The sequence below is a fragment of the Scyliorhinus canicula genome, chromosome 6, assembly GCF_902713615.1.
Source record: "Scyliorhinus canicula chromosome 6, sScyCan1.1, whole genome shotgun sequence".
Classification (NCBI taxonomy): Eukaryota; Metazoa; Chordata; class Chondrichthyes; order Carcharhiniformes; family Scyliorhinidae; genus Scyliorhinus; species Scyliorhinus canicula.
Genome location: NC_052151.1, coordinates 105,481,353 through 105,769,710, shown reverse-complemented (window position 1 = coordinate 105,769,710; position 288,358 = coordinate 105,481,353). Strand labels below are relative to the sequence as shown.

General features: G+C 46.1%; 1 protein-coding gene across 8 annotated transcripts; it reads right to left on the bottom strand.

Annotated features, from left to right (window-relative positions):
- Positions 1-98,911: 98,911 nt before the first annotated feature.
- l3mbtl3 (L3MBTL histone methyl-lysine binding protein 3) lies at positions 98,912-288,001 on the bottom strand. 8 transcript variants are annotated; one of them, XM_038799815.1, is made up of 24 exons: positions 287,865-288,001; positions 286,368-286,442; positions 256,626-256,645; positions 249,718-249,861; positions 249,287-249,398; positions 242,195-242,351; positions 235,661-235,808; positions 224,725-224,824; positions 223,786-223,880; positions 219,198-219,302; positions 214,215-214,350; positions 213,064-213,155; positions 205,786-205,937; positions 201,299-201,375; positions 199,783-199,868; positions 192,192-192,302; positions 188,744-188,858; positions 170,788-170,890; positions 158,237-158,404; positions 150,725-150,859; positions 140,774-140,856; positions 130,043-130,206; positions 115,018-115,080; positions 98,912-99,696 (listed from the first exon to the last, which is right to left on the bottom strand). In XM_038799815.1, the coding sequence occupies exons 4-24, from the start codon at positions 249,832-249,834 to the stop codon at positions 99,553-99,555; spliced, it is 2,463 nt and encodes an 820-aa protein (XP_038655743.1). In that variant the 5' UTR covers positions 249,835-249,861; positions 256,626-256,645; positions 286,368-286,442; positions 287,865-288,001; the 3' UTR covers positions 98,912-99,552. The 8 variants fall into 8 exon arrangements, with proteins under 8 accessions (XP_038655743.1, XP_038655744.1, XP_038655745.1 ...); XM_038799816.1 differs by lacking the exon at positions 287,865-288,001 and adding an exon at positions 286,840-287,054; XM_038799817.1 differs by lacking the exon at positions 287,865-288,001 and adding an exon at positions 286,765-286,998.
- Positions 288,002-288,358: the final 357 nt, after the last annotated feature.

The following is a 288,358-nucleotide window of genomic DNA, read 5'->3' as shown; positions in this document are numbered from 1 at the left end:
AGTTTCATGCAGGTGTCACAAAGGAAGCAGAAAGTCTGAAGGGCTGGAGGAATTCTAGTACATTAAAGGTGTTATATAAATACAAATTATCATTCCTGTCTCCAACCGAAGACTGCCAGCTACCAATTTGTGCAGAGGCTTTGGACAGATTGAATTTTTGCCAATCCTGACCATGAAACTCTAATGTCTGAGAGGGTGTGGCCAAGCACATCAAATTCCCATCCTGGTGGTTTCCTCAGTCCCATCCTCTCCATCACTCAGTGGTCTAGATGTCAGGAAGAGCCTGGAGTGCCGGGGGCTTCAGTAGTAAAGGTTGGGCCCACATAGAGCTGCTGCCTTGACCAACCCGATAAAATGAAAGCACGAGAAAGGGCCTGATGGGTCTGCAATTAAACATCTTGCAGAAGCTAGTCAAAGACCCCAATTCAATTTTGGGGGCAGGACATGTGTCATAACTGCTCCACTCAATAAAAGGCAGCAGTCTGTTGGTGATCTTGAATATTGATCGAGCCCACCATATTGACAGCGGGATTCACCGCCATCGCTGGGATGCCTGAGGTCCAGGGAGAGATTGACTGGACGCATGTCCCCCGACGAGCACCACCACATGAGGGGGAGAACACTTCACAAACAAGAAGGGATTCCAATCACTCAATGTGCATTTAATGCCCGACATCCAGGCAGTGCACAGTACACCTTCATCTTGGCGCACTCGATGATGCCCCACACCTTTGTGGCACTCCCTGGTGTGAGAGGCTGGCTCTTGGGCGACTGTCATGGCTGATGATGCCTATCCGGAGGCCTCAGACCAATGTGGAGAGCTGCTATAATGATGCCCATGCAGCGACCAGGCGCATCATAGAGCAGTCCATTGGTGCCCTGAAGATGTGGTTCAGGTGCCTGGAGCGGCCCTCCAGGTGCTAGGAGGGTCTCCCACATTGTGGTAGCCTGCTGCAAGCTTCACAACATCGCGCAGCAGAGGGGCGACATGCTGGAGGAGGAGAACGCACTCCAGACCTCCTCTGGACCTGAGCAGCCATAGGAGACTGAACAACATGTGCACCAGGACCGCCGTGCAAGGGGCAGTCTAATCACCTCCAGATTCACCAACCAGGTGGCCTGATCACTGGCAGCTCAACAGTTTTGTCCCACCCCCAAAACCTAATCCCCCAGCCTACACTCCCCCTCTCCCCACCCACCCCCCACTCACACCCCCGCACCTGCACCCTACTTTGTGCTACCCACCTTCACTACCGAGTGCTGTCCCTAGATTGGCATTGTCATTGGGTCGGCTATGGGATGGAGGTTGATGATCTATGATGAGCTCTGGTGCTCTGCATAGTTTAATGAAGTCTGACTCCTGCACCTGATAGCACATCCCACTGTCCACCCAAGAAATCCTGCTCATGCGAGCAGGCCATTCCATCTTATGGTCCCATTGAACCCTTTTGGTGGTGGGGTGGGATGGGTTCTGGGATGGAGGGTGGAACGTCAGGTTAGGTATCGGTGCATTATGTGGTGTGGGTCACTCACCAGGTAAGCCCTACCACATGGTACCCCCACATATCTGGCCTGTCCCCGCCATCTCTGAGCGCGACCCCGGGGTTACCACCGACAGGCCTGGGGCCCTGTCCTGTGTCCACCTCCAACACCTCCCACGTACCAGATGGGCTGACAATCCTCCGGGTGCCACATCTGGTGTGGCACCACCCTGTTCTACCTGCAACCCATTGGGTCAGGGACAAGTGGGGGAGATTCAGAGGGTTGTGATAGTGGGAGTCATCAGCACGGGCTCCATCACCTCCTCTCCACCCCCGCCCCCTCGGGGTGCCTGATGGCCGCCCGTCAATAATGTTCTTTGTTTGGGCTGATGTGAACAAAAAACATTAGACTTTGTTTTGTAAACAAAGCTGTTTATTACTAACACTACATTAACAAATAACTAAAATTCCTAAGGTGAATACAGTTGGGAATAAATGTCTATCACTAACTCACACTAAGATACAACAGAGCTACTTTAAACTGCTATCGACTCCTTACAAACACCTTCTGAAGCAACACGTGGTGCATCCCAGGTCCTGGGACTCTGTACTCACCCACTCCCCCTGCAGATTGGATGATAAAACTACAACAGTAAAACATGTAACTTATAATACACATGCAGATCATAGAATTTACAGTGATGATGAACTATTCATATTATATACAGATGATAGTTTACCTATCATCACATCCTCCTTCCTTTCGAAATGATTTTGAACCATAGGCATGTACATTCAAACTGTACACATATACATTGCTTTTGGTCATGTAAAACTGCATGTCTGAAAATGTGACTGTTCATCAGTTCAATCTATCAGGCTTCAGACTGATTCTGTTGCTGAACTGCCTTTGTTGCCTGAAGTGGTCTTTTCCTGTGCTTGTGTCATTGAAATATGTGTTGACTTCTTGTTTTCTTTTCTCTATTTGTGAAGAACCATTGGCTTCTGCTTATTGAAAGATCTGTTGCTGAAGCATGAAGAACACTTGCATGTTGGAACTCTTGGATGCTGCCTGGTATGGAGGGCATTAGCTATGAGGAGCTGTTGAATAAACTTGGTTTGTTCTCACTGGAACGACGGAGGTTGAGGGGCGACCTGATAGAGGTCTACAAAATTATAAGGGGCATAGATAAAGTGGATAGTCAGAGGCTTTTCCCCAGGGTAGAGGGGTCAATTACTAGGGGGCATAGGTTTAAGGTGTGAGGGGCAATGTTTAGAGGAGATGTACCAGGCAAGTTTTCTGCACAGAGGATAGTGGGTGCCTGGAACTCGCTGCCGGAGGAGATGGTGGAAGCAGGGACGATAGTGACATTTAAGGGGCATCTTGACAAATACATGAATAGGATGGGAATAGAGGGATACGGACCCAGGAAGTGTAGAAGATTTTAGTTCAGACAGGCAGTATGGTCGGCACAGTCTTGGAGGGCCAAAGGGCCTGTTCCTGTACTTTTCTTTGTTCTTTGTTCTTGTTCCTTCTCTTTTCAAGACTGGCTTGGTATCTATACGCACCTTGATCTTTATTTTACTTGAGCGTGAACTGGTTCAGTTGTGAGGCATGACTTGATGAGGTTTCACGGAGTTTGGGTAGGTTTGCCTGAGACCTCTGTACATCCTGACTAATTGTATTATCTCACAGTCTTTTGCTGCCAGTTCAACTTCCTGACTTGATCGTGTTAACATTTCAATAGCTTGTTCCCCACCAGGAGCTTTTTGGATCTGGATGGCCAGCTGCAGGGATTTGTGAGCTGAGAAAAGTTGCTCACGTAAAGTCTCTGTCTCTCTTTGAACCGCCTCTGCCCTCTGATTGTCTCTTTCCGGATCTGTCTTGACAACTTCAACTTCATTCACTTTGCATCATATTTTGCTTTTACATTCTGCATATACTTTGCTTTTGAATCACATGGCTCAGTCTGAGTTGATTCCAGGGCTGTCTGTGATAATTGGATCTTGTGATCAGCCTCCTCAAATTTGGAGGCCAAAGATGATTGAGTCTTCTGCAACTTCCTGTCCTTTTTCAAGAAGTAATTCCATAATGTCTGCTCTTTCCCAAGAGCAAGGCTTTCTGCTCAGCTGCTCAAAGTCTGTACATACTCGTTGATTGTTTCATTAAGTCCTTTTATTGTTGCTTCCTGATTCTTGACTTTTGCAAACTCTTCGTTGTATTCCTCAAGTGTGTCCCACAGTTTCTGATTCTCAGTTTCTATATCAGCCCCAACACATACATATCATGGAATTTACAGCGATGATAAACTATTCATATTATATACAGATGATCGTCTACCTCTCGTCCTACGGGCCTATCCTTGGGATGGGGGTGCAGCCGGTGTGAGCTCCGGGGGCATGCCCGCCACACAGCGCTGTCAGCCCTAGAGGCCCACTTGCATCTCGACCAGTGTCTCAATGCTCGCGGTCATTGAGCACTGTGTCATATCACTCAAGGACTGGCACAGGCCTGCCAGCACCAGGCCAATGCCCTTGAGTCCTCAGCCATGACCCATTGTGACTGGGCCAAGCTCTAGATTGCTGCTGCAATGTCCATGTGGCCCTGGTCCATAGTTGCCTGTGACATGGCCGCCCTGTTCTATGCATTGACCACCAACCGCAGAGAGTGCCCAGGCCTTGAACAACTTGACCCATGGCCATTATATTCGCACCCAAGGCCTGCACCATGGAACGCATTGTCGGCACCAGCTGCTGCAGGCGGTTGGACTCCTCCAATTGGACCTGCAGGCGCTGGATGGTTGCTGACACCTCCTCTAGATGCTCTGTGTCTGCATCTCCAACATTGATGGGACCACCCTGTTCAGAAGCCCAAGATTGGTCTGGACAGTAACTAGTGCCTCGGTTGAGCTGCCTCCAGCCATCTGCCCACTTGGAGGTACATGCTTCTTGCATATGTGTGGTGTGCACCAGCTTCTGTGTCAGGAGCCACTTCAGTACAATCCTGGGGCAGCACGGTGGCACAGTGGATAGCACTGCGGCCTCAGAGCGTCAGGGTCCCGTGTTCAATTCCAGCCTTTGGCGACTATCTGTGTGGAGTTTGCACATTCTCCACATGTCTGCGTGGGTTTCCTCCTGGTGATCCAATTTCCTCCCACAGTCCAAAAATGTGCTGGTTCAGTGGATTGGCTATGCTAAATTGTGCCTTTGTTTCCAAAAGCCGGGTGGGATTTCGTGGATGGGGTGGGAAGTGGGCCTGGGTCGAGTGCTCTTTTGGAAGTTCACTGCAGAACCAATGGGCTGAATGGCCTCCTTCTGCACTTTAGGGATTCTATGATTCTATGAAAATGTCGAGCCAAGGTGTGTGGCTCTGGGATGGTGGAGGGTGCCAATGAGAAGAAGTTGGCATATGCTCCAGGGTGTTGCGGAGTTGTGACTGGGGGCGTGGGTCACCAGCTGGTCCCATCTCGTCACCAGGAGAGTTGTGGGATTGCGGCTGGGGTTGAGGCAGCCTGGACCTACCTCATCGTTGGGTGATCCTGCAAGACGAAAGTCAGGACACATGGCGAGATCGCAGGTAGGCTTGTGTAGGGGAAGGGGTGACTCACGTGCCTTAAGGACATTGCAATTCATTGGGGGCTCACTTGGATCTACGATGCCAACCTCCGTCTTTGCAACTACCTGCTCTGCCACCTCACTGGTCAAGTCCTTCGCCCTCTGCTCTGCGAAGGTGAGGGTCTGCAAGTCCGGCAGACCTCCTCTGGTCTTCTCCCGCTCTCTGCGGTGGTGGGATTCCTTCTTCTGAGGGGGGCAGATAATGCATAGTATGAGACACTCTGACACGGGCAGCACAAGGGGTGCGTGGCAGATGGGCATTGTGTGCAGGACACCCGCCCATGTGGTGTGAGAGGCCTGCCGGGTGAGCGGGGGGGGGCTATGTGTGTGTGGGAAAGGGGTTGGTGCCAGGGGCACAGTAGTGGTGCTGACTCCACCTAGCTGGCCTACTTCACCCGGCACTGCCTAATTTCCAACCTGATGGGGACCACAGGAGGGGAGGCTGAAAGTGGGATGGGGGGGTGAGGGTAATGGGTGTGGGGAGTGTTGGATGGGGGTGGTGCCAGGGGCACAGAGCTGGTGACTCACCTTGGCCATCCTCAGGAGGACGTGCAGCTTTTTCCTGCACTGCTGCTTGGTCCTGGCGGTGGGACCCAAGCTGTTCATGGCCCCTTCCACCTGTGCCCAGGCTGATTAACTTTGGTGGGTGGCAGTCACCTTCCCACCGCGGGGAACAGGATGTCCACCTCTCATCTGCGCCATCCAGCAGTGCCTCCAGGTCTGCATCGGTGAACCATGATGGCGCTCTACAGGGTGGCATCTTTGTGGCTGGATTGAGAGTGTATGGGGACTGGAGTGTTTCGATGCACCTGCAGCTTCTCAAGTTCAGTTTCTAGAGTGCCAATCCCAACCTCGGCGAATCACACGCTGGCATGCATTGGAATCGCACTAGTTCCATGTGATGCCGGTGATGCCCAAACATCCTGAATGGCTCCGGGACTAGCGCGTTAATCGGGACTGCAGAACAGCTGAGATTCAGTCCTACCATCAGCACTTAGTCTCTGAAATGGAGAATTTGAACCAAAGTCACTGATAGGGGTGGATTTAATACCAATTAAATGAAGTTCGAAGATGATGGGCTTTAGACTCAAAAACATTGTTTTATCTCAGCACGAAGTAACAAAATAAATTTGAATGAGAGGGATGGTCCCACAATAATTGACACCTAAGCAGGCCAGTCAAAGGATTATGGGATCCCTGAGTTTATTTGATTTAGTTTACATGGTTTTGCAAAAAATAGGGTGCTATGGGAAATGAAACCAGCAGGTGACCATCACCCTCGGGAAACCAATTAGACCAATCCCAGATTGATCAAGCACCTCTTGGCAGTACGGTAGCACAGTGGTTAGCACAATGGCTTCACAGTGCCAGGGTCCCAGGTTCGATTCCCGGCTGGGTTGCTGTCCGTGTGGAATCTGCGCGTTCTCCCTGTGTCTGCGTGGGTTTCCTCCGGGTGCTCCGGTTTCCTCCCACAAGTCCCACAAGGTGCAAAATTAAAGCGCATGGTGTTGGGCGAAGTGTATTGAGATGGATAGAAAACTGGTTGGCAGAGAGGAAACAAAGAGTATGGATTAATGGGTCCATTTCAAATTGGCAGGCTGTAACTAATGGGACTGTAACTCCACAGGGATTGGTGCTGGGACACCAGCTATTCACAATATATTGTTGCTCTGTTTACTTGCTATAAATATGACGGTTAATAAGGTCATCTTTCTTAATCCTAATTATGAATATACTTTCAGAGTCGCCAGGTATCTCTCGATACCGCCACAAGGTTCAACCCGAATACCGATCAAAGAGCCAATACACCAGTTAGTTAGTTTAAAGTCAATACTACTTTATTTACACATAGTATGATTTACTCATGCACAATAACACTACAGGCTAAACTATCTCTATCACTAACACCTATACTTAACTTCGGGTGCCCACTTAGGTCAGAGGAACAATGGCCGTTGTTCGGATCTGAGGCTGTTGGGTTCAAAGAGGTAACAGGAGTACAGCTAAGGTCGTCCATCTGGTAGCGAGCGTTGAACTTGAACTTACTTGCTTCTGGTGGTGCTGGTGGAAGGGTCACCCGCTTGAGAGCCGAATCCAAGAGGCTGAATCTTTGGCGGGGGTTCCTTCTTATATTTGATGGGGCTTTGCGCGCTTTTAGGCGGGCCTTAAACTTGGTCCCAATTAATTGGGCAGCTTCTTGATCATTGTCATCGATCTAAACAAATAAAGGGGCTGGTGCCTTGATGTGTCCTAGGTGACCGTTGGCCTTGCTTTGTTTGTGTCTTCTGGTTGGGGTAGTGGTGCCGGGATGTCTGAGACAGTATCGGCTACCTGAGTGTTAGTCCTTTGTTCCTCGGAAATGGGCCACCAATATGTAAATCGACCCAGAGTTTCAATTCCGTCTGGAAACTACCTTCCAAACATACATTCAGGCTCTGTGCCTTCCAAATACCATTTGTTGTTTCGTATTGTCCATATTTCCCTATAGGCTCTGCAAGTGTCCATTTTGTATACTGAAAGTGGCCATCCCAGATGACTATACTCCCTCCTTGAGATCCTCAATGTGAAGCGTGAAGGATCATATCACTGAATCTTCTTTGTTCTCTGCCTAAGTCGAGTACCCGCAATCAAGGACAGGTTCTACTCTACTCTGTCCTATGGATTGGAACTTTTACATAACTTGCTTTATATACATCACATTATTATAAAATTCTAAGGGGCGCAATGACATTCAGGCATGCATGACAATTAAAACACGGGAACCTCTAACTATTCTTCTCTAAACTATCCTTAGTCAATTAAAAGAATTTACAACAGTATAAACTATACAATAGCAGCATTACATGTCTCTGTACCTTGGCGGTCAAGCACAGAATTTCACATCTTTATTACACACTTCATTTACTTAGAGAGAGTGGGGGGGTTTGCTGCAGTCCGAAAATAGGGGTCTGAGGGTATACACCGGAGTGCGGGAGGCTTTCCTTCACCATTTCCGAAGTCTCAGTGTCTGGATGACATTGCTGTGACTAGGACTGCTTCCATGATGTATGACAGGGAATACCATTTGATAAACTTGTCAACAGTGGCTGTTTCTGGGTGTTGTGTATGGCAGGGATGGGAAACATTCATGGCCTGTGGGGTAGGGGTCAGGGGGGGTCACATCTGTGCGCAACTGGAGCGATCCCATGAAGATCCAAATGTAGATCATGATGACTGTCTTCATGTTCTCTTTTTCCTCCCTTCTGTTGTTCTGGAATTTCCTGTGGACACAAGCATAATATTTGTTATTACCTTGTTTAAGATCTCATATGTCTGTCTGTCCTTTTATTATCAATTGCCCATTAGAATTGTCACCATATGTGACTCCCTCATTTTTTTAAAAAACCAGATATCTTGGGGACAAGACATGCAAAAAGAAAATACTGTCACAGCGCGAGCAGTCTCGCAGCCTGTGTGATCGATGCGGTGAGTAGGCGGGCAATCTCTCCGTCCAGCAGTGAAGTGTTCCATCCAAGTGTTTAAGGATGTAAGTAGCATATAGGAGAGCAACCTAAGGGTTGCCGGAAAACAAAGAAAACTTGTAGCAAAGAACATTCTTTAAACCACAGACTAAAAGAACAGTAAAAGAGTTTTGAACCAAAAGTTCCGAATGGGGTGCGTATGGGCCGCGGCTGGGCAAGAATGGGTGGAGTCCCCGGGTAAGATGGTGACCAGCGCCTTAAGTGCACTACCCGAGTTTAGCTGACCAGATGGGGGTCATCAGGCAGGGCGGGGATCAGTGCCGTTACTCCACTGCCTGAGTGACTGGACAAGAATGGAAAGAATTTGTGTTCATCTTGGATACTGCCTCTTACGATTACCTTTGAATCAGAAGAGTAGCTATGAATGGGTGTCTGCCAACAAACTAGTTCCTTTATCTGCCAGTGGGCATTAAAAGAGTGGTTATGACCATTTCAAAAGGTGGCGTGGGGCCATGAATAAACTTTAAGTGCACAAACAAACATTAAACATTTAAAAGGAATGAATTAAAATAACACAATCGCGCAGGCTCCATCAGAAGGACACCGTAAATCTCCATCGGTTCCTTTTTACCATCATCTGGACACCTCATTGCTCTATAGCGAACAGAGTCTCAAAGGGGCTCGTCTGGTGGGAGTCAGACTCTGAGTCATCATCTTCTCCCGGTTGCCACACTCGTGACTGGAGTAGCTGTACCAAAGCTGCCTGGGGCGATGTGGGGGTCCATCTCATCGTTGCGGATGAGTCTGTAAGGATTGTCGCGGTGCCAATGTTTCGTGTCGAGGTTGGAGGTGGTGGGGGGGGCAATCCATAGTCGTCGGGCGGTGGGTCCGGATCAGCGGCTTTTATATACGTGGTCTCAAAGGGGTCGAACAAATCTTGTTTGGAGTCGCTGGGAGTGGGGCCTGGTGCAGAAATGAAAGTGTGTTGCGGTTCCATGGGGTCGAGTGTATCATTGATATCACTGTCGCTGTTGCTGCTGGTTGAATGAAGGGAGAGGCGGAGTCGTGCCTCTGGGGATGGAGTCACAGTAGTGTCTGAGGATGGGCTGGACTGGTTGGGGGAGGAGGAATAGGTCGTCCGTGGGTGGGGCGTGTTCGTCTGCTGCTGCAAGTGAGATGTGGTGTCAGTGGTTGTTCTGTGTGCCATAAGCCTTGAGCTGGTTTATGTGAAACCATCCTGATTTGTCATTGGGATAAGTGATCTTATAAACGGAGGGGCTGACTTTATCTGAAATGGAGTAGGGTCCTGCGAATTTGGGGGAAAGAAATGAACTGGGGTTGTATAGGGACAGCATAACCTGCTGCCCCAATGAAAATTCTGTGGGGTGTGCCGTTTTGTCAAAACAAACTTTACTTTGCTTCTTTCGTGTCCCAAGCCTAACAGCTGCGGCGAGCTGGGCTGCTTTTACACTATCGATAATCTGCTGTACTGCTTTCTCATGGGTGAGGGCGGTGACTGCAGGGCTGGCCAAATCAAGCCCTAACAAGTATCCTGTCCCCTTCGTGGGTAGTCCGGTCATGAGGGTGTGGGGGGTGGATCCAGTCGAGGTGGATGCCGTGTTCCTTATGAACATTAGTGCAAAGAGGAGAACTGTGTCCCGTGTGGTATTGTGCTGTTGCACCATTTTCCTGAGGGCTGCCTTGAGGGTTCTATTCATTCTCTCTACGATTCCGCTTGATTGGGGGTTTTAGGCAATGTGAAATTTTTGTCGGATGCTGAAAATTGTGAGGACATTTTTCATGATGCGTCCTGTGAAATGTGAGCCTTGGTCTGACTCTATACTACGGGGAAGTCCCCATCTTGTGAAGATGTGCTGCATTAGGATCTTGGCTGTTGTTTTTGCCGGATTAGTTCTAGATGGAAAAGCTTCCACCCATTTCATGAAGGTGTCGATGAGCACCAACACATACTTAAAAACATTCCTGCAGGGGGGTAGGGGTCCTTTGTAATCAATCTGTAAATTCGTCCAGGGGCCATTAACAGGGCGGGTGTGACTGAGCTGACCTTTCCTTGCATATCTGTCCGGATTGTTCTGGGCGCAAATTAAACGTTTTGCAATGTAGTGCGTTACATTGGGTTTCAAATCGGGCCACCAACAGAGAGGTCTGAGGTGGGCAAGGGTTGCTTCTATCCCTTGATGTCCATGGTTGTCATGGAATTGGCAGATAATTTGGTTTCTGTCCTGGGTGGGGACCACATAAATACTGTCCTTTAAAATTATGCCGTCATGTGTCGTCAAAGTGTTTCTATTTATCGGTTGGAGCTGGGAAGTTACCTTTTAAAACTTCCCTGAGTTTTTCATCTTCCTTTTGGCCTTGAGCTAAATCTTGAATATTAGTCTGAGAGACTTGGACTGCGTGTTCTGGGGCACTCGCGGGGGGATTCCAAAAGTGACCGTGTCTGGAACCTGCGTTTGCTAGGGCGTCTGCCTTAACGTTACCGGTGGGGGGGGGGGGGGGGGGGGGGCTGAAGAACGATGGTGGCTACGAACTTTAGTGATACTGTATTTACGGTCTTTAGCTATCCTGAGAATATGCTGGAGTAATGGGGCTGAGGGTAGGGGTTTTCCATCCGCAGAATCAAAACCTCTAGATTCCCACAGGGGTAGGAATTCCGTTAAACTATTGCTGACACATAGGCTGTCGGAGTATATGTCGGCTGAGGTCGGGAACGAGTCAGGGTGCTCTACAATATATGCTATGGCTGCTAATTCTGCTGCCTGTGAATCTAGATGTTCAGGCAATTTCAATGATATCTCCTCTAACGCGCTTCCCTGCGCGTCCTCTACATAAATGCCACAACCAGTGATTCGTTTACAATTCAAAACTGTGGAGGAGCCATCCACATAAATCTTTAGGGATGCGTCCGTGTCTGTGGGCTGTGGTCTCTGGGGTGTAGTGCCTGGCTTCGGGGGAGCTGACTTGGGTACAAAGGGTCCTGTATTGTGCCTGGTGGTGATGATTTCACACTCATATGGGGTGCCTGTGTTTTTGTCCTTTTTACTGTAATGTCCCGTCCTTGTAAGAAAAGGGTCCAGCGTGCGGCACAAATTTGGCTGGCTGTGCCATCCTTTAGTCTACCATCCAGTAGAAGTTGGGTTGGGTTGTGCTCTGTTAAAATGTTGACGGGGTTGAGTCCTGTTATGTAGGCGAAGTATTGAACAGCCCAAAAAACTGCGAGCAGGTGCCTTTCGCAGGCAGAAAATCCTTGCTCAACTAGGTCGCGAGCACATGAGGCATATGCTATGGGGCCTAAACAATCGTGTCTTTCTTAGGGGAGCACGGCCGAAAGGGTTCAGTCGGTGGTTGCAACCTCAATTGTGTATGGGGAGAGGGGATCTGGGACCTGCAATGCTGGAGCTATGCTGAGGGCTCATTTTAATGCATCCACGGCGTCCATGTGCTGTAGAAGCCATTCCCATGGGGCTTGCTTTTTTAGGAGTTTGGAGAGAGGGGCTGCCTTTGTGGCAAAACCGTCTATATGATTCCTGCAATAGCCAGGCTGTGACATTATGGGGCAAGGGTAACTTGACAATGGAGTCGATGCATTTCTGCTCGATCTTGCGTTTGCCATGGGTGATTGCTGTGCCTAAATAAAGTACTTTTTCTTGGAGAATCTGGGCCTTTTTGGGGTTCACTTTACATCCAGTTTCATGAAGGAGTCCTAATAATTTGTTGAGATGCGAAATATGTTCGCCCTTAGTGTCCGTAGAAGCAAGTCGTCTACATACTGGACAAGGCAATTGGGTCAGGAAAATTTGGCTAATCCATTCACCAGCTGTCAGTGGAAAATGGAGGGGGAGTTGTGGAAGCCTTGTGGTATTCCACAAGTCCACGTGTATTGCTGTCCCTGGAACGTGATAGCAAATTTATATTGACGCACTTTATCAAATGGAATGGACCAAAAGCCGTTGCTGATGTCCAAAACTGAAAACAATTTTGACTGGAGTTCCTGTTTTAGCATTGTCTCAGGACTCGAGGCTACGGTGGAGGCTGTTACTGGGGTTACTTTGTTTATTTCACTATAATCGATGGTCAGTCGCCATGAGCCATCGGGTTTCCTGACGGGCCAAATTGGGGCATTGTTTGTTGAGGCTACTGAACGGAGAATGCCTTGGTCAAGCAAACTCTGGATAACCTTTGCGATTTCTCCCTCTGCTTGTTGGGGAAAACTACTGTTTTTGGGGTTGGGTCCTGTAATGTTGTCTGAACCTGCTATCTTGCTGCAGTCGTGCTTGTGCTGGGCAAAAGAAGCTTTGTGTCACTGCAAAACGTCTCTAACGTCTTTGTCCTGACTAATGGCTCGAGGATCGAACCAGAAGTCTCCTACTGCACTAATCCTGTGTGCGTAGTCTCCAACTGTGAGCGTGGCAGGGGCTCGTGCTGCCTTTGCCATTTATCACACATATTTGTTTACGGGGTTGAATGATAGACTGTGGGAGCTCATAAAGTCTATCCACAAAATGTGTTCGGCTGTCTGGGGTAGATCTACGAGTACAACGGGGTGTTTGGTTTTAATGTTTCCTATCTGAATCGCTACAGGGACTATGATGCATCCATGCTGCAAGTGTCCTGTGAAACCACTGAGGGTAATGGTATCTGTGGTGGGCCATGTGTCTCGTTGAAACATTGGGGAGGAATTGAGCATGGTACAGGACCCTCCTGTGTCCCAGAGAAATTCTACGGGATGTCCCCGGACTGTGCCTGCTACTACCGGTCTTCCGGACCTGCCCCAAAGGGTTTCGCAGTCCCAAGCTGGGGAGTCCGAATACCATCAATCGGTGCCATTCGTGTCTGCGTTCTCGGAACGGGCACTAACACTATGAATTGGCTTGGCCCTATTCTTATTCAGGGTATTTGCCTGCTGGTTTTGCTGCTGTTTCTAGGGGGGCATTGCACTCTCATGCGTAATGTCCTAATTGTCCGCAGTTGTAACACTCGTGGGATTCCGGCTGCTGTGGGCTATTTCTTCCCTCGTTTACCCATGTGGGGTTCTGATGTGTCCTAACTGGATGCATGTTAGCATCTGCCTACCCTTCCTCTGCTTGACCGTAATCTGATTTTCCCTGAATGGACTGTTCCCAAGCTCGGGATAATCTCTTCAGTACCCATTTCTCATTGTGGGTCTCGTCTGAGAGGTCATAATTGGCGCAAGCTCACTGTCCTGCCTCAATCGTGTGAGAGACTAGGATTCGGGTCCATTTGGCCATATTCTCTGGTGTCAAATGGCCGCTGGCTAACTCTCTGAATACTGCTGTGAAATGAATCCAAAGGCGTCCAGCAAACGCTGTTGGGTGCTCGGTCTTTTTCTGCCTACATTTATTGAGGCCTTCTACGGGGTCTCCCTTATTGTAGCCGATCGCATCTAGGATCACTGCATGCATTTCTTGGAGGGTGCCTCCTCCTATATTTTGTGGGTCGGGAAGAGCTGTCACGACTGAGGTGTCGAGGTCAAAACTTTGAGTATAACTTGTTCTCTTTCATCCAGGCCATACGTGGTCGCCTGTTGTTTAACCTTTGCAAAATAATGGTATGGGTCCGATGTGGGTAGGAACGGTGTTATTTTATCACACGCACCCCTTAATTGAGTGACGGTTAATGGGGTGGTGTACAGAAAATCTGGGTCTCTGTCTGTTGTGGCCCTGCGCTGTGTGGTGACAGGGTTCATAGGGTTGTGCTCTGCCTGTGCGGTCGGGGGTCGGGGTGCTTTTCTTTTCTGAGGTTTGTCCTGCATACATGTGCCATTTACATATCGATGGGCAGTCTCATTTAACTCCTGCCAATTGGGGCCATTTTCCTGATCTGACTGGGGTCCAACTGGAAACCATTTTGTACAGAAAGCAGGGATTGCAGGTCTGCAATTTGCTTTCGGCATTTGATGTGGTCTACCGAGCTCTGCCTTTGTTCCATCGTGGAACTGTGGAGTGCTCGTGGGGCTGCTTTTAAAGCGTTACATTGTTTCTTTAATTGCTCGACTTGGTGTTCTGTCTCTTCTCGTACCAACACTGCGTGTTGCGTATCTTGGTAGGCCTTATCGTATTGTGACTTAACGTTGCTTAGGTGAGCAAGACAAGATTGGTGTGCCCGTTTGACATCAACCATCTCCTTGTCCTTCGCCGCGAACGGCTCTCTAAGTTGCCTGTGAACTTCTTCGTACTCGGTAACGTCTCCCTCACTATTCCTATCTCTCTCTTCAATCTCTCTGCAGAGCATCCTCACGACCTCCTCTGTGCCTCACAATTGTGCCAAGCAGGACATGATTGCCATCGGCTTACGAGCTTTTCCTAAGCTTTTCTTACGAATCTCGGTCAGGTTCGCCCACCAAGTATGCCCTACACTTCCGTGTACAAAATTCATTTGCACAAAATTCGCTCCAAAGGGGCCATCCTTTCACTTTGAGATATTTTCAAATTTCCTCTTCCCATATGGGACACTGCCCTGCTCTACTGGTCGTTGCGACCTTGAATTCCTGGAGGTTCCTAAGGCGTTCCATTGCCTTCATTGCCATCTCGACTGTTATCTATGGGTTTCTACCGAATCTGGAACAGGGGGGAATAAAGTGGTGATGTAAACACGTGTACGGCTCATGCTATTTTCCAGTCTACAAAACTTCCAACAGTTTTACGCAACAAAATCTATCGAGGTTACCTTATATCCCTTGTTAGTACGTATGCAAATAACACACTTGGTGGTTTGATTGATATTGGTCTTACGCTTGAGGTTTTTCTTTTTCCAATTGGGTTTCTAATTCAAATTTGAGTTCTCTCAGAGTGACAAAGCCACTTCTAGGTCGGGTCCCGTCAGATGTTGCTCTGTTTACTTCCTATAAATATGGTGGTTAATAAGGTCACCTTTCTGAATCCTAATTATGAGTATACTTTCAGAGTCGCCAGGTATCTCTCGATACCGCCACAAGGTTGTCCGTCAGGTAGCGAGTGTTGAACTTGAACTTACTTGCTTCTGGTGATGCTGGTGGAAGGGTCTCTCTGCTTGAGAGCCGAATCCAAGAGGCTGAATCTTTGGCAGGGGTTCCTTCTTATACTTGGAGGGGCTTCACGTGCTTTTAGGTGGGCCTTAAACTTGGTCCTGTTGCTCGTTATGCTCTCCTTAAATTGCTCTGTTTTAATTATGTTAGCTCAAGAGTCGCCAGGTATCCTTTCGATACCGCCACAAAGTTCAAAACCGAATACTAAGTTTGAAATCAATGCACATTTATTTACATGCACAGTCAATTATACTCATGCACAAACTCTACTCACTAAACTATCACGACAGTAGTCCCCCGTTATACCGCGCTCCGATATACGGCGGGGGGGCTTATGGACCCCAACTTACTCGAAACAGCCGGGTGCTGTCAGCTTCCCTCTCCGGATCAAAGTGAGCCGGCCGCTGAAGTTCGCCACCTCTGCCGGAACAATTCACCAGCTTGACCCGGGACGGGCGGTGGGGCAGTGCAGGGGAGGAGGAGGGAATGGGAAACGCAGCCCCTGGATTGTCCCGCACATGGATCGTCCCGCACAGCGATCTAGCTCCTCAAGACCAGAATCCTTAGCACCGTCAGCAACGCAGAGGAATAGGCTGCCGATATGTGTGGATGTAGCCTGGGGTGGGAGGGTGGTGTAACGGAGCCAAGGTGGAGCCCTTGCACCCCGGGAGCGTGGGCGTGAAGCCCAAGTTGCCTTGGCCAAACAGGCGCGAGCACTCTTGCTGTCTGTATTGTACAACATTCAGCCGAGTCCCCAGTCCTCTGCCCTCAGATGAAAACGAAGCCAAGGACGATCCTCTTCGAAGAGAAGGGGGGCCAGAACGTGACGCCAGGTCGTGTGAGAAGAGGCTAGACGGCTGTGGACCCCTGCGGACTGTTGGACATTTCACATCGTGGATATCCGCAGCTCGGATGTAACGCGGGTGGCTGTCTTGGACCCCAACACCCGCGTTATAACGGGGAACTACTGTATTAATGAGGATGCAGGGATCCAACAGCAAGATCTGGACAGGTTGGACGAGTGGGCAAATCAATGGCAGATGCAGTGTAATTTGGATAAGTGTGAGGTTATTCACTTTGGAAGCAAAAACAGGAAGGCAGATTCCTACCTGAATGGTTGTAAATTGGGAGAGGAGAGTGTGCAGCGGGTGGTAAAGAAGGCTAATGGTATGTTAGCCTTCATTGCAAGAGGTTTCAAGTAGAGAAGCAGGGATGTGTTGCTGCAATTTTACAGGGCCTTTGTGAGGCCACACCTAGAATATTGTGTGCAGTTTTGGTCTCCTTCTGTGAGAAAGGATATTCTTGCTCTTGTGGGAGTGCAGCGAAGGTTTACCAAACTGATTCCAGGGATGGTGGGACTGTCATATGAGGAGAGATTGACTAGATTAGGATTGTTCTCGCTGGAGTTCAGAAGAATGAGGGGGGATCTCATAGAGACTTATAAAATTCTAACAGGACTAGACAGGGTAGATGCAGGGAAGATGTTCCCAATGGTGGGTGTGTCCAGAACCAGGGGTCACAGTCTGAGGATTCAGGGTAAACCATTTCGGACAGAGATAAGGAGACATTTCTTCACCCAAAGAGTGGTGAGCCTGTGGAATTGATTACCACAGGAAGTATTCAATAGGTGGCTAGATATGGCATTTGGGGAGAATGGGATCAAAGGGTGGGATTCTCCCAGCCCTGGGCTGGGCCGGAGAATCCCCGCGACCGGGCCATGCTGCCCTAATGCCGGCACGCGATTCTCCAGAGTGCCATTGGCGCCGGAGTGGTTGGTGCGGCGCTGGTCGCGGGCCACTCTACGCGGCTGGCCTGCCGACTTTCAGGCCGGGATGGGCCGAAAATTGGAAACGCTGAGTCCCGCCGGTGCCATCCACACCTGCTCTCAGCTGGCAGGAACTCAGCGTGGAAGGGTTGGGTGGCGGCCTGTGGGACGGGAGGGGGGCTCCGACCCGTGAGGGGCCTCCAATGTGACCTGGATCACGATCGGGGCCCACCGATCTGTGTGCCGGCCTCTCTGGCTGTGGGCCTCCTTTCCTACGCGCCGACCCCTGTAGCCCTGCGACATGTTGCGTCAGGGCCGGCGCGTTGAAGGAAGCCAATGCGCATTGGTGCTGGCTCCATTGCGCATGCGCGGATCCTGCGGCGCCCCCTCACAGACCAAGGCAGGCCAGCAGCGCGAGTTCATTTCCCGTACCGGCCTCCCTGAACAGGCGCCGGAATGTGGCGACTAGGGGCTTTTCACAGTAACTTCATTGAAGCCTACTTGTGACAATAAGCAATTTTCATTTCATTCATTTCACATTCAAAGTCATCAGATTCCTGAACTTCTTTGCTTCAGGCTTATTTCAAGCTACTTTAGGAAGCACAAAGACATCGAGCTAATGTGCATTGCTGAGATGCATCAACAAGTTCTGGGAAGTTTTGTTTGTTAGGGCAATCACTTTTACCTCTTTAGCCATTGCAAACCTATGAGAGCACAAGATGTAATTACATTATTTCCCTAAAGTCCATTATTGATGTCATCAGGACAATCTATTTTAATGTTATGTTCTTCATTAACTGCAAGTTGTTCCATTGCATTGCACAGATGGTCAGTGATCAGTGACACAGTATGATGCCGATGAATACAGCCATGATTCATTTTGAAGCCAATCTACTGTAATATTATAGGAGACTGGAAAGTTGGCTCCTGGGAAATAAATGTTGCCCTCTTTAATCTGTCAAATTATGCCACTGCAATGGCCAAGCACACCATTTTAGCAAAAGTCCAAAAAAGCCACTGGAATCATTATTGATCATATTGCAGGTATCTTAAAGCAGTGTTTTATGTGTCTGAACAGAAAGTGAGAATATTAGATTTCTCCAAGGCCTCTAGGATTATTGACGTCCACTGTGTTTACTATCTAGAGAGGCCAGGATTGTGAGCAGAGCACAGAGGAAAAGGTGGTCCACCAAGAGCAAAAGGCAGAGCAAGTATCCTTGCTGAAAATGTTTCTCAGCCAGGAATAGTCAGTGTGGTGGTATGATTTGCATAGCTGTCTGCCATTGGTGCAGAACACCGGCTTACCATTGGCCCTGGTCGGTCATGTGCCTCTCGACCAATTGGTTAAGGCCAGTCATGTGACGGCTCTCCGATTGGTCGAGAGGCTGAGTTAACCACGCCTCCAGAGCGAGGTATAAATAACCAGAACGCCCGGCGGTCGTCCATTTACTGTAGTCGACCGCAGGGCTAACTTCTAGCTTATTAAAGCCTAACTTTTGTACAGCAACTCATCTCGCGTTCGATTGATGGTTCATCAATTTAATAAACTAGAATTTTGAAGATGGAGCTCCGGATCAAACCCGAATGCCTCCGCATCAGCCCGCAAACTCAGAACGCTTCAGAAATCTTTCAACATTGGCTGGCATGTATCGAAGGATACCTGGTGTCTGCAAACAGCCCCCCCACCATGGCACAGAAGCTTCACATCCTCCATTCCAGCGTGGGTATCGCAGTCTACGCGATGATCAGGGAACAAAAAGATTACGATGCGGCCATGCTTAAGCTGAATGGACAGTTTCTTAAACCAGTCAGCAGAGTATTCGCCCAACATCTGCTGGCCACCAGACAGCAGCTCCCCGGTGAGTCATTAGACCAATTTTACCAGGCCCTCGCTGTCCTGGGGAGGAATTGCTCCTGCCTCCAAGTTTCAGCCACGGAGCACATGGAACTTCTGATCAGAGATGCTTACGTGGCTGGGATGCAGTCTGCCGCTATCCGCCAGTGGATGCTGGAGAAAGACGACCTCAGCTTAACTGAGGCACGGACTCTCTCCACCTCCCTGGAGGTCGCCGATTTAAACGCCCACGCCTATGTCCCCAGCCGCGCTGCACCACCCTGGGCAACCTGGCATGCTTCCCCACCGGCATCCGCCGCTCCCGACCTCCCTCAGGCCTGCGCACCTCTCTGCCCCCACTCTCAGCCGCTCCGGTCGGCCCACTGGCACCGCTAACTCCGCCCCCCTCAACCACGAGGGCCCCACGGGCGCCGCCATCCTGGGGCGCCGATTCCACGTGCGGGTCCTGGGCGCCGCCATCTTGGGGCGGCGACTCCACGTGCGGGTCCTGGGTGCCGCCATCTTGGGGCCCCGACTCCACGTGCGGATCCTGGGCACCACCTTCCTGGACTGGCACGCAAGGTTCTGCCAGCTACAACTCGGGCGACGACGACTGCGATGATGGTTCTTCTCCACAGCTCACGGCCATCCAACTCGACCAGTCACGACCACGCACGCTCGCCAAAACAACAACGCTGATCCACCTCAACGGCCACGAGACGGGCTGCCTGCTGGACTCCGGGAGCACGGAAAGCTTTGTTCACCCTGCCACGGTAAGATGCTGCGCGCTCGCTGTCCATCCTGTAAAATACAAAATCGGGTTAGCCTCAGGTTCGCACTCCGTCCGCATCACCGGCTGCTGCATCGCGGACCTCACGGTCCAAGGGAAGGTTTTTAAAAATTACAAACTCCTTGTCCTCCCTGATCTTTGCGCACCGGCACTCCTAGGACTGGACTTCCAGTGTAACCTGCAGAGCTTGACCTTCCAATTCGGCGGCCCTATACCCCCCCTCACTGTCTGCAGCCTTGCGTCCCTCAAAGTGGACCCCCCCTCCTTGTTTGCTAATCTCACCCCCGATTGCAAACCCGTCGCGACACGGAGCAGACGGTACAGCGCCCAGGACCGGACTTTCATCAGGTCCGAGGTCCAGGGGTTGCTGAAGGAAGGGGTCATCGAGGGCAGCAACAGTCCCTGCCGAGCTCAAGTGCTGGTGGTCCGGACTGGGGAGAAAAACCGGATGGTCATCGACTACAGCCAGACCATCAACCGGTTTACGCAACTGGATACGTATCCTCTCCCCTGTATTTCCGCCATGGTAAACGATATCGCGAAATACAAAGTCTTCTCCTCTGTGGACCTTAAGTCCGCCTATCACCAGCTCCCCCTCCGCGCGAGTGACCGCAAGTACACCGCGTTTGAGGCAGATGGGCGCCTCTACCACTTCCTTAGGGTTCCATTTGGTGTCACAAATGGGGTCTCGGTCTTCCAACGGGAGATGGACCGAATGGTCGACAAGTACGGATTACGGGCTAACTTCCCGTATTTCGATAATGTCACCATCTGCGGCCACGACCAGCAGGACCATGACATCAACCTTCAAAAATTCCTCCGAACCGCAAAACTCCTTAACCTCACATACAATAAGGATAAGTGCGTGTTTAGCACCGACCGTCTAGCCATCCTCGGCTACGTAGTGCGTAACGGAGTGATAGGCCCCGACCCTGAACGCATGCGCCCCCTGATGGAACTCCCTCTCCCCAATACCCTCAAATCCCTCAAACGCTGCCTGGGTTTCTTCACTTACTACGCCCAATGGGTTCCCAATTACGCTGACAAACCACTACCTTCCCGCCGTCGACAGAGGCCTGCCAGGCCTTTAGCCGCATCAAAGCGGACATCGCAAAGGCCACGATGCGGGCCATCGACGAGTCCCTCCCCTTCCAGGTCGAGAGCGACGCATCAGAAGTAGCTCTGGCGGCCACCCTGAACCAAGCGGGCAGACCCGTGGCCTTCTTCTCCAGAACCCTCCAGCCTTCCGAACTCCGCCACCCCTCTGTGGAAAAGGAAGCCCAGGCCATAGTCGAAGCCGTGCGACATTGGAGGCACTATTTGGCCGGCAGGAGGTTTACCCTCCTCACAGACCAACGGTCAGTAGCCTTCATGTTTGATAATGCACAAAGGGGCAAGATTAAGAATGACAGGATCTTACGGTGGTGGATCGAGTTGTCCACGTACAACTATGAGATCTTGTATCGTCCTGGGAAGCTCAATGAGCCTCCTGATGCCCTGTCCCGCGGTACCTGTGCCAGCGCGCAGATAGACCGCCTTCGCTCCCTCCACGCGGACCTCTGCCATCCAGGGGTAGCCCGTTTCTACCATTTCATTAAGGCCCGCAACCAGCCTTTCTCCATCGCGGAAGTCAGGACAGTAACCCATGACTGCCACATCTGCGCAGAGTGCAAGCCGCACCTCTACCGCCCCGAGCGCGCACATCTGATCAAAGCATCCCGCCCCTTCGAACATCTCAGCATTGACTTCAAGGGGCCCCTTCCCTCTCACAACCGCAACATTTACTTCCTGGTGGTAATTGACGAATACTCCCGCTTCCCCTTCGCCATTCCCTGCCCCGACATGACCACATCAACCGTCATTAAGGCCCTACCCTCCATCTTCTCCCTGTTCGGCTACCCCGCGTACATACATAGCGATCGGGGGTCCTCATTTATGAGCGACGAGCTGCGTCAATTCCTGCCCAACAGGGGCATTGCCTCTAGCAGGACGACCAGCTATAACCCTCGGGGTAACGGACAGGTCGAGCGGGAGAATGGTACCTTCTGGAAGACCATACTACTGGCCCTCCGGTCCAGAGATCTCCCTATTTCCCAATGGCAAGAGGTGATCCCCGATGCCATACATTCTATCCGCTCACTCCTCTGTGCCGCAACAAATCAGACACCTCATCAACGTCTTCTTGTTTTCCCCAGGAAGTCGTCCTCCGGATCCCCTCTCCCGACGTGGCTGGCTGCCCCCGGACCCATCTTGCTCCGGAAGCATGTGCGGGTGCACAAGACCGACCCGTTGGTGGAACAAGTCCAGTTACTCCACGCTAACCCGCAGTACCCCGACGGTCGGCAGGACACGGTCTCCCTCCGGGACCTGGCACCCGCCGGCGTGCGGCCTTCCCCACCTTCACCGCAGACCCCCCCTGTTTTTTTTCCCCCAGTGCCCCACCCTGGCCACCCCTTCTCCATCCATAGTGTCTCCACCGCCAGCTCGGGTGACGGAGACTGTTCAAGGACCATCGCTCCCGGACTCCAGGACGTCAGCGGAACCACCACCATCGGCTGAACCGACGTCACCTACTCCACTGCGGCGGTCTGCCAGAACGTCACGGGCCACGAAAAGACTGATCGAGTCGATTTAATTTACAACAACTCCATGGACCTTGTTGGGACATTTTGTACTATTGTTAATTGTCTGGGCCAGTGGGAAGCCAAAAAAAAATGTTTTCTCCCTTCTCTGGCTGCTACTCATACCACCAGTTCCCTCCCCCCCCCCCCCCCCCCCACTGACCCCCGGCTCTCGTTGATACCCCCCCGGCTTCTTTCTCCGCAAGGGGTGAATGTGGTGGTATGATTTGCATAGCTGTCTGCCATTGGTGCAGAACACTGGCTTTCCATTGGCCCTGGTCGGTCATGTGCCTCTCGACCGATTGGTTGAGGCCAGTCATGTGACGGCTCTCCGATTGGTCGAGAGGCTGAGTTAACCACGCCTCCAGAGCGAGGTATAAATAACCAGAACGCCAGGCGGTCGTCCATTTACTGTAGTCGACCGCAGGGCTAACTTCTAGCTTAATAAAGCCTAACTTTTGTACAGCAACTCGTCTCGCGTTCGATTGATGGTTCATCAGTCAGGCAGCAGATCTTCATTTATAATATGATCACGGAAGTGCTTGAGCCACACAATGGCCCTGCCCACAATGTAGTGACTCAAATAACGTCAGCAACGTGGCCTTCCCCTTTAAAACAATTGCCATGACAACACAGTGGCGGGGAGGAGAGGGCGAGTGTTGGGGAGGGGGCATGCCGGGGAGGGTAGGGGGTTTGGGGAGCGTGTGCCGGGGAGGAGAGGGCGAGTGCTGGGGGGGATGCGAGTGCTGGGGAGGGGAGGGGGTTTGGGGAGCGTGTGCCGGGGAGGAGAGGGCGAGTGCTGGGGGGGATGCGAGTGCTGGGGAGAGGAGGGGATTTGGGGAGGGTGTCCGCCTGGCCTGGTGCCAGCATCCAACAGTCGCGACCATGCAGCCCATGGCACCTGGCTGCGGGGGTGGGGGGTGGGGGGGGGGGCATGGGCAATGATGACATGTCGTCTATCCCCCACCCCCACCCCCCACCTCCTGCAGGTTGTTATGTTTGGTCATCACCCAGCGATGTTGGCCGCCATGGCTAGAGCCACACTTCTACATGTTGCACTGGGGGAGCTGGAGCAGGGGCGTGCCAGGGTGGCGGCAGAAGCTGCCGCAGAGGAGCGTGGTGCAGGGAGGCAGGTGGCAGGCACCCAGGCTGGAGGGCCGCCCGTCCGACAGGAAGAGGAGGAGGAGGAGGAAGTGGTGCTGCCACAGCGACAGAGACGCCCGATGAGGCCCCGTGTGTACCGGCCCCTCATGTCGTAACAGGACCTCATGGATCGGGCATACAGGAGGAGACTCCAGACGATCCAGGAAACCGTCGCCCATATCTGCCACCTGATGGCACACCTGGCACCGCGTGGCACTGGGGGAGGACACCCTCTCCCAGTGGCTGTCAAAGTTACGGTGGCCCTGAACTTTTATGCCACGGGGTCATTCCAGGCACTGAATGGGGACCTGTCCAGCATCTCGCAGGCATCGGTGCATCCGTGCAGTGACAGATGCCCTATATGCCATTGCGGACCGCTACATCCTTTCCCTGTGGAGCGGGCCAGCCAGGATGCCCGGGCAGCGGATAACATGGCCGCGTTCACAAATCGGAAGGGGACCTATTCCATGCAGCACGGTAGCATTGTGGATAGCACAAATGCTTCACAGCGCCAGGGTCCCAGGTTCGATTCCCCGCTGGGTCACTGTCTGTGTGGAGTCTGCACGTTCTCCCCGTGTGTGCGTGGGTTTCCTCCGGGTGCTCCGGTTTCCTCCCACAGTCCAAAGATGTGCACGTTAGGTGGATTGGCCATGATAAATTGCCCTCAGTGTCCAAATTGCCCCTTAGTGTTAGGTGGGGTTTCTGGGTTATGGGGATAGGGTGGAGGTAGAGGCTCGGGTAGGGTGCTCTTTCCAAGAGCCAGTGAAGACTCAATGGGCCGAATGGCCTCCTTCTGCACTGTAAGTTCTATGAAATTCTATGAAATGAACATTCAGGTGGTCTGTGGCCACCGCATGATGATCCTGCACGTCTGCGCCCGGTACCCGGGCAGTGTACATGACTCATTTCTATTTGCGCAATCTTTCATCCCCACCATGTTCGAAGGACGCCCCCACCCCGGCTGAGGGGCTGGATGCTGGGCGACAGGGGTTACCCGTTGCGGTCGTTGCTGATGGCGCCTATACGGAGGCCACAGACTGACGTGGAGATCCGCTACAACGATGCCCGTGCAGCGACCAGGGTGTGATAGAGAGGTGCTTTGGGCTGCTGAAGATGCATTTCTGGTGCCTGGACCACTCTGGAGGGGGCCCTCCAGTACCCGCCAGATAGGGTCGGCCGCATCGTTGTGGTCTGCTGCGTCCTGCACGACATAGCCCAGCAGAGGGGCGATGTGCCGCAGGCAGAGGAGGGGGGAGGGGAGGAGCAGCAGGACGAGGCGCAGACGTCCCCAGATGAGGGAGATGGAGGCAATGGTCAGGATAGACGGGCTGGACATGGACGGAAGGCTGCCCACCGTTACCGGCTGGGCCAGCGGGCACGGGACAGGCTGACAGCCGCCCGGTTCACTGACTAGGGGGGCGTGGGAATCGCCGAGTATGGGCACAGACCGCACACCACGGCACCAGCTGACCACCCTCACCCCCCTCACCCACCCACTACAAACACCCTCATCCCCCCCACAAACCCACCACCAACACCCTCACCCCCCCCACCCACCCACCCAACACAGACACCCTCACCCCCCCCACCCACCCACCACCAACCACCCCCCACCAGCAACCACCCTCACCCCACCCGCATGCACACCACCCCTCCATTGCACATCCACCTGTGGCCGGGCTCACACGTTGCCGGTGGAAGCGTGTCTATTGCAGGCCATAGAGGATGATGATGACCCGCTCTGCTATGAGCTCTGGACTCTACATCGTTGGACAATGTCTGACCCATGGCCACGGTACCACCCTCCACCCGGACCATCCCTGCATGCGGCCGTGACACTGCAGCGCACGGTCCCGTCCTCTGCCCGGGGGGGATGGCGAGGGCGACCCGGGGGGAGGGAGGGGCCCACTCCCCTGAGGCCGACGTTCTATCACCCCCTCACACACACACACACTGGCGCTCACCTCACACCACACCCCAGACACATCGGACAGAGCACAAAGGCAGCTTCTGTAAGTGTGAAAGTGATTTAATAACAAACAGTTCATACGTGTGCCCTAGCCCCCAAAACTAATCTGTGCCCTCCACCCATGCCAACTTACTCAGTGTCTAATCTTTTGGCCCTACGGGCCCTTTGACTACGCCTAGGTGGTTCCCCAGACGGTACAGCAGAACTGGAGGTGGACTCCTGTGATTCCTGCCCTGTGACTAGGGACCCTTTTGGCGGCCGTTTCCTGGGGCGGCCCGACCTAGATGGGCCAGGCTGCGGCTCGGGCGTCTGGGATGGCGAGCTGCCAGTCTGTCCTGCCCGCTGCCCACCAGATGCACCTGGGACGGAAGGGGGTGGGGGAGTCTGAGGTGTTGCAGTGTTTCGTCGCCTCCCCTGCAGGGGGACCCGGGACGGGCCCCAGCACCTCCTCCTCCTCCTTCGCGGTGTCCGATGGTCCCTGGGCCTCTACATGGGTGTCGTGTGCGTCAGTGTCCTGGGCGCCAGTGTCCTGTGTGTCAGTGTCCTGGCTATGTGTGTCCTGGGTAGGGGTGTCCTGGGTATATGTGTCCGGGGTAGGTGTGTCCTGGGTCTGTTCCTGTGGCTGCCCCCCTCGTCACTGGGTCTGGCCCGCAGGCGTCGTCGCAGTCGCACTCAATATGGGCGTCGTCTCCCTGGTGCTCTGGGTTTGTCCCTGGCTCGTGTCCGTCCTGGGGGCGATCGCCATCCACGGGGATGGGTGGGTCGACGTTTGGTCCTGCAATACACAATACAGCATGCGTGGTTAGACACGCAGATGGGGATAGGGGGCAGGGGTGATATGGAGGAAGGGGTAATATGGGGGAAGAGGGATATCGGGGATAAGGGAGATATGGAGCAGGGGGTTATGGGGGAAGGGGGATATGAGGGAAGGGGGATATGAGGGAAGGGGGATATGGGGGAAGGGGGATATGAGGGAAGGGGGATATGAGGGAAGGGGGATATGAGGGAAGGGGGATATGGGGGAAGAGGGATATGGGGGAAGGGGGATATGAGAGAAGGGGGATATGGGGGATATGGGGCAGGGGGTTATGGGGAAAGGGGGATAAGGGGGATATGGGGGCAGGCAGTGGGGGGGTCTCACTTGGTGCGCCCCTGACCTCTGCATCCGCATCCGCAACTGCAACCTCCCGGTCCTCGGGTCCGCCTGCAAGTTCCAGGCCCTCTCCTCATGGATGGTGAGTGGTCGCAGTTCGGGTGGACCCCCTCCGGTCCTCTCACGCTGCCGGTTGTTGTGAGCGCGCTTCTCCTGTGGGGGGCGAGTTGGTGGCAGGGATAAAGGGCAACAGTGTTAGGCAGACATATATGCATGCGGACCAGCGGTTGTGTGTATGTTGGCAGAGGTTCACAACCCATCCTGCCACTGCAGGCTGCATGGGTGGGTGCAGCCATGTCGGTTGCACCTAGGGCTGTGCTGCACATCGGAGGTGAGGGGGTACTCACCCTGGCTGCCCTGACTACGTCATTGATCATCTTGTGACACTGGACGCCTATCCTGGCTGTCACGGCCTCAGCACTGATGGCCTCTGCCACCTCCCTCCACAGGCGCAGGCTGAGGTGTGGTGCGACCCTGCGGCCGTGTCCAGGGTACAGGGCCTCCCTCCTCTGGTCCACTGTGTCCAGGAGCGCCTCGATGTCCTGCTCCTGGCGCTGCGCGGCGGGCAGCCATTTTGACGGGTCTCCAGCGAGACCGGGGGGGGGGTCGTCTTTTGTCCGGCGAAAAAAGCAGCAGTTCAAGAAGACACGGTTATAAAGAAAGCATATGGAATGCTCTCCTTCATTGGCAGAGGTATAGAATATAAAAGTAAGGATATAGGCCGGGATCCTCCCTTCTGGGGACAATGTCCCCAAGCAGCGGGAAAACCGGTGCCAACTACTCCGGCATCAACACCCCCCCCCCCGCCAAGGTGAGGAATTTTCACCTATCTAGGGGGCTAGGTTTACGCCGGAGGAGTTGGCGCCGCTCCAGCCGCCGGCAAAGGGATGGTGCGAGTTCGCGCATGCGCAGAATGGCCAGCGTGATTCCTTGTCTGCACGGACCGGCCGGCATATTCTCGCCTTAACCTTATCTTCTTGAACTGCTGCCTTTAGGGACCTATACTTGTACGCCAAGATCTATCGCTTCATCTACCGCTCTTAGTATATTCCCATTTATTGCGTACTCTCTATAACTGTTTAACCTTCCTAATGTTCCTAACCCGCCCATAATGTTGGAATTGTATAAAGCACTGGCGAAGCTACAACTAGAATATTGTGTGCAATTCTGGTCACCACGTTACAGAAAGGACGTAATTGCTCTGGAGAGAGTGCAGAGGAAGTTTACAAGAATGTTGTCAGGGCTAAAAAAGTGTAACTAAGTGGAAAGATTGGATAGGCTGGTATTATTTTGCTTGGAATATATAAGGGTGACTTAATTGAGGTGTACAAAATTATGAGTGGAAGAGATAGAATGGACAGGATAAAATTATTTCCCTTGTTGGAAATTCTAGAACCAGGGGACTTAGATTCAAGGTAAGCGGCAGAAGGTGTAGAAGGGGGATGAGGAAGAATTATTTTACGCAGTGGGTAGTGGGAGTCTAGAATTTGCTGCCTGTTGGTGGGTGGAGACAGAGACCCTTAAATCCTTTTATAAAGCACCTGGATCGGCACCTTACATGCTGTAAACTACACGGCCAAGTACCGGGTGCAGGAAGGTGTGATTAGAAAGGGCACCTCAGTGTCTTCGCAAATTTAGTTTGGATTGTATTTCGGAAAGCAGAAACTTCGCAGGAAAGTAAATCAAATAATTTACTACCCGAAACAATTCTCTTGTTGGAGTAACAAGTGAACATTTCTAAAATGCAAGATATTACAGTAATGTTGCATTGTGACAAATCAGAAAAAAGAACATCTAGCTCAAAAAGGGATATATGTAATATATATATGGGTCAATTTTACAAATTCCTATTTCTGACTAACCTCATGCCCGTTGCGGGCAAACATCAGGAATCAAAATGGATGGTAAATCATGGAGAGCCAGCAAGGGACCTGAGAGCGGGACTGGTCAAATCAGCGCTTAATATTACAGGCATGATCATTCTTCAAATCTAAAATGAAATGCAGTAATCCTTTGACCGCTGAAGAAATTGTCTCATAACTAACCGATTTGTCTCTGATTGTGTTTTTGCTGTTGTTCTGGTGGATTTATGATAAAAATAGATTTCTGTGGTAACATGCTGCAATCCCCACAACAATTTGTTCTACCAAATTACAAATGATGGTCAGCTACAGAAAATGCTTTCAGCAAGTAACTATTTACTTATTTCAAAATTTTAACACGTGAAAATAAGATTAAATGACAGAAACTGTTCTGAAATTAAACCTGTGCTCATCATATTTAAATTGAGCTGCTCAACATTTATATGTATTTGGAAACCATAATTAGCATCTGTGGTGATCAGAAAAACACTGGATTGCAACTATTGACAAAAGTGTTCCTTAAAAAAATGGGAACATTTTCCTGCTGTTTGTTGTGTATTAATTTAAATTTAAATTTAAACTGTATTGAACTTAAATCTGTCCTTTTTTAAAGGAAGGGAGATATTAAATGAGCAGCCATGGGGACTCGATCTTGGACATTGTCTTTGTTCAGCATTTACTTGCTGTCCAATTATCTTGTTCTCCACACATCCCCACTGTGTTTTTCTCTTCTGTCCAGATTTAATGAGGCTAACTGTAGAAATCAAAGTGTACCCAACATCATATCCAATTCAGATTTTAAAAAAATGATGTATGAATACACAGCCCCCCCAACCCACCATTTTCAAAGCTTTCTATTACTCCATTCCTCAGATCTCACTCTGTAATGAGACAGTTACGTCCTGCCACTTGTGGGTGAGCAGTAACCCTGCACTGAGGTTGCTGCTGATGCTGCTGTGAGTCTGTTGCTAGGAGATGAGTGAGACGATTGGGGGTTGGCTTTCTCTTCCTCTCAGGATTATCTCAGCGCCTTTCCTGAAGAACTCAGCAGAGCTTGGAATCCCTCTGTACTGTAACAGTCAATTACAGGAATTACAGGGATAAATGTATTTATGTGCATCAATTTGGTGCACTCATGTACTGTGTCATGAGAGGTACTCTTTCATAACACCATCACACAATCTGTCCTTTAAAATCAACACTGGGAGCTGAGATCCCATTTATTAAAAGCATTCTCAGGTATAAAACTGTTTTCATTCAATGTAATGTAAATATCAAACGAAGCTCATTTAAACCTCCAAGTTTCTTCTCGCACATGGGGGGATGACCTATCCCTGACAATCTTCTGCACAAACCTTCTAGCATTAGCAACAGGAAGCCTGGATGATTTTCCCTTTGAGTCTAAAAACCTTGGAGAAAATTGTAACAGCTTCATCAGCCACCTGAGGAGACGACAGTTTTGACAACAGAATTTCCTCAATCCAACACTTTGATTTATGAGCAGTTATTCACTTATGATTTGCGTATCCATAGGAACTAGGGGGCTGGATTTACCGATTCTGCGGCCTTGTCTGCAGGATCTGTCTGGTCTTACATGCAAACAGTCGGCACCACCCCCGCACCGATCCTCCGCCCGGTGGGGGGCTAGCAGCCACGCCGTGTAAAACCCCGGCTTTACCTGTGGATACGGCGACAGAATGGCCAGGTCCGTGGTCACGCATGTGCACGGCGGTCTACAGCAGCCGCACCATACAACATGGCGCCGGCCTCGTGCGGGCTATGCCATGCAAAAACTGCCCCCCTGTAACTCCCCTCACCACCCCCGGACCACTCCCCACCTGTCCCCCCAGCCCCCACCGAAGACCTCCCTACCAGCGGAACGGCTCTCCCCGTCCAACTATGGACACAGTCCCCCACCGCCATGAGAGGTCCCCGAAAGTTCTGAGGACACGTGTTCCGCGCCGCTGGGGCTCGGCCCATCGGGGGCGGAGTATCGCGGGAGGGCCTCAGGTGACGTCAGGGATATACGCCACACCTCAGGTGGTGTGGCGTACTCCTTGATTTCGGAGTCGCCGATCGAAGAATCCAGCCCCTTAAGTCAGTTAGATCATCACCGATCTCCTACCTCAACACCATTTTCTTGCACTATCCCCATATCCCATGATGTCTTTGCCATCTAGAAATCTATTAATCGTGGTCTTGAAATGACTGAGCCTCCATAACTCTCTGAAGTTGAGAATTAAAAAGATTTACCAACCTCTTACTGAATAAATTCCCCCAAATCTCAGTCCAAAATTACCTCCCACTTATTCAGAGACAGTATTCTTTGATTCTAGACCCCCAAACCATAGTAACTTGATGACAACCAACGAGCCAGAGCCGCAGAATGGTCACAGTACCTGGTCCTTCTTAAAAGCCACCGTAGTCAGTACGTGCAAGGAGACTCTCGGGCTTTCGACCAGGAAACACCAAAACTGGTTTAACGACAACAATCAGGAGATCCAGAATCTGCTTGACCTCAGATGTAAGGTGTTTCTGAACTGGCAGCTCCACCAAAACAGGCAACTGAAGGCCGAGGTACAACTAAGAACCTAAAGAACAGGTGGTGGGCGAAAAGAGCGCAGGAGACTCAGCAACTCACCGACAACCACAATGTGTGCAATTTCTTCAGTGCAATAAAACCATCTGTGGTGACTTCTGGTGGCGGCCATGGAATAGTTGCACAAGGGCAGCACTGGCCCGAAGGTGTTGGTTTTGGCACTTTTCATCTGTGTGTTGGGTAGTTTTGTGAGGTCCACTAAGAATCTGGCACGAGTTTGTAGAACAGAAAGAAAACTTTATTTCCAGTATACACAACAGCAGCAGTAACTCCCTTGCTGCTCACTCCTCTCTAGCTGGTTCCACACTGGCCAGCATTATTTATGCAGGCACCTGCTAATGATTTCTCTGCCCCCCTTATTGGGGAAGCTCATAATCCCTAAGGATTGTGGGATTGTCATTAGTCCCCAGCCAGTGGTAAGCAGGCAGGTTATAACATCCCTCCACACCAAAGTCCAAGGAATCCACCAAAGACGCTGGCGAAGGAGAGCATCGGACTCGTTTTGCCACAGGCCAGATGCCATTTGCACGAGGCGCTGGATCGGGTGGCATGTTGAGGCACTCTCAATTACGACACGAAAGTTAGGTCAGTAATCAAAGGCTTTAATAAGCAGTGAACAATGGCAGCCTCCATGAGAAGTGTGCTCGCAAAATGGAGTCTCATCTTAAGTACTGTTTCCCAGGGGGCGTAGCCAGAGGCGGAGTCCCCCAGGGTTCCAAGCCTCTTAAAGGGGCAATGTATTCCAATCATCACAAGCCTCTTAAAGGGGCAAGGTATTCTGATCATCACATTCACCCCCTGTTTAAAAAAAACACAGTCCGTCGGGGATGAAGTGTTTTTAAATTATAAGTTCAGTCTTTGTGGTGGTCTGATAGTCCGTGCTGACTTTCGCCGCTCCGGTGGTGGCGCCGTGGATGCGGTCGGTTCCGATGGTGGTCTATCCGGGAGCACGGTTGACTGAAGCTTTGTCCGCCTTGGAGAGGGGGGGGTATCAGGAGTGATTAGGGTGGTCGGTGTCGGCTGGGGTAAGGGGGCGCTATGGAGGGGGCGCTGTCGAACTCGGCGTTCGGTGTAGGGCCGGGAGCGTCGGTAGAAGTGGGGGGGGGGGGGTCGGTGGGAGGATCGGTGGAGTCGGTGGGAGAGCCAGCGGGTGCCAGGTCTCGCAGGGATACAGTATCCTGCCTGCCTTCGGGGTGCTCGACGTAGGCATATTGAGGGTTTGCGTGCAGCAGGTGGACCCTCTCGACTATGGGATCCGTTTTATGGCTCCTCACATGCCTCCGGAGTAGGACTGGACCCGGAGTCGTCAGCCAGGGTGGAAGCGAGACTCCAGAGGTGGACTTCCTGGGGAAGACAAACAAACGATTGTGAGGGGTCTCGTTCGTGGCCGTACAGAGGAGCGACCTAATGGAGTGCAGGGCATTGGGTAGGACCTCCAGCCAGCGGGCGATAGGGAGACTCCTTGACCATAGGGCTAGAAGGACAGCCTTCCAAACTGTCGCGTTCTCCCTCTCCACTTGCCCGTTTCCCCGCGGGTTATAGCTCGTCGTCCTGCTCGAGGCGATGCCCTTGCTGAGCAGGTACCGACGCAGCTCATTGCTCATGAACGATGTACCCCGGTCGCTGTGGATATAAGCGGGGAAACCAAACAGAGCGAAGATACTGCGCAGTGCCTTGATCACGGAGGCCGAGGTAGTATCGGGGCAGGGGACAGCAAAAGGGAAGCGGGAGAATTCATCAATGACGGTGAGGAAATAGATGTTGCAGTTGTTGGACGGGAGAGGCCCTTTGAAGTCCACGCTTAGTCGCTCAAAGGGCCCAGAGGCTTTTATCAGGCGGGCCTTGTCTGGTCGATAGAACTGCGGTTTGCATTCTGCACAGATCTGGCATGCCTTAGTCATGGTCTTGACCTCCCCTGTGGAGTAGCACAGGTTGCGGGACTTGATGAAGTGGGCAAGCCGGGTGACCCCCGGGTGGCAGAGGTCATCGTGGATGGCTCTCAGGCGGTCCAATTGCGCGTTGGCGCACGTGCCGCGAGACAGGGCATCTGGGGACTCGTTGAGCTTCCCCGGGCGATATTTAATATCGTACGTATAGGTGGAGAGCTCTATTCTCCACCTCAGAATCTTGTCGTTCTTTATTTTGCCCCGTTGTGCGTTATCGAACATAAAGGCGACCGACCGTTGGTCGGTGATGAGGGTGAACCTCCTACCGGCTAGGTAGTGCCTCCAGTGTCGCACGGCCTCTACTATGGCTTGTGCCTCCTTCTCGACTGCAGAGTGCCATATTTCCGAGGCGTTGAGGGTTCGGGAGAAGAACGCTACTGGTCTGCCCGCTTGGTTGAGGGTAGCAGCCAGGGCGACGTCTGATGCATCGCTTTCTATTTGAAAGGGGATGGCTTCGTCCACCGCGTGCATGGCGGCCTTGATGATGCCGGCCTTGATACGGTTGAAAGCCGACTGGGCCTCATCCGTCAGAGGAAAAACCGTGGTCTTAATGAGTGGCCGGGCTTTGTCCGCATATCTGGGGACCCACTGGGCGTAATAGGAGAAAAGTCCCAAGCACCGTTTGAGTGCCTTGAGGCTACGGGGGAGGGGGAGTTCCTTAAGGGGACGCATGCGGTTGGGGTCCGGGCCTAGGACCCCGTTCTCCACGACGTAGCCGAGGATGGCGAGCCGGGTTGTGTGGAACACGCATTTCTCTTTGTTGTAGGTGAGGTTGAGGGCCCGGGCTGTCTGGAGGAACTTCCTCAGGTTTGCGTCGTGGTCCTGCTGGTCATGGCCGCAGATGGTGACGTTGTCCAAGTACGGGAAGGTCGCCCGTAAGCCGTACTGGTCCACCATTTGATCCATCGCCCTCTGGAAAACGGAGACTCCGTTTGTAACACCAAAGGGTACCCTGAGGAAGTGAAACAGCCGACCGGCTGCTTCAAAAGCCGTGTAGGGGCGGTCCTCTGAGCGAATAGGGAGTTGGTGGTAGGCCGATTTGAGGTCAACCGTGGAGAATACCCAATACTGGGCAATTTGGGTCACCATTTCAGCTATTCGGGGAAGTGGGTACGCATCGAGTTGTGTGAAGCGGTTTATTGTCTGGCTATAATCCACAACCATGCGTTGCTTTTCCCCGGAGCGGACTACTAATACCTGGGCCCTCCAAGGGCTGTTGCTGGCCTCTATGACCCCCTCTTTTAGTAGCCGCTGAACCTCCGACTTGATGAAAGTCAAGTCTTGGGTACTGTACCGGGGACTCTTGGTGACGATGGGCTTACAGTCGGGAGTGAGGTTCGCGAAGAGGCGGGGTGGCGCAACTTTGAGTGTCGCCAGGCTGCATACTGTGAGTGGGGGCAGGGGTCCGCCGAACTGCAGTGTCAGGCTCCGGTGGCTGCACTGAAAGTCGAGGCCGAGCAGCAGGGGGGCGCAGAGTTGAGGAAAAATGTACAGTTTAAAACGGGAGTATTTCGCGCCTTGAATTGTGAGGTCAGCGACACAATACCCCGTGATTTGAACCAAATGGGACCCTGAGGCGAGGGCGATAGTTTGGGAGGCGGGATGGGTGCGCAGGGAGCAGCGCCTTACCGTGTCTGGGTGGATAAAGCTCTCCGTGCTCCCGGAGTCGAACAGGCAGGGAGTGTCGTGGCCGTTGATTCGCACCCGCATCATCGAGTTTCGCAGGTGTTTCGGCCGTGATTGATCAAGCGTGATCGCTCCTAGGTGCGGGCCGTCAGAGTCGGACTCACAAAATGGCCGCCCGGAGTCACAAGATGGCCGCCGCCGCCGGTCGCACGTGTCGGGTTTCGAAGATGGCCGCCGCCAAGATGGCCGCTCACATGACTCGCACGAGGTGGATGACGCGTCAGAAGTGGGCGTGTCTGGCCGCAGTGCAGCCGCGTTGCGGGGTCTGTGAGGCCGGGAGCTTGATTTCTGGGCCCGGTGAGACTTTTGTTTGTGGCCTTTGGGCCCAGCCAGGCAGACTTTCGCAAAGTGCCCTTTCTTCCCGCAGTCGTTGCAGGTCGCGGATCGGGCCGGACAACGCTGACGTGGGTGCTGGCCTTGCCCACAGAAATAGCATGGGGAGCCCCCGGAGTGAGTGGATCGACGCGTGGCACAGGCCTGTAGTGTGGCCGAGTCTGGAGGGGATCGAGAGGGATTCGTAAGGCCCGCGGAGTACGTACGGAGGTTACGGTGGGCCGTTTCGAGAGAAAAGCCGAGCGTTACCGTGCCTTGGAGATCCTTCGCCCCGTCTTCTAGGAGCCACTGCCGGATGTACGATGACCTGATGCCAGACACAAGGGCATCGCGAATGTGTAAGTCCCTGTGTTCTTCAGCCGTCACTGCTTTGCGGTCACAGTTCCTCGCGAGCGCGGTGAGTCTTTCCACGAACTCGTCCAGCATTTCCCCGGAGCACTGGCTGCAGGTCGAGAGCAACTGCCTGGCATGTACCTCATTGGTAGTCTTTATGAAGCGTTTCTTCAATATTTCGATCGCCGCCTCATAGGTCGTAGCAGTTTCAATCATGGCGGAGATTCGGTGGCTCACCTGGCCATGTAAGAAGCGCAGCTTGCGAGCGCTGTCGACATCAGACGGTGAGGAGTCCAGATAATCCTCAAAACACCGGAGCCAATGTTTAAAGATTTCCGAGGCTTCAGCGTCCTGCCATCCAGGTTGAGTTTCTCTGGTTTCAGACCGCTGCCCATCTTGATGTGCAATGCTTATTAAATTGAGGCACTCTCAATTACGACACGAAAGTTAGGTCAGTAATCAAAGGCTTTAATAAGCAGTGAACAATGGCAGCCTCCATGAGAAGTGTGCTCGCAAAATGGAGTCTCATCTTAAGTACTGTTTCCCAGGGGGCGTAGCCAGAGGCGGAGTCCCCCAGGGTTCCAAGCCTCTTAAAGGGGCAATGTATTCCGATCATCACAAGCTTCTTAAAGGGGTAAGGTATTCCGATCATCACACATGTTTAACGAGACGGAGAATGGTGCTTCCGTGATGATCTACGTAATGGTTGTTCATCCACGGCCCGTGGGAAGGAGGTCTCCCCTTCTGAGGCGTCTTGTGTCTCCATCTTGGAGTCGAAGTCTACTGCCTCTGTCATCTCGGCATCCCTATCTCCACGTGGTTCTGCAACAACCTATGAAGGCTTTGAATGCGCCTCCAGAGGAAGATCGTGAGGAACACCCTCCACTGTGTCTGGTCTCTGTGGCTGTAGAAGTGAACTCCAGGGGCAGGGAATCTTTGGAAGCGACGGCTTTCTGGACCGAACGTGGGCTACATGCTTGGGCTGGAGACGGCCCTGGGCTTGCACCCGGTAAGAGATTGGGCCCGTTCGTCGAAAGATAATGCCAGGGACCCACTGGGCACCACCAGCAAAATTTCGAATGAACATCAGGTCACGAGGCGCTAACTGCCGAATCGGCCGATGCCGAGAAAAACTATGTCCCTGCCGTTCTTGACTGCGCCGTACTTTTGTGCCAATATCTGGGAAGACTATGCTGAGGCGAGTGCAAAGTCTCCGGCCCATTAGGAGTTCCGTGGTTGCTACCCCAGTCACCGCATGTGGAGTGGTCCTGTATGAAAACAAAAACCAAGCCAGTCTCGTGTCCATCGACCCGGAAGACGGCTTCTTTAGGCCCCGTTTGAATGCCTGCATTGTGAGCTCCGCCAACCCATTAGAAGCCGGGTGGTATGAAGTGGTGCGGATATGGCATATGCCGTTCATCTTCATGAACCTCGCAAACTCCTCACTTGTGAAAGGAATGCCGTTGTCCCTGACAAGCACCTCGGGGAGGCCATGCGTACTGAAAGGCAAACGCATCTTCTCAATCGTTGCGCAGGATGTTGTGCCTCCTATCTTATGCACCTCGAGCCATTTAGACTGAGCATCGCTTAATAGAAGGAACATGGACCCTTGAAACGGGCCGGCAAAATCCACATGCAAGTGCGCCCAAGGCCACCTTGGCCATTCCCAGTGATGTAGGGCCTGGCCGGCGGAAGCTTCTGATGCTCCTGGCAAATGGAGCAGTTTTGGGCCACCTTCTCAATGTCAGTGTTGAGGCCTGGCCACCAAACATAACTCTGGGCCAACATTTTCATTTTGGTCACATCCGGATGCCCATTGTCCTGTAGTATCAGGTCCTGTCCTTTTTCTGGGACAATCACACACATCCCCCACAAGAGGATGCTGTCTTCCATGCTAAATTCTGACAGCTTGGAGGAAAATGCCCGCAACTCACCTGGGAGCTGTCTATGTTGCCCACCATACAGGACTATGTGCCGAACCTTTTTACAGGACTGGCTCCGTTTTGGTCCATTCACGAATCTGTGATGCCGTGACAGGCAAGGTGTCCATAAAATTTAGAGATGCAACCACCTCACCTGTCGTGGGGGTCGACATGGGGCCAGTCGACAAAGGCAATTGGCTCAGTGCGTCGGCATTCCCTATATGGGTCCCTGGTTTGTGCTCCAGAGAATACTCTTAGGCAGCGAGCAACAAAGCCCAGCGCTGGATCCGTGCGGAAGCAGTGGGCGGTATTGGCTTATCCTCTCAGAAAAGTCCCAGCAGAGGCTTATGATCAGTCACAATAGTGAAGTGGCGGCCATACACATACTGGTGGAAACGTTTCACCACAAAGAACACCGCCATGCCCTCCTTCTCGATCAGCGTGTACTTCTTTTCCGCTGCAATCAATGTGTGGGAGGCAAAAGCTATCGGCCGCTCAGCCCCGTTCTCCATCTTGTGGGACAGGAAAACCCCAATACCATACGGGGATGCATCACACGTGATGAGCAAAGGCTTTCCAGGGTCGTAGTGGGTTAGTAACCCCGACGACAACAATTGTTGTTTTACCCGCCGGAAAGCGGTTTCTTGTGGCTGACCCCAAACCCAGGTGTGATTCTTCTTTAGCAGAAGGGGCAACGGGGCCAGCGTAGGAGGCTGGTGAATCTCGCGCAGGCAGGTTGTAAGTAGGTTTTGCTTTTTACTTCCGCGAGCGTCATAGGGTCACGGCCATTTGGGGCGGGGTTTCGACTCCGACATCTTGCGGGACTTCGGAGAATCTCGTGAGGCACGGAGGCTGTCAGGAGACTCGCTGGAGTCCTTTCCCGGCATTTCCAGTCGTGTTGCGCTCAAGTGAGAGCACAACGTGGCCAGAGTTTCGTGCCTTAGAATTTTGGGGCGTTGTTTTTGTGTGCACTTCTCCCCCAAAATTTCGAAATGAATTTGTGGTGGGTTTTTCAGTGAGTTTCCCACCGGCTCTGCAGGCGAGTTCCCCACCGCTAGAGCGGGATTCTCCGCCGGCGGGATAATCCGTTTTGCCAGCAGCCCGGGGCTTTCCTGACGGCATGGGGCAGCCCCACAATGGGAAACCCCATTGACCGGCCGGCGTCACAGAGCATCCCACCGGTGGGGTGAGGCAGAAATGTGGCGCGCTGGGACGGAACATCCCATCCTTAGTCACTTTTTTGAGCCTTGAGGAGTTTCTCACCAGTTTAGTCCACACTTAGAGGACAGGATTTTCCGTAGCCCGATGAAGAAATCTGGGACGGCGATTGGGCGGAGAATGGCTCCCGATGCCGGAATAGGGGCAGGTGGCAGTTTGACGCCGGGTCATGATGCTTTGTCCCCTCGAAATCAACATCATTGAGACCCGTTTTCCGTGCATTCCAACCATTTTCCATTCATTCTGCAGATGTTTCATGCGGCACCGGTGCTAGCCCCTCACCGGTAGCGGATTTGGCAAGGGTTTCGGGCTGATTTTCCCGTTGTGAAACAACTCTGTTGGCGTCGGCACTCAGCCTCAGGAACGGAGAATCCAGCCCAGAATATTTTTAGCACTGGGCAGCTGAACTCAGAAATCAGGCTGCCATTTTGAAAGGGTGAACCTATCTCTAAGTGAGCTTGTGGGTCCCCCCCCACCCATGGGTATTGTCACCCCCCACGCACATGGCCCCCCCCCCACACAAATGGGCACTAACCCCAACCCCCAAGTGAGGACACCCCGTTATGGGGTCCCTGGGTGTCCCCCCTATTCAGGCCTCCTCAAGCCTACTTACAGCACCCCTCCCTTATACGACCCCCATGCATCACCCACCCAAGCTCCCAGAGGTACCTACTTACCTTCCCTGCACCCTGCCATCCTTCAAACCCCACCTCCACTTCATTTCATGGGCATGGCCCCCCCCTCAGTCCCTGGCCTTTGGTAGGCCACCCTGGCACTCGGGCACTGCTACCCTAGCACCCAGGAGGTGCTCCTGCTGGCTTGGCAGCACGAAGGTGCCAGTTGGGCAATGCCAAAGTGCCCACATTTCAGGGGGAGGGACAGGGGACCACCCTGCACTTACTCTGACCACTCTGTAACCTCCTGTGACCCAGTAGACCCACGCGGGTGCTGTTTCACCTGGTCCACGTTTGTGTGGACCAGCACTGATAGGCGCCCGGCTGCTGCCTCCCTGGGGAGGCGGAAGAATTGAGGGAGGTTGGTGGATCCCGCGCAGGTAGATCGTAAGTAGGTATACGACCTACTTCCGTGTGCATCGTTAGGTCCCGCCCATTTGGGTGGGGTTCCAACACCGACATCTCGCGGGACTTGGATCCCGGGAGGCGCAGAGCCTGTGGGGAGGCTCACTGCAAGCTTCTGTTGGCATTCTCCAGCCATGTTGCACTCAAACGCGAGTGGGAGTATCACTCCCTTTGTGTTTTATTGGTGATTTTTTGTGATTGGATTTGTTTATTATCACATGTACAGAGATACAGTGAAAAGTATTTTTCTGCGAGCAGCTCAAACAGATCATTTAGTACATGAAAATAAAATAAAATGAAAAGAAAATACGTAATAGAGCAACACAGGTGCACAATGTAAATACATAAACAGCGGCATCAGGTGAAGCATACAGGAGTAGTGTTAATCAGGTCAGTCCATAAGAGGGTGGTTTAGTAGTCTGGCGACAGTGGGGAAGAAGCTGTTTTTGACTCTGTTTGTGCGTGTTCTCAGACTTCTGTATCTCCTGCCTGATGGAAGAAGTTGGCAGAGTGAGTAAGCCGGGTGGGAGGGGTCCTTGATTATGCTGCCCGCTTTCCCAGAAAGCGGGAGGTGGACATGGAGTCAATGGACGGGAGGCAGGTTCATGTGATGGACTGGGCTGTGTTCACGACTCTCTGAAGTTTCTTGCGGTCTTGGGCCGAGCAGTTGCCATACCAGGCTGTGATGCAGCCAGATAGGATGCTTTCTATGGTGCATCTGTAAAAATTGGTAAGAGTCAGTGTGGACATGCCAAATTTCCTTAGTTTCCTGGGGAAATATAGACGCTGTTGTGCTTTCTTGGTGATAGCGTCGACGTGGGTGGACCAGGATAGAATTTTGATGATGTGCACCCCTAAGAATTTGAAGATGTTAACTATCTCCACCTCGGCCCCCTTGATGCTGACAGGGGTGTGTACAGTACTTTGCTTCCTGAGGTCAATTACCAGCTCTTTAGTTTTGCTGGCATTGAGGGATAGATTGTTGTCGTTGCACCACTCGACTAGGTTCTCTACCTCCCTCCTGTATTCTAACCCGTCGTTATTCTAGATCCGACCCGCAATGGTCATGTTGTCAGCAGACTTGGAGATGGAGTTGGAACCAAATTTTGCCACGCAGTCGTGTGTGTGCAGGGAGTAGAGTAGGGGCTAAAAAAAAAGTTAAAAAAAGTAAGGTTAGGGGGGGGGGGGGGGGGTTGTTGGGTTACGGGTGTAGGGTGGATACGTGGGTTTGAGTAGGGTGATCATTGCTCGGCACAACATCGAGGGCCGAAGGGCCTGTTCTGTGCTGTACTGTTCTATGTTCTATGTTCTAAGTACGCAGCCTTGCGGGGCCCCCGTATTGAGGACTATTGTGGAGCAGGTGTTATTTGGATGTATTCTATGAGCTCTTTAGGTTGTGTTGACGGTTTTGAGGCTTTGTAGGGTGTTGCACATGCCAAGGTGGGGTTTGCAGGGGGAGAGGTGGGGAGTGTGTAAGAGGGCCTTCGGACAGAAGTCGCCACACTAGGAGGCAATGGTATTGACCGGGAATGTGGTCGGGGAGATGGCCGTGGTGGTTGGCCAGTTTGGGGGAGAGGCGGCGTAGAGGGGTGATGTCGGACGAGAGAGAGGTTTGGAGGCGTAAGCCTCCGGTACGAATTGTGACATGGAATGTCCGCAGGTTAAATGGAATGGTCAAGAAGTTCCGAGTTTTAGCACACCTGAAGAGTTTGAGAGCGGAGGTGATTTTCTTGCAGGAGATAGATCTCCGGGTAATGGATCAGATTAGGCTGAGAAAGGGATGGGTGGGACAAGTATTTCACTCGGGGTTTGACTCAAAGTCAAGGTGGTGGCCATTTTGTTGGGCAAGAAACCGGGGTTTGTGGGGGCCCAGGGATGTGCGAGATCCCTCGGGACATCGTTAGGGTTAGTCAATGTATATGCGTCTAATTGGGACGAAGCGGTGTTTGTAAAGAGGTTACCGAGAACGATTCTGTACTTACATTTTGACCAGCTGATTATGGGAGAGGATTTTAATTGCGTTATGGAGCCCAGGTTAGACTCGTCGAGCCCCAAGTTTATGGGAAGGTCAAGAATGGCTAAAGAGCTGGGAGGATTTATGGAAAGGATGGGAATGGTGGATCCAAGGATGTTCAGGAACCCAGGAGGAAGGGAGCATCCCTTCTTTTTGCATGTGTATGGGCCTACTCTAGGATTTATTTTTTTCGTGGTAAGTCAGGCGGTGCTGATGGGGATAGTAGCGGTGGAGTATGTGGGAATTGTGATGTAGGATCATGTGCTGCACTGGATGGATATGATGCTTAGTTCGGCACAGCTGCACAGGCCGGGGTAAGAGGTTGGATTCGGGACTTCTGGCAGACAAAGTGTTTTGTGAGAATATGCGAGTGGCGATTAAGAACTTACGTGGAGCTGAATCAGAATGATGAAGTGTCTGCGGCCACGTTTTGGGAAGCTTTGAAGGCGGTGGTCCGAGATGAGATTATTTTGGTTGAGGCTCATAGGGATAGGAGCAGGATGGATGAGCACCAATGGCTATTAGACGAGATAGTTGAGCTAGATAGAAGATACTTGGCGGCCCCATGAAGGGGTTGTTAGTGGAAAGGAAGAAGTTGCAGCGTGTGTTTGATCGGTTGACGATGGGCACAAGATGGTGGGGCAGCTGTGGATGGCAAGAGGGGTGCAATAGAAGTATGAAGAGAAGGTGAGTCGTATGCTGGCCCACCTATACGGCGTCAGGCAGCATCGAGGAATATTTTGCAGGTAAGGGTGGAGAAGGAGGAGCTGATGTCGGAGCCGTAAAATATGAATGAGGTGTTCAAAGCATTCTCCGAGAAGTTGTTTAAGGCTGAGCTGGTTGGAGAGGCGGGAGACATGGGGCAGTTCCTGGACGGGTTGGAGTTCCCAGAGCTGGAAGAGGGGAAGAGGCTGGCACTGGAGGAGCCGTTAGGGTTAAAGGAAGTGATGGATTGTATCAATAGGATGCAGTTGGGGAAGGCTCCGAGGCCAGATAGCTTTCCGGCGGAGTTTAATCAGGAATTTGCGACAGAGTTGGCCCCCCACTTCTTAGGGATGTTCAGTGAGGCGGTACAGGAGGGCGAGTTGCTAGCAATGTTGTCACAAACATTGATCTCACAATGTATTTACCCAATCCCAAATGAGTGATTGGTACCTTTATATCGTTATAAAAGTATGACAGTCCCTAGTTATACAGACCAGAACATTGGTCCCAGCATGGTCTAGGTGGTAAACTACAGACACCAGGTTTGTAACTTGAAACCCATGTAACCTTTTATTATGTACAGGATTATAATAAAATGGACAGAAAATGTAACGATCTACTACCCCTTCCCCACTCTCTTTCTACACACACACACACACACACACACACATATATACACACAAACAGACAGACTACAGAGGCAAAAGGGTGGTGGAAAGGGAAAGAAAATATAAATGAAAAGAAAAAGATAAGGATCCTTGATGCACTGGGATGACTTTCAGTCAATGTCTTTCTGAAGTTCAGGCTTTCATTTTGATACTTCTTCCTTCTAGGCTTGAATTGGTTTTCTCTGGCAAGGTTGTCTACTTTCTCTGCAGACGCAGCATCATTTCAGGTTTACAGCAAAGGATGTGCCAGGCATTTACTGCTTTCAGAACAATAAATAATTTCTTACATTTCAGCAGGGGAGAGAGAGAGAGAACGAAAGAGAGCGAGAACGAGAACGAGAGAGAGCATGTTCCTTCACTTCCGCTCAGTGTTGTCACAAAGCATCACGCAGGGACCAATTGCTGACCATTGGTAGGGTGAACACTGTCCCTGGCCAACCCACGGGTTACTAGTTAACCAATCGAACCAAAGCTGGTTCCTAAGATCCACTTGGTGTCGAAGAATCTGGCTTCTTCTTTCCAAAATACAAAACCTGGGAACACATTGTCCTGGCAAACAGGTTTTTTTCAACAGTCTTCTGCTTAGAGGAGCATCCCGATTATGGGTCCACGGACCTAAAATAGAAAAAAGAAAAGTAATGGGAGCAAAGGAAATAAATAGGAAGGACTGTTACACAACAAGGGCTGATGCTCCTCTAGGTATAGTGACTCCTTCTGACTTTCCATACCTGCCACACTCGCTGTAACATCCTCCTGTCCCTGACCACTGACCAAATCAGAAGGCCCCAACATAAGGGGTGTCACTGCCTCCTGGAATAAAGTGGTAACTTCCCCTCTCCCTGATGCATCACAGTGTCTGCAACTTGGCCTTCAGCTCAATGACTCTGAGCCGAAATTCCTTAAGCCACAGACATTTACTGTGAATGCACCGTGCCCTGGATCACACTGGCCTCCAAGAGATCCCATGTTCTGCAGTCGCTGCACATCACTTGCCTTACCACATTGAATTTGTGTTAATTAACTTATTATTATATTCTTAATTACTTTATAATTAACATGTCCTACTACTCCCAATATGCTTTGCTACAGCTGGACCTTACTAACTCTGTTAAACTCTTCCAGTTATTAACAAATGTATTTTTGAAAGAAAAACTGCAAAATACTCACCAACCAACCTAATTGGCCCTGACACATCACACTTTACCGGGACTGGGGCAGTGCCCAGGCACTGACTGCCCAACCGCCCCGACCCCTGATTCTACACACTGGCACCGGCCGTATGGGTGCGCCGACCCCCGCACCCCACCCGCCGCCACAGTGCCTCGCCCCCGCCACTCAACTGGCAGCCACCCACCGGGGGACCACCCAAGGCCAGACCTAAGGCAGCCCCACTGAGGGCAGTGCCAGCCAACAGTACACCTGGCAGCAGGGAGGGTGCCAGGACCATGGGCACTGACACGGCAGGATACTGACGTGGGGTATGGGGGGAACATACTTGGGCAAAGTCCGCAGTGTCAACCGGGGCCACCGTGTAGCCCATGGAACCTGGCAAGGGAGTCTGCGCCATGCTAGTATGTTGGCCTTCCACACCCTGCAGACAATGACATTCGGACACCAACCCGCGATGCTGGCCGCTGTGGTGATGGCCGCAGCCCTGCGAGATACCCTGCGGCTGCTTGAGCAGGGGCTGCTCACAGAGAAGGGGGAAGCTGCAGCAGAGGAACAGGCTTCAAAGGAACGGGCTGCAGAGGACCGGGGGCAGAGGGGCAGATGGCAGCGGCACAGGCTGGAGGGCCGGCCACCCAACAGGCCAAGGAGGCGCCGTATGAGGCTGCGCGTGTACCGGTGCCACATGTCATTCGAGGACCTGCCAGACAGGGCATGCAGACGGAGACTGCAGATGAGGAGAGAGACAGTGCGACACATATGCCAGATGATGGCACACCTGGCACCACAGGGGTATGGGGGAGGGTACCCGTTCCCGGTGACCGTCAAGCTGATGGTCGCCCTGAACGTTTACATAATGGGATCCTTCCAGTCGGCTAGTGGGGACCTGTCCGGGATCTCACAGACCGCAGTGCACAGGTGCATCCGCGCCATCACGGATGCCCTATATGCCCAGTACATTCAGTGCTATGTGGACCGAGCCCACCAGGATGCCCGGGCAGCGGGGTTCGCTGCGATCGCCGGGATGCCCCGGGTCCAGGGGCCAATAGACGGGATACAAGTCGCCCTTCGTGCACCGGCGGATAACAGGCCAGGGGTAAGGGGGCAAGGGTGAGGGGGAGGTGAGGGGGAGGTGAGGGGTGTGGGCATCCAAAATGGCTGCCCGCACAGATCGATGGGAAATTGGTCAACACAGAGACGCAGACAGTCTGCAGCTTGCAAATATACAAGGGCAGCAACCCAGACCTTGCACAGACTGACACAGGGAAAAGACCGTTGAAAGGCCATCCCGGGACAATGGACTCCAGGTAGAAAGTCACAATATGTGGTAGACTTGGTGGCGTCGGTCTCATAGAAACTATGTTTGCTCCCCAGGATGCCCAGAGACAGCAAACCCGTGTCACCCGACAGATGCAGAACGCAAGGCTAGAACTTGCTGGGATGATTCCTGAGATTGGGGTTCTAACTTTCAGGGCCACCCCATTGTTCGGCTCCTCTCCCACCTGGCTGTCAGGCTGATCCTGTTTACCTTGATCTACCTCATTAACCTCACAGTCTAATTCCGTCGGTGGACAGCAGAGATCACAAAGCACCATCACATGGGACTCATGTTTACTGCACGGGCTCCTTTAATTCAGCCAAACTAAAGATCCCCGGGGACTCATACTTGTTTTGCACTGAGTATCCAGGTTGGCTTGTACATGACCTTGGTAGAACTGTACATTCTTAAGGCCAGCCTCTTTACATTGATCTCCACTACCGTCGATATTTTCTGCACTTTGTACCAGAAAGTATTTCTCCACTTTTGTATTAGGTTTATGATATTTTCCCACCTTTACAATAGACTACCAATTGTATCTTACAGTACGGACACTTCCATATTTGTAACCGTATTAGGTCAATTATGTAATGTATATTTGTCTTTGTTATTCATGTATTATGTATTAGGGATTTGTGCATGTAGAGTTAGGGTCTTACCTGACGGACAGGTGACTGGGGATGCAGGGCAGGTATTGGTTCAAGTGTGTGAGCCACCGCCTTAAGGATCAAGAGGAGGAGTATGTTGCCTTCTGAAATGGCCGCCCTCAAAGATCGATGAGACATTGGGCACCACATGGACACAGACAGGCTGCAGCTTGCAAATATACAAAGGCTGCAGCCCAGAAGGTGCATTAGGACATAGCAAATACATGCACGAGGAGGCCATTCGGCCCTTCGAGTCTGCTCCGCCATTCGCTCTCTTGATCACCGACGGCAACAGCAGTAATACCTTCACCAGTCAAGGAGAGGAACATCTACGCTATCCACAGAGGGACCAGAGACGGGGACACAGACGGCCAGCAACAGACATCCAGCACTGCCAGACAACATGTTCCAGATAAGGCCATGTCTGCTCTGTGCCCTGGACATGACACAAGGGTCTAAACACAAATAACGACACTGTTAGACAGTCCGGCTCATACAGTCCAGGGGTTGGGTAGATGATGGCATTAGTGGCCAGGGCATCTGGCCATCATGGCTGGCATGGGTGCTGGCTTGTGGGGCGGAGTAGGGGTTCAGCTGTCCCCTGGGGGGGAGGGACCAGGTTGCAGGTGTGTGTGTGTGTGAGGGGGGGGGGGGGGGGGGGGAGCGGGGTTAGTGCCAGGGACACAGCACTGCCTATTCACCCTGGCTGCCCTGGAGGTCGTGCAGTTTCCTCCGGCACTGCATGCCAGTCCGAACGGTCTTGTCCACGGCGTCCCCGAATGGTGGCGCCTGGTGGCCTGCCTCCTCCACGCCACCCAGGAGGGTGTCCAGCTCAGCCTCCCTGAACTGTGGCGCTGCTCTCTTTCCAGCCATCTTGTTTGCTGGGACGGTGTGTGTGGGGGGATGATTTAAGCGCGGCTGCGGCGTGTGAGCTTCATGTGTGCCAATCACAGACCAGGCGAATCCGGCACCGTTTTTCATGGAACCGGTTGTGTTCCACGTGGCGATGGTGCTGGCCCATTTAGGGTTGCTGAATTGGTGCAGCAATTGCGCCATTTTTCCTGTCGTAAAACACCACTGATCCCATGCCGGCGACAGCACTTAGTCTCAAAATCGGAGAATCCAGCCCTTAAATTCTAGAATATTTCTGATATTTCATTTTAATTTATGTCACAAGCAAGGTGCACAGATGATTTTTTTTTTTTGATCGGTTGCTTCTCTGTCAGGACTACTTTCCTACCACCCACGCATACTTGTCTAAAATTGACACAAGCACTCATTGCATACGAACCATATTTGAATCTCACTTTGAATTGATATAGGTTAATATTGCGTACTGCAATGTCAGAATAAAATATCCTCTCAAAATAAAACGGTTAGCAACATGGATTAGGACCAGATTGTGCCCTTGATTTTACAGGAGTCATGGTTACTGCCAACCTACAAACCCCTCCTCCCCCACCATCCCACTTCCACCCCTGTAGCCTGCCCCAGAACGTTCTCACACCTTCTTCCGGGACTTATGTGATGGTCATTAACATTGAACCTGTCACTCAGGAGAGTTGACTGTGCAGTTAGGACCATCACCAACAGGATGTGCTGAGCATGCTGATGAGGCCGAGGGACCAATTTCCATCAATGCTCGGGCACCTTGCTTCAGGAGTATTCTTGCTCAAGAACAGGCTCAGATCCAAATCTACCCCTCTACTCCAAAAAAAACATTGTAAGGTTGTGATCATTTTTAGTGACTGTTGGTCTGATGTAACATTTATAGATTTTATTTTATTTATTTTTCAAATTTAGAGTACCCAATTAATATTTTCCAAATAAGGGGCAATTTAGCGTGGCCAACCCACCTATCCTGCACATCTCTGGGTTGTGGGGCCGAAACCCACGCAAACATGGGGAGAATGTGCAAACTCCACACGGACAGTGACCCAGAGCCGAGATTCGAACCTGGGACCTCAGTGCCGTGAGAACAGTGCTAACCACTGCACCAGAGTGCTGCCCTTTCTGGATTTTATTTGAACCACTTTTTATATAGTCCAGTCTGAATTTCTGGCAGTGAGACAATGGGCAGTCAAGGCAATTGGGGAATGGGAAGGCAGTTACTTGTGAGAACTACTAAATTGAATTAAGGGTCTTTTTTTTAAAAATCAGCTTTTGAGTAAATGGCTGAAAGATAGCTTACGTTGGAAGACACTATTTCTGAACAACACCCATGCATTAATTTTATTATAAACCATATGTGTAGGGCAGAACACTTGCGTCAATGGGAAACTTCTCTTTCCTTTTTGACATTAGGCTAGGAAGGGTTACTAACATTTGTTATTAATGGCTTTAGTATCTGTGGTACTTGGGTTAAAATATCCTGAAGGGGACGTGGCATTATTTGTAACTGCTCTGTATCTAAGAAAATGCATAATTTGTTCACAATGGAATGGGCATGCTCTCATATCGCTACAAAATTCTGCTAAAGCCGAATGCCATCCCAGTGATCCATGCACCACGCCGGGTGCCAGCTCCTCTCAAGGATCGCCTAAAAAAGCAGCTGCTAGACCTCCAAGACCAGGGCATCATCTCAAAGGTCACGGAACCAACAGACTGGGTCAGCTCCATGGTATGCGTCAAAAAAACCCTCTGGTGAACTCCGCATTTGCATTGATCCCAAAGACCTGAACCGCAACATCATGCGAGAGCACTACCTGATTCCAAAGCGTGAAGAGTTGACCAGTGAGATCGCTCATGCCAGATTCTTCACCAAGCTGGACGCCTCCCGGGGTTTCTGGCAAATACAGCTGGACGCGTCCAGTCGGAAGCTGTGCATGTTTAACACTCCGTTCGGCCGCTATTGCTACAACTGCATGCCCTTCGGTATCATATCAGCTTCCGACGTATTTCATCGCATCATGGAACAAATGATGGAGGGCATCGAGGGGGTGTGAGTCTATGTGGACGACGTGATCGTCTAGTCCACAACGCCCGAGAATCACATTGCCTGCCTGCCTCAGACAGGTCTTCCAGCGGATTCATGAAAATGGCCTCCAGCTCAACAAAGCCAAATGCTCGTTTGGTCAATCCGCTATCAAGTTCCTGGGTGACCACATTTCACAACATGGGATGCAACCTGACGCCGACAAGATGCTGGTGATCAACGCCATGAAGACCCCAGGGGACAAGAAAGCAGTCCTCCGCTTCCTCGGGATGGTACATTTTCTCGGGAAATTCATTGCCAATTTGGCATCTCGTAAAGAAGTCAACAGTGTTCTAGTGGCTGCTGGAACATGAAAAGGAGTGGTTCGAGCTAAAGACGAAGCTCACCACAGCCCCAGTACTGCCGTTCTTTGACCCAACCAAGTACACCAAGATATCTACTGACGCTAGCCAGGACGGCATTGGGGCGGTGCTCCTCCAGCGAGACGACTCCTCGTCCTGGGCTCCAGTGGCATATGCCTCCAGGGTCATGATGCCGACCGAGCAACGGTATGCCCAGATCGAAAAGGAGTGGTTTGGTCTCCTGACAGGAATAGTCAAGTTTCATGACTATGTATATGGTCTGCCGAAGTTCACGGTGGAAACAGACCATTGGCCTTTAGTCCACATAATCCAGAAGGATCTAAATGACATGACGCCTCGGCTACAGAGCATTCTTCTTCGTCTCCGCCGATATGACTTCAAACTTGCCTACACACCGGGTAAGGAGCTGATCGTCGCGGATGCCCTATCCCTATCCGTCACCACGCTGTGTCAACAGGGTGACTTCATCTGCCACAGAGAGGCACAGGTGCAGTTATGTGCCAGCAACCTACCAGCCACTGATGAACGTGTGGTCCAAATACATGAAGAAACTGTCAAGAATCCTCTACTGCGGCGTGTGATGCAACACCTCATTCATGGCTGGCAAAAGGAGCAGTGTCCCCAGTTCTTTAACGTTAAGGATGAGTTAACGGTCATTGAGGGAATCCTTCTTAAACTGGACAGGATTGTCATTCCTCAAAGCATGCGAGCTATGGTGCTCAGGCAGATCCATGAGGGTCACCTTGGGGTCGAAAAATGTTGACGCAGAGCTCGGGAGGCGGTTTATTGGCCGGGTATCAACCAGGACATTGCTGACACGGTCCTCAACTGCCCGACCTGCCAGAAGTTTCAACCGGCTCAGTCTAGAGAAACACTGCAACAGCACGAGCTTGTGACCTCTCCGTGGACTAAAGTGGGGGTAGACCTCTTTCACGCCAATGGGCGTGATTATGTGCTCCTGGTCGACTACTTCTCCAGCTACCCGGAGGTGGTGAAATTGTCGGGCCTCACGTCTAGGTCCGTTATCAAAGCCTGCAAAGAGACATTTGCCAGGCACGGGATACCGGTCACAGTAATGAGTGACAAAGGTCCGTGTTTTTACAGCCAGGAGTGGTCTGATTTTGCACAATCCTACAACTTCAGACACATCACTTCCAGTCCCCATTAACCGCCATCAAACGGGAAGGCTGAGAAAGGGGTCCATATCGTTGATCGATTGTTGTGCAAGGCTGCAGACTCAGCATCTGATTTCAGCTTGGCGCTGCTAGCCTACAGGGCGGCCCCTCTGTCGACTGGTTTGATCCGGCGCAGATGCTCATGAACCGCAACTTGGGGACGACTGTTCCAGCCATTCCCATTCCAGACCTTGACCACCTCACGGTGCCAGGGACCAGCAGAAGATTGCGTATGATGCTCATGCCACGGATCTTTGAACGGAGAGTTCCCCGCCTAACCGCATTGCTCCGCCGGCTATCATGCCTCCTCCGGACGTTTCCTGCCACGAGGACACTGCAATGCCAGCAATCCCGCCTGTCCAAGTGCCGGCATCTCCTGCTCCATCTCGGCGGCGGCCGACCAGAATTTGTCGCCCGCCTCAAAGACTGAATCTATGGACATTACTTTTGTAAATTTTGTTCAGTTTGCTCTGTATCTGCACGATAGACAACTTACCATGTACATATGTTCGTTAACTCACCACTTGTACATAGTCAGGCATTATATACCTTCACGTTCCATAACTTATTTTTTTAAAAAAGGGGAGAGATGTCATAATATCCACTCATCTATATAATGAGATGCAGACAGGCAGTGATTGACACATAGGATGACCAATGAACACACAACACAGAACAACCAATCACCAGACAAGACACCACCACTATAAAGCTCACAGGGCATTAAGACTCCCGCTCTTTTCGGGACCCAGACACTGAGACAGTCAGAGTGCACCAGTCAGTGGACATTATTGCCATGTGGTAGCTAGTAGGTCTGGTCGAGCCATTAAGAGGTCGTCAGCAGGATTAGTAGAGTGTCAACCCACAGCTGAACATGTACAGCAGTTCATAGTTAAATAAAACCGTGTTGGATCATCTCCGGTGTTAGATGTTTGTTTCTAGATTCCCTGCATCCAGTTGCAGTCAACGTCAAACCAACCTGCCTAACACATCAACATCAACATGTTAATAATTGGATCTGTCACATGAGAAGTCCAGAACTTGAAAGTTTGATGAAGCAAAGAAAACAACCAGTCCAAGTTTAAGAATAGTACATTGGAAAATGGATCAAATTTTAAGAAGCACTATGAGAAGAATTAATTTCAAGAAAAGAACATAAAAATACAAAAATAGAAATCATTGTTCTTACAAAATGACATTGATATAAAACGAAAATATATTTTTTAAACCCTCAAGGATCAACAGTCAATCTATCTTAGCGTTATTCTACTCAGAGAACTCAAACCAGTGTGTCACAATATGTATAAACATGAAAAAATATGAAGAGTGAACAATATTTTGGCTCAACAATACAATTTATTGGGCTGGATTCTCTGCCACCGGCTGCCTGTAACAAAGTTCCTGATGCGACAGAGAATCCAGTGCTGATCAGAAATCTGGATCAATGGTTGTCATAGAATTTACAGTGCATAGCACTCCACCCTACACAACGTCTCCACCCCATCCTTGTAATCCAGAAACCTCATCCAACCTTTTGGACACTAAGAGGAAATTTAGCATGGTCAATCCACATCTTTGGACTGTGGGAGAAAACTGGAGCACCCGGAGGAAACCCACGCAGCCACAGAAAGTGCAAACTTTCAGTCCCTTTGGTGACACAGTGGTTCGCACTGCTGTCTCACAGCTCCAGGGATTGAACCCGGGTTCAATTCCGGCCTTGGGTGACTCTCTGTGTGGAGTTTGTACATTGTCTGCATAGGTTTCCTCCGGGTGCTCCGGTTTCCTCCCACAGTCCAAAGATGTGCAGATTAGGTGGATTGGCCATGCTTAATTGCCCCTTAATATCCAAAAGGCCAGTTGGGATTGCTGGGTTGCGGGGATGGGGTGGAGACGTAGGCTTAGACTCTTTCCAAGGGCTGGTGCGGACTCGATGGGCCAAATGGCCTCCTTCTGCACTGTAAATTCAATGATTCTTTGAACTGAGCTCAAATGCTTTTAATATTCAAAAGTCTTTAAATTAAAGAGTCATTTGGGCAGAAGATTAGCACTATGTAATGTGACTCATTGGTTTCCACCACTATTTAGGTTTAATGCTCAGAATTTGAAGCCATCACTATTTCTTATAATGTGGCGTGTATTCTTTCTAACAACATGAGTAAGTGAACCGGGGTATCAGAATACTTTCCATTGTAAGTGGAGTTTCACTATATCCAAGGTCCAATACAAGACATTCTACTGGCATGAAGTTTCTTTTGGCTTTCAATTTGCTTTCATAAGCAGATTATTTATAACTCTACAGTGTCTATCAACAAATTATTTTAAATACCTGTAAAAAATCATTTTAGCCGCTGCAGTTTTTTTGAAATGCTGGTGCATTTCAGAGAAACCTTTAAAAGTGTCAATCCAGAATTTGCCACATGTCTAAAGCCACCCTCCAAGTCACTCACCACCCTGACTTGGAAATATATCACCGTTCCTTCACTGTCGCTGGGGAAGCATCGTGGAACTCTATCCCTAACAGCACAGTGGGTGTACCTACACCTCAAGGACGGCAGCGGTTCAAGAAGGCAACTCACCATCACCTTCTGAAGGGCAACTATTGACCGAACCAGCGATGCCCACATCCTGTAAATTAATTTTTTAAAACACAAGACACAAATAATAAAATTAGAGAAATGATTTAATATTGTGCAGCATTGCAACTGATAAAACAATATATAAAATTACTCATGAGTGACTGACAGAAAGAAGGCTTAATGCATTGTGATTACAAGCAATGACAGTAATTGACAGCTCTTCCTGTTCTCCAGAGAAACTCTTATGCCAGGACAATCTTGAAGATGCAGATTGACACATTGCAAGCAAGCTTTAATCTAGACTAATTCAATAAAAAGTGGATCTTTGAATGCATGTCTATTTCACATCTAACCGAATTTCATGTTGAAACTTGCATAGAAATCCAATATAAACCACTGTTCACATAACACTCTTGAATAAACATCAATTGAAAAAAACTTGGTTCAGTATAGACTCCAATCCAGCAATATTAATAATCTTTATTGTTGTCACAAGTAGGCATTAACACTGCAATGAAGTTACTGTGAAAAGCCCCTAGTTGCCACACTCCACGCCTGTTTGGGTACGGCGCCTGTTCGAGTACACAGAGGGAGAATTCAGAATGTCCAAATCACTTAACAGCACGCCTTTCGGGACTTGTGGGAGGAACCAGAGCACCCTGAGGAAACCCACGCAGACACGGGGAGAATGTGCAGATTCCGCATAGACAGTGTTCCAAGCGGGAATCGAACCTGGCACCATGGCTCTGAAGCAAGAGTGCTAACCACTGTGCTACCGGCAGCCCAATACGTCCTATATACTCTTGATCATAATTGGAGTAAAGTTTAAGTGGACTCTGAAAATACACAGACACGGTTGCCAAGCAAAAAATAAGTGTTTCACTATTATGTTGTCCGAGCCCAAATGTGTGTGAAGATAGGCCAACTGCTGCATCCAAACCACTAAAATGAATCTGAATTCAGTAAGCAGAGAGCATAATGGCTGACATAGATTGCGATTTTATTTTTAAAAATAAATTTAGAGGGCTGGATTCTCCGATTTGGAGACTATGTCACCATACCATAGTGCCAAGGTGCTGCGAATATGGGCACCTTGGCCCTGCTGCCCTGGCATTGCCAATGTGCCCAGATGTGCCCAGAAGGGCCTCACGGTAGCATGGTGGTTAGCATCAATGCTTCACAGCTCCAGGGTCCCAGGTTCGATTCCCGGCTGGGTCACTGTCTGTGTGGAGTCTGCACGTCCTCCCCGTGTGTGCGTGGGTTTCCTCCGGGTGCTCCGGTTTCCTTCCACAGTCCAAAGATGTGCGGGTTAGGTGGATTGGCCATGCTAAAGTGCCCGTAGTGTAAGGTTAATGGGGGGATTGTTGGGTTACGGGTATACGGGTTACGTGGGTTTAAGTAGGGTAATCATTGCTCGGCACAACATCGAGGGCCGAAGGGCCTGTTCTGTGCTGTACTGTTCTATGTTCTATGTCACTGCAAAGCTGGCGAGAGAACTGATGCCCGGGTAGCACTGCCAAGGGTTAAGGCCTGAGAGGGGCCATGCCCATAAAATGACGGTGGAGAGGGGTACAAAAGCTGGAGGGGTTCAGGGCAGCTATGAAGGGACCTCCGGAAGGCATGGGGGATGAAGGGTGGGTATTCCTAGAAGGGGGGCCTACCGCAGCCCCATATTGGGGTGACAAAACTTGGGAAGGAGGGGGGGAATAATGCCCACGTGTGTCAGGGGTGACATTGCCCATGGGTGCGGGGGACCCACAAGCCCACATAAAGATCAGGGCAGTCTTTCAAAATGTTGTCTCGATCTCTGAGGAGCTGGTCTGGCCAGTGGGTTGAGCTCCCCAGTGATGACAATATTCTAAGTGTGGGCTTGACTGGGGAGAACTCCCCTGGGCCCAAAAATGTGACTAAAAGTGTGGGTAGATAGGGTGGGGAATTTGCGACAGAGCTGAGGAGAAACTCCTAGCCAAAACCTTTCCTTTAGATTGCGCCCAATGTTTCTGATTGGATAATTCTTGATGACACCCATCAAATCTATATTTTAATTGCTACAAACTGCAACATTTTGAAATACGTCTTGTGCACTTAAAATCGCAATCTTGCGTCAGGGCACTGAGGACCTGTGTTCGATCCCGGCCCCTGGTCACTGGCCATGTGGAGTTTGCACATTCTCCCGGTATCTGCGTGGGTTTCACCCCCCCACAACCCACAGATGTGCAGGGTAGCCGAGTTGCCCACGCTAAATTTCCCCTTCATGGGGCAAAGTTTAGAGATGTGCGGGGATTTTACACAGAGGATGGCGAGTGCCTGGAACGTGCTGCCAGGGGAGGTTGTGGAAGCAGAAGCATCTCGATAAATATATGGATAGGATGGGTATAGAGGGATATGGCACTAGGAAGTGCTAAGGGCCTTGGCCAAGGAGTGGTATCATGAACAGTAGTCTTGGAGGGCCGAAGGGCTTGTTCCTGTGCTGTATTGCTCTTTATTCTTTGTCCTCTTAAAGTCTATCACAACCCCCTCACAATTCACAATGCTTCTACATTTAACGTCATCTGTAGATACTGATTTAGTGCCCTGTGTAGTCAAGTCTAAGTCATTAATATATTTGAATAAAAACAGTGGTCTTTATGTCAACCTCTGGATAATCCCATTTTATTGAATCCAGCCCATGGTGTACCAACGCAGGGAAAATACGATGCAACTATAAAACACTGGTTCAACCTCACCTGGAGAATTGTTACCAATTCTGGACACTGCACGTCAAAAGGGCATAAAAGGTTTGGAGAGAGTGCTGAAAAGATTTACAAGAATGTTTCCAGGGATGAGGGACTTAAGTTATGTGGATACATTGGAGGAGCTAAAGCAGTTCTTCTTGGAGAATAGAGAGTGCAGAGGACACTTGATAGTGTTGTTCAAAATCATGATGGGTCTAGACAGAGTAGAGAGAGAGAAACTGTTCTGAATGGCAGAAGGGTCAAACACCAGAGGATACAGATTGAAGTTGATTGGCAAATTAATCAAAAGCAACACGAGTAAAACCTTTTCCACACAGCAAGAGTGCTTCACCACCATTCCCCTCTTCCTGTTACTCAGCCAACTTTGTACTCACGTTGCCTCTGAACCATTTATTTCATGGGCTTCAACTATGCTGCCAAATCTATTATGGGACACTTTATCAGAAACCTTTTGCAAGTCAAGATACACCACGTTCATCACATTACCCTCATTATGCTCATTAACCCTCTCTGTTATCTCATGAAAAAAAACAATCAAGTTCGTTAGACATAATTTTTATTTAACAAATCTTTTGGCTTTCTTTAATGAACTTAAACTTGCACACAAGTTGCTTTTAACTTAGTTCCAAATTATTATTTTGAAAAGCTTCATGATCAACAAGATTAAACTGACTTGTGGGATAAATCTTACAGCATTTTTTGAACAAAGGTATAATATTTGCAGTACTCTAGTACTTTCCCTTTTATATTAGTTGTCAGTCTCTTCTCATACTCCCCTCTTTTCCCCTCATATCCATTCTCACTTCTCTTCTGAACATTCTATGTTTAGCCTAGTTCTCACATATATTATCAATCTGATGTCGGTCAAATCCATTTTTCAGCTTCATCTTATTCTCTTGCTCTAGAACATAGAACATAGAACGATACAGCGCAGTACAGGCCCTTCGGCCCTCGATGTTGCACCGACATGGAAAAAATCTAAAGGCCATCTAACCTACACTATGCCCTTATCATCCATATGCTTATCCAATAAATTTTTAAATGCCCTCAATGTTGGCATGTTCACTACTGTTGCAGGTAGGGCATTCCACGGCCTCACCACTCTTTGCGTAAAAAACCCACCTCTGACCTCTGTCCTATATCTATTACCCCTCAATTTAAGGCTATGTCCCCTCGTGCTAGCCACCTCCATCCGCGGGAGAAGGCTCACGCTGTCCACCCTATCTAACCCTCTGTCTTTGGTTGGCCTGCCTTTCCCTCCCTCAACTGTCAAAACCATCTCCTTTTTAAAGGCAGCCTATTGTTCCAATAGAGTTTTGTTTCCCAATCTTTGATTTCAATTCATCTGGGTCAGAGCCATTCTCAACAGCAATTGGCTGTCTTCCAATTAAGTATTTTTAACTCTGCATTACATACAAACATACGAAATTGGAACAGAAGTAGGCCATTTGTTCCCTTGTGCCTGCTTCGCCATTCAATAAGATCAATGTTGATCTATTTATGTTTTGAGTTCCACATTCCCATCTACTCCTGATAACCTTTCATTCACTTGACTAACAAGAATCTATCTACGTCTGCCTTAAAAACATCTGGGACAGCACGGTAGCACAATGGTTAGCACAGTTGCCTCACAGCTCCAGGGTCCCAGGTTAGATTCCCGGCTTGGGTCACTGTCTTTGCTGAGTCTGCATGTCCTCCCTATGTCTGCGTGTGTTTCCTCCGGGTGCTCCGGTTTCCTCCCACAGTCCAAAGACGTACAGGTTAGGCGGATTGGACATGCTAAGTTGCCTTTATTGTCCAAAAAAGGTGGTGTGGGTTACTGGGCTACGGGGATAGGGTGGAGGTGTTGGCCTGGGTAGGGTGCTCTTTCCAGGTGCCGGTGCAGACTCGATGGGCCGAGTGGCCTCCTTCTGCACTGTTAATTATATGATATGATAATCTGTCCTACAAGGGTGGGCCTTAATTTTTAAACAGTGACCCCTAATTCTGAACTCACCCACAAGAGAAAATATCCTTTCCATGTCCACCTTGTCAAGACCATTCAGGATCTTGTATACTATAATCAAGTCACCCCTTCTAAACCCCAATGGAAACAAGCCCAGCCTGTCCAATTTATACTCAAAAGTTAATCCATTAATTTCAGGTATCAATCTAGTAAACCTCCCCTTAACCACCTCCAATACATTTACATCCTTCCTTAAATAAGGAGACTAAAACAGTATTTGAGATGAGGTCTTGTCAATGAAATGAAATTAAATGAAAATCGCTTATTGTCACGAGTAGGCTTCAATGAAGTTACTGTGAAAAGCCCCTAGTTGCCACATTCCGGCGCCTGTCCGGGGAGGCTGGAACGGGAATCGAACCACGCTGCTGGCCTGCTTGTTCTGCTTTCGAAGCCAACAATTTAGCTTAGTGAGCTAAACCAACCCCAATGCCCTATATAACTGAAGCACAACATTCTTACTTTTATGTTTGATTCCTTTCTAAATAAAGGCTAGCATTCTATTACCCTCTTGATCACATGCTGTACCTGCATGTTAACTTTTTGTGACTCATGCACAAGAACACCTAGATCCCGCGATCGTGGAATTCTGCAGTCATTATCCATTTAAGTAATTCCCTGCTTTTTTATTCTTCCTGCCGAAGTGAACAACTCCATAGTTTCCCACATTATACGGTCAGATTTTTGCTCATTCACTCACCATATCTATATCCATCTGCAAACTCCTTATGTCTTCTTCACAACATACTTTCCAACTATCTTTGTATCATCTGAACATTTAGCTGCCATGCCTTTGCTCCCCTAAGCCATTGGTGTAAATGGTGAAAAGTTGAGGTCCCAACACAGACCATTGTGGGACTCCACTTGTCACATCCTGCCAATCCAAAGAAGTCCCATTTAGGCATACTCTCTGTTTCCACCAGCCACTCAATCTAACCCCATACATTATGAGATTCTCAGCAAGGCAGGCCACACTGCCATCCCCGGGCTTTATTTATAGATATTCCTCACCTTCCGACTGTCACCAAAAGCTTTGCTCTAACTTCTAGCAATGCAGATTGTCCTTGTCCTTTTCCATGGCTTATCTAAACTTTATTATACCATGATTAATGTTCCCTAAAGGTTCCCCGACTGACCCTTAATCCAGATCTTCCCAGGTCTAGTAATGATTCTTTTCCTTTTGGGCTATGTTAGGGGAAAGAGGTAGATTTAGTAAAACCTGACTTTGAGTAAAACCACATACTAATCAAATGCTTGTACCTCATTAATGAACTTACACACCCACAAGGACTTGAGGTCAGCAAGAACCCTCCAGCATGGTTGTGTTGTTAGAAGGGCAGGAATTGAGTCAGAGCAGATTAGGTCTCTATCTTGGAGGAGAAAACAGCTTTGCTCTGGGTGCAAGGTTTAATAATAAAACCGATATGTTATCAAGATTGGAAATCAAACAATGTTCTGTGTATGTGATTAATGGTTAGAAATATTGTAGAAATTTGTGACTTGGTGTAGGAAGCAAAAGTAGATTAAGGGAATTAGATTTGTATTTGAAAACATTAAAAATAAAGTATAGTTTTAAGTAGATTTGATTTAACGTTACTGTGTTGGAAGGGTAAAATGTATAGTTAGATTCATGTTGGGCAAAAGTATTTTTATGTGAGAGGGTTGCTTAAATTCAAACTGTATTTTTATTGTGCTTAGAGGGGGCTACAGTGTGAAGAATAAACAAACCTGCAGTGGTTGTTTAGCAACTGGGGCTTTGTAAGGCAGAGAGATTTTTTAAGGTAGTGAGAGAGAAGAAAGATCTCACAGCTTTGCTAGAAGCAGTTGGTTTTAGAAGGCTAAAGAGGAAACATCGCTCTCTGCTTTGCTAGAAGAAAAGCCATACTGTAGTGTAATGGTTAAGAAAACAGATACCAGAAATCTAAAGTCAAGCTGGGTAAGGAAACAAAAGAAATTAAGAGAAGTGTCCAAGAAGTCTGTTGGTAAATGAACAGAGACCAAAATATAATTCAGAAGCATTCTAGACATTGTAAACAATTTGTTCTAAAAGAGACAATTGCAGTAACCAGATTTAAAGTGGGACAGCAGCTTTCAAAGGTAAATCAACTGTCTGATGCCATTTTAATATAGTCTGGGTATTAAAAGATAAAGCAATTGTGATCATCCTGGACTAGATTCACTGTTAAAAGTGGAGTGTTTAAAAGCGTTATTTGGAAAACTTGCTCTTGGCTTTAGAATGCAAACTGCTAAGGAAAAACTTAATTATGAGAAAAGGTTTTAAAGCGTGTTTTTGGGAGTGGAGTTCAGAAACTCTCTTGTGACAGTCATCACGAGGATTCTGAGGAGGCATCGGCAAACCTTCATTTGGTGTTCAGAGGAGAGTGTGTACTTTCCACAGTCACCTTCAGTGCTTAAAAGGGACTGTGTGTTTGGCAGCACGGTGGCGCAGTGGTTAGCACTGCTGCATCACGACGCCGAGGTCCCAGGTTCAATCCTGGCTCTGGGTCACTGTCCGTGTGGAGTTTGCACATTCTCCCCGTGTTTGTACAGGCTTCGCCCCCACAACCCAAATGATGTGCAGGATATTGCCCCTTAATTGGAAAAATTAATTGGGTACTCTAAATTTGTAAAAAAAAAAGGGGGCTTTGTGTTAATGGGACCATTGTCAATTGTGTGTGGCGGGGATGGATGGGACGACAAAGTCATATTGTATCATTATCCTGTTTCTTTGTGTTAAATAAATGTTTTCTCTTATTGTTAAAACTAATTAGCGGTTCTATGACTCTGTTCCTCCAACTTTAATTTTTAAAAAGTCACGGTCTTTTGACCCAGTGTTCCATTCTGAGATGTTCTCGTCCAGTTACAATAGCAACTGGGATTTTAACACTTAGTGAGAGTGCTGTATTAGAGAGTGCTGCATTAGAGGATGAGTGCTTTATTAGGGGTCTCAAAGGCCATGCTCTCAATGCTTGAAGTTTGAATAAATGATCACAACCTGTATCTGAGTCTCCTGTGGTTTGTTCGTAGAATTTCACCACAACAATGTGGCTTAGTCAGCAGTATATGCATCAGAATGGCTCTGCAAATAGGGTGATTATATTGTATTTACCACTACTAGTTAATGCATTGAGACTGCCCAAGGATGGTTTGGTTGAGTATCAAATTAATCTGAACAGTGAACTCAGGACAGGAGGTGCAGGGTAGCAGGTAGAACTGCGCTGGTGGGATAGCAGTGCCAAAACTGTGCAGGTAGGCCAGACTTCTTCCATGCAAAGTTGAGGAGGCAGAGCCTCGCTGGCGAGCTATGTCTAGTTGAAGTTGTGCAGGTAGACTAGACCCTAAGTGATAAGCAGAGGAGGCAGCATTGTGCTGGCAGTCTAGAATAGTTAAAGCTGCATTGGCAGGCTGTGTCAAGTTGAAGCCAAGTAGGTAGGTCAGATCTCTAAATAGATACTGCATCTAAACCAGTTGATAGGAGCGGCACGGGTTCAAGAAAAAAATCACGCAGAGATGGGCAGAAATAAAATGTTTTCAGGAAAAGAGCAAGAGAGTGTCATGATATTCACTCATGCACATAATAAAATACAGACAGGCAGTTACAGATACCCAGTACAGACAATCAACACACAGGGCAGAACACAACCAATCACTAGGCAGAACACTAAAGGGTGGTCTCCCACTATAAAACACATAAGGCATCAACACTCTGCCTCTTTCCACTGGTGACAACTGTAGTGACAGTCAGGTTATATATATCAGTTAGCACCTTCTACACGTGGCTCAGAGCTAGTCTGGTCTAGTTAGTTATAGTAAGCACACTTAGGTTAGTAGAGTGTCAAACCCACAGCGAACTGTGTGCACTGCTTAACAAGTTCAATCAAGCGTATTGAACTAACATCAAAGTTTGGAGTCTACTTTCAAGTACAACTGCATCCAGTTGCAGTCCGTGTTACCCCAGGGTGAATAACACAACATCGTACCAGTAGTCTACTTTCTCTAAGTGGTTTACCTCGAGTGATTCCATGACGACCAGCAAGTGCCTTCCAGCGGCATGGAGAAGATCCAGGCCCCTCCACAGCTACGGATCGCCGGCAATCTCGGTGCCAACTGACAGGTCTTCGAGCAAAGATTTGTTCTCTACATTGAGTCCTCAGGCCTTGAGGATGCATCCAAAGCCAGAAAAATTGCGCTGCTCCTATCAACTGCGGGGGACCAAGCCATCCAGATTTTCAACACGTTTAATTTTACCGATGGCCAGGACAAGGCCAAATTCAAGACCGTTTTGGAGAAGTTCGACAGCCACGGTGAAGTCGAAACAAACGAGAGCTTTGAGCGCTATATCTTCCAGCAACACCTTCAGGGTAAGGATGAACCTTTCCAATCCTTTCTAACTCATCTCCGTATATTAGCGCAGTCCTGCAATTATGGTGCAACCGCTGATTCCATTATCAGGGATCAGATCGTGTTTGGGGAGCACTCCAATTCCTTGTGGGAGCAACTCCTCAAAATTAAGCACATGACCCTACCAGTTGCAATTGAGACGTGTATAATGCATGAGTATGTGAGAAATCGGTACGCCCATTTCAAATCGGCAGAATACAAAAACGTGCCTCCCACGAGGCAGAGAGTGTAAAGGCCATCGCCCGGATGCAGTGCCTCAGTATCGATGAAAGCAGCCATTTCGCGCACTTTTCCCGGGGCGCCACGCATGCGCAACACGAACGGGAGAACGAAGTGGCCGAAAACCAAACTGCGCAGGTGCGAACATCAGCTGACCGCACTGCGCATGTACGACGATGCACAGAGCGTAACGATGTCAACGTCATGATGTGCCCGAACTGCGGCACCGCCCACTTAAAGCGGCAATGCCCTGCAAAAGGCAGGCGATGTTTAAATTGCGGGAAGCCTGGACATTATGCAGCCTTGTGTAGGTCTGTACCACCAGCGATCCCAATTCCAACGCAAGCGCGTTCGATGTGTACAGCAAGGTTTACTGGATTCTGATCCTGGTAGCGCTACAGATCCAGAGGAAGGCTGCCTGGATTCCCCCTATCGTGTGGGCATCATCACTACATGTGAGTATGCCTCCTCAAATTCAGCAAGGCGACTGTCTATCCTCAATGTGGATTCCGCAGACGAATGTCGTGCTGTCATACAAGTAAATCAATGCAGCATCCAGTTCAAGCCGGACACTGGTGCTTCTCCCAATCTCATCTCTCAAGCTGATTTTGACCGCATTAACAAGCAACCCAAAATTCTTCCGCCAGCCTGCCAGCTGCTCGATTATAATGGCAATGCCATAACTTCACTAGGATCTTGTCATCTATTTGTTTCCAACAAGACCATCAATGTCACACTGCGATTCGAAATCATCAAGCCTGATAAGGCATCCCTGCTTGGTGCCCATGCATGCAAGCTACTCAACCTTGTACAGCGAGTCCATGCCATGTCTTCTTCCAATGTGAATCTTCAGGCTGACATTGATGACATCCTTGCCCAATATCCAGATGTGTTTGATGGAATGGGCACTCTGCCATACTGCTACAGGATCCTACTCGGGCTTGATGCCACGCCTGTATTCCATGCACCACGACGGTGCCGGCTCCTCTAAAGTAACATTAAAGGCTCAGCTACAGGAGCTCCAAGACCAGGGCATCATCTCCAAAATGATGGAACCAACTGACTGGGTCAGCTCGATGTGTGTGAAGAAGCCCTCAGGCGAGTTGCGGATTTGCATAGATCCCAAAGATCTTAACCAGAACATAATGTGGGAACACTACCAGATCCCGAAGCGGGAGGATCTGACCAGTGAGATGGCACATGGCAAATTCTTCACGAAGCTAGATGCATCGCGTGGTTTCTGGCAGATACAACTGGATGAGTCCAGCAGGAAGCTCTGCACGTTCAACACACCATTTGGCAGGTACTGTAATAACCGTATGCCATTCGGCATTGTCTCAGCCTCTGAAATCTTCCACAGGATCATGGAGCAGATGATGGAGGGCATTGAGGGTGTGCGTGTCTACGTAGATGATGCAATCATATGGTCCACGACCCCCGAGGAACACATATCTCATCTCAAACAAGTCTTTCGACATGTCCATGCAAACGGTCTCAAGCTGAACAAGGCCAAGTGCTCCTTTGGCATGTCAATCATCAAGTTCTTGGGCGACCAGATATCCCAGCAGGGTGTGCGACCAGATTCGGATAAGGTCAAGGCCATTAACACCATGAAGACCCTGGAAAACAAAAACGTGGTACCAAGCTTCCTCGGAATGGTGAACTTCTTGGGAAAATCCATTCCCAACATGGCCTCACACACCACGGCTCTCAGACATCTGGTGAAGAAGTCCACTGCATTCCAGTGGCTACCCACACATCAAGCAGAGTGGCTCAAGCTCAAAGCAAAGCTCACCACTGCTCCGGTACTAGCGGTTTTTGACCCGGACAGGGAAACAAAAATCTCCACGGACACAAGCCAGGATGGCATTGGTGCGGTGCTCCTCCAGAGGGATGACTCCTCGTCCTGGGCTCATTGCTTATGCGACATGGGCCATGACTCCTACTGAACAGAGGTACGCCCAAATAGAAAAAGTGTGCCTGGGCCTCCTAACCAGCATTGTAAAGTTCCATAACTACGTCTACAGTCTACCAACATACAGTGGAGACTGACCACAGACCCTTGGTCCATATCATTCATAACGACTTGAATGACATGACGCCCAGGCTTCAGCACATTCTACTTTGACTCCGAAGGTACGATTTTGAGTTAGTATACACACCAGGGAAGGAGCTGATAATTGCGGATGCCCTGTCCCATTCCATCACCTGTCCCTGTGAACAGGTTGACTTCATCCGGCAGATTGATGCACAGGTGCAGCTGTGTGCCAGCAACCTCCCAGCCTCAGATGAAAGAATGATCAGCATTCGTGAATTGACGGCCAATGACCCTCTTCTGCAGCGTGTAATGCACCACCTTACAAATGGCTGGCAAAAAGAGCACTGCCTTAAGTTCTTTAATGTGAAGGACCACCTGACAGTCATCAAGGGGATCCTCCTCAAGCTAGATCATATCATTATTCCTCACAGTCTGCAGAGCTTAGTGCTCAAACAAATCCACGAGGGACACTAGGTGTCGAAAAGTGTAGGCGCAGGGCCCAGCAGGCTGTCTATTGGCTTGGGATCAACCAGGACATATCCGATATGGTCCTCAATTGTGCGACCTGCCAGCGTTTCCAGCCTGCTCAAACAAAAGAAACACTCCAGCAACACGAGATTGTGACCTCCCGTGGACCAAGGTGGGAATCGACCTTTTTCATGCCAGTGGGCGTGACTATGTGCTCATCATAGATTACTTCTCAAATTACCCGGAAGTTGTGAAGCTGTCAGACTTCACATCAAGGACAGTCATCAAGGCCTGCAAGAGACATGGTATTCCACTCACTGTCATGAGTGACAATGGCCCCTGCTTCCACAGCCAACAGTGGTCCAATTTCGCCAAGTCGTATCAATTCAACTACATTACCTCAAGCCCACACTACCTGCAGTGCAACAGGAAGATTGAGAAAGGGTCCATATAGTGAAGCAACTGCTCTGCAAGGCTGCGGATTCTGCTTCTGACTTCAACCTTGTGCTGTTGGCGTACAGGGCAACCCCTCTGTCCACCGGTATGTCTTCGGCTCAACTCCTCATGAATAGAGACCTGCAAATGACTGTTCCAGCCATACACTGACCAGACCTGGATCACCTCCCAGTGCTGCAAAAGATGCAGCAAGTCAGGAACCGGCAAAAGCTGACGTACGATGCTCATGCTACCTGTGCTATCTCCGGAAGGTGCTATCTCCGGAAGGTGCTGTTCGGATCAAGCTACCTGATGGAGGCTGGTCAGCTCCAGCTGTTGTTGTTCGACAGGCTGCTCCCAGATTGTTTGTAGTTCGTATGACTGATGACTCCATTGTCAGGCGCAACAGAAGGGCACTGCGCCTGCCCACCACCAGATTCTACTTTTCCATATGTTGTTATGCATCCTTCGGACACCTTGAACCGTGAGGCCACCAATCTGACAGCAATCCCGCCTGTCACAACGCCGTCGTCCCCACCTCACCTCTCAGGCGGTCGACAAGGATTGGACAAGCCCCAAAGATTGGAGACACCTCTTATATATATATTCATCCACTTGCCATTTAATCTAAATAGTTCCACATGTAAATACAGTCGCATATGCTGCAAGCAACCAACATTTCTTTTTTAAAAGGGAAGATGTCATGATATGTACTCATGCAAATAATGAGATACAGACAGGCAGTGATGGACACCCAGTACAGCCAATCAACACACAGGACAGAGCATAACCAATCACCAGGCAGAACACTAGAATGTGGTCTCCCACTATAAAACACATGAGGCATCAACACTCTGCCTCTTTCTACTGGGGCAGCATGGTAGCATTGTGGATAGCACAATCGCTTCACAGCTCCAGGGTCCCAGGTTCGATTCCGGCTTGGGTCACTGTCTGTGCGGAGTCTACACATCCTCCCCGTGTGTGCGTTGGTTTCCTCTGGGTGCTCCGGTTTCCTCCCACAGTCCAAAGATTTGCAGGTTAGGTGGATTGGCCATGATAAATTGCCCTTAGTGTCCAAAATTGCCTTTAGTGTTGGGTGGGGTTACTGGGTTATGGGGATAGGGTGGAGTTGTTGACCTTGGGTAGGGTGCTCTTTCCAAGACCGGTGCAGACTCGATGGGCTGAATGGCCTCCTTCTGCACTGTAAATTCTATGATTCTATACTGGTGATAACTGTAGTGACAGTCAGGGTGTATATATCAGTTAGCACCTTCTGTACGTGGCTCAGAGCTAGGTTGGTCTAGTTAGTTATAGTAAGCACGCTGGAGTCTACTTTCAAGTACAACTGCATCCAGTTGCAGTCCGTGTTACCCCATGGTGATTAACCCACAACAGAGAGTACAATGAACCTCAATTGGGGGGAAAAAAGGGCATCATCACGAGGTTTATAGCATAAACAGCCCCAGATTGTGGTTAAACATTTAGAGTAGTAGAAGCAAGGAGTCACAATAGCTTTGGCATATGCTAGAATGCAACAGATAGACAGTTTGACAGAGGTGACAGGAGCATTAGGAGCGAACAATCTCCTGGGAGCTGTAGAGGAAAGTTGCAGAGATCACGAATGTATCCTTGAGAGGCTTTCTAAAGCGCTTCAGAAAGGTAACAGTGAGTTGGAGAAAGTCCAGAATAAATTGGCCTGTAGTGCACACTTGTGTCTCTTACATCCGAGTAAAAAGTGCAAGAAGTTAAGGCACTGCTGGATAAGTTGCAAAAGGGAATTGTTTGCTGTCAGGAGAGCACGTCTGTCTTGAACAATCAGTTATGTTGGCAATAGGAGGCACACGATTGGGTGCATTGTGCAAAGAACAAAACTGCTGTTAGACCGAAGACGGGAACAAAATTATTGATTTACAGTCAGAAAATACCAGACCAAATGAGGAGTTAGATGGTGCAGTGGGGGAGTTTGAGGAAGTTATTTCAGCCACAGAGTGTCACCTCCCCTGAAGCAGAACACTCCTCGTGCTTGGCTAAAATCAAACAGCTCCAGGCACAGATCAGTCAACACTGAACAGTTTTAGTTGCTTTCTCCAAAACCAAGGCAGTTGAAACAGTTGAAAACACTTCCCTCTCTCTTCTGCCCCTCCTATGCGATAAGGAATGCCAGTGGGTGAGGTTACCCATGACTCCTGCACTGTCATTATCCATGATCCTTACCCAAAGTACTTTTGCCCAGTTGAGAGAATACCACACATTTGAGTCAAATCATGGTTGAAGCAGGGCGTTGTTCACAGACATCAGAGAGTCAAAGAATAAGTTTTGAAAGGAATCTAAACATTTTAATTTGAACTGCTGTGTATTTGTGTTTTTTCAATAATTAAAGCATTGAGTAGGCTGTACAAGTATAGAGTTGTAAAGGTCAGGTTGTTCCCAAAATATAAAGATAAGACTGGAGATTGGCAGCAATCCAATTTTCACAAAATAGAACAAAATAATTTAATTGAACAAGTTTAAAATTTAGTTCATTGTTTTGTGCTTGGGGAAGTTTTTTTTGAATTGGTGACAAAGTTGAATGCCAGGTTTCCGCTGTCCACCCTTGTGGTGAATGTAATTCACACTATTGTATTGTATGGTATTGTGTCCTTGTGGGCTCTGTCTGTGAGCCGTTGTGCGGCTCTACCCATAGGGGGAGATGAGGAGCTTGTACAGGGCTCCACCCTCGGCTCCACCCATGGACCCTCCCACTACCGGAAGTATAAAGTGCTGCAGCCGTGTGAGCCTGCCCTCAGTTCTTCTAGTCGCAGGCAGGCTCAGTTGTAAGACTATTAAAACCACAGTTTACTTGCAATTGTGTTCCGAGTGACTTGATGGTCACATGAATTTAATAGTCTTAGAAAACTTGAAGAAAACCACTATGGAATCAGCCCTCAAACCTGATCGACTAGAACTCGACCCGGATGCTGAGGCAAAGGAAATCTTCCTACACTGGCTTCGGTGTTTCAAGGCCTACCTTCAGCGTGTCTGCCGACTCCGCCTCCGCCCGACACGTGCGACTCATCTTGACAATCCTCCCCCACGCGGCTGGGCATGTGAGGATCATGGGGGCCGCCAATCTTGGATGCCATCTTCCTCGCCGCCCACCACGTGCAGTCAACGGGGGCCGCCATCTTGGCCATCACCCGATGTTCACCTCGACGACTACGACCTCCGCGGACAGTCATCACGGGGCCACTCCAGCACTGCTGATCAAGCCGCCGACTACCCGCAACTCAACGCAGTCACGTTGGACCAGTCGCGTCCGAAGCACCTCCAGATGTCCGTTCAAATCAACGGATACAAGACCCATGCCTCTTCGACTCCGAAAGCACCGAGAGCTTCGTACACCCTGACCTGTTCGCTCCCTATCTTCCCTGCACGGCAAACTATCTCCCTCGCCTCGGGCTAACACTCGGTCCAAATACAAGGGCGCACCGTCGCGACCCTAACGATTCAGGGCGCTAATTTCCATTCTAATTTCCAGCTGTACGTACTCCCCGACCTCTGCGCCCCCCTCCTAGTCGGGCTCGATTTCCAATGCAAACTCATGAGCCTCACACTCGGCTTCGGCAGACCCCTACCTCCTCTCACTATATGCAGCTTAGCGACTCTAAAAATTAACCCCCCTCCACTCTTCGCTAACCTAACGGCTAACTGTAAACCAGTAGCCACTCGCAGCAGGCGGTACAGCCTGCAGGATAGAGTATTCATCAGAGCCGAAGTCCAGCGACTCCTACGTGAGGGAGTCATAGAGGCCAGTAACAGCCCCTGGAGAGCTCAGGTGGTGGTCGTCAAGACCGGGGAAAAGTTCCGGATGGTGGTTGATTACAGCCAAACCATTAACCAGTTCACGCACCTCGATGCGTACCCCCTCCCCAGAATTGCAGATATGGTCAATCAGATCGCCCAGTACCGCATATTCTCCACGGTGGATCTGAAGTCTGCATACCACCAGCTCCCAATCCGCCTGGGGGACCACCACTACACGGCATTCGAGGCCGATGGCCACCTCTTCCATTTCCTCCGGGTCCCCTTTGGCATCACGAATGGGGTCTCGGTGTTCCAACGAGCAATGTACCGAATGGTGGACCAGTACGGGCTGTGTGCCACGTTTCCGTACTTGGGCAATGTCACCATCTGCGGCCATGACCAGCAGGACCATGACGCCAACCTCCACCGAGTTCTCCAAACCGCCCAGAAACTCAACCTCACCTACAATACGGAGAAATGCGTTTTCCGCACTACCAGACTAGCCATCCTTGGCTATGTCGTGGAAAATGGAGTCCTGGGCCCCGACCCGGACCGTATGTGCCCCCTCTTACAACTCCCTCTCCCTCATTGTCCCAGGGCCCTCAAGGGGTGCCTGGGATTTTTCTCTTATTATGCCCAGTGGGTCCCTCAGTATGCGGACAAAGCCCGCCCACTATTTAAGACCACATTCTTCCCACTGTCAGCAGAGGCCCGCCAGGCCTTCAACTGCATCAAGGAGGACATCGCCAAAGCCGCCATGCGGGCGGTGGATGAATCCGCCCCCTTTCAGGTGGAGAGCGACGCCTCAGAGGTCGCTCTCGCCGCCACTCTGAACCAGGCAGGGAGACCAGTAGCTTTCTTATCCCGGACCCTCTCCGCTTCAGAACTTCGACACTCCTCAGTCGAAAAGGAAGCTCAAGCCATTGTGGAAGCCGTACGGCACTGGAGGCACTACCTCGCAGGTAGGAGGTTTACCCTTATCACCGGCCAAAGATCGGTTGCCTTCATGTTCGACAACTCGCAAAGGGGCAAAATAAAAAATTATAAAATCTTGCGGTGGAGGATCGAATTCTCCACCTATAATTATGACATCATATATCGACCGGGGAAGCTCAACGAGCCCCCAGATGCCCTATCCCGCGGCACATGCGCCAGTGCACAGGACGACCGCCTGAAGGCTATCCACAAAGACCTCTGCCACCGGGGAGTCACCCAGCTCGTCCACTACGTCAAAGCCCGAAATCTGCCTTTCTCCACCGAGGAGGTTAAAGCCGTCACCAGGGATTGCCCGATCTGCGCAGAGTGCAAACCGCACTTCTATAGACCAGACAAGGCCCACCCGGTAAAGGCATCCTGGCCCTTTGAACGCCTGAGCATTGATTTCAAAGGGCCACTCCCCTCGACCAATCGAAATGTGTACTTCCTCAACGTCATAGACAAATTCTCCAGCTTCCCCTTTGCCATCCCGTGCCCCGATATGACCTCCCACACAGTCATCAGAGCCCTGCACAGTGTCTTCACCCTGTTCGGTTTCCCCAGTTACGTACACAGCGACAGGGGTTCATCCTTCATGAGCGACGAGCTGCGTCAGTACCTGCTCGACAAGGGCATCGCCTCGAGCAGGACTACCATCTACAACCCCTGGGGGAACGGGCAGGTGGAGAGGGAGAACGCGACGGTCTGGAAGACCGTCCTACTGACCCTCCGGTCCAGGAATCTCCCGACCTCCCACTGGCAGGAGGTCCTCCCCGACGTGCTCATGCAATTAGGTCCCCCCTGTGCACCGCCACCAACCAGACCCCTCACGAATGATTATTTGTTTTCCCTAGGGGCACTACCACGGGGGCTTCGCTCCCATCTTGGTTGAGGACACCGGGCCCGGTTCTCCTCTGGAAGCACGTCCGGACACACAAAACGGACCCACTAGTAGAGAGGGTACTACTGCTACATTCGAACCCCCACTAAGCCTTTATTGAATACCCCGACGGCCGTCAGGACACCGTTTCCCTCCGGGACCTGGCGCCTGCAGGATCCACCACAACACCACGCCGCCGAGGTACCCCTCACACTACACCCCACCCAACCCCCACGCCCTGCGCCCCCGTGCCTATAGGTTTCCTGCCCACAGCCTGCGCCCCCGCGCCTATAGGTTTCCTGCGCCCACCTTCGCCCTTCTCACCGGTCAGGAACGGAGCTCGGACTGAAACACCCCCGGAGTCCACCCCCATACCCACACCGACCGTCACCACGCAGCCACTCAAAGAGGCTGCAACCCCATTGCTCCGCCGATCAGAAAGGAAGACTCGGCCACCGGACCGGCTCAACCTGTAGACCTGTCACCCCCGCCGGACTTGATTTTTTTTTACAGGGGGTGAATGTGGTGAATGTAATTCACACTGTATTGTATTGTATGGTATTGTGTCCTTGTGGGCTCTGTCTGTGAGCCATTGCACGGCTCTGCCCATAGGGGGAGATGAGGAGCTTGTACAGGGCTCCACCTTCAGCTCCCGCCCACTACCGGAAGTATAAAGTGCTGCAGCCGTGTGAGCCTGCCCTCAGTTCCTCTGGTCACAGGCAGGCTCAGTTGTAAGACCCTTGCCCCAACTAAACAAGCAGCAGAGGTAACTGTTTGTGCTGACAGCATTTAAAAATTTTTTTCGGATTAACAATGTAACATGAACATTATTGGTTATGAAGTTTCCAAATTTACAAAGATAATTGGACATATTAGCCCACTGGACTCTGGGCCAGAACTAGAATGGATTGTTTGTATAATGTTTTAAACAGGTGATGATGGTTTCCCGCTCTGAATGAAGCCAGCGATTTTGAGAATTAAAGCACAGAATAAAACACTTTTGGCGGGATTCTCCATTCCTTGTTGATGCCTGGGTATGATTTGTGGACTTCCATAACAGCAAAACTGGCGCCGCACCTGGACCGATTCAGCGACTGTTAAGGGACTAACACCAGCGTCATGTGAAACACAATCGATTTCAATGAGAAACGGTGCCAGATTCACTGGATTGACACTCAGGAGGCTGACAAGCTGCAGCCGCAAATACACACTTCACTCCCCACACACAGCACCCCAGCCAACAAGATGGAACTGGTTCCGCTTGAGTGCACCCATCCCACTGATGGGTCGGTTGGGGCCAGAGGGCACCTACAGTAGTAGCCGGAGGGGACACCTATATGGCCGTGGGCCGAAGTTCACAATGGGCAGTACGCGGGATGCGCAACTGAATGGCAGCCTTGCAGGTTGTGATAATGATGTTCCGTGTCCGTGCACCCTGACCCTGCAGCCCACCTGCTGGCCACTCCTCACTATACCCCCCCCCCCACGGCCCAGGCAGAAGCCCCCAAGCCAGCAGCAGGATTGTCAGCAAATTATGGCGATGTTGGACACTTTCCGTACCCCCTCTTTCTCCCTCAGCAGCCATGGCGCTTGTTTCACGGTTTTTAAAAGCCGAAGTGAACGTCGCCATCAGGAATTGGCCCCAGTGGAGGCATGAATCGCAGAGGCCCCAGAGAATACTGGGTCAGGTCCACTAATGATAGCCCAAGGGTGTTTACTGTATGTGCGGAGTGGAACGCATTGACATCACTGTCGAGGCACCGGAGAATTACGATTGGATGCGAGATTGGTATCCACCATGATTTGGCGTCAAAACCAATTCTCCCCCCAATCGCGTTTCCCTATTCTGCCGCCAGCATCGGAGAATCCCGCCCTTTAACTTTCAGACACTGGATTTCACTTCTAGACTTGCAAATGCTTTTGCCTCTAAAGCAAAACCACTAAGCTTGCTTTTGAAATTGGAACCGCGAAATATCTGGACATGAATTGCTAATTCAAGCATTTAAAATGGAGATTTACCCAATATTTAAGGGAAAGAACAACAAGCAAATGTTGTTCATGTCTGGAATCAAACAGAAATGTTTGATTTGTTTGAAAGATTATATGGAAATTTTTCATTCGACCGTAAAGATGTCCCAGGACTCCTGAAAGTGATACAATAACTCACCTTGGGTGTAGTTCAATGGAATCTATAAATTTAGTTATTGATAAACATTTTACTGAAAGTATAGATGAGATGAATGTGGTAACAGCTGTCTCTTGGGAGATATTGTTGTTGCTGTCTATGAACTTTTAAAGAGAAATTAGGACTGCACAGTGGCACAATGATTAGCACTGTTGCCTCACAGCACCAGGGACCCGGGCTCAATTCTGGCCTTGGGTGACTGTGTGGAATTTGTACGTTCCCCCCTGCCTGCGTGGGTTTCCTGGAGGAAATATGCAAAGATCATGAGATGGAAACGCCCTCTTTGATTTTGCTGAGAAAATTCCAGAAGAGTTATTGAATGGTATACCCTTTTTGAAAAACATGGAATCCAGGATGGTGAAACTGATTGGTAAAATACACAGCACAATCCCCTAGACATGATGCAAAGAAAGGATTTGTGAGAAGAGAGAGCAGAGAACTGCCACCAAGCATGACAAAAGAACACTGCCTGAATATAACTACACCCAACAGATAGAAAAAGGTGTGAAGGTAATTTACAAATGTGAGATTCCAACAGAGGATTAAAGAAGGAATTGGAATACAGGAATGAGATTGCAGAAGTGGCTTGTAACTTGTGAACTGACATACAAGAGCACATGGTAGAGCTACACCGCAGAGTGGGACATACTCAGCTACTTGACAAACAGTGTGACATGAAATGGTTAAGGTGGCCTGAAGAGTAAAAAAACATTTGACACATACTCCATAGAGAAACTGACTTTAAGACAATTTTACTGTCTCTGACCATTACCATCTGAGAGTCACTTTAAAGTTAAAGTAACTTTTGACTGGGACAAATGAAGGCTAGGGAAAAGTAATATTTAATAAGAATTAACTACAAGATGGATACAGGTGAAGGGAATGCTGCAGAATCTGTTAAATCCATGTATAATCAATATGCTTCTTTACACAATTATACTTACATTTAGAGTTAGGCGCTAAGTTACTACAACAGCACAGGACATCCAATTTGCATGCAGGAGTTCACAGAAAATAACAATGATGTGGAGATACCAGCATTGGACTGGGGTGAGCACAGTAAGAAGTTTTACAACACCAGGTTAAAGTCCAACAGGTTTGTTTCAAACACGAGCTTTCGGAGAAATGTTCCTTCTTCAGATGGATGAAGAGGTAGGTTCCAGAAACATATATATGTAGACAAAAGTCAAAAATGCAAGACGGTACTTTGGATGCGTGCATTTGCAGGTAATTCAGTCTTTACAGATCCAGGGAGAGGGGTAATCCCAGGTTAAAGAGGTTTGAATTATTTCAAGGCAGAACAGTTGGTAGGATTTTGCAAGCCCAGGCCAGATGGTGGGGGTTGAATGTAATGCAACATGAATCCAAGGCCCCGGTTGAGGCCGTACTCATGTGTGCGGAACTTGGCTACAAGTTTCTGCTCGGCGATTCTGCGTTGTCGAGCGTCCTGAAGGCCGCCTTGGAGAACGCTTACCCGGAGATCAGAGGGTGAATGCCCTTGACTGCTGAAGTGTTCCCCGACTCGAAGGGAGCATTCCTGCCTGGCGATTGCCCCGCGATGTCCGTTCATCCGTTGTCACAGCGTCTGTGTGGTCTCGCCAATCACCACGCTTCGGGACATCCTTTCCTGCAGCGTGTGAGGTAGACAACATTGGCCGAGTCGCACAAGTATGTACCACAAGATCGGATCAACACTCCAATGATTCGGAGAACATTATCAGCAAATTCAGAGGTTTTGGCGCACTACTTTCACCAACAAGGTACAACTCAAAGAGAATGCAAAACCTGTGAGTGTTGGAAATCACAGGGCTAAACGCCCTTCTCGGTCACTTTGTTCCCTTTTGGGAATATTACGCCCTAAGTGTTGGCTAAACTGGTGAGAAACTCTTCAGTGTCCAAAAACGTAACTAAGTGTCACTGCATAACGCTGGCAGGAAAACCCGCCACAAACTAACTTAGAAAGTTTTTTGGAGAATGACTGCCTAAGTGCCATTTTGGGCGAGTTTTGCGAGGTGATGCACACTGGGTGTTTGGGTGCGATCCATATTGGTACTCACGTAAAGTAATTTTTTTGGACATTGGGGAGTTTCTCACTGGTCAATCCCCCACTTAGTTCCCCACCGCTGAAATAAATACTTAAGTCGCTGGCAAAACGGGCTCCTCAGAGATCCGGGTACAATTTTTATAAGTTGCCCAGATCACAGAGGTTAAAGGTCCTCCACACCCCTATCCCACAGACATCATGACCTCCGCAGACAGACCCCCACACCTCAGTTCCGGAGGGATAATCGTCCCCCACCATACTAAAATTTTGTGGAGACCAGTATAAATCTTGTCAGTGCGGCCATTAATGATCGGAAGCCAAAAGAATGCAGCCTCAAATGGGCTGTGCATGTTTAAATAAGCCTATTGGATCATTTAAATATTATCTGTATCACGCCCAGCGATCTAGATCGCACCGGGCACAGCAGGTTGGGGGCATCGTGCTTGGTATGGCACCCGGCGTGAAATCAGTTTTGGGCCTCCCCGCCATGCCCCGGTGCAACGGGATTGATGCCAACAGTGTAGAGTGGCTTAATAACATACGGTGTAACCAAGCGAGTAATATCCAATATAAATTTAGCATTCCAAAAGATTATGTCAATCTACATCTGAGATATCAGATTAACCTGTGCTTTATGCTGAATGTCACCTGACACATCCCATCACTGTAAAGCAGAATGTAGCTACCTTAAATCAATCATACTAGCAGCACTGTGTAAACAGGAATCCAATCCTAATATACAGATACTAGGATTCATCTCATGTAGTGCCAGTAACAGGTTTATTTTGAGGTGGGGACTAATTTTTTCAAGGAACAAAATATAGATTTAAATAATTTTACTATCTAAATGTTAGGGTTGGGGGTGGTTGGAAGGTAGGGCTGAATGCTCACAAGTGCAAAGAGAGTATTGATCAAAAGTAGAGTGAACAAAGTGTAGAAAAAGTATGTAAAAATGCAGTGCTTATTTTAAAAAGAAGTGATTTGATCGAGCAAGTTGTATCCAGTGGGAAAACTGAACCCATCTTTATTCATATCCTGCTAAACTCTGATCCGTCTTCCTTATTCTATCTTCACCTCTAGTTTTTCACTCAGGCTGAACAAGAAAGTACACAAAGATAAAAGCAAATTACTGTGGATGCTGCAATCTGAAAGAAAAACAGAAAGTGCTGAATGTCTCAGCAGGTCTGACAGCATCTGTGCAGCGAGAACAGAGCTAATGCTTCCAGATTGGATGACTCTTCAGAAGAGCACAATATGCATTCTTGATGTCTTGTTCAACATATGCTGACCTCCAAACCCTACATCTGCTCTATAGTGAAGACAATATGCCATATTGGGCAGAATGTAACCCCCTGGAACAGGTCCTAATAGTTGACCAGGAAGCAGGTAGTACTTCTGGGGTTAGCCAATAAATGTGGTGGAGACATGAAACTCAGTCAATTATATGATGGGTGTGGGAAGGAAGTAAATGAAATCTGCCGTCAGCTGTTGGGTTAATTTTAAGTGGAAACCCAAACTTGTTTTGGTGTTGCAGAGCCCGATAGGAATCCAATTTCTGACCAAACCTCCAGATTCAGCGTCCGTCTCTGCCACTGAATCTCAAGATCATCACCCAGACCTTCAGACTCAGTCTTGATGATCAGCCTTCAGAAAAGGGCACCATCTGGCACATGACTCAGATCAAAGGATGGCTCCATGGTGCAGCAATGCCTCTCTCGGGTTCTCCACCAGGAGGTCTGGAGAAGTTGGGAGGAGCTTTCCTCCACTGATTGTATCAATGTAGAAAGAGAGTCAATGACTTCCTCTGCATTACTAAGCTGAGTATGATGCTGTCGCTGGAACAATTGGGCTCTCATAGGGCAACAAATAATGTGCCTCAGTGAGAGGAGAGTGAGGGAAGATGAGTGAAAGAAGTTTAAAACACAGCAGCAGATGCATCGTGAAGCGTGGATGAATGTGAATGATGAATGAAAGAGGCAGCTGGGAGCCTCCATCCAGCGGAGGAATGCATGTTGATAATGGGGTTAGTTGCTCAAACAACCGGGATTCTCTCTTTTTCTATCTTCAGGAGATGACACATAACGTCAGAGCATGGGCAATAATGCCTGAAGGAATGAGGAACATTAGCATGCTGGCTGTTATAGAGGAGAGGCTGGCAGAACTAGCTGAAGTGTAGGGTGGCCAGGCAATCACAGGTGGTGATGAAGGAATGCAGTGAGAAGAGTGAAGAGGCCTCAACCTGGCTTCAACCACTGAGCAGAAAGGAAATGGGAGAGGGGATTGGGATTAACATAAATGTAACTTTTTGTCTTCTGCTCTGCAGGTCCTTGCATTCCGAAGGGACACCCTGCTTCATCATTCATGATCCTACAAATTGACCTCTGAGGAGGAAAGTGTCAAAGCCTCAGAGGGTGCATCTCTTCCCCCCCCCCCCCCACCCACCCTACGTCCCCAACCCTGCACCCTCCACCAGCACACATGCAGTCACCTTGGTGGGAATGCAATCATCGTTAGAAACATAAGAAGTCATGGTGGCACAGTAGTTAGCACTGTTGCCTCACTGGTCAGGGACCCAGGTTCAATTCGGCAAACATCCGTGTGGAGTTTGTATGTTCTCTAGTGTCTGGGTGGGTTACCTCCGGGTGGTCTGGTTTCCTCCCACAGTCTAAAGATGTGTAGGTTAAGAGGATTGGCCATACTAAATTGTCCCGGAGTGACAAGGTGGAGTTACAGGGGATAGGGTGGGGGAGTGGGCCTAAGTAGGCTTCTCTTTCAAAGGCAGACTCAATAGGTTGAATGGCCTCCTTCTCTAGGGATTTGTAAGACTGTCACAATGACATTAGAGCTGCTGATGGAGGCTATGAGAGACGAAGACCCTGACAATCAGTACATCATAGCCAGACCTATGATGAGCTTCAAGCTAATGACAGGCCTCTGGTCACACAAAACCTTCTGGAGTGCAGAAACAGACAGGGGAACATATGACAGAGCTACCATTGCACAGTCATGCACGGACCCAGATTTATGGCGTAGCACACCGTCGGGATTCTCCGTTTCACTGGCTGGTCAATGGGGTTTTCCCATTGTGGGGTAGCCCCACGCCGTCGGGAAACCCCCAGGATTCCGGCAAAATGGAGAATCCCGACGCGGAGAATTCAGCCCACAGTATTTTGTTAACCTTCGTAAAGTCGCCATGAATTGTAAGATGCTTCACCTTCTTCCTGACAACAGCGGTGGAACTGAACCCTCCTCTAATTAAAAGCAGTCGTGGTGAGAAATTACTTTCTAAATCTTCATGAATTCATTAGAAGTCTCACCTCCTGGCTTTGCTGCATGAACTAAGTTTTGGAGTAGCATAAATGTTTTACACCCTACCAAACGTAGAAATTTTGCAAGCTTTATGTCCTCCAGCATTTGATTCACTATGATGTCGAGTTAAAATCTCTCTACATAATTAGTCTTCATTGAATGCATCTACGGAGTGTTTTTCCCAGCATTTTGGATACCAGCTTGCAGGACTATACTAAAACCAACCTTCCTCCCATATCTTTATGTATGGAACAAGAGGTCTCCTGATCCACAATACAAAATAAAACATTTATTTTGCCTGAATGGTGGTTTAACTTGTGTGGTAACTGCTACAAAATCAGAAGACTTCTGTATCCCTGTTCCTGCAGCCCGTTTCACTTTGCCAAGTCCATGGTCCCTGCACCTTAGGGACCTTCAACGTAATCAAGTTTTCAAAGCCGTTGTTATGCTTTTCCACGGTTGTGCTCCTTTTTTTTAAAAAACCTTCTGCATCCACGGTTTTTCCTTTGATCAATATGCAAATCTGGTCCCGAGAATCCTCTCCTCACCATCTCCAATCTCCTCACCGATGAGTTTGTGCTTCAGCAATTTTTTTCTTGCCTCGATGCTCGTCGGCAGTTTTCTCTTTTGTTATATTCTCTGGGTGCCACAGAGGAAAGGTATGGAGGTGCCACACACCTAGAGTTCCTATAAACGTGATGTGAGGTTTCTTAGGAGATGTTGCTCATGCGATCCAAGATGGAGAACTGAAAGCCCGTGGACATACTCTGCTGATGTCACTACAGAAGTTCCACCAGCAAGAATGTACTCTTTAATATATAACAGCATTTCCAAAAGTACTGCACATGACTAGCAAGAGATCGGGAGAATCAATCTCTCGCCCGAGTGCCTTGATGTCTCAGGCACTTGTGCTGATCGCTACATTCCAGAAAGGTGTTGGCGCCTGCATAGGGCATCAGATGCAGCAGGCAGTCAAGTGCATGTTGGCCCTCACCAATGGCCTACACACTCAAGCCTGTCCCTTTAAACAGGATTGGGGAAAGCCTTGCCGTGGCCGTTCAGCAATTCACTTACTTGCAGCAAATGTTCTCTAGCTCTTGGCTAGAATAGAAGAGCAGGTGGAAAATGCGAGGTAAGACGGTGTAAGGACATGTTGAAAATGGGGACTCTACTCAAAGTACTTCTACTCCTGCACACTTGTACCCCCCTCCACCCTCACCCATTCATATCTCCACCTGCTCATTGCTGTCCCAATGGTTGAAACTGCACATGTGCCAGGTGGAACACTCTCCAAAACCCAGAAGACATTGACCAAAGGTGTCTGAGCAGTCAGAGCAGAGGTACGAGCAGCCTGCCTTGAGCTCTGCTAGAAGCATTGAGGTTGTACTGTGTGGGAATAATAGGAAAGGGAAGATAAATAATTTGTGGTTCTACAACTGTAAAAACTCAGATGTGTAACTTTGTGTTCAACCATCTTGTCCAATGTTTATGAATAATTATTTCCAAGCTCATTGCCCCGCCATTCCCATCTGCCATATCTTTCTTAATGTGGTGTTGCCGGCGTTGGACTGGGGTGAGCACAGTAAGAAGTCTCACAACACCAGGTTCAAGTCCAACAGGTATTTTGCTAATCACTAGCTTTCGGAGGGCAGCTCCTTCCTCAGGTGAATCACCTGTGATTCAAAACAAACCTGTTGGACTGTAACCTGGTGTTGTAACGCTTCTTACTATATCTTTCGTAAGGTGTGGTGACCAATATTGTACACAGTACCCAAAGAGAAAATGCTGGAAAATCTCACCCGGTCTGGCAGCATCGAAGGGCGAGAAAGAGCTAACATTTCGAGTCCAGATGACCCTTTGTCAAACCTAAACTACATAGAAAGTGGGAGATATTTATACTATGGAGCGAGAGAATGAATGATGAGTCATAGCCACAGAAACTAAGGGAACTGGCAGCTAATCGCCATGGAAACCAAGAGAAAGAGTGCTAATGGCAGTCCCCAGAGAGAACTAAAGGTGTGAAAGGCCAAACAGCAGAGAAACGAACATCAGAGGTTAAACTGTGACAGATGTAGATGTTGGGGGGGGGGGGGGGGGGGGGGGGGGAGAAAGGGGAAGCAAAGGGGAGAAAAGGTGAGGAAAGGGGGATAAAATAGGGGGATAAATATATACAAATAAAGACAAGAACAAAATAAATGGTAAAAGACAGTTAAAATGAAATGGGATGAAAACAAATGGGTCGCGGTGGGGTAGAGCTAATCATCTGAAGTTGTTGAATTCGACGTTGAGACCAGAAAACTGTAGCGTGCTGAACCAGAAGGGGAAAAGTTGTTCCTCCAGTTTGCTTTGAGCTTCATTGGAACATTGCAGCAGTCCAAGAACAGACATGTGGGCATGGGAGTAGGATCTGGTGTTAAAATGGCAAGCAACAGGAAGGTCAGGGTCCTGAATATGCACAGACCGAAGGTGCTCAGCAAAGCGATCTCCCAGTCGGCGTTTGGTCTCTCTGATATAGAGGAGACCACATTGGGATGTTAAGCATGGGAGAGGTAAAGGGGCAGGTGTTACACCTTCTGCGATTGCATGGGAAGGTGATGGGAGAGGTGTTGGGTAAGGTGGAGGAGTGGACTAGATTATCTCAGAGGGTACACAGTACCCCAGATGAAGCTAGCACCAGGGGTTTCTATAGAATCAGCTTACAATTTGATATGCATTACCTGTTATGGGCCAGGGTTTAGAGAAAGTGTATCATGGAATTCACCTGACCCACGACTTTGACTAGATTGTGGTATGGGGAGCACACGGGCCACTCTACATGTGTGGTGCTGCAGATATCTAAAACTAATTTTTAAAACAAAATAATGTTTATTCTATGAACTCAAGTTAACCTTTTCAAAACAGTGAACATCCTCGCAACCATCAATTCAAATACAACCCCCAAAGAATACAACACTAAGTAATCCTTAAACTTTTCTTTTAACATCCATTAAAAAAAAACTTTTAACAGAAGCACATCAGGTTTAAATTCACTACTGAGAACAGTTATCGCTCTGAATTCACCAAATGATCAAGAGATAGTCTTTACATGGCAGAGAGAACAACATTACACCTTCTTTGGCTGGCTGCAGCTCCAACACTAAAACAAAACCAAAAAACAGACACACCCAAGCTTTTCTCAAAGTGAAACTAAAAAACAGAGCCAGATCTCAGCTCCACCCACAGTCTGATATCACTGCAGTAACTTGAGCAGACAAAGATTTCTTGTGACATACCTCATTTTGATAATGCAGTCCATTGTATTAACACAAGAATTGCATAAATCCCTGTTTTGAATATTGCTTCTCTTTTCCATTCAATATATTCATTTTATTTCGGGTCTGTGACACCACCCCAACAGCACCACCACCTCTCCTCAACTGCACCCTACCTCCAAATTTTTATATATTATTTTGACTGACATCTCAACTAAATATTTTGCAGGCCATTTAACACACCAAGTTGTTTCTGTACTAGATGCACCTGTTGGCCCTCTTCCAATCTGCATTTTTCTATATTTTTCATCAATTTTTACTAAAATGCTTGGTTAAATCTTGGTTTTCAATCCGATGAAAGACACATGCTGAAAACATAATCTGTCTTTTCTCTCTGTAGCTTCTGACTGTACACCTGCATTTTCTATTTTATTTTACAATTAAAACATTTTCCATGCTCTCTTTATTTTTCCACTGACTACGTTGATTTTTCTATCCATTGATCAAATTTCTGAAACAATTTCAAAATGATTGAGTGATTCATTATTGTTTCACCTTATCCAATTTAGTATCATTAAACTTGAAGATAAAATTTCTTCAACTTCTCTTTGCTACAAACAGCTGAACTCCCAAATCAGATCTCTAATTGCCCTAGTTATAATTCCTTTCCAGCTAACAACCATTTTCTTATGATTCACCACCCTGTTTTGTATCCTACTCTAATCACCATTTCATGATCATTTATTTTACGTATCAATGTTTTATCTAAAACATTGTCTAAAACAGGGGCTGTTTAGCACAGGGCTAAATCACTGGCTTTGAAAGCAGTCCAAGGCAGGCCAGCAGCATGGTTCGATTCCCGTATCAGCCTCCCTGAACAGGCGCTTGAATGTGGCGACTAGGGTCTTTTCACAGTAACTTCATTTAAAGCCAACTTGTGACAATAAGCGATTTTCATTTCATTTTTCATTAAATGCCCTTTGAACATCAAGGTATAGAGCATTCGTTGTACTTATCCAGACCACTCTCTGTAGTCATGCCCTGAAACCTCGTTTTCCCTTCTTCCCCATTTATCGTGTCAGATGTTGAGAAACCCCTCTCTCTCATGCGTGTGTGCTTGTGTAAAAATAAACCAACCCCTTAATTTCATCTTACCTCGTGTTTGCTGTGCAAGTTATTCTTAGAGTATTGAAACACTCTAAATTTAAGGATCGAGGAAAATAGGCTACCATTTCTAAAAGGAGAAATCAAAATCAGAAAACTTCTCATTACAAACGTGGAGTGAGCAATCAAGTTAGTTAAATTAACCCCCTCCTGTCTGTAATACTCTCCACATTCATTCTTTTAAGAGTCCATAATTCACTTTTGAATGCTTCATTTGAACCTGCCTCCATCACTCTCAGGCAGCGTATTCCAGACCATAACCATTCGCTGCATGAAAAAGCTTTTCTTCATCTCACTTTTGCTTCTTTTGCCAATTTTTAAAAAGTCTGTGTCCTTTCATTTTTAATCCTTTCACGAGTGGAAACAGTTTCTCCTCATCTACTCTGTCCAGATTCCTCACGATTTTTTGAATACCTCTATCAAATCTCCTCTTGAGCCTTCTTTTCTCCAAGGAAAACAGCCCCAACTCCTCCAATTGACTTTAATAATTTAAGTTTCTCATCCTTGGAACCATTCTCATGAATCTTTTCTGCATTCACTCCAATGCTTTCACATCCTTCCTAAAGTGTAGTGTGCATAACTGGACGCAATACTCTGGTTGAGGTTGAACTAATGTCTTGGCTGTTTAGCACAGGGCTAAATCGCTGACTTTGAAAGCAGACCAAGGCAGGCCAGCAGCACGGTTCAATTACCGTACCAGCCTCCCCGAACAGGCGCCGGAATGTGACGACTAGGGGCTTTTCACAGTAACTTCATTTGAAGCCTACTCGTGACAATAAGTGATTTTCATTTCATTTCATTACACAAGTTCAACATAACATCCTTGCTCTTGTTACTCTTTGTCTCTACTCACAAAGCCTCGGACACTGTATGATTTATTAATCTGCTCTGTAATCTCCAATGATTTATTCACATATACACCAAGGTGTCTCTGCTCCTGCACCCCATTTACAATAGTACTCTATAGTTTATATTGTCGCTCCATGTTCATCAAAATCAATCACTTTGCATTTCTCCATACTGAACTTCATCTGCCACTTGTCCATCCATTCCACTGATTTGTCTATGTTCTTTTGAAGTTCTACACTTAATCTCCTCAGACCTTCCAAGTTTCGTTATCATCTACAAACTTTGAAATTGTGCCCTGTAGACCAAAGTCTAGGTCATTAATATAGAGTCAGGATAAACATGGGTCCCAACACTGACCCTTGGGGAACTCCACACAAACCTTCATACAGCCTGAAAATCATCCACTAACCACGATTCTCTTCTTCCCATCACTCAACCAAATTTGTATCCATTTTGCTCCTGTCTCTTTTATTCCATGACCTGTAACGTTGCTCAGGTATTTTGCGCCGCACTGTATCAAATACCCTTTGAAAGCCCCTGTAATTATATCAACAGCATTGTCCTCTTCAAAAAATACTCCAGCAAGTTAATTAAAGATGATTTACCTTTAAAAGTTCTTGCTGGCTTTGCTAACCAACAATTGACCAATAATTGACAGATTATCACCTCTGGAAGTTTCCCCACCATTGAATTTAAACTGACTAGCCTGTAGGTGCTGGGCTTATCTTTACACAAGGATGTAACGTTTGCAATCCTCCAATTGTTTGGCACCACCACAGAGTCTAAGGAAGACTGGAAAATTATAACCAGTGGCTCTGTAATTTCCACTCTAAGTTCTCTCAGTATCCTTGGATGCATCTTTTTTTTTAAATTTAGAGTACCCAATTACCCAATTATTTTTTCCCCCAATTAAGGGCCAATTTAGCATGGCCAATTCACCTAGCCTCACATCTTTGGGTTGTAGGCGTGAGACCCAGGCAGACAGGGGGAGAATGAGCAAACTCCACACAGACAGTGACCCAGGGCTGGGATTGAACCTGTGTCCTCAGTGCCGTGAGGCAGCAATACTAACCACCGCGTCACCGTGCTGCCCCCATCCTTGGATGCATCTAATCGGGTTTTAATGCCTTATCAAGTTTAATTCAGGCAATAAAAGATGTGCCTAGAGCAGATGTGCATCCATCTGAAAGTAAGAATAAGAGGAAAACCCAAAACATGCAAAGAAAAGGAAACAAAAGGGGGCATAAAAGTGTTGAATTCAATGTTGAGTCCGGAAGGTTGTAGAGTCCTAATCAGGATTAGTTGCTGTTCCTCAAACTTCTGTTGAGCTTCACTGGAATAGTGCGGCACGCCAAGTCAGAGATGTCTGCTATTACAGATATGTTAGTGTGGTGGTATGGATATGAACACTGCCATTGTGCAGAGCACTGGCTTCCCATTGGCTCTGGCTGGTCATGTGCCTCTCGTCCGATTGGTTGGGACTAGTCATGTGACTGCTCTCCAATTGGTCGAGAGGCAAGTATGCCCCGCCTCCGAGGCAGGGTATAAGTACCCAGAGCTCTCGGCGGTCGGCCATTCTCTGTAGTCGACCACCGGGCTAACAACTAGCTGATTAAAGCCACATTTCGGATCCTAATTGTGTCTTGAGTCGAATTGATGGTACATCAATTTAATCAGCTAGAATTTTGGAATGGAGCTCCGCATCAAGCCTGACTGCCTCCGCACCAGCCCGCATGCCTCAAATGCGTCTGCAATCTTTAAACACTGGCAGGCGTGTTTTAACAGTTACCTGACAACTGCAGCCGGCAAGCCCACCAAGGAGCAGAAACTCCACATCCTCCACTCATGCGTGGGCACATCGGTCTCCGCAATGATCGAGGACGAAGGCGACTTTAATGCGGCCATGGAGATTCTTATAGGACACTTTCTCCGGCCGGTCAATGAAGTATACGCACGGCATCTCCTGACGACCAGACAACAGTTCCCTGGTGAGTCCCTCGACGAGTTTTACCAGGCCCTCGCAGCTCTAGGGAGAACGTGCGCATGTCTCCAAGTTTCGGCGACTGAGCACATGGAACTTTTAATCAGAGACGCTTACGTTGCTGGCATGCAATCTCCTTCTATCTGCCAACGATTGCTGGAGAAGAACACCCTCAGCCTAGCTGAGGCACGGACCTTTGAAGGCTCCCTGGAGGTTGCTGATCTGAACGCCCGCGCATACCCCCCCGGCCGCGCAGCAACCCCCTGGACTTTATGGCACGCGCCACCTCCGTCCTCCGTGGATCCCGACCCCCCCTCCAAGCCTGCGCTGCGGGTCGCTCCGACAAACTAGCGGGGCCCCGTTGCTATTACTGTGGCCTCTCAAAGCACCCCCGCCCGCGCTGCCCGGCCCGCTCCGCTCTGTGTAAGAGCTTCAGGAAGAAGGGCCACTGCCCGGTGGTCTGCCAGACCAAGTCGGTCGCTGCTGTTCCGCGCAGCGACCGTGGATCGCCCCCCCGGGCCCCGCGCCACGCACCGACCTCTCTGGCCCGCCTCCCAGCCCCCGCAACGGCCCCACGGTCCTCCCGACCCTCACTCCATACCGGCCTGCAGACACTGCTGACACTGCCCCCAGCCGCCACGAGGCTCCCACGGGCGCCGCCATCTTGGGTCCCGGACACCATGTGCAGGCCATGGACGCCGCCATTTTGGGACCCCGGCTCCACGTGCGGGACCTGGGCGCCGCAATCTTGTGACCCCGACTCCACGTGCGGGGTCCTGGGCGCCGCCATCTTAGGCCAACACGGAAGACCCTGCAAGCGATTACTCTGCCAATGAGGATGATCTGGAACTCGCATCACGACTGGCTTCCATCAAACTCAACCAGTCGCGACAACGCACGCTCGCCAAGACTACGACAACGGTTCAGCTCAACGGACACAAAACGAGGTGCCTGCTAGACTCCGGGAGCACGGAAAGTTTTGTCCACCCCGACACGATAAGATGCTGCGTGCTCCCCATCCATCCAGTTAAACATAAAATTGAATTGGCCTCAGGTTCGCACTCCGTCCAAATCACCGGGTGCTGCATAGCGGACCTCACAGTCCAGGGGAGGGTTTCCAAAAACTTCAAACTCCTCATTCTCCCCCGTCTATGCGCTCCGGCACTCTTGGGCCTGGATTTCCAGTGCAACCTGCAGAGCTTGACCTTTCAATTCGACGGCCCTATTCCTCCTCTTACTGTTTGCAGCCTCGCGTCCCTCAAAGTGGACCCCCCTTCCTTGTTTGCTAATCTCACCCCAGATTGTAAACTTGTCTCCACTCGGAGCAGACGATACAGTTCCCAGGACCGGACCTTCATCGGGTCCGAAGTCCAGAGGCTCCTTAAGGAAGGAGTTATCGAGGCCAGCAACAGTCCCTGGCGAGCCCAAGTGCTGGTGGTTCGGGCTGGGGAGAAAAACCGGATGGTCATCGATTACAGTCAGACCATCAACAGGTTTACGCAGCTGGACGCGTATCCTCTTCCCCGTATTTCCGACCTGGTTAACAGGATTGCGAAGTACAAAGTCTTCTCCACGGTGGACCTTAGGTCCGCCTACCACCAGCACCCCATCCGTGCGAGTGACCGAAAGTACACCGCGTTTGAGGCAAATGAGCGCCTCTACCACTTCCTCAGGGTTCCATTCGGTGTCACAAATGGAGTCTCGGTCTTCCAACGGGAGATGGACCGAATGGTCGACAAACACGGTTTACGGGCCACCTTCCCGTATCTCGATAACGTCACCATCTGCGGCCACGACCAGCAGGACCATGACATCAACCTTCAAAAATTCCTCCGAACCGCGAAACTCCTTACTTTAACACACAATAAGGATAAGTGCGTGTTTAGCACCGACCGTCTAGCCATCCTTGGCTACATAGTGCGTAACGGAGTGATAGGCCCCCGATCACGAATGCATGCGCCCCCTGATGGAACTCCCTCTCCCCAACTCCCTCAAACGCTGCCTGGGCTTCTTCTCATACTACGCCCAGTGGGTCCCCAACTATGCAGACAAAGCCCGCCCCCTCATCCAGTCCACCTCCTTTCCCCTGTCGATGGAGGCCCGCCAGGCCTTTAGCCGCATCAAAGCGGATATCGCAAAGGCCACGATGCGTGCTATTGACGAGTCCCTCCCATTCCAGGTCAAGAGCGACGCGTCCGATGTAGCTCTGGTGGCCACCCTGAACCAAGCGGGCAGACCCGTGGCCTTCTTTTCACGAACTCTCCACGCTTCCGAAATCCTTCATTCCTCGGTGGAAAAGGAGGCACAGGCCATAGTTGAAGCTGTGCGATACTGGAGGCACTATCTGGCCGGCAGGAGGTTTACCCTCCTTACAGACCAACGGTCAGTAGCTTTCATCTTCGATAATGCACAGGAGGGGCAAGATCAAGAACGACAAGATCTTGCGGTGGCGGATCGAGTTGTCCACATACAACTACGATATCTTGCATCGTCCTCTCAAGCTCAACGAGCCTTCCGATGCCCTATCCCGCGGTACCTGCGCCAGCACGCAGATTGACCGCCTCCGCTCCCTCCACATGGACCTCTGCCATCCAGGGGTCCCCCATTTTTACCATTTTATTAAGACCCGCTGTAGCCACCTGGGGTGGCCACTGCCCAACACAAAATGGAAGATTACAAAGAATGCAGGGAAAATGGATATGTTGCGAAAGCAAGCAGCTTGCAAAAGTGCTTGTGTATTCTGACTGCTGCAGAAACCAGACAGCACTGTGAAAAAAACAAGTTAGCATACTAATGAGGCGATACCCGGTGATTGGAAACAAGTTAACTCAAATCGCTACATTGAATAGAAGGCCAGACTTCTCGGCGCCAAGAGAAGTCCAAAACAATAAGCCCCAAGAACCGCCCAGTGATTGAGAGACTGCCCCATTATTGGGGAAATTCAAATCAATCGATTGGGAAGAGATCCAATCGATTGCGAGTGTATAGAGGATCCGCTTAGGTGGGCGCGAGACCCTGGGAGAGGTATAAGACAGAGACCCCGTCCCCAGCTCGCTCTCTTGACCAGCTCTCTTAGCCAGCCTCTCCTTGACCAGCCAGCCCTCCCAGCAGAACACCGTTGCAGCAGAAGACCTGGAGAAGGAAAGGCCTGGTCAGCAGCCGCCATCAAGTAAGTATCATACAACGCACGCCACGAGAGTAGACACTCCTGACCCCTTTAGTCCACACTGACTAGAAGCCTGCAGATCCAGGACAAAGCAAGAGGCTGTTGTTCCCTGATCTGGCAGTTCCTTTATTCCAGATAAGTATTGGCCTGTTAGTGGTAGGATTAGCCTAGTCTTGTAGTTTTATATGCATAATTAGTAGATAACTGTATTATAATAAATGTGTCTTGTTTGAACTTATTAACTGGTGTATGGAGTTATTGGTCTGAACTTGAAACTTGTGGCGGTATCTTAACGATACCTGGCAACTCTAGAGCTAAGGAACAAAACAGGGCCAAATTGAGTGTAAAGCACACTCGCCCAGAACGAGCAACACCGCATCCTGCCCTACTCCATTGAGGAAGTCAGGACCGTCACCAGGGACTGCCACATCTGCGCCGAGTGCAAACCGCACTTCTACCGCCCCGAACGAGCGCATCTGATCAAGGCATACCGCCCCTTTGAACGTCTCAGTATAGACTTCAAGGGCCCCCTCCCCGCCACCAACCGTAACACTTATTTCTTGAGTGTTATCGACGAATACTCCCGCTTCCCTTTTGCCATTCCCTGTCCCATCATGACCACGACAACCGTCATAAAGGCCCTCCTATCCATCTTCTCCCTGTTCTGTTACCCCGCGTACATCCACAGCGACAGGGGGTCCTCCTTTATGAGCGACGAACTGCATCAATTCCTGCTCAGCAGGGGCACAGCCTCTAGCAGGACGACCAGTTATAACCCCCGGGGTAACGGTTAGGTCGAGCGGGAGAATGGCACCATTTGGAAGACCATCCTGCTGGCCCTACGGTCCAGAGATCTCCCTGTTCCCCGTTGGCAAGAGGTCATCCCTGACGCCCTGCATTCAATCCGGTCTCTCCTCTGCACTACCACCAATCAAACACCCCATGAACGTCTTCTTGTTTTGTTGCTCGTTCTGGGTGGCTCTGTTTCGTTCGTTAGCTTTGGAGTCGCCAGGTATCGTTAAGATACCGCCACAAGTTTCAAGGTCAAGTTCAAAGCAATAAAACCATACACCAATTAGTAAGTTCAAACAAATGAGTTTATTATAATACAATTATAATCTACTCATGCACACGCTAAGATGACTAAACTATTCCTACCACTAAATAAACCAATACTTATCTTAAAGGGAACTGCCGGATCAGGGGACAAGGCCTCTTGCTCTGCACTGGTCCGCAGACTTCAGGTTGGTACAGGTTAAAAAGGGGTCAGGAGTGTCTATCTCTGGTAGCGATCGTTGTGAGACACTAACTTGCTGGCGGCTGCTGTCCAAAACCTCTCCTCTCTCTTGGTCAAGGTCTTCTTCGGTAAAGGCTGGTCGAGAGGGCTGGTCAAGAGAGGAGGGCTGGTCAAGAAGAACAAACTAAGTTTAGGACCTGTCTTTTATAGGTCCTAGGGCTTCGCGCCCTTTTGGGCGGACCCTCTATCTGCTGGGGATCGATTGGGTCTCTTCCCAATCGATTTGTTTGAATCCCCCCAATACTGAGGCTGTCCCTCGGCTACTGGGCGGGCATTCAGGTGCTTTGTCTTCGAACCCCGCTGGTGCCGGGGTGTCTGGTATCCTATACAACGTTGCAATCACTTCCCTATTTGTGTCCATTGTCCCTGGGATCGTTCCATTACCATGTTAACTGTCCCGGAGATTGCCTCATTAGTATGCGAAATGTTCATTTCGGTGCTGTCTGCACTCTTAGCAGACAGAATACACATTGGCTTGGTGCAGCCTGCTTGTGCTGCAAACTTTGTCCATTTTAACCTGCAAGCTTTGCGTTCCTCCATTTTGTATTGAGGGAATGGCCAACTTCGGTGGCTACACTTTTCCCCAGGAAGTCGTCCTCAGGATCCCCTCTCCCGACCTGGCTTGCCACCCCCGGCCCATCTTGCTCCGGAAGCATGTGCGGGTGCACAAGTCCGACCCGTTGGTTGAGCGAGTCCAGTTACTCCACGGCAACCCGCAGTATGCATACGTGGAGTATCCCGACGGTTGGCAGGATACGGTCTCGCTTCGGGACCTGGCACCCGCCGGTGTGCGGCCTTCTCCCCCAACACCAACACCTCCCCCCCCAACCCCAATTCCCTCCGCGCCCCCACGACCCAGCGCACATCCCCCCTCTTCCCCAATTACAGCGTCTCCACCACCGGCCCGGGGTATGGAGACACATCTACGACCGACGCTCCCGGAGGCAAGGACGACCATCAGCCCAACGTCACCGGCTCCACTGCGACGGTCCTCCAGAACACCACGGGCACCCGACAGGCTGATCGTGTCCATCTGATGCAGCCATGGGACCTTTTTTGGACATTTTGTGTTGCTCTGTTGTTAGTAGTAGTAGTATTGTTTTGCCACGAGCAGGTGGGCAGCCCATCTTTATCAATTTTCGCTGCTCATACCACCAGTCCTCGGACCCCCCCCTCTCTCTCTCCCACTTGCACCCACCCCCCTTTCTCCACAAGGGGTAAATGTAGTGGTATGGATATGAGCACTGCCATTGGTGCAGAGCACTGGCTTCCCATTGGCTCTGGCTGGTCATGTGCCTCTCGTCCGATTGGTTGGGGCTAGTCATGTGACTGCTCTCCAATTGGTTGAGAGCCAAGTAGGCCCCGCCTCCGAGGCTCACCCTTGACATTTTCCTTTACTGTGTCTTCACTGTGCCTTCTCCCTGCTTTTGCCACCTCCGTGGACACTGGGACCGGGCTTAAAGCCCCGAAAATGCCGTTTCCGAACGGCCCTCCATTGCGCGGCTGCCTCCCACCCACCGTCACTGCCATGCAAACATACTTGTACTGTTTTACTCAGTGACATCATAGCGAAGCTACAGTGAACTTAATTGCACTTATCAATATAGCTACATAACATTTTCATTAGAAATACATTGGTAAAATTTGTTTAGAAGATAATTTGAATCATCATTTTGTTACAGTACCAGACCAGACTGCAATTTGTATTAGGAAACCGGATGAGAAAACCAAACAATGTTTCAATTTGTAAAACTGTAAAGGGATACTTCGCACCAGGAATGATTCACTGACAAATAGGGATCTTCGACATTAAAACAAACTTTATTATTAACACAGGATTAAACACATTAATATCACAGAAAATAGCTTTACAATTAATAGCTGAACAAGTCTTAACATGAAAGGAAACACTTTAACTACTAAATTATACCTTCTCCATCTCCAATTATGCAAAGTCATTACAGGTCGAATGCCACACATAAATAAAATTAGCAGAACAGGTATAGTTGCACGTAGAGATACCTGTTCAGAAAAGGAGACTGACCCTTTCAAGCACAAATTAGAAAACCTGCTGTCTTTGTCAGACAAAGAATTCTACAGCCAGTACTGCTTGCTATAGACCTGGCTCTTACCACTATTTTCATAATCTCTATCCTACTCAAGTCCCACAATTTGCTTACCTAAGTCTAAACACAATATCTCAAATGATTGCACCCTCCCCACCCACCTTCCCAAGGAACCATCCAAAGTACACAATATTCCACTGTCCCATATAGGTAAACAAGTATGTGGTTTGAATGATTGATCGATTTCACTCTTACAACATTTTAATTGCATCCTTAGCAGACACACAGACCGGCTACCTTAGTCTAGGTTCTTTAACAATATTACTGCAAGACCGTGTGGAGTTTGCACATTCTCCCCAAGTGTGCTTGGGTCTCACTCCCACAACCCAAAAAGATGTGCAGGGTAGGCATATTGGCCATGTTAAATTGCCACTTAATTGGAAACGAATTGAGTATTCTAAATTTAAAAAAAATGTCACAGCAAAAGAGATATATACATACATGCAAATATACACACCTTAACCCATGCTTTTAATAATGTTACTGCAACAGAAATCTATATTTAAATTTCATACATTCATCACATATCCCTGGGACACTTGAATTAAAATGACTTAATATTTTTGATTTTGTTTTGATTGAATTTGTTTAGCTGATCTCTGCAAAAAACATAACAAAATGCACTTGGGTGATTTTCTCATTCGGATATCATAGCCTGACTTCAGTTCAGTACCTTGAGGAAAAGATGAACCCCGGACCTACTTCTTCTCCATATCAAAATTTTAATGATGAATCTTATACAGCAAAAAAGAAAGGTTTTTATTCAGGACCACAGGAAGAATCAGCTCTGCAATTAAAGGTCCTGATCAGTGATTAAATGAATCAAAGCCATACATTGGGGTGCAGTGTCGTTGGTTTTCAGCACGGACCCAGTGTGCATGGGTGGACGTTTATCGGCGGCAGGAGATATTACATATTTTATCTGACCCCACCATCTAATTTAATTAATTGGTTCTGGCTCTGACAAGACACAAACCAAGGTTGAAGCAAAACTCTGGATAGTAAATTTTAAAAGCAGTTTACTTTTAAACGGAAAATGGTATATTTATCAACAATCAAAACTGACTTCCACAACTAGGTAGAAGGGTGAACCTTCCTCAGGTTTCTGAACAGCGAATTCCCAAAATCTTGCTGCAGCAAGCACTTAGTACCTTCACAACTGTTGTTGAACTTTCAAGCATAATATGGTTTTCAAAACTCAGTTTTAACTCTTCCCATGTCATTTTGAATCGGACCTACTGTAATTAGCCAATTGGTCATTTGTTGTTACTTGGTTAATTTTATTGGCATTAGCTCCAAGGTATGAAACAATTCACCAATTTTCTCGGATCTGAATTTGTACAAGTCTTCATTCTTTCTCCGAATACCTACAACAGGCATCCAAGAACAAAAAAAAATGATTTCTGGCTGCTCCTTTTTTTACATCACAACATTAATATATTATCCAGCCTTAATAACTACTTGATTAATTACTTATTCTTCAATTAGACATAGACGCTCTCTACTTGTTTAATGATCTGTTTCTGGCTGGTTGTTAATTGTTCAGTAATTCTTGATGAACAGGTGAGTGATTATAACGTACAGAATACAAAATGGCTTCTTTAGCCCAGTGTTCGCACAAAAAGGCATCTTGATCTGGTTAGCTGATGAGAGTGAAAATGTTAAAACTCCCTCAAGGTAGTCGTTAATTAAGCTAAAATCTACTGCCCAGGCCTACTTAAGTAGTATGAGAGGGGAGATGGTGACAGTGGTACTGTCACTGGACTAGTAATCCAGAGACCCAGATTAATGCTCTGGGGATCCAGGTTCAAATCCCGCCACTGCAGATGGTGAAATTTGAATTCAATAAAAATCTGGAATTATAAGTCTAATAATGACCATGAAACCATTGTCTATTGTCATAAAAACCCATCTGGTTCACTAATGTCCTTTAGGGAAGGAAATCTTTTGTCCTTACTTGGTCTGGCCTATATGTTACTCCAGACCCACAGCAATGTGGTTGACTCTTAACTTGCCCCCTCAAGAGCAATTAGGGATGAGCAGTAAATTCTGGCACATCCTACGACGACCACGTTCCAAGAACAATAAAAAAAATGAGAGCAAGGGGGGGATTTAAAATGACTGAGTGTTTTTAGCATGTTATGTTGTTAATTTCAGATTTCCAGCATTTATAGTCTTCTGCTTTTCAATTAATGTCTCATCATTACCTTCCTGCTCTATGATTCATCTAGAGATATGTCTAAAGAGGGTGCTTGTCCTGAGTGGAAGTACCTAATTGGGACTTGAATCAGTAAGATAGCATCATTTAGAGTGAATCAGGTAAAAAAGAGCTGTTTTAGAGATACCAGGTTGCTCACCCAATGCTATTTTCTTTAAGCTTTCAGCATCTGTTTGGGACATAAAAGGATGTTAATTTTAAGAAGGTGCTCACGTGTGTACCAGAAAACGTGACTGAACAATTGGCGAAGGCTTTTCAAGTCATCTGAATACCAAATGACAACAATAGCTCACAGTTCAAGTAGGCAGCTCACCAACAGCTTTTGAAAGGCAACTAGGGATGGGCAATAAATGCTGGCCTCGCCAACGGCACCCACATCTAAAACAAAAGTTCTGTTACCAACCTGTATGTGAGAGAATTCATCAAAATTCTTCAAGAGGCTGTCCCATTTGTCCAATAGTTGAGTTTCCTCCTCACCTTCGTCTTTTCCACATTGCAATGGGGAGGAATTAGACAAATAAACTTATAGACAAATTCACAGTGTCATTTAGTTGAGATATGGTTAAACATGCTCATGTATGTACCATCAGTTTCTGGAAATGCAATAACATCTTCACTTCTCACTCAAACATTGTAGGACACATTAGCCCGAATCTTCAAACATCCAAAGCAGTGAATTTAAATCTGTATTGTGAACCAGGACCTTGCAGATGTCCTTGCCCATGTTAGGAGCTTGAAATATACAATGGGCTGATTTGTGCCCCTTGGACACTACGCAAATGTCTCCAAGCCTGAACTGAGAGCAAGATACACAGGACTTACGTGGATGCTTACCCCAGAAGTGTTATACATTTAACCTGTGGTGCAAGTCAGAGATTGGCTAGCATAACTGAACTGAGGACCACGGCCAATGGCCACAATCACCTCGTCGAACCACCCTCACCCGACCAGAATATACCCCCATCTGACCCACTACCCTATGTCAGCTACCCACTCACACATCCACCCTCTCACTCCACTCATTGTAAGCCTTCAAACCCTGAACAAAACACCTGAATATGGCAGCTGCTGTCGTAAAAGCATCTTCTACGCACATCATACATGACTTGGGCAGTCTGCACTGGCCCCTTTCTGTTGTAGCCGGGATCAGAATTCCCCGACTGAAAATGTGCAAAGTGGAGGCGCACAGAACGTCTCGGCCAGCGACTGACTGGATGATCTGATGATGTGGGATAGTGGAATAACAGGAGAGATATATGTAGGTGAATGGAAAGGAGGGAACTCTTTCAACATGATCATCAATGCAGCACCTGAGAATCTTGATGCCTCATCGTTGCAACACTGCTCTTTTTGCCGTTTTTGCAATATTCAGCCATAATTCCAGCTTTCTTTCTTTCCCTCCTGCTTTTCAATCACCTGCTGTGATTCTGTTCATTTCAGCTGAAGCAGCCTTTTATTTGCTGCAACCAGCCCCGGGTTTTCCCCGGGAGCCCAAGTCAGGTGCGTGATTCTCATTAAACCTCCATGAGCACCTATCAGGAAAATATGGAGAGGTTCCAACAGATTCATGAGAAATGGCAGAAGACAGGAATAAACTGTTCCGACTCATAAAAGAATCAAGAATGCGAGGGGATAGATTTAAAATGATTTGGGAAAGAAGTAAATGTGGAGAGGAAAAAAAAAACTTTTTACACAGCGAGTGGTTTGCACCTGGAATGCTCTGCCTGGAAGTGTAGTGGAGGTAGGCTCAAAATGCCTATTCAAGAAGACATTAGATGATTTTTTTTTTTTTTAAATAGAAACAATGCGCAGGGAAAAGGCAGGAGAATGCCACTAAGTTATGAGGCTTGTTTGGAGAGCCATACAGAAGCGATGGGCCAAATGGCATCCTTCTGCACCGTAATGATTTTGTGATTCTGCTGTGTCATTCTGCCAATCTCAGGATAATCTAGACCATTTAAAACAGTTCAATTAGTACGAAATTATTTATATTTCATCTAAAAATTTAAATCAAAACTAAACTGTTTAAAAGTAAGCAAGTCCAGTAAAAATGTTTGCAAAAGGGTTGAGGATATGGAATATCTGGTGGCCCCAGATATAAAATAAACTGTACTGTTTAGAAATCAGAGGAACTAATTTGGGAGGTAAGGGTATGAAGGGTTGTGGAAAGGTAACAAGAGATTGGAATGGAATAGACAATACTGTAGCAACAAGATCACAGAATAGCCTTAATGGGTACAATGGACTAGCTTTGTTGTTATGTGAACACGTTGGGCCAGAGAATCAAGTGTGGAGGTCATCATACCCTATTTTCAGTTCTATCGTTCCAGCCATTGAAATGAATAAGGAAAATTGTTGGCATGGTAATTTGGGCACACTGATAAGATCATCCAATTCTCCAATACCTGCTCCCAGTAAGTGACATTGTGTGCAAAGGAACAAAGGGAAGAATGTTCATGGGGCCTAAGTGGCAGGTTGTTAATCGTAGAGGCGGGGTGTGGGGCTGGGTGGTTAGAAGGGGGCTGATAAAATAATGGGTAGCCATGTCGAATAGGCTCACTAATGTACTCCTGCCACCTGGTAATTTCGCAGCAGTGGGCAGGGAGAGAATCAGTTGCCCATTGAATGGTGACACACAGCCAATTTGCATGATGAAACGCCCAGGCTGGGATTCTCTGAGCCTGCGCCGGGCGGAGAATCGCCGGTGACGCTGGAAATTCCCGCCACGCCGACGGCGGGACATGATTCTCCGGCGACTGGAGAATCGGCAGCAGTCGCGCGCGCGGTCAGGGGCCATTTTCCGCGGTCGACCAGCTGAGTTCCTATCTAGTTCTGCCGGCGTGGTTCCAACCTGGTACCACCTGGCAGGAGCTCGGACCCTCAGCCGCGGTGGCTGTCCTGGTGGGGGGGGGATCATCAGACTCCGGCGGGGGGGTCTGCATGACGGCCAGGCCCTCAATCAGGAGCCAGCGATCGGCGGGTGCGCGAGAACTGGAGGGGGCCTGTCTCCTTCCGTGCGGGCCCGCTGTGCCACTACGCCATGTTGTGTGGCACTGGTGCGGAATTGCCCACCATTTGCATGCGCCGGCGTGGAAACAGCCACCACGCGCATGCGCGGACCCATGCCGGCAGTGCAGGGTCGTGTATCGGCGCTGAAGCAGCGCGTAGAACTCCGGCACCATGTAGGTCCCCTGTGGCTGGGCCAAGAGGCCCGTTGACGCTGGCGTGAAACACTCTGGTGTGAAACACTCTGGGTGTTTATGCTGGTGTCAACACTTGTCAGGGATTTTGGAGAATCCCGACCCTAATTTTGGTATATTACCAGCTTTCTGGCAGTGGAGTGACCCCTTATCTGCATGGTGACCATCAGCTTTATGGAGGCCTTGCCCTTGTGACAGGCAGGTGGGGTACTGGGCCAACTGAGCCAGAGGTTTTATGCCCTGAAAAGGGGCCGGTGGGGAGGAGACATCTCTCTCCAATGCAAAGAGTCAAGCCAGATGAGTTGCTCCTCCAAAATGCGGGGACCTGTTTGGCCCCTCTGAAAACTTGGAACCTGTTTGGCCCCTCTGAAAACTTATTTTAAAGTTATCCCATGTTGAGGCTTCCTTTTGATACCTGATCTGCTTCAGACCCATCGCACTCGCAGGGTGGCTTCCGAGACTCCAGCGCTGTGAATACTTCAAATTTGGCTTTCAGCAAACAGCTGGCCCACCATCTTTAATCAGGCAGGAACTCATTGACGACGAATCCAAGAAAAAAAGCACGCCATATCCTATTGCCAGCAAGTGCGGGTTCGGTTTGGACTCCATTTGGTCCTGACTGCGGGAAAATCCTACCCAAAGCCTTACAGAATGTACTGTGTGTTTGTCAGAAGAAGGTTAGACTGTACCCGCAGTTCATCCATCCTTTAATTTTGGCAAACCCATTCAGCAAATAATCACTGTATCAAGCAATAACACAATATTTGATAAACCAGAGAACATTTTAATTAAAGCTGAGAATGGGCAATCATGTTGGTCCTAATTAACTATTTAAGATCTGCCTGAATCGCTTGGATATTAAATTTCTAGATGAAAACAAACTAACAGTTAAATTAATTCCAGCAATGCTAACTTCTGAAAATATATATCTTCATGTACATTTCATTATTTGTGAAAAATGAACTGTTACATTACCAGATATTGTAATCTGTTACACAATTCTAAACACAAACAACATCACTGCAAACAAAAGGAGGAATAAAACAACAAACACAATCAATCCATTTTAGTGTCTGTTAGATTAAGTGTCGAGTCTTGGACGAAACCCTTCAGCCATATTTAAATATACAATTCAAGGGTCAATCACAGAATCCATACCAGCGATCACTGGGCGGATATTTGCATAATTAGGTCCTGAGGAAATGTTTGAGGAATGAGCTCATATGTTAGTACTCCACTGCTGAAAGTGAATGCACTCAAAGCAAGTCTGCCAAGTGAACAGTAAACATTCCAGTAGTATTCTTTTAGAATTCCAGATTTAGTATAGAGTTCTTGTGCTTTGAATTACAGATGAGTTTGAATCGAGAAACAGGCCATAGCTGTAATGTTTCATTTTCAGTATTTTCAAAGCTCATTCTGTCCATTTTCCTCCGCCGTTTTAAACATGAGGATGGAATTGTAGATTTTCAGTGCTGGTCCTAGTTTAATGTTCATTATTTTCACAATATCTGTCTGTGTCAGTAGTAGAAATGCTTCTCCGTCAATTTGCTAAAGGAAAATAAAATTTGTAAGAAGAATTAATCTAAAACCTCCTTACTATGTAGCATTGGCAGTGGTTATTCAGGCGTTGACCTATTATCCTTCAAAGTGATAAATCTCTGAACATTTGGACATCAAAGAATCATAAATTTAATGTACCATTGTATAATGTAACTTCTTCATTCTACGGAGTCAATTTGCTTAAAAAAAAAATTATAGCCTGCAGTCTGCACACGCACAAATGGAGAACCTGCAAATTATATCATTGTAATTTTGCTCCTACCATGTCAGGCGTACACTTTAAACTGTGTTGCCTGACACTACATTATCATGCCTATTTATTAGATTCCAGCTCGTGCATAAAGTTTACTTAGCAGGATAGAAAGCTAATCATTCTTTACAAAATGGAGAAGAACAAAGAAAATTATTGTATTTTAATATGTATCCCTTGTGTTTTTATATATTTTTCCTTCTCTCCTTGGATCCCTTGCACCATGCACGTTACACCCTGCTTGTCGATTTCCCTATGCTGCCAAAGCACAGCTACAGCTGTGAAAATAAAAGCATTCTCTAGCTTTTCCTCCCTCCCTTTGAGAACCACCAAGCCTCCACTTTGTACTTCTCCCCAGCGGTGCATCTGAGAATAGAAACGCAGCGCTTCAAAATAAAATGCTGCCACAGATCCATAATCTGTTACACTGTAGCCACTCAGACCTCCAGCCTGAAATATTGGATGTCCCAGCTGAACCTCAACTCACTCAGGCCTTTACAGTCCTTTATAACTGAAGGTAAAATATATATCTCAACATGTTGCATTTTGGAAACAAATTAACAATTTATCTTGTAAACCTCAGCCAATATAGGAACTTGATGGCACCCAGGTGCCAACTCAACTGAACTAATGTGATTATTCTAAGGTTCCATGTGACAATTAAAATTCCCACAGCATTTTGTTAGTAAAGTAGTTAAGGAAATGTATTGCTTTAAGTCGAGTAAACGATTCCTTACTTGTGGCTACATAGAACCATCAATGAAATTTATGTTCATATAAATATTTATGTTTGGTTCTATTAAAAATCCTCCAGAAGACAACATGTAGGTAATGAAAATCAGGGGATAGTGAATTGGCAGTCCATCTTGCATCGAAGGATGAAAAATGACGTGATATTATTCATCTTACATTACCGTACAAAATCAAAATCCTCCCTGCAGTCTATAAAGACCACTGGGTTACATATTTACAACCCTTTAATTTTCTTTTACTTTTAGAATTCAATTCCATTTCAATTTGTCTGTACGGAAATTCAATTAAGGTACTTTGCTCGTTCACTTAATGACAATTACATGCAGAAGTACAATAATAAATGAAGAAAATTACCCCATCACAAAAACTAACTTTGATTAAATATATGTTAAGACCTATTCCAGTACATTAAAAGTCAATGAGTCCCATCAAGAGTGCATATCCTCTTCCATCCATTAAACTCCTGTTAAACGTTCTTATGGAGAAGGGCACAAACAACTTCAAGGAACGATCTGTCCAGGATCTAAGGACTGCAGCCTTTTCCTTGAATGCATCCAACAGTAATACTGAGATGAGCGGTGATTCTCACTATTCATAACACACTACTTTATCAAGAAAGATCTGTTCATCAAATACCCTTCCTGCCTAGTTCCAATGATTTCTGGTACCCTTAGACAGTCTACTTTCTTAAGACAACAGTAGCAAGAGACAGAAAGGATAGCAATCTCAACCACAGCCGCATAGAAGAGTTTCATGATTGTGGGAATTACTCAAAAGGATTTTAACTTTGAGGTAGTATAATCTTGTATGTCCTTTGGCAACCACAGCACAGCACACCACACTCTGAAGACCCTAAATATTCTTATTCTGTGTTTCAATAAAAGCTAAAGCCCTGTGAAGTCATCCTGCTGATGAGTGGACAACATTGGTTAGATTTTTTAAAGGTTAATTGTTTGTGTTCCATAGTGTTATTTCAGGGAGTTTTGCCTTTACTTTGGGTAGACATTTTGCCCTTTATTTTTACATCTCCAAACTGTTTTTGAGTGTCTCCCTCAAGACTGCTCTTTGTTTTGGGAATTTCCCTCAAAGAAATTAGAACTCATAGAACTCCTAGAATAATAGAACTCCTACAGTGCAGAAGGAGGCCAATTGGCTCATCGGTTTTGTACCCACCCTATCCCCGTAACCCCACCTAGTATTTTTGAACACTAAGGCACAATTTAGCTGGCCAATCCACCTAATCCGCACGTCTTTGGACTGTGGGAGGAAACCGGAGCAGCCGGAGGAAACCTACGCAGACACAGGGAGAAAGTGCAAACTCCACACAGACAGTCATCCGAGGCTGGAAGTGAACCCGAGTCCCTTGCGCTATGAGGAACAGTGCTAACCACTGTGCCACCCACCCAAAGTTGCAGTATAGATTTCCCAGCATGGGTTCCCCTATTTATGATATTTATGGTGGAAGAGGAGGAAAAGACACAACAATTTGGAAAACCAGGCTCACATGGCAGCACCACAAATCATACAGAGCCTCCTGCAGATACAGCAGCACGTACAGACCAAGTCTTTTTTTTTTCAAATATTAAGATTTAAGGATTTGAAGCCTATGGTTTAACCCCAAAGTGCCTGAAGAATTTTATTCCATACTTTAGGGAGAACTGAAAAGTTGAAGATCTAAGACAGTGCTTAATATGGCTTTGAAAGTTAATATTGTGCTTGGTTATCTGGTCTGCGAGCAACAGGTCTAATAGTGGCTTACAGAGGCCAGCGTGGAGGGAAAGAGTGCCCATGGCGGGGGGTCGGAGAATTCCAGCCCTGTTGTGCGAGCGAGAAATGAATGCACGGGCAATTAAGTTTTAATCAGCTCACGAGTGGCTTCAAGCAATAGATTATGCTCATGTGGTTTTACACATCCCAGTCAACACATACCACTAAGTCAACCAAAAATGATTTCACTCCTTTCATGTCCAATTAGTGGGGAAATATAAACTTAGATTTCTGCACATTATTGCCCAATATGTAGGGAACTGCCACAATTTATTCACCTTTCAATAGTCAGTGATCCTACAGCTTTTTAGAATTCAGGGCAAGGAACTGTAGTGTCTCAGAAACAAAGAAACTTTAATATTACTACGTTTGGTATTTGAGAAAGACTTTTCAGTAAAGTGGATGATTGCTACAGGAAAATATGCATTCACCCTCAAATTCAAATTGGACAACCATTGCAATGTAGAAGGATTAATTTCCAAAGATTCCCCCTTATGCATATTCATATTATTGTTTCGGAAGTTGTGGTTGCACACTGTGATTCCACAATCCAGCAGATGACAATATGACCATGCACCTCTTGCTTTCCATCTAACTCCCCTCCCCTCAGTCCAAAACCCAGTCAAGCAGCCATCTCCTTCAGGACATTGCCAGCTTGATCTGTAGTGATGCTACCGAGCCAGTCTTGGTGGTGCACATTGAAGTACATTCCGGACATTATCTTTTATTACCTTTACAGCCAAGACATTCTGCCCAATGTGAACTTAGGACCATGGGTCATATAGGTGTACCCCGAGGCCACCCCCCAGGTGCCCTCTGGCCCCAGCCGACCCATGAGCTGTATGGGCACGCTCTAGCACACCCAGTGCCATCCTGTTGGCTGGGATGACTGTGTGTGGGGATTGTATATGCAGTTGCAGCTTGTCAGCCTCCCGAGTGTCAATCACGGGCCTGGCGAACCCTGCACAGTTTTTCATCAGAAAACTATTTACTGAAAATCTTTTTCTTCATATTGTAGCACCTAAAATCCAAACAGCTGACAGTTAAATTAAGAAACTAAACCTCAGTTTTCTGTTGACATTCATTAATCACTTGAACCTTGCACTTATGATTTATAATCTAATATAATCACCACCTCTAAACCTCTGCCTTGAATTTCAGAATCAAATTTATTAGCATCCGACTTGTTACATTCAGCACTTCATTACTTTTGCACAAAACTGATATATCTGGGCATGCAGTGGTTAAGGATGATGGACTGGTAAATTTGTGCAATTAGCAAACAGTAACCATTCCCCAGTGAGATAGACTATGCATACTGTAAAATGAAACTAATTACATAGATGAGAAGTTCACTGTCAAAATATTTGACAAGACAATAGCACATATTATCTGGAATCCATCACTTAGAACAGACAAGGGCAATGTTAATTATTAACTACCTCATCTTCTTGTTGATAATTACGATATTTATATGCAAATTACACACCAAGATCATTTGCACTTTAAATTTTTATCTTTAATTATCTTCCATGTCATAGTTCACAGGTAGACTAGGACATAATTTGTGGTATTTACAATAGCTATTATAGCCTACATAAGTCAGTGATTTGCCACCACTGCAACAAATTAAAATATCACAGAACTTTCACATGGTTAAAATAGTTAATGTTGTTGAAAATGCAAGACATGGACCTCACAAATATAGTATTTATTTGTCACTTTGCAAAATACAAGCAAATTGCTTACCCACCATGAAATGCCTGATTCTTATTTGCATTATAAATTTTTGTGCCTTCACGACCTCTCTCCAGCCCTCCAATAACTATCAGTTGTCTGGTTGTGTCCTGGTTGAGCAGAAACTTTCTCCAACTAATTACTGGGTAGACCAAAGTCTTCAGTCATCACCACAAACCCTGCTTCCTCGTCACTACCTCCACCCCTTGTTTTAGCAACTGCCTGCCTGAATCAGAAATGAGCTTCCAACCATGTAGCTACTCCAATGCTAAGAGCCTGGGTATGAATCTCTGTTGGCTGACGGCATAATCGTGAAATGCGATTGGGCAGAGAATAGGTTCCGATGCTAAAATCGCAGCGGGCACCGATCGGACGTCAAATCGCTATTCTTCGTCACCTCAACAGCGGCGTCAATGCAATCGGAATGGGTTCCCAACGGAGCGGTACATGTGTGCTTTGCGAAATTAGCGTGGTGTCTGCTGAGGGAGAGAGAGGGGGTACGGAAAATGACCAACCTCACCATAGATTGCTGACAATTGTGATGTTGGCAGGAGGCTGCTGCCAGGGCCGCTGGGAGTAGCAGGGGGTGGCCAGGAGATGGGGCTCTGGGGTTGGGGGTGGATGGACATGGATCACTATTGCCGCAGCAGGAAAGGCAGTCATGCAGCTCCGCACACCGCTGACTGCCCAATGTGAACTTAGGACCATGGGTCATATAGGTGTACCCCTAGGCCACCCCCCAGGTGCCCTCTGGCCCCAGCCGACCCATGAGCTGTATGGGCACGCTCTAGCACACCCAGTGCCATCTTGTTGGCTGGGATGACTGTGTGTGGGGATTGTATATGCAGCTGCAGCTTGTCAGCCTCCCGAGTGTCAATCACGGACCTGGCGAACCCCGCACAGTTTTTCATTGGAATCAACTGTGTTCCACATGGCGCTGGCCCCTCACAGTTGCTGAACTCGATCTAGACTCAGTGCCAGTTTTGCTGTTGTGAAGGTCCATGAATTCTGCATCAGCGTCAACACTTAAGATCTCAGAAATGGGAAAATCCCACCTCGCATGTTTCTACCTCCATAATTTGACACACCTTGCCTCAGTTCAACTGCTGCCAAATTCCTCACCTATTCCAGTAATAACATTCCAAGCATTACAAAGTGCTTTGGGATGTGTTGAAGGCATGAAAGGTGCTATGGAAGTCTTTCTTCTTCTTCTGTTTCTAACAGTGGGTTTTCATTCTTGTTTAAATACAGGTCCTGAAAAGGTCAAATTGCTAGTGTTTTCGGATCACCTCGTATCGTGCAAGAGGTATGGAATCACAACTCCAAGACAGTGGCGCTGGCTCCACCGATGAAAAACTTGCTGCTCTTTTTCAGAGTAGCATAGCTGTTCCCTTGTCACACACATTCGGTCAGTGCCACACAGCCAGCTGGATCATACTGTCCACACCAAGACACCTCTCAAAGATACCCATCATGGCCACCAAAAATGCACTCATTGCAAGGCCAGCAGCCTTCCACCTTCCAAAGCATAGCCACTGAGGAAATATCCTCAGGACACTGAGGTAGGTCAAGGAACACAACAATCAAAGCTGGTTTTGTTGTTCTTCCTCCATTATTTTTTTCTACACAGGTGTTGCTAACAGCCAGTCCCTCTGGACACAAGACTATGTAGCACATAATCAATTTGGAGACATTGTCAAGGTTGTACAGCAGAATTCATCCAGTGTGGTCCAGGCTGGGGAATTGCCATTTGAGCACACACATGGTTGGCTCATCAGGTTTCTGCCTTTAATTGTGGGTCAGCCTTTTCTCTCTGCCCAGTTTAATATCTGGAGGGGCTATCACTTATTAACAAGTAGCTAGCCTGTGACTTGACAGTCTGATTGGCATAGGGGTAAGTCAAAGAACTGAAGCAGGATGAATGAATCATGACTGCTGCCAGGAAACCAGAATCAGACTCTATGAAGCACTGCCTGAGTTTGCAAATGAGCTGCCTGTTTGGGGAGTTGTATTTCTTTTTGCTCAGGAAGATGCCAGTCTGATGATGGAATACGTGAATGTCATGTATGATGAAGATGTGGATATTCCTCCTGAATATAGCAGATTATAGCGTGATGATATGTGTAGATTTTCCTATACTGGGTTGATATATGTGTGCTGTGTAGGCAAGGGGAAAGCTGTGTCTGTGTTTGTCCTACGTTAATCAAAGAATAGGATGTTGGAGTCAGATGGCCTGTGGAATCTAAGTGATTAAAGGTGTTATTTTCTTGCATTTGGTAATGAGGCCTTGTGGTTCTTAACTTGCAAGTAAACAGAGTCAATCTGAAATTTATTGGGGACAAGTGCTGAAATTCTCCTGGCCCAAAACCGGAGTGGCTTTTCTTCCATTAAAAGACTTTCACAGCTTTTCAGTTCACTCCAAAATACAGGAATTGACTTTAAGTAGGATATCCCCTCACGGCAACTAACTTACAGGACATTGGCCCTGAGAAACATCTCATTAATTAGTTCTGGGAAGCTGCAGTTATATGTCTGTTTAAAGTGAAAATATTTCCTGGATTTTATGGTTAAGAATCCATAAGGGCTTTTGCCCTGAAAATAGTCTTGTGCATCTCTGATAAAGCATTTTGGGGTAATTTTGCAAGTTTTTTTCTAACTAGTATCTTTTATCTTGTGTATTTAAAGTTTAAAAAATTTTTTTAATAAACATTTCAATTCCTTGAATTTTAAAAAGTTATCACTAGAGTTCTATGCATTTGTTCAGTAGTTTTCCCTCCTCGTTCTACAATACAAAAAAAAGATTAGACTACGATTAGACAGGACAGATTTCAATCTGTGATGTGGTTTGTTCAGCATTAATATCAGCTGCCATAATTGCTGATGTCACCTGCTGCACCATGAATCATTGTTGTAGCATAAAGGTTAAGGGTCAGATTACCTTTACAGCTGACAAAGGAGCGGGAAAATGAGGCAGAAGCATTGTAAACATTCAAATTATTCCACCTATTTGCAAGCACTGGCATTTCATATTACCTCTCAGATGGACAACTAAAAATGTTAGGTGTATAAAGGGGTGTAAATTCTACGGTCTATGGTGTATGGCCCAGAAACATGCATCTCATTTTTTCTGCATTTTACACAGAAATAAGCATTCTGCAATTTCATTCTATTACTTGTGCCTGCTATCCTTCGTTTCTTTGTCATATTCAAGTATTAGCACAGCCTTCTGAATGGGCAAATTATAGGCTGCCATGCTTAGGCGGGGGACGGGGGATTGTGGTGAATGTACATCATGTAATTCACACTGTATAGTATTGCGTTCATACTGTATAGCATTGTCCCCTTGTGGGCTCTGTCTGTGAGCCGTTGCGCGGTTCTGCCTACAGGGGGAGAAGAGGAGCTTGTACAGGGCTCCGCCCATGGCCCCTCCCACTACCGGAGGTATAAAGTGCTGCAGCCTTGTGAGTCTGCCCTCTGTTCTTCTGGTCGCAGGCAGGCTCAGTTGTAAGTCTATTAAAGCCTCAGTTTACTTCCTATCGTGTCTCGAGTGAATTGATGGTCACATCAATTTAATAGACTTAAGAAAACTACTATGGAATCAGCCCTAGAACCTGATCGACTAGAACTCGACCCACAGGCTGCAGAGGTGAAATAAATCTTTCTACACTGGCTTCGGTGTTTCAAGGCCTACCTGGCTGCGTCGACTACCTCCGCTACTACAAATGAGCAGAAACTGAGCCTACTGCACGCACGGGTGAGCCATCGCATCTCTACACAGCTCAATAGTACCGACCCGTACACCGAGGCCCTCGCTATGCTCGACCGATTATACATTCGGCCTGTAAACGAGGTCAACGCGCGGCATATTTTCGCTACCCGCCGCCAGCGCCCCGTAGAGTCGCTAGAGGACTACCTGCGCGATTTAAAAGCCCTTGTACGGGAATGTAACTTTCAGGCTGTAACTGCCTCCCAGCATATGGAACTCTCTGTCCGTGATGTGTACGTTGCAGGGGTCCGGTCTAATTAAGTGCGCCAGCGACTCCTCGAAAAAGGGGCCCAGAACTTGGAGGACACGGTAGCGCTAGCAACCTCAATGGAAGTCACGTTTCAAAATCTCAACTCATTCCCCGCAGACCACACGACCCCATCGAGGACCCCCGACCAGCGACTGCCCCAGGCCTGCGCCACTCGCCTACCCACCCATGGAGTGCCAGCGTGCCATTTATGTGGTCAGCCCCAACACCCATGGCAGCACTGCCCGGCCCGCAACGCGATCTGCGGTCGAAAAGGACATTATGCTAAGGTATGCCTGTCGTAATCGAAACCCTCTAACTCCCCCACCGTCCAGAGCAATTGCTCCCCCAACTCGCAGGCCCGCAGACCCCGTAATGTTGCAGCATGTCTGCCGACTCCGCCCGACATGTGCGACTCATGGGGGCCGCCATCTTGGCAATCCTCCCCCACGCGGCCGGCCATGTGCGAGTCATGGGGGCCTCCATTTTGGGCGCCATCTTCCTCGCCGCCCGCCACGTGCGATCCACGGGGGCGGCCATCTTCGCCATCACCCGAAGTTCACCTCGACGACTACGACCTCCGCGGACAGTCATCACGGGGCTACTCCAGCACTGCTGATCGAGCCACCGACTACCCGCAACTCAACGCAGTCACTTTGGACCAGTTCCGTCCGAAGCACCTCAGGAGCTCGATGATGTCCGTTCAAGCCAACGGATACAAGACACCGTGCCTCTTCGACTCCGGGAGCACCGAGAGCTTTGTACATTCTGACCTGGTAAGACGCTGTTCACTCCCTATCTTCCCTGCACGGGAAACTATCTCCCTCACCTCGGGTTCGCACTCGGTCCAAATTCAAGGGCGCACCGTTGCGACCCTAACGATTCAGGGCACCAGCTACTCTAATTTCCAGCTGTACGTACTCCCCGACCTCTGTGCCCCACTCTTACTCGGGCTCAACTTGCAGTGTAATCTCAGGAGCCTCACACTCAGCTTCGGCGGACCCCTACCTCCACTCACTATATGCAGCTTAGCGACTCTAAAAATCGACCCCCCTCCACTCTTCGCTAACCTAACGGCTAACTGGAAACCCGTAGCCACTCGCAGCAGGCGGTACAGCCTGCAGGACAGAGCATTCATTAGAGCCAAAGTCCAGCGGCTCCTACGTGAGGGAGTCATAGAGGCCAGTAACAGCCCCTGGAGAGCTCAGGTGGTGGTCGTCAAGACCGGGGGAAAGTTCCAGATGGTGGTTGATTACAGCCAAACCATTAACCAGTTCACGCACCTCGATGCATGCCCCCTCCCCAGGATTGCATACATGGTCAATCAGATCGCCCAGTACCGCATATTCTCCACGGTGGGTCTGAAGTCTGCATACCACCAGCTCCCAATCCGCCCAGAGGACCGCCACTACACGACTTTCTAGGCAGATGGCCGCCTCTGCCATTTCCTCCTAACCCTTTGGCGTCACGAATGGCCGAGGAGGTAAAAGCCATCATCAGGGATTGCCCAGTGTTCCAACGAGCGATGGACCAAATGGTGGACCAGTACGGGCTGCGGGCCACGTTTCCGTACCTGGATAACATCACCATCTGCGCCCCCTCTTACAACTCCCTACCCTCATTTCCCCAGGGCCCTCAAGAGGTGCCTAGGATTCGTCTCCTATTGCGCCCAGTGGGTCTCCCAGTATGCGGACAAAGCCCGCCCACTACTTAAGACCACACTCTTCCCACTGTCAGCAGAGGCCCACCAGGCAGCACGTGGGCAGCACGGTAGTTAGCATCAATGCTTCACAGCTCCAGGGTCCCAGGTTCGATTCCCGGCTGGGTCTCTGTCTGTGCGGAGTCTGCACGTCCTCCCCGTGTGTGCGTGGGTTTCCTCCGGGTGCTCCGGTTTCCTCCCACAGTCCAAAGATGTGTGGGTTAGGTGGATTGGCCAGGCTAAATTGCCCTTAATGTCCTAAAAAATAAGGTTAATGGGGGTTGTTGGGTTACTGGTATAGGGTGGATACGTGGGCTTGAGTAGGGTGATCATTGCTCGGCACAACATCGAGGGCCGAAGGGCCTGTTCTGTGCTGTACTGTTCTAAAAAAAAACTGCATCAAGGAGGACATTGCCAAAGCCGCCATGTGGGCGGTGGATGAATCCGTCCCCTTTCAGGTGGAGAACGACGCCTCAGAGGTCGCTCCCGCCGCCACTCTGAATCAGGCAGGGAGACCAGTAGCTTTCTTCTCCCGAACCCTCTCCGCTTCGGAACTTCGACACTCCTCAGTCGAAAAAGAAGCTCAAGCCATTGTGGAAGCCGTACGGCACTGGACGCACTACCTCGCAGGTAGGTGGTTCACCCTAATCACCGACCAGAGATCGGTTGCCTTCATGTTCGACAACTTGCAAAGGGGCAAAATAAAAAGCGATAAAATCTTGAGGTGGAGGATCGAACTCTCCACCTATGATTATGACATCATATATCAGCCAGGGAAGCTCAACGAGCCCCCAGAAGCCCTGTCCCGCGGCACATGCGCCAGCACGCAAGACGACCGATTAAAGGCTATCCACAACGACCTCTGCCATCCGGGGGTCACCCGGCTCGCCCACTACATCAAAGCCCGAAATCTGCCTTTCTCCACCGAGGAGGTAAAAGCCATCACCAGGGACTGCCCGATCGGCGCGGAGTGCAAACCGCACTTCTATAGACCAGACAAGGCCCACCTGGTAAACGCTTCCCAGCCCTTTGAACGCCTGAGCATCGATTTCTAAGGGCCATTCACCTCGACCAATCGAAATGTGTACTTCCTCAACGTCATAGACGAATTCTCCCACTTCCCCTTTGCTATCCCATGCCCCGATATGACCTCCCACACAGTCATCAGAGCCCTGCACAGTGTCTTCACCCTGTTCGGCTTCCCCAGCTTCGTACACAGTGACAGGGGTTCGTCCTTCATGAGCGACGAGCTGCGTCAGTACCTGCTCGACAAGGGCATCGCCTCGAGCAGGACTACCAGCTATAACCTCAGGGGGAACGGGCAGGTGGAGAGGGAGAACGCGATGGTCTGGAAGACCGTCCTACTGACCCTATGATCCAGGAATCCCCCGACCTCCCACTGGCAGGAAGTCCTCCCCGACGCGCTCTATGCAATTAAGTCCCTCCTGTGCACTGCCCACTAACCAGACCCCTCATGAGCGACAATTTGTTTTCCCTAGGGTCACTACCACGAGGGCTTCGTTCCAATCCTGGTTGAGGACACCGGCCTCTGGAAGCACATCCGGACACATAAAACGGACCCACAGGGGGAGATGAGGAGCTTGTACAGGGCTCCACCCTCGGCTCTGCCCGTGGCCCCTCCCGCAATCAGAAATATAAAGTGCAGCCTTGTGAGTCTGCCTCAGTTCTTCTGGTCGCAGGCAGGCTCAGTTGTAAGTCTATTAAAGCCTCAGTTTACTTCCTATCGTGTCTCGAGTGAATTGATGGTCACATCAGGGATGTTTCCATCTGAACACATGGATCTTGAAATTTATAGGGAAGAGGGGAAGGAGGCCATAGAAGCCAGGAAATTCGGAACTCTGGGATCCCAGAGGCCCCAACAAATTTAATGGCAGACCCTCATATGAGTTTTTTTCTCCACTTCCTGCTGCCTGTCAGATGGAAAGGTTGGTCAGCTGTTGGGTTGGAGGTTCTGCACTGAATGGCTGCAACCATGGAGCAAAGAGGAAAGGAATGAGACACACGTCAGTGGATGGAAGTTAGGAGAGGGGGATTTAAGAAGTTGTAGGTTAGATCTGAAGGTGTGGGGAGAGGGGGGAGGCAGTGGAGAGTTAAAGAGATTATAGGTCCGACGAGAAGATCGTAGGAGGGGTGGGTGACTTTGGATTGGGGGTGGGAGGTTGCTCAATAGCCTCACTAGTGTACCTAAATAACTGACTCACTTCTGGAGGCCAGGTTATTTATCCACCCCTAACCTAACACCAATAAAAAAGGAGATTGGTGCATTCAAGGCAGGTTGGGATTTAGATTCAGAGTTTTGAAATTTTAATCTCCTCCCTCATGATGTTTCATTTCATATTTTTGTGAAACATTGAACAGGAGGAAACTTGCTTTGCTGTATTGTGATATTTACAGAATTGTTTTTAAAACAATCTCTAAAGAGATCTAGGAATACAGGTTCATAGCTCCTTGAAGGTGGGGTCACAGGTGGACAGGGTGGTGAAGAAGGCATTCAGCATGCTCTGTTTAATAAAAAAAAAAAAAAAAGGGGCCTCATGGTAGCATGGTGGTTAGCATCAATGCTTCACAGCTCCAGGGTCCCAGGTTCGATTCCCGGCTGGGTCACTGTCTGTGTGGAGTCTGCACGTCCTCCCCGTGTGTGCGTGGGTTTCCTCCGGGTGCTCCGGTTTCCTCCCACAGTCCAAAGATGTGCGGGTTAGGTGGATTGGCCAGGCTAAATTGCCCGTAGTGTAAGGTTAATGGGGGGATTGTTGGGATACGGGTTACGAGGGTTTAAGTAGGGTGATCATTTGCTCGGCACAACATCGAGGGCCGAAGGGCCTGTTCTGTGCTGTACTGTTCTATGTTCTATGTTCTCTATGTTCTAACTGTTGTATAATATATAGCTGAAAAAAAGTGATCCAACATTGCCGCAAATTAGTGGCAATGTCCTCCGTCATTTTGATCAGTTACAATATATGTGTTTCCTCTGACTGACTGTAAACAATATTTTTAGAGTTGTACTGGAAAACATGTTACTTTTTATTCAAATTTTCAACATTTTAACAACAATCTACAACCCTCCCGTCCCCTCCCCCAAATTACACCTGGATACCGACCAGGTCCCCAAAATGTAAACAAACAAACGCCATCTCTGGTGGGACCCCACATTCGCCCCTCTTGGTGCAAAGTTCACCTTCTCCTAACACAGGAACTCCATTCGATTCCCGAGCCACGCCGAGGAACAGGGGGAGAAGCTGACTTCCACTCCCAACAGAATGCACCTGCGGGCAAACAATGAGGCGAAGGCCATAATGCCTGTCCCCACTCCCGTCTACAAGTTTAGCAGGTCTGACACCCCGAATGTGGCCTCCAGAGGACTCGGTTTCAAGTCCGTATGCAGAACATCAGTCACGGTGCTGAAAAATGAGCCCCAAAATTTCGCCAACTTCGGGCAGGACCAGAACAACACAGGCATGATTGGCAGTGCCGCTCCCAGACCATTCGCAACTATCCTTCACCCCCTTAAACTTCCGAGTCATCCTTGCCTTTGTTAAGTGCATCCGATGTACTATTTTTAACTGAATCAACCCCAGCCTCGCACAAGAGTTGAGGCATTGATCCTTTGCAGCGCTTTGCACCATAATCTTTCTTCCAGCGACTTCTCCAATTCTTCCTCCCACTTGGCCTTAAACCCTTCCATGGACTCCTTGTCCTCAACCATGATCCTACTGTAGATCTCTAAAACGACCCCACTCTCCAGCCCCCTGACCAACAGCACCTCCTCCAACAATGAGGAGGATGGCGCCACAGAAAGTTTGGGAAGACCTTTCTTGCCAAATTCCACACCTGCATATACCTGAAGCCCTCCTCACACTGTAGCCCATACTTCACCCCCAACTCCTCCAAACTTGTGAACCGCCTTTCCAGAAACAGATCCTTCATCTCTTTTATCTTTTCTCCTCCCATCCCCGGAACCTTGCATCCATCCTCCCTGGCTCGAAACAATGATTCCCTCTTATCGGCATCACCCTCGAGCCTGCCCTCCACTTGAAGTGCTGCTGGAATTGCCTCAAAATCTTCAGTGTGGCTACAACTACAGGATTACCGGAATATTTCCTCGGGGTGAATGGCAGCGGCGCCGTTGCCATAAATCTGTTTATACTCATCATTTTTAAGCCACGGGGAACTACCACGAGCAGAAAGGAATACCTACTAGAAGTACACATCAAATGCAAGACTTGATGAATTACTAGGAAATTCTAGAAGACTCAGAAGCATCCCAGAAATTGAGTCTGTAACAATCCTATTGACCTTTGATGAAAGGCAGAAGTATTATTTCAGCATTCTCAAACTTATTTGCTTTCATATTGGAAAATTAGGGAAACCACATGAGATGCATCCTAATTTGATCAGCAACACCACTTTCCCATTCTTTTTCATCAAAACTGACACACTTCAAAAGAACTCATGCAAACTGCTGGCAAAAAAGAAATGGGTATTTATTATTATTCAATAATTAAGTGTGAAAATTTTTTATGGAAATATCGAAAAAGGACATACTAAGTAATTCATTTTTGCTTTGTTTCACAAAACATGTCTTTTGTGGCCAAACCGATATCATCTTTAAAATAAACTAGATTAAGCTGATCTATGCTTCTATTTCAAATAGAACAGTATAAATCCAGAAGTTTTGATTTACACATTTTTGATGAACATTGCCACAAAATGCAATAATTAAGAATAACCTTATGTTTCCCATTAATTAAAAAAAGTTCCTGAAGAAATGCACAAAATGCTTAATTCTACAATGAATTACTTTGATGTGCAGTCACTGCTATTAGGCTACCCTCACGATACATGACAATAGAAAGTAGTGGCTTTGAATATTTTTTTCTATTCATCACACAAATTGAATGGGTTTTGAGTGAGTTAAGTCCTCACTGTTTGGAAAATAAATGTCACCTAATCAATTGGATGATTATTTTGGAATGTTTATCCTTCTGTTTGAAGAGACTAGATGACATTCCTTTTCCTCGTATATCTTTTTACATAAAATATTTAAGCAATATTTAAACTTTCAAACTTACTTCATGCCTAAATGCTTTGGCTTGTTCTTCGCAACCTGGCAAACTCAGTATAAATTCAGATACCTACGGATAATACCAGAGACACATAAATTTCACAATAAAAAGCAATCAGATATTACTGAAATTTAACAATAAAGGCACAAACATTCAAATACCTACTCAAGGGTATTTAATATTTAGCATTCCGACTATTATTAGCTACACATCTCTATTGAGGAAAGGGGTATGCAGCTTCATAACTGTAGGGTTTTGCCAGAAAACCATGAACAAAGAGCTTTAACAAAGAGTCTTCCAGACTCAAAATGTTAGCTCCCTTCTCTCTCCACAGATGCTGGCAGACCTACTGAGGTTGTCCAGTATTTTCTGTTTTTGTTTGTGAACAGAGAAGTAAATTTTGGTACTGATTGGAGGTACACACTAAATGCAAGAGATTAGAGGAAGAAATGTCAGAAAAGTCCAATAAATTGAGTTTGTGACAAACCTGCTGAACTCTGGGAAAGCATCCATATTCAAAATTAATGAGCACTGAGGGCAAATGTATTCCAGGTGTTAGCAGCTAATTCTAACTCATGGCTAGAGTTAGGTACCTCGTAACTTAAAAGAATGAAGGGAGGTTCATGTTAAGAAACCCCTAGTGTAGACCCGAGGATAAAGAAAAGTAATTATTTAAATAATACCAAAATACATACGACAAAAGTCAAAACATTAATGCACTTTTCATGACTGGATCTGAGTGACCTAATCTTTATCTTGCAATAATGTTTTAAAGCTTTGCACAATAAAAAGGAATGTAATCGGGATATCCAGTTTTTCCCAAATTATTTAAAAATTATACCGGCTTGACATGTCCTCTCAGGGCGAATTTAACCTTCTCAAGCTTAATAAAGCCCGCCATGTCATTGATCCAGGTCTCCACGCTTGGGGGCCTCGCGTCCTTCCACTGTAGCAAAATCCTTCGCCGGGCTACTCGGGACGCAAAGGCCAGCACACCGGCCTCTTTCGCCTCCTGCACTCCCGGCTCTACCCCAACCCCAAAGATCGCGAGTCCCCATCCTGGCTTGACCCTGGATCCCACCACCCTTGACACCGTCCTCGCCACCCCCTTCCAGAACTCCTCCAATGCCGGGCATGCCCAGAACATATGGGCATGGTTCGCTGGACTCCCCGAGCACCTGGCACACCTATCTTCACCCCCAAAGAACCTATTCATCCTCGTCCCAGTCATGTGGGCCCTATGCAGCACCTTGAATTGGATGAGGCTAAGCCGCGCACACGAGGAGGAAGAATTTACCCTCTCCAGGGCATCAGCCCATGTCCCGTCTTCGATCTGTTCCCCCAGTTCCCCCTCCCACTTCGTTTTCAGCTCCTCTACTGACGCCTCTTCCTTCTCCTGCATAAGCTTGTAGATATCGGATATCTTCCCCTCCCCGACCCAGACCCCCGAGAGCACCCTGTCACTCACCCCCTTCGCGGGGAGCGCAGGGAATCCCTCCACCTGCCGTCTAGCAAATGCCTTTACCTGCAGATATCTAAACATGTTTCCCGGCGGGAGCCCAAATTTCTCTTCCAACTCCCCCAGGCTCGCAAACCTTCCGTCGATAAACAGGTCCTTCAGCTGTCTAATGCCCGCTCTATACCATCCCCGAAATCCCCCATCCATGTTCCCCGGGACGAACCTATGGTTCCCCCTTAACGGAGCCTCCATCGAGCCCCCCACTTCTCCCCTATGTCGCCTCCACTGCCCCCAAATCTTGAGGGTAGCCGCCACCACCGGACTCGTGGTATACCTCGTGGGAGGGAGCGGCCACGGCGCCGTTACCAGGGCCCCCAGGCTTGTATCCCCACAGGACGCTCTCTCCATCCGTTTCCATGCTGCCCCCTCCCCCTCCATCACCCACTTACGCACCATCGACACGTTGGCCGCCCAGTAATACCCCGAGAGGTTGGGCAACGCCAGCCCCCCCCCATCCCTACTCCGCTCCAAGAAGACCCTCTTCACCCTTGGGGTGCCATGCGCCCAAACAAATCCCATGATGCTGCTGGTCACTCTTTTAAAAAAGGCCCTAGGGATAAAGATGGGCAAGCACTGGAAGAGGAACAAGAACCTCGGGAGAACCGTCATTTTGACGGATTGCACTCTGCCCGCCAGCGATAGCGGCACCATGTCCCACCTTTTAAATTCCTCCTCCATCTGTTCCACTAGTCTGGTGAAGTTAAGCTTATGAAGAGCCCCCCAACTCCTGGCCACCTGCACCCCCAGGTACCTGAAACTCTTCACTGCCCTCCTGAAGGGGAGCCTCCCAATTCCCTCCTCCTGATCTCCCGGGTGCACTACAAATACCTCGCTCTTTCCTAAGTTCAGCTTATAGCCCGAGAAGCCCCCAAATTCCGCTAACAGTTCCATCACCCCCGGCATTCCCCCCTCTGGGTCCGCCACATATAACAGCAGGTCGTCTGCATACAGCGATACCCGGTGCTCCTCCCCCCCCCGCACCAGACCCCTCCACTTCCCTGACTCCCTCAACGCCATGGCCAGCGGTTCAATCGCCAGTGCAAAGAGCAGGGGGGACAGGGGACACCCCTGCCTGGTCCCACGATAAAGCCTAAAATACTCCGATCTCCTTCCATTTGTGACTACACTCGCCATCGGCGCCGCGTAAAGCAGCCTCACCCATTTGATGAATCCCTCCCCAAATCCAAACCTCTCCAGCACCTCCCATAGGTACCCCCATTCAACTCTATCAAACGCCTTCTCTGCATCCAGCGCCACCACTATCTCCGCCTCCCCCTCCACTGCCGGCATCATGATAACATTGAGCAGTCTCCGCACATTCGTGTTGAGCTGCCGCCCCTTGACAAACCCTGTCTGATCTTCATGAATTACCTCTGGCACACAATCCTCTATCCTGGTAGCCAGGATCTTCGCCAGCAACTTAGCGTCTACGTTAAGGAGTGAAATAGGCCTATATGATCCGCACTGCAAGGGGTCCTTATCCCGTTTTAGGATCAAAGAGATCAGTGCCCGCGACATCGTCGGGGGCAAAGCCCCCCCCTCCCACGCCTCATTGAAAGTTCGCACCAGCAGGGGACCCACCAGGTCCGCATATTTTTTGTAAAATTCTGCCGGGAACCCGTCCGGCCCCGGGGCCTTACCTGACTGCATTTGCCCGATCCCCCTGACTAGCTCCTCCAACTCTATCGGCGCCCCCAGCCCCTCAACCAGCCTCTCTTGAACCCTTGGGAAACATAGCCTGTTCATGAAGCTCTCCATCCCCTCTCTCCCCCTCGGAGGTTCCGACCGGTACAATCCCTCGTAAAAGTCCCTAAAGACCCCGTTTACTTCTGTCCCCTTCTGCACTACATTTCCACCCCCATCCTTCACTCCCCCAATTTCCCTAGCCGCATCTCGCCTACGGAGCTGATGCGCCAACATCCTGCTCGCCTTCTCTCCATACTCATATACCGCACCCTGCGCCCTCCTCCACTGTGTCTCCGCCTTTCTGGTGGTCAGCAAGTCAAAATTGGCCTGCAACCTGCGCCGTTCTCCCAGCAACCCTTCCTCCGGTGCCTCCGCATATCTCCTGTCCACCTCCAGAAGCTCTCCCACCAGTCTCTCCCTCTCCTTCCTCTCCTTCCTTTCCCTGTGGGCCCGGATGGAGATCAGCTCCCCCCGGATCACTGCTTTCAGAGCCTCCCAGACCATCCCCACCTGGACCTCCCCCGTATCATTGGTAACCAGATACCCCTCAATGCTTCTCCGAACCCTCTTACACACCTCCTCCTCCGCCAGCATCCCCACATCCAGGCGCCAGAGCGGGCGCTGGTCCCGCGCCTCCCCCATCTCCAGATCAATCCAGTGCGGGGCATGGTCCGAAATCGCTATGGCCGAATACTCGGCATCCTGCACCCTCGGGATCAACCCCCTGCTCAGGACAAAAAAGTCTATCCGGGAATAAACCCTATGGACGTGAGAGAAAAAGGAATACTCCCGCGCTCTCGGTCTCCCAAACCTCCAGGGATCCACCCCTCCCATCTGGTCCATGTATCCCCTCAGCACTTTGGCCGCCGCCAGTCTCCTACCCGTCCTTGAACTGGACCGGTCCAGTGTGGGATCCAGCACTGTGTTAAAATCTCCCCCCATGATCAGGCCCCCTGCCTCCAGGTCCGGGACGTGGCCCAACAAGCGCCTCATGAAGCCAGCATCATCCCAATTCGGGGCATATACGTTCACCAGCACCACCTTCTCTCCCTGCAGCCTACCCCTCACCATGATATATCTGCCCTCCTTGTCCGACACCACCTCAGCCGCCTCAAACGCCACCCTCTTCCCCACTAGAATCGCCACCCCCCGGTTCTTTGCGTCCAATCCTGAATGATAAACCTGCCCCACCCACCCCTTCCTCAGACGGACCTGGTCCGCCACCTTCAGGTGGGTCTCCTGGAGCATAGCCACGTCCGCCTTCAACCCCCTTAGATGGGAGACCACCCTGGTTCTCTTAACCGGCCCGTTCAGCCCCCTCACGTTCCAGGTAATCAGCCGGATCAGAGGGCAACCCGCCCCCCTCCCCTGCCGACTAGCCATAGCTTGGCAGATGTTCGCCCCAGGCCAGCATACCCCGCTCGACCCGTTCCCCATGGCGATAGCGCCTCTCCTCTTCCCCCCCGGCCCTCATCGGCTCCTTCCTAGTCGTTCCAGCAGCAACCCGGTATCCCCCCCCACCCCCCTCCCCCCCCCCAGGCTAGGACCCCTCCTAGCCGCGACGCACCCTCCATGGTACTTCCGTGAGTCAGCTGACTTCTGCTGACCCCGGCAGCTCCCGCCAAAACCTATCCCCTCCCGGCTTGGGGTCATCCCCCTCTTGCCACACCTCCTTGGCATTATTGCAGCGCGGGAAAAAAGACCCGTAGAGGCCCTTCCCCCATCGCAAGCTCCACCCCCCTGCCCCGCAGCGCGGGAAACCAGAGGAAAGCCCGCGCTTTCACAATGCCACACCCCATCCTTCTGACGCAGTTCCCCAAAATCCAGTTTCCCCTCAATCCCCAGCCCCGTACAGAAGAGAACATATAGAACACAAACCCCCAACACTCCCCACCTACCCCACAACCATACCCAACAGACAAACCCACCCGTAAACAGAGCAAAAAGAAAACCAGCATACATAACACACATTTCGAAGTTGAAAAAGTTGAAACAGTTGGAACAAAACAGCCACAGCGGAAACAACGCCGGCCAAAGTATGTTCCCAGGCCCTAGTTCAAGTCCAGCTTCTCCGCCTGTACAAAGGCCCACGCCTCCTCCGGGAACTCGAAGTAATGGTGCCGGTCCTTGTATGTCACCCACAGGCGCGCAGGCTGCAGCATTCCAAACCTGACCTGCTTAGCATGAAGCACCGCCTTCGTCCGGTTGAACCTGGCCCGCCGCTTAGCCACTTCCGCACTCCAGTCCTGGTAGATCCTCACTACCGAATTCTCCCATTTACTGCTCCTCTCTTTCTTGGCCCAGCGCAGCACACACTCCCGGTCACTGAATCGGTGGAACCGCACCAGCACCGCCCTCGGGGGCTCACCTGCCTTGGGCCTCCTGGCCATCACTCTGTGCGCTCCCTCGAGCTCCAGGGGCAAATGGAAGGACCCTGCTCCCATCAACGAGCTCAACAACGTGGTCACATACGCCGGGAGATCCGACCCCTCCAGCCCCTCCGCCAGGCCCAGGATCCTCAGATTCTTTCGCCTCGTGCGAACGTCCAGCTCCTCCAAGCGGTCCTGCCACTTTTTATGAAGTGCCTCGTGCAACTCCACTTTCCCAACGAGGACCACGGCCTCCTCCTCTCTTTCAACGGCCTGCCGCTGCAACTCCCGAATAGACTCCTCCTGTGCCGCCTGGGTCCCAAGCAGCTTGGTCGCAGTTGCATTCATGGAGTCCAGCAGCTCAGCCTTCAGCTCAGCAAAACAACGTAGGAGCGAGGCCTGTTGCTCCTGCGCCCACTTCCACCAGTCCTCGGGTGTTGCGCCGGCCGCCATTTTGTTTTTCTTCCCGCGTTTTTTTTGGGGCGTTTCTGCAGCCTTTTTCACCATATAGTGTGGGGCAAGTTCTTCCAGGCACCTTCCCCCACCGGGATATGTAGCAACAGCACTGTTTGGGGCCCTCAAAACGGCCCAAAAGCCCTTAAATAGCGGGAGCGCCGGCCGCCATTTTGTTTTTTTTCACCCGTTTTTTGGGGGGCGTTACTGCAGCCTTTTTCACCAGATAATGTGGGGCAAGTTCTTCCAGGCACCTTCCCCCACTAGGATGTGTAGAAACAGCGCCGTTTGGGGCCCTCAAAACGGCCCAAAAGTCCCTAAATAGCAGGAGTGCCGGCCGCCATTTTGTTTTTCTTCCCCCGTTTTTTTGGGGGAGTTACTGCAGCCTTTTTCTTCTTCCCACTCCAGGTGAGCACCATATAGTGTGGGGCAAGTTCTTCCAGGCACCTTCCCCCACCGGGATGCGTAGAAACAGCTCCGTTTGGGGCCCTCGAAACGGCCCAAAAGTCCCTAAATAGCAGGAGCTGCCGAATGTGTGGCTTAGCTCCGCATAGCCGCAACTGGAAGTCAGTACTCTCTAATAAGAATGCAGCAAGAGCATCTGGACATCTGGGACCTGAGTGAATGGGAGAAACAACTGTGTATCTACTTAACTGATCACATTGAAGGATTGTGTAATGATCTGTAAAGACCAAAAGGTTAGTGTGGGTGAATTCAATATCAAATCAGGTGCAGAGAAATCAATACGGAGAAGGAAAGACAGATTGGATTAACAGAGAGAAAAGGAAGGACAGGAAGGAAAATTTAAAGCAAAATGGCTGGGATTTTCCAGCCCCACCCCCACTAACATTGTCTGGTCCGTTGACTTTTGGTTGCGCTCAGAATTTTCCATTCTTGCACAGGATGAGTCCCGCTCAAAAATCCAAAGTGAGAAACTACATTACAAAAATCTTCCACTGTAATCAAAAGTTATGAGAATGCCTCGAGGTGAATGATACGGGGGAGGTTCAGGTGGGGGTGGTCTGGGAAGCCCTGAAGGCAGTGATTCGTGGGGAGCTGATATCCATCGGGGCACACAGGGAGAGGAGCAAGAGGAGTGAGAGGGATAGACTGGTGGGAAAGATGCTGGAGGTAGACAGGAGGTACGCAGAGGCACCAGAGGAGGGACTGTTGGGGGAGAGGCGCAGCCTGCAGGCTAAATTTGATTTGCTGACCACTAGAAAGGCAGAGGCACAGTGGAGGAAGGCACAAGGGGCAGTGTACGAACATGGTGAAAAGGCGAGTAGGATGCTGGCTCATCAGCTCCGCAAGCGGGATGCGGCTAAGGAAATTGCTGGAGTGAGAGACAAGAGTGGGAAAGTGGTGCGGAAAGGGGTAGAGGTGAATGAGGTCTTCAAGGACTTTTACGGGGAACTGTACCGGTCGGAGCCAATGGGGGAGAGGAGGGGAATGGAGAGGTTCCTCGATGGGCTTTCTTTCCCGAAGGTGCAGGAGGAGCAGGTGGATGGATTGGGTGCGCCGATTGAGCTGGAGGAGCTGGTTAAGGGGATCGGGCAGATGCAGTCAGGGAAGGCACCGGGGCCGGATGGGTTCCCGGTGGAATTTTATAAAAAATTTGTGGACCTAGGTGGTGGCGGCGACCCTAAGAATCTGGGGACAGTGGAGACTGCATAGGGGGGGGGGGGGGGGGGGGGGAAACAGGGGGCTCGATGGAGGCTCCATTGGGTGGCAATCATCGGATCATCCCGGGGAACAAGGATGGGGGATTTAGGGGGTGACAAAGGGTGGGCATCAGTAACTTGAGGGACCTGTTTATTGGTGGGAGGTTTGCGGACCTGGGGGAACTGGAAGATAAATTTGGGCTTCCCCAAGGGAACATGTTCAGATACTTGCAGGTAAAGGCGTTTGCTAGGCGACAGGTAAAGGGATTCCCTTTGCTGCCCTCGCGGGGGACGATGGGCAGAGTGCTTTCGGGTGTATGGGTCGGAGAGGGGAAGGTGTCTGACATCTATAAGGTAATGCAGGAGGTGGAGGAGTCATCAGTGGAGGAGCTGAAGGCTAAATGGGAGGGGGAACGTGGGGAGCAGATAGAGGACGGGACTTGGGCGGATGCCTTGGAGAGAGTCAACTCTTCCTCCTCTTGTGCGAGGCTTAGTCTCATCCAATTTAAGGTGCTGCACCGGGCCCACATGTCCGGGACTAGGATGAGTAGGTTCTTTGAGGGTGAGGACATGTGCACCAGATGTTCGGGGAGTCCAGTGAATCATGCCCATATGTTCTGGGCATGCCCAGCACTGGAAGAATTCTGGAAGGGGGTGGCGGGGACGGTGTCGAGGGCGGTTGGATTCAGGGTCAAACCAGGGTGGGGACTCGCGATTTTCGGAGTTGCGGTGGAGCCGGGAGTGCAGGAGGCGAAGAGGCCGGTGTCCTGGCCTTTGCGTCCCTAGTAGTCCGGCGGAGGATCTTGCTGCAGTGGAAGGATGCGAGGCCCCCAAGTGTGGAGACCTGGGTCAATGACATGGCGGGATTTATAAAGTTGGAAAGAGTCAAATTTGCCCTGAGAGGATCAGCACAAGGGTTCAGCAAGGATCAGCACAACGGTGGCAGCTTTTTCTGGACTTCCTGGCTCAAAGATAGGTATCTTGGTCAATAGCAAGGGGGGGGGGGGGTGTTCCTTATTATAGTTTCTATTTTTTTTCGCTACGGTTATGTAACTTAACATTGTGTTAATTTAAGATGTTGTTAATATGAAAATGAAATGAAAATCGTTTATTGTCACGAGTAGGCTTCAATGAAGTTACTGTGAAAAGCCCCTAGTCGCCACATTCCGGCGCCTGTCCGGGGAGGCTGGTACGGGAATCGAACCGTGCTGCTGGCCTGCTTGGTCTGCTTTAAAAGCCAGCGATTTAGCTGAGTGAGTTGTTCATTGAGGAGGGGCGAAGGTTCATGATTGTTGTCATTATTGTTATTGTTGGTATTTTAGTATGGTTTGATGTTGTTGTATAAATTCAAAATGTTTCAATAAAAATTATTTAAAAAAAAAAAGTTATTAGAATGAATGAGACTTGACAGGTCTCAGGCCATCAAGGCAAATGGGGAAAGGGCAGGAAAGCAGAGTATCAGACATGATTGTGTTAAGTGGGGGAGCAGGCTTAAGGGGACATATGCCCGACTCCTATTACTTGTTCTCGAGTACATTTGTGCAACAGTTTATTTTCAACGTCAGAGAAGTTGATTAGCAGTAATGAAACCATTATATCATTAAAAAAGTCCTCGACTTGAAATGACGACTTAAATTTCTATGGTGGATTTTTTCGATGTGAATATCTTGAGTACACTTATGATACAATTAACATAATTTTTAACTAGAAGTGTAGAGAAAGAAATGTTAGTTATGATTAATTTCATGATTTGACTTACTCCTTGATAATTTGGCAAGAAAAGTTTAACTCATTCATTTACTAGCTTATATTGTTTCATATAAAAAGTTGATAATTTTATTATCATTTTGACTAGATGATGCAAGCAAGTCAAATTCTGATACCAAGCCTCGATTTTAATGTGTTGGGTGTGTGGATGCAGAAATTGGTGGAAATCTGTCCACCCTGCCTCTCCCCACTCTGATCTTAACTCATGTTAATGTGCCCCCACTCCTGCCTAAAGACATCAGGGATGACAAGAGTTGATGGTGAGGAATGGGATATTGTAAGGCTGCAGGTCACAACTAGGCACCTAAAGAAATGTCCCTGGAAAGTTGAGAGACAGATAATCTAGAATGACCACGGAGGTGAGTCGGGAAGACACAAAGTCTAATGTGGTCCAGTTAGGTGCACTCCTGCTCTTCTTGGTCCACAATAAACTTTAAAAAGATTGATTCTTACTTTGTTTTTTTCCTGGCCAAGATCCTTCCTGCCAACATCTTTTACAGAGAAGGCTGTGAGATGATTCAGACATGTGATTTTACCACAATGACATCAGACTGGCTTTGCCTCAAATTAGGCCCCCTGCTTCTCTCAGCTGTGTAGCTGTCCCAAATCCAGAAAATTGTCATATAAAACACAAGTGTCATGAGTGGCTCAAGCATTTCCCAAACCCAACTTTAATATCCCACCAGGTAGTCTGGGGGGTACTTGGGGCTCGAGTATGTTCCTAAATATTTTGCAATATTTGAGCAGTATTTATTCTTACGTTGGTACAATGGAAGAAGGTAACTGGTCAGTAACTAGAAGGTCATTCTCTTCTCCTTATGACAAAATATACAGTTTGCAAAGTTAAGGGCTGGGATTCTCCGAGCCCGCGCTGGGTCGGAGAATCAGTGACGCCGGAAATTCCTGCCAAACCTCCGGGCACGATTCATTGGCCACCAGAGAATCGGCGGCAGTCGTGTGCGCGCGTGGTCGACACGGCGGCGTTCGGCACCGCGGCGATTCTCTGCGGTTGACCGGCCAAGCGCCCGCGATTTCCGCCAGCGTGAAACCTGGTACCACCCAGCGGGAGCTCGGACCCGCGGCCGAGGTGGCCGTCCTCGTGGGAGCAGGGGGATCAGACTCCAGGGTTAGCCCAGGCCCGCGATCGGGGGCTAACGATCAGCGGGCGCACGCACGCAATCTTGAGGGGGCCTACCTCCTTCCGCGCAGGCCCGCTATGTCGCTACGCCATGTTGCACGGAGCCGGCACAGAAACGGCCACCACACGCATGCACTGGCGCGGAAACGGCCACCACATGCATTCACGGACCCACACCGGCGTTGCAGGGCCGCGTATAAGTGCCGGAGCAGCACAACAGCGCCGTGCTGGCCCCCTGTGGCCCACTGGAGGGCTGGGCCAAGAGGCCGTTGATGCCGGCGTGAAACACTCCGGTGTTTATGCCGGCATCAACACTTGGCCGGGATTTTGGAGAATCCCGACCAAGGTTTGGCAGGCAGCTTAGATGAGTGAAATGTGCTTCCTGTGATATGTGGGAAATCATGGATACACCAGGTGTCCTAGACAAACACAACTGCACTCTAAATCTCACTCTGGAGATGTTAGTCCTGGTCCTGCAAAAGTTTGAGCTTTTGAGTGGGAAATCATGGATGCACCATGTGTCCCAGATAAACACATATGCAGTCTCAAATCTCCCTCTGGGGATGTTAGTTCTGGCCCTGCTAAGGTGCAACCCGTCCCATCTTGTACAGGCCCGACCTGCCACAGAACCAGTCCTTATGCCTGAAAAATCGGATGCCCTCCCTCCTATGTCATTTTTCTAGCCATATATATATTTTTTAATTTAGAGTGCCCAATTCATTTTTTCCAATTAAGGGGCAATTTAGCATGGCCAATCCACCTAGCCTGTACATCTTTGGGTTGTGGGAGCGAAACCCATGCAAACACGGGGAGAATGTGCAACCTCCACACAGACAGTGACCCAGAACCGGGATCGAACCTGGGACCTCAGCGCCGTGAGGCAACAGGGCTAACCCACTGCGCTGCCCTATTTTTCTAGCCGTACGTTCAATTATTCAAAGCTCCTATTCCTCACACACACACGTGGCACTGGGACTAATCCTGAGATTACAGCATTTGAGGTCCTGCTTTTTCCATTTCTTTCCTAACTCCCTAAAATCAGCTTTCAAGACTTTGTCCCTCTTTCTGCCTATGCCATTGGTACAAATATGGAACATAACCTCTGGCTGTTAACCCTGCCCCCAGAAGAATGTCCCACATCCGCTCTGTAACAACATTGACCATGGCACCAGAGAGGCAACACACCATCCTGGAGTCAAGTCTGCAGTCGCAGAAATGCTCGTCTGTTCCCCGAACTAATGAATCCACTAACAATATTGGCTTTCCGCTCTTTATTCTCCCCTCCTGTGCCCTTGACTCACCCATGGTGCCATGGATTTGGCTCTTGCTACAATCCTCTGAGGAACCATCATCCTCACTTGTATCCAAAGTGGGAAAATGGTGGCAAACTGGTTAGCAATCAAAATCGACTTGGGAATCCTGCATGGTGGCCACCCGTTCCCTCTCTGTCTGCATGCACCTACTCTGCAGTTTGTCAACCTATCTAACAATGGTGCCTACATAGATCTGTGCCTCACAAAGGCACCACAGTGACTCCAGCCACCACCGAGTTCTGAAACCTGGAGCTCAAGCTTTTTCAGCCTGTTTTGAGGGTTTAAAACTAAGTTGGCAGAGGGGTGGGAACCTGAGAAATAGCTCAAAGTGGAGGGAAGCAAAACTTGCAACATGAAGTAGAAAAGTAGCAATGCAGATGAAGCAAAAGCAAGTATCAAATACGATCAGGTGACAAAGTTTAAGGGCATTCTATCTGAATGCACACAACATTCGCAATAATGTAGATGATTTGAAGGCACAAATAGAAGTTAATAGGTAAGCTTTAATTGCCATTCCACAACTGTGCTTACAGTGTAACCAGACTGGGATCTGAATATTCAGAGATATTCATCATTTGGGAAGGATAGGCTGAGGGGATATAGTTCATTCTGAAGCTGGGTCCTAAATCTGGACAAATTTGAAGGTGCAAGTTGGTGATGGTGGTTCGGAAAATACATTAACAGATTTGACGGTAGACAGGCAATGGCTAATATATGAATATATACAATATATGATGAATTATTGTATGGTCAACAACAAATATATATTCCTCTAAGACACAAAAACCCAACAGAGGATAAGAAACGATTAAAGATGGTATTAAATCAAAGGAAGTGGCTTATAAGGTTGCGGGGAAAATTGGTAAGCTTGAGAATTGGGAGCAATTCAGAATCCAGCAAAGGATGACCAAGAAACTGATAAATAAAGGGAACAAAGAATGTGAATGCAAGATGACAAGTAACATGAAAGCAGACTATAACATTTCTTCAGTTATGTGAAAAGGAAAAAATTAGCAAGGAAAAATGCAGGTCCATTGCAGAGGGAGACAGGAGAATTTATAAAGAAGAATATGGCAATGCTGGAGAAACTAAACAATCACGTTGTGTCTGTTTTCACGGAGGTACATACAGAAATATGAGGGAACTAAGAGAAATTGAGGAATTAAAAGAAGTTAGTATTAAAGAGGTATTACTCAAACAAATTATTGATAAATCCCCTGGACCAGATGAGCTGTACTCTAGGTTGCTAGAAAGATAGTGGGTGCATTGGTGGATATCTTTTCAAATTCTAGATTCTGGAAAAGTTCCTTCAGACTGAAAAGTAGCAAATGTAATCCTACTATTTAAGAAGGGAGAGAGAAAGGAAAAGGAGAACTTCATTATGACCTGTTATAAAGAATGTGATCAGTGGCCATTTTGAAAATAATGATATGATTGGGCAGAGTCAACATAGTTTTAGTAAAGGGAACTCATGCTTCACAAACGTGTTGGGAGTTTTTGGAGGATGTTACTTGTAGCATTGATAAAGGAGAACCTTTGGTATATTTGGATTTTCAAAAAGGCCCGTAAGGATGTTAGTAAACAGCATTAGAGCACATGGGATTGGGGTAATTATCTGCTATGGATTGAGAATTGGCTAACAGACATGTGGGGCTAAACATAGCATTTCCAAATTGGTGAGAAGGATGTAAAGAACTTCAAAGGGATTTGGACAGGCTAAGTGAAGGGGCAAGAACATAGCATGTGGAATCTAATGTGAATAAGCATGAAGTTATCCACTTTGATTAAAAAAATAAAGAAATGCAGATTGTTTATTAAATGATGAGAGTTTGGGAAGTGCAGGAGTCTGATGGGACCTGGGTGTTTTTGTTCATTAATCACAAAACGCTAATATGCAGCTACAGAAAGTAATTACAATAATAATCTTTTACTATTGTTACAAGTAGACTTACATTAACACTGCAATGAAGTAACTATGAAAAGCCCCTAGTCGCCACACTACGGCACCTGTTCGGGTACACCGAGGGAGAATTCAGACTGTCCAAATTACCTAATGGCACATATTCTGGGACTTGTGGGAGGAAACCGGAGCATCCAGAGGAAACCCACGCAGACACGGGGAGAATGTGCAGACTCCGCATAGACCCAAGCCAGGAATCGAACCAGGAACCCTGGCGCTGTGAAGCAACAGTTCTAACCACTGTGCTACCGTGCTGCCCTTGGCAAGCAGCATGTTAGCCTTCATCGTAAGGGGATCTGAGTACAGGAGTAAAAATGCCTTGCTGCAATTGTATAGAGCCTTGATGAGACCGCACCTGGAGCATTGTGGACAGATTTGGTATCCTTATCTGAGGAAGGATATATTTGCTACTGAAGGAGTGCGACGGAGGTTCACCTGACTAATCCCTGGAATGCCAGGATGTTTTTAGGAGAGACTGTGGATACTGGGGCTGTATTTTCTGGAGTTTAGTAGAATAAGTAATCTCATTGAAACCCACTAATTCCTTGCAGGGTGTGACAGGGTAGAGTCTAGAGCTAGGTAATACAGTCTCAGAACAAGAACTGAGCTATTTAAGATTGAAATGAGGTGGAATTTCTTCACTCAGAAGGTGGTAAATCTTTGGAATTGTCTACCCCAGAGGGTAGATACTGAAGCTACTGAGCTATCGAGTATGTTCAATACAGAAAATCAATAAGATTTCTGGACACTAATGACATCAAAGGATATGGGGACAGTAGGAAAAATGACGTGAGTAGATGATCAGCCATGATCTGAAAGAATGGCAGAGTAGTCTCGCCGAGTCGAATGACCTATGACTACTCCCTACGTGCAATATTTTCCAGGTGACACTTTGATAAGGAGGGAATAAGGACTCATCTGATGCTCAATTATTATTTCTTACTAAGTATATCAATGTTCCTATCCCAATGCCCTTACAAAAGATATCCGTGATGTTGTTTAAGGAAGACTAACAATTAAATCACAATGGGGTATTATCAATAAACTGTGATGGGAAAAGTGCTGTTTAATTAAGTGTAACATTCACACAAAGTGCACACTGCATGTAAGATTTTAGACAGGTGTGGAATTTTGTTGAAAAAAGATTGATTGCTTTCTTCCATACCTCTTCAATCGTCCATTTTGCTACTTTTCTGGCAGTGATTCCAGCCACCCCAGGCAATAGCTTGCTGTGTTGTTCCCAGCAGAGAGGCAAACTGGGCACTGTTGATGCTGAAGACATAAACACAGACTGATGCAATGCTTGCTGCAGATTGAAATCATCATTTTCTGCAGAGAGAGTAAATAGATTCATATTAAAAATAGTTAAAACATTGGGATGTATGCACATCTCCTCAAATTCTGGTTTTATAAAAGAGATAAGCAATCTTTCATCTCAAAAATCTGATTTGGGTATTATTAAATAAATTTACAATTAGAGACCATTAGTGGTTTTGCTTGTAATTCTATTTTTAAATTTCATTGTCTGTCCAAATTATTCCCCATCACTCTTTAGGGTGCTGGTTTACGTGAGGGCATAGTTCCTTTGATGCCACCTACCTTTGATTTATTGCTCAGTCAGTCCATTCTTCAGGTTTGAGTGTCATTAAGCTATTTAGCTGTGGAAGACATCACAACCTGTCTTGCTTCCATTTAATATACATGCAGGCCACGTCTGACAAACTACTTTTTAAAGAGGTGTTTAAAGAAGTGAACAAGATAATTCTATCTGGACTACCAGAAGGCAATTAACTGTTACTTTCTTGTGAGTGATTTTGTTAGTTTAGGTGAAGCTCATGGAAATAAAGACAAATTATTGATGTGTTTAGGAGATTGGCTGAAAGGCAGGAAACATATGGTCATGTACTCAAATTGGCAGGATAGGAGGATAGTGATGTCCCACAGGGATCTATGTTGAGGCCTCAACTACTCACTGTATTGAAATGAAAATGGAATGAAAATCACTTATTGTCACGAGTAGGCTTCAATGAAGTTACTGTGAAAAGCCCCTAGTCGCCACATTCCGGCGCCTGTCCGGGGAGGCAGGTACGGGAATTGAACCGTGCTGCTGGCCTGCTTGGTGTGCTTTAAAAGCCAGCGATTTAGCCAAGTGAGCTAAACCAGCCCGTGAGCTAAACCAGCCCCATGTGAGCTAAACCAGCCCCTGGTTTAATAGCTCCTGGATAAATAGAATATTTAAACAGTTTACTGTTTAAACAGCCCCTGGATAAATAGAATATTTATCAATGACTTTAATTTGTGGCTCTTTCCCAAAATCACAATTTACCGATGATACAAAGGTAGGTGGCATAGTCAGCAGTGTAGATGGAAGCATACAATTGTAGAGATATTAATAAATGAAGTGAATGGGCAAAAACAATTCCGTATAGTCAAGTGTGAGGTTATCAATTTTGCACCTAAAAATGATAGATCATTGTGCTGTCTAAAATGGTAAAAAGCTAGAAACAGTGAAGTCTAAAGACAGATGGGATCTCTGCATATAGATGAGATCATGTGTAGGTTGTGATGAAGTAAGAAATCGGCATATTTTATATTTTTTGCAGTATTGTTATTGAAATCCGTCTTTTTTCTTCTTTTTAAAATTTAGAGTACCCAAATAATTTTTTCCAATTAAGTGGCAATTTAGCGTGGCCAATCCACCTAACCCTGCACATCCTTTTAACCACTGCGCCACTGTGCTGCCCTTGAAACCTGGGCTAAGATGCATACAGACAGTATAACTGCTAGAGCGGAGGTTAAGATAATACTAATCACTTATTGTCACATGTAGGCTTCAATGAAGTAACTGTGAAAAGCCTCTAGTCGCCACATTCCGGCGCCTGTTCAGGGAGGCCGGTATGGGAATTGAACCCGCGCTGCTGGCATTGTTCTGCATTACACGCCAGCTGTTTAACCCACTGTGTAAGATGGCCCAAAAGTTAGGTAATCATTGATTTGCAGGCCAAGTGTGCTTTTAATAGATCTTTAGAACCATTTACCTGTTTACAGATATCTAGCTAATGGAATATTGCCTAGGTTTGAAGGACCGCTGGGGTGTAGATAATTTATACATAGAAAACCTGCTCCATCATTCATTATGGCTAACCCTGCCTTCCCTCCAGGATGTTGCGACATATAGGAAAAACTAGAACCAGAGGACACCGTGGGCGAAATTCTCCGCAACGGCCGACGCTGGAGTGAAACCCGGAGTGTTTCACTCCGGCGTCGGAGGCCGCTCCTCGCCCCCTATTCCCCCCCACCCCCTGGGGGGGGCTAGGAGCGGCGTTGCGGGAAACTCGACCGCCGGGCCTTGACGCTCGCGTCAAAGCGGCGTGCCGAGAATGTCGCGGCCAGCGGCGCCTAAGTGACGTCAGCCGCGCATGCACAGGTTGGCCGGCTCTAACCTGCGCACGCGCGGTTGCCATCTTCCCCTCCGCTGCCCCGCAAGACGTGCCGGCTTGATCTTGCGGGGCGGCAGAGGGGAAAGAGAGTGCGTCGTTTACAGACACCGGCCCAACGATCGGTGGGCACCGATCGCGGGCCAGTCACCTCCCGAGCACGCCCGTGGTGCTCGATCCCCTCTCCTCCACCCACAGGCCCCACACTTACCTGTCGCACGCTGTTCACGCCAGCAGCGACCAGGTGTGGTTGCCGCCGGTGTGAACCCGTCGTGGTCGTCAGGCCGCTCGGTCCATCCGGGCTGGAGAATCGCCGGTCGCCGGGGAAAACAGCGAGCGCCGATTCTCCGAGCGGCGTGTCGCAAAACACGACACGCCATTTTTTTGGGGGGGGGGGGGGGGGGGTGGGAGAATCATGGGAAGTGCCAGAACGGCCCTCCCGCGATTCTCCCACCCGGCGTGGGGAGTGGAGAATCGCACCCCGTGTCAGACTAAAGGGATAATCCTTTAAAACAGAGATAACGAGGAATTTCTTCAGCCAGAGGGTGGTGAATCTGTGGAACTCTTTGCCGCAGAAGGCTGTGGAGGCCAAATCACCGAGTGTTATTAAGACAGAGATGGATAGGTTTTTGATTAATAAGGGGATCAGGGGTTATGGGGAGAAGCCAGGAGAATGGGAATGAGAAAATATCAGCCATGATTGAATTGCAGAGCAAACTCGATGGGCCGAGTGGCCTAATTCTGCTCTTATGTCTTATGGTCTTATATCCCTGGATGCCTTTAGCTGTAAGAGCTGTATTGAATTCCTTCTTGAAATTAGACAACCTTTTGGCCTCAACTACTTCTTGTGATAGTGAATGCCACAGATTCACCACTCTCTAGGTAAAGAAATTTCTCCTCACCTAAGTCACAAAAGGTTTAACCCTTATCCACAAACCATGACCCATTGCTCCGCGCAACATCAGGAACATTCTTTTTGAATCTACTCTGTCAAATCCTGTTAGAATTTTGTAAGTTTCCATGAGATCCCCTCTCACTCTTCTAAATTCCAATGAATATTATCCTAACCAACTTAGTCTCTCCTCATATGACAGTCCCGCCATCTCAGGAATCAGCCGAGTAAACCTTCGCTGCACTCCCTCCATAACAAGAACAAGCTTCCTCAGATAAGGACACCAAAACTGCACACAATACCCCAGGTGTAGCCTCATCAGTGCCCTATACAATTGCAGTGAAACATCTCTATTCCTATACTTAAATCCTGTCACTATGAAGGCCAACACATAATTTGCCTTCTTTACTGCCTGCAGTACCTTCGTGCTTACTTTCAACGACTGATGCACGAGGACATCAGTGACTCGGTGAGTATCCATCTCTCTCCATTTACACCTCGTTCAAATAATAGTCTGTCTTCCTATTTTTGCTACTGAAACATTAGCAAAAATATCCCCATAATACTGCATATGCTCATTCACTCAGCGTGTCCAAATCCTACTGAAACATCTTAGCATCCCCCTCACAGCTCATTCTCCCACCCAACTTTGTATCATCTGCAAATTTGTAGATGAATCATATAATTCCCTCGTCCAAATCATTAATATATAATGTGAACAGTTGGGGTCCTAGCACAGATCCCTGTGGTATCCCACTAGTCACTGTCTGCCAATCAGTAAAAGACCCATTTATTTCACCTTTTGCTAACCAGCTTTCCATCTCTCTCACGACACTACCCGTTATCCCATACCTTTTAACTTTACATAGTAATCGAGGGCAGCACATGGCACAATGGTTAGCACTGCAGCTTAAGGCACTGAGGACCAGGGTTCGAATCCCGGCCCCTGGGTCATTTTATGTGGAGTTTGCACATTCTCCCAGTGTCTGCGTGATTTCATCCCCACAACCCAAAGATGTGTAGATTAGGTGGATTGGCCACACTAAATTGCCCCTTAACTGGAAAAATAATAATTAGGTACTCTAAATTTTTTTTTTTTTTAAAATGTTTACATAGTAATCTGCCTTCTGAAGATCTAAATAAACCACATCCACCGTTTCTCTCTCGTCACTTTCAGTAGTCACATCTTCAAAGAATTCTAGTATATTTGGCAAGCATGATTTTCCTTTCATAAATCCATGCAGACTTTGTCTGGTTATACCACTGCTTACCAAATGCTGTGCTATGAAATGTTTGATAACGGGCTCCAGCAACTTCACTATTGACATTAGGTTCACTGGTCTACAGTTCCCCGTTTCCCCTCTACCTCCCTTTTTGAATAGGGTTATATTAATAATAATAATAATCTTTATTATTGTTAGCTACCCTCCAATCTGTCGAAACCATTCCAGAGTCCAAATAATTTGGGAAAATGACCACCAATGGATTCACTATTTATAGGGCCACTTCCTTAAGTAGTCCGGGATAAAGATCATCAGGCCTTGGAGATTTGTCTGCCTTCAATCCCATTAATTCCCCCAAATAATTTATTTACTAATACTAATTTCCTTCCACTCCTCACTAAAACATGTGTTTCTCAGAATGTCCAGTACATTATTCAGGTCTTCCTTTGTGAAAAGAGAAGCAAAGTACAAATTTAGTTCCTCAGTCATTTCTTTGTTCCCTATTATGAATCCTCCTATTTTTGACTCTTTACATACCTATAGGAACTTTTCCAGTCAGTTTTTATGTTTCCCACTAGCTTACTTTCAAATTGTATTTTCCCCTTCTTAATCAATCCCTTGGTCTGCCTTTGCTGAATTTTAAATTGTTCCCAATCTTGACGTCTATTGTTTTTTTCTTGCTAATTTGCATGCGTCTTTTTTGAATCTAATAATATCTCTAATTTCCCTTGCGTCAAATAGGAATAAACAACTCCTGGAGATCACCTATTCGTTCCTGGAATGCCTGCCTCAAATGCTTGGCTCTCTACTCTGCAACTGGATCCTCGATTTTCTGACCAGCAGACCACAGTCAGTAAGAATGAACACCAACACCTCCTCCACAACAGTCCTCAATACCGGTGCCCCGCAAGGCTGCATACTTAGCCCCCTACTCTACTCCCTGTACACACACGACTGCTTGGCAAAACTTGGTTCCAACTCCATCTACAAGTTTTCTGACAATACGACCATAGTGGGCCGGATCTCGAATAACGAGGAGTCAGAATACAGGAGGGAGATAGAGAACCTGGTGGAGTGGTGTAACAACAACAATCTCTCCCTCAATGCCAGCAAAACTAAAGACCTGGTCATTGACTTCAGGAAGCAAAGTACTGTGCACACCCCTGTCAGCATCAGCGAGGCCGAGGTGGAGATGGTTAGCAGTTTCAAATTCCTAGGGGCGCACATCACCAAAAATCTGTCCTGGTCCACTCACGTCGACGCTATCACCAAGAAAGCACAACAGCGCCTATACTTCCTCAGGAAGCTAAGGAAATTCGGCATGTCCACATTAACCCGTACCAACTTTTACAGATGCACCATAGAAAGCATCCTATCGGTCTGCATCACAGTCTGGTATGGCAACTGCTCGGCCCAGGACCGCAAGGAACTTCAGAGAGTCGTGAATACCACCCAGTCCATCACACGAACCTGCCTCCCATCCATGGACTCCATCTACACCTCCTGCTGCCTGGGGAAAGCGGGCAGCATAATCAAGGATCCCTCCCACCCGGCTTACTCACTTTTCCAACTTCTTCCATCGGGCAGGAGATACAGAAGTCTGAGAACACACACGAACAGACTCAAAAACAGCTTCTTCCCCACTGTCATCAGACTCCTAAATGACCCTCTTATTGACTGAGCTCATTAACACTACACCCTGTACACTTCATCCAATGCCAATGTTTATGTATGATGTGGAGATGCCGGCGTTGGACTGGGGTGAGCACAGTAAGGAGCCTTACAACACCAGATTAAAGTCCAACAGGTTTGTTTCAAACACAAGCTTTCGGAGCGCAGCTCCCTCACCTGAGGAAGGAGCTGCGCTCCGAAAGCTCGTGTTTGAAACAAACCTGTTGGACTTTAACCTGGTGTTGTAAGACTTCTTACAATGTTTATGTAGTTACATTGTACATATTGTGTTGCCCTATTATGTATTTTCTTGAATTTTGTTTAATTCCCTTTTCTTCCCATGTACTGAATGATCTGTTGAGCTGCTTGCAGAAAAATACTTTTCACTGTACCTCGGTACACGTGACAATAAACAAATCCAATCCAATCCATTGCCTGTCCACGGTCTTTCCTTTCAGTAATGTTTCCTAGTTCGTTATAGCCAGCTCATGCCTCATACCAACATAATTACCTTTATTAAGGTTCAGGACTGTGGTCTGAGAATCAACTACCTCATTTCCAGCTTGATAAAGAATTCTATCATGGTCACTCATCCTCAAGGGTTCTCTCCACGAGACTGCCAACCAAGCCTTTCTCATTATGAGGCGTAATTTATGGCCCTGGCTAAAGTCAAGGGATATTTTGTAAGTAGAGACAAAATAATGTCTTATGCTTTGGGAGCAGGTGATAATAGTTAATGAGAGGAACCAGGTCTGTCTGAAGAGTCAGCGGGTCCTAGAACTCTCATCTAAATAGAGGTGTTCCAGTTGGGTCCTGAAAGGTTCTCTCTCCAAAGAATTTGCACAGAGAAAAGCAAGTAAAGCCCTAGTTGTTCACTTTATTTACGAGTATTATTTAATACATATGTATTGGTTTGCTTAATTGGAATATTGCGGCAGGTTTAGGAAGTAAGTTAAGATTTATTCTTCTACTTAAGAACGTTGTAACTGTTAACTGGAAAGCTATTTATTAGTTGCTAACGTGGTTCATTCTGTGATTAAAGTTTGTTTTTAACATAAAGGATACCTATTGGTCAGTGTTATCACTCCTCTGATGCAGTAACATTTTCTCCCAGTTTTACAAATTGAAAATAGTCGGGTTCGCGTTCAGGATCCAAACAAGGTATAGAAAAAAAAACACATCAAAATAACTCACAGAAGCTGGCTTTTACATCTAGAGGACTAGGCCTTACAAAGCCATACTGAAACCTAATTTGACCTGGAGAATTGAGGGAAGTGTTGGGCACCACACCCTAGTAATTATATATTAGGGTTGGAGGGAGTGCTGACCTACCAGAAGGATAACTTAACTCCACGGATTAAATTACAAGGAGGGGGATAACACAAACTCTCCTTCCATTCCCCGGAATTTAAAAGATGAAGGGATGATTTTATCAAAGTTTTCAAGATATTAAGGAAAGCTCATAGGGCAGATAGGGAAACTATTTCTACTGATACAGGACTGGAGGATGAGGGGACAGAGCCTAAAAGTTATGTTTCTTAAGTCTAAAGTTAAGAAATACTTCCACACATAAAGGGTATGAGAAATTTGGAATCCTTTTCTGCAATTTGGGTTGTTGCTGCATCTCTTGTTAATTTTAAATCTGAGATTGAGAGGTTTTCATTAACCAAGGTCATTCAGGGATATGCAGCAAAGGAGGAAATATGAAGTTAGGTCACAGATCAGCCATGACCTCATTGAAGAATGGAACAGGCTCGAGGGACTAAATGTCCTACTTCTGTTCTGACAGATAGGCATGTTCAGGCACCTAAGGAGCAAACATATAATGAGATGCCCAGGTGGAGAACGGTGCGCTCTTGCTGTAAAAGGCTTTCACAATGGAGTCAGTCGTTATACAGGCAGGCATAAATCTGTTCACCGAATAGCCACCCATTCATTTATTCCTATCCTTTAAATTAGAAAGGCACAATATTGGTCTGGTATTGACATAATTTAGTGGTTATTTTACCGGACCAGTAATCCAGAAGTTTGAAGTAATAATCTAGTAATGAAGCTCTTTCCCAGCCTAGTCCATATTACTCTAGTACGGTTGATTTTTTTTTGTGAGAACGAAGAACAATACGGCACAGGAACAGGGCCACAAAGTATCCAGCACGAGTTTGTAGAGTCAAACCAAGTAACTTCATTTACAACACTATGTACACAGCAGCAGTAGTTCACCACTGCTTCCTTCTCTAGCTGGTATCACACTGGCCAGCTCTATATGTACAGCTGCAACTACTGGTGACAGCCCTGCCCCCTTCATTAGGGGAGCTCATACTCCCCAAAATACATCATGGGATAACCAATTGTCTCCAGCCAATAGGATTCAGACAGGTTATAATAATTTTAAAATGTCCTCTGCTGTGATAAATTTTAGTGGCTTGTTAGGTCAACGTTCTAGAAAGAATACAGTCTACAGTGGTTCTAGAAGGCCCACCCCCACCATACCACCATCTCAGGGCAGCAAGGGATGAACAATAAATGTTAACTTTGTCAGTGATGTCCAAAACCTGGAAATGATTAGAAAATGTATGCAGAAAGAATACTTGACAGGTAGTAATTTTATTTCTGTAGTCATTTAATACTGAAGTATCAACTTAGTGAAAACCCTTCCTGCACACAACAGCCATGGGCTTGACACAAGGAATTATATTAAGGATAGTATGTAATAGGATAACTATACAGAAGTTAGTATCAATATCATATTATAAGAATGTATTCTGCGTGCTAACACACAATTTGGATTAGATCATTTAGATTTTTCAGGAGATCCCAGGTTAGTGTAATTTAAAAGTGTTCAGGTAAGATTTATACCTAGTTTGGAGCTGACATGTCTATTTCAGCTGGTTTCATTCTATTAATATTTGAATTTTATAACCATTCAAAATTCTCTTATTTTCTGAATAATTGATAAGACATCACAGTTACATGGACAGAATGAAAGTTGTCCTCCTTAGAGAAGATGATTAGATAGATGGGCCTCAGATACTGTTGCAAGCATAAGGACAACATTCTTCATTAGTGAGATTCAGCGAGAGGCTTCTATTGAACTAATCTTCAGATGTCATCCTCCAAAAGCAGATTCTCACGGCATGGTCACATGGCGGTGGCAAGTTCGTCAGGCAGCACAAGATTGCATTTCCAAAACACAAACATCCACTTTATCGTGTGGGAAAAAAAAGATACGGACATCCCCTTTTTCCCCAGTGGACAAAAGACACTTTTGTATGTATGATGTTGTGTGACTGTGGGTTGCCCATATTATCCACTATATATCCACTTTTCTCACACAATGACAATAGTTTGTTCCACTAATCAATCTCTGTACGCACATTGCACACATAGCCTTTAAATTTCACACTTCTCTTAAGGGAATGTATGCTCGTTGCCTGTTCTTCCGGGTGAATTTTTTGGTCTGACAGAGTGTTGTTCCTGTGGCCCTTGTTGCCTTGATGACTGTTGTTGTTCCATTATAAATGTTGGGGACTTTTGGACCTGTGGGATTGATGGTAGTTCTGTACTCAGTACAGCTGCTGAAGCCCCTTCACCCCCACTGCAAGTCTGCCGTGAAGGAGCAGCTTCACTAGTCGAGCATAGATGCTTGCGGTTGCGCCTATATATCGGGGGAGATTTTTTAACTCCTGCTTTGAGTTGGCAACTGTGGAATTGTAGGTCCTGATATCTTTGTGTTGTCCCTGAAATTTGTTTGGTCAGCTATTGTACAGCGTGGTTTACTGAGGACTTTAGTTTATCATGCTTTTTCGTTGATATATACCCAGCTGGCCCTTCAAATTTTCCAGTTCAGCTCTGATATGAACATTTTCCTGTGGAACATTACCGTTGACTCATTTGCTTTATTGCACTGACGTGGTCAGCAACCATCTTGTGGTTTACTTGAATATTGTCTCGCTCTCTCTGGGGCCTCCTGTCTTCCTCTCTCTGGTGTCTTTTGTTTCCCTTTCTCTGGAGTCATTTTTGTCCCCTCCCTTAGCACATTCAGGGTTACCAGCTCAAGCTGTAGACTTGCTCCAATTGGGATGGATGACTGTTGCATCCCATCTATGATCTCAAACTCAAGATCTCCCTGCTTGTCGTTGCATTCGGCTATCAGACTAATTGATCCTCTCAGTATAAGTCTTATGCCATCACATAGCCTCAATCTTATTTTTGCTGGCTTCAATTTTGGATCATCATGTTCACACAGATCAGTGAAGGTCATTATGCTGCATGACGCATCGGTGTTTATATGACACTTCTGGTTTGCTCGATACTTTCCCTCTGCAGTCCTCATGGTAACAGTCAAAAATCATTTGTCACCTTTGGAATTGACTGAACCAACCTGCGGCATCATGTATAGTTCTCTTCAGACTCGTCTGCTGAATCTTTCTAATGACTATTGGTATAGGCTTGTTTTTTTTTCAGGCTAAGCACTTCTGTGCAAAATGGTTCTGCTTCTTGCAGTTTTAAACACTTATTTCCTCATGCTGTGTAATTCTTATTTTCCTGTGTGCTGTCATTCGCAGTATTTGCATCCTGCCCTTTGCTGCACACTGAGAAGTGTTAATACAAGCATCCCAACTCTACAAATTGATTATGATTTGTTCAGTATCATGCTCCATGATCTCCCTTACCTTTGTTTTCATTTTGCCAGTTAACCTTATTTGTAACAACTGCTTCCTGCTTTATCCTTGGATGCTTAATTGGCCTTCCAGCTCTAGAAGAGAGGAGACAAAGTTAACATTGTATCATATCAATCTGATCAAAATATGTATAACCATGTAATTGAGAAACTAAATTAAAAGCAAAGTCTGTCCATCATGCCACAATAGTAAATGCAGAATAAATAAAATATTTATTTAGTCATGAGAGCTGGGTTCACCAAATTTTAAGTTACTATTCTGGTCACTGTCCCTAGCAAAATCATGAACCTGACTTTTGGAATTAATTTACATATTTGCTTGAAATAATAAATACAGAAAATCTCCCAACTTTTACAGGATGAATATCACTGACAAGCACACACTCCCTTTAAGCTTCATTCCTGCGCTTTAACCTGAAAATCCCGACACAAGCCATGCAGATTGGCCCCTTTAAGGTGCAAAGTGCAAAGTCGTTCAAAACACTTAAACAAATCGTCCACATACTCCAAAAAAGAAATTTAGAGGGTATGTGGCTGACAGTATTCATTGCACAGCCCTGATTACCCTCGGGAAGGTGGCGCTGGAATGGGTAGCCCCAAAGTCCTGTTTGGGAAAAAGTTTCAGTATTTGACCCAGCAACAATGAAGAAATAGCGATATATTTCCAAGTCAGGGTGATTTGTGACTTGGAGACAAATTGTACGGTGTTGGTGCTCCCATTACCCTGCTGGACTTGTACTTCTTTATGAGTACATGGAGAAGGAGCCGGAGTAGGTCATTTGGCCCCTCGAGCCTGCTCCACCATTCAATAATATCATGGCTGATTTGACAACAATCTCAAATCTGCACTCTGTCTACTCCTGATAACCTATCACCTCATTGCTTACCTATCACCCCATCGCTTACCAAGATTCTATTCACCTCTGCCTTAAAAATATTCAAAACCTTTTCAGGAAGAGAGTTCCAAAGTTTCACGACCTTCAAGTGAAAAGATTGTGCCGCACTCAGTTTTAAAAGAGTGACCCCTTATTTTTAAGCAGTGACTCCTAATTCCAGATTCTCCCACATCCTTTCCACATCAACCAGTCAAGATTCCTCAGGATCTTGCATGTTTCAATCAGGTCACCTCTTATTCTTCTAAACTTCAGAGGATACAAACCTAGCTTGCCTAACCTTTCCTCATAATGTGGAGATGCCGGCGTTGGACTGGGGTGAGCACAGTAAGATGTCTTACAACACCAGGTTAAAGTCCAACAGGTTTGTTTCAAATCACTAGCTTCCTTCACCCGAGGAAGGAGCAGTGCTCTGAAAGCTAATGATTTGAAACAAACCTGTTGGACTTTAACCTGGTGTTGTAAGACTTCTTACTTTCCTCATGAGACAACCCATTCATTCCAGGTATTGGTCTGGTAAACCTTCTCTGAACTCCACGCAATGCATTTACATCTTTCCTTAAATAAGGTGAGCAATTCTGTACCAGTATTCCAAATGTGGTCTCACTAGTGCTCGTATAACTGAAGCATAACCTCCCAACTCTTGTACTCGGTTCCCCTCACAATAAATCATAACATTCTATTAGCTTTCCTAATTACTTGCTGTATCTGCAAATTAGCCTTTTGTGATTCATGCTCTTGGACACCCAGATCCCTCTGAATCTCAGAGCTGTACAATCTCTCACCATTTAGATAATATGTTTTTTTTTTAATTCTTCCTGCCAAAATGGAAAATTTCCACATTTTCCCACATTATTCTCCAATTGCCAAATCTTTGACCACTGAACCTATCTATATCTTTCTGTAGCCTCTTCACAACTACTTTCCTACATATCTTTGTGTCATCAGCAAATTTAGCAACCACCCCTTCAATTCCTTCAACCAAGTTATTTATATAAATTGTAAATAGTTGAGGTCCCAGCACTGACCCCTGTGGCACAGTTTGTTATATCTTGCCAAACTGAAAAAGACAAATTTATGTCTACTCTCCACTTCCTGTTGGCCAGCCAATCTTCTATCCAGAGCAATATATTACCCCCTATAACATGAGCATTTATTTATAGCCTTTGTCAAATGCCTTCTGGAAATCGAAGAACAGTAACTCTACTGGTTCTCCTTTATCCACAGCTTCCTCAAAAGAACTCCAATAAGCTGGTTAAACATGATTTCCGTTTCGCAAAACCATGTGAGCTTATCCAAAGACCAGCTGTAACTTCTTTAATAGCTTCTAACATTTTCTCTATGACAGATGTTAGGCTAACTAGACTGTAGTTTCCCCACTTTGTTTCCCTCCTTTTTTGAATAATTAAGTTATATTTGCTACTATCCAATCTAATGGGATCGTTCCAGAATCAAGGGGGTTACGGAAAAATAAAATCAGCGCATCATCTATCTCATTAGACACTTCTAGGATGAAGCCCATCAAAGACCTGGGCTCTTCTCAGCCCGCAACTCCAACAGTTTACTCAGTATCACTTCTCTAGTGACTGCAATTTTCTTGTGTTCCTCCTTCCATTCCTTGGTTTATAACTGCTTCTGGGAAGTTACTAAGTCTTTTATAGTAAAGACCGATGGGCAGCATGGTAGCACAATGGCTAGCACTGTTGCTTCAAAGCGCCAGAGAACTGGGTTCGATTTCCGGCTTGGGTCACCATCTGCGCAGAATCTGTACATTCTCCCCGTGCCTGCATGGGTTTCCTCCGGGTGCTCCCGTTTTCTTCCACAGGTCCCGAAAGATGTGCTTGTTAGGTGAATTAAACATCCCGAGTTCTCCGTGTGTATCCGAACAGGCGCCAGAGTGTATTGACTAGGGGATTTTCACAGTAACTTCATTGCCCAGTGTTAATGTAAGCCTATTTGTGACACTAATAAAGGTTATTATTACAAATATCTGATCAATTCACCTGCCATCTCCTTGTTTGTCATTATCAATTCTCCAGACTCACTTCCTATAGGACCAATGCTCACTTTGTTAGCTTTTAACAATACTTATGAAAACTCTTACTTTCTTTTTTGTATTTCTTTTTTGTATTTCTGGCTAGCTTTCATTCATGCTCTAATATTTCCCTCCTTATTAATCTTTTCGTCATCCGTTGCCATTCCTTAAATTCAGAGCAATCTTCTAACTGGTCACTGGTCTTTATGCTTTAAGTTTGATACTATCTTTAACCTTTCTAGTTAACCATGAATGGTGGGCCTGTCCCTTGGACAGTTCCTTACTCGTTGGAATGCATCTATTCTCTGCATTCTGAAATATCCCCTTAAATGTTTGTCACAGCATCTCTATTGACCTATCCCGTAATATCTAATTTGCCAATTCACTTTAACCAGCTCAGCTTTCATACCTTCATAATTGCCCTTATTTAAGTTTAAGTTTAAAAACATAAGACGTGATTTAACCGCCACGTTGTGCCCGGCGTGCATCTGGGCGAACCGGTTAAATAGATGGAAAAGCCAAAATCGAGATACACGCCCGGCGTGAATCATCTTGCTATCTAACTGGCCTGCTCACATTTATTGCCCATCCCTAATTTGCCTTGAACATAGGGCATGCCAGGCCATTTCAGAGGGCATTCAAGAGTCTACCACATTGCTGTGGGTCTGGAGTCACGTGTAGGCCAGTCTGGGTAAGGATGGCAGATTTCATTAAGGACATTAGTGAACCAGCTGGGATTTTACAACAATCAACAATGGTCATCATTAGACTTTTCTATGCACTCGCTGGAATGTCGCTGACATTCTCTCTTGAATCTCACGACTGTGCCCTCGCATCTACATCAGCTCGGGATAACCTTGTGCAGAGGCTCAGTATCTGACTGGGACACAGCAGAGTTATGGGATCCAGCAGACCTCTGACTGTTGGCTCACTTGGATGTTCTTGCCTCCACCTGATGTGCATCAGCAATTGGGGCACCAGTTTGTGCCCCAGAGGCCTGACCACTAATGTTGCCTACCAAGGTGTGTGTCTCTGCGCTGGTGGTAAGTGGGAATAATAGCTGTGCACCTCGATGGTGGTCTCCTCTGAGGTGGTCACTTGGATGGCTGTGGGGGGAGTGGGAGGCAGCTCCAGATGGTTGGCTCCCATCAGATTGAGATTCTGCGAGACAATGAACATGTGGTCAGTGAGAGGGAAGCATTATTTTGTCTGACATGAACTGACTTGAGACAGATCATCTGGCTGAAGAGGCAGTGGATCCTCACCTCTGTGGGGCAGGCCAACTTCGCTGTCGGCGACTGCGCTTTCCTTGGACAACCCCAACATTTCCAAGGCCCATTTCTCACATGGGGCGAGGACTCCAATCTCTAGTACTCTGCCTGCATCCCTCCCGTTGCCTTGGCCCTTTCCCACTTATTATGGGTACCTTCTCCTGCGTGGACAAAGAGACGGCATTGTGAGATGCATGCTGATGGGTCAGGGGTGGGTGTATAGCAAATAGCATTGCAGGCACCGCACCTGGACATGAACGGGTTGTGCTGGTGTGTGCCAGTGGGTTCTGTGGAGCAAGCACGAAGACGGATGTGGGGAGGGTGAGATGTGTCAGCCAATTATTTATGGGGGGTGGTATTTGAGGGGTGGCAGGCAGACATGTTGCCAGGACAGAAGTAGTACCTTACCCTTGCAGTTCGGTGGAGGTCGTTGGTCTTCTTCTGACATTGCACATTGGTTCTCCTTGTCATGCTGCCGCACTGACAGCCACTGCCTGGCGGTGACGCTGTTGTTGGCCCTCCGACCCCCTCGGGTGAACAGGTGACCCATCTCTCATTGACAGCGTCGATAAATCTGGCCAGGTTGGCATCCCCAAAGAGGGAACATTTAAAAGCAGCTCCCCTTTGTTAGCGACGAGACGCTGAGGCACGTGTCTGGTGAATCATACGGCGAGACAGCCAGCAATGGCGAGAAGCACGTGGGGGCCCATTTTTGGCACTAAGTGCCATTAACTACATGCCACGATCTCACCAATACAACTGTTGAGAAAATCCCCGCCAATCGCGTCCAAAATGACACTTAGAAATGTTTCTGTTAAATCGCGCCTATAGTCTCAGACCCACTCCTCTCCCCCTCAAACTGAATGTAAAATTCAACCATATTATGGTCGCTGCTACCTAGAGGTACCTTTACTGCAAGATCCTTAATTATTCTCATCTTGTTGCACAATACCAGATCTAGTATAGCCTGCTCTATAGTTGGCTTCAGAATATGCTGTTCTAAGAAACTAACCTGAAAGCATTTAATGAACTCCTCATCTAGTCTACCTTTGCCCATCTGACTATTCCAGCCTATACGTAAATTAAAATCACCCATGATTATCACCATACCTTTCTGACATGCTGCAATTGTACTCCATCCTATCATCTGGTTACTATTAAGGGGCCTGTACAGGACTCCTACAAGTGGCTCCTTGCCGTTACCATTTCCCATCAAACCGTTTCCACATGCTAGATGACTGAACTTGGCCCTCCCTCTGTACTATGTTAATAAAATGATTAACTAACAGAGCCACCCCTCCACCTTTTCCTTGCTTCCTCTCCTTCCTAAATACGCTATATCTTTTAATATTCAGGTCCCAATCCATGTCCTCCTGCAGCCATGTTTCCGTAATGGCTACTAAATTGTACTTATTTACTTCTATATGCCACTCTCCATTATCTGTTCTGTTTCGAATGCTACATGCATTTTAGTTTTATGCTTTAATTCTTGTTAGAACCTCTAGTCTCGCCCAATGTTTATGGTTAGATTTGTACTCTCTATTCCTTCCTGTCACAAACTGTTTTTCATTTCTTGTAATAATACCTTTATTTTTTGCCTGGTCTCTGCTCTTTGATTTACACATCTTCCCAAATGTGATCCCTTGCCCCCATTATTTAGTTTTAAACGATCTCTACTTCCCTGGTTACACAGCTCGCAAGAACACCAGTTCTGGCATGGTTTGGGTGTATACCACCCCAAAGATACAAATCCCATTTTCCCAGAACTGGTACCTGTGCCCCTTGAACCAAAGCCCATTTCCCTCATACTAGTCTTTGAGGCACACATTCATCTCTCTAATCTGGTTTGCCCGATGTTAATTTGTTTTGTGCCAATTTTCACATGGCTCTGTTAATAATCCAGAGATTATGACCATTGAGGTTCTGATTCTCAATTTGCTGTCTAGGTCCTCATATTGACTATGCCGAACCTCCTTCTTTGTATTGTCTTTGTCGTTGGTAGTTACATAATAATAATCGCTTATTGTCACAAGTAGGTTTAATGAAGTTACTGTGAAAAGTCCCTAGTCGCCACATTCCGGCACCTGTTCGGAATAATAAGGTAATAATAATCGTTTATTGTCACAAGTAGGTTTAATGAAGTTACTGTGAAAAGCCCCTAGTCGCCACATTCCGCGCCTGTTTGGAATAATAATCGCTTATTGTCACAAGTAGGTTTAATGAAGTTACTGTGAAAAGCCCCTAGTCGCCACATCCCGGCCCCTGTTCGGGGAGGCCGGTACAGGAATTGAACCTGCGCTGCCGGCCTTGTTCTGCATTACAAGTCAGCTGTTTAACCCACTGTGCTAAATCAGCGCCTTGGACCACGGACCATGACAACTGGGTCCTCCTCCCTCCCACTGAAAGTTTCTCTCCACCTGAGTAGATGTTGGAACCCTGGTAAAATTAGTGTTATTTTTCCTAAGTAGAAGATGTTGTGCATGTCTGCGAGAGCACAAACGAGAAGAAAAAGCAAGCGTATAGATTGCATACTTCCTGTAGTTCTGTCACCACGTGCCACAATGTCTCTGGCCTTGATGTGGATGTCTACCTGCAGGGAAAGATTGGCTAGCTTCATGGAGTATCAAATGCAGCAGGCATCAGTGTGTATACCAATGACCTGCACACTTAGTCTACCAGTTTAACTAGTGTGGAGAAATCATTTGTCTGAGCCATGGAACGTCACTTAAGTGTAGCAAAGTATGCTCCAATCCCTAACAGGCAACTGTGGGTTGACCCTGAGATAGAAGATGGATAAAGGGGCATGAAAGTGGTCAATGCTCAAAGAATTCTCATTCCCTACCCTCTTGCTTCCTGGTTCTCTCATTCCGACCTTCAAGTCAGTGCTTTCTTCTATCACATGCTTTCTTCTATCTGGATGGCCAAATCTGCTCTGAACTAATGCACGAGTAGTTGTTTTTAGCGGGGTCCTCAAGGATTCAAAAACCCAGAGGATGTCAGCCAGGAACATCTGGACAGTCAAAGCAGGGAAAGAGCAGTTCAAGGGTTGCACCAAGCAGGTGGAAGAGGGAGCCTTTATAACTTCACAAGGAAAGTATTGATATTTAAAACTTTGTGAAATTGCTACTTTTACTATTAATATTTATCAAACACAAACTTTGTTTGAAGCTCTATTGCTCAGTCACCTCCATTGACGCTTTTCACATGCTATGTGACTTTCAGCTCGGAGGATGAAAGGGATGGAATATTGACCGTGGGATTGGGCAGCGAGTTCAGCACTGCTTTTGATTAGCTGAAGAATGCATTAATGAGTGCATCCTGGACATCCCTAGCAACAAAGCATGCTACTGCTGAGTTCGTAGCACCTTGGCCACCTGCTGCTCTTCAGATGAAGTGCCGTTCCTCTCCCTGCAAGTCCTCTCTGCTACAAATCACTGTAATTTCAGATACTTTTGCTGGTGCGTACTGAAAGTTGTCCCCAGCTCTGTCCAGGCACCTTAAATCACTTATTAAGCATCCAGGTTGCTTGTTCAATGAGCTCTCTTTTGTTTATGTGGTTTCCACTGTAACTTCCCTGGGTAACTTCCGTGGGCAGCAGGGTAGCATGGTGGTTAGCATAAATGCTTCACAGCTCCAGGGTCCCAGGTTCGATTCCCGGCTGGGTCACTGTCTGTGTGGTTTGAGTAGGGTGATCATTGCTCGGGACAACATCGAGGGCCGAAGGACCTGTTCTGTGCTGTACTGTTCTATAAAGCTCCTGAACAGTGCCATTAGCCTTATTCTTACACAGTAGATTTTATCTTCAAGGAGCCAGCTGCTGACTTTGTTTGGATTTGCGAAAACCTGTGGAAGATGTGACTGGCGCAGGTTGAAGTCATCACGGTAGTTCCGGGCTATCTTGTGCAAACTTGTACAATAATCTTTTAGTGCTTACATACCAGTTGAACATTAATGGAGTTCAATTTCTTCAATTTGATTAATTGATCTGAGGGTGATCTGCTGATTGATCTGAGGGTGTTTTGATTTGCAACCTGTGGCTCCTGCACATGTAGGAACCCAACCAGTGCTGCAACTCCCACGGCCCTCAGACTTGCCTTAATCAGAAGCAATATAGCCATAAGTGGTGAACCTGACAAAGATGCCATCAGTAACCTGGGAGGTGTGCTTGTGCGCAGCAGGTTGTGAAATGCCACCAGAAACTCCCTGGTATGAGCCAGAGGAAAAGAAATTCAGGACTGCAGTGACCTTGGACTGCCAATGACAATCTGTGCCCAAATGATTCACTTGACACAAGGTCTTGTCCCAGGAATCTGCAAAAGTCATTGACAACACTCTAAGAAGGTCAGAGTCATCAGAAGCACTATAGGCCAGTCATGCCAAGAAAACCTATCCTCTGCTTGTACATTGTGTTGGGGCTATCGCCTCATGCGAGTTAGAGTTCTGTGTTCAGCCCCTTTGTGGAGTGGCAGGTGACTGTGGAGAAGACTGCTGTTCTTACTGCTGCTATTCCTCTTGCTTTGCACCAGATGTCCAAGATGCAGCTACGGAAGTGGCTCTTATACGGATCTGAAGATTGATATCTGTAAAGTGGAGATCAATGGCAAGAAGTCCGAAGTAGCATAAATGACCGCCAAAGTCTTAGAAACCTAATTCATTAGTAGACAGCGTTAAATATTAAAGACGTTTAAAGTATCTATAAAAGTAAGGGCAGTACGGTGGCGCAGTGGTTTGCACTGCTGCCTCTTAGCACTGAGGACCCGGGTTCGATCCCGCCCTGAGTCAGTGTGTGTGGAGTTTGCACATTCTCCCCGTGTCTGCCCCACAGGTGTGTAGGGTAGGTGATTTGGCCACGCTAAATTGCCCCTTAATTGGAAAATAAAAATTGGGTCTAAATTTATTTAAAAAATAAAATAAAATAAAATAAAATATTTCCAGAAGTGACAAGTCGAATCAGGACAAATGTGAATTATTTTGTTAACTAAATCAGCGCAACATTGAACATCTTAAAAGTACTACATTCCTCGGTGAAAGGTGAGGATAGGGGATTGAAGGTGCATTTAGTTATCTGTACACATAGTCCTAGCATATTATTACATCAGTTCATATACTGAAATGCCAATTTTGCCTCTTTTCAATAGCCTATGTTTAAAATTAGTTTATGCCATACAGGTACAGTTCACAGTTTTTAAATGGAATACCGCCCCAACCCACCTCCAGGAATAAGTGCAACCTCTTAATTTCAAATACGTTTCAGTTGCTGGCTCTCTGGTACATAGTATTGCAGCACAGTGATGATATGCTTTACTTGGAATATGAAATTGCCACAGATGTTTACTAAATTACAATCAAATCAAAAACTGGAAATAGATGTGCATTATTCCATTTACTCGTTATGATTTTGTTCACAAAGCACAATTCGTGAACATCCATTGAACTCCAAAATCTATCAAAGTCAGCAAAATTCACACCAGATGCTGCTATGTGCTTCAGGCATGTGTGCGTTGGAGTTTATTTTAAATGAAAGATAAAAGATAATTCTACATTAAATTAAGTAACATTGAGTAAGTACATATAAGAATGTAATGATTACACTGACGTGTTCCCTGGCAAGACTGAGATTTTCAAAGATTACACCAATTCTTCCAGTCAGTAATAACACTGCAATTAACAAGTAAAACAATATTTTGTTATGCACTTTATATCCAATACTCATATCACAGAAACTATTTGCACAGGACACTGACCTGCTGTATTTTCTTCCTTTGTTGGTACACACATGAGATTTTTTGCACGGTGGCTCTTCATCAGAGATAGAGTCCTCAGCATTCCACTCTCCTTGCACAGCTGCTACTGAGAGCCAATGGTTTTTTGCGAATTTCCTTAAAATTGAACAATGTATAATTAAATTTGAATCAATAAACTTTTTGCTCATAAAATTGAAGCGTACAGCGTTGGATGATGAAATAATTTCTACTGCAGCAATCCAGCATGTCAGATAAGAAGCCTCAATGCAGTTAACAAATTGGGTGTCCTGTAGAATAAAGGTACCATATTAGCTATCCTCCAGTCTGACATTTCACCGGTGGCCAGCAATGATTTAAATATCTCCGTCAGGGCCCCAGCATCTCCTTCCTAGCCTCCCATAGCAACCTGGGATACATCTCATCAGGCCCTGGTGATTTATGCACCTTTATGCTCCCTAAAACATTGAATACCTCATCCTTATTAACCTTAATGTAATCTTTATATTCTTGCATGTTCTTACTCAATGGTGCTTACTTGTTACTTAATTTAATGTAGAATTATCTAGAACTTCACCAAACCAACTGAAATACCCAGCTGCCATGTCTTTCTCCTTCATGAATACTTATGAAAAAAATATTAATTTAGGACCACATCCTCTGACTCCACGCAAAGATTGCACCTTTGATCCCTGATGGGCCTCATTCTTTCCCTGGTCATCCTCTTAATAGACTTAAACATCTTTATAAACTCAAGAAATAAGTAAATCTGACTTCAGAAACAGATGTAATAATTCTCAAAATGCATATTATTTCTTTTATAACTGAAAATGCTGCTATATAAAGGATGCGTTCCTGCTTCTCACCAAGCCTCTCCCTCAAAAGTACCATTCAAACCCACGGCTTCCACCATCTAGAAGGATAAAGGAGGTAGACATAGAAACACCACAACCTGCAAGTTTCCCTCTAAGCCAAACACCATTGGAATTTGTAAATATATCACTCCTTCACAATCGTTAGGTCAGGATCCTGTAACTCCTTAACAGCACTGAGTGTATCTGCAACACATGGACTGCAGCGGTTCAAGAAATAGCTCATTCCCAGTGGTAATGAAAGATGGGCAACAAATGGCAGCCTTGCTAGCAATGCTCACATCTCACAAATGAATTTTTAAAATTGTCTTGGATTTATGGTACAGGATCCATGCCTAGCACCTCATGCGGTCCGCCAACAGCAAATATTTACCAAACTTCAACCAGGGGTTTCATGCAAATCATTTGCGAAAGTACAGACTTTTATTACAATATGACCTTCAAGCATGATCAGAATCTGCCTTGTGCCTGTACTGTTCTTTACTGTATTTGCTCATTCTGGTTCTAGTTTTGCAAGGTGTTGTAGTTTTTAGTAAGCTTTTAATGAGACTTTGTTAACACAGGCTCTGAATCGGGTTAGTTCTGGCGGAGCAAGATTTTGATTCCCGATATTCTTAGTCTTGAAAATCTAAAAAGGGACTTCAGCCACCGAGACAGGTAGGGATTGACAAATAGTGATTGGAAAATCTGACTCCATATTTTATAAAGCAGCAGACGATAGCTTCATGAACCATGTTCCTTTGGGCATGAGATCTAAGTATCCATCCATTTTTTCCTTGATTGAGGTCTAGGGTCCAGTCACATTTATTTTACCTTCCAATCCATGTCAGCCATGATCACTACTATGATTCCACTGCAGTTCACATAGATGCCTATCTAGACATCCACCCATTTTAAACTACAGGCATCATTATCTTAAACTACAAAAAATCTTTATCCGATATGATTAACTAAATCTGCATATCCATCCATCCAATGGTGTGCACTATCAAATGATTTTTTTCAAAAGGAGAAAAAGATGCTTATCCTCTAAACCACCTAGTTGAGCTTTGTGTCCCACTAATTGAAAGCAGAACCCCCCCCCAGGAACAGGGAACAGAAGAGAGTTACAAAGAATTGGTTAAAATAAAAGTTGCGTGGTTGGATTTTCCTCTGAACTACCACCTAGTTGAAGGCACAGCACAGTATAAAATAGCTTCTTAGAGGCTACTACCACCATTGAGGACGACATTTTACTCTCCATCTAACTCCGTGCTGTATCCATCCCGGCAATGTTTGATGGGGACAGTGAGAGGGAGCTTTACAAGAGCCAATCAAAAAAAAAAAATCAGCAGGCATTAAACCTGATGCATTACATGCAGAGACAATTGACAGGACATCTGACATATTTCTTTCCACGTTACAAGTGGTGGCAGGTGCCACAGAAAACAGTCTCTGCACATTGAAACCATTTCATTCGCAGTTACTGAAGTTTGGCTTTATCTTGCCTATTCTATTTGATCTGCCTAGTTAATAAGTTTACTAATAATTTTAATCCATTCAACTGAAATTACTGTTTTGCACAGGAGCATGGATCGTCCAATGGGAACATTTCTATGAAGAGAACAAGGACATGGAAGAATTTTGATTGGAGGTTCTTGGAGTGAGGTATTATAGATGAATATGTATGAACTTATGATCCAGCAGAGGGCAGCAGAGCAGAGCTACTGATCAGCTGTTCTGGGGAAATTTGCATACGTGCAGTGCGGTCAGCCTAAGTTGAAGGTGAATCTGCGAAGGGGACCCGAGGAGTTTGAGTGAAGGCAATCATCCAGCAGAGGGCAGCAGAGCAGAGCTACTGATCAGCTGTTCTGGGGAAATTTGCATACGTGCAGTGCGGTCAGCCTAAGTTGAAGGTGGTTTGTGGAGAGGCTGTTGGCAAGTGACAGTTAAACCCGAAACACTTCGTGAGTGTTTCCCACCCTACCTCCTCCTCTAACCAACCCCCCCACCCCACGGTGGTTGGGAAGCGGGAGCAGGGACCTGTCGTGAAGGTGAGTGAGTGCCTTTAAATTTGCTTACCTTTGAGCGGGAGCAGGGTTTGAGGTAATATCAGGTAAGCTCTTCCTTTCTTTTTCTTTTTCTTGTTATTTTTTAAATCTAGAGGTGATGTCAGGGAAGGCAGTACAATGCTCCTCCTGCAGAATGTTTGAGGTGAGGGACGCCGTCAGTGTCCCTGCTGATTTCATCTGTGGGAAGTGCACCCAACTCCAGCTCCTCAAAAACCGTGTTAGGGACCTGGAGCTTGAGCTGGATGAACTTCGGATCATTCGGGAGGCAGAGGGGGTCATAGATTGGAGCTTCAGGGAAATAGTTACACCAGAGACTGGAGATAGATGGGTAACTGTAAGAGGGACTGGGAAGAAGCAGTCAGTGCAGGGACCCCCTGCGGTCGTTCCCCTGAGTAACAAGTATACCGTTTTGGATACTTGTGGGGGGGACGACTTACCAGGGGTAAGCCATGGGGTACGGGCCTCTGGCACGGAGTCTGTCCCTGTTGCTCAGAAGGGAAGGGGGGAAAGGAGTAGAACATTAGTAATTGGGGACTCAATAGTCAGGGGCACAGATAGGAGATTTTGTGGGAGCGACAGAGACTCACGTTTGGTATGTTGCCTCCCAGGTGCAAGGGTACGTGATGTCTCGGATCGTGTTTTCCGGGTCCTTAAGGGGGAGGGGGAGCAGCCCCAAGTCGTAGTCCACATTGGCACTAACGACATAGGTAGGAAAGGGGACAAGGATGTCAGGCAGGCCTTTAGGGAGCTAGGATGGAAGCTCAGAGCGAGAACAAACAGAGTTGTTATCTCTGGATTGTTGCCCGTGCCACGTGATAGTGAGATGAGGAATAGGGAGAGAGAGCAATTAAACACGTGGCTACAGGGATGGTGCAGGCGGGAGGGATTCAGATTTCTGGATAACTGGGGCTCTTTCTGGGGAAGGTGGGACCTCTATAGACAGGATGGTCTACATCTGAACCTGAGGGGCACCAATATCCTGGGGGGGAGATTTGTTAGTGCTCTTTGGGGGGGTTTAAACTAATTCAGCAGGGGCATGGGAACCTGGATTGTAGTTTTAGGGTACGGGAGATTGAGAGTATAGAGGTCAGGAGCACAGATTTGACTTCGCAGGAGGTTGCCAGTGTTCAGGTAGGTGGTTTGAAGTGTGTCTACTTCAATGCCAGGAGTATACGAAATAAGGTAGGGGAACTGGCAGCATGGGTTGGTACCTGGGACTTCGATGTTGTGGCCATTTCAGAGACATGGATAGAGCAGGGACAGGAATGGTTGTTGCAGGTTCCGGGGTTTAGGTGTTTTAGTAAGTTCAGAGAAGGGGGCAAAAGAGGGGGAGGTGTGGCGCTGCTAGTCAAGGACAGTATTACGGTGGCGGAAAGGATGCTAGATGGGGACTCTTCTTCTGAGGTAGTATGGGCTGAGGTTAGAAACAGGAAAGGAGAGGTCACCCTGTTGGGAGTTTTCTATAGGCCACCTAATAGTTCTAGGGATGTAGAGGAAAGGATGGCGAAGATGATTCTGGAAAAGAGCGAAAGTAACAGGGTAGTTGTTATGGGAGACTTTAACTTTCCAAATATTGACTGGAAAAGATATAGTTCGAGTACATTAGATGGGTCATTCTTTGTACAATGTGTGCAGGAGGGTTTCCTGACACAATATGTTGACAGGCCAACAAGAGGCGAGGCCACATTGGATTTGGTTTTGGGTAATGAACCAGGCCAGGTGTTAGATCTGGAGGTAGGTGAGCACTTTGGAAACAGTGACCACAATTCGGTGACCTTTACGTTAGTGATGGAAAGGGATAAGTATACCCCGCAGGGCAAGAGTTATAGCTGGGGGAAGGGCAATTATGATGCCATTAGACATGACTTAGGATGTGTTGGTTGGAGAAGTAGGCTGCAAGGGTTGGGCACACTGGATATGTGGAGTTTGTTCAAGGAACAGCTATTGCATGTTCTTGATAAGTACGTACCAGTCAGGCAGGGAGGAAGGGGTCGAGCGAGGGAACCGTGGTTTACCAAAGAAGTGGAATCTCTTGTTAAGAGGAAGAAGGAGGCCTATGTAAAGATGAGGCGTGAAGTTTCAGTTGGGGCGCTTGATATTTACAAGGAAGCGAGGAAGGATCTAAAGAGAGAGCTGAGACGAGCAAGGAGGGGACATGAGAAGTCTTTGGCAGGTAGGATCAAGGAAAACCCAAAAGCTTTCTATAGGTATGTCAGGAATAAAAGAATGACTAGGGTAAGAGTAGGGCCAGTCAAGGACAGTGGTGGGAAGTTGTGTGTGGAGGCTGAGGAGATAAGCGAGATACTAAATGAATACTTTTCGTCAGTATTCACTCAAGAAAAAGATAATATTGTGGAGGAGAATGCTGAGACCCAGGCTATTAGAATAGATGGCATTGAGGTGCGTAGGGAAGAAGTGTTGGCAATTCTGGACAAGGTGAAAATAGATAAGTCCCCGGGGCCGGATGGGATTTATCCTAGGATTCTCTGGGAAGCCAGGGAAGAGATTGCTGGGCCTTTGGCTTTGATTTTTAGGTCATCATTGGCTACAGGAATAGTGCCAGAGGACTGGAGGATAGCAAATGTGGTCCCTTTGTTCAAGAAGGGGAGTAGAGATAACCCCGGTAACTATAGGCCGGTGAGCCTAACGTCTGTGGTGGGTAAAGTCTTGGAGAGGATTATAAAAGATACGATTTATAATCATCTAGATAGGAATAATATGATTAGGGACAGTCAGCATGGTTTTGTGAAGGGTAGGTCATGCCTCACAAACCTTATCGAGTTCTTTGAGAAGGTGACTGAACAGGTAGACGAGGGTAGAGCAGTTGATGTGGTGTATATGGATTTCAGTAAAGCGTTTGATAAGGTTCCCCACGGTCGTCTATTGCAGAAAATACGGAGGCTGGGGATTGAGGGTGATTTAGAGATGTGGATCAGAAATTGGCTAGTTGAAAGAAGACAGAGAGTGGTAGTTGATGGGAAATGTTCAGAATGGAGTTCAGTTACGAGTGGCGTACCACAAGGATCTGTTCTGGGGCCGTTGCTGTTTGTCATTTTTATAAATGACCTAGAGGAGGGCGCAGAAGGATGGGTGAGTAAATTTGCAGACGACACTAAAGTCGGTGGAGTTGTAGACAGTGCGGAAGGATGTTGCAGGTTACAGAGGGACATAGATAGGCTGCAGAGCTGGGCTGAGAGGTGGCAAATGGAGTTTAATGTGGAGAAGTGTGAGGTGATTCACTTTGGAAAGAATAACAGGAATGCGGAATATTTGGCTAATGGTAAAATTCTTGGTAGTGTGGATGAGCAGAGGGATCTCGGTGTCCAGGTACATAGATCCCTGAAAGTTGCCACCCAGGTTGATAGGGTTGTGAAGAAGGCCTATGGTGTGTTGGCCTTTATTGGTAGAGGGATTGAGTTCCGGAGCCATGAGGTCATGTTGCAGTTGTACAAAACTCTAGTACGGCCGCATTTGGAGTATTGCGTACAGTTCTGGTCGCCTCATTATAGGAAGGACGTGGAAGCTTTGGAACGGGTGCAGAGGAGATTTACCAGGATGTTGCCTGGTATGGAGGGAAAATCTTATGAGGAAAGGCTGATGGACTTGAGGTTGTTTTCGTTAGAGAGAAGAAGGTTAAGAGGTGACTTAATAGAGGCATACAAAATGATCAGAGGGTTAGATAGGGTGGACAGCGAGAGCCTTCTCCCGCGGATGGAGGTGGCTAGCACGAGGGGACATAGCTTTAAATTGAGGGGTAATAGATATAGGACAGAGGTCAGAGGTGGGTTTTTTACGCAAAGAGTGGTGAGGCCGTGGAATGCCCTACCTGCAACAGTAGTGAACATGCCAACATTGAGGGCATTTAAAAATTTATTGGATAAGCATATGGATGATAAGGGCATAGTGTAGGTTAGATGGCCTTTAGATTTTTTCCATGTCGGTGCAACATCGAGGGCCGAAGGGCCTGTACTGCGCTGTATCGTTCTATGTTCTATGTTCTATAAGCAGGTGAAAATGATGTGCCGGAAAAGCCTGCCCCACCCTCCAAGATACCAAGAATATCATGGCTCTACCCTTCCAACCAACCCTCTCTTCCCTTGTGGCCATGTACTCTGGGAGGCAAAAACTAGAAAACTTCCAGGGTTAAGGGAAAGAAAAACTCTTAAGGCAATATTTGTAGAATGTTTACATTTTTGTAAAAATAATCATACTATTTAAGGTGATTAATGGCGAAATAGAAGAGTTGCAACAATTTTACCAAAAAGAAAAGAAAAACTAATGAATGAAAGCAGTTAGAAAATGGGAAACAAAAATAAAGAAAAGCTGGAAGAAGAAGAAAACAGTAGAATCAAGGATAATTGCACATAAATCGACAGGACATGAAAAGTACAAAACAGGTAAGAACTGTCTGAAGGCAAAATGTTATCGATTATCAAGATGTGTTATCCTTACGGTAATATTGTATGTGTCAAAGCTTCAAACACCAGCTTATTCAGTATTCATCCGAGAAACAGAATTCAATCAAGATAATAATAAAGAGAAATGAAATGTCACATTCAACTGCAAAACAACATCAAAGTAAAATATCAGACCCATGAGAAGTGATGTTCGACAAACTGGGGGTTGTTTCTACTCCATCTATCTCCACTCTCTTGCTCTTCAGTACACCCGGAGTAGAGACTGGAACCTCTGCACTCACACGATCCTGCAGCACATTTTCTCTGTTCAGGTTGATTTGAGAGTATGGACAACCTAACGCGCTGCAGAAGAAAGAACATTTCTTACAGCTGGATGAACGAATAGCAAATTCCATTTCTCGGTTAACAGAGTCCCTTTTGTAAAAATCTTAAAATTATATTCTGCATGGAACATAAATCTCCACGAGGATCCATTTCAATGGAATCATTGGCACAGTGAGTCAGAACACTGTTTTTCACCTTTGTAGCTTAATTTCAAATCATTGTGACTTGATTTCAAATCAAGTCTAAGCTGACAGGACAAACGAGTGTACCCGACCTGGAAACAGGCGGAATCACAAGAAAAGATGTCTGACAAACGTTCCGGCATTATTGCACATTTGCACAATATTTTGGTCAGCGGGTGTGCGCAAGTCAAAATCTTGCCTCCTGCCAGTTAGACAATTTAACACATTAAGGGGCCAACTAGCATGATTCGACCAGGCCCTTCTGCTTTTACAGTTGGCATGTAGGTCAATTGGCCAGGTGGCCTTTATGTTTTAGCTGCAATCTCAGTTCAGCACAGGATGATGTGTCGGCTGAAGTAAAATGAAATTAGGTGTCTGGGGACTGAGTTTTGTCTTTGAATGTGCTGTCTAGTCACACTTTGCATTGTTTATCCATCACAATTTATTTTACTCAGGTTTGCAGCTCCTCAAGACAGCTCTGCAACTGCTATCCCCCGGGCGAGCACATTAGAAGCGCCAGCCCGCACCGTCCCTTTTATCAGAACCCGCCCTCTACCCACCCTCACCGGCAGCCTCAGAATCTTTCCAAGTACGCGTTTCATGCTGGGTGGTCCTTTCATTGATCAGGCTGCACAAAATTACGTTCGGTGGCCGAATGGGGCCAGAAGCGAATTTTGTACCCACTTCCTGGCCCTCCGATGGCGAGCACCCAAAAAATTCAACTCCTGATTTTAATGGGCAACAGGCAATATCAGCACAAAAATGCTTATCTTGGCTGAATTTTCTATGTATTTCTATAATTGGTTTAGCACAGTGGGCTACACAGATGGCTTGTAATGCAGAACAATGCCAGCAGCGGGTGTTCAATTCCCATACCGGCCACCCCGAACAGGCGCCGGAATATGGCAACTAGGGACTTTTCACAGTAACTTCATTGAAGCCTACTTGTGACAATAAGTGATTATTATTAGTAATTACCATTTTTTCTTTAAAAAAAGCATTTGCTTTAGGTTTTAATATTTTTGCAAGGAATGTCTCATTGAGTTCTCAACAAGAAATATTCTGAATATTACACCAAAACATGTTGCCAACGTTGCAGCTTTGATAAGACTGCTGATTGAACCTTTCATAATATCGCTGATCTCTTTTGAAACCTAGTTTTGGTTCCCTTGAAAGTTCAAACTCAAATTAACCCTGCAGCAGTCCAAGAAGGCAGCTCATTACAATCTTTGCAAAAGAAACAATAAATAATAAATACTGGCCCTGCTGGCATCATCAATATCCCAAATATAAACATAAGATCAAAAGCATGCAACCAGGGATCCAAATAGACAAGCTAGGTTACACAACTGCTTAAACTTTATAGTTCAACACAATTTCTTATGCTTTTCCAGGCATTGCCTGCTGCATTGAGAGAAATGACTAAGCATTTGGGAGCAGGACAGAAAGTAGAAAAACAGCTGGGTTAAGGAATCAATTCCAAAATTATTTTAAATTATTTTGCAAAATACAAATATACAAATACTGTCCTCAGGAATGGGCAAATTAGCTCCAGATTTTAAACATATAATGTTCTTGGAATTTACTGCTCTCAAAATTACAACTAGATGAGTTATGCCGAGTCTAATGTTATAGCTGACTAACTGGAGAGATCATTTAATTGCCTGGAACACTTCTGGAACTCCCCAGAGTCAATATAATCAGGAGGATGTAATTTAGATATTAACCTTTCAAAGTTCATTTTTAATCAAAGCCTCTCACCCAGCAGAATCACAGGATCTAAAGTGCCAGCTGTTTTCTTTCTGTATCACAGATTTTTAAAACTAACTTTTCAAAATATTTAAGTTCAGTTTCTGTGAACCAGTGGCAAATCTGCAACCACCAGTTTTTTGCTCCCATCCAGAGTCCCTCCAACTGGAAACTGTACTCTTAAATTTCACTCATTTAAAGAGGATGGCATGTGCATAGTCTTTTCAAACTCCACTGTAGCAGACATCAAAGAACACAGAACAATACAGCACAGGAACAGGCTCTTTGGCCCTCCAAGCCTGTATCGGTCATGATACTGCCCTTGGCCAAACCCTCAGCACTTCCTAGTGCTGTATCCCTCTATACCCATCCTTTTCATGTATTTGTTGAGATGCCTTTTGAATCCTGTTAATGTATCTGCTTCCACAACCTACCCTGGCAGCGCATCAGGCACTCGCCACCTTCCGCGTAAAAATCCTGCCTCGCACATCTCCTCTAAACTTTGCTCCATTGACCTTAAACCTATGCCCGCTGGTGACTGACCCCTCCACCCTGGGAAAGAGTGCCTGTCCGTTCACTCTATCCATACCACTCAATCTTGTAGACCTCTATCAGGTCACCCTTCAACCTCCGTCGTTTTAATGAAAACAGTCCAAGTCTATTCAGCCTCTCCACATAGCCAACACCCTCCAGACCAGGCAACATCCTGGTAAACCTCTTCTGCACCCTCTCCAAAGCCTCCACATCCTTCTGGTAGTGTGAGTTGTGCGCAACATTCCAAGGTTGTGCGCCTTACCAAGGTTCTATACAACTGTAGCATGACTTGCCAGTTTTTATACTCGATGCCCCGTCCAATAATGGCATACATTCCATGTGCTTTCTTGACTACCCTGTCCACTTGTGTTGCTACCTTCAAAGATCTGTGGACCTGCACGCCCAGATCTCTCTGACTTTCTACATTCCTAAGAGTTTTGACATTTACGGTATATTTCCCCTCTATGTTAGACCCATCACCCATATGTCAACATATACTGCTAATAATTTCCAGCTGTCTGAATGACTGGAAAGGAAACTAGTCAGTGACAGCTAAATATATCTTTTCTTCGATTAATTAAATTTCAGTGTTCAAAACATGGCCTTTTGTTACTGTGTAACCCAAGGGTTATTTTGCACATACATAATTAGCACAGCAACTGTAGGTGAAGTCTGAATGCTAGGCATTCATTTAATTGGGCAAGTGATTATTTTTTTGAATCTCATTGTTATTTTACTCTCTTACGGTTTCCTCCGGATGCTCCGGTTTCCTCTCAGTCCAAAGATGTGCAGATTAGGTGGATTCGCCATGCTAAATTGCCCTCATGTCCAAAAGGTTTAGGTGGGGTTACTGGGATAGGTTGGAAGTGTGGACTTAAATGGGGTGCTTTTTCCAAGGGCCGGTGCAGACTACATGGGCTGAATGCCTCCTTCTGCACTGTAAATTCTATAATCTATGACAACTGCTCTTAACTGCAGATCTTCAGCAATATGTTCCACTGTTCGGTGGTTTGCACATGCGCTGAGAATCATGCAACTTCCTTTCCTATTTCTTATGCTGATGTATATATTCTGTCTTAATGTAATCATCTAGTTCATCCTTACCAGCATTGTGATAGAATTCTTCACCAACAATCCAATCCTACCCCACTTTTTTTTCTTCCAAACTCCCTAAATTGCCTGATCATCCATCGCTTTGCTATTTGTGGAGTTTTCCTTAGCATTTAATATTTTGTCATACTGTAAATTCACTTTTCAATTTTCTTTTATCGAATATATCTGTTCATTCCTAGCATTTTTTGTTTAGTTTCATTGTGCTAGTTTTTTTAAATATATGTAAGTATCTGATAAATTAAGGAGACCAGGAGGATTGAGGAGGTATCCAATCACAGGGGATATGTGAAGCAGCTATATTAAAATCCAGAAGGTATGCGGAAAGGTACTTAACCCCGGGATCCAACAGTCCTCACTTTACTTTAGCTGACGGGCTTTCCTCAGGCCTGGAATACTCAGCTTTCCAGGGCTAAATTGAAAATGGTCGTTAAATATGAGGCGCTTAGCCTCATTATAATATTTAAATTGCCTACCCAGGCTGATTGCCTGTTTGCTGTACCAACTATGTTAAAATAAAAGAATTGGGCAGCTTGAGGTTGGGATTCAGATCATCATTTTAACATTCCACTTGCCAAAACTCATCAGTTTTTAAAGAGGTAAATGCTTCTCGCTTAATTCCAAGCATGCACAGACAGGAGAGAAATAGTAATATGCATTTACTCTTCTCCTCATAACCACCAATTTGTCATTAGTTTTCTGGCAAGAAGGGGCTGGCAGGCATTCTTAATCATGCCCTAGGCTTCGACCGGTAAAACTCAAGACTTCTCTGACCCCATGATCATTGACACAGATGCGGTGGGCCCATTATATTATTCGTAATGAGTTGGGAACTAATAGTTATGAGAATATTTACCTTAGGATGCCACATACCCTGCTCCACTTGGGTAGATAGGGTCCTGTGTAGGGTAACAACGTATCAGTCCGTCAGCCCACCAACCGTACGGAGAGCTGAACAAAATAGCCTGCAATTCGAGCATTTGAGTTGCAAATTTGATTATTTCAAAATCTGGGAATCAGAAGACATAACAGGGGTGCAAATGGGTGCCTTCTGGCTGTTTCTATGAGGTGGTGAAAATCCAGATGGGCACATCCTGATAATTGCATGAAAAGCACTCCAACAACCTCCCTCTTCTTTCCTCCCACCCCACCCCTTCAGACATTATTCCCCCAATTTATTAACTACAAAACAAGTGAGGAAATGCTGATTACTGGACAAACAATACTGAAAGTTCAGTCCTCCAAAAACATTTTTTTATGGAAACAGAATTCTTGCAAGATCAAATCTGTCCACCAGTCAGAATTTAAACATAGAACAAGACAACACTTCAAAAGTCATACACAAAGCAATATACAGGATCTATTTTTAAACTTACATTTAGGATAGAACTCAAAAGAACTTAGTGCAGAAGGAGGCCATTCGGCTCATCAGGTCTGACCCTTGGAAAGAGCACCCTACCCAAGCCCACACCTCCACCCTATCCCCGTAACCCCACCCAACGTTTTTGGACACGAAGGGCAATTTAGCATGGTCAATTCACCTAACCTACACATCTTCGGACTGTGGGAGGAAACCGGAGCACCCGGAGGAAACCCAGGGAGACACTGGGAGAACGTGCAGACTCCGCCCAAGCCAGGAATCAAACCCGGGTCGCTGGCACGTTAATCAACAGTTAACCTCGGCGGCTCGTTCCCCTGGGGTTTCCTCATATGTGCTCGATCCACTTCCAGAGGTCGTGTGAATGCTCCCTCTCCCAGCAGTTTCTCCACCATCCCCCATCTCCATGTGTATCGCAGACACCACATCAATGCTTGCAGTCTGATCCCCTCTTTTGCGACCACTTCTGGCCCTCAGCTCCATACACCAGCGGGTCAATCTCTTCTACTCGCACAACTCCATGTTTTTGTCTCCTCACATCCAACCGTTAACTGGGGAAAAGGTCTGGATAAAACCGCCAGGAACAGGAGCCGCCAAATGTGCGACCACTCACACCATGGCCGCCACCGGAAGTCTCCTCTACTTAGTTTGTTGTCAATTACTACTTTAAATAGCAGAATCTGACTAAGTAATTGCTACTTACTTTTATTTTTACAGCGAAGCTAAAAAGCCATGTCTACTTGGTTTTTTTTCTGCAAAAATTCATTCCCTAGGTTCTTTCATGTTGCTACAATGGTTTCAGGAACAAGCACAGGCTTGTACAAATAAGCAAACTATGTACCCTGGTAAGCATAGGCAATTTCAATTCATTAAACAATATTCAGTGCCTGGTTTCATTAATTTAATCAAGTATTTCCAAAGTGCATAGAGATCCAAAATGTTCATTTAAATTTTCTTTTTAAGCAGATTTGCCACTTGAAGATGTACAAGGTTAACAAATCAGGCATTCTAATTGACAGTATATGTTTCTTTTCAATCACTAAGAATATATTTGCTGAATATTAATAGCAGTTTTTCAATACTTCAGAGACTACTAGAACTAAATCCAATCTTCTTTGCCCCTATGGGCAAACCCTGAAGCACATGTAACATCACTGAGTAAGATATGTACTTTTCAAATAAAAGCTGCTGGATTCCATTTAGGAAGACAATTATTGCCAATATCCATGAATGGAATAAAAAAAATAAAGAATATTACCAGAGTTTTAAACATTAATGAACATCAGAAACACGGACATTTATTGAGCAAGCACCATGTTAACACACTGACAAGGAATGAGAGATTGCAGCAGGGGAAGACAGAGATCACAACTGGGGATCTCAAAAGCAAGACAGATAAACACATTGGGAGCAATTTCTCTTGAGCACAAGCAAAAAGCTGATGGATGTCGATTAGATTTCTCAATTTAACCTGGCAAAATCAGCACCAACAGGCTAATAATAGATTCAAAATTGGGTCAGTAAACCTTTCATCCCATCAAGGTTGTCACCATTTGTTATAAGTGTTACCATAGACGTGGGCAGGATTTACTGACCAACCCGCCGTTGTTAAGATTTCACAGTGACTGCACCCCTAGTCACCAGGAAACCCACACGCTGGCATGGGACGGGAATATCCTGCCGGTGTGAACAGTCGGTAGATCACGCCCAAGAAGTAGGCCATTCCGCCCATAGGTCTGCTCTGTCATTCAATTAGGTCATGACTGATCTAATAATCCTTAACTCCACTTTCCCACCTCATCGCCATAACCCTTGATTGCCTTACTGATTAAAACCCATCTTGGGTGTTTGCATCATCTGTCTTGTTACTCTGCAAATTTGAATTCTATTATGTCATTATGTCATGTGAAGAGATTCGCCCAGACGCCATCCCATCAAGTGGTCTAACCAGTGGTATCTAATGAGGTACTGCTATGTATTGCAAAAATTGAAACAGAAGAGTTTCTGGGTTACTGGTAGCTTTTTGTGGAGCCAGGATGAATGCATAAATACAATGGGCATCTGCCAGCGCAGGATTGCCCCTCTTGATTTTTGCTTCCTTTTCATTGGATTGACCTGCAGGCCACCATGGCCTCCGAGTTGCCCAGTATGTTGCGAGCCCAAAGCTGGTTTAGCTGCAAAAGGGTACATTTAAGGGCATGCAGTACACTGATATTACGGAAGCGAGAGCTGTGCCTCAAAATGCCTCGGTCCTCTTGTCTCTAGGAGCAAGTTGGGGGCTCCGCCTATCAGACACTTGCAAGTTCAAATCCACCCCATTTGTCTTTTTGTTCTGGGGAGGATTTTGATCTGGGGAAGAGTGTGATTTAGTTTTGATTTATGATAAATGTAAAATAAATATAGAGCAATGTGCACTTGGAATTCAGCCTATCTTCTGCAGTTTAAAAAAAAAATAAAACACCAACACCCCAGCTAGGGGCTTTCCACAATAACTTAATGTAAGCCTACTTGTGACAATAAAGATTATTATTATTATTCAGCAACTGAATTTCTAAAAATCAACATTAGCTGTAACAAAGGAAATGATAGTGCTATAAAAGATATAAAAAGGTATTCATACTATTTTTATAAACCATCACAATGCACCTTTGTGGTTTAATACGTGACAGGAAAGTAAAACTGACACAACCTGGCCAGGCAGGGATTTTGGTTAAATCCAGCACATTGAGGTCATGTATTTATATAAAAACAACCAGAGTTTTTCATGTGACGATATCCTATCGGCTCATGCTCAAAGGTTAGTTTTTTTCACTCTCTGTCAAATGCAGTTTTCGGAATAATAGTAATAACATACTCGGCTTTTAACCCATCACACCAGTTAGGGCTATCTATCATTCACTCGAGTAATTGAGGTGTTTAATGCACCTACTCAGTTGCAATTGAGAGAGATTTTTCTTACTGGGAAAGGGAATCACTGTACTAATGACAGCAGGTACGAATACCATGGCTGCCATGACTACCTGATTATTATGAGCACTGATCATACCCTTTATTCTAGATCTTTTGAAGTACAGATGGAACTAATGAAAAGAATAGAAAAGCATTCATTGCAGGTTTCCCTCCCCCCACCCCCAATTAACTATCAAATTATCTAAAGGCATGGCTCAGGAACACACAATAAGAGTTATGAATTCTTCTCAGATATGAACAGGCTGACAATCTATCCCTTCGTGAAGGTCATGGTCCTGCTTTAAAATGCAACAATGGCATGGAATTTTCCAATTAGCCACACTTTGTGCTTTAAGGCCAATTACTTTGTGACGTGTAGCCACTGGTGTCATGTAGGAAATGCAGCAGTCAGTTTATATACAGCAAGCTCCCACAAAGAGCAATATGATCATGACCAAATAATTTGTTTAGTTGTCGTTGTTTAAGGGATAAATGTTGACTAGGACACCTAGATATCTCGTCTGCTATTCTTTGAGCTATGATAATGTTCATCCACTAATTTTTATGATTTGATATTTTCACATTTTATTTCTGCTTTTCCCTTGATTTTAAAGCCTACAGTGAATATTTGAAGTTATCTTGTATCAAATCATACATACACAGAACATACAGTGCAGAAGGAGGCCATTAGGCCCATCGAGTCTGCACCCACCCACTTAAGCCCTCACTTCCACGCTATCTCCATAACCCAATAAACTCTCCTCACCTTTTTGGACACTAAGGGCAATTTAGCATGGCCAATCCACCTAACCTGCACATCTTTGAACTGTGGGAGGAAACTGTAGCACGTGGAGGAAACCCACGCAGACATGGGGAGAACGTGCCGACTCCGCACAGTGACCCAGTGGGGAATCGAACCTGGGACCCTAGTGCTGTGAAGCCACAGTGCTAGCCACATGTGCAAATCATATTTGGTAGACATTGATCTTAACTCATCTATGATTGATCTTAATCCAGCTATGATTGTACTTTGATTAATTAATCAATAATAATTAGTAGTGACATTTTTTCTCTCACCTTTTTTTTATACTGTCCATGCCTAGATGTATTTAAACTACATCTTTCTTTTCCATTTCCCAAGGTAAAATACGCAAATAAATTGTCCTCTATTTATCAGAAGTGCCTTTTCTTTATTGTATTCAGTGACCTTTGGAGGACAAGCCAGGACTATGATTAACCCTACATGGGGTGGTCACCTGAAGCATTGGAAGATGAGGTTTCATTGATGGACATAACACCTGATTGATGGCAGATGACAAGGCACCATCAAGAGCTGGGTAAACAACTTGGATATTACTGATGAACACTGAGATTTGTTTTGAGAACCAACTATAAAAGACCTCAATAACTTGGAATGGAGCCAGGAATTTGGCTTAAAAGGGACATTGCTTCAAGAATGGGCTACTGAAGCCATAGTAGAATAGTCCTCACTGAAGATAGGAGGAAGGGCCAGGAACAGAGTGACTGCCCATAGTGCCCCACCTGCCATAAGGCTACTCAAGAACATGGTAATGTATGAACCAAGAGGATGGTAATGTACCAGTGGGCGGCACGGTAGCACAGTGTTTAGCACTGTTGCTTCACAGCTCCATAGTCCAAGTTTGATTCCCGGCTGGGGTCACTGCATGTGCGGAGTCTGCACGTTCTCCCTGTGTCTGCGTGTGTTTCCTCTGGTTTCCTTCCACAAGTCCTGAAAGACGTGCGGTTAGATGAATCGGACATTCTGAATTCTCCCTCAGTGTACCTGACCAGGCGCCAAAATGTGGCGACCAAGGACTTTTTACAGTAACTTCATTGCAATGTTAATAATGTAAGCCTACTTGTGACAATAAAGATTATTATTATATGTATGCACACATTTTGGTGAACTGTCATGGAACAGACCAAATTGGGATTATTGTTTGTGAGTGCAGAAAAATTTGTCTTTCTTAATTGCATCATATTTTATATAAATATTCCTTTCCATAAAGTTATCTTTCTTGCATTTTTGATATGGTAAATTATAATTCTAGTATCATTACTTTAATTGTAATTTTTAAAAAATGGTTGTTTTATCACTCATTTCAGTTAAGTCCAGACAGAATGCAGCTCCGAACCCAAGTAAGACTCCGAAAGGGACACTTACACACCCAAGAGGCAGACACAGCCTTAGTTTAGTGTCTCATCTGAAAGATGGTAACTTGACTGTAATAATGTTCCCTCAGTGCTGCACTGGAATGTTAACGTAGATGGTCCCCCTTGGGATTTAAGGATCTGGGTGCTTCAATTACCCCTTCCTTCAGGCAGTTATTTGGGCCAATTACCCTTGGTTGATTGTATCAATTAGGTGGGATTTGCCTCGGTCTCAGCCCTGCCGGTTTCTTGGCTGGGAAGGTTCGGCCCGCTAAAAATAAATGTGTTGTCCAGATTGTTTTATCCCGTGCAGATGCAGCCTATCCTACAGTCGGCAAGAGTTCTGAAGGAAATCAACGGAAAGATTAATTCATTTATGTGGAACAAGAAGCCTCGCCTTAAGTTTGTTAAGGTCCAGCTCCCGTGGGCTAAGGGACATTTGAGTGTCCAGAATATTAGACTATATCAGATGGCCTCTCATTTAAGGATAACAAGGGATTGAGTTAGAAAAGACCCTGCTCATTTATTTGGCTTGTTATTGACGCAGACCAGTCGGTTTACCCTCTACAGGCTTTGTTATTCCATGGTGACTTTAAGGCAGCTTCTGCCAAGAGTGACAATGCCATTGTTATAAATACTCAGAGTGGAAATTAGTCCATAGTCCGCAGATTAGGAGGTAGATCCAAACTGACTTCCAGTCCCTCTCCTATCTAGGGTGGCCTAGACTTTCCACACAGTATAATTGACCATGGATTTGACACTTTGAGAGACAGAGGCATTTGAAGATTCGGAGACTTGTTCAGAGATGCTGCCTTGTCATCCTTTGAGCAGCTATACCAGCAATTTGACATCCTGAGACACTCCCTTTTAAAAAAAAATATTTATGATTTAGAGACTTTATTCTTAATGAGATAACTTTGCGTCTTGACTCCTTAATTGCACCGGTGGAAAAAATCCTGAATTCTGTGGAGCCTGAACAATTAATTAGTAAGTTTTATGATATTTTAATTTCTAGATCTTGCATTAGCACAATTTGCAGTCTTGGGAAAAGGATTTGACAATCAATATTGATGAGGAGACATGGGGGTAATATATGGGACTATGGGGGTAAAATTTTGATTTGCAATACAATGGAGACACAGTTCAAGATACTACACAGTTTACACATACCGTCCATCTTAGACATAGGTTTGATCGTGTCAAATTTCTGATTTGCCTAAAGTGCCTGGTAGTCAAGGATGACCATATAATTTACCTATGGACCTGTGTTAAGAACCTGGAAAGGGCGACACGTGACACAGTGGTTAGCACTGGTACTGTGGCGCTGAGCACCCGGGTTCCTGTCTGGAGTTTGCACATTCTCCCCCAGTCTGCGTGGGTTTCACCCCCACAACCCAAAGATGTGCAGGTAAGGTGGATTGGCCACTCTAAATTGCCCCTTAATTGGAAAAAATATATAATTGAATAATTGAGTACGCTAATTTTTTTTATTTTTTTTTTTTTAAAGATTCTTGTGTAGTCAGGGGGATGGAGACGATTTTTGATAGAGTCTTAAGAGTCTAACACTGTCATAATTCTGGGTCTTCCAGATGAGAAAATTATTGATTCAAACAAAAAGAGGCTGTACAATATCCTGACCTTTGAAGCGTGTAAGAATATCCTATGCTCCTGTATTAGTGACAAATATCCCTCAATTCAAAACTTGACATGGGCTAATTGTGGGATAGGCATCCCTATGGAATTCCTGACCTCTTGAGATCCGTTCTAAGTCTGATGCATTCCCTGCAAAGTATGGGACCTCTATCTTACATTCATAGGTGCCACCTTGCTGGCTTACTCCTGTTGGGATTTCCATGAGTTAATTCATTTCATTTTGTTAGTCTTGATACCGCCACGCACAAAGGAATGCACCCTGAACTGAACTGTTCTTCCTTTTCTTCGGCTCAATTTCATAATCTGATGTTGAATTAATCCATTATATAATAATAAGAAATAATCTTTATTGTCAAAGTAGGCATAGATTAAAACTGGAATGAAGTTACTGTGAAAAGCCCCCAGTTGCCACATTCCGGTGCCTGCTCGGGTGCACTGAGGGAGAATTCAGAATCTCCAAATTACCTATTGTATAAACTAGAGGCGCCAATTTATTAAGCATATTGTCCTGAGGTTATTCGGTCCTTCTTGTTCTTGTGTTCGCTATAACTCTTGCTCTGTTCTGTACCAGTTTTTGCACTGATAGTTGTTGTTATTTTTCACAATAAATGCAACAAAGTATGAAAAAAACAAATAAAAATTATGTATTAAAATAAAGTACTTTGGTCTTTTACCTATGATGACCCGAATGCTTCACTCCTTTTATGTGCCCAATCCCTTTACATCCTGGAGTGGGACATCCGCCTTGTTCAGAAGCTTCCACCAGGTCGAGTGGACCTATTTGCATCAAAAAATCCAACAGTTACATCTGCAATGCGTCATTCAACATTTTTAATAGTGCAGTACAAGTAGCTATTGCAAGTTTAGACTCTGACTTGTTAGGATAACGAATGAAACCCCAACATTTGTTAGGATACTGGACGTGAACTCCAACCAATCTTTTTTAATTTGTGAAACTGAGAGGAAAGGATACTTCACCCCACGAGTGATGACTCTGACCAAAAGGCATCTTTTATGTTACAACCAACTTTAATTTAAACAGAATTATCAAATAAATAGCTTTACAATTAGCAGTAAAACAGAACTTACTATCTGTTACGACCTCTAAGGGGACAGAACTTGTACTGCATCCAAACCCCCTCCTACACCTCAGAGCATGAGCTACTCAGGTGACTAAGGGGCGGAGCATCCTCCTAAATAGAGGGACTCCCCACAGGATAGAAACTCCCCTGCGAGGAGTGGAGAGGAGTGATTGTTGTATTTAGTGTGAGAATAAAGAGAGTTGTATCCTGTCAGCCTGGCCTCTTGTGGAGTCCTTGCCTCCATCTACAACACCATCTACACCTGCCACTAATCCCAATTAAGCAATCTAATACAGTTCAAATGTCAGTTAACAGAACAGGTTACATATTTAGCTGTGTAGAGACTTTTGGAGATAAATCCTTTCAAGAGAAGATCTACTACACTTCTGTCTTGTCAGATCCTATAGTAAACTGCTGTTCAATTTAAAATCTACAGATAGATCTGGCTACTCCCATTAGTTACATCATCTGGAAGGTGTTTGGGGCCATCCATGACTTGGACCACCCACAAACTGATAGTGGGGGGGGGGGGGGTACTGGAATTTGGTGCAGGAGCCAAGATTGGACAGGTCACGGCCGCACTCGCTGGTGCAGTCAGGAGAGGGCGAAGGCGCTGGCTGGGTCAATGGTGGAAATGGGAGGGGCCTTGGAGGTTTCTGCACCCAAGGGAGCAGGAGTACTCGTTTTTCTCAGCGGTCCACAAGGTGTACTCGCGGATTGACTTTTTCATGGTGGGGAAGGCGCTGCTGGCTGGGGTTAAAGTGTCAGAGTACTTGGCAATTGCAATATCAGATGATGCTCCGCATTGGGTGGATATGGTAGAGACCAGGATGGAAGTTAGATGTGGGACTGATTGGGGACCGAGGGTTCTTTGACAAAATTGAAAAAGTAATCGAGAAATATGTAGGTTTTAACTGCACGGGTGAGGTGTCCAAGGCGGTTGCCTGGGAGGCTTTAAAGGTGGTGGTGAGGGGTGAGGTGATCTCGTTCAGGCTTGGCTAGACAAAGAGGAAAGGTTGGAATAGATGAGATGCCGGAGGTAGACAAGAGATATGCAGAAGATAGGGACCCAGCGCAGTTGGAAAAGAGGAAGGAACTCCAGGCGAGCTTTGACCAACTATCTACCAGGAAGGCGGTAAGCCAATTGAGGTGAGCAAGGGGGGGCAGTTTACGTGCATGAAGAGAAGAATGTTGGCGTGTCAGCTCCGTGGGGAGGCTGCGGCAAGGGAAATTGTCCAGGTGCGGGACAGAGCAGGGAAGTTGGTGGTAGCTCCAGATCAGATTAACAAGGTCTTTAAGGAATTCTATGAGAGGTTGTACAGGTCAGAGCCACATGGGGGAGGCCGGGAGATGCAGGAATTTCTAGATGGGCTGGAGTACCCAGGGTTAGGGGAGGGTGACAGGGCTACATTAGAGGGGGCGATAGTGGAGCAGGAGATAAAAGATGCGATTGGGAGGATGCAGTCGGGGAAGGTGGCAGGGCCGGATGGAGTTTTCGTGGAATATTCTAAAAAATTCAAAGATAAGCTGGTGCCACTGATGGTGGGGATGTTTGAGGAGGCGGTAGGGAAGGCAGTGTTACCACAAACTTTGGGGCAGGCATCGATTTCCCTGTTACTTAAGAAAGATAGGGATCTGACAGAGTGTGGGTTGTATAGGGCCATATCACTTTTAAATGTGGACGCAAAGATATTGCCAAAGATACTGGCAGGTAGGCTAGAGGAGTGCCTCACGAAGGCGATAGTGGAAGATCAGACGGGGTTGTGAGAGGAAGGCAGCTCTTTTCGAACACTAGGAGGGTATTGAATGTGGTTATGGTATCGACGGAGGGGAAGGCAATAGAGGTGGTTGCAGCATTGGAGAAGGCGTTTGACTGGGTAGAATGGGGTACTTGATGGCAGTTCTAGAGCGGTTTGGAATTGGTCCAAGATTTGTGGACTGGGTAAAGCTACTATATAAAGAGCCGAGGGCCAGTGCCCACACAAATAACATCAGCTCAGAATACTTTCCTCTCCACCGTTGGACTGGGCAGGGATGTCCTATGTCCCCCCCTGCTGTTTGGACTTGCAAATGAGCCATTGACCATCGCATTAAGGAGTTCGGGGTTGTGGAAAGGGATAGTGCGGGGGGGGATAGAACATAGGGTGTCCTTATATGCCGATGACTTGTTATTATACATGTCAGAACCAAGTTTGTCAATAGGGGGAATACTGGAGCTGCTTCAGGAGTTTGAGTCTTTCTCGGGGTACAAATTAAATCTAGATAAGAGTGAATATTTTGTGGTGTCTCAGCCAGGGGTGGGGGCTTAAATTCAGTAGGAAGGGGACTTACTTCAGAAATCTGGGGGTGCAGGTTGCTCGGGATTTGCGGGGGGGGGGGGGGGGGGGGGGGGGGGCTCTCCGTAGATACAACATTTCTAGTTTGGTGGGGAGAGTGAAAGCTGATCTGGTAAGGTGGGATGGTCTCGCTCTGCCACTGGCAGGTCAGATACAGGTGGTTAAAATGAATGTGCTGCCGTGATTCCTGTTTATTTTACAATGCCTGCCGATTTTCCTGCCAAAGGCATTTTTTTTTTTAAAGAGAGATTGAAGGGATGATTACCACGTTCATATTGGGAGGGAAGGTTGCCAGAATTAGAAAGGTGCTACTACAGAGAGGAAGGCAGGCAGGGGGTTTGGGTTTCTGAACCTGATGTATTATTACGAGGCAGCGAATGTGGAGAAGGTACGGAGCTGGGTGAGAGGGGTTGACTCCCAATGGGTCAGAATGGAGGAGAGTTTAGGTAGGGGGTCGGGATTGAAGGCGCTAGCGACAGCGCCGGCTCCCAATGGCCCCGGGGAAATACTCAGGGAGTCTGGTCGTATTAGCTTCGTTGAGAATTTGGAGGCAGTTTCGCCAGCACTTCGGGGTGGGGGCAGGGTCAAGGGAAATGCTGATTCGGGGGAACCATAGACTTGAGTCAGGGCCGTGGGATGGAAGTTTTCGGAGACGGGAGAAGAAAGGAATTAGGACACTAAAATATTTGTTTCTTGGCCGGGGGGGGATTCATCACAAACTAAATTAGTAATGAGAAGTATATTAGCTATACCTTTTCTCCATCTTTGAATGCAAACTCGACATGGCAAGGAAAATCAAGAACCAAAAATCAGTACAAACTGTATAGTTGTGTGTTGGGAGTATGCTGCCCGGGCTGCTTATGTTTTGTAACCATTTGTATAAGTTTGGAATAAAATACATTTTATAAAAATAAGGAAAATCAAGAACCACTCTACTGAGAAAGCTGGTTATTCTAAGTGTTTGTTTCCTCCAGTGCTGCACACATATATCCAATGCAGATTAAATCAAATCAGTAACTCTAGCTGATCTTCCCATCTGTAAATCAAAGGCATTGGCCTCTTATCGCTCATCAAGGTCGGGAATTAGACCAGATACCGTCTCAGTGCTCCAGTTTGGGAAATTGGACGGTAGTATGTTCAAGATCTTGATATTGTCCTTTTAAGAATCTGCCACCATATTTTGATACACAGTTTTTCATCCAACCCCATTGTGCACTTTTCAGATTTTGGAAGTATTTCTTTAGAAAGGTGGCAGCAAGAGAAGGACTGATTTGTTATGGTTTGATGCAGAAGAAATGTTGTACCATGTATATGAGTCACGTAAAGTAGAGGGTCAAGGGACAGAAAGAACAAAACGTTGTCCACACTCCAAGGAATCATCCAAAATATAAACAATGTTCCATTTGACCTTTACCTCTAACCAAGTAAGTGGTTGGAATGATTTTCCTTGCCATGTAGAGCTTGCATTCAAAGAAAGAGAAAAGGTTTAACTTCTTTTAAGAAAGATCTAATGTTCTGTCTTATTTTTGATTTTGAATTTCCATTGTCAAGTGTACATACAAACATCTGAATAAGGAGCAAGAGTAGGCCATTCTGCCTTTTGTGCCAAATCTGTCATTTAATAAGATTGTGGCAGATCGGATTGTGGACTCCACTTTTCCTCATGTCCCCTATAGTCTTTGACTTCCTTGTCAATCAAGAATCTATATATAACTCAGCCTTAAAAATATCCAACGTCCCTGCGTTCACTGCTCTCTGAGGAAGAATGTTCAAAATACTCAGTCCTCGAGAGAGAAAAAATATCTACTCATCTCAGTCTTAAATGGGAGGCCCTTTATTTTTAAAACCATATCCAATAGTTCTAGTCTTCCCCATAAGGGAAATTATCCCCTCAACATCCACCCTATCAAGTCCCCTCAGGATCTTCTAGGTTTCAATAAGATCGCCTCTCATTCTTCTAAACTCCAATGGCCAACCATTCCCCATAGAATCCCTACAGTGCAGAAGGAGACCATTCATCCCATTAAGCCTGCACCGACCTTCGAAAGACTTCTATACTTAGACCCAATCCACCACATTATTCTTGACCCCACCCTAAGGGCCAATTATTAGCATGGCCAATCCACCTAAGCTGTACATCTTTGGATTGTGGGAGGAAACTGGAGCACCCAGAGGAAACCCATGCAGTCATGAAGAGAATGTACAAACTCCACAGACAGTCATCGATGCCGGAATTGAACCCGGGTGCTGTGTTGCAGCAGTTATTATACACCACTGTGCCACCATGCCCATCATCCTAGGAATCTGTGAGTGAGCATTCTCTGAGCTCCTCCTAATACAGTTATGTCCTTTCAAAACTGTACACAGTACTCTAGGTGTAGTCTCAGCAATTGCCTATCCAACTGCAGCCAAACATCCCACATTAAGATTGCGTAGCCTTTGTACTAAATTATTACATTCCATGTGCCTTCCTAATCACTTGCTGTATCTGTACAGTATTTCTTGGAGAATCATGTATCAAGACTTTCAGATGCCTCTGCACCGCAGAATTCTGCCATCTCTCTCTATTTAAATAATATTCTGCTCTTTTATTCTTTTTGTCAAAATGGATGCGTTCACATCTTCCAACATTAAACACCCATCTGCCAAATATTTACCCACTGACTTAATATATCATTTTGCAAGCATTTTGTAGGCGGCACGGTAGCACAGTGGTTAGCACTGTTGCTTCACAATTCCAGGGACCCAGGTTCGAGCTGCCGCTGTCGAGCTGGTGCACAATACCCCACCAGTTATTCTATTTCATATTTTATTGTATTTTATGTTGGGGTGTGCCCTTCTCTTCTAAATAAGTGTATATATTTATATATATATATATAGTTCTTATTCTGTGTACATAACGGTAATTATACCTTGTTCAAAAACCCAATAAATACATTTATTTTTTAAAAAGGCAGATTGGCCATGCCAAATTAGCCAAAGATTTTTCCCCAGGGCGGAAATGGCTGTCATGATGGTATATAATTTTAAGGTGCTTGGAGGAAGGTATAGGGGTCAGAGGTAGGTTCTTTACACAGAGTGGTGGGTGCATAGAATGCACTGCCAGTGGAAGTGATGAAGTCAGAGTCATTAGGGGCATTTAAGCGACTCTTGGACAGGCACATGGACAGCATGAAATTGAAGGGGTGTAAGTTAGGTTGATCTTAGATTAGAATAATTAGTCGGCACAACATTGTGTGTCGAAGGGCCTGTACTGTGCTGTTCTATGTTGTATTAAATTGCCCTTATTGTCCAAAAAAGTTAGGTGGTGTTGCTCGGTTACGGGAATAGGGTGGAGGTGTGGGCTTGAGAAGGGCTGATGCAGTCTCGATGGGCCGAATAGCCTTGGGACTCCAAGGGCCGATGCAGACTCGATGGGCCGAATAGCCTTCTTCTGCACTGTAAATTCTATGAAGCACCTTATGTCCTTTTCACAACTTACTTTCCTACTTATCTTTGGGTCAGTAAATTTAACAGTCAGTCATTCGGCCGTATCATCAAAGTCACTCATGTAGATTGTAAATAGTTGAGGCCCCAACACTGATCCCTGTGGTACTCCACTTGTTACATCTCGACAACCTAGGCAGCACGGTAGCATTGTGGATAGCACAATTGCTTCACAGCTCCAGGGTCCCAGGTTCGATTCCAGCTTGGGTTACTGTCTGTGCGGAGTTTGCACATCCTCCCCATGTGTGCGTGGGTTTCCTCCGGGTGCTCCGGTTTCTTCCCACAGTCCAAAGGTGTGCAGGTTAGGTGGATTGGCCATGATAAATTGCCGTTAGTGTCCAAAATTGCCCTTAGTGTTCGGTGGGGTTACTGGGTTATGGGGATAGAGTGGAGGTGTTGACCTTGGGTAGGGTGCTCTTTCCAAGAGCCAGTGCAGACTCGATGGGCCGAATGGCCTCCTTCTGCACTGTAAATTCTATGATATGTAAATTTTATGATCTATGACCCATTTATATCCCCTACATCATGAGCTCCTTTTTTAATGAAGTAATCTTTGATGCGGCACCTTCTCAAATACCTTCAGAAAATCCAAGTACACCACATTCACAGGTTTCCCTTTATTTACATTATTTGTTATTTCCTCAAAAGAACTCTAATAAATTAGTCAAACACAATTTCCCTTTCAGAAAAACATGTCGACTCTGCCTGATTACACAGATTTTCTAAGGGCCCCGATAGCCTCCTTAATAGTGAATTCCAGCATTTTGCCTTTGACTGATGTTAAGCTACCTGATCTATAGGTTCCTGCATTCTGTCTTCCTCCTATCTTTAAGAGGAGTTAAATTTGCTATTTTCCAATGTTATGGGACTCCGAGGTGCTTCTTAGGAGGACTTATGAGGAAAGACTGTGATTCCGTGTGTTTTTCCTCCAAGATTCAATGTTATCGTAGAGCAACAATTGATTGCAAAGATGCTCTGGTTATCTTCTTCCCACAAAGGACAATTGTTACTTCAGTAAGGGTCTGGGGCGCAATTCTCCCCCACGCCGAGTGGGAGAATCACTGGGGCACCGGGTAAGTCCCGCCACTCCGCCCCGGCACCCGCACGCGATTCTCTCACCCCCCCAAACCGGCGCGGTGAGATTTACGGCTGGCCGCTTGGAGAATCGCCGCTCGCCCAATGGGCCGAGCGGCCTGCCCAATACGACGTGTTCCCGCCGGCGCCGTCCACACCTGGTCGCTGCCGTCGGGAACAGCGCGGGAACGCTGGGGGGGCGGCCTGTGGGGGGACGGGGAAGGGGGGATCCAGCACCGGGTGGGGGAGGGTGGGGGGGCCACCGATCAGCGGGCCAGCCTCTCTGAAGGAGGACCTCCTTTCCTCCGCCGCCTCCCCAAGATCACTCCGACATTTGTTGCGGCGCGCCCGTGAGGAGGACTGCAACTGCACATGCGCGGGTTGGCGCCGGCCAACCTGCGTATGTACGGGTGATGTCATTTACATGGCGCCGGCCACGTAATTTACGCAGCGCCGCTTTTATGCGGCGCCAAGGCCCGTTGCGCGTAAATGACGCGGCGCCGCTCCTAGCCCCCCGTGGGTGGGAGAACAGGGGGAGAGGAGCGGCCTCCGACACCAGAGTGAAACACTCCGGTTTAACTCCAGCATCGGGACTCAAGTCTCCCGATGGGAGAATCTCGCCCCTGATGTTTGAAACATTGCTTGGCAGCCCACAAGTTGCAAAAGCACAAGTCATGATGAAATTTACAAGTGCACTGCCACCACCACCTGACCATAACATAGTCACATTCTACCACATTAAATGATGAATTCAACAGTTATAGATGGAACTTCTGCTGACCTGACTGGCCTCCTTGCAATCTTCATATATCTGGGCTCTGAATTCTGAAGGCTCGTTCTAATTTTCTCTATCACAAACCAACTGTCCAGCCAACTGAGCTAAACTACACTCAAAGAACAATGAGGTGGAGTGCATATTTGGTAATTAAGAAAGAGGGCTCAACTGACCACAAAATAGGCAACTTTACTAAGGCAAATAGAGCAGCAATAACATCAGTGCCTGAGAAAGATCTGAAGGCTGTAACATCATTAGATCTTCAGGCTCTGCCATAATGGGTCAACAAAACAGCTAACCGAACCCCCCTGGTAACATGACCGCAAGAAACCTGACTCTGACCCATGCTTTTCATAAAGCATGGAGGAAGGGAGTCATAGAACCACCAATTAGTTTTAACAAAGAAAACCCATTTAATAAACATGAAAAGTTGGATTATGCAACACTTCTTTACTCTACCCCTTAGTTTAACAATTTAAGGATTACAAAGCACATCTTAAACTTACAATGCTGTCATTAATAGACAAAGTCCGTTTTAAGCACACAAGATGACTGTGGTAAAATACACTTAATTAATCATCTTCCTTGGTGTAAAAAGCCTGCTGCTGTTATTCAAATGTGGTTCACATGATATAAGAACATAAGAACATAAGAAATAGGAGCAGGAGTAGGCCATCTGGCCCCTCGAGCCTGCTCCGCCATTCAATTAGACCATGGCTGATCTTTTGTGGACTCAGCTCCACTTTCCGGCCCGAACACCATAACCCTTAATCCCTTTATTCTTCAAAAAACTATCTATCTTTACCTTAAAAACATGTAATGAAGGAGCCTCAACTGCTTCACTGGGCAAGGAATTCCATAGATTCACAACCCTTTGGGTGAAGAAGTTCCTCCTAAACTCAGTCCTAAATCTACTTCCCCTTATTTTGAGGCTATGCCCCCTAGTTCTGCTGTCACCCGCCAGTGGAAACAACCTGCCCGCATCTATCCTATCTATTCCCTTCATAATTTTAAATGTTTCTATAAGATCCCCCCTCATCCTTCTAAATTCCAACGAGTACAGTCCCAGTCTACTCAACCTCTCCTCATAATCCAACCCCTTCAGATCTGGGATTAACCTAGTGAATTTCCTCTGCACACCCTCCAGCGCCAGTACGTCCTTTCTCAAGTAAGGAGACCAAAACTGAACACAATACTCCAGGTGTGGCCGCACTAACACCTTATACAATTGCAACATAACCTCCCTAGTCTTAAACTCCATCCCTCTAGCAATGAAGGACAAAATTCCATTTGCCTTCTTAGTCACCTGTTGCACTTGTAAACCAACCTTCTGTGACTCATGCACTAGCACACCCAAGTCTCTCTGAACAGCGGCATGCTTTAATATTTTATAGAACATAGAACGATACAGCGCAGCACAGGCCCTTCGGCCCTCGATGTTGCACCGACATGGAAAAAAACTAAAGGCCATCGAACCTACACTATGCCCTTATCATCCATATGCTTATCCAATAAACTTTTAAATGCCCTCAATGTTGGCGAGTTCACTACTGTTGCAGGTAGGGCATTCCACGGCCTCACCACTCTTTGCGTAAAAAACCCACCTCTGACCTCTGTCCTATATCTATTACCCCTCAATTTAAGGCTATGTCCCCTCGTGCTAGCCACCTCCATCCGCGGGAGAAGGCTCTCGCTGTCCACCCTATCTAACCCTCTGATCATTTTGTATGCCTCTATTAAGTCACCTCTTAACCTTCTTCTCTCTAACGAAAACAACCTCAAGTCCATCAGCCTTTCCTCATAAGATTTTCCCTCCATACCAGGCAACATCCTGGTAAATCTCCTCTGCACCCGTTCCAAGGCTTCCACGTCCTTCCTATAATGAGGCGACCAGAACTGTACGCAATACTCCAAATGCGGCCGTACTAGAGTTTTGTACAACTGCAACATGACCTCATGGCTCCGGAACTCAATCCCTCTACCAATAAAGGCCAACACACCATAGGCCTTCTTCACAACCCTATCAACCTGGGTGGCAACTTTCAGGGATCTATGTACATGGACACCGAGATCCCTCTGCTCATCCACACTACCAAGAATTTTACCATTAGCCAAATATTCCGCATTCCTGTTATTCTTTCCAAAGTGAATCACCTCACACTTCTCCACATTAAACTCCATTTGCCACCTCTCAGCCCAGCTCTGCAGCTTATCTATGTCACTCTGTAACCTGCAACATCCTTCCGCACTGTCTACAACTCCACCGACTTTAGTGTCGTCTGCAAATTTACTCACCCATCCTTCTGCGCCCTCCTCTAGGTCATTTATAAAAATGACAAACAGCAACGGCCCCAGAACAGATCCTTGTGGTACGCCACTCGTAACTGAACTCCATTCTGAACATTTCCCATCAACTACCACTCTTTCTTCTTTCAACTAGCCAATTTCTGATCCACATCTCTAAATCACCCTCAATCCCCAGCCTCCGTATTTTCTGCAATAGCCGACTGTGGGGAACCTTATCAAACGCTTTACTGAAATCCATATACACCACATCAACTGCTCTACCCTCGTCTACCTGTTCAGTCACCTTCTCAAAGAACTCGATAAGGTTTGTGAGGCATGACCTACCCTTCACAAACCATGCTGACTATCCCTAATCATATTATTCCTATCTAGATGATTATAAATCGTATCTTTTATAATCCTCTCCAAGACCTTACCCACCACAGACGTTAGGCTCACCAGCCTATAGTTACCGGGGTTATCTCTACTCCCCTTCTTGAACAAAGGGACCACATTTGCTATCCTCCAGTCCTCTGGCACTATTCCTGTAGCCAATGATGACCTAAAAATCAAAGCCAAAGGCTCAGCAATCTCTTCCCTGGCTTCCCAGAGAATCCTAGGATAAATCCCATCCGGCCCCGGGGACTTATCTATTTTCACCTTGTCCAGAATTGCCAACACTTCTTCCCTACGCACCTCAATGCCATCTATTCTAATAGCCTGGGTCTCAGCATTCTCCTCCACAATATTATCTTTTTCTTGAGTGAATACTGACGAAAAGTATTCATTTAGTATCTCGCTTATCTCCTCAGCCTCCACACACAACTTCCCACCACTGTCCTTGACTGGCCCTACTCTTACCCTAGTCATTCTTTTATTCCTGACATACCTATAGAAAGCTTTGGGTTTTCCTTGATCCTACCTGCCAAAGACTTCTCATGTCCCCTCCTTGCACGTCTCAGCTCTCTCTTTAGATCCTTCCTCGCTTCCTTGTAACTATCAGACGCCCCAACTGAAACTTCATGCCTCATCTTCACATAGGCCTCCTTCTTCCTCTTAACAAGAGATTCCACTTCTTTGGTAAACCACGGTTCCCTCGCTCGACCCCTTCCTCCCTGCCTGACTGGTACGTACTTATCAAGAACATGCAATAGCTGTTCCTTGAACAAGCTCCACATATCCAGTGTGCCCAACCCTTGCAGCCTACTTCTCCAACCAACACATCCTAAGTCATGTCTAATGGCATCATAATTGCCCTTCCCCCAGCTATAACTCTTGCCCTGCGGGGTATACTTATCCCTTTCCATCACTAACGTAAAGGTCACCGAATTGTGGTCACTGTTTCCAAAGTGCTCACCTACCTCCAGATCTAACACCTGGCCTGGTTCATTACCCAAAACCAAATCCAATGTGGCCTCGCCTCTTGTTGGCCTGTCAACATATTGTGTCAGGAAACCCTCCTGCACACATTGTACAAAGAATGACCCATCTAATGTACTCGAACTATATCTTTTCCAGTCAATATTTGGAAAGTTAAAGTCTCCCATAACAACTACCCTGTTACTTTCGCTCTTTTCCAGAATCATCTTCGCCATCCTTTCCTCTACATCCCTAGAACTATTAGGTGGCCTATAGAAAACTCCCAACAGGGTGACCTCTCCTTTCCTGTTTCTAACCTCAGCCCATACTACCTCAGAAGAAGAGTCCCCATCTAGCATCCTTTCCGCCACCGTAATACTGTCCTTGACTAGCAGCGCCACACCTCCCCCTCTTTTGCCCCCTTCTCTGAGCTTACTAAAAAACCTAAACCCCGGAACCTGCAACAACCATTCCTGTCCCTGCTCTATCCATGTCTCTGAAATGGCCACAACATCGAAGTCCCAGGTACCAACCCATGCTGCCAGTTCCCCTACCTTATTTTGTATACTCCTGGCATTGAAGTAGACACACTTCAAACCACCTACCTGAACTCTGGAACCCTCTTGCGAAGTCAAATCTGTGCTCCTGACGTCTATACTCTCAATCTCCCGTACCCCAAAACTACAATCCAGGTTCCCATGCCCCTGCTGAATTATCGTTTAAATAATAATCGCGTTTGCTGTTATTCCTACCAAAATGGATAACCTCACATTTGTCAACATTGTATTCCATCTGCCAGACCCGAGCCCATTCACTTAACCTATCCAAATCCCTCTGCAGACTTCCAGTATCCTCTGCACTTTTCGCTTTACCACTCATCTTAGTGTTATCTGCAAACTTGGACACATTGCCCTTGGTCCCCAACTCCAAATCATCAATGTAAATTGTGAACAATTGTGGGCCCAACACGGATCCCTGAGGGACACCACTAGCTACTGATTGCCAACCAGAGAAACACCCATTTATCCCAACTCTTTGCTTTCTATTAATTAACCAATCCTCTATCCATGCTACTACTTTACCCTTAATGCCATGCATCTTTATCTTATGCAGCAACCTTTTGTGTGGCACCTTGTCAAAGGCTTTCTGGAAATCCAGATATACCACATCCATCGGCTCCCCGTTATCTACTGCACTGGTAATGTCCTCAAAAAATTCCACTAAATTAGTTAGGCACGACCTGCCTTTTACGAACCCATGCTGCGTCTGCCCAATGGGACAATTTCTATCCAGATGCCTCGCAATTTCTTCCTTGATGATAGATTCCAGCATCTTCCCTATTACCGAAGTTAAACTCACTGGCCTATAATTTCCTGCCTTCTGCCTACCTCCTTTCTTAAACAGTGGCGTCACGCTTGCTAATTTCCAATCCACCGGGACCACCCCAGAGTCTAGTGAATTTCAGTAAATTATCACTAGTGCATCTGCAATTTCCCTAGCCATCTCTTTTAGCACTCTGGGATGCATTCCATCAGGGCCAGGAGACTTGTCTACCTTTAGCCCCATTAGCTTGCCCATCACTCCCTCCTTAGTGATAACAATCCTCTCCACAAGAAGTAAAGAACTTGATATTGTTAATTCTAAATCAAATATTTTGCTGCAATTATGTGATAAGATACAATTTAATGTGCTTTAGAAAAAATTATAGAAAATGATCTATCGGTTCAAACATTATAACTATTTTAAAATTCCAAACTACTGATCTTCAGATAGTAGTATATAAATATTTCCAAAGATTGTCCAGTTTCACTAAATCTGGAAGATTTGCAACTTTAATAGAGATGCAAGATGTCCAAGATGCCAAAAGCTAATATACTATGTTTATAATCTCACAACAACGTACGATCGAATTTCAAAATGACCAGAATTGGAACATACACAACTGCTGTATTGATGTATATATTTAGCATTCTGTAAGGTGATAAATGCGTTCATAAACACAATTTTGTAACCGCCGGTTTGTTCCGGGGAGAATTGATGGCGGGTTCCTGAGTTGGCACAGGGCACATATCAGGAGGTTGGGGGACCTGTTTATAGACGGGAAGTTTGCGAGCCTGGGTGAGCTGGAGGGGAAGTTCGGGCTCCCCCCGGGAACGCCTTTTGGTACATGCAGGTGAGGGCATTTGTCAGGCAGCAGGTGGCGGGGTTCGCTCTGCTGCCGACGCGTGGGGTCCAGGACAGGGTGCTCTCGGAGGTGTGGGTTGGGGAGGGGAGTTTTATACTAATGGGACAGGCATAGTTGTTCTGTGCCAATTTCGGGCATTAATTAATTTCCTCTTCTGTGTATACGCGAGGGGGGGGGGGGGGGGGGGGGGGGTTCTGTCCTGTCTATTGAAGGGACGGGCAGATGTTTAGTGTGTTGGCAGAGGGAAGCAGGGTTGTGGATGCCCTGATCTCAATTAAATAATCTGGAACAAACTCCCACCTGACAGGTGATCAAATAAACAACATGGCTGTCAGGCAAGTGCACAAACAACATGTGGGAGGCTGCACCCTGCTAACAATGTGAATAGTTCCGGTCCCCAGCCCGGGTGGGTGGGGCGGGGCGGTGAAGTCTGAAAGTTTGTTTGCTTGTGAGGTTGAACAGATTTTACATGTAAAGGAAAGTCGGGACCGGATTGTTTTACGAGAAAGGGTTATATTCAGGGGAAAGAAAACAAACCAGCAGACAGTGCAGAGATCCCTCGTGGCCATTCCCCTTCAAAACAAGTATACCGTTTTGGATGCTGTTGGGGGAGATGACCTACCGGGGGAAGGCCCTAGCGGCCAGGTCTCTTGCACGGAGTCTGGCTCTGGGGCTCAGAAGGGAAGGGGGGGAGAATAGAAAAGCAATAGTGATAGGAGATTCAATGGTTAGGGGAATAGATAGGAGATTCTGTGGTCGCGAGCGAGACTCCCGGAAGGTATGTTGTCTCCCGGGTGCCAGGGCTAGGGATGTCTCGGATTGTGTCTTCAGGATCCTTAAGGGGGAGGGTGAGCAGCCAGAAGGCGTGGTGCACATTGGTACCAACGACGTAGGTAGGAAAAGGGGTGTGGAGGTAATAAATGAGTTTGGGGAGTTAGGCTGGAAGTTAAAAGCCAGGACAGACAGAGTTGTCATCTCTGGGTTGTTGCCGGTGCCATGTGATAGCGAGGCTAGGAATAGGGAGTGCAGTTGAACACGTGGCTGCAGGAATGGTGTAGGAGGGAGGGCTTCAGGTTTGGATAATTGGAGCGCATTCTGGGGAAGGTGGACCTGTACAAGCAGGACGGGTTGCATCTGAACCAGAGGGGCACGGAAATGGGTTGAAATGTGTATACTTCAACGCAAGAAGCATCAGGAATAAGGAACTTAAGGCATGGATCGGTACTTGGGACTACGATGTGGTGGCCATCACGGAAACTTGGATAGAAAAGGGGCAGAAATGGTTGTTGGAGGTTCCTGGTTATAGATGTTTCAATAAGACTAGGGAGGGTGGTAAAAGAGGTGGGGGGTGGCATTGTTAATTAGAAATAGTATAACAGCTGCAGAAAGGCAGTTAAAGGAGCATCTGCTTACTGAGGTAGTATGGGTTGAAGTCAGAAATAGGAAAGAAGCAGTCACCTTGTTGGGATTTTTCTATAGGCCCCCCAATAGCAGCAGAGATGTGGAGGAACAGATTGGGAAACAGATTTTGGAAAGGTGCAGAAGTCACAGGGTAGTCATCATGGGTGACTTCAACTTCCAAAACATTGAGTGGAAACTCTTTAGATCAAATAGTTTGGATGGGGTGGTGTTTGTGCAGCGTGTCCAGGAAGCTTTTCTAACACAGTATGTAGATTGTCTGACCAGAGGGGAGGCCATATTGGATTTGGTACTTGGTAATGAACCAGGGCAAGTGATAGATTTGTTAGTGGAGGAGCATTTTGGAGATAGTGACCACCATTCTGTGACTTTCACTTTAGTAATGGAGTGGGATAGGTGCGTGCAACAGGGCAAGGTTTACAATTGGGGGAAGGGTAAATATGACGCTGTCAGACAAGAACTGAAGTGCATAAGTTGGGAACATAGGCTGTCAGGGAAGGACACAAGGGAAATGTGGAACTTGTTCAAGGAACAGGTACTACGTGTCTTTGATATGTATGTCTCTGTCAGGCAGGGAAGAGGTGGTCGAGTGAGGGAGCCATGGTTGACAAGAGAGATTGAATGACTTGTTAAGAGGAAGAAGGAGACTTATGTAAGGCTGAGGAAACAAAGTTCAGACAGGGCACTGGAGGGATACAAGATAGCCAGGAGGGAACTGAAGAAAGGGATTAGGAGAGCTAAGAGAGGGCATGAAAAATCTTTGGCGGCTAGGATCAAGGAAAACCCCAAGGCCTTTTACACATATGTGAGAAATATGCAAATGACTAGAGCGAGGGTAGGTCCGATCAAGGACAGTAGCGGGAGATTGTGTATTGAGTCTGAAGAGGTAGGAGAGGTCTTGAACAAGTACTTTTCTTCAGTATTTACGAATGAGAGGAGCCATATTGTTGGAGAGGACAGTGTGAAACAGACTGGTAAGCTCGAGGAGATACTTGTTAGGAAGGAAGATGTGTTGGGCATTTTGAAAAACGTGAGGATAGATAAGTCCCCCGGGCCTGACGGGATATATCCAAGGATTCTATGGGAAGCAAGAGATGAAATTTCAGAGCCGCTGGCAATGATCTTTTCGTCCTCACTGTCAACAGGGGTGGTACCAGGGGATTGGAGTGTGGTGAATGCCGTGCCCCTGTTCAAAAAAGGGAATCGGGATAACCCTGAGAATTACAGGCCAGTTAGTCTTACTTCGGTGGTAGGCAGTAATGGAAAGAGTACTGAGGGATAGGATTTCTGAGCATCTGGAAAGGCACTGCTGATTAGGAATAGTCAGCATGGATTTGTGAGGGGTAGGTCTTGCCTCACAAGTCTTATTGAATTCTTTGAGGAGGTGACCAAGCATGTGGATGAAGGTAAAGCGGTGGATGTAGTGTACATGGATTTTAGTAAGGCATTTGATAAGGTTCCCCATGGTAGGCTTATGCAGAAAGTAAGGAGGCATGGGATAGTGGGAAATGTGGCCAGTTGGATAATGAATTGGCTAACTGATAGAAGTCAGAGAGTGGTAATGGATGGCAAATATTCAGCCAGGATCCCAGTTACCAGTGGGGTACCGCAGGGATCAGTTCTGGGTCCTCTGCTGTTTGTGATTTTCATTAATGACTTGGATGAGGGAGTTGAAGGTTGGGTCAGTACATTTGCAGACGATACGAAGATTTGTGGGGTTGTGGATAGTGAGAAGGGCTGTTGTCGGCTGCAAAGAGATATAGATAGGATGCAGAGCTGGGCTGAGAAGTGGCAGATGGAGTTTAACCCGGAAAAGTGTGAGGTTGTCCATTTTGGAAGGACAAATATGAATGCAGAATACAGGGTTAACGGTAGGGTTCATGGCAATGTGGAGGAGCAGAGAGATCTTGGGGTCTATGTTCATAGATCTTTGAAAGTTGCCACTCAAGTGGGTAGAGCTGTGAAGATGGCCTATGGTGTGCTAGCGTTCATTAGCAGAGGGATTGAATTTAAGAGCCGCGAGGTGACGATGCAGCTGTACAAAACCTTGGTAAGGCCACATTTGGAGTACAGTTCTGATCGCCGCATTTTAGGAAGGATGTGGAAGCTTTGGAAAAGGTGCAAAGGAGATTTACCAGAATGTTGCTTGGAATGGAGAGTAGGTTGTACGAGGAAAGGTTGAGGGTGCTAGGCCTTTTCTCATTAGACCGGAGATGGATGAGGGGCGACTTGATAAAGGTTTATAAGATGATCAGGAGAATAAATAGAGTAGACAGTCAGAGACTTTTTCCCCGGGTGGAACAAACCATTACAAGGGAACATAAATTTAAGGTGAATGGTGGAAGATATAGGGGGATGTCAGAGGTAGGTTCTTTACCCAGAGAGTAGTGTGGGCATGGAATGCACTGCCTGTGGAAGTAGTTGAGTCAGAAACATTAGTGACCTTCAAGCGGCTATTGGATAGGTACATGGATTATGGTAGAATGATGGGGTGTAGATTAATTTGTTCTTAATCTGGGACAAAAGTTCGGCACGACATCGTGGGCCGATGGGCCTGTTCTGTGTTGTATTTTTCTATGTTCTAAATATGGGCTTTGCTAGAAGATGGATTTAGTAGATGGAGCTTACTGATAGGTGGTTGAAGAGGGTGTCCAGTTTTAGCACACCAGCCTGCAGGATGGATATCAGGACTGTCGGCATCAATCCAGTAATCATAATCATAGTTCCAGCCATCAAAATGTATCTAGATAAATGATATGAGACGATTAGTCAAACTCAAATTCAGTTAATATAGTCACTAAATTTTCCACTGAGCACTCCAAGATAATTATATTTTTAAAGATCAATGCTCACTTAAATTCAATTTATGTAGCAAGGCAAAATTTCAAATCTACTCATGAAACAATGAACAATCTGTCAATAGTTCTTCATTTGCTAGTGGATCTCCTGCGCCATTGATAACTGGTCTGGATTTTCGTAGTGTTGGGGACGATGTGGCGTACCTAAAATGGCAGAACGATCCTGGATCTCAAAGTCCAGCCCCCAGAAACAATTTTTAATCAGGGAATAGTGGAAACCGGGGAGGACGTGACTCACACACGGGAAACTCAAACTCAGCAGGGTCGATGGGACACAGTGTTCGAGTTCAAAAACGCCCAATATTTGCTGGAGAAAGGGCCTTATCTCACAATTTGCAAGTTATGAATTAAGAGTAGACATCAATGTTCTTGAAGGGCGAATAAGGTCTGTGGAACTGTCAAGTTAGTCAAATTCCGTTCTTAAAAAGTTGAAAAACGGTCTGTGTCAGAGTTGAAAGAAAATCTGTTCTAGTAATTTCAATAGTTTGTTGGCAAAACCCTAAGTGCTTTCATTATAGTGTTATTAATGCTGGATGCCTTTCCATTGAAGGTTGAAGACGGGAGAGTCTAACGTTGAAGAAAACCACTGGGACAAGGCCCCAGATAACAGAGGTGAAGCTTTTAAACAACCTGCTTTGGTATTTACCAGCCCTTATGGCTGCCTCTGATCTTTGCCTGGAGCCACTGAACCCAACCCCATCCCACACGCACCCCCCCCAAAAAGAAGAACCCACCATTTGGGGAACATGCCCTCCATCCTGGTCAGGTGCAGCAAGCCGTGAAATTTCTGAACACTGTACACCTGCCTTGGGAGTGAAAATCCAGGCCATCAAGTCAGCAAATAATCTCACTTTTTTTTTGTTCAAACCGGTCTTTGGTCAACGAAACACAGATGAGATGGAAAGTAGTATTTGCTTGTATTCTACTAACAGCGGAAAGTGAAACACCAGATTATGTTTGGAGACCTTCAAGCAACAATGTCAATGACAACTTAAAAAAAACACAAAAGACAACTCAGTGGATAACTTTAATCATGTTATCTGGAACAGTTATTTTAATATTTTAAAACACTTATTTTGGGGCTTAGAATTTTTATTCACTTAGAAAAACCACGAGTGAACAATTTTCAGAAAGAATTTTGAACAACTTGTGGGAAGAACATATTAGATCAGCACCTACTGGCGTAAGACCGTACTTACACAGTGCAGCAGCCTATTAACATCAGACGTCAACATTTTTAACATGGCCAAAAATTTGTAAAGTTCGCAAGGAAGTGTGCCAAAAAAATGACAAATAGCAAAGTTGTGTAGAGAAGAGATGCTCAACATACAAGACCATATGACATAGGAGCCGTATTAGACCACTCGGCCCATCGAGTCTGCCCCGCCATTCAATCATGGCTGATATTTTCTCATTCCCATTCTCCTGCCTTCTCCCCATAACCCCTGGTCCCCTTATTAATCAAGAACCTATCTATGTCTTAAAGACACTCAGTGATTTGGGCCAGGATTCACTAAAATCATGGCTAATTGTTGACGCCGGCATAAACACCTGAGTGTTTCACGCCGTTGTCAACAGGCCTCCTGGCTCAGCGGTTCCATGGCTCACAGGGGGAGAGTATGGCACCGAGTGCTGCTTGCAGCGCTGATACATGGCCCCACGCATGTGCTCGCCGGCTGCTTCTGCCGGACCTGCGCAACATGGCGGAGCAACACAGCAGGCCGGCGCGGAAGAAGGTAGGCCTCCCCCAGATCATGTGCGCCCACCGATCAGTGGCCCCTGATCACAGGTCTATCCGTCCTGGAGGCCCCCGCGGAGTCTGATCCCCCCCCCCCCCCCCCCCACCCCCCACCCCCTCACCAGGACGGCCACTGCGGCGCAGGTTTGAGCTCCTTCCGGGTGGAACCATGTTAGAACCATGCCAGCCAGAAATCGGCCAGTCGAGCACGGAGAATCACCGCGGGGGCCTCTCTCAACGGTCCCCAACCAGCACGTGTCGACCGCCCGTGAGCGGCTGGCGGCGATTCTCCAGTCACCGGAGAATCGTGGCTCGCATCGCGGGCCACCTCGCTGTCAACTCCGATTCTCCGAGCCGGCGTGCGCTCGGAGAATCCTGGCCATGATTTTTAATAAACTATAGATTGGTAAATTAGTGAATCCAATGGCTTAGGATCATGAGAAATCTTTTGATCTTCTGGATGAATTGTACTTTTCTGTGCAAAATGAATTGGAAAATTCTCAATTCAATTTCCAGTGGGCTTGGCCTCCAACGCAAAACTGACCTTAATTAGACATTGATTAACAATACCACTCAGATGGTTTGTATACCAAGTCTACAAAAAGTACCACATGTGCTCTTGAAAACACATGTGTTCATGCAGCACCTTTAATGATGTCAGAATGTCACCACATACTTTATGGTCAATTTAAGTGCTTTTAAAATGTAGTCACAATGTAGTAATATGTAATAAAAGGAAACATGGCAGACAATTTGCCCACTGCAAGGCCACACACACAGCAAATGAAATACATTATCAAATTTGTTTCCATCAAATTAATTGAAGAATGTTGGCCAGGAAATTGGGGGAACTCTCCTGATCATCAAACATTACCATGTAATCTATCATGCATACTTAAGGCGAGACCCTAGTTATGTTTAATTCATATCCCCTGTCAGAGCAGCAATCCCATTTTGCTGGCCTACCCCTGCTCCTAATTTATATGTTCACATCTTTGTATGTTGAAAGGTCAACCTGACTCGTAACGTGGGTCTCTGCTGCAGGTGAGAATTTTGAAGCTAGGCACTTTCAGAAATCAGTAGATATGGGGCTAGGATGGATTGCTATTACTTTAATAACGTTGGCTTTATTAATCTAAAACTGGCACTTTTGAAAAGCCAAAACCAAATCAGGCCCAATTTAGTCCTGATTTAATATGTATAAAGATACTGGGACAGGCATTGGGATCAGAGACTTTGGGGTCAATTTTTCCAGACCTCAAATGGAACCTCTATTCAACCTGTAACAGCGATGAAACTTAGATCTTGCTGATCTGTATGATTCAGAACTGCATCACTCATTTCATTTATTCATTGAACCAACTGATGTACAATTTTTAAAACATACCTTTTAAAACGCACCCACTTAATAAATTGCAAATCAAATCATCTCAACAATTGTATATTCCAATCGCAAATACATCCGTGTGCAATAACCCACCTTTACTCTGTGATCATCTGTGTCTACAACTGTTGCTACTCTGATTAGCAATGGATTCCGCTTATCGACAGCTTCAAATTTCATATTTGGTAAAAAGCCATGTGTCGGCCGCTGAAACAACACGGGGAAATGATAATTAGTTTGAGAATGACTTTTCTCAGACAGCCTCTGCAAACTCTGATGTGCAAGTGACATTCCATAAACATTCAAAAACTTTGAATTGTGGATGTCAAATGGATATAAAACATCAAATTGGAATTCTTTAAAAAAATATTTTATTCAAGGCATTTTCATATAAACAAAGCAGAAGAACAACTAACATCCCCCTCCCCAATACTGCCACCATCTCCCGTCCTGCCTTCCCCCTTTTACCCCCTTATTCGCCCCATTCTCCCCTCCCCCTTTGTTGACCCCTCAAAACTCCTTAAAGAAATCTTTAAACGGCTTACACGTCCAAGTGAACCCATCAACCGACCCCCTCAAGACAAACTTAACCCTTTCCTGCCTCCCAAATTCCACCTGGTTGCTCACCCACACTACCGCTTTCGCCGGCTCCAAGTCCTTCCATCTGAACAAGATCCGTCTCCGGGCTATCAAGGAGGGAAAGATTTCACTTACCCTCTGGACTCCCTGATGTTCGGGCACCCCGAATATAATTACCTCTCGACTAGGGTCCACCTTCACCCCCAGCACTTCAGATATTACATCCGCACCCCCCCGCATGAACCCCTTCAGCTTCAGACGTGCCCAGAACATGTGGACGTGATTCACGGGCCTCCACACGCACCACCCACACCCATCCTCTACACCCTAACACATCCTTGCTACTGTCATACGTGTCCTACAGACTACTTTAAACTGAATGACACGTAACCTCACAGACGACGAGGACGCATTCACCATCCGCAGGGCCTCAGCCCAAGTCCCGGCCTCTACTTCCCCTCCCACTTAGGCTTTATGTCCTCCATTAGGGCCCCTCCCATTCCATCAACTCCTTGTAGATTTCAGACACCTTCCCCTCCCCTATCTCATCCCTCGACAGCATCTTATTCTGCAACACCAGGGGCTGCAGCCCAAGGAAGGACAGCACATCTCTCTTTCTAAAATCCCAGACCTGCAGGTACCGAAAACTATTCCCCTTCGGCAGTTCGTAGTCTTCCTCCAGGTCAACCGACCTCGCAAACGTGCCCCCTGTAAATAGGTTCCCAAATCACATGAAACCTCCCCATGTGCAAACTTACAGTTGTCGCAGATTGGTGCCCACACAGAGTCCAGTCCCAAATACTGCCTGCACACCCTTAATACCAACACCATCACTGGGCTTACAGAGTACCTGGCCGGCGAGAACGGCAGAGGTGCTGACAACATCCCCCTCCCCCTTAAACCCGTTTCCCCTGCACGATGCCGCTTCCATCTGACCCCATGCCAACTCCTCCTGCACGACCCATTTCCTAACCAAAGTGATATTCGCCGCCCAATAATAGTTCAACATGTTTGGTAACTCCAGCAGCCCCCCCACCCCCCCAACTCCAGGAAAACCCTTCGAAACAGCAAGACCTTCCCCGCCCGCACAAACCCAGAGATTAGCGCGTTAACCTTTTTGAAAAACGACTTTGGAACAAAGATTGGGAGGTTCTGAAACACGAACAGAACCTTGGCAGCACCGTCATTTTTACTGTCTGCACCCGCCTCGCCAGCAAAAGCGGCAGCACATCCCACTTCTTAAAGTTCCCTTCATCTGCTCCACCAGCCGAGTCACCTTCAGTTTGTGCAGCTGCGCCCAGCTCCGTGTCACCTGGATGCCCAAGGATCAAAAACTCGCCCTCACCACCTTGAACGGCAATTCGCCTAGCCTCCTCTCCTGCCCTCATAGTCTCAATCGGGAACACCTCGCTCTTTCCCATATTCAACTTGTACCCGGAGAACCGGCCAAACTCTTCCAAAATAACCGTAATGTCCCGAATATTACCCTGAAATAGATAGCAGCAGGTCATCCGCATGTAGTGAGACTCAGCACCACCCTCCCACCTCCATGCACAATCCCTCTCCAGTACTTCAATGCCTTAATTGCCATTCCCAGCGGCTCTATTGCCAAAGCAAAGAGCAACAGGGAGAGTGGACACCCCTGCCTCATCTGCTGTTGCAGCCCAAAGTATCCCAAGTTCACTTAATTCGTCCGTACACTTGCGACTGGCTCCTTTTATGGCAAGCAGACACAATCCACAACCCGTGCCCAAAGCCGCACTGTCACAATACCGCCTACAAATATTCGCACTCCACCTGATCTAATGCCTTTTCCGTGTCCATGGCTACCAGTACTCCCACCTCCTGCCCCTCTGAAGGCAGCATAATTATGTTGAGCAGCCTCCTAACATTTGCTGTCAACTGCCTCCCCTTCACAAAATCCATTTGATCCTCGCCTATCACCCCCGGGATGCAGTCCCCTATTCGCGAGGCCAGCCCCTTTGGCAACAACTTGTTGTCTACATTCAGTCACAATATCAGGCGGAACGACCCACATTGCTCTGGATCCTTGTCCTTTTTCAATATCAGGGAGATGGAAGCCTGCGACAAAATTGGGAGGGGGGGGGGTTCCCCTCTCCGCCTTGTCTCATTATACTCCCTCACCAGCAGTGGCCCCAGGTCCCATCCCCCCCCCCCCTCCAATCTTTTTACACAATACCACTGGGAACCCATCCGGAACCGGGGCCTTCCCTCCCTGCATCACCCCCATACTGTCCATCACCTCCATCAACCCAATTGGTGCTCCCAATCCTTGAACCATCTCCTGCTCTACCCCTTGGGGAACTTCAGCCTATCCAAATACCACCGCATCCCCTCCCCCCTAGCAATATAACCTCCTATAAAACACCTCAAACACGACATTCACCCCCTCCGGGTCCAACACCACCCTGCTCTTATTGTCCTTTACTCTGCCAATCTCCCTCACCACCTCTTGCTTCCTCAACTGGTGGGCCACCATCCTGCTCGCCTGCTCACCGTACTCGTACACTGCCTCTCTGGCTCGCCTCAACTGCCCCATCACCTTCCACTTGGACAACTAGCCCAAACTCCATCTGGAGCCTCTGCCTCTCCTCAGGATCTACCAGCCTTGCCATCTCCGCTTGCTCATTTTTCTCTCGATGCTTCCAAATTGAAATAAACTCCCCCTTAACCGCCGCCTTAAGCACCTCCAACAGCACGTCGGCCGTGATCTCCCGCGTGTCGTTTAACTTCAATTACCCCCGGATGGCAGCCCTTACCCACTCACACACCACCTCCTCATCCGCCAACAGCCCCACATCCAGCCTCCACTACAAACGCTGGGCCCTCACCCCCAGGTCCATTCGCAAATCCACCCAATGCAGCGTGTGGTCGGTGACCACAATCAGCAAGTACGCCGAGTCAACCATCGCAGCCAACAATGCCTTATCTAGCACAAAAATGTCAATCCGGGAGTACACCCGGTGCATGCGGGAGAACAAAGAACAAAGAAAAGTACAGCACAGGAACCGGCCCTTCGGCCCTCCAAACCTGATCCATGCTGCCCGTCCAAACTAAAATCTTCTACACTTCCGTGGTCCATATTCCTCTATTCCCATCCTATTCCATGTATTTGTCAAGACGCCCCTTGAATGTCACTATCGTCCCTGCTTCCACAACCCCCTCAGACAGCGAGTTCCCTCGGGGCTAGTTTATCACAGGGCTAAATCGCTGGCTTTTAAAGCAGAACAAGGCAGTCCAGCATCACGGTTCAATTCCTGTACCAGCCTCCCCGAACAGGCGCTGGAATGTGGCGACTAGGGGATTTTCACAGTAACTTCATTTGAAGCCTACTTGAGACAATAAGCGATTTTCATTTAATTTCATTTCAGGCACCCACTACCTTCTGTGTAAAAAGACTTGCCTCATACATCTCCTCTAAACCTTGCCCTTGCACCTTAAACCTATGTCCCGCTAGTAATTGACCTCTCTACCCTGGGAAAAAGCCTCTGACTATCCACCCTATCTATGCCCCTCATAATTTTGTAGACCTCTATCAAGTCACCCCTCAACTTCCGACGTTCCAGTGAGAACAGAGTTTATTCAACCTCTCCTCATAGCTAACACCCTCCGTACCAGGCAACATCCTGGTAAATCTCTTCTGCACCTTCTCTAAAGCCTCCACATCCTTCTGGTAGTGTGGCGAGCAGAATTGGACACTATACTCCAAGTGTGGCCTAAGGTTCTATACAGCTGCAACATGACTTGCCAATTTTTATTCAATGCCCCGGCCAATGAAGGAAAGCATGCCGTATGCCTTCTTGATTCCCTTCTCCACCTGTGTTGTCACCTTCAGTGACCTGTGGACCTGTACACCTAGATCTCTCAGACTGTCAATACTCTTGAGGGTTCTACCATTCACTGTATGTTCCCTACCTGTGTTAGACCTTCCAAAATGTATTACTTCACATTAGTTGAGATTAAGCTCCATTTGCCATCTCTCCGCCCAATCTAAATCCTGCTGTATCCTCTGACAGCCTTCATTGCTATCCGCAATTCCACCATCCTTTGTGTCGTCCGCAAACTTACTAATCAGACCAGTTACATTTCCTCCAAATAAATTTATATACTGCGAACAGCAAAGGTCCGACCACTGATCCCTGCGGAACACCACTAGTCACAGCCCTCCAATCAGAAAAGCACCCTTCCATTGCTACTCTCTGCCTTCTATGACCTAGCCAGTTCTGTATCCATCTTGCCAGCTCACCTCTGATCCCATGTGACTTCATCTTTTGTACCAGTCTGCGATGAGGGACCTTGTCAAAGGCCTTACTGAAGTCCATATAGAAAACATCCATTGCCCTACCTGCATCAATCATCTATGTGACCTCCTCGAAAAACTCTATCAAATTAGTGAGATATGACCTCCCCTTCACAAAACCATGCTGCCTCTCACTAATACGGTACTTGCTTCCAAATGGGCGTAGATCATGTCTCGAAGAATTCTCTCCTGTAATGTCCCTACCACTGATGCAAGGTTCACCGGCCTGTAGTTCCCTGGATTATTCTTGCTACCCTTCTTAAACAAAGGAACAATATTGGCTATTCTCCAGTCCTCCGGGACATCACCCGAATACAGCGAGGATCCAAAGATTTCTGTCAAGGCCTCAGCAATTTCCCCTCTTGCCTCCTTCAGTATTCTGGGATAGATCCCATCAGGCCCTCGGCACTTACCCACCGTAATATTTTTCAAGACGCCCAACACCTCATCCTTTTGGATCTCAATGTGACCCAGGCTATCTACACACCCTTCTCCAGACTCAACATCCACCAATTCCTTCTCTTTGGTGAATACTGATGCAAAGTATGAAAATTCCTTCACCCGCTCCCCCCCTCTCCCCCCCCCACACACACATCACCCATTTGCTCCAAAAGGCCCTTCAGCTCCTTCGCCTCTGCAGATACCTTCACTGACCTTGGGCTCGACCGGTCCTAGCTTGGTTCTGTAACCGTATTAAAATCACCTCCCAAGATCAACTGGTGCAATTCAAGTCTGGAATCTTCCCTAAAATCCGCCTCATAAATCTACATCATCCCCATACATTTAGGGCATAAATGTTTACCAGAACCACCGGTAACCCCTCCCAGCTTCCCACTCACCATCACGACCACACCCCCTCCCCGAGTCTACCACAATCTTCTTCACCTCAAAAGGCACCCGCTTATTCACCAACACCGCCAACCCCCTCATCTTCTGATCCAGTCCCAAGTGCAACACCTGCCCCACTCATCCTTTTCACAACCATGTCTGTTCCCTTATTTTCAGGTGCTTCTCCTGCAGGAAGGCCACGTCCGCCTTCAGACTCCTCAGATGCTCAAACACACATGACCGTTTGACCGGCCCATTCAGCCCCATCACTTTCGACATGGCCAGCCTGGTCGGCGGACTCTCGACCCCCCACCCCCAATCAGCCATATCCCTTTTTGGGCCAGCCTCCGGCCCGCACCACGCGACCCTCCAGGTCCACCCTTGGATGTCCACCGTCATCGATCCTTTTTCAACTGCACCACATCAACCACATCCTTATCAGCAACCCTCCCCCCAAACAAAGCATCACCCAATCCCTCACGCCTCCGCACCTAGCTCCTGACAACCCCCCAGTTCACTCCTCTTATCCAGCCCCAGTTAGCATGGTACCCCAAATCCCCCCCCCACCCCCAACATCTATACCCCTTAAAGAGCACAAAAAGTACACGTCCATGGAAAACCAGCCCTCAAAAACTCTTTAAAAGAAAAACCTTTTGAAAAAAACAAAACACACGCACAAACTCCTCCAAATGTCCTCACTCTCCTCCCATTCCATTGTCCCTCATGAACCCCATCGCTTCTTCTGTCGTGTCGAATTAGTACTCCCACTTCTGGAAAATTACCTAGAGTTACTCCAAACTTCAACCGCCTTTTAAAGAGGGCAGCCTTGACCTGGTTAACCCCGGCCCTCCTCTTCGCCAGTTCTGCTCCCAGGTCCTGGTACACCAGTAGCTTGTTCCTTCCCACGTGCACTTCCTAATCTGCCTCGCCCATCGGAGAATCTTCTCCTTATTCAAAAAACAGCAACCGCACCACCAATGCAATTGGCGGCTCCTCTGCCCATCTGCCTGCAGCCTCCTCATCACAGCTCTGAGCACTCAGTTGACCGCCAGGGGCCGATCAAAGGCTCCATCCCCCATCAGCTTCTCCTTTAGCCACGTACACGCCGGCCTCTGCACCTTTGATGCGTTCGGGCATCTCCATGATCCTCAGATTTTGTCCTCTGGAGCAATTCTTCACATCATCCACCGTCTCCTTCAGCCTCTTTTAGGTCTCCCACATCACCCCCACCTCAGCTATCGTCGAGGTGGGCTACTCCTCATGCTCCCTCACCACCTCATCTGCTTTCTGAATCACCTGGCTCCGGGAACAGCCTCTACTCCCCTCTCTCGATCCCGGACTTAATCAGCTCCATCAACTTGGCCAGGTCTATTAGCTGCTCCATTGACCACTGGGCTGGCAGAGCAACCACCTTGCCCTCCGCAATCTTTTCCTTTGGCGCACCACGAAGACTCTCCTGCTCTAGCAGCTCTTTCCTTCTTGCCCCACTCCTAGTTCATGGATCCATCCACCAGCCACACCAGAGGAGTAAAACCTTCCCCAGGCACTTCTGCAATCAAATACTTCACCCTTCAGGCAGGGAAAATACCAAATAATCCAGCTTGAGCAGGAGCCCCCAAATATGCGCCCGCTCACTCCATGGCTGCCACCGGAAGTCATAAAAATTGGAATTTAACCGCAGTGTCTAAATACACCAAATTTTGTGTGAAAAAAAATGTATTCCAAAAGACCAATTTTTAGTTTACAAATATCAGTCTGTAGCCAGAATCTCAGATGTTGGGCAGATTATAATCAGTTCTTGCTTCGGCACGAGGAAATTAGATTTGGAATTTACTTTTGTAGGACCAAAATATATTGCAAGTGCCAAAAGTGATTTAATTTATAATGTTCAGGTAAATTGTTTATTTGATATATTACATTTGTCTAAGCAACATTACAAATTTATTTGTGGTTACTTACAGATTTAAATGCACGTGCAGGAGCAGGCAGAGAGCTTGTTTCTTCTAAGTACTTCTCCCAAGAAAACCGTTTCGGATCGTGGTAATCTGTGTCAATGAAATAAACAGTTCATGAGCCATCTTCAAATCTTCCAGTTCAACAAGTAACCCTTCCAACACGAGCAAACCAAGGAAACTCCAGTTTTCACCTTGCACTGGCACTACAACATTAATGTACTAAAGCTACTCACATGTCAAGCGTTATATTTATCACATATTAATCTAACCAAACTAAATACTTTGTTAACATTGGAGAGAGTGCAGAAAAGGTTTACAAGACTAGTTCGAAGGATGAGAAACTTCAGTAAGAAGATAGATCAAAGAGGTTTGGGCCTGTTCTCGTTGGAGAGAAGAAGGATAAGAGGAGATTTGATGGAAATGGTCAAAATCTGATACTGATGGTTTGATAATCCAGTATTTCAGAATTCACGACCTTTTCTCATTTTAATAAGCAGTGAAATTTTCATCAAAATACGTGACAGGACAGGATAACCGTTTCAGATGCTTTTCAATTTATCCAACATTAAAGGTATGTGCTGTCAGGTTTGCATATATACTGGTAGACATTATTTACTGTTGCATCTATCAGCATTGCTGACACCAATAGCAGTACTTCAACATCAATATGATGCAAACTGAACATGTGGAAAGTAACATCAGGATTGTCAATGTATAACAATTGATCCACCCCTGCCACAGAACTGTCATTTACTGACATTTCAGCACACCCTGCAATCTATATTCCAATAGCGGAGATGGTGGCATTGTGTCATTGTCACTGGACTAGTAATCCAGAGGCTGAAGTTAATAGTCTACGGACGTAAACTCAAATATCACCTCACAACCTGGTGAGATTGAAATTCAATGAATAATATCTGGAATTGAAAGTTAGTCTCAGTAACGGTGACAATGAAGCTACCATTAATTGCTGTAAAAACCTACCCGGTTCACTAATGTCCTTTAGGGAAGGATATCTGCCGTCCTTATCTGCTCTGACCCATATGTGATTCCCCCAAAATGCGGTTGGCCCTGAACTGCCCTCTGAGATGGTCCAAGAAGCCACTCAATTCAAGAGAAAATTAGGAATGCACAGAAAATGCAGGCTTTGCCAGAGACACTCACATCCCATGAAAGAATGAAAAAAAAAACAGAATAAACATTATTAAATAACATGGCAATTTCCATGTTGGTTTCTTTGGTAGTTTATATTTTATTTGTATTTCACACGCGATAACTTCAGATTTGATGGATTTATGCTCTGGGTTGTATCCTCACCTTTGTATGCTGTGAACTCAGTCACACAGGCTAATCCATCCTGCAAGATGTTTAGGTCATTAAAATTCCTAGGTTAAAATTCCCACAGGGCAAGCTAATCTCCACAAGTGATGCCGGCAAGCTCTGCTGGAATGCAGCTTCACAAGTTAATATAACCTATCCTATATAATGTATACAGCAACCAGGGCGTTGAGGGCATTCACCTGGAGGTGTTGTGAGGGTTTTCCCATGCTGCAGGCACCATCCAACTGGGTGAATGTAAGGACTAGTGGCATCACACCTGGAAAACAAACAGGGCAGCACAACAGTGAAGTTCTAATATGATATCAGTATAAATGTATACATCCAAACCACTGATTTTACTCCACTATTATAATCTTGTTATAATGTGGCAGAAACCCAATTTCTACCACATTTACATTGACGTTGTGGGAGTTCTGAGAAAATCCCAGACTTATTTGTCAGAACTGCAACCATACTTATATTGTTACGGTTATTCATTCCAGTGGTTCACAACTAAAATCCTTTTACATTGGTCAGTTGTGCAGCTTTATTAAATTTTCCCAATACGCACATTCGATATGGAAGGCCGAAGTCTTTCAATTAATTGGAGTGTGCCTGCCTGTGCTGACCCTAAACAGGAAGGTGTTTTCATCTCAGGGGACACATGAAGAGAACACCATCAAATATCAGGGAGATCACAAAACGCTGGAGGTTATCAGATTCATAAGAGGGGTGCCAAGGAACAGTTTCAGTGCAGTGCGCAATGGTTTAAAGTGAGAAAATTGCAATTAAACTCTTCAGGCTTGGACTCTCAAGCTGGGCCATGTATTTAATGTTCAGAAGGCTAGTGTGCCTCATTTTAACGGGTGACTTGGCCTGTCAATGTTCTCCTTGGCTGGAAACAAAAAAATCTTGGCCTGCGAGTCTCCAATTTTATCCACGTTGTCTCTAATTCTTCTGTCCTTGGTGGTATGGGTGCAGGCTACAACTCCAAGGAGCTTTGTGGACTCATACATCCGAGTTCTGGCTTAACTTGCAGAAGTTCCACCACATTCCTGCAGGACTTATAGACAGAGTATGCCAGTAGGGCCATTGCTCTTCAGTCATGGTATTCCTTCACTTTGGAAGGCAATGACTATCCTTTCTGATATATTCATATATTTATATTTTGAGACTATTTCAGAGCATCAATTTCCCAATTTATCCAGCATTTTACCGCTAACAGAAATATTGTCCAGATGCAGGAGGGGTTACGCAGCACTAATTAACAAGGAACAAATTACAGAAGATAGAACATTAGCTAAACCCCACAATAAGATAATAGCAAGTTACATACAAGTCATTACATTACATTCTGAGAAACATATACTAGGGTGGGCTCTTTTCTAACCGCAGAAAGCACTTAGCATTGTCGTAGTGGCCAGCAGCTGTCAATCAGAACAAGGTTGTTTATAAACATCGTTAACATTGTAGTTAGGGTTAATGGCGGGTAGTCCAGATGCATTCAAGCCTGAAGGGAAATATAAATAAACAAACCTCCTGCCTGCTGAGTTTTAACCATTAAGCTATCAATCAAAGGCAAGTTATAGGTATCGCACTGTGAAACTGAATGAGTGTTAAGCATTCAAAGGATCACAGGAGTTTTCTGAGGCTTTTCACGTGCTGTGGGCTTTCCAGGATGGCTCAAACACTTCAGAAAGCAACAGTTTTGAAGGTATTTGAGAGAGAAGATTTGAGGAAAGGGAAAGTCTACAGACTTGCATCTTCAATGAACTGTCTATGACAGTCAATGACAGTCCCAATTCTTCGCTGGCAGGAGCCAGCAGCTGTCAATCAGAACAAGGTTGTTTATAAACTTGCTGAGAATCCCACCCGTTGTCTTATATGGATTATAGGTAAACATTTGACAAAGTACCACTCAACAGGCTAATTGGCAAAATTGAAGCACATGGAATAGCGGGGTCAGTGGCAATTTAAAAATTGGCTCAAGGGCAGGAAACAGCAAACCACTGGAGGATGACAAGTGGTGGTATTTCCCAAGGATCAGTGCGAGGAACACTGTCTTTATTGAAGTATATAAAAATGACCTGGCTCTTAAAAAACAGGGTAAAATGTTGAAATTTGCTGATTATACCCAACAGTCATGATGATATGAATAACCTGCAACGCAAGCTGGCAGATGGGCGGCATATAGAATTTCATTCAGGGAAACAGGAGGTGATACATTTTGGCACATGGAATTGGGCTGGGCAATATATACTTCATGGCATAGTTCTGGGTGGCATGGTAGAACAGTGGCTAGCACTGTTGCTTCACAGTGCCAGGGTTCCAGGTTTGATTCCCGCTTGGGTCACCTCTGCGCGGAGTCTGCGCATTCTCCCCGTGTCTACGTGTGTTTCCTCAGGGTGCTCCGGTTTCCTCCCACAAGTCCTGAAAGATGTGCTGTTAGGTGAATTGGACATTCTCAATTCTCCCTCCGTGTACCCGAACAGGCTCCGGAATATGACAACCTGGGGATTTTCACAGTAACTTCATTGCAGTGTTAATTTAAGGCTACATATGTGACACTAATAAAGATGATTATTAAAGAGAGTGTAGGGACAGATGGAGCTGGAGAAAGATCTTTGAAGGTGGCAGGAAATGTTGAGAGCAGTCAGAAAGGCTTTTCGGATCTTGGGCTTCATAACAAGAGGAATCATTACAAAAGCAGGGATGTTCTACTGAGCCTTAATAAAGCTCTAGTTCAGTCACAACTAGAGCATTGCATCCACTTCTGGTCACAATGTTTTCGGAAGTATGCAAAGGTCCTCGCGAGGGTGGAGAGATAGAACATAGAACATAGAACAGTACAGCACAGAACAGGCCCTTCGGCCCTCAATGTTGTGCCGAGCCATGATCACCCTACTCAAACCCACTTATCCCCCCTATACCCGTAACCCAACAACCCCCCCCCCCTTAACCTTACTTTTATTAGGACACTACGGGCAATTTAGCATGGCCAATCCACCTAACCCGCACATCTTTGGACTGTGGGAGGAAACCGGAGCACCCGGAGGAAACCCACGCACACAGGGGGAGGATGTGCAGACTCCACACAGACAGTGACCCAGCCGGGAATCGAACCTGGGACCCTGGAGCTGTGAAGCATTTATGCTAACCACCATGTTACCCTGCTGCCCTATGTACCAGAATGTACCAGATTTACCCAGAATTGTTCCACAGATGTGGAAATTTAGCTCAAAGGTTATGTTGGAGAAGTGGAGATTGTTTTCCTTGGAGCAATGGAGATTGAGAGGAGAAAGGCATAAAGGATTATGAGAAGTTTAGATAAGGTAGACAAAGTAAAATCAATTGGCTGAAAGGAGACAAAGATGTAAGGCTTTTGGGCAAAAGATATGTAGAGCTTTGAGAAAGAACCTTTTTTTTAAACACAATCAGTGGTAAGGTTCTGGAACTTTCTGCCTATGAGGGTGATAGAGAGGCCAATGATCAGTGATTTCTAAAGGAAATTGGATGAAAGAGCAAGAAGTGATGAACCGATAGAATGATCTTCAAGATAAAGGCAAAAGCCATACACTCATTTACAGGACAGTTCATGCAATTGGAGGAATTTATGTTTTCCTTATTCTGAATGGATAATCTACAGAAATTCAGATGTTATGTTGAACTCATTTTAGTCAGTAGTTCAGTCTCAGCTGGAGTATTGCATCCAGTTCAGGAAAGGACGTGAAAACATTAGAAAGGGTGCAGAAAATTTTCTCAGGGGTGGTTCCAGGGATCGGGAACGTCAGTTTGGAAGATAGACTGGAGAAGTTGGGACCGTTGTCCTGAGAGAGAAGAAGGACGAGAGGAGATTTGAAAGAGATATTCAAGCTCATGAATGGTCTGGACAGAGTAGATAGAGGGTAAACTGTTCCTACTCGTGAAAGAATGGAGAATGAGAGGGCACAGATTTAAATTGCTCAAGTGATGCAAGGAAAATCTTTTACAGGCAGAGAGTGGTTACGGTTTGGAACGCACTTCCTGAGTTTGTGTTGGAGGCAGGTTCAATTGAAGCATTCATAAGGGAATTAGACTGTTATCGAAAATAAAGAATGTGCAGAGTTACGGGGAAAAGACGGGGGAGTTGCACAAAGTGAATTTCTCATCCAGAAAGCGAGCGCAGACACAATGGCCGAATGACCACCTTTTGTGCTGTGATTCAGTTTTGACCCTTCTTATGATCGTGTAAATCAATGGGCAGCACGCCAGCACAGTGGTTCGCACTATGGCTTCACAGAGCCAGGGTCCCAGGTTCGATTCCCGGCTTGGGTCACTGTCTGTGCGGCGTCTGCACATTCTCCCTGTGTCTCCGTGTGCTTCCTCTGGGTGCTCCGGTTTCCTCCCAGAGTCTAAAGATGTGCAGGTTAGACAGATTGGCCGTGTTAAATTGTCCTTAGTGTCCAAAAAAGTTTAGGTGGAGTTACTGGGTTACATGTGGAGGTGTGGACTAGGGGTTTTCCACAATAACTTCATTGCAGTGTTAATGTAAACCTACTTGTGCCAATAATGATTCTTATTATAATAAAAGTGCACAAATATGCATTAGCTGGGATTTTAGCACCCTCTAGTGGTCAGGACACTTTGAAATAGATTTTTACAATGAGAAAGATACAAATCTCATTAACAAGAGCTGATTTTTGCTCACCAGTAGTCATAGCTTTCATCCCAGTTGTCAAAATGCACCAAGAAACGATTATCTACCATGTCAGCCACTGTTGCCACACAAATAAATTCTGGATTTTTTTTGTCGATAGCTTCTAGTTTCATACCCACTCGGAAGCCTAATGGAGTAATTGTCTGAAACAAAAGGATTTTAAAAATATTCACTGCAATGCATCATTGTGTTGATATTTATTCATAAACTGTGATTAGACTGTTTATAGATCTGGTACTGCCAGCTCGGAAACTACTAATGTCTCCTAATAGCTTGACTAGCTTGCTGATCACACAATTCTGCTCAGCTTGCTGACTGAGGTTTCTCTGCAACTGTTCAGTTGAAGAGGTTTTGCCCCAGAATCGTATTGAAATTGCCAAACTGCATTAACCAAATACAAAATGAAACAGACATTGGCAATCCTTAAAATGTGTTGTTTTATTTTTATCTAAATAAAAATGCTGCGGTAGGGAAATTATAAATAAAAACCATGGGGAATATCACAGCTGTACTGTGGGAGGACACATCAGAGGGCAGAGAGGCTATATGGGTAGAGATCGGGAATAAGAAAGGTGCAGTCACAATGTTGGGGGTTTACCACAGGCCTCCCAACAGCCAGCGGGAGATAGAGGAGTAGATAGGTAGACAGATTTTGAAAAGGAGTAAAAGCAACAGGGTTGTACTGATGGGAGACTTCAACTTCCCCAGTATTGACTGGGACTTACATCGTGCCAGGCACTTGGACGGGGCAGAGTTTGTAAGGAGCATCCAGGAGGGCTTCTTAAAACAATATGCAGATAGTCCAACTAGGGAAGGGGCTGTACTGTACCTAGTATTGGGGAATGGGCCCGGCCAGGTGGTAGAAGTTTCAGTAGGGGAGCAATTCAGGAACAGTGACCACAATTCAGTAAGTTTTAAAGTGCTGGTGGACAAGGATAAGAGTGGTTCTAGGATGAATGTGCTAAATTGGGGGAAGGCTAATTATAACAATATTAGGTGGGAACGGAAGAACTTAAGATTCTTCAGTGGGCGGATGTTTGAGGGTAAATCAACTCTGACATGTGGGAAGCTTTCAAATGTCAGTTGAAAGGAATTCAGGACCGGCATGTTCCTGTGAGGAAAAATGATAAATATGGCAAATTTCAGGAAGCGAGAGATATTGTAGGCCTCGTCAAAAAGAAAAAGGAGGCATTTGTCAGGGCTAGAAGGCTGGGAACAGACAAAGCCTGTGTGGAATATAAGGAAAGTAGGAAGGAACTTAAGCAAGGAGACAGGAGGGCTAAAAGGTGTGACAAAAAGTCATTGGCAAATAGGGTTAAGGAAAATCCCAAGGCTTTTTACACGTACATAAAAAGCAAGAGGTAGCCAGGGAAAGGCTTGGCCCAATGAAGGACAGGGAAGAGAATCTATGTGTGGAGCCAGAGGAAATGGACAAGGTACTAAATGAAGACTTTGCATCAGTATTCACCAAAGAGAAGGAATTGGTGGATGTTGAGTCTGGAGAAGAGTGTGTATATAGCCTGGGTCACATTGAGATCCAAAAAGACATGGTGTTGGCCGTCTTAAAAATGTGCCCAGGGCCTGATGAAGGAGGCAAGAGAGGAAATTGCTGAGGCCTTAACAGAAATCTTTGGATCCTCACCGTCTTCAGGTGATGTCCCGGAGGACTGGAGAATAGCCAATGTTGTTCCTTTGTTTTAAGAAGCATAGCAAGGATAATCCAGGGAACTACAGCCGGTGAGCCTTATGTCAGTGGTAGGAAAATTACTGGAGAGAATTCTTTGAGACAGGATTTACTCCCATTTGGAAGCAAGTGGTCATATTAGTGAGAGGCAGCATGGTTTGGTGAAGGGGAAGTCGTGTCTCAATTGATACAGTTTTTCGAGGAGGTCACAAAGATTATTGATGCAGGTAGGGCAGTGGATGTTGTCTATATGGACATCAGTAAGGCCTTTGACATGGTGCCTCATGGCAGACTGGTACAAAAGGTGAAGTCACACGGGATCAGAGGTGAGCTGGCAAGATGGATACAGAACTGGCTAGGTCATAGAAGGCAGGGAGTAGCAATGGAAGGGTGCTTTTCTGATTGGAGGGCTGTGACTAGTGGTGTTCCACAAGGATCAGTGCTGAAACCTTTGCTGTTCGTATAAATGATTTAGAGAAAATTATAACTGGTCTGATTAGTAAGTTTGCGGATGACACAAAGGTTTGTGGAATTGTGGCTAGCGATGAACTGTCAGAGGATACAGCAGGATTTCGATCGTTTGGAGACTTGGGCTGCAAAATGGCAGATGGAGTTTAATCCGGACAAATGTGAGGTAGTGCATTTTGGAAGGTCTAACACAGGTAGGGAATATAGAGTGAATGGTCGAACCCTCAAGAGTATTGACAGTCAGAGAGATCTTGGTGTACAGGTCCACAGGTCACTGAAATGGGAAACACAGGTTGAGAAGGTAGTCAAGAAGGCATACGGCATTCTTTCCTTCATTGGCCGGGGCATTGAGTATACAAATCGGCAAGTCATGTTGCAGCTGTATAGAACCTTAGTTAGGCCACACTTGGGGTATAGTCTTCAATTCTGGTTGCCACACTACCAGAAGTATGTGGAGGCTTTAGTAAGGGTGCAGAAGAGACTTACCAGGATGTTGCCTGGTATGGAGGGCATTAGCTATGAGGAGAGATTGAATAAACTTGGTTTGTTCTCACTGGAACGAAGGAGGTTGAGGGGCGACCTGATAGAGGTCTACAAAATTATGAGGGGCATAGACAGAGTCGATAGTCAGAGGCTTTTTCCAGGGTAGAGGGGTCAATTACTAGGGTTTAAGGTGCGAGGGGCAAGGTTTAGAGGAGATGTACGAGGCAAGTTTTTTTTACACAGAGGGTAGTGGGTGCCTGGAACTCGCTGCCGGAGGAGGTGGTGGAAGCAGGGACGATAGTGACATTTAAGGGGCATCTTGACAAATACATGAATAGGATGGGAATAGAGGGATATGGACTCTGGGAGTGTAGAAGATTTTAGTTAAGATGGGCAGCATGGTCGGCGCAGGCTTGGAGGGCCTAATGTCCTGTTCCTGTGCTGTACTTTTCTTTGTTCTTTGTTCAGGTTACTGGCATCAGAATGCCAGTGTCACTGCACATTCTAAATTGAGGTCTGTTAGTGCAGTTGGCTGGTTCGCGATGCGGAGCGACGGCAACAAGAATGGGTTCAATTCCCGTACCGGCAGAGGTTATTCAACCTTGCCCACTCCGCTGAGCTGTAGTGATCTTCAAATTAAATCACCCCCAGTCAGCACTCTCTCTCAAAGGGGAGAGCAACCTTTGGTCCTCAGGGACTTGGCGACGTTTACATTTATTGGTGTAAATGGAATTTACTGTCAGTTACATACACTCAGAAATCAGCACTTCCACTGCCTCCAAGATTCCTTCTTTGAAAAACTCTGGTGTTCAGGCAGTAACTTGTGTATACATAGAAGCTGATGGGATTTGTCACATTTGTTCAGTCACTTCCCCTCGTTATAAATGGGAGTACCAATATTCAACGCCACTGAGTAGCGAGATGCAGGATCAGTAACTCCACTGAATTACCAATCCCATCTGCATTGCATGGTCAGGTTAAACATGGAGGCCAGACCACTCCCGACAGGGGAGCAAAAGTGAATGGTGAATCAGCCGTGCCGTTACTGAATAACTCACAATATTAGCCGTTGTTAGCGCACTGTCTGATAAGAGCTAAGGAGATGGAGGCGTGTGCTGGAAGGGCCAGAAGTTAGGCCCAGTCTCGGTACTGGCATTGCAAGGGAACTCCTTTTCTCTCTAGCAAGGGGTGCAGCCTCTAACTGCCCAATGCCAGTGGCACAAGAGAGGGCTTCCCAACATTGAAATCTCCCACATCTGATCCTCAGCAGATACAACCTAAGATAGGTGACAGGGAAACCATAGTGTCTTGGTATGCCAAAATACAAAGTGTGCCCCAATTAGCTCCAAAGGAAAAGAAATCTGTCTTTGTTTATCACTTAAACCCTAGCCCTCAGAAACAGTTCATGCATAATTCTGTAAAGCAAGTATTCTTCTGTATAATTGTCTGATACATGCGGCCATTGATGTGCGTTTCATATTCAATTAAGCTGGCTGGGACATTCTTCTGTGCTCGTAGTTCTAAATAATCATAAAGCATGTTGCTTTGAACTATATTATTCAATTGTACATATAAATATACTGCAATCTTCACTACTTAATGGAACTCATTCCTGACTTTTCTTCCCAATTAGAAAAATATACTAGTGTGATGAATGCAGAAATTTCAGATATGTTGGATTATAAATATTTGGTGAAGTAAGAGTTAAAAGCTGGGGTTGGAGTGTGTTTGACTGCTGAAGTCATGTTTTGAAGAGAATCTTGGTTTGGAAGACAACAAAGGTTTTAGGAGCCGGAGGTGTAATTAACCATCATAAAAAGTTTGGGTTAATGCAATTTTGTTTTAATTAAGAGGATACCCTGGGGAGTTAATTAGTTTTCAGTTTGGTGAGATCATGTCATTGGTGGGTGGAGCCAAAGCACCAGACATTTTGAGGAAGCATTTTTATTAGTTATAAGTTCTGATTCTGGCTGATGCCGAGACCAAGTAAGGCAATTTGTTCTAACTAGGTTAGTTATAAGAGATTAACTGTATTTAAAGTAATGCAGACTTGACTGAGGATAAGGGGGAGTTGAAGCAAGCAAGTTGAAACAGTTTTTGAAGTCAGAGTATCTGTAGGAATTCTGACAGCAGTCAGATCTGTTCTGTAAATAATTGTCAGTACATCTCTTTCTCAAAAGGTAATTCTGTAAAGCAACCCTTCTGAGGAAGGAGCTGTGCTCCGAAAGCTAGTGATTCCAAACAAACCTGGTGTTGTAAGACTTCTTACTGTTCAAAAAGGGAGGGAGAGAGAAAACAGGAAACCACAGACCAGTGAGCTTAATATCAGTAGTAGGGAAGTTGCTAGAGTCCATCATCAAGGATTTCATAGCACACTATTTGGAAAGCAAAGTCAGCATACATTTATGAAAGGGAAATTATGCTTGACAAATCCACTTGAATTCTTGGAAGATGCAACAAGTAGAGTTGACCAGGGAGAACCGGTAGATGTGGTTTACTTAGACTTTCAGAAGGCCTCACGTAGCAGATTACTATGTAAAGTTAAAGTGCATGGGTTTGCGGGGTAGCGACATGAGATGGATAAAAAATTGGTTGGGCAGAGAGGAAGCAAAACGCTGGAATGAATGGATCTTTTTCTGACTGGCAGGCAGTGACTAATGGGGTACCATAGGGATATGTGCTCGGACGTCAACTGTTCACTTTATATATTAATGATTTGGATGAGGGAACTAAATATAATATCTCCAAATTTGCAGATGATACAAAGTTAGGAGGGGGGGCGGGGAGTGAGAGGAGGATGCAGAGCTTCAGTGGGATTTGAATAGGCTGAGTGAGTGGGCATATGCATGGCAGATGCAGTATAATGTGGATGAATGGGAGGTTATCCGGTTTGGTCGTAAAAATAGGAAGGCAGATTATTATTTGAACAGGTACAAATTGAGAGAGGTGGATACTCAGCAAGACTTTGATGTCCTCGTGTATCAGTCACTGATACAGCAGGCAGTAAAGAAGATAAATAGTATGTTGGCCTTCATAGCAGGAGGATTTGAGACCAGGAATAGGGATGTACCACTACAATTGCATAGGGCATTAGTGAGACGACACCTCGAGTATTTTGTGCAGTTTTGGTGCCCTTATCTGACGAAGGATGTTCTTGCTATGGAGGGAGTGAAGCGAATGACTCCTGGGATGGAGGGACTGTCATACGAGGAGAGACTAAATCGGTTAGGATTATATTCATTGGAGTTTAGAAGAGCAAGAGGGGATCACATAGAAACTTATAAAATCTAACAGCATTAGACAGGGTAGATTCAGAAAGATTGTTCTCGATGGTGGGGGGGGGCAGAACTAGGGGTTATGTTTCAGGATAAGGGGTAAACCTTTTTAGGACTGGGGCTAGGGCGGTACGATAGTACAGTGGTTAGCACTGCTGCTTCACAGCGCCAGGGCCCAGGTCCGATTCCCAGTTTGGGTCACTGTCTGTGCGGAGTCTGCACGTTCCCCCCGTGTCTGCGTGGGTTTCCTCCGGGTGCTCCGGTTTCCTCCCAGAAGTCGCAAAAGACTGCTGTGAGGTGAATTGGACATTCTGAATTCTCCCTCTGTGTACCCGAACAGGCGCGGGAGTGTGGGGGGTTTTCAAGTAACTTCATTGCAGTGTTAATGTTAGCCTACTTGTGACAATAAAGATAATATTAAAACAAAAGAATAACTTTCTTCACCAAGAGAGTGGTGAACCTATGGAGTTCACTACCACAGAAAGTATTTGAGGCCAAAACTTTGTGACTTCAAGGAGGAATTAGATACAACTCTTGGAGCTAAAGGGATCAAGGGATTGGGGGGAGGGGGGTGGCGGAAGAGAGTTGGGATCAGGATATTGAACTTCATGATCAGCAATGATCATAATGATCAGGCTTAAAGGGCCGAATGACCTCCTCCTGCTTCTATTTTCTATGTATGTTTCTATCTCGCTATTTCTTCGTGCAAATCACTCCTGGAGCGAAGTATCTTTCCCTCACAGTCATACAAAATTAAAATTAAATATTGAGGTTTGGGTCCAGTATCCTGGCCACTGTTGGGGTCTGGTCTAGGATTGCAATACTCATTGCAAAAATATCTTCTTGATGTTAACATACTGAAATCAATCCGAAAAGAAAGTTATGCATGACCTGTATAGGTCCCAAGCACTGGTCCAGCTACAGCAACCATCTACAGCTCATATGCCATGGTTATCAGCAGAAAATCGGTAGCTTCAAAAGCAATTCGGATTCGATAGGTTGTTCCATTCTGGAGAACCTGGGACAACCCCATTCCTATTTCTATCCCAGGGAGTTTTAGCAAGTTTGCCTGGAGAGTACCCATCCCACAGGTCCCCACTGCTGTCTTGTGCCTGTAATTTTCCACTCCTGATCCCAGGCAGGGAGGATCTATAATGCAAGTTAAGGCAATGAGGGCCAGTCATTAAGACTGTCCGGACCTCCAAATCTTCAGACATCCTTCGGGTGGGACTCGCACTATCCAAATCTGTGACCTCTCTCTTTAAAGCAAAAATTGAAACCATATTTTTACAGCAGCACAGCTGATAGAAACCACAACAGCTTCTGAGCTAACTACGTTGAATTATGTTATATGCCTACCGTATTTTGGTTTTCGAACAAGGATTTGGGCACAGCTTGAGCCTTGCACATCTTCAGATATGTTGGCCAGTTAAACTCCTCTTCTTTGTAGCCTAGAACACAAAAAAAAAGTCAATTTCAGAAGCACAAATATTTGATACAGAAAGATGTACTACTCACAGACTCCTATCCATTCCCTTGTGAATCTTTGGTTTTTCAACCACAGAGTGCTGTGGATTCCCCATTGTTTAATAAATTCAAGGTTGGGCAAAGACAGATTTTTGATTTCTCTGGGTGGGGGTGGGGGGGGGCTTTCCCCGTCTCAGGATAAGTGCCAGTTTGTCACTGCCACCCTGGCAGTGCCCCTACCACAAGGACATCTTGGCAGTGCTAGGTTGGCACCCAGGTGGAAGTGCCAGGGTGCCTGAGGGCAAGCAGTTGGGGGCTTCCCATCTGCTGGGAAACTCCCACGAGTGCAGTTCGGTCTGCGCCCAGTGTGTGGAGACCAGCACCAAACAGCACACGCCTGAGAACCCCAAGGCGAAGAGGTTAGATCCCAAGGCCTTGGTTAGATTGTGGGAGTTCATATTAAAGTGAGACTAGCTGTCTCGATCTAATATGCAGATTTGCTAAATGTGATCCACCGACAATGGGCGGGATTCACATCATGGCGTCTCCTGAGATCGCGTTAGTTGGCTTGAGACTGAAACTCAGCTGTGAAGAAAATCAAAAACTCACAACCAATTTTTTTTGCTCTTCATTGGTATTTCATTTTACCCATTTAAGATCTCTCACTACACATTTCTCATCTGTAAATGTTGCCATCATCCCAGAGGACCAACACCTCCTCTCCTCTTTTAGAGCTGCCGATGGTGATTTAACCTGAGGGTGACCACACATCCAGTGAGGGGCAAGGTTGAGAGGGGGGGGGGGGTCTTCATGAATAACCTCAGCCGGTATGGGAATTGAACCCAGAAAGTTGGCATCACATTCCGTCATGAACCAGCCATCCATCCAACTCAGCTAACCAACCCCATTTCTCATCAGGCATTAAACAATCAGGCTAAACTTTATCTTAGAGATATTTTTTGTTTTAGGTTATCTTTGTAACATTCTTGGTCAATAACGACCGTCCCATGTTGAATCATATCTGAAATCAGTTTGGAACTTACCTTTGGGAGGATTAAGCTTACGTCCAGTTTTCTCACACCATCCCACAGGGTGAATATCTGACGAGTCAGCATTTAGCCAGAAGTCATAGCAATCAGGATATTTGTCAAAGTGGAGCCTTATTCTGTAGCCACACACCTGCAAGGTTGTCTTATTTGTAAATCTCGCATTGAGCATATCAGAAATTTACCAATTAAACTACTCTTTTAAACTGAAAGTGGAAACAAATTGTAAAACAGTTAAATCAAAAGGAAAAGGAACCTTCATCCATCTGATTACCACACATTTCATCCTGAATTGCAAATCTCCATGAGTGGGGAGGTCAGGTATTTACTGAATCTGCAACCCAATCTTGCATTAAATTTTAGCAAAGAAATTGGAACTGGGAGAATGACAACCACCAACCTTTCCATCTGGTGTCCACAAAACAAAGTATACACGGGCCCGCATTGATTTTCATTTAGAAAGGAACAATCATCGTAAAGAAAGTGACCAAAAAAAGGAATCTTTTTTGCAATACAAGCTCAAAACAGCCCTTCTCTCTTGCCCCACCCCCACCCCGCCCACTCAACTCACAACTGCTCCAAAAGTACTGCTCCAAAATGCAGGGTTCTGGATGCTCCTGAATATGCTCAGAAGGCACAGTAATTTTATTTTTTATTCACTCATGAGATGTGGGCGTCACTGGCTAGACCTGCAGTTATTGCCCATCCCTAATTCAGAGAGCATTTAAGAGTCAACCACATTGCTGTGATTCTGGAGTTATATGTAGGCCAGACCAGGTAAAGGTGTCAATTCCTTTCCTGAGGGACATTAGTGATCCAGATGGGCTTTTACAACACATTGGCAATGGTTTCATGGTAAGACCTTTAATTCCAGATTTAATATGTAATTCAACTTCCACCATCTGCCGTGGTGGGATTCAAACCCATGTTCCCAGAGTCTCTAGATTACTAGACAAATGACTTAACCATTACACCACCGTCTTATTTTATTAATTCATGGGCATTGCTACTATGCCAGCATTCATTCCCCATCCCTAACTGCCCTTCATAAGGTGGAAATTAACCACTTGCAGTCCATGTGGTGTTCGTATACTCATATTCCTGCTCGGATGGATTTCCAAGATTTTCAAACAGCGAAAGTGAAGAAACAATGATATAGTTTCAAGCCAGGGTGGTGAGTGGCTTAGAGGGGTACTTCAAATGGTGGTATTCCCATGTGTCAGTTGCCCTTGCCTTCCTAGATGGTACTCAACGTGGGCTTCGAATCTAACGAGCTGTCTAACGAGCCTTGGTGTGTTCCTGCAGTGCATCCATTAGATGGTACATACTGCTACGACTGTGTGTCAGTGGTGGAAGGAGTGAGTGTTTGTGGCTGTGGTACCCATCAAACAGGCTAGCCATTTAGATGGCTAGTCCAGGTCAGTTTCTGGTCAATGGTAACCTCCAAGCAATGATAGTGGGGGAATTCAATGAATGGCAATGCCATTGAATGTCATGGGATGATGGTTAGCGTCAGGAAAACAAAGATAGTTTTAAGGGATTTATGTTTGTATCAGTAAATGTGTGAAATATAGTATAGTTTTAAGTGGGTTTAATTTAATGTTTTTGTGTGAGGAAGGGTAAAATTATAGTTAGATTCATGCTGGACAAAGCTAGTGACGCGAAACAAACCTGTTGGACTGCAACCTGATGTTGTAAGACTTCTTACTGTATTTAAAGGGGCTGTGTTATTCAGACTATTATATCCTAAGCCATACTTAGTAACCTGTAATAATCTTTAAATTTCTGTATATTTGTGAAGATAAGTGACAGTAAAAAGTATTGTATCATAAATGTGTTTAATAAATGATTTTTTTCTTGTTATCAGGGGCTGGTCTAACACAGTGGACTAAACAGCTGGCTTGTAACGCAGAACAAGGCAGTCCAGCATCACGGTTCAATTCCCGTACCAGCCTCCCCGAACAGGCGCCGGAATGTGGCGACTGGGGGCTTTTCACAGTAACTTCACTGAAGCCTACTTGTGACAATAAGTGATTATTATCAAAACTAATTAGCAGACTGGTGACTCTGTTCCTCCATTTTCCATTCTGGGATCTTTCCATCTAGTTATAACACCAACTGAAATCACTACATTAGATTCACTCTTGCTGGAGATGTTACTTGACTGGCACTTGTGTGGTGCAAATGTTATTCGCCACCTGTCAGCCCAAGCCTGGATATTGTCCAGATTTTGCTACATTTGGACATGCCTGCCTCAGCATCTTAGTTGGCACGAATGATGCTGAACAATCATCAGTGATCATCCCCACTTCTAAAATTTTGATGGAAGGAGGGTCACTGCAGTAATGTACTGGAGCTGCAATAATCGACCTCCAACAGCCACAACCATCTTCCTTTGCGCTTGGTATGACTCCAATTAGTGGAGAGCTCACCACCCCCCTCCCCTTCTCTCCAACGCTGACGTCACCACAGGTGAGGGGGTCCCATCCGCCTCTGCCATGGTGGAGGCCGTGGCGGAAGAAAAAAAAAAAGAGTGCCCCCACGGCACAGTCCCGCCTGCCGATCGGTGGGCCCCGATCACGGGCCAGGCCACCGTGGGGACACCCACGCCATCCAATCACCCCCCCCCCCCCCCCCCCCAGGATCCCGCTCGCGCTGCCTGCTCCCGCCAGCACAGAGGTGGTTTAAACCACGCTGGCGGGAGAGACCTGACAACAGCGGGACTTTAGCCCATCGCGGGCTGGAGAATCGCCGCGGGGAGGCCGCCGACTGGCGGGGCGCGATTCCCGCCCCCGCCGATTCCCGGGTGGCGGAGAATTCCCGGGATTTACGCCGACCCCGGGTGATTTCCCGACCCTGCGGGGGGGTCGGAGAATTCCGCCCCTTGTTCCATTCCCTTCTGTATGAATGACCATAACTTCAACTGAAATAATTTGTGGCTTTGTTTTTCAGAATAAAGGTCATGATGCAAGGATAACATTATTTTTATAAAAAAAGGAAAGTCACTTCTGTATTAATAGGTGTTTTGCTGTTTTACCAAAAAAGTAGTTTTTTTATTTAAAAGGGGTCGAGAGCTTAGTAAATGCTAGCAACAGGAGTGGGCCAATCAGCCCTTCAAACCTGTTCCGTCATTCATTGGAAAACGGCTGCTTAACAATGTAATTCACCAACTTTGATTTCATAAACCTTAATACACTTTCCCATCAAAAACCTATCGATCTTGGTTTTGAAGTTTTCAATGACCCAGTTTCAACGGCATTTTCTTGGGTGAATGTGAGTCGGAGAATGCAGAGTTCCTCATTTCCACTGCCCAGTGTGAAGAGGCGTGGAAGAATATCAATGGCATTCAAATTTACCAGGACACAAGAAGGTGTGGCCTAGAGAGGCGTGAATGAAATGACTGAAATTGAAAAATATATAACTAGCAATCATCTATCGCATTAAAGAAAATGTGACTGCTATTAGGCAACAGAGAACATTCAACACCTCTGGAGAAATCTAGTGCTGAAACCATTCAATATTCTTTTTTTTTTTATAAATTTAGATTACCCAATTATGTTTTCCAATTAAGGGGCAATATAGCGTGGCCAATCCACCTACTCTGCACATTTTTGGGTTGTGGGGGCGAAACCCACGCAGACACGGGGAGAATGTGCAAACTCCACACAGACAGTGACCCAGAGCCGGGATCGAACCTGGGACCTCAGCGCCGTGAGGCGGTTGTGCTAACCACTTGGCCACCGTGCTGCCCTAACCATTCAATATTCTTGATGATGGAGGGCACTGTGGGCATTCAGAAAGATTGATAGAAGGTATCTTTAATGTATGACGGCAGCTCAATCAAAAATATGTCCTATAAAATAGGTAGAAGCATTTGGAAATATCATATCATGTTCCTTTAACCAAAATTACTAAACACTGTTCAGATAGCCCAACAAGGGGGCACTCTTATCTCGGGCCATATAGCTTGCCACCCCAACATCAACTGACAAAGAATGTATGGATCAAAGTTTAATTAAATTATACTTCGAACAGATTGCTCAACTTCAATAGGACTTGCATCTAAACTATCACAAAAACTAATTTTCAGCAGATACATGAATTAAAAACTGCAGCAAATGAACACTACATCTAGTACTACATTTAATAATGAAGCAAAAGTCAGAATAAGGCTCGCACATACCCCACTACAACATAGTCCTCTACAGTTGTAAAGAGGTGTGGCAAGCCAGAGTTGTTAACCTTCAAAATAATAATTTTTAAAAACAAAGGTCCCGGAAATGTAAGGGCTCCAGAAAATATGCTGGTGTTCTCTAGCTAGATTGAAATATGTTTTCTATTTCCATGGCAGGTAAAAATTATAAAAGGATTATTTCAGCATAGCTATATCAAGTAGCAGAACAGTTTAAAATAGGGCAATTTATTGAATCTTCACTTCCTAACTGCAATATGCCACAAATCGCTAGCAACTCTCTATCATTAACGTTATAAAATAAAATAACCTTCAGCCAACAAAATGTGACAAGTCCTGGCTGGAACTGGAATGCAACATCACAAATGTTTTCAAGTGGGCCTTGCAGTTACATCCCGCAATCACCTCTCCTTCCCTTTCCTTCCAAACTCGCAACCTCTCCCATCTTGAAGGACAAGGGCAGCAGATACATGGGAACATCACCTGCCAGATCCCCACCAAGCCACGCACCACCCTGACTCTCAACTATATAACTGTTCCTTCCCTGTCAGTGGTTCAAAATCCTGGAGGCTCCCTTCCCAACTGCACTCTGGGTGTACAAACACCATATGGACTGCAGTGGTTCAAGGTAGTGGTGTTCTCAAGGACAATTAGGGATGGACAATAAATCCTGGCCTAGACAGCGATGCCCACATCCTGTGAACAAATACATTTTTTTTAAATTATGTTTGAGAATGCACACTGCTATTTCTAGCAATGCTATTAGTAGATGATGTTTGAAGACAGACCTCAGCCACACTAAGAACGCAGTACATGGATGGATGTTCGGGATCGATCCCTTCGAGTTTCATTCCAACTTTTAATCCATTTTTACTCTGTGGAAATGACTGGCACTGGAATAAAATGAAATATAAGATTAAGAAAACAAAACGTACTTTACTTGGGCAAAATATTTATCTGGATGACAAAAGCAAAATAACGTCCTTTAGCAGGGATCAGGTTATTATTGTATAAGCCAAAAGCGGTAAAACATCTCAAAAGTACTTCCCAAGAGCACAATCAGTAAAAAACTGACACAAAACCAAAAAATATCAGAACTGAAGACAAAATGCTTGGTTATAAATGGAGGCTGGTGAAGGGTGAAAAGCGATTTTTCTTGCAGTTCTTCCTTTCCCCAAATCACAATGCTCCCCCACCACACGCCAAGGCTGAATGTCTCCTTGTGCCTCAGTGGACACAATATTCAAGATAAAGTCTGCAAAATATACTGCAGTTTGAATGAGTTATTCCAACTCTCAATAAACCTTTTACGCCATAGTGTTCAGCAATCTGCTAATTTGCTGCTCCCCGGTGACTAGACGTGCTGTGTGTCAAGTCCACTAATATCAGGACGGAAAGTTCAGAATGTCCAAATTACCTAACAGCACGTCTTTCGGGACTTGTGGGAGGAAACAGGAGCATCCGGAGGAAGCCCACGCAGACACGGGGAGAACGTGCAGACTCCACACGGACAGTGGCCCAAGCCGGGAATTGAACCCGAGACCCTGGTGCTGTGAAGCAACAGTGCTAACCAATGTGCTACTGTCCACCCATCATATAGCGCACAGACTGGTACCCCACTTTCACCTTTCGATGTAATACATTTCCATATCAGCATTCTCCATACTGAAATCTCTGCTGAACTTATCCCATGTGTAGCTCTTTACACCTTAAATCTGCCCCAGTTATACTTTAAATATTTTGATGTCATTGTTATTTAATCTCCTCCAAATACCCTGAAGTTTTTTTTTACTTTGAGAGAAAGGACTTTAAACTTTTACATTGCAATACTGAGAGCGTAATGAAATTGGTCTGGTGGAAAAGAACTGATTGTGCTCCACATTGTTACATATTCCAGATGCAGTTTATTTTACAGGATGGACTCGGACAGGAAGCCTACGAAATCAGAGGGCAAGCTTATAGGGGATGGAGAATTAGTTGTTAAGAAGATGCGCTTCATGTAAGATAATAATTTCTAATCCATTGGCTGGAAACATGAATTGAACTTTTAAAGTAGATATTTTACAACACAGATTAAACTAATTTGAAATCCTCCTTCTTCTTGGGCGGTCCCTCAGGGTCAAGGATGAACAGTCCAATCCTGGATCCGCAGACTCTGCTACAGATGGTGTCTGAGGAGGAGGGCGGGTGGGACACTCATATTCTGAGCTCTCTTTCTGCTCTTTATGCTTGGCCTCCATGTGCTTCATCCTGTGACGCTCAAGGCGATTGGCGCTTTTGCAGATGTTCCTTCTCCAGTTTGTGCATTCGAAGACAAGCAATTCCCATGTATTGCATTTATTTAAGGAGGCTTTCAGAGTGCCCTTGTAATGTTTCCTCTGCCCTCCTCGTGATCACTTCCTATTGCGGAGTTTGAAGTAGAGCATTTATTTTGGGAGTCGTGTGTCAGGCATGTGGGAAATGTGGCCGGCCCATCGCAGTACCTCAATACTCGGGATATTGGCCTGGAAGAGGACGCTCACCTTAGTACTCCTATCCTGCCAGTGCAAGGTTTTGTGGAGGCAGGTTGGTGATATCTCTGCAGGGAACTGAGGTGTCTGCTGTACATTGTCCATATTTCTGATGCATGCAGGAGGGTGGGGACCACAGCTGCTCGGTAGAGCATGAGCTTAGTGCTGGATTGGAGGTATCAGACTTCAAACACACTTTTCCTCAGGCATTCGAAAACCTTACTGGTGCATGGGAGTCCATGCTGGATTTCATCGTCAATGTATGCTCACAACGAGAGAAAACTCCCACGGTATGGGAAATGATCCACATTATCCAGTGATCTTGATCGTTGGATGGCAGTTTTGTGTGGCAGGAGTAGGCTGGTAGGGGACCTTGGTTTTCCGGATCTTTAGTCTGAGGCCCATTCTCTCACATGCCTCAGTGATGTACTGACGATGGTTTGTAACTCAGCCTCAGAGCGTGTGCGCACAGAGGCGCGTCTGCGTACTACTGTTCAATGACAAGAGTTTAGGGCGGTCTTGGTTCTGGCCTAGAGGCATCAGAGGTTCAACAGTTTCCCATTGTCTGGTAGGTTAGCTCCACTCCAGCGGGGAGATTCCGAGTGATGGCATAAAATGTTGCTGCAAGGAAGATGGAGAAGAGCATTGGTGCGATGACGCAGCCCTGTTTGACACCAGTTTGCACACATATGGAGTATGTGGTGGTTCCATTGGTGAGGATCATGACTTGCATGTCATCGTGGAGCAGGCGGAGAATGGTGACGCATTTCTGCGGGCAGCCGAATTTGAGGAGTATGTTCCACAATCCCTCACGGTTGACAGAGTCGATGGCCTTCACAAGATGAAAGGCGGCCCTGTACAGAGGTTGATGCTGCTCCTTGCAATATTCCTGTATTTGTTGCGTGAAGATCATATCCATTAAGCTTCTTGATGGGCTGAAGCCACACTGAGACTCAGGGAAGAGCGTTTCAGCCACTGGGAGGAGGCGGTTGAGGAGTATTCTCAGGATGACCTTTCCCGTGGCGGGGAGTAGAGAAATCCCTCTGTAATTTTCGCAGTAGGCTCAGTCTCCTTTCTTGAATATGGTCATCATCTGTCCTGTTCTCTTCCTTCCAGACAAGGATGATGAGGTTGTGGATCCTTGTCAAGAGTGCCTCTCTGCCGCATTTTAATATTTCTGCAGGGATTCCATCTGCGCCAGAGGCCTTGTTGTTTTTCAGCTGTCTGATGGCTTTTTCGACCTGGGGTTGGGCTGAGATGGTAGTGGGTAGTGTGTTGCAGGATGGTGTAGAGGGCACTTGTGTCGAAGTTTGTGCCTTGGTTGTGGAGGTCCTCAAAGTGCTCTCTCCAGCGGGCGTTGACTGCTTCTCTGTCTTTGATGAGCGGCTCCCCGTTTTTGGCTCTCAGTGGGGTGTGTCCTTCGGTAGTCAGACCGTAGATGGTTTTGAATGCAATGAAGAAGCCGTGCACATTGTGGTCATCAGCAAGTTGACGAGTCCCTGCGCTCTTTCCACCCACCATCTGTTCTTTAGGTCGCGAATTCTCGGTTGTACCTCAGCCTTCAGTTGCCTGTAGGCTTGTTTCCTCTCTCACTCGAGGTTCAGTGGAGCTGCCAGTTCAGCAACGCATAGCGTTTGTGGTTGAGGAGATCCTGGGTGTCCTGATCATTCTCATCGAACCAGTCTTGGTGTTTCTTGGTTGAGAGCCCGAGTGTCTCCTCGCAAGTGCTGATTATGGTGGCTTATAAGGCGGACCAGGTGCCGTGGCATTCTGCGGCTCTGGCTCATTGGTTGTCACCAGGTTAGCTGTGAGGCACCAACTGAGCAGCTCTTTCTTTTCACAGCCAAGATGGCTACCCAATGTATATAATCGTACATTCCACTTTCAATCCCATTGAGATGGAGATGGCATGTCTGCAAAACCCAGTGGCAATGACCTTAAAGCAATGTGAATGAATCATATTTCCTATTCCATTAGTCCAGCATTCAGATGCTTGACTGGGTGGAGACAAACCAAACATAAATCACATGAACAATAATGCCCTAAGAGGGCGACTGCCCAAATCTGACTTAATCAAGTTACAATTGAAATGCACAATCATGTTTGAATAACTGGTCAGTTAGAGAGAGTGGTTCCGTGATGAGTCAACTCTTTACATGTTTGACACACATTCTTACAGCAAAACTGGTGACACGCAGCTAAGAAGTTGACAGAGATCCTTCTCCTTTCTCCTGACCCAACTTGTAAGCTTTTGGGCTCTGTCTGCTATTATTTGACTCTCTGCCCACGTGCAGCAGAGATTTTAAGGAAAGAACTCAACTCCGCAGCTGTCTCCAGAAGAACAGAATGATCATCCACCTACAGTTTTGAACCTCTTGGTGGCCGGAAACAGAAGACCACCCATTTAAAGCAGCAAGACCACCGGATTCAGCTTGAAGCCAGCCGAGTTATCAAGCTACAGACTGCAAACTCATTTAAGGACTTTTAATTTTACCAATCTATTCTTCCGTCTCCGTAACCTTTATTTGTGTATGTGATGAATTTGAGTGTCTGGGTATGTGCAAAAGTCAGTGTGTAGTATGTTACTTAGATCAGCGTAAGCATAATATACTAGTGGCTTTCTTCATTAAACTCAAGAACGTCTGTCCTGTTGGTCGTTGCATGTAAACAGTTAACTGGCATAATATACACAGGCATTTTCAGGCAAAAATACTTGTTGCAGTCAAACAAGGAGGGGGCCATTTTACCCTCCTCACCTGATCACAACAGTGAAAACATGCAGTACAATTTTACCATGTAACATGCACTCAGATTCTTCTGGATGACAAGGACGAATACTTTAACAATCATATCTCTCGAGACTAACCTCTCTGAAAAGCTTAGTCGGTGCCACAACAGCTTTTTCCTCTTCCAAATAAGATGCCCAACTCCAGGCTTTTCTCTTTCCACCAAAAGTTAAAGCTGCAGAAAAATGGTATTGAACACCCAAAAGTTTGGTATGTAAAGAGTTTGATATACATAACATACTTTGTGTCAAGTTCTTCATTACATAAATAAATTATTCAAAATTGAACTACATGCCAACTATTTTAAAATGGTTAACAAAGATCTATGCCAAACAATGAGTGCCATAATAACAATTCCATTGTTTCAATGACAAAATCATCCAGTTGACAATTCAGCCTGGCCCAGAGAATTTTCTTTCCTTGCTGCTCTTGTCCTTCCATCCAATCCCCAAACAAGTGCCTTTGAGCACAAAGTGCTCCACCTACTGCCTCAGACAAACGCCACAAAGTGGGTCAATTGTAACAAGATCGGGGCAGTTCTTGTCTTATAAGCAGCCTGCTTTTATTCTCAAATAGGACAAGGTGTTAAAACCAGCACCCCACCCAACCCTGAGAGTTTCCAGTGACATATCCTTTGACTATCAAAGTTCAGAAGTGAACTCTTGCATAAACTAGAAAGCAAAGTTGCTCTAAAAATGATATATGGTAAAATCAAAAGTGCAAAAAGCAGCATAAAGTTGCTCGATTGCTGGAAATTATTAAATCTATGACACTAACTTACCAAGCTTTCACTGTAGCCCATCAAGCCCCAATAAAAATAATTTTAACAAAGAAAAATAATAGTTTTTAAATTGTCCTCAGCATCTATGCAGTTCTTACTCTGTTTTCAGCTTTATTTCTAACCAATTCAAGTTTGACTGCAAAGTAGAAATCCCAAGTATTAGTGGTTTGGCATGCTACCAACTAATAATTAGCATCAGAGTGTTTGTTGTGCATTATATTGTTTCGTATCGACTTACTTTGCTTTAATAATCCAGAGTCGCCTTTTCTTTTTCTCCGTGCTCGGACATGGTTGTTCTGAGTTACTTTCAGCACCTTCAGCTCTCCCGGTTTCTCTTCCTAAATTGCATAAATGACATTCTGTTCAACTCGTCACTGGATTACACTATACCACTTTCTCCTGGTTTTGAAGTTTCCACTGACCATGCCAGTCAGCAACCTTAAATGACAGCACCAAAACTAAAGAGTCTCATCCTCCCCACCCAATCCTCAGAAACCAGAAAAAAGAAAGCAGATTCAATTGCCTGGCCACTATCCTCCCAGCCAAATGTGTCATGCCAAATAAGATGGGTGGATCAATGCACTCCATTCACAAGCACTATGTAATTAAAATATAGAATGGTCCCAATTTTTAGGCTCACCACCAGAAGAAGGTGCTGTAGTAGAATTTACCCACAGAAATATGTAGCATCCTGATATAAATATGAGGTATGAATGGGTGGGACAGGCACTAAACAGAGCAGCATATGAACAGTTCATAAAGGAATCAGCACAGATATATTCAGAATACTACAGACATTTTCCAATTAGTTGCCTTCCCATCCATGCTCTCACACCCCAACAATCCCCCCCCCCCCCCCATTTAACAACAGATAGATGAGTTGACACCACAGTAGAATTGCCATATATTCCACCGTCCTAAATGGCAAGTTACTGTTGGTTCAGTACTTGCAACTTACTGGCATTAAACAAATTTGGTCAGGCCCTCAAATTTCCCACCAAGCACACCCAATAGGCCATACAATTGCTCTGCCTGTCAACTTCTTAAAAGTCTGCTTATACTTCAAATCATCACCACTTCACAATATACGTGGGTCGGGTACACGTGTTAAAAGTACAATTTTAAAAGTCTATTGATAAGTAAAACATTTCAGTTTTTTGCTCATTTTCACCGTGGTTCAGTGAAAACAAGTTATTAATGGCAGAAATAGAAATTCAAAGAAATTCTTTTGGAATAAATTTTCAGAATCTTTACCCCTTTTCTGAACTTCCAGGTACCAAGTGCCAATTATTGAATTACAATTGCAAGTTAACATGGGTCCTGAGTCTTCAAAGTTGAATTTCTCTCTTTATCAGTCAACTTTGAGCACTATTTCTTGCATTAACAGCATATTGCAAGAATAGAGACGTTTGTTATTGAAGCAAGATGCAGCTTTATCAAAAATTGTACGCCAATTTGAAATACCTCCATACCGCAGCATTTAAATCACGGAAAATATCTAGTAGGACTTGTAATGCAGAACAAGGCCAGCAGGGCGGGTTCAATTCTCGTACCGGCCTCCCCAAACAGGCGCCAGAATGTGGCGACAAGGGGCTTTTCACAGTAACTTCATTGAAGCCTACTTGTGACAATAAGCGATTATTATTAGGAAGTCCAGTAAAAGCAGGGAAGGCCTGAGGTCAGGTGACAGACAAGGCACATCATCAGGTTTTACCAGAATGCAGTAATACAGATCTGCTGCACCAATTACCAAAAATTGGAATAATAGAAAGCTCTTTCTAAAGGTGATACAGGGCCATCTTCTTCAGGGAGACCTGCAGGCAAGATCGGATGGTTATAGCCATTGTTAATAGACACAAACATCACCACCCCACTTCATCTATATGTGCCCAAATGTTCAGTGTTAGTACAGTCACATCTGCAGCATCAGCCAGCTTGCTGGCAACATTAGATCAAAACAGATAGGACCAAAAACATCATCAATCTTGCCACTGACCAACAAAAACAAAGTGATTGGCAACACAATTCCCAGAACATGGGGAGGCATCCATTGCACGTGCAGGCCTAGATAGTCACAAAGTCGTGGAGACTTTGCAATACATCCACAATGTTGCTGGGAACCCGGAACCAAATCCCACCCCCATTTTTGATGGATCTTATTACGAGGGAATGAGGCTGGCCATGCTCACACATGGTTAATCCAAACTCAGCTGGGCCATTACTGCCAAATTCAAATAGACCCCCCATTGACGCTGGAGAAAGGGCTTTATTCCGCAGTGTGAATTTTTTGGGTCGACATTAATGTTCAAAAGACGGATAAGGTCTGTGGAACAGTTACATTATTTAAATAAGTCTGCCCTTTAAAAATAGAATCAAAACAGCCAGCCTGTGTCTGAGATCTGAAAAGGAATGTGCTTTCAGTTTCAATAGCAGTTTGTTGACATAATCCCATGTGTTATCATTGTAGCATTATTACTACTTGACTGCTTTGCACAACCTATTATCGTTGCATTGGGGACTATAGGATCATAGTTTAATTGGCAATTCAACAATGCTATTAAAATCTTTGATATGGGTTTATCAATGTTAATATTATTTGAAATTCTATAAATGTGTTAAAGGGGTTTTCATGAATGCAAGTGTTTATGTAGTGAGTCCAATAGACATTTAGAACTTTATTCTATTTCATCCAAGCTTGGCTCCTGAGGTTTGTCTCTGGTGGATACTGGATGAGTTAGTATAGAAGGAATAAGGGCAGGAAGGGCAAAGGATGACAGTGTAATGGTATTGTCACTGGACTAGTAATCCATAGACCCAGGGTAATGCTCCAGGGACCCGGGTACAAATGCCACCATGACAAATGGTGGAATTTAAATTCAATAAAACATCTGAAATTAAAATCTAATGATCACCATGAAACGACTGTCATTAAAAAAAGCATAGTTCAAAACTGTTCTTTAGGGTATGAAATCTGCCATCCTTACTTGATCTGGCCTACACGTGACTTCAGACCCGCAATGTGGTTGGTTGACTCTTAACTGTCCCCTTAAAAGCAATATGGGGTGGGCAATAAATGCTGGCCCAGCCAGCGACACCCACATCCCATGAAATAATTTTTTTTAAAAGGTGGTGGTCATGAGTTTGCACAGGGGCTAAGAGGCTATGGTAGATGGGAAATGAGTTCACATGTACAGGCACGGGGCGAGGAGGTGAAGAGTGAGGACAAGAGAACCTAATACTTAACAAAATAACTGTGATAAAAATTCCAAAGAATCAAGGTTGGCCTTTTAACCAGCCCAGCTCAACAGGTTCAATTTCACCCCTACAGGCAATCCCCATGCTCCCAGAATGAAAATCATGCCAGTCAAGGCATCCCCCCCCCCCCCCCCCCCCCCCACTCCCCCCAAACCAAAGATGGGTGCGGCAACTGTGCACACCCATTTTGGGAGCAAAAATCTAGGCCACAATACCTGCCATGATATCTTCCAAGGAGTTCCACAACAGCACCAATTCATACAGATCTGTATCTTCAAAGCAGCTGTCCCAAACCACCTTCCCCCATATTTTTCATGCACTGTTTCTCAAATTCCATTGGATAGCCTTAGATTATCTCTCAGGTAATGGCTCCTCCAGATGTGTATTTTCTGCCAACATCTTGGCTAATGGACCTCAGTCAAGACAATAGATTCATGCTGTTTCAGTTTGAAGTAGACCAGAGTTGTGACATGTCACCAACTGGATTGCCTGGCTTCAATGCATGCTTTTTTGTCAACCTTTTTTTCTTCTTTTGCCAATATGAATTCACTTGGTTTTATAACACAATCCCTTAATATAAAACTTGGTGAAACAACATGATCACAAATCTTGAAATATAACCACAGTGCATTCCCACTTGGCTGGATCAATTTATCTAAATGACAAATAATAGGGGACCCTGTGGTACGCCACTGGACACTGGTTTCCAGTCACTAAAGCAGCTGCCAATCACTCTGTCTCATGCAGCTAAGCCAATTCTGAATCCACCTCATCAAATTACCCTGTATCCCATGTGTATTTGCGGACCTTATTAATGGTTTTGCTGAAAACCATGTAAACTACATCAACTGCACTGCCCTCATCTACACACCTGGTCACCTCAAAACATTCAATCAAATTTGTTAGGCATGGCCTCCCTCTGACAAAGCCACACTGACCATTCCTGATCAACCTTATCTCTCCAAGTAGAGATAGATTCTCTCCTTCAGAATTTTCTCCAATAGTCTGCCTACCACTGATGAGCGACTCACTGGTCCGTAGTTCCCCCTCTTTTCATCTTCTTCCCACCCTCCTCCCTTTCATTTGTTTAAACCCCATTATATTTGTAACTTTTTCATTTCTGATAAAAGCCTTTGACTTGAAACATGAACTCTGTTTCTGCCTCCACACAGATGTCGCCTACCCTGCTGAGTATTTCCTTGTTCTTATATCAGGTTTCGAGCATCTGTAGTATTTTGAATTAACATTCAAATCATTGCCACTTATTTTCCAGGAATGCCCCCTTGAACATCTGCTCTTCTCCTTCATTGCTTTCAATTTCCCTTCTCCTGTTTGATCAGTCATCCACTAAAATCTGCTTTGACTGTGATATCTGCTCCCTCAGCAACTGTGGTTGAGGAGACCAAACACAAATCAGGTGACCGCTTTGTGGAACAACTCCGTTCAGTCTGCATGGTATCCTGAGCTTCCAGTTGCCTATCGTTTTAATTCTCCGTCTTGTTCTCATGCTGACATCTCTGTCCTCTGTCTCATGCACCGTTTCAATGAAGCCCAACATCAACTCAAAAGAACAGCACCTCATCTTTCAATTAGGCACTTTATAGCAGTGATTTTCAAAGAGGGGGTCGCGACCCGTGGATGGGTCACCAGATGGTGTAGAATGGGTCGCCAAAACGATCCCCAAATATCGTCTGACCATGTTCTCTCTAGATATATTCTCACTGCATTACAGTGTATGACCGCGCGAGGCTGATGTTGAAGCCAGTCCCGCAGACTTCCTTGCCTCTCTGGGCCAGAGTGTAGTGGGGCAGTTTGCAGTTAGAGATCTACAAAATTCTCTTTGGGTGGTATATCCTGCTACTGCATTCAGCGTCAGGATCTGTAGTATTTTTTGAGTTCAGTATGTCACTAACAAACTCCATGGGTCTTTTATCATTCTCTCAATTACGCTCGACATACAGCCTCTTCCAGCCCTACAAGCCCCAATGACCACTCCTTTCAATTCCATAAGACCATAAAACATAGGAGCAGAATTAGGCCACGGCCCATCGAGTCAGCTCCGCTATTCAATCATGACTGATATTTTTCTCATCCCCATTCTCCTGCCTTTTCCCCATATTCCCTGATCCCCTTATTAATCAAGAACCTATTTATCTCTGTCTTAAAGACATCCAGTGATATGGCCCCAACAACCTACTGCAGCAAAGAGTTCCACAGATTCACCACCATCTGGCTGAAGAAATTCCTCCTCATCTGTTTTAAGGATCGTCCTTTTAGTCTGCGATTGTGTCCTCTGGTTCTAGTTTTTCTTACAAGTGCATACATTCTCTTCACGTCCACTCTATCCATGCCTTGCAATATCCTATAAATTTCAATAAGACCCCCCTCATACTAAACCCCAACGAGTACAGACCCAGAGTCCTCAACCATTCCTCATCTGGCAAGCTCTTAATTCCAGGGATCATTCTTGTAATTCATTTTTTCCAATTAAGGGGAAATTTAGCGTGGCCAATCCACCTAGCCTGCACATCTTTGGGTTGTGGGGGTGAAACCCACGCAAACACGGGGAGAATGTGCAAACTCCACACGGTCAGTGACCCAGAGCCGGAATCGAACCAGGGACCTTGGCGCCGTGAGGCAGCAGGGCTAAGCACATCCTTCCTTAGATACGGAGCCCAAAACTGCTCACAATACTCCAAATGGGATCTGGTCGAATTGTCTCGAATTGTCCTTCAGGGACGCTTTTTTTTCCCATCACGTCCCCCATCGCTACCCACCCCCTCTTCCCAGTCCCCAAGCATCCGTCTCTGCCGTGTGGCTACAGGGACACCATCAGCTGAATCGGTTCCTCTATAGCAAGGACTTTTGCATATACCTTTATCGGGGCTTGAACTGTTCGCCAAAGATGGCATTAGCTGACGACTAAACTACACTCGTGTACGGGAGCTGGAAAAATGTTGCAGGTGTATAGACTGGAATGTGTATCTACACTTTGCATATTGGTCAGCTGAGGAGTCCCCAGCATTGTATTTTTAAACATGGTTTTCAGTCTGTTACATAATTACCTGGGAAATGGTTCTGACAGGCATCCAGTGACGTTCTGTCGGATAGTTAGGGCTCCTGTTTCTGAACTTGAAGTTTTGAGTTTAATTTCTGATTTGAGGTTGTGTTAGGTTTTGAATGCGTGAACATGACGTTAAAACTGTGCAATACTCAGCCTATTAATCTTTCCAGCGCTTGCATGCAATTTTCCAAATGCTAACAATGGGTGTGAAGATATAAAATAATCAAATAATCCTGGGTTACACCCTTTAGCAATGTGTCAGGGTGGAGTTATCCTTTAAAATGAAACCGCAGCTCAATTTACAAATTTGCATTTAAAAGTACAGAGGTGCCAACAATGAGTGTGACTTTTTAAAAAGTGACTATTGAGAATCTTTTGTGAATGTGGCATGGGTCGCGATAGTCGGTCATGCTGTAAACAAGGTCACTCGAGAAAAAGTTTGAAAAACACTGCCTTATAGCATTCTGGGCTCAATGAGTTCAACTATTTTAGACCGCCATTTTTACCCTATTTTGTTGCTTTTTACTTGCAGGTTTCAGTTTTACTCTTCTTTTTCCTGGTTTCTGATTTTACATTGGAGCTATTCATCAACCTGCATTCACACCTCCCCCAGACATCTTTTGCTCTTCGTGTCTTGACTTGTTCAATTGCCATGACTTCTGGCCCTGAATTACCAACTCTTTTGTCATTTAATCGCTCCTGCTTTTCATCCTAACACTAGTTTCCCTTTTGTTCTTTTTTCACTTGCTTAGAACGTATGACATTTCTAAATTTCCCAGTTCTGATGAAAGGACATTGACCTGAAAAGTTAACTTAGTTACTTGGTTGGTATTTCCAGAAATCTCCACATTTGATACTATCACACTCCTCTCGGTTATCAGCGAAGTGACAGAATGAATTGTGCAGAGCTATCAAGTCGCACTTACTCAACCAATACACTGCTCACCAATGTGTGTTTGGGTTCTGTCTGGACCTCTTGGCTCCAGACTTTATGACAGCCCAAGACCAAGCAGGATGAAACAACTGAATTCTGGAGGGGAGGAGAATGTGACTGCCTCAGTCATTAAGGCAGCAGCTGAGTAGATTAGCGTTTCGTTCCAAAAACAGTACAATTGACTGGCGACTTCAACCACAGCAAAATAATTGCTTGTCACAAGTAGGCTTCAATGAAGTTACTGTGAAAAGCCCCTAGTCGCCACATTCCGGCGCCTGTTCGGGGAGGCCGGTACGGGAATTGAACCCACGCTGCTGGCATTGTTCTGCATCACAAGCCAGCTGTTTAGCCACTGTGCTAAACCAACTAAAGTGGACATGGGGCGGGATTCTCCCCTACCCGGCGTGACGGGGGGTCCCGGCGTAGGGGAGTGGCACCAACCACTCCGGGGTCGGGCCTCCCCAAAGGTGGGGAATTCTCTGCACCTTTGGGGCCTAGCCCCGCGCCGGAGCGGTTGGCACCAGAAGACTGGGGCAAAAAACCAGCACCGGCGGCCTTTCAGGCCCGCCGCCCGGCAGCAGGGCTGGCCGAAAGGCTTTCGCCGGTCGGCGCATGCGCCGGCGGTGACGTCAGCGGCCAGCTGCCGCTGACGTCACCAGCGGCGCATGCGCGATGTGGGTTTCTCTTCCGCTTCCGCCATGGCGGAGGCCGTGGCGGCGCGGCGGAGAAGGAGTGCACCTAGGCACTGGCCCGGAGTCTGAGCGGGGGGCACCAATCGCGGGCCTGGCCACCGTGGGGGCACCCCCCGGGGTCCGATCACCCTGCGCCCCCCCCCCCCGGACCCTGGGGGCCCAGTCGCGGCGCCGTTCCCACCGCCACCAGAGGTGGTTCAAACCTCGGTGGCGGGAGAGGCCTCCCAGCGGCGGGACTTCGCCCCATCCGGGCCGCAGAATCGCCGCAGGGGCCTCGCCGATCGGAGTGGCGTGATTCCCGCCACCGCCAGTTCCCGGGTGGCGGCGAATCTCTGCCACGGCGGGGCAGGATTTTCGGCGGCCCCAGGCGATTCTCCGCCCCTGCTGGGGGTCGTAGTATTTCACCCAAGGTCTTTACAGCCTTCATACATCATATTACAAAGGCAAGTGTCAGATGTGCACGATGCTAAATAATGATTTTTAATCCACCAGCTGTAAACCTGAACTGAACTTTTAAAAACAGACATTTTGATAGAGACGAAAATGACTTGAACTTAAAAGCCCAAGATGGTTAACACTAATTTGAATTACTATTGTTCAATCTGCAAAACACAAAGACAATGACTTCAGGGGAATGTGAAGAACTCATCTCCTCTCTCATTAACATGATATCGATGGCAATCATCTGAGGTATTCAACTGTTGGAGACAGGTTAAGACTAATTGCTTGGACAATGGGACCCTTGCTAAATTAGTCCCCAGACATGAGCTAACCATGAGACATTTGGAAAACACTGACAGTGTATTCTTTCTTTAATCTCCCTGGCAGTTGAAGGAAGGTGGTCATATGAAAAGTCAAACTTTGTATATTTTAAATATGTTTTCTCAGCAGAGCTGAGGGCAGCATAGGGAGAAGACCCAAGTCTCCTCCTTTTTTTCATTAACCCAACAGGTGGGTGTTAAGTCTCATTTGCTGACTGTGATCACCCAGGCGCGTCCTCCTGCAGACAGAGATTTGTCAAAAGAAACCAATCCAGCACCACCCATCTCCCGAAGAACAACTAACCCCGGCATCTTTAAACGGAAGCATCAAGACTATCAATTCAGCCTGAAGTCAAGTCACCAAAACTGCAGGTTATTATGCTCATTTACTTTTTATATTTTAAAAAGGTTCTAACTTGGCCGAACTATCCTTCTGCACTTTGTATTTTGTCTTTGTATCTGAGTGTCTGCATGCGTGCGGAAGTCAGTGCATATTTTATTATTTTACTTTGATTGATTTAAGTCTAATAAAGCTGATGTCTTTCTTCGTTAAACTCAGGAAAGCCTGCCCTCCTGTTTTTTTTTTAATAATCACAGCGTGTTAACAGTTAAGATTCCAGAGAATCCCGACAGTGTAGAAGGCGGCCATTCGGTCCATTGAGCCACACCGACCCTCTGCAAGAGCACCCTAGCTAGGTCCAACCCACTGCCCTATCCCTGTAATCCTACCTAACCTCTACATCTTTGGACACAAAGGGGAAATTTAGCATGGCCAATCGACCTAACCTGCACATCTTTGGACTGTGGGAGGAAACACCCGCAGACACGAGAATGTGCGAACTCCACACAGACAGTTACCCAAGACTGGAATCTAACCTGGGTCTCTGGCATTATGAGGCAACAGTGCTAACCACTTTGCCACCATGCTGCCCATAGTACTCACTGAGTTGCAAAGTATATCCTTTCCAGGAAAAAAAACCTGTGATGGTCAAAAAGAGGAGAGGGTAAAGGGTGAAGCCACTGACCCCCTCCACACCTGGTCAGAACACAACAATTGGAGACAAAGGTTCGCAAAGTTGTGAGATTTGCATGTGACTTCATGAAGTCATTATTGTGGTTGTATAATTTTTGTTGTCATATATCATGGCAAGATTGCCTCCAGCATTGCCTCTTTTAACTCCCCACAATAGCACAATACAACACATTATATTGAAAAGGAAGTCAGACATCCAATGTTCCAACTCAACTGTACCACAGACAGGCAGAGTTTTGTAAAATTGGGATTCTTATATAAATTATTTCATATAGATTTCCCACGAGAATTCAGTTATTCCGTATATTTAATATTCTTAACACAAAATAGCCATAAACTTGCACCCAGCGGTGTACAGTCCTGACCCGTTGGAATTGCAAGAGTTTACTGCTCACTGATCTCTTCCGGAAACTGTTCAAACCTCCACTGGCTGGAGCTGCATGGGCTTGCAGCAAAAGAGTCCGTCCCCTCAGGTCACAGTGCAGTGCAACACCAGCGAGCTCAGGGAGGCCAAACACCCTTTATATCTGCACTAGCTGCAGGAAAACAGATAGGTTTAAAGGTTCAACTGTAATTGAAAGACGAGGAAAATTGAATGGAATTTGACTGGCTGGGAAGAGGCTGGGGTTGGGTCGGCGAGAGATCAGAAGGAGTCAGCTGGGAGGTCCAAGTTTTGGGTGGGCACCTCAGTCGGACCCGCGGGTTTGGACGGAATGAATTCCACGCAGCTCAGGGTCGGACAGGAAGGTATCCCATGCTGTCCCCGGTGAGTGTTTAAAATAGACACTGAAGTTGGAAGTGGTTTTATTTCTTCAAACTCTTTCAGAGTAACTATTAGCATAACACCAGCAGAAACAACCAAAGTTTACGATTTAAATTGCATTGTGGGTGGTTCCCTGCGCAACTGTACATGGGAAGCATTTCTGGATAATTGTAGTGCAAATCCGTACCTGGGATCTTCCTAGAGGGATTCCCCAGCACATTTTTTGGGTGCCCCTCAACTCTGACGCTGGGGAGCCAGGAGGTTACGGCCCAATATTTAATATTTCCAATATATCTGCTTTGTGCTCATTAGCGGATTTGTAATAATTTACACCAAATGTTTTTAAATACATTGATCCGTGAAGGTTTTACAGGATTCGAGTTAACTAGAAATGGTTCAATGGTTTGAGGAAAATTAGTTATACGTTTGTTAGCTGGGAGCACCCCCATCTCTACCCACCCCACCCTAACCCCTCCATTTTACTGAGTTTATCCAGGATAATCTCATTGTATTCTGTGATAAGAGGAGGAGGTATTTAAAGAGTCAACACTCTTGACAAATATTTATAATTCCAGGGCATTCATTCTTCAAACATAGCTTTCATTAATCTGTGCAATAAGCAAAAGTGTTACAGATGTTTTCCCAAATGGAAAGGAAGAAACAAATACATACAATATCCTCCTCTTCATCCTTCAGCATCTCTCCATTTTCTTTAATGTCACCTTTTGCAGTTGAAGCTGGTTTTTGCCTCTTTTTACGATTGCCTCTTGTAACTTCTTCGTTGTTGCACGTTGATGGTTCCTTTCTCAAAATAGATATCCTGAAGTGAAATAAGCAGAAGTCAATATGTTAAATAAAATTACTTTCTCCTTACGGAGGCCCAAAATTTCAGTTAGTCAGGTGACTCTGGAGCCCTTTCAAAATGTCAGGCGAAATCTAATTCCGCGATTCCCACCCCATTCCCATTTCCAGCCATTTGTGACAGCACACGATAAGGATGTGGGCAGCCCCGACGCCGACTCCATTGCAGTGGTGGGCAGCGTAACCCCCGCCTCCTCTTCCCCACAATTGAGGTTTCTTCGGTGTGAATGGGTGTTGGGGGTCTCTCAGAAGAGTCGTGAACTATGGGGGGAGGCGCAGAAGAGCCTCAGTCCCAAGGAGGGGGAACCCAAAACCAAAAATACACAGCCATCCAGGGGCTGGATTCTCCGATCACCGACATCACATTCGGCGATCGACCAAAGAATCTCCACTTATGCCAGAATCTGGGACACGCGTTCTCACACCATTCGGGGACCTCACATGGCGGCTGCGGACTGAGTCCACAGTCTGGGGGAGGGAGGGGGGGGGGGGGGGGGATGAGCCGTTCCACTGGCAGGGGGGGCTTCTGTGGGAGCACGGCTGGTTACAGAGGCACAGGTTTTGGCAGGCCGGGTCTGCGCATGGCCGGCGCCATGTTGCACCATGCGGCCTCCGCAGGTCGCCACCATGCGCATGAGTGGCCGCAGACCCGGCCATTCTCCAGCCGTATCCGCAGGTAAAGCCGGGACTCTACGCGCTGTTAGTCCCCCACCGGACGGATGATCGGTGCGAGGGCGACACTGACATTCTGGTCGTAAGACCAGACGGATCCTGCAAACAAAGCTGCAGGATCGTAGAATCCAGCCCACGTTCTTTCAGTTTCTATTGTTAAATGATACATTGAAAGTCGATATTTTTTTTAACTGCAAAAAATTGATTATTGTCCTGGAAAGACAAGTATTCATCGGCTATGTGCAAGTGTTGATATGCATCAGAGCACCTTTACCATTGGGGAAAAAGTGCAATTGTGCATTAAAAACTGCTTGTAAACTCTTTGGAAGTGATTTAATCCCAAGCCCTTTGAATTAGGGGGAAAAATACCTGCTGCTGGAGTGCATTAATTAACAGGCATCTTGTATAGCTTTAAAAAAACATAGCTACCTTTGTTAAAATTTTAATAGGCTTGTGAGCTGCAATGGGTTTTTAATTACGGCTGGGTCCATTAAGTAGGGTTACATTGACCCTGCAATGAAGTTACTGTGAAAAACCCCTAATCGCCACGCCACGGCACGAGAAAGCACTTATCTCAGTTGAAAGCTTGATTGACAATTTTAATTTTTGGAGCAGTTAGTGAAACAGATGTCTGTGTTAAAAAATGTTTGACCATTCGATGGGATTTAATAATTTTTGGAAGTTTTTAAAAAATATTTTTTATTCTCCTTTTTCACATTTTCTCCCAAATTTACACCCACCAACAGTAAACAAATATGTCAATCCCCATATCAATAACAACGATCCCAGCCTCCACCAAATCCTAAACATTAGCCCGCATGCTCACATAAACAAATGACAAAAAAGAATCAGGGATCACCCATAGTCGCTATTAACACCCCCAACCCCCACCCCACCCCCTCCCCAAACTAATGTTCGATGTTATCCAGTTCTTGAAAGTGCATAATGAATAATGCCCATGTTTTTTTTTAAAGAGGAGTTTTATTTTCCAGATTGGATGGCAGTTCTACCAGTTTGTTGGAATTTGTCAATTTTAAAGGCATCCTCATACCTGCCCAAAGTGGACACTGGGCGAAAGGCTATGCAAGATTCATGGGAGGGGGGGGCATGGTGGTGGTGGCACAGTAGCACAAGTGATTAGCACTGTGGCTTCACACCGCCAGGGTCCCAGGTTCGATTACCCGCTGGGTCACTGCCTGTGCGGAGTCTCCCCGTGAGCGTCAGTTTCCTCTAGGTGCTCCGGTTTCCTCCCACAGTCCATAGACGTGCAGGCTAGGTGGATTAGCCATGATAAATTGCCCTTAGTAACCAAAAAAGGTTAGGAGGGGTTATTGGGGTACGGGGATAGGATGGAAATAGGGGCTTAAGTGGGTCAGTGCAGACTCGATGGGCTGTAAGGCCTCCTTCTGCACTGTATGTTCGATGTTCTATGAAAGATGTGCTTTAGTGAATTGGACATTCTGAATTCTCCCTGTGTACCCGAATAGGCGCCGGAGTGTGGTGACTAGGGGCTTTTCACAATAACTTCATTGCAGTGTTAATGTAAGCCTACTTGTGACAATAATAAAGATTAAAAAAACATGAAGAGGCATGGGTGGGGCAAGGGATTAAGGGCCTGACATTCGTTATTATAAACAGCTCAAACACTTAGTGGGAGTGCCTCTGGAACCATATCTCCTCAGCCCCTTGCCTCTCTGATATAAAGGTGGAGAGGGACTTTCTTAAAGGGAAAGACGTTTGGTGAACCGGGAAAATTGTGGACTCAACCACCACGCCTCTTCAACAATATTTGACCTGGAGTGTGCAAACTCGACTGACTGTAGAACGGGTCCCTGCAGCATTATAGAGCATCATAGAATTTACCGTGTAGAAGGCCACCAAGTCTGCACCGGCTCTTGGAAAGAGCACCCTACTTATGCCCACACCTCCACCCCATCCCTGTAGCCCAGTAACCCACCTAACCTCAGGGTAAGTTAGCATGGCCAACCCACCTAACCTGCACATCTTTGGACTATGGGAGGAAACCTGAGCACCCAGAGGAAACCCACGCAGACACGGGGAGAACATGCAGACTCCGCACAGACAGTGACCCAAGTCAGGAATGGAACCTGGGACATGGAACTGTGAAATAACTGTGCTAACCACTGTGCTACCGTGCCGCCCTATGTTCACTATTAACATAAAGACTTGGATCTTTTCGTCAATGCCAATATCTCTGCCAGAATTGGATTGGGACAGGACTCGTGTCTCTGTCCTGATTGGTCTTATTGGGTTAGGCTCTGCAGGGCTCAAGGCATTATCGACTTTGTCTTATCCATGTTCTTCAGTGTGAGTGTATTACTGCTGGGAAGAAGTCATGGTGCCACAGCACCTGAAATGGATGAGACAAATATTTATAAAAAGGTGCCGAAGCCTCTAAATATACTGAAATATTTAGGGGAGGCGACGTGTTAGGATCCTGTACGAGAATCCCAATAATTTGCAATTTGTAAGACCGTGAGGAAAAGCTACTAAATCACAGGAGTAATAAAACTGACCAATAGGCATCTTTTATGGTAAAACAAACTTTAATTTAAACACAGAATTAACCATATTAACAAGAAATAGCTTTAAAATTAAGTTAAAACAATTTTTACAAAAAGAGGAATGAAAAACTTTTATCTCACCATTTACACCTGCCACTGTATATTCCAATTAAACAACAAAATACAGCTCAAATGCCATTTATAAATAAAGTTAACCAGAGTTACTTGCTTATCTCTGCAGACTTATAGAGAGAGACCCTTTCTGGAACAACCTTAAAATCCCTCTGTCTTGTTAGGCACTTTGTTCAACTTAAAATCCTATGGCAGAACTGCAAAATTATAGACAGATCTGGCTCCTCCCATGAATTACATCATCTGCAATCCAAGCATAGGGCATTCCCCTGTCTCCTCTTGCTAAGATGCCCATGACCGATGTAGCTCGGACTAAACAAATCCCTCATAAATTATCCAAACCCCAGGAAACCTCTAAAACATAACATTATTCCATTAGCCATCTATATGTAAACAAATAAATGGTTAAAATCACTGTTACAACTCCTTAATCATAACTTTAGCAGACATACTGCCTGAATGTATTTGAGACCAGTGTTTTTAATAACATTACTGTGACAGATATAAAATATAACATTATCACTGGATTAGTAATCCAGAGATCCAGGGTAATGCTCTGGGAACCCGGGTCCGAATTCCACCACAGCAGGTGGTTGAACTTAAACTCAATAAAATATCTGGAATTAAAAGTCTAATGATGAACATGAATTCATTGTCAATTGTCGTAAAAGCCCATGTTGTTTACTAATGTCCTTTAGAGAAGGAAATCTGCCATCCTTACCTGGGCCACTTGAGGACACCTATTCAGATTTTTACCCTATCCCTGACTCCGGGAGTGTCTGGTGGGACCAGGGACAACATGCTATCAAATGGTAGAAGTAAGTCCCACCCGAGTTATCAATTCACTCAAAGACTACAAGAATGGTTGGGGTGGGACCTAACAACATCAGGCATTAGGACTGCAATAGCCACCTTTCCATTTGGTTCGTGGTCTGTAGCCTCTGTCATCAGCTGAGTGGCTAGCGTGATGGCAGCCACCAAATCCTCAAATCCTTGAGTAACTGTGTTAGTCAGAAGCAATAAATAGTGATTCAAGGTGCACTGTAATATGTCTACGAAGAACAAAAGTTGCAATCTGATCTTGCATGGCAATGGAAGTCATGGTTGGCCCTTTTCTGCCCCTTACCTGGACATCAACTGCATGTCATGTTGCAGCTCCTCTTTATTACATTGGCTCATACACATCTGTTGTCATTTAGAGAAATGGGGAAACTTGTAATTCCCAACTATGTGCAGATTTGGGTCAAGAGGAATGTTAAATCTCAACATGCCTCTAAACCTGCAAACTTCTGCTTTTAACCAAGGTGGGACAGAGATGGCAGCTTACCAACCCACAAGACGACAGGTTGGCAGTTTAAAGATTAGAATGGAGGCTACATGCCTCATATTTAATCACCATATTAAATTCAAATTGAAAGGTTATTCATCAGAAACAATACGTTTTCCCTCTCCACAGATGATGCCAGACCTCTCGACTATTTCCAGCATTTGCTGTTTTTATTTTAAATCTAACCCTGGCTGGACATATTTCTGGACCTTGGGAAATCCGCCAGTTAAAGGAAGGGGAGACAACTGCTGAATCCAATACACCTGCTTCACTCACCCACAATATTCAGACACCCATCCAGATAATACTGGCCTCCTTCACGAGGCCTCTAATCTACCCCTCACACAATTCCCCCAACCCTTCCGATCTCTTCCACAAGATGCTTGATAAGCACGTTCCTTTCATTTTCCATGAACACAGGTCTGTACAGATCCATAAAGCTCAAGTCCCATGACTGATTCCTTTGTTCTGCAAAGGTAGCAGTAAGGCAGAGTGTTCACATCTGCCCACCCTTCCTCCTCTTCCAGGTACCTCAATCAGACAAAGCCAGTGAGTTCATTTGGTTTTGTCTGAGTATATCCAAGGTCTGTCTCTGCATTGGAGTCTAAGAAAGATGACACTCATTTTTGGAGTGGCACGTATATACCAACGATGGTGTTGGGATAGCAATAGGACTCAGTATTTCTCCTTTCTCCACATCAATATAGTGGCCTACAGAAATGCAGAGATCCAAACTCAGTATCGAGCTGCTTCACCTCTTTCACCTCCATGACTGGCTGTTTGCACCTTGCTGAATCTGAGAAAGAAAAAGGCATAAAATTAGAATACAATTTAAGGGCGGTAGAAGGTTAGCTTTAAACACTTACACTCACACACACGCGCACGCACGCACGCACACGCGCGCACACACACACACACACACACTCTCTCTCACACAGCAGTTGCTGTGTGAATATGGCGATGAGCATACTACACAAATGGGTGACTGAAGTGCTGTTAAGCCCGCTGCAGTCTGAAGAGTCAGTGGTGTGCTTGCATCTTTAACTAGGTTTGTTGGTGCTAAGAAAGCTAAACATATCAAGTGTCTTACCTTGTCAGCTCATTGAAGCTTCTTTCTGCATTGTTCAAAGGCACTGGAAATTAGGAGGTGGCATTCAGTAGCAGTGCCACCTCTCGCCAAGCGCAATGACTGATAATTTAGAACCACTTGACTTTCCTGGCCCCCCAGATCCAGCCCATCTGACCTCTGTCTAAGGCGGTCTGCAAGTCTCTAGGCACTTCGACTCACTTGGTTTCACCGAGTGGAGAACTGTGAAAAAGGAAATTTTGTTGAAACATTGGAAACACACTGACTCAGGAATTAAAAAGGAAAGAAGCAGTTTAACACTTACCTTCAAATCCCAAGCCTCATTTTGACGAATGGTGCATGATCTGTCTTTTAGCAAGCTCTTGATCTATAAAGCCGCTGTCTTTCCATTATGTACTCAGGGACCTCGCTTTTCCTCCAAAAATGTATGACCTCAGACGTCTCCACATTAAATTGCACCAGCCATCAATGCGCTGATGCACCAGACTGTATCTGTCTTGTGTCTTTCAGAAAACTCATTGTGTCCCCACTAGATCACTAAAGAAAAGCAGCTTCCTCATTACTGCACAAGTAAACCACGTCAAAAAATGTTTAGCACTTACTTTTCTTTTGTTTGCACCATACACCTTTCACTGCAAAATTTAGTCCCGTGACTAAACTCCTCAGCTGTCCCATAATGACCGCAATTTTCACAGCAAAGTATACCCTCCATACTGGGTGGCTCCTCAGTGTTTGATAGTATGGAACTTCGAGACAAAGCTAAATATAGTATTGATTAAAGTTAGGAACACAAAATAATATCACAATAGAAGATTTAAATATTATAAATTAAACATCTGCAGCATTTAAATACAGACATTGTTTACATTTAAACGATTTCTTCGTAAAATGAATAAAACTGTGTGGCTGTTTCAGAGGGCAGTCAATGTCAAAATCCTCAAAAAAGGCCGGTGAAAAGAAAGCTTCAAGTAAATAAATAAATAAATAATAAAATAAATCATCTTTATTGTCACAAGTCGGCTTACATTAACACTGCAATGAAGTTACTGTGAACAGCCCCGAGTCGCCACAGTCCGGCGCCTGTTCGGGTACACAGAGGGAGAACTCAGAATTCTCAGCTGGTACGGGAATTGAACCCGTGCTGTTGGCCTTGTTCTGCATCAGAGGCCAGTGGAAATCCTTCGACGGATTGGGGGAGTCCGCGGGGCTCACCAGGAGGGAAGATGGCAGATACAACTCCAGCAGGTGCAACAGATCCTATTGCAGCATGTATACTGATAGAGCTACTGACCTCAGCGTTTGAGAAGCAATTCAGGAAGCATTTCAAGAAACAAGAGCAGGTGATGATTGAAACCTCAAAAGTCGATTGAGGAAGGTGGAGAAAACCTCGGAGGCAGTGAAGGAGCACGGTAACGTACTGAAGAGAGTGGAAGAAACTTTATTGAGGCACAGCGATCGGATCGCCTCGTTAGAGGCTGACATCTCGATGGCGGGGGGGGGGAGAGACAAGAACATCCTGAGGGTGAAAGTGGATGACCTGGAGAACAGGCCCAGGAGATAAAACCTCAGAATTGTGGGGTTGCCGGAGGGGTGAAGGGTCTGAATCTCAGATGTTCAGGAAGTGGTTAGGGAGAGAGAAAATGCTGAAAAATCTCAGCAGGTCTGACAGCAGCAATAGGGAGAGAAAAGAGCTAACGTTTCCAGTCCTATACATAGAACAGTACAGCACAGAACAGACCCTTCGGCCCTCGATGTTGTGCCGTGTCCGAAACCAAGATCAAGCTATCCCACTCCCTGTCATTCTGGTGTGCTCCATGTGCCCATCCTGATGACCCTTTGTCAAAGCTGCCAGACCTGCTGAGAGTTTCCAGCATTTTCTCTTTGGTTTCAGGTTCCAGCATCCGCAGTAATTTGCTTTTATCCGGATGGATGGTAGATATCCCTTCCAGATTTGGATAGGACCCAACGTCCTCTCTAGCAGAAGCCCCAGGTGAACGAGCCACCACAGGCAGTGGTTGTAAGATTCCAGTTTCCAAGAGAAAGAGAAGATCCTGAAGTGTGCCAAAGTGAATTGAGACTCCATCCGAGTGCTACTCGATGTATCAGGACTTGGGAGCGGAGCTGGAGAAGAGGCGGACTGCCTTTAATAAGGTAATACCGCAAAGGCAGTGTTATACCAGAGTGCAATGATGCTTGTTGTGGTGTATGGGTTATTTACTGGCCAAAAGACCACTATTTTGATATGGCAGAGGAGGCAGAAGCCTTTGTTAAAGAAAACGGTCTTGGTCTCAGTTAAAGGGGTTCTATGGGGACTGTTATGGTTGAGTTATGCGATGGATTTGTTTGGGATTTCTTGTATTCCGTATGTATTTGTTGTTATTTTGGGTATATGTTAAATGCCTAGGATGGGAGGGACCAATGTGGGTACGGGGTAGTGATTAAGGTAATAGCAATGGAAATACATGGTGCCTGGTAGGAATTTGAGGCTTGCAGCAGTGTTGGATTTAGATTTTTTTTTAACATATGTAACAGGGACGGGCTAGGGAGTTTCTTTTTTCTGTATTCCTTAATATTTACCCTGAATAGGGGTTACCTCGCTAGCAGCAAGGTTTTAGCTAGGGGAACGGTAGTGTGATAAGAGAGGTGGGTGCTACGGCCTGTTGCACCTGTTTAGACGTGGTTCAATGAGCCTAGCACATTTGTTTGGTGGGGGGAATGGGGCTGGAGAGGTGGGAGCATTGTTCTCTGGGAGGTGATCAGCAGGGTCACCGGGGGGGGGGGTAAATTTCTGATGTGGACCAACCGACTTGGGGGATGGGGTTGAGGGTTTGGTGGTGAGAGACTCCTGATCAGGTTGGTCACATGAAATACGCGGGGTTTGGGGGTCCAGTGAAGAGGTCGAGAGTTTTCTTTCACCTGCAGAATTTAAGGGCAGATGAGGTGCTTTTAGAGGAGACACATTTACGGGTGTGGGGCCAGACCAGACTCCGGAGGGGTGGGTGACCCAGGTATTTCATTCAGGCTTTGACAGTAGGGGCCCAGGGGTTGTAAATCTTAATTAACAAGCAGATTTGCTTCTTAGCGGATAAGTCGTGGCAGACCTGGGTGGCAGGTATGTGATTGTTACTGGGTCATTGGCGGGTAATGTATGTGCCCCAAACTGGGACGATGTGGCATTTATAAGGAAGCTGTTCACCTCCATTCCGGATTTGGACACACACCAGCTGATCCTGGGCCGAAGATTTCAACTGAGAGCTAGAGCCGAATCTAGACCACTCTAGGCCGGTCGTTGTCTTCTTCGGGGGTAGCAAATGCACTGTTAGTATTTATGGAAGAGATGGGGGGGGGACCTGTGGCAGTTCATGCATCCGGGGGGCTAAGGAATTCTTATTCTTTCCCCCAGTTTATAGGCTGCACTCCAGGATCTTTTTGATGGGGAGATCTCTCCTTCTGAGGAAAAGAGAATATTCAGTGAAGTCATTTTGAACTATGCTGCGCACTTAGATCATAGAATTTACAGTGCAGAAGGAGGCCATTCGGCCCATCGAGTCTGCACCGGCTCTTGGAAAGAGCACCCTACCCAACCCCACACCTCCACCCTATCCCAATAACCCAGTAACCCCACCCAACACTAAGGGAAATTTTGGACACTAAGGGCAATTTATCATGGCCAATCCACCTAACCTGCACATCTTTGGACTATGGGAGGAAACCAGAGCATCCGGAGGAAACCCACGCACACACGGGGAGGATGTGCAGACTCCGCACAGACAGTGACCCAAGCTGGAATCGAACCTGGGACCCTGGAGCTGTGAAGCCATTGTGCTATCCACAATGCTACCGTGGTGGACTTAGTCATAGAATTTACAGTGCAGGAGGCCATTCGGCCCATCGAGTCTGCACCAGCCATTGGAAAGAGCACCCCAATCAAGCCCGTGCCTCCAGCTTATCCCCATAACCCCACCTAACCTTTTGGATACCTAGGGCAATTTATCACGGCCAATCCACCTAACTTGCACATCTCTGGACTGTGGGCAGAAACCGGAGCACCTGGAGGAAACGCACGCAGACACAGGGAGAACCTGCAGACTCCAAACAGTGATCCAAACCAGGAATCAAACCGGGGACCCTGGACCTGTGAAGCAATTGTGCTGCCCACTTGGTTTAGGGGTGGGCCCTGTTCAACATCTGGTATGGAGGTTGAACATTGGGTATTGGCATACATGGGGTTCAGTGCCTGCATTTCGAAGGCTATAGATGAGTGGGTGGGGTTCAATGGGAATGGATCGGTCTCGTCTTCCATGCCTTTGAAACGGTTGTTAAGAGGGGAGATTGTATAATACAAAGTGCACATGGATAAGAAGAGTGGCAGTGGCTAGTTGACAAAATTCTGATGGTGGACCCCAATATTCGAGTGACCCTACGCCGGAGTTCCAGGCGAATAGGAAGAAACTGCATATGAAATTCGATCTGTTGTCTACAGGTAAGGCAGTGAGCCAGCTGCGGCTTTCAAGGGGGGTTAGTTATGAATATGGGGAGAAGGCCAACCAGTCTCCTGGCTCATTCAGGTTAGGGACTCGTGCAGCAAGCTGATGTCCATCCTGGATAGAGTTAACAGTGCGCCATCAGTTGGAGGGAGGACTGGAATGTGGGATGCATCATCCTATTTCATTGCTGAATGTTGATGCCAAGGTATTGACAAAGGTGCTAGTGATGAGGTTGGAGGCTGGTCTTCCTAGGGTGATAGGTTTAGATCAGAGAGGATTTGTTAAGGGCCGGCAGTTGTCATCTAACTCCTGGCGACTGTTAAATGTAATTTTCTCCCTGTCTGCAGGGCCGGATCCAGAGGTAGTTGTGTCTTTGGATGCCAAGAAGGCATTTGATAGGGTGGATGCATGTACCTGTTTACAGTTTTGGAGAGGTTTGGCCTTTGACCAAAGTTTGTTTCATGGAAACGTCTACTGTATCAGCTCATGTGCGTACCAACATTGGGTGGGGGACTACAGCACTGAGGACCTGGGTTAAATCCCAGCCCTAGGTCACTGTCCACGTGGAGTTTGCACATTCTCCCTTTGTCTGCGTAGGTTTCACCCCCACTACCCAAAGATGTATAGGATAGGTGGATTGACCACGCTAAATTGCCCCTTAATTGGAAAAAAAAAAATTGGGTAATCTAAATATATGAAAAACAAAATTGGGTGGGGAACGAGACAGATGTCCATCCAATGTCTCCCCTCCTATTTGTCCTGGCGATTGAGAGCTTTGAGGAAGTGGAAGGGGGGCAAGATGGAGCCTATACGCCAACGACTTGCTGCTTTATGTGACAGACCCAGTCCCCACTCAGGGTGATATAATGAAGCTACTGAAGAGCTTTGGCTGTTTTTCGGGATACAAGTTGAATATGGAAAATAATGAGCATTTTCCGATGGACTCTACGGAGAGGGAAGTCGAGCAAGGGCGCGCTTCCCTTTCGCCTTGCCGGATCAAGCTTCAGCTATCCGGGTGGCCCGGGACTGGGATCAACTCCATAAATTGAACTACGCCAGTCTGATCTCCAAAGGTAGGATAGCCTTCGCCCAAACTTGGCAGGCAGGGTGCAGTCTATCAAAATCAACATTTTTCCAGGGTTTATGTTTCTTTTTCAATGTCTTTGTTTTCCTCCCTAAATTCTTTTTGGGAGGGTTAATAAGTTGACAGCCACTTTTACCAAGATGAAGCTGAGCGTTTTGTCCCCCGGTAGTGGATGATAGGTTGAGTGTTGTGTCGGGGGTCCGGCCAATCACACGTACATGTTTTGGTTCTGTCCCAAACGTTTGGGGCTGGATTCTCTGCCCCGCCGTACACACATTTTTGTTTCAGCACGCCGACAGGATGCTCTGTTACACCAGTTAGTCAATGGGGTTCCCATTGTGGGGCAGCCCCACGCCATCGAGAAACCCCTGGGCTGCCGGCAAAACGGAGCATCCCACTGGCGGAGAATCCAGCCCGTGAGCTTTTGGGTCTCCTTCTTTAGCGCCATGTCGACGATTCTAAATGTCGAATTGGGAGACCTGTCCTCTAGTTGCCCTATTTGGGGTGTTGGACTCGCTGGGGCTGCAGACAGGGGCAGATGCTCTCGCCTTCGCCTCGTCAATTGCCTGGAGGCGAGTTCTGCTGGGTCGGAGGTCTCCAACCCCACCCAACTCTGCAACATGGTTAGGTGACCAAATGGAATTTCTGTGCCAGGAGGTCAAATACGCTTGATGGGGATCAGTCGAAGGATTCTAGCAGAGGTGGCAGTCTTTCATTGCCGATTTTAAAGAACTAATCACCGTCAGTTGTTGGGGTGGAGGGCGGTGGGGTTTGGGTATTGTGGGTTTTTAATTCATTTTAGTTTTTTTCCCTGAAATGTTGTATTTGTGGGTTTGTAAAAATTTAATTTTTTGTATTAATTGGTATAATTGAAAAACTTTAATGAAAATTTTTTTTTTGAAAAAGTACTCCAGTGTCCAGATTTTCATCTCGTGATGGAGACAGGAATGGAATCAGGAATGACAAATACTTAGTATGTTTTACAGTAGTTTTAAATTTGTAGGACTCTGTTATTTCTAAGTGGCCTTTTCTTGGGTCAAGAAGGGTATTACCCCACTCGCACTTCGTTTGTGGTCTAAATCATCATTGTGAGCCCTTTAGGAAATCTAAATTTCCACACTCCTATTTTGGTGCGCTGGAAGTTGAGAGTTCGGTAAGCCCTGAGAAAACCACTTCATTTGTCACCACTGGGGGAAGGCTGCTGAGGAATCAGGAATATTCTGATAGTTAAGTGCTAAATGTTTTGACAACTTTAAATATTACCGTATGATAATGCATATTTTTCGACTGGAGTAATTCATTATATGGCTCATTGACTACTGTTGCTCAAGTGTTGAAATGCATTAGAGTACTTTTTTCCAATGGGAAAAGTGATCGTATTCATTCAAACCTGAAACGAAGACAGCTTGTAATCAATAGTGCAATGATCTGAAGTGATTTAAATGCCAGACCTCTTAAATTAAAAATAGATGTTAAGCAGTTTTCACGGGAGAGAGGGAGAGGGAGAGAGAGAGAGAGAAAGCAGCCTTAGGACATCTGGGAATAGTTGAGGCGAGAAATGGCCATTTATTTTTCCAGTTTTAATAGACTCCATTGATTACATTTTAAGGGGTTATTATTACAGCAGAGCCCATTATGAATGCTGGGCTATGTTTCAGAAAACACCAGAATCATTTATCTCAGTGTCCACAGTTCGACATCTAGTTTTAAGAGATTTTCAAATGGTTATCTGTCTTTGATGTATTAAGTGAATCAGTGTTCACTTTTACAACAGAAGGGAATTTAAGGAAATTTAACTTTTTTGAATGGCTTTTATGAATATGAGTGTTTTTCAGAATGAAGTGCATTTGAATGACATAGGCTATTTTTAAAGTGCATTTCAAATAGATCCTAATGTCTGACTATGGAGGATACTGGACGTTTATCATTATAGAATGAAAAATGATTCAACAAAAGGAGAAAGGAAGTATAAACTCCAGAAACAATTTAGAATACAGGTCAATATATTGTAAAAGAACAATTAGGAATAATGTTATTAGTTTAGAAGCACAATTGAAGAAATCTTGTAAAATATTTGTACATGCACACAAACTATTAAAATCATCCCAAGATGCTCTGCTAACCTTCTTGTGCTGTTGGCACACTCCATGTTGTTGTTGCAGTTGCCTTTCTTATCCTTTCTACTTCTGTTTCATCTGTGATGATCTCCAAAGCATCAAACTCATTTACTCTGAACTGAAGCCAAAGAAAATGTATTGATTTGAGATTAATCTGTATTATTAATACTATTCCCATACATGCAATTCTGACTCCAGGAAATACCTAACGTAACAAATCATAGACACGTAACAACTAACCACAGCACACATCAGCAGTAGTAGTAGATGTGATGAAATAAGAGAATTACAACCAGTCAAAAGCTTGTGTAATCTTTCTACAAAATGTTATATTCTAGTTATAGAATACATATATACACACACTTTGTACCAAATGCATTATTTCTACTTTGCCTGTAAAAAAAGAATTGGCATTCAAAGAATTGTTCAAATTTTACCTTTAAATTGCTCCCTGGAAGTGTTGCTATTCCGTCTTTCCAGTCCATCGCACTAAAAACATCAAAGTCCTTGCTATCAGTAGTTGGGACACAGTCACTCACAATGCTTTTCTCCATTGCTAACTTTACTGTTGAGCAAGAAATCTATTGAAGGGAAAGAACAACTTGGGGTGATATCTGATTATGATCTGTAGTAATAACCAAATAAAGCATTTTAACCAAATGTTTGATGACTTGGTTTATTCTTCAGATACTTTAGCCCCAAATTTACTTCCTTGCTAAATGCAGACCAAGATAGACAGTAAATCACCTGGTTCTTAGCAGGGTGTAAGCCAGGGAAAATCAAATTCCTTGGCCTCACCTGGATGAACCTGGTCAATCTTCTGCCCAAATCAGGTGGGATGCCCTTGCTAGTTGGGAGCAGTATTTTGGGTGGCAGCAGGCTATTGCCAGGAATCCAAAGGAATGGTTCCCAGCACTCATGTAAGTGGTTGGGAGGGGGTTTGTGAGGGAGAGAGAAGTCTAATGGCTTCTTCGGGTCCTGGTTCTTCCAGCTGCTAAGATGGTCCTGCAAGGAAATCACAATGTCTAATCCAAAGTTTTCAATTCAGTAGATCAGGACAGAAGAGGCAAGACACAAGGCTTGGGATGAAATTCTTTGGACTGTATCACAATGTTTAAGAAGCTTTAGGGATGCTTGAAATGTTGTATTCTTGTGAAGATATTCAAGTCAGACCACTGCAAAGGAAACTTGGAAAGCAGCATAGAGATAGATAGATTTTTAATGGAGATAAGGCGGGACAGTGAAGTTGAGGATTATATCAGATCAGTCATGATTTCACTGAATGTTACAGCAGACTCAATGGGCCAAATTCTGCTCCTCGATCTTATGGACTTATATTTCTATATTGGTTCATAGCTGCAAATCTTGTAATGTTGCTTATCAAATAAAGTAAGAACCCCTGCATTGCCTAGAGAATGCTAATGGTGCCTGCCTGCATAGAAAGTATTGGCGTATATAATGGTGCTCATTGTCACATGCAGTTGCACATTGAAGGAGATATGCCTCGGGACGAAATAGTAATTTGGGTGACACCTATAGATTCCCAAGTTCCACCTACGGTTCCCTGGACTAGAGACAATCCTGCAGTGCGATGGTAATTTACTGCAGTCATGTTTCTGCTGACTTTTTAACAAGGTTGACTGATGCTAGTTGTGAACAGTGCCACAGTATAGAGCTATATACATATATATTTGGACACAGGAATGTAGATATGGGCAACATTCCTGTGAGCTCTTAGAAGGATTCCAACACATAGGTATTAAGGGCAGTGGTTTGAACTGATCGGCTAGAGACTTGGAACAGAACTGTGTCACATCCTGTGTACCAAAACACAGTTTTGAGGCAGTATTCTTCAGACATATTGAGATACAAACGTTTCAGTTGATACATACAGCTTGAAGCATAATTGGGTTTGTGATAAAACATGATCTGCCATGTAAACCTTTGTTGCTAGTCTTCTTCCTCCAGGAAACATAAAAAAAGTGGCATTGCCATGGGAAACCCCAAGTATGTGATAATAAATATAAGATAATAAATATAAACCAAATCATAACGTTTGATAACTTTGCCAGGAGATCAACATATGAAAAAGAAAATCTCTTACAGAATTATTTTGCTCTAATCCATGGTAGAGCATGGCTCAAAAAGGCACGGACGGCTCTTTGTCCTTTCTACAATGTTTACCCCATTTTCAATTAAGCATCACATTTAATGCAAAACTCCAAAATGCACATGCCTCCCTTAGCAGTCCCTTATAATATCAACATCTCACTGGATTTTGGCAAAAAAATGCCAACTTCTCACCAAACTACTATCAAGTTACTATCCCTGCTTAATTCGTATTCAAAAACAAAAAATGCTGGAAAACATAGAACATAGAACAGTATAGTACAGAACAGGCCCTTCGGCCCCCGATGTTGTGCCGAGCATTGTCCGAATCCAAGATCAAGTTATCCCACTCCCTGTCATTCTGGTGTGCTCCATGTGCCTATCCAATAACCGCTTGAAAGTTCCTAAAGTGTCCGACTCCACTATCACAGCAGGCAGTCCATTCGACACCCTAACCACTCTGAGTAAAGAACCTACGTCGGATATCCCTCTTATATCTCCCACCCTGAATCTTATAGTTATTACATTCAGAAAATCAGTCAGAATGAGTGTTATGAGACTTCCAGTGGCGACCATGAGCTGATCGATCATGCACAAGGTGGCTCCTTCTTGGAGACTTCGGTTTTGGCCCTTTCCACCCAGTTAATGGGCGCTTTACTTGGAGAAGTGCAGAATGAGTGGAGGGGGCTGGTTTCTCCTCCAAAATGGAATGTCGATGGGCTATGGCACCCGGGAGAAGTAGAGGAAAACTTTGGCTCAAGAGGTGGAGGATCCGCATGGCGCAGCAACTAAAAGGATGGCGGAGTTGGGTACGTCGTCATTGCTCATCTGACGGATATGAGCTGGCATAGGGAAGGGGCAGAGTGGATAAGTAATTTATTCATAAAAGGGAGGTTCGTGAGGCTGGAGGTGTTGCAGGGGAAGATCCAGCTGCTGGGGGGAGGTTGAATTTAGGTACATGTAGATGCGGCATTTTGTATGAAAAGGTCTCCCCTCATTCCCTTAGCTGCTAAAGTATACTCTACAAGACAAGTTGAACTCAGGATGAGCTGATGGAAGGGACAATTGCGGATGTTTACGGGTGGTTGTTGGAAACGGAGAAGGCGCCAAGTTTGCAGGTGACACTAAGATGAGTCGTAAAGCAAAAAGTGCTGAGGATACTTGAAGTCTGCAGAGAGATTTGGATAGTTTAAGTGAATGGGCTAGGGTCTGGCATATGGTATACAATGTTGACAAATGTGAGGTTATCAATTTGGTAGGAATAACAAAAAGGATTATTATTTAAATGGTAAAATATTAAAGCATGCTGCTGTGCAAAGGGACCTGGGTGTCCCAGTGCATGGGTCACAAAAAGTTGGTTTACAGGTGCAACAGGTGATTAAGAAGACAAATGGAGTTTTATCCTTCATTGCTATGGATGAAGTTTAAGACGAGGGAGGTTATGCTGCAACTGTATAAGGTGTTAGTGAGGCCATACCTGGAGTATTGTGCTCAGTTTTGGTCTCTTTACCCGAGAAAGGACATACTGGCGCTGGAGGGTGTGCAGAGGAGATTCACTAGGTTAATCCCAGAGTTGAGGGGATTGAATTACAGCGAGAGGTTGAGTAGACTGAGACCCTACTCGTTGGAATTTAGACGGATGCGCGGGAATCTTATCGAAACATATAAAATCATCAAGGGAATAGATAGGATAGATGCGGGGAGGTTGTTTCCAATGGCGGGTCAAAGCACAACTAGGAGGCATAGCCTCAAAATAAGGGGAAGAAGATTTAGGACTGCGTTTAGGAGGAACTTCTTCACCTAAAGGGTTGTGAATCTATGGAATTCCCTGCCCAGTGAAGCAGTTGAGTCTCCTTCATAAATGTTTTCAAGATAAAGATAGTTTTTTGAAGAATAAAGAGTTATGGTGTTCGGGCCGGAAGGTGGAGCTGAATCCGCAAAAGATCAGCCATGATCTCATTGAATGGCGGAGCAGGATTGAGGGGCCAGCTAGCCTGCTCCTGCTCCTGGTTCTTATGTTCTTATGTATAGGTAAGACGGAAATGGGATGAGCAACTGTGGGTAGAGCTGGGAGTGGAGGGGTGGTTGCCTGGAATGAAATTATGCACCGCATGAATTCGACATCATCCCGTGTCAGGATGAGCCTTATACAGGTTGAGCTGGTGCAGTTTAAGCTGGTGCAGTTTAAGCTGGTGTAAAGGGCCCATATGACTCGGATTCATATGAGTGGGTTCTTCCCTGAGGTGGAGGACGAATGCGAGAGGCGTGCAAGGGGGCTTGCGAATCACGTTCATATGTGTTGGTCTTGCCTGAAATAGCAAGGATTCTGGGCACGATTTCCGAGACACTGTCAGAGACTGTGGGGGTGAGGATGATGCCATGCCCGTGGCAGTCTTCGGCATTTCAGACCTTTTGGAGTTATTAGAGGAGAAGGTAGCCGATGTTGTGGCCTTTGCCACTGATTGCTCGGCAGCGAATCTTAGAAAAAATAATTTTCCAGGCGTAGACCTTTAATGATTTTGGAAAAGGTTTCAACAGGTTGCCAGCTTAATATAAGGTAAATACTTCCACAATCAGTAATCATTCTTTTTATTTAAAAAAAAACTTAATCTCGGGTCAATGGTGTCGCAGTGAGCAGCACTGCTGCCTCACAGTGCCAAGGTCCCAGGTTCGATCCCGGCTCTGGGTCACTGCCCTTTTGGAGTTTGTACATTCTCCCCATGTTTGCGTGGTTTTTGCCTCCATAACCCAAAGATGTGCAGGGTAGGTGGATTGGTCACGCTAAATTGCCCATTAATTGGAAAAAAAATAATTGGGTACTCTAAATTTACTAAAATAAACTTAATCTAAAATCTTGGATTGTGAAAATTCAGGTACGAATAATCACAATGCTATATTGCTTTATTGCATTAGTACCTTTTACTTTAAACAAATTAAAATCTCTGCATGTATCTAATATAAAATGTAGCCCAAGTGTGTTAGTATTATATGCAAATAGCTGATGGCAAGATCTACCCTACCATATAAAAGCTGCAATGATCGTGAGTGTTAGCAATCTTTCAACCACGTAAGGAGGGATCGGAGCCCAAACCTGCTCTGAAACATCCACGTGGGCACATCCAGCAGGGTTTCCCAAAAATAACCCGTCAGTATTGACAAACTTTAGCCAATTTTCCCATCTATAACTCATTGATGCTGAAGTCAATTTCTTTGCCTTACTATGATTACAGCCAAGACCAGCTACAGTCAAGGGATGTCATTTTGGATTTTGCTGACTTGTGTGGCACAGTTGCTCACTCCTATATCCAGTCAAGCCATTGAGAAGCCCGTTATCCACTATTTCATTAATTTGTTTATACATATTAAATTAGCCAGTGCCAATTAGCTTTTCCAATTGATGCAATACTGTAATTAAGTCATTGTCAAGCAACCTTAGTCTTAAAAATGAAAGCCGCATTTAGATATTGCCTCCCCCTCCCCCGCTCAGAAAACCCTGAAGCACTTCAAAACCAAAGGGCAGGAGAGAGCTGAAGACCCAGAGACGACAGCAGCAAAGAGCAGGACAAAAGGAGGATCCAGACAGCGCTAACAGAGGAGAGGAGGAGGAGGAGGACCTGGACAGAAGCAGCTCCTCACAGAGGAGGCAGGTCTGGAGACAAAAGCAGCACCTCACAGCAGGGGAATAGGACCCGGAGTCAGAAGCAGCCGCTCATCAAGGAGGAGGAGAACCAGGAGACAGAAGCAGCCCCTCACAGAGGAAGAGGAGGGTGATCGGGGATAGAATCTGCCCCTCCGAGGAGGAGGAAGGTCCGGAGATAGACGCTGCGCCTCACAGAGGAAGAGGATGAACGGAGGCAGAAGAAGCCCCTCACAGAGGAGGAGGGCCCGGAGACAGAAGCAGCCCCTCACAGAGGTATCCAGGTTGTTTCAATCTGTGGCTCAGAGTCGACTGGCCTTATTCGGAGAAAAGTCCAAGTGTCATGTCATAGGAAAACAGACATATGATTGATTGATGAGTATTTTTCTCATTTATCTTTCAAAACACAGGTAATGTTGCTAATTGTTTGGGTTTATGAGTAGTTTATGATGTTCAACAATAGTAGTAAAGCTTAGTAGATTAGCAGGTGAGTAGTTCTTATTTCTCTTAATTAGAGAATTTCAAGAGGGGTAAGTGGAATCTTTATTAAAATAATAAAAATACAAGAACAAGCAGGACTAGAGACATGAATTCAAATTTAATCAGCAAAATAATTAATTAAACTCTTTATGGTTAAAAGAAGGGCCTGCAGGGTGAATGACACTGTTTCACAGGAAGTCATTTGGGTGGGGGAAGGGCGTGGTTAACCAAAATATAGTGGGAGCGGAAGACTGTAGTCAGGCGACAGACACAATTCTCTGCAGCCGAGAGTGCAAGTCCAGAAGGCGGTACTGTCTGCCCAGTCCCAGGATTCGGGAAACCTATCTTTGGCTGTAGAGGAGGTACCAATGACATAGGTAGGATTAAGAAAGATGTTTTATTGAGGTAATATGAGCAACTAGGGGCTAACTTAAAAAGCAAATCCTCAAAAGTTAATAAACTCTGGATTAGTGCCTGAGCCACGATCAAATTGGAGTAAGCTAAATAAGGTGAGTTAAATACACGAATCCATGATAGGTGTGGAAGAAGTGGGTTTCGATTAATGGGTCACTGGCATCAATACTAGGGAAAGTTGGAGCGGTACCACAGGAGCTGGCTTCACTGAACCGTGCTGGGACCAATGTTCTAGAGAATCGTATAACTGGAGCTTTAAACTAAATACTGTAGTAGGGCTGAGGGTTCAAGTAATATTAATAATAATAATAATAATCTTTATTCCCACAAGTAGGCTTACATTAACACTGCAGTGAAGTTACTGTGAAAATCCCCTCGTCGCCACACGATGCCTGTTCGGGTACACAGAGAGAGAATTCAGAATGTCCAAATTACCTAGCAGCATTTCTTTCGGGACTTGTGGGAGGAAAACGGAGCACCCAGAGGAAACCCACACAGACAGAGGGAGAACGTGCAGACTCCACACAGGTAGTGACCCAAGCCAGGAATTGAACCTGGGACCCTGGAGCTGTGAAGTGATAGTGCTACCGTGGCGCCCACGGGGAGAAAGATGTGATAAATTAGAGAGTGGACAAGATAAGAGTGCAAGGTAGCAATAGGGGATGGATAGTCTGAGTGTTGGAGGAACGGATAGTATGTACCAACCTCAGTGCGTCATTAGATGGCTGCGAAAATAATAAAAATATATAATTAAAGGCACCTTATCTAAATGCACACAGCATTCATAACAAGATAGATGAATTGACAAACAAATGGAAGTAAACAATATAATTGCCATTACAGCGACATGGCTTCAGAGTGACCAAGGCTGGGAACAGAGAACAGTAGTGGTAATATTGGGCATAGTTTAAGAAATTAGAGGTGCATGTAACAAGGGCAATGCAGTAACCACAGGCATCTTCAATCTACATAGAGACTGAGTAAACCTAACTAGCCAAAGACAAATTCCTGGAATATTTCCACAATGGTTTTCTCGAATAGTATATTGAGGAACCAACTAGATAATGGGCTATTTCAGATTTAGTACTATTCAATAAGGGTTTATTAATTACCTTGTTGTAAAGGAAAGATAAATGATAACATTTTACATTAGGTTTGAAGTTGAAGTAGTTCAATCCAGAAAATCCAATGTTTACATTAAATCAAATTCAATCCAATGTTTTAAATCCAAACAAAGGAAACTATGATGGTATGAGAGGCAAAATGGTTGTGGTAGATTGGAAAACTACATTAAAAGGTAGAACGGTAGACTGGTAATAGATAGCATTTAAGAATTAATACATGGTTTACAACAAATTTATATTCCTTTTGAGGCATAAAAATTAGCAAGAAAGATGATCTAACCATGACTAACAAGTTAAAGAATGCATTAAATCAAAAGAAGAGGCTTTGCCATAAAAAAGTAGTAAGCCTGAGAATTGAGAGAATTTCAGAATTTAGCAAAGGAAGATCAAGAAACTGATAGAGAGAGAAAATTGAATATGAAAGTAAACTATAAGAAACATAAAAATGGACTGTAAAAAACTTATATAGGAATGTAAAAAGGAAAATAGTAGCAAAAACAAATATGGGTCCATTTCAGGCAGATTCAGGAGAATTTATAATGAGGAATAATGAAATGGCAGAAAAACTAATGTTACGATCCCAGCCAATGTTTCACTGAACAGTCAGGTCCCAGAATGGATCCCTGGCTCAATATATACTATAACTTCTACTTACTTGTTTTGAGACGTGAATGAACATTGTCGCAGGATTGCCAATTAAAGTTTAATAATAGAATAAAAGATTTAACAAACAAGAAAAGATTTACTATAATATAATATTCCTTCATCCCACCTTCACAAATGTGCACACAGTTTTAAGGATAACAACACAAGTTACAAAATATATCTTATATGATAATGTTCTTGGTAAGTACATGGTTCATGTAAATCAACAGACCAACTGTGGTCAGACACACCACCCTCTAAAACCAAGTGCCACCCAATACAACACAAGACCATAAGACATAGGAGCAGAATTAGGCCATTCAGCTCATCGAGTCTGCTCTGCCATTCAATCACGGCTATGTTTTTCATCCTCATTCTCCTGCCTTCTCCCCATAACCCTTGATCCACCAAATCCACAACTCTGTGGATTTCTCATCAAATTCCCATCGATGTTTTGTCACACAGTGAGCCAACTGGTCGCATTGGAATCTGACTTCCACCCAAATGTTTCCAAACCCCACTCAAAAATAAACAAATCTTGGAATTTTCTCCCAACTAACACCTTCTCTTGAATGCCTTCACCAAGGATCTACTTCCAGGATTACAATGTCTCCTTTCAGTATTCCTCTGCCTTGGATTATCGCATGCATTCAAGCTTCCATGCCATTTCTCAGGTATCCAGCCATGCCAACGGAACAACACTACTTCACAGTTTGTATTAATGTGTTACCAACCTTAGAATTACTTCAGATGTCTGGCTTCTCACTAGCCAACTACACCAGGTCTGCACCTTTCTCCTCTCTTTAACTGGGTGCCTCTCTTTAACTTTAGCGAACAGCACCTTGTGCAGATTCCAGTCTTCCTGGGACTTCTCTTTCATTCCCTAGTTTCTAGAACTATCGGTTCTTTAGTCTTTGAGACATGCTCTCTTCCCCTTACTTTATTTTGCCCTGCCTCTGCTGGTAGCTTCTGTGAGAGCTACCTGGTTCCAACTGAACCACAAGTGCTTATGTTTTTAAAGGACATAATAATCGGACACTTAGAAAGTAATGGATGATTGGACCGATGTCAACATGGATTTATGAAAGGGAAATAGTGTTTGATAAACCGGTTAGTGTTTTGAGGATGGTACTAAGGCGGATCCAGTAGATGCAGTGTATTGGCTTTCGATAAGGTCCCAGACAAGAGGTTTGTAAGCCAAATGAGGATTGGTGGTAATATACTGACATTATTTGAGAATTGGTAAACAGACAGAATTGGCAGGCTGTTGGGACTTCCGGTGATTGGGATGAGCTGGGAAGTCGCAGGTCAGGTGTCTCTCCTCCCACAAACCCGAAAGTACGCTTTCACCCAAAATAGCTCACTAATATGAAGGATAAAACATCCCCACACCTCAACCATCAGCAACAGGAAGGGAAATGCCAAACAACAGCCACTCCAGAGGCCGCATGGAAACGAGGAGTGGAAAAAGCCAGGAGAAACAAATGGCTGAGCTGACTGACGCACAAGGCAGTGCAATTAATAGCAACGCTGGTCGCGGCTAAGGGGAGTCTGAAGGGGAAAATCAATCGAGGCGCCTAAACCTGTGGATTGTGGACCTGCCGGAGGGGATCGAAGGTAGGAACCCCACGGACTATGTGTTAACCGTGAACCAGTTTGATGAATACTTTGCGCCAGACTGCACTGCCTCGTTCCGGGGACGAGGGATGAAAGAGAAGAAAAGAGCGAGGGCACCAGAGTGCAAGAAAGGGTGAGGGGAACGGCAGGTAGGGAGCTCAGCGAACGGGTGTCGGGGGAACACACAACTAACCTCAGAAGGGGCCACCACACTAGCGGGCAAGCTAGCACCGGAAAGCGTGCAGAAAAGAGAGGCGCATCCTCCACAAGGGACAGAGCGCCTGTCAAGGGGCGGGGGAGGGGGCAGCCACCAGCAACAGGGGGACAACTAGGGGAAGAAACAGAGGGAAGGAATCAGGGGGATACAGCTACAGGGAATTGGAGGATGAAATGAAATGAAAATCGCTTATTGTCACAAGTAGGCTTCAAATAAAGTTACTGTGAAAAGCCCCTAATCGCCACATTCCGGCGTTTGTTTGGGTACCCAGAGAGTGAATTCAGAATGTCCAATTCACCCAACAGCAAGTCTTGTGGGAGGAAACCGAACAGCCGGAAGAAACCCACACAGATACAGGGAGACCGTGCAGACTCCACACAGACAGTGACCCAAGCCGAAAATCAAATCTGGGGTCAATGCACTGTGGAGCAAAAGTGCTAACCACAACATGGCAATTTAGAATAAGATGGCACCGCAATGAACCACTTTGGAGAGTCCCTGAACAAAGGGAAACCCAGGAGTGCAGGGGCTCATCCAAATGGCGAAGACTGTGATCGGGGCGAAGTTATTGCCTACAAAGCATGAAGAGAGATGGAAGAGAGGGCGCCTAGGCAACAGTTAGTCGACTCCATACTGGAAGTAGACCGGCGATATTCCCACGCCCCGACTGTAGAGCTCCTAGTGGAGAGGAATAAGCTACAGATGGACTTTGACCTACTCTCCACAAGGAAAGCAGTGCACCAACTCCGCCAGGCACGGTGGACCCTGTACGAGCACGGAGACAATGGCAGTCACCTGCTGGCTCTCCAGCTGAGAAAGAAGGCAGCCACGAGGGACATAGCTCAGGTAAGGGACAACAAAGGCAAACTAGTAGTGGAGCTGGAAAAGGTCATCGAAGCACAGGGGCTGTACACTTCCAAGCCTCCATCAGGGGACTTGAGGATGAAGTAGTTCCTCGATGGACTGGACATGGCAATGGTGGGGTGGTGGGGTCGGAAACGGGGGCTGGAAGCAAAGCTAGAGCTGGAAGCAAAGCTAGAACTGGGAGAAGTCACTGAGAGCATCAAATCCATGCAGGCGGGGAAGGCACAGGGACCAGACAGATTCCCGGTAGACTTCTACAAACAAATTTGTGACAGCACAGGCCTCGCACCTGCAGGAGATGTTCTCAGATTTGTTGACGAGGAGCCCACTGCCACCTATGCCAGCACAAGCCACAATCTCATGACTGTACTGGGATCCACAAATGGGACCTGACCAGCCTGTTAGAGAAAGTAAAAATGGACCTGCAGAGATGGAACTACTCCCACTCTCCCTGGCAGGGAGAGTGCAGACAATCAAGATGAACGTACTGCCCAGGTTACTCTTCCTGTTCAGATCCATTCTGATCTAATTCTCCCCCCTCTTCCTCTCCCCCCCCCCCCCCCCCCCCCCCCCATCCACCCACCCTCCAAGGCCTTCTTCAACTCATTAGAAAAACTAATCATGGCATTTGTGTGGGGGCGAGGGGAAGAATGCAAGGATCCCAAAAAGAGTATCGCATAGAGCAAGAACTATGGGCGGCCTAGCCCTCCCAAACCTGCAATATTACCACTAGGTGGCAACTACGGAGAGGGTAAAAGGGGTTATAAAAGAGCCAGAAGCCAAGTGGGTGGTTATGGAGGAGTGCTCCTGCAGGAGGACCTCACTCCGGGCCCTGGCCATGGCGGCACTTCCATCCCCACCGAATAGCTACTCAACGAGCCCAGTCGTGATAGCAACACTCCGGTCGTGGAACCAGCTGCGACAGCACTTTGGACTGACTAAGATGTCCGACAAGGCCCCTTCTGCAACAACCACAGGTTCATCCGTGACAATGGATACCACCTTCAAAAAGGTGGAGGCAGGACAGGGGAGGCTGACAGAAACTTCTACACTGACAACAGATTGACAACACTCGAGAAACTAACAGAGAAGTTCCAGCTGATGGGGGGGAATGAACTAAGACACATGCAGGTTAAAAACTTGTTACATAAGGAAATGAGGACATACCCACAACTGCCGCAACAATCATTGTTAGAGGGCCTACTGGAGACGGGCATCCTCGGGAAGGGGAACTGTGGCGACATGTATGGACAACTACTGGGGAGCGCTAACACATAACTGGATGGGAGGAGGACTTGGGATTTGAAATAGGGTGGGAATTCTGGAGCGAAGCACTGCATAGGGTCAACTCCACCTTCACTTGCATAAAGGCTAAGCATAATGAAGCTAAAAGTGGTACATAGAGCCCACTTAACTAGAACCCGAATGAGCAGGTTCTTCCCAGAAGTGGAGGACAAATGAGAATGGTGCCAAGGAAGCCAGGCAAACTACGCCCACATGCTCTGGTCTTGCCCCAGGGTTTTGAACAGCCTTCTCAAGAGGTATTGTCCAAGGTGATAGGGATGAGGGTAGAGCCTTGCCCAAGAGTGGTAGTCTTTGTGGTATCATAACTACCAGATCTCCTCATGTGGAGGAGGGCTGACGCCCTTGCCTCTCTAATCGCCCGCCATAGAATCCTGCTCGGCTGGTGATCAGCAGCACCATCCAAAGCTGCCGACTGGCTGTCCGACCTATCGGAACTTCTCCAGATAGAGAAAATTAAATTTGGCACCTAGAGGTCGGAAGAAGCCTTCCACAAAACATGGGAACCATTCACCCAGTTGTTCCAAGGCCTGTTCATGGCCAACAGCCGATAAGCCAGAGGAAGGAAGACGTTTGCCACGGGATAACAATGAAGGGGGGAGGGGCCCGGAATAAAGAGGCATGGAGCCAAACCATACCCAAAGAACAAAATATACAGCATCACGCCAAACCAATAGGAACAGGATAAAAGTGCTGATGAGGGAGGAAGGCTCGCCAGACGACTAGAAGGAGAGGAGTGGGGGGTCAGGAAGAAAAGGGGAAGAGCAAAGCCCAGCAGAACTAAAAGCCAACTGTAAAACGTTAAAAAGCTGTAACCGTTGTAAATAACGAATGATAACCGATGTAAATAACGGAAGATGATATATACATTTTTTTAGTTTTTAAATGTATATTCACGCTTATTTTTGTTCTGTACAATATGAAGAATCCTTAATTAAAAACTTGCATTAAAAAAAGAAATGGCAGGCTGTGACTAGTTCCAGGATCAGTGCTTAGGCCCCAGCTATTACGCAATGCATTCTATGCTCGGTTCGAGCAGGAAACCATTCATCCGCTGTCAAGTGCCCCAGCAGCCCCAGACACACCAATTCCTAATTTCAAAGCTTCCAAAGTCAGATTGGCTTTCCTGAAAGTGAATCCTCGGAAAGCGACGGGTCCGGACGGGTCCCTGGTCGTGCAGTGCATGGACCAGCTGGCAGATGTGTTTACGGACATCTTCAACCTGTCCCTACTCTGCTCCAAGGACCCACCTGCTTCAAGAAGACCACTATCATATCGGTGCCAAAGAGGAACAGGCAACATGCCTCGATGACTACCGTCCGATGGCTCTGACTTCAGTCGTAATAAAGTGCACATCAACTCCATACTCCCAGAATGCCTAGATCCATGGAAATTTGCACACCGCCTCAATCGGTCCACAGCCACGTCATCTCCCTGGCCCTACATTCATCCCTGGAGCATTTCGACAACAAGGACTCCTACGTCAGACTCCTATTTATTGACTACAGCTCCGCCTTCAACACCATAATCCCAGACAAGCTCATATCAAAGCTCCAAAACCTAGGGCTCTTTACTCTGCAACTGGATCCTCGACTTTCTGACCCACAGACCATAGTCAGTAAGAATCAACAACAACACCTCCTCCACGATAGTCTTCAGTACCTGCGCACATAGCCCCCTACTATCCTCCTTTTACACATAAGACTGCATGGCAAAATTTGGTTCCAAGTCCATATACAAGTTTGCTGATGACATGACCATAGTTGGTTGGATCCTGAACAACGACGAGTCAGAATATAGGAGGGAGATAGAGAACCTAGTGGAGTGGTGTATGACAACAATCTATCCCTCAATGCCAGCAAAACTAAAGAGCCGATCATTGACTTCAGGAAGCAAAGTGCTGTGCGCACCCCTCCCTGTCAGCATCAACGGGGCCGAGGTGGAGATGGTTGACAGCTTCAAATTCCTATGTGTGCACATAACTAAAAATAACCACCTACGTCAACGCTACCACCAAGAAAGCACAACAGTGCCTTTACTTCCTCAGGAAACTAAGGAAATTTGGCATGTCCACACTGAGACTCCTACCAACTTTTACAGATGCACCATGGAAAGCATCCTATTTGGCTGCATCGCAGCCTGGAATGGCAACTGCTCAGCCCAAGATTGCAAGAAACTTCAGATAGTCGTGAACATAGCCCGGTCCATCACACAAACCCGTCTCCAATCCACGATCTACACCTCCCGCTGCCTTGGGAAAGCGGGCAGCATAATCAAAAACCCCTCCCACCCGGCTTACTCACTCTTCCAACTTCTTCCATCGGGCAGGAGAAACACAAGTCTGAGAACACGCACGAACAGATTCAAAAACAGCTTCTTCCCGCTGTTACCAGACTCCTAACTGACCCTCTTATGGACTGACTTGATTAATACTACACTCCTTTATGCTTCACCCTATGCCGGTGTCAATGTATTTACATTGTGTACCTGTGTTGCCCTATTGTGTATTTTCTTTTCATGTACTAAATGATCTGTTTGAGCTGCTCACAGAAAAATACTTTTCACTGTACCTCGGTACACGTGACAATAAACAAATCCAAATCTGTATCAATAATTTGGATGTGGGGACAAAATGTAGTATTTTCAAATTTGTTAATGACACAATATTAGGTCAGAATGTGAGTTGTGAGGAGGATGCAGAAAGGCTTCAAGGCGATTTGGACAGGCTAAGTAAATACATGGCAGATGGGATATAATATGGAAAAACGTGAAGTTATACACTGGTAGGAAAAACAAAAACAAAAATCACGGTATTTCTTAAACAGGGAGAGTTTGGGAAGTGTTGATGTCCAAAGGGATCAGAGTGTACTTGTTCATCAGTCATTGAAAGCTAACATGCAGGTGTAGCAAGCAATTAGCAAGGAAAATAGCATATTGAAGGAACCAAGTCTTGCTGCAATTATACAGAGTCCAGGCGAGATCGCATCTGGAGTACGGTGTACAGTTTTAGTCTTCTTATCTAGGAAGGATATACTGCGATTGAAGGAGTGCATCAAAAGTTCACCAGACTGATCCCTGGATTGGACAAATTGTCTCATGAGGGGAGATTAAGGAAGCTGGACCAATATTCTCTCGAGTGTGGTAAGATGAGAGGTGATCTCATTGAAGCATACAAAATTCTTACACAACTCAATAGGGTCGATGCAAGAAGGATGTTTCCCCTGGCTAGGGGGTCCAGAACCAGGGGATACATCTCAGAAGAAGTAGACCATTTAGGACTGAGATGAGGAGGAATTTATTGACTCAGAGGGTGGTGAATTTTCAGAATTCTCTACCTCAAGAGGTCTGTGGAGGCTCAATCATCGAGTATATTAAAGACAGATTGACAGATTTTGAGATATTAAAAAATATCAAGGGGTATGGGGGTGTTATATGAAGAGGTAAAAGATCAGTCATGATCAAGTCGAGTGGCTGAGCAGGAAAGGGGCAGAAGGTCCTATAGCTGTTCCTGTGTTCCTGAGCTCAGAAAGAATTGTTTCCCCAAGTGGAGAATCTCCTAAGGCCTTTACAGTTCCCAAAGGTTAATTTCAACCACCCAACTAACAACCTCATGAGAATAGCAAAGATGAGTACAATTAAGTTATTTAGTTAACACTGCGAGTAGTCATGGCGTGAAGTAATTCTACAGGTACAGGATCACAAATCGGTGACTGAAAATTGGACATTTACACAGGAACATAAGAACTAGGCACAGGAGGAGGCCATCTAGCCCTTTGAGTCTATTCCGCCACTCAATAAGATCATGGCTGATCTTTTGTGGACACCGCCCGAACACTATAACCCTTTACTCTTGAAAAAAAAACAATCTATCTTTATCTTGAAAACATTTAAATGAAGGAGCCTCAACTGCATCGCTGGGCAGAGAATTCCATAGATTCACAACCCTTTGGGTGAAGAAGTTCCTCCTCACCTTAGTCCTAAATCTACTTCCCCTTATTTTGAGGCTATGCTCCCTAGTTCTGCTTTCACCCGCCAGTGGAAACAACCTGCCCGCATCTATCCTATCTATCCCCTTCATAATTTTAAATGTTTCTATAAGATCCCCCCGCATCCTTCTAAATTCCAATGAGTACAGTCCCAGTCTACTCAACCTCTCCTCGTAATCCAACCCCTTCAGCTCTGGGATTAACCTAGTGAATCTCCTCTGAACACCCTCCAGCGCCAGTACGTCCTTTCTCAAGTAAGGGTTGGTTTAGCTCAGTTGGCTAGACAGCTGGTTTGGAATGCAGAACAAGGCCACCAGCACGGGTTCAATTCTCGTATCAACTTATCCGAACAGGCGACTAGGGGATTTTCACGGTAACTCATACTTGTGACAATAAAAGATTATTAGGGCAGCATGGTAGCATAGTGGTTAGAACTGTTGCTTCACAGCTCCAGGGTCCCAGGATCGATTCCCAGCTTGGGTTGCTGTCTGTGCAGAGCCTGTACGTTCTCCCAGTGTGTGCGTGGATTTCCTCCGGGTGGTCTGGTTTCCTCTCACAGTCGAAAGATGTGCGGGTTAGGTGGATTGGCCATGCAAAAAATTGCCCTTAAAAAAGGTTAAGTGGGGTTACTGGGTTACAGGGAAAGGGTAGAGACGTGGGCTTCAGCAAGGTCCTCTTTGTAAGGGCCGCTGCAGACTCGATGAGCCGAATGAGCTCCTTCTGCACTGTAAATTCTTTGAAAACTAACACAATACTCCAGGTGTGGCCTCACTAACATCTCATACAGTTGCAGCATAACCTCCCTAGTCTTAAACGCCATTCCTCCAGCAATGAAGGACAAAACTCCATTGGCCTTCTTCATCACCTGTAAACCAACTTTTTGCGACTCATGCACTAGGGCACCCGGGTCCCCCTGCACAGCAGCATGTTTTAACATTTTATTTAAATAATAATCCATTTTGCTATTATTCCTACCAAAATGGATAACCTCACATTTGTCAACGTTGTATTCCATCTGCCAGACTCTAGCCCATTCACTTAAACTATCCAAATCCCTCTGCAGACTTCCAGTATCCTCTGCACTTTTTGCTTTACCACTCATCTTAGTGTCTTCTGCAAACTTGGACACATTGCCCTTGATCCCCAACTCCAAATCATCTATGTAAATTGTGAACAATTGTGGGCCCAACACTGACCCCTGAGGGACACCACTAACTACTGATTGCCAACCAGAGAAACACCCATTAATCCCCACACTTTGCTTTCTATTAATTAACTAATCCTCTCTTCATGCTACTACTTTACCCTTAACGCCATGCATCATTATCTTATGCAGCAAACTTTTGAGTGGCATCTTGTCAAAAGCTTTCTGGAAATCCAGATACACCACATCCATTGGCTCCCCATTATCTACTGCACTGGTAATGTCCTCAAATAATTCCACTAAATTAGTTAGGCAGGGCCTGCCCTGAACCCATGCTGCTTTTGTCAAATGGGACAATTTCCATCCAGCTGCCTCGCTATTTTTTCCTTGATGGTAGATTCCAACATCTTATCTACCACCGAAGTTAAGCTAACTGGCCTATAATTATCCGCTTTCTGCCTACCTCCTTTTTTAAACAGTGGTGTCACGTTTGCTCATTTCCAATCCGCTGGGACCACCCCAGAGCCTCGTGAATTTTGGTAAATTATCACGAGTGCATTTGCAATTTCCCTAGCCATCTCTTTTAGTACCCTGGGATGCATTCCATCAGGGCCAGGAAACTTATCTACCCTTCGCCCCATTAGCTTGCCCATCACTACCTCCTTATGTGATAACAATCGTCTCAAAGTCCTCACCTGTCATAGCCTCATTTCTATCAGTCACTGGCATGTTATTGTGTCTTCCACTGTGAAGACCGATCCGAAATACCTGTTCAGTTCCTCAGCCATTTCCTCCTCTCCCATTATTAAATCTCCCTTCTCATCCTCTAAAGGACCAATATTTACCTTAGCCACTCTTTTTTGTTTTATATATTTGTAGAAACTTTTACTATTTGTTTTTATATTCTGAGAAGTTTACTCATAATCTATCTTACTCTTCCTTATAGCTTTTTTAGTAGCTTTCTGTTGCCCCCTGAAAGATTTCCCAATCCTCTAGGCTCCCACGAATCCTTGCCACTTTGTCTGCTTTTTCCTTCAATTTGATATTCTCCCTTATTTCCTTAGATATCCATGGTCGATTTTCCCTCTTTCTACCATCCTTCCTTTTTACTGATATAAACTTTTGCTGAGCACTGAAAAATCATTTGGAAGGTTCGCCACTGTTCCACCATAAAGTCTTTGCTCCCAGTCTACCTTAGCCAGCTCTTCTCTCATCCCATTGTAGTCTCCATTGTTTAAGCACAAAACTCTAATGTTTGATTTTACCTTCTTACCCTCCATCTGTATTTTAAATTCCACCATATTGTGATCGCTCCTTCTAAGAGGATCCTAACTATGAGATCATTAATCAATCCTGTCTCATTACACAGGACCAGATCCTGTCTCATTACACAGGACCAGATCTAGGATCGCTTGTTCCCTCGTAGGTTCCATTACATACCGTTCTAGGAAACTATCGTGGATACATTCCATAAACTCCTCCTCTGACTGCCTTGACCGGCTTGGTTAAACCAATCACCATGTAGATTAAAATCCCCCATGATAACTGCTGTACCATTCTACATGCATTGGTTATTTCTTTGTATATTGCCTGCCCCACCGTAATGTTATTATTTGGTGGTCTACTCCAATCAGTGACTTTTTCGCCTTACTATCCCTGATTTCCACCCAAATGGATTTAACCTTATCCTCCAAAGCACCAATGTCATCCCTCACTACTGCCCGGATGTCATCCTTAAATAACAGAGCAACACTACCTCCTTTACCATCCACGCTGTCCTTCCGAATAGTTTAATACCCTTGGATATTCAACTCCCAGTCGTGACCATCATTTAACCATGTTTCAGTAATGGCCACTAAATCATAGTCATTCACGATGATTTTGCGCTATCAACACATTTACCTTATTCTGAATACTACGAGCATTCAGGTAAAGTACCCTTATGTTGGCTTTTGTACCTCCATTTTGAATCTTAACACCTCTATCAGTAACCTCTCCCAATTTATTTTTCCTTTTAACTTTCCTCCTAATTTTCTTTACCGTTGAACCCATATCTTCATGTAATAACCTGCTGCTTCACTTTCCATTTATGTTTTTATTTCCCATTTTATTCCTTTTAGTAGCACTAGGCCAATTCACTGAGCTCTCCTCTGGTCTAAATGTATGGCTGGGAAATTCCTTGGAGTGGCAATTTATTGGAGGTTTAGTGGGACCCTCATTTGGAGGCAAAGAGCATCTGCCACACTTACAACAAAGAAACACAGATCTCAACCAGCTCCTCCTGGCTTACCTTACAGAGCTGTCTTTTATTTCTTTCAAAATTGCCCTTTGCAATTCTTACTTGGAAAAATATCCTCACCAATCTACATGCCCAACCAGCACTGGCCTGAATTGCCCAGGCATGGACTCGGTCCCAAGGTTGTCAGTTTCTTTTTTTCAGTATAGACGATGGTAGAAAGGAGAACATAATTGACCAACAGAGGGATATGGAACAAGGGATGTAGAGCTAAAAAATCATCAGAAAAATATTAACTGAAGTAAAGATGGATTAAACCACTGAAACATAATGGCATGCATTTTAGGGTCTTCAAGGTAGATAAGGGGACAATTGTTTTAATACTTCATAATGTTGCAAACTGTGAATCTGCAGACAAACCTGTTATACCCCCTTCAATGAGGAATAAGCCAAGTAACTATGAAACAGCTTGTCTGACATTTGTTGAGAAAACTGATGGAATCCATTATGCAAGATAAAATTAGTATGTATTTAAAGATGTGTGGATTATTCAAGAAAATCCAATACAATTATGTTCTCAACAGAAGAGGGCCATTCTGACATTTGCATAAAGCATGCAAAAATGCATTCCTAATTTTAGTTTTAATTTAAGTGAACGGAAATAAAAATTGGGGTAATGTTTAGAGGGATGCTGTTAACAAAGTCACATTTATTTCTCAACTCTAGTTGCCCCAAGAATGTTTTATGATTTGTCACCTTAATCTGCCACGGCACTCACTACAAAGTTCCTTGCATTATGCTGTTACACAGAGAATAAAGGATATTATTTCAGCATTGATAAAGTAATGACAAAATATGCCAAAGTCAAGACAGTGTGCGAGTGGGAGGGACATTTGAAGGCAAAAATTATCTTGCTGCATTACTGCTCTTGGTAGTAGAGATTGTGGGACAGGGAAGTAGTCTTTAAATTAGCTTAACCCAATGCTACAGTGCATCCAAAGACTAAGTACTGGAAGGTGTGCCAGTGACGGAAGGCGATAGCAAAACCAGACGTCAGATCGGTAATGTTTGCTGGCACCAGATTAGTGACTGAAAACCAGTACTCTGGCCCTGGCATCCATGTGGAAACCCCAAACAAACACCAGATTATCTCCACCTCTGTTCTCCAGCTTCTTAATCCCAGGGAGATCATTCCTTTTGCAGCTCAGATGAAAGATGATAATGCTGACGGAGAGTGGGAATAGAGGCAGGAAAGTGATTTCCTTCTGTATCATCATCAGTCAGGCCACCCTGGAGTTCCTCCAGCATGATCATGCCCCAAATTCCTCTTCCTCAAATCTCATCTCCTGCAGGACTTAGGTATCTTAACCTGGAGGCAATTCCAACGCAGCAGGAGCACCAATGACTGACAAAGCTGACAAAATTCAGAGTGGATGAGAGAATGCTACCTTCTCAGCAGAGGTTAAAGAGTAGACTGCCTTTGGAATTATAAAGTCCCAGAACTCATGAAATCACCTGTGGAGAAAAATATTCAAGGTATATTCGTGCCTATGCGATGGCTCTGGAGTCAGGTCTGGCAAGACATGTAGATCAACTGACAGATGCACAAATCAGGTGCAAAGTTCAGCCAATTTGTGCCATCTTCATCTTTATGAGAACAGAAAATCCAACCTCGCACATTTAGGTTGTGGAGTAGGGCAATGCAACAAAATGCTTGTTTTAAACAGCACTGGATCCTCCTGAGAGATGCTTCTCCAGAATGCCGACAGCCGCATGGACATTTGGCCCATTTTAAATGTGCTGTCACAGGTCATGTACAGCAGCTTAAGTCTTTTCATTTGGAGTCAGCTGTAAGTAATAACGGACTCTGGTGTCTCACCCTCAAAAATAATTATTCACCCACCACTTTCAAAATCCAAAACTTCTCCTCTCATTTTCCAGTACTTCCCTGCATATAACACACGTGCGTTGTATCAGTATTTGTATTGGCACAATTGACAAAACTATACCTCAAAATCATACGACCATAAGACATAGGAGCTGAATTAGGCCATTTGACCTATCGAATCTGCTCTGCCGTTCAATCTTGGCTGATATCATCCCCATTCTCCTGCTTTGTTCCACAATTTTTTCTTCTTTGCAGGCTGTCAAACAGAGGCTTGGAGCTCTGTACACAGCTGACTCTAGCACTGCCCTGTCCTGCTGTGCACTCTCCTGCGCAGCTCTCTCCAGCAGATTCAGATGCGAGGTCCTGGCCAGTAGGTACTCTGCCTATTTGTGACTCTGGCCGTTTCTTTCACGTAACAAAACAATTCACCTTCATAATCCTTTTACCTGGCCATCAGCTGCAAAATTAAAGAATCTCTCCTCCATGATTTGGCGCCAAAAGCATGTACATACAGGACGGCAGACGTAAAGTATACATGCAGGACACATGGCCTGCTCACTGCTGCCGCTTATAGCACACAGCCTCATTTTGTTAACATGATGGCAGCCACCTTTCTCAATTTAAATGCCGCTGGCAGCCGTTGGGTGCTTCTCCCGCGATCAGGACCACCGCGGGGATGCTGCAACTGATCACTCTGTGACTCTCTCCACACCCGGCCAGGACCCGCACTTTGAAAAACCCTGTCCGAGGGTACCGCCTACAAAATTGTGTTCAGTGGAGATTCATGAATGCAAAGGGTGCCCCATTCCCATATGAGCGTGTCTTTATGTAAATCTAATATACCTACAAATGCGGTCTACATCAAAAACAAGATTAAAGTGCCAAATGAAAACACAGTAAAGCAGTAATCAATTTATTCACACCTTACAATGGCCTCAACTTGTAAAAGGGCGAAAATTTAGATAGCTCCAGAAAATAATCTTTTTCTGTTTAGCGTGCCTTGTTTTGAGTCAGTCCAGCCATCTGTTGCTGCAGATTAACTCAGTGTGGCTCAGCTTCTTTGTCAGGTAACTTCCATTTACTGCAAGATTGGACCAGAGATGGGAATGTTCTCTGCCCCAGCTGCCTTCAAACCATGTTAGCAGAGCTTCTTCAACATCGGGATAGGCAGCCATTCTGATCCTCTTCCTTGCTGGAGAGAATACCTGCTTGCCTGTTCCAAGATGTTCACCTTGTGTTCCATAATATTGGAAAAACTCAATGGTGGAATCTCTCACTTCTTTGCGATGTCCGTTTTACACTTCTCGCTACAGTATTCACTCATCAACTTCACTTTCTCTCTGATGGACAACATTTTTAACTTCTCACAGGTTCAGCCACACTCATAGGTTTTGCTTGTCCTATCACAGGGAGTGCTCTATGAAAGCTTGTCCAGTACTCTATGACTTTGCACTCTGTGTGGCCCAACTCTACTCAGATTGGTTGGTACCTCCACATGACAATCATTAAAGATGTTTGGCTAATCTGGAGTTACCAGTGGGAAAATTTAGCTCATCGTGGATATCATTCTTTGGGATTTGCCATTCTACCGGCAGGAGTGGTTGACAACTTTGGCATAATGGTTGACAACTTTGGCATAATCAGAATTTGTGTCATCGGAGTATGACTCATCGTAGATTGACTCATCGCAATTTCACTGTAGTTTGGCTTGTATTTACTTTGAACGTTGTACACTCATGTTGTGCTTTACTATTTATGGATTTAGAGTCATACACAAATAGGTGCATTTATTTGGTGCTGACCTAGTTCATCAGATGATGATCTTGGCATGCTGATGCACAGGCAATGCATGCCGATGTATAGTCAGGTTCTAATATGGGTACTGAATTGAAGAATTTTATTTGTACTGGGGATAAAGAATAAAGCAGTATTCCCCAAACTTTTCCCCCCCTGTGACCCCATTTTGAGGCGTGAAAATTACCACCACCTGCTCAAGGGCAATCCAGCATTGTCCACATCCCGTGAACAAGTGCATTTTAAAAAGTCTTTTAACAACCTAATTTCAGTACTACTCTGCCACCTATTGGTCCTGTTATTCAATTTTTCTATTGTAGAAAGGAAAAGTAATTTACATAAAATACCAGCATATCTTCCACATACATATATCAATTATAAAACAAAATCAAATTGAAACCCATTTCTCCCACACCAGTCATGGAATCAGGTTTCCTCCCAGTCCAAAGATGTGCAGGTTAGGTGCATTGGCCATGCTAAATTGCCCTTAGTGTCCAAAAAGATTCAGTGGGGTTACTGCGTTACGGGGATATTGTGGAGGCGTGGGCTTGAGTAGGGTGCTCTTTCCAAGGGCCGGTGCAGACTCGATGGGCTGAATGGCCTCCTTCTGCACTGTAAATTCTATGACTATAAGAGCATGATAAGGATAGAAACATTTAGAAATGAGTTGCACGCAGGAATGTGAACTGGCAACATTAAAATTCTTTGTCATGAATAAAGGTGGCTTAGGGGTTTACAGTAATAAAAGTAGCATTCTTCTAGAATCTGAACACATGCACCTAAACGTGGAAATGCAGAAGTTGTGTGATGTACCTTTCTCCACTGATTCTCTACTGAAGTAGCACAGAATGCAATCAATCAGTTAGAAATCACTGAAAGGGCGATAAGTTGCCATTTTGCATTATTAGTCTGAGTGTAAAAATCCTTGAAAAAGTTATATCTTGTTGAATGAAGAATATCTGGATCGTTAATGGCATACTAAAGTTTGTTATTACTGATGAAGTACCTTTCTGGAGTCTGTCTCCTTTCTTGAATTGAGCAGTCGCATTTGCTATTTTTCAATTTGATGGGACATTTACAGAATCTAAGGAACTTTGGACAATTAAAATCAATGCGCCTACTAGTTCGCCAGCCATTTATTTTAAGACCCTTGGTTGAAGTCCATTAGGATCTGGTGACTTGTGAGCTTTTAGTTCTAACAGACTTCTCAGTATCCTTTCCCTGCTGATTGTCTTGCTCGCTGACATCTCTACTCCTTCTCCCGGTCATGCTCTAGGCCGAAGCAGATGCAACCTGCTGTGGTTTGTGCAGAATCCTTTAAGTCATAACTAAGGCCTTCAATGCATGCCACACCACTCCCTAAAGACTTTGGCAACTTTACACAACTCTGAAAATCACCCAAAACTTTTACTATCACAACAAGATCCCTTTAAATAGAACTGGGAGGTGTTTTGGGAGTGTTGGGGTGGGGTGCTGGTCTTTTCTGCCTCAGTGCTCAATGCTCCAGCTATGTTAAGAGGGAGCACTGAGCTCCAACATGACAGCACTGGCATCAAATCAACATCACAATTTGCCCACTCTTCATACAGTCATACAGAAATAGCAGATTCTCATGCACTAAAGTCCTCACTAAAATGTCTTTCTGCACTGCCAACACCAGATATGTGTGCGCACCCTGGAGGTGCCATTTTAAAAGACAAAATGGTACCCCTTGCACTAATGTAATGGGCTAAATGAGTTTCTGAACATATCATTCAAACACTTTAAAAGCCAAAACATTTTTAAAGAAAAACTGCTGAGATTTTGGATGACTCGGAAAATTCTTCCACATGGTCACAATCTGGATATAGTTAAATTCAGGACAGTGGAATGAGCTGCCTTAACAATCCCTCAACAGGTTGACCTCCACTTAAGGGAGCTGTAAAAAAAAAAGTTACATCTCAAAATTGCGAAGGAAAGGCTTATTGGCTGCAGCCAATAAACATTTTAAGTTTGTCATGAACAATAAACATTCTCTCTCCACTGCAGCAAGTCAAACAACATTGTGGAACATAGTCATGTTCCTATGCTCTTGGGTTAACATTGTATGACATACGTTCAATGAGTTTTAACACCATGAGTATTCTGGATGTCTGGCGAGAGTAATAAAACAAAAATAATCAGCAACTATATGCACGAGTGAAGAAAGTGGCAGACATTGCTAAACCTCTTTCCCACCTTTTATGTGCGTTTGAAACAAACCAATCCTTTGATTTTACATTATCCGGAGTTTGCTGTGCGAGTTATGCATAGAGGGTTGGAAAACTTTAAATTTAAGGGTTGAGGAAAATTGCCATCACTTATAAATGGGGAAATTAAGAAATCAAAAACAATTTTCTGTTTACGGATGGGTAGGAGAAATCAAGGCTGTTTAAATTAATCCCCCTTCATTCCATACCACTCCTCAAGCAAGAAGGCCAAAACTGCACAGTACTCCAGGCATGGGCAAAGCAGTGCTCTGTATAGCCTTAACAAGACTTCCCCACTTTTATACTCCCTTGCAGTAAAGTCCAACATTCCATTTGTCTTCCAAGTTACTTGTCGCACCCAAATGCTAATTTTCAGCAATTCGCGTAAAGACACAGCAATCCCACTGTATCACAGCATTCGGAAGTCTCTCTCCTCTTAAATTAGGTTATGGTTTTCTATTCTTCCAAAAGTGGATAACCTCACATTTTTTTCAATCTGCCAACTTTTTGGCCACTTAACCTATATCTCTTTGAGACACTGTTTCCTCCCAAAACTTGCCTTCCTACCTATCTTTGCACAGTCAAAAAATGTGGCTACGTTACACTAGGTCCCTTTATCCAAGTCATTAATATAGATTGAAAATAGTTGAGGCCCCAGCACTGATCCCTGTGGCACCCCACTATTCACAGTTTGCCAACCAAAAATTACCCTTTCTCATAACTCTGTTAGTTAGCCAATCATCTATCTGTGCTAATATATAACCTCCAAAGGGCAGCACGGTGGCACAGTGAGTAGCACTGCTGCCTCTCAGCGCCGAGGTCCCAGGTTCGATCCCGGCTCTGGGTCACTCTCCGTGTGGAGTTTGCACATTCTCCCCGTGTTTGCTAAATTGCCCCATAATTGGAAAAAATTAATTGGGTAATCTAAATTTTAAAAATATATATACAACCTCCAACACCATAAGCTCTTATCTTGTGTGCTTTTATGTGGCATCTTTAACAAATACCTTTTTAGAAATCCAAATACATTACAACTGCTAGTACCCCCTTACCTACCCTGCTTGTCACTACCTCAAAAGACCTATAATAAATTTTGCCACACGTCCCCTTCATACAACCTTGGTCATATTATGATTTTCTAAACGCCTTGCTGCTATTTCTTTAATGATGACCCCCCCCCCCCCCCCTCCCCTCCCACACTATCGTTAGGTAAGAAGTGATGATGTGCAAACATCAGCAAGCAAAATTTAGCACCATTCACATCACCTCAGATACAGAAGCAGTCCATATCCATTAGCAGCAAGATCTGGACAACATTCAGGCTTGGACTGATAAATGGCAAATAACATTCATGCCACACAAGTGCCAGGCAATAACCATCTCCAAGAAGAGAGAATTTAACCATCTCCCCATGATATTGAATGGCATTAGCACTGCTGAATTTTCCCATTTGAACAACCAGGGCGTTACCTCTGACCAGAAACTGAACTGGACCAGTCATATAAATACCATGGTAACAAGGACAAATCGGCTTTTCACAATAACTTCATTGAAGCCTACTTGTGACAATAAGCGATTTTCATTTCATTTCAGAAGCTGGGAATTCCACAGTTAACTCATCTCCCGACTCACCAAAGCCTGTCCACCATCTACACATCAGGATTCATAGAATCATAGAATTTACAATGCAGAAGGAGGCCATTCGGCACAATGAGTCTACACCAGCCCTTGGAAAGAGCACCCTACTTAAGCCCACACCTCCATCCTATCCCTGTAACCTCACCTAACCTATTTGGACACAGAGAGCAATTTATCGTGGCCAATCCACCTAACCTGCACATCTTTGGACTGTGGGAGGAAACCGGAGTACCCGGAGGAAACCCACACAGACACAGGGAGAACGTGCAGACTCCACACAGACAGTGACCCAAGCCGGGAATTGAACCTGGGACCCTGGAGCTGTGATGCAACAGTGCTAATCATTGTGCTACCGTGCCGCCCTGTGTCAGAATACTCTCCACTTGCCTGGATGAGTGCAGCTCCAATAACACTCAAGAAGCTCAATGATTTCCAGGACATAACAGTTGGTTGATTGGCACTCCGACCACTATCTTAAATATTCGCTCCCTCCACTACAGAATCACATAGGCAACATATGTATCTGCACTATATAGACTGCAGCAGTACAAGAAAACAGCTCATCACCAGCTTCTCTAAACGCTAAATAATGAAGTTGCAAAGCTGATCAACTACCACAAGACCTAGTGACTTTGGTCCAGCAGCAACAAAACAGTCCACCTCCACGATGCCAGCACCAAGAGGGAACTTATCTCCTCGAATGGCTCCTTGAATGGCAAGAGATTGAATCATGAACGACATCCCATGTATCTTGTGTTACCCTTGACCAAACACTGGGCATATAAATAAACATATGAGCAAGACAACAGCAAAGATCAAAATGTGAAACAAGCTCCTCAGCAAACTTGCTGACTCTTCATGCGGTGCAGGTGCATCTTAAGGACCTCAGCTCCTGCCACTGTCTACTCGACTGAGAGTTTTGTGCTCCTATATGGTCCAACACATCCCATATTAGTCTTGTAAATACCCAGCTCAATACAAAAATGTGTATCATTTTGGGTACCCTCCGATCAACTCAACTTCCATGGTTCCTGTTACGTTCTGGTGCTTGGCTGGTTGGAATAAATGCACTAAAGAACATCTAGTTCTTCGACTAGTTAAAATTTTATTATTTAACAATTGCGTGGTTAAGATAATTAAAAGAACATTATCAAAAACTAACTATAATTAATTAATTATGAGCTCCTACAAATTGGGACTATCCACCATGAAGACCCTCTATCAACTCCCTGTGGTAACAATGTCACATGGCTGTTCTCTCCTGTCACCTCCTGGTCAGAGGTCTCGTCTATTACTTTATTCATAACTGGTTATGCATAGCATCACATCCCCTTTCCTTTGGAAATGTAAAGTTTTACATACATTATCTCAATATACATGATATGCATAATATGTTCATTATTCACATATTTACAGTTCATCACAAGTTCAATCTGTCTGGTTTTTTTTCTGTGTCTTGTCGACCTTCTGAGCATTGGTTGAACTGGTGAGTTTACTTGATTTTCATTTGTTATCGAAGATGATTCTTGCTCTTTTTCTTGGCGTTGTATATTTTCATCTTATTCTAGTTCTGTATGCTGAGGTTTCTCTTGTTCTGTTGTCCTTGAATTGCTTACAATAGAAACATTGTGGTTCCATAACAAAAGATTGCTGAACCTTCAGCAAGGCTCTCCTGTTTAGTCTTAGAACTTGCCCATCTCAGTAATGATGTTGTACAATTGTGGACCTGATGATGGTAGTACTTTAGCACACTTCATCCATCCGTTTCCATCAGGTCTTTCTACCCAGTCATCTTTTTCTAATGGTTGTAGCCTTCTTATTGTTTTGTCACAATACCTCTTCTGCCTCCTTTTTGGAATGCAAGCTTCCTCAAGTTTTCAATTTGTTTGTTCCAATGGAATTTATGGCGAGGTTGTTCCAAGCTGTCTGCATTGAAATTTATGACAGATTGCACACACGTCAATCATGACAAATATCTTGATTATTACCCAGCCAATATACTGTCTCCCTGGCTCATCTTTTACATTTTTCTATGCCCAAGTGCCCTTCATTAATCTTGTTCACAATCACTGGTTGTAATGATTTTGGAATTACTATTCTATTTTGCCTTAGCAAAAAAATATTAGCTGCACTTAGCTCTTCTCTGATATCATAGTAGTTAGAGCAGGGTCTTTTTGGCCACTGAGAGATTATCTTCTGTAAGATTTTATCTTTAGTAGTTTCATCTCTTATTAGTTTTGACTTCATAGCTGAGACTGGAAGGGATTCCGTCACAAAATTCACTTGTGCTTGTACATCCTCATCCAAATGTTGGTCTTTTATGGCCATAGAACGAGATTGTACATCGTACATGTTTACCTGGCATATAGATTAGATTGAAATCATATCTTTGTAACTTCATTATCATGCAGCAAGGTAGCAGAATGGTTAGCACAGTTGCTTCATAGCTCCAGGGTCCCAGGTTCGATACCCAGCTTGGGTCACTGTCTGTGCGGAGTCTGCACATTCTCCCCATGTCTGCGTGTGTTTCCTCCGGGTGCTCCGATTTCCTCTCAGTCCAAAGACATGCAGATTAGGTGTATTGGCCATGATAAATTGCCCTTAGTGTTCAAAAAGGTTAAATGGGGGTTACTGAGTTACGGGGATAGTGTGGCAGTGTGGGCTTGTGTAGGGTGCTCTTTCCAAGGTCCGGTGCAGACTAGATGGACTGAATGGCCTCCTTCTGCACTGCAAATTCTATGATTCTATGTGTTGTATCCTGGGTGACATCTCATTTAGATTCTTTATTTTTTACTATCGCCACAAGTGGTTTATGGTCAGTTTTCACTAAGAACGTCAGTAGGCCATACATGTAGTCATGGAATTTGTTTAATCCATTTATCAAACCCAAGCATTCTTTTTCTATTTGAGCATATCACCGCTCTGTGTCAATCATTGACCTTGAGGCATAGGCAATTGGAAGCCAATTCTCGTCATTGTCTTGCTGCAATAATACTGTTCCCAACCCATCTTTAGACGCATCTGTCGATATCTTTGTGTTCTTCGTAGGAACACAGGTGCTGAATGAAGTCAATGCTTCCTGTAAATTTGCCATTATTGTTCATGTCTGTCCAACCACTGGAAAACAGTGTCCTTCTTTATCAGGCATGTTATTTTTACTGAAAGATAAGGAATAAACTTCCCTGAAAAATTTATCATGCCAGAGGACTCTTTCTTTGTCTGTATGAGGTGGGATATTTAAAATCGCCTTGATTTTTTCTTGGTTAGGTTGTATACCTTTGTCAGAAAGTTTGCCTCCTAAGAATGTGATATTTTCCAACATCAAGCTGACATCTGGCTTCAGTTTCAATCCATACTTTTTTGATGCTTCTCAGCACTTTGACAAGTATTTCATTGTGCTCGTCTCTTAATAATAATCTTTATTATTGTCACAAGTAGGCTTACATTAATACTGCAATGAAGTTACTGTGAAAATCTCTTAGTCACCACACTCTGGCGCCTGTTCGGGTACACAGAGGGAGAATTCAGAATGTCCAATTCACCTAACAAGCAAGTCTTTCGGGACTTGTGGAAGGAAACCAGAGCACCCGGAGGAAACCCACGCAGACACAGGGAGAACGTGCAGACTCCGCACAGACAGTGACCCAAGAGGGAATCGAACATGGGACCCTGGCGCCATGAAGCAACAGTGCTAACCACTGTGCTACCATCTCGCCCATACTCTTGTTGAGCCCCATACAATGTCATCAACGTATACTCAGACGACTGGAATGTCTTCTACAACGTGTTCCATTGCCCAATGGAAAATTTCAGATGCTGAAATAATACCAAATGGCATTCTGAGAAAACAGTATCACCCGAATGGAGTATTGAAGGTGCACAACTTTGTGCTCCCCTCATCTAACTTGAGTTAACAAAAAACCCCGTGATGCATTTAGTTTGCTAAAACATGTCGCTCTTGACATCTCAAGTGATTTCTTCTCTTCAGAATAGGATAGCGCTCTCTTTTAATGTTTAAATTGAGATCCTTCCGAGCCATACAGATACGTAGGTCATTATTACGTTTCTTCACGCAAACCATGGAGTTCACCCAATCTGTTGGTACTTTGATGCGTTTTATCACTCCCAGTCTCATCATTCTCTCCAGTTCATTCTTAATTATTTCCTTCAGTGGAACTTGTATACCTCTTGGTGTGTGTATGACTGGTTGTGCATTGTCTTTTAACTATATGCAATAGGTGAATGGTGACTCCGAATCCTTGAATATTTTGAGGAAATTCCTTCAGGATTACATCCATTGATGTCTGTTGCATAGTTATATTACAGTCTGCAGTGTAGACTCCTTTCACGAGCTCAAGAGCTTCACATGCTTCCATTCCCAATAAAGATTCACACTTAGCGGCTACGATTGAGAACTTTACTGAGTGCACTTTGTTCTTTACATGGACCTTTAGTTCACAAACTCCCAGTGTACTAATTATTTTTCCATTATAATCTTTTAATAATGATGTTGTGGTATTGAAAACATGTGGCTTCATCTTTATTTCTTGTAAATCAGATCAACTGATTAAATTGCCTCTCGCTCCCTGGTCAAGTTTGACACTGATGAATGTTCCATTAATCATCAGAGGAACTGTTCAGTTGTCTCTATGAACACTTACATCTGCATTGCTGTTACTACAATTTTGCACTGACGCCCGTTTAACTTTCATGCTGTCATAATGCATATCTTCACTGGATATATATCCATGAGAAAAGTGTCTTCAAGATTTAGACATAGACATAGAACAGTACAGCACAGAACAGACCCTTCGGCCCTCGATGTTGTGCCGAGCCATAATCACCCTACTCAAACCCACGTATCCACCCTATACCCGTAACCCAACAACCCATAACCTTACTTTTTAGGACACTAAGGGCAATTTAGCATGGCCAATCCACCTAACCCGCACATCTTTGGACTGTGGGAGGAAACCGGAGCACCCGGAGGAAACCCACGCACACACGGGGAGGACGTGCAGACTCCGCACAGACAGTGACCCAGCCGGGAATCGAACCTGGGACCCTGGAGCTGTGAAGCATTTATGCTAACCACCATGCTACCGTGTTCAATGATCGACTTTGGTATTTCCGATTTTTTAAAGTAGAAAAACGAAAAGCATTGTTTGGAAAAGTGATTTTTGCCTTTGCACCTGGATTAGATTTTCCAAATGCTGGACATTGCCTTTGCAAACGTTTATTGCCACATCGCTTGCAATAAAATGGAGGTTTTATTTAGTCGCTTAAAAAGGCCATCCCTCCTGGGGCCACGTCTTGCCTTCGGGTGCTTCACAACACTAATAGCATTGCTGCCTCTCTGAACTTCATGCCAAAACTCTTCACGTTTAGAGTGCTAATCTGTTGCACAGCTAGCTCATAGCACATGGCAAATCTGAATGGCATCATTGAGCTAAAGGCCGTTTTTTTAACAGCCTCTCCCGTATCTTGTTACAAATCCCGAACACGATTTGATCGAGGATCATAGATTCTTGCAACATATAAAAATTATATGACTGAGCCTTCAATCGCAAATCAGTCAACAAAACTATCAAACTATTCACCTGCCTTCTGGATGCGCGTGCGGAAAATATAGCGCTAAAAAGGCACATTTTTTCTATGTGCGCAATGCCGATCGAATTACTTTACAACTTCATTGAAGTTTATGTTATCCGTCTCGCTATCGAAAACAAACGTATTAAATATTTCTAGCGCTTGTGGACCTTCTACAGTGAGAAACAATGCTATGCGCCTCTCATCAGGCTGTGCCTGCAGACCAAGGACAGCAACATAGAGTATGAATTGCTGTTTAAAAACGCGCCAATTCTCATCTATATTACCAGTCACTCAAAGCTGGTGTGGTGCCTTCAGACATTCCAGCCTGGACTTCAAAGCCTAGCAATGCATTGAGTACAAGTTGCCAGTAGTTCGAAGTTAGTAGATTTTTTCTTCTCAGCAGTTATCTTTAGCTGTTCGGATCTTCACAGAATCTTGTTTTCCTGTTAGATCTTCAATCTCGGTATCAGGTTACTTTCTGGTGCTTGGCCGGTTGGAATAAATGCACTAAGTATCTAGTTCTTAGGCTAATTAAAATTTTATTATTTAACAATTGCGTGGTTAAGATAATTATAAGGGCAGCACGGTAGCACAGTGGTTAGCACAGTTGCTTCACAGCTCATGGGTCCCAGGTTCGATTCCTGGCTTGGGTGACTGAGCGGTGTCTGCACGTTCTCCCCGTGTCTGCGTGGGTTTTCGCTGGATGCTCCGGTTTCCTCCCACAATCCATAGATGTGCCAGTTAGGTGGGTTGGCCATGATAAAATTGCCCTTAGTGTCTAAAAAAGGTTAGGTGGGGTTACTGGGTTAGGGAGATGTTGTGGGCTTGGGTAGGGTGCTCTTTCCAAAGGTCGGTGCAGATTCGATGGGCCGAATGGCCTCCTTCTGCACTGTAAATTCAAAGAATATCAAAAACGAAATATAATAAATTAATTACAAGCTACTACAAATTGAAAGCAGACCATAGCAGGCCAGCAGTACGGTTCAATTCCCGTACTAGCCTCCCTGAATAGGCGCCGGAATGTGCCGACTAGCGGCTTTGCACAGTAACGTCATTTGAAGCCTACTTGTGACAATAAGCGATTTTCATTTCACTACCCACTACAATGACCCTCTATCAACTCCCTGAGGTAACAGCGTCACGTGGTTGTTCTTTATTGCCGCCTGCTGGTCAGAGGTCTTGACTACCACTTTATCCATAACTGGTTATGCATATCAGCACAGTTCCCAGTTCTGAGCAATATCCCCACACAAGGAGGGAGATTGCAACAAGAAATCTCCAGGAGATGGTTTACATCAACACAAACCTGCCACGATACATAGTTCTTTCCATCCACCTACTGCTTGCCTCGCACCACAGCAGTCTGTATGGCGACTACCAGGCTAAGGCAGAAGATATACAAGTCTGAAGACCCATACATCCAGACTTAGGGACAGCTTCTATCCCACATCTACTAGACTCCTCAACAACTCTCCCTCAGACTGATCTATTCCCTGTAAGACACTATTCACAATGCCCTATGCTGCTCTTGCTCATGTCATATTTGCTTTGTCTGGCCTTGTTCCGTGCAGTAACCAATTACTTATTTGTCGATGTACTGTGTCCTTTCTCGCAATCATTGTAACCATCTGCTATTTTTTTTTGTCTACAGTGTACGTTTCCTTGGCCGCAGAAAATACTTTTCACTGTACTTCGGTACATGTGACAATAAAAATAAAATAAAATCAATCAAATCAAATGCAACAGCAGAGGCCCTGTGGCAGCAGGAATTGAACCATCAGGCCATCATTAAAAAACACTTCCTCATCTTAATCCCACAGCCCTCCCCCGGCTTCAAACTGCCACGCCGACATTGGGGACTCAAATAGTTTCTACTCTGGCCAGGTTGGCACAAGTGGCGCCTTGCACGGAACCTGGATGCATTCATGGTGCACCCCAATCAATGACTCACATCGTTGAAAACTGCCCCCTGATAAAATACAGCAGAGGGCTCAAAGAGCTCCATTTAGGCACTGGTGAATCTATTGCCTGACTTGATGATTACTGCACTCACTTTTTAAAAAAATGCTTCTCAAGGATAATTAAGGGAAAGGTAAAAAATGCTGGCCAAGCCAGAAACACCCATGTCCTATGAATGGATTTTTAAAAATAGATTCCAGCAATTTCCTCATGGCAGATGTTAGGCTGACTGGCATACTGTTTCTGTCTCCCTACTTTCTTGAATACAGGTGTTACATTTGTGGTTTTCCAATCCATTGGGACCTTTCCAGCATCCAGAGAATTTTGTAAGATTACAACCAACTCTTAAGACTCCAGGATGCAGGCCTTCAATTCCAGATTACTTGCCAGCCCTTAAGGTCATAGTTTACCTAGTAGTGTATTTTTTCTATTGTGAATGTTTTAAGTTAATTTGTCCCTTTTGCCAACTGATTTTCTATTATTGGATGTTTTTGTGCCTTGTATCACAAAGTCAGATACAAAATTCACACACAAATTTCTTGCCCTTTTTGTTTCCAGTTAAGTAGTCCCCAGTTTCATCCTTTAATGGGAAAATATTTACTTTAGCTACTCTTTTCCTTTTCAAATACTTGTAGAAACTGTATCTGTTTTTATACTACTTATTAGTTAGTTTACTCTCATATTCTAATTTCCACATTTTCTTTCTAAAAAGGCAACTGTTGCTGATTTCTAAAATGTCCCCAATCATCTGGTCTACCACCAATCTTCACACCTTTTCTTTCAATTTGATATCATCCTTAACTTCCTTCTTTCACCATCTTGGATGGCATATTCTTTTTGTCGAGTCTTTATCAATGGAATATGTATTTGTTGAGTTATGAAATATCTCCTTAAAAATCTGCCATTGCTTATCTGTACGTTCAAATAAGAAACAATGAATATAGTAACTGGTTGTGCACCATTTTAGACAGTAGAAGCACCACAAAGTAAGACCGGAATTGAACTTGGGACCCTGAAGCGGTGATACACCAGTGCTAACCACTGTGCCACCCACACCGATGAGGTTTCATCTCCATGTGCATGTCACTTTTTCTAAAAATAAAAGTTGTGCTTATGATGCTTTATTCTAGGTGTGACTAAATTCCAGTTAGACAACTTAGAAAGTCAGCAGAACATATTATTAATGACCTCTCGTATAAAAATGGAGTGGCAATAGCATTTTGCATCACCAAATTAATTTGTACAGTGATTATCCCTACAATCAAAAAGCCTGGCAACTTTCTCACGGCAGTTGAATGAAACAGTGATGAGAAATTATGAAACTGTACTCCAATAAGGGGCCAGAAGCTTCAGAAAATGAGGCGGAAAAGAAAAGTGGTCTCTGAAAAATTGTCAGAAAAGATAAATCAGTGTATTGAGGCACTGAAAAGCAAAAGAACCCTTGTACATAAAACACACAAGACATTAATCCTCTGAGAAACCAGTTTGCCAATAGCAACTTTCTTTTTCTCTAAACTCTATTATTCATTTGGGCGGCTATTGTCGAACCTGGTGCAGCATCTGGGATGTACAGCCAATCTAAAATGAAGAAAACTGTCATCGGATTTCCAGTTAAATCTAGTGAGTGATGTAAAGTGGGTTCACAAAGCCACATATAGAGAATAGTGTAAATAATCATTTTGCAATTACAAATTTGGATGAGTGAATGCCTTATGGTTGCACTTCATTGTTGATCTGGTCTAGTTCAAGGCAATATTGATCGCTCAAATTCTTTGTTTGGCATAGTCTTAGGAAGAGGAAGTATCCACACTCTGGAATGCCAATTTTAGAGAGCAAAATTCTGGGCAAACCCTCAACTCAGAGGAAAGCACATTTTATAATGATCTCACTTCTTTGTGGCACTACTATACATCAACTTAAAAAGGTTAGTAACCCCACTCCTTACTGATCAGCTGTGTTAGAAAACATCAGCAGAGAGTATACAGGTAGGTCAATTTCTTCTGTTCAAATCCCTGCAACTCCCATCGAGAATGCTAATTTCAGTGGAAGAACAGGATTTGAAAAATTACATTCAGTTTGTAAAAGAACAATTTATTCACGATACCAACAGCAAAGTAAATATTTTGACAATATTTCTCCAACCCTGAAATGGAGCCAGAGACTATATTCAGGGCAGCATGTGGATTAGAGGTAGATAGATGCATTATACTCACCCTTGTAGTAGCAATCAGACTTCCACTCCGAAATAATTCGTCGCGGGCAGGACTGCCGGATTAAAGAATTGATTTCTGAACGGTTCAACAATAAATAAAAACAAACCTTTACAAAAATAAAGCACAGTCTCTTTAAATGCAAACAATTACATCCCTGTATTTACCTTCAAACACAATCACCTCGTCCTGACAGCCAAGTGCACTATCCTTCCCTGCACCTCTAGACAAAAACCATTTGAGGTCGCTCTGCATTATCTTTTTTTAAAGGATGTTTTGTACTTGAAAGTTTCCAGATTGCACTCAACTATGTACAGTAGTTTCAAATAATGAAGAGAAATACAACACAGTCGATTCACACGTTCGCTGTAGCCGTTAGCAGCGCTCGCACCTAACTTACCACAAAGTATGAGTGGCGACTTAACGTTACTTTACAGCAGATCAATGAATTGAAAGTGAAATTTTATATATATACCGTCGGCAGACTTTTCTTCTGTCAAGCCTGGGGTTCATTTGATAGATATTTAACTTCGGGGATTTCAAACTAGTTTCTGACCATTCTACAACTAAATTCTCGCCACAGTCAATAAAGTCGCCGGGTAACAATTACCAGCCCTTCCAAAAAAAAACTTAAACCTACTGGAGGATTTAATCATTTAAATGCGCATCACAAGCGCGTGCACTTCCTGAAATAAGCTCGGTACTCCAGTTCCCCCCCACCTCCCCAAAGGCTCTTCCTATGTCTTTCCCCCTCCCTTCCTTCCTTCCTCCCCTCACATTCTCTCTCACTCCCCCTTCGCAGAGCCCACCCCGAGATTTCTCTTCCTCAAACACTTCTTGTATTTTATTTGGGCAGTTTCTCAAAATGGCGGAGTCTATATTCATGTAAAGGCCTAAAAGGAGACACGTTGCATTTAAACGTGAATTTATTGCATCCCTTTCTTTTAAGATAACAAAAAAGGAAACGAAAGAGCGGAGTAGGAGCGGCGCGGAAACATTGTATCGAGCGGGCCACTCGCTCCCATTCCAATGGAAGCCTCGCACTTTACCCGGGCTCCATAAAATGGTCTGTGTCTGCAGAGTTCAGTGTTTGATATTATTAGAATAATTATCAGCACTCGCCAGTAATGTTCAAACACTCTTGTTTCCTCCTCTATTTAAATTGAGGGGGGGGCTCTGTCCTAATTTTTTCTCCCCCCCCCCTCTCCCCGTTATTAATCATTTGTTTCTAATTGCTGAAGGGACTTGTGCTGCTGTGGCAGGCGCACAATCCAGGGCACTCTCGCTTCTCTGCAACTACTTTTTATTTAAGTTGCACCAAATGCAATTAGGATAAACGCCAGGAAAGAGAAGAGGTTGAGGGGAAGGGTGGTGGTGGGAGGAAGTTAAATTCCCAGCCCAGCTGGAGGGAGCACCCAGAAACACCATTTGTTGTCGGAGAGCTTTTGGTCCTCGTTTATTTTATTGTTTAAAAAAATAAAAAAATGCACCGTTTCTTACCCAAATTCTGTCACGAGTAGCAGACAAATTTCCAGATCGGCTGTGCGCACGCGCGCAGGACAGCTGCTTGCAAGGAACTGCAGAGAAAAAAAAACTAGACACTGAACCACTCACCGACCTACTGTGGGCTTTCTTGTTAACGTCTGCCTTTCAATCGCGTTTCATTTCCAATTTGCATATTATTGCGGTGTCATTTTAACATCAAACTTTATCACCCTTTTGATTAAAATGTGTGTCCGAAATCAAAACCTGGGCTATGTTTATCCGCGGGATAACAAACTTGCATTAATATGTTTAGTTATTTGAAGGCAATGATGCCTCTGAGTCATATTTCTTTTCTGTGTGTTGATCTAAGTTACTGCAAAGACTATTTTTTTGCTTCTGGTAGCTAAATGTATTTTATTCAAAGTATTGTTTCCCATCGTTTCCTGTTTTCTGAGTTTCTGCTTGCTAATAAGGTATAAGTAGGAAGGGGAGATGTCACTGTAATAAGT

Coding starts and splice junctions, on each gene's coding strand:
- l3mbtl3 (XM_038799815.1), bottom strand. CDS start 249,834: ATGGAGAAAAGCATTGTGAGTGACTGTGTCCCAACTACTGATAGCAAG. Junction 188,859..192,191: donor CAGATGATCACAGAGTAAAG/GTGGGTTATTGC, acceptor TCATTTATCTAG/ATACATTTTGATGGCTGGAA. Junction 115,081..130,042: donor CAAAATGGACGATTGAAGAG/GTATGGAAGAAA, acceptor TATTATCCGTAG/GTATCTGAATTTATACTGAG.